This window comes from Ciconia boyciana, chromosome 1 (assembly GCF_034638445.1).
Source record: "Ciconia boyciana chromosome 1, ASM3463844v1, whole genome shotgun sequence".
Classification (NCBI taxonomy): domain Eukaryota; kingdom Metazoa; phylum Chordata; class Aves; order Ciconiiformes; family Ciconiidae; genus Ciconia; species Ciconia boyciana.
This window is the reverse complement of record NC_132934.1, coordinates 118,734,088-119,022,445: the sequence shown is the minus strand read 5'-3', so window position 1 is coordinate 119,022,445 and position 288,358 is coordinate 118,734,088. Positions and strand designations below refer to the sequence as shown.

Genomic DNA, 288,358 nt, shown 5'->3' with positions numbered 1-288,358 from the left:
ACAGACACTAGGAGTTTCAGTGAGAAATAGAAGATTATAAATTGTCTTGAAGAGTTTTGGTCAGAAATGGGAGATAAGTAGCCAAAGCTGCTATCAACTCTGCATCAAAACATTAAACTAAAAGAAAAGAATTAGTGGATACATGCATAAATGGTCAAATGGATAACTGATTTCTTAGGAAAGAGTCAACATGGCTTTTATAGTGAGAAGTCATGTCCTTGCAGATCTCTTAAAATTACCTGAGACAACAAATGCGGACAAAGGAGATACAGTTGCTAGAGACTGCCTGGATTTTCAAAAGGTTTTCAACAAGATTTTTCCCCAAGTATTCTTAGGGAAAATCAAATTGCCATGGACAGGAGGGGAGGTCATGACATGTTTACATTACTGATGAAAAGACGAGGAACACAGAGAAAAATAAATTATCTTTTTTTTCAGAGGAGGGCAGTCAAGTGTGGAGTTCCTCTGATTTCTGTGATAGGGCCTCTGCTCTTCAGAAATCAGCTGAAAGAGGGGATGAAGAGTAAGGTGACAAAGTTGGCATCAAAGCTAAATTATTAAGGATATTAACAAGCTAAGTCAATTGCAGAGTTCCAGAAGGACCTCGCTATATTGAGTAACTGGGCAATAAAAAGGCAGATTAAATTTGATGCAGAGAAATGTAAAGTAATACTCTTGGGGAAAAAAACATGCAAGTTTTGCATATAAAATGATAGTTTTCAGACTATCTACTACTATTCAGGGAAAAGATTTCTGAGCTCTGATAGAGAGTCAGCTCAGTGCTCAGTAGTGGTCAAAAAGCAAGTAGTATAGGAAAGGAATACCATGACAGAATACCATGTCTCTAGATAAACACACAAGGCACCTGTATCTTGATTACAGGGGTAGTGTTGATTTCTAGCCTTTATTTCTAGGCAGATATTTCAGAACTAGAGATGGCTTGGAGAAGGTCAAGATGATATGGGAGCATCTCCACAAGATGAGTGACCGTAATCTAGTTTTGGTGAGCAAGGAGTGGAGACTAGGGGAGAAAATAAAAGAGTTAACTTTACATCAACTATATATAAAATGCTAGGTGATGTGGAGATAGTGAATATGGAACATTATTGACTGCCACTGTAATACAAGAAAAAAGGGTAAAACCAGCCAGGGTTATAATCACAACAAAGGAGGTATTTCTTCACATGACCTGCAGACAAGCTGTGGAACATGCTGCCATGCGGCTTTGTGGGAGCTTGCAAAGTAACATGGTTTCAGAGATCTATTAGACAAATTAGTGGAAGGGAAGTTCATCAAGCACAACACTGGTGCTACCTTTGACTCAAAAAGTCTCCGAGCTGGAGACTTCCTCAGGCTGTGAGAATGGCCCAGGTACGTGTCCCTCTGGGATTACCGCATGGCACTACACTTTCTGGGCATCTGCTAGTGGCCATTGACAGAGGAGGGAAACTGGGCTAGACAGATCTCTGGTCTGCAGTGGCTCTCATGTGCATATAAACAGGTTTCCTTGCAAGAAGGTATGTACCTTCGATAAACAAACATCTATCCTCCAAGTGTTGCAAAGACACTTGGTCAAATATGTAAGAGAAGATTCTGATTTCCAGAACTGAATTGTTTTTCTCTTCAGCTCAAGCTTCATCTACTGGAATGTTTTCCCCATTGCTTTTAAATTTACTAACTAAATGGACAGCATTGATAATGTCCAAGAAAGTTGTTGACATGTACTGTTTACACTGTACAACTTCAAATAACAGGAATTTAATCCATTATACTGAAAATTAGAATGATGCCCTGGTTAAAGTTAAAAATTAAGGCTTAAGTCAGAGTTGGTAGGAAGAAAAAAAGGTATTAAGTTTTCATGGAAATGTAACTCAGTAAATAATGTCACATTATTTCAAACTGACATGCAGAATATGTGCAATGTGTGTATATGCACTATGCATTTATAAAGTTAACAAATTTACATGTGTGAATGACAACAAAATAATTTAAAGCAAAACAACTAAGAATGGATTAAAACTGGCCTCTAACTTAATTATGATTTGGGAGTTACCATTAGATAAGGGATTCATAACACCTGAAAGACATGAATTGTCATTCCTGATTTTGAAGCAGCATTTTTTAAAAATATCCATTGATCTGGCAGTGGTGGCTCTCAAAAGAGGTACAGGGTGCCATAAGGAATTCTGTATCTCATCAAAACTGTTTTTCTAGGGGAATTATTGTTAAAAGATGATTTAGGAGAAGAAAGCTTCTCCCTTTCCTTCAAAAGGAAGATTATAAATTCTGTGGCAATATGGATGTGTCTGAATGCAGATCAAAAGATTTGTAATACACACTTACTACAGAAACAGAGCCACTCCCTGGGTTTAGTGGAGAGCAACTTCTTCAGGCTGCCCCCCATGATCCCCCGTCCTTTTCCGTGAGCCTGTTGAAGATGAGGTATTATGTTTGATGAAATCCAGGACTGCAGATCAATACACCATGGAATCAAGATATGCTCTGGAAAATGTAGTTCCTGCATCTTTAATATTCTCCATTTCCTTTTATCCTAACCTTCACACTCCCAAGAGCTTAACAGCTCTTAGTCAGCTTGGTGGTTCCAGTGCCCCTCTTCTTCCTGCTGGCAGACACATGCCTTCCGGCTCGAAATGCCAACACACGTCAGACAATATAATTTATAATCTTAAATCTTCTGGAAAGGACTGCAGAGGCCAGGCCATACAGGGCCTTCCAAATTAATTCTGAAAGTAAAACAGTATATATAGCAGGCGGGTAACTTTATCTAGATTTCAGAGATTTAGTTACATGAAAGTGAGAATATAAAAATGCTTTCGCATGTAGCAGAATACTGTTGAACACATTTGGAAAGGATCAAGTCAAGACTACCTAAATCATTCAATAAAATCTGCTACATAAAACATCTAATAAATTGTAATGGCAAGGACTTGTGCAGAGAGGCTGAAATTCCAGCTATGCGCTGAAAATAAAAGTTTGGTCACATAGTCACTCTCTTCTTTTCTTTGCTGACTTTACTAGCCATTGGGCTGGAAGTGTCCAGTTTCACTGGAACACCACAGAAAATGTTTGGCACCAGTCTCAAAGGAGAAATGATTTGGTATGCTGTGATTTGCTTTATGATTTTGGGGATACTTTATTAATCCCTGAAGTTTCAAATCTCTTAAGACCATGATTAAATAAAAAAAAAGTCCCTTGGTGCAAAGGCAACTCCTATCATTAAGAAAAACGATCATAAAACTCCTGTGACAAAGCAATAAGGATTTCATAGTAAATTACAGAGTTAAATAATGATAGTATCTCACATGAAAATAAAACTTACTAATTCAGTTAAGCACTCTGTAAGTAAAACTGGAATGCTGCTAATACAATAAGATTTTTGTAATCATGTTAGTAAGAATGATAGCCTTATGTTCCATATCCTGTTCCTAAAGTTCAGTACCTATAGGATGCAGTGCAAGAAAAAACCCCACAGAATACAAACAAGGAATCTGGAAGCATCTGTTTCTGTTACTCTTTGTTCTAGCCAATAGGTACATTGATTAAATTGCATTTATCTGCATTTTTGCTGCTGAACTGCCTTAAAGACATAACAACCAAGACTATGAAGCTATTCAACATAGGCAATAACATGTATTATGTATTGTCTAAACCAAGCTGTCTTAGAGACAGGATATAAGATACTTGTTATTAGTTTCTAGTTGTCGTGATCCAGGAATTAAGTTCAGTTTGGGTGAGTTTTAGAAATTAGACATGTTTTCTCTTAGTAATTTTTTTTTAAAAGTAACATTGCCCAATATGTTCTCCTCATTTTAAATGTGACTTGTGGTGTCCCCGTAATTTTTATTAAACTAATTAAACTAGTTTAAACTAGTTTCAATGAGCACTGCAGAAGTTAGCATAGAGGGACCTGGAGAATTCTTTGATATATCAGTATAGCCTAAGCAGAAGCAAAGGTTTCCTCAGAAACAGCTTTCTCTTCATTACGTTCCAGACTATTTTTGTCTACACTTTTTGATTTTAATGTAGATGGTGGCCTTGTGCTGTATTTGGACCTGTTAATTTTTTGCTTATTAATGGCTAATGAACTCCGTGAGGCAACAAGTCTGCATGGTCCATGCAAAAGGTGGCACACCAGTTCACATGTTATGAGCAAGCTAGCTCTGCCTGGACTTGAGCTTCCTGGGTATGGCTGCAATGCTTACCATTTCTTTCCTCTGCAGCTTCCCTCCCTCGAGGCCAGGCCAGTGACTTAGCTTAAAAATGGGGGTCAGATGGTGGCTGTAGAGTGGGAGAAACTCTACGGTGTAAAAGGACTACACACCAGGTCTCCAGCTTGCCGTTTACAGTGGCTCCTCCAGATAAGGTGAGAGTAGTATGAAGGTATGACCACAATTCAGTGAAGTTTCAAGTAAAAGCAGCTGCCCAATATGGAGGGGAATACAAAACACACATTTAAAAAAACCCAAACCAAAACAGGTGGCATGACTACTGCGGCACAAAACGCTAAGGAGCCGAAAGCTACAAAGCTGTTCTTTTCTGGGTTGTTTTTGCAGTAAAGACTGTGACTTCCATGAGCCAATATTTGACATAGTTTTTAGCTCACTAATGTCTGTTTCTCTTTTGACTGGGGCTCAATTACAAGCACTCTGATATTTCTGAAAATACTTATATCGACTGTAAGGGGGATTTGATTGGAACAAAGGTAACAGATAAGAAGTAGGGGATTGGGAGAGCACTTTAATGTAGTAGGAGTACCTGAGCAGAGGGGAGCAAAACAAAAAACACAAAGTGGTAATAAATTATCACAGGGTCAGAATACAAATCTAATGACATCTGGTTAATATAGTCCGACTCAAAGAAGACAGTAATAGACAAAGTCTTTCCTTGAATTGTAAAAAATACATCTGATGAAGAGAATTATATGAAAAAAATGTGCATCACGGGTAACAAAAGTTGAGTCATAATTACCCAGAGACAACTGCACATGAAAATCCCACATATTTCCAATACACAGATGATCTTGTGCATATTACTTGAAATATTCTTTACAACTCTAATTGTGAAGTATGTCCCAAGCCTGATCCCACCCTCTTGGACTAGAAATGGCAGCATAATTTACTAACAGCACAGGATAGGAAGGGTGCAACCTAAAAAGTATCAGCAATTTAAAACTTTCCTGCACTGAAGCAGAACAGACAGAAAACAGCAACATCCCAGATCCTAGTGTCCAAGAAATGCTGCAGTGAGACATACACATGGCTATCGTCCAGGGAGGTCAGCTTTCTCCTTCCATCGCTGGTGGCAATGCAGCAGGGCACAACCGACCATCAGGAAGAAAAAAGTGCTTAAGGTACAAAGTCTGGGTGGGAGGCTGACATTCTTGAAAGGGCAATAGTGAGGGGAAGGAAGGAGAAAAAAGAGTGGGGAAAGGGATGAGTGATGTCCAATGTGTGGGGTAGCAAACCTTTGTAAGAAGCCCAGATATACCAGACATGAGTCACAAAAAGGAAAGAGAGGAGGAAGGAAAATGTGTTTGACTCAAAGACCACCATTTGTGGAGATCCTTGCAATAAGCCCTGACTGACTATTCTCTCTCCTAGGACAAGCCTTCAGGTTCTGGCACCTCATTCTCATGACAAATATTCCAACAAGAGCAGGAAAAGACACAACCTGAGTATGGTTTAACAGCAACTAGTAGGCAATAAAATAGGAAATGGTACGTACATGAGACATTTCTATTATGGCCTTAGTTTTTGCAACTTTGCGGTCTTCCTTGAATGGCTTATTACTAGTCAAAACCTATTCCCATACCTTTGTCCTATTATTATTATTATTATTGTTGTTGTTGTTGTTGTTGTTGTTGTTATTACAACAAAACCAACAACAAGAAGAAAGGTTTTTTTCTCAGCACATGTTTCAGAAGTACCTTCTAGTTTTCCTACATTTGGCACAATACAGCACATTGCTTACAAGGAACCTCACGAATCCCAGCCAAGTTTTGAAATATATAATCAGTTGCAAATGTTTTGGGGTGGTTGACTGATGAATGCAGTAACTTTACCATTTATCCCATTTTTTACCATTAGCAAATCTTAGATATGTTCAGGACAGCAGCACTTTCCCTTTTTTAGGATTAAAAAACCTCAAAAACTTTTAAGAATTATTAAAACAGCTGTTTAACACATTGATTAGTCTGCTCCTTGTAATAATAAATACGGAAGTGGTATTACAGTGATGAACTTTCATAAGAACTGACGTAATAGGATAATTTCTACTATAATAAAACACAGTGTCAAAACATAGTTACCTGCCATTCTTTATACTTTATAAAAACCACTTTCTTTCCTGTATTCTCATTTCAGCTTCTTCCCCTCATAATGATACACTTCATCGTTTCAGGGAAAAATCAGCAACTTGCAGAACAGTCCCTACGCTGCCCTGAGCCAGAAGGCTTCTCATTCATTCACCCTCTTTTCAGTTCCAAACTTGTTTATCATTTAGAGTTGCTCATTTTTTTTCCACTCAGCATGTCACCTGTGATTTACATGAATAATAAAAACATTCAGAGGCGCATTAGTGAGGACTTGCACATTTTGGAAGGTATATAAAGCCTTGTGTTTCAGGACATAAGCCAAGGTCTAAGTAATAAGGAGCTGTTATTACATCAACAGCTTGAGCTAGGATACTTTGCAACTCCTTCACGCTGTTGGCCCCTGACCACTCTCAGAATGAGTATGGACAAGGAGGACCACTGGTGTGCTCCGACACAGAAATTCCACAAGAGATTATTCAGAGAGTTACAACTTATTTGGGGGTGGGGTGTGGTGTTTGTGTGTGTGTGTGTGCAAGAATTTCTTCCTAGGCTTGCCAATGAGGAGTGAAAACCAAAATGGCTCTGAAGAACAAATACATATTGTTGCATCAATGACTCTGGTGAGTGTGTTGTGAGACGGGGAAAGAAACCCCTGGCAGAACACCTGCAGGAATCGTTTATTGGGGACCTACCCCTCCAGTTAGTAAAATTATCTCACCTTACTTTGAGGACTGGAAGTCTGAGATTTTTCTCCTCCATTCATATTTCAACACCAAATACATCTTTCTCATTTTGCAGCATTTAAAATACAATTCTACCACTTCAGGATCTGAACACATTCACAACGCATTAACCAGTGTTTTCAGAATTATTAAACACTGCAGTAATAAAGCAAAACAGAACCATCCTTCAGGCAAATAATTTTGATTCTCTGTTCCCTCATGTCCCCAGATGACAATGTGAGTGATCTAAAATACATCTACCTAAGCATTTTTTCATTTGTACCCCAATGGACCTTGAAACTGGCATTGGCAGTATACAACCTTAGTCCACAGCGTGACACATCAGTGCACCAGCAATCTGAAGACTGGATTCCACTTTTGGCATTGATGCTGATCTGCTGCAAAAACAGGGGGAAATCACTGTGCTTCACTATGTCTCTGTATCTTGTCCCATCCTTTGTCTTGTATTTAGACTGCAGATTCTTTGAGGCAAAGGTTGTCTCTCTGAGAAATTACAGACACAGGGTAGGAACAGGAACCTTGGTCTGTTTGGGTTTTTGGGTACTATCACAATTTAAAAATAGAAAGTATCTATTTCTGAGCCTGGATGAATTTTGCAACAAGTTGCTGTAAACAGATTCCGTCATCCTCCTGACTTCTGCTCTTTGGCATTCCCAAATTTTATACCTCAAAATAGGAGCTCGAACTCAGCTAATACGGGCTGTCAAAACTTTATTTATTTCACTGGCACCATGACAGTTCACACCAGCTGAAAATCTGCTTTGCACATTCGAGCTTCCATCGTGTAGATTATGTTCCATAACTTACATAGCCTAGATAGGATTTTCAAAGTTATGCATCTCAGCCAGGGCAAGGACAACCCAGAAACAATGTGATTACACCTATCACACTCTCTTTCCCTGTAAATGTGCTGAAACTCCATGCTTTTAGCCAACAAATCTTACAGTGACTTTTGTAACTATAGCTCTGAAAAGTGTAGAAGGAAATGGCTTGTGCTTTTAATTTTTAAATACAGATTAGTACATGCCTATCTCCATTTTTTTTTTGCTACATATTCTTTAAAAATAAAAACCTTCAGAGGCTTCAAATTCTTCATTTCCTACGCAGAATTGAAAAAGCTGCACTTGCTTACTGATGTAACAGAGAATATACATTAATATAAGTGCTAAGTCTTGACTGCTCTATAGACTTCAAATTTTGAATATGAAGTACTGAAAGTCTATAGCAAACTCTTCAAGAAATCCCATGACTGCAAGAAGCACTAAAATATTTGTTGAGTAAATTAGAACAAGTAAGTGTTAAATAATTGCAAATTGCTAATAGGCATTCAGGAACTAGGAAAACTAATAAACTGAATACATTTTTCATCAAGTTTTATTTAGTTGTTTCTAATAAAGAACTAAGAAATCAGTACTCCTGTTGAATACAGCACTGCATGACCTGTAGCATTCAAAATCTTTTACCGTCCACACTGCATTGCAAATGTTTAGGAAAAAAAAGGGTTTCAATAGTTTGAGTGCCTAAATAAATGGAATTTGGGGGCAGCAGCAGTGGGGGAAGAGCTGACAAAAAGCCCATCCCAGGGAGACCTTGCAAGAAAACGGCAAATTGGCACATCATCCAAGTCTATACCAAGGCTCTGTGTGCATTATAAAGATGTAGAGAAAATATTTACTGCTGTGCTTTGAGGATATATTATAATAATGGTCTCTCTCCCCATAAACTGAAATATATGTGGACGGCATTAGTGATAAAGGCTACAGTAATAAGACAAACACAAGAACACTTTTTTTGGGTGAGTGCCACTATTCCAGGATGTCACTGGCATCCCAGAGAGTATCTGTTGGTCTGTGTGGTCTCATCTCTGCTCCTTCCAGATACTCGTCTTGCTGCTGCATGATTTTAGAGATACTCCCTTTTCCTCTTCCTCCAGCCTTCACCTATCTCCCTCAGTCGCATCCAATGCCTCTTCCTTCCAGCTGTATCTCTGGAGCCTCCTCATTTCCACCACCATGCATGGTGCTCAGTAGCTGCTTCTGGAGCCTTGCCTTCCCTCGTTCGTGTATGGCTCAGATCTCCACAGGAGAGCACTTAAAATGACCATCCATTACTGCAAAATCCCTGGACACCATCTGGGAAAACAAACTTTCCATCTGCTCTCTCACATGGAGAAGATGCTTTGTAGTGGAAATGGTTGAATTTTCTTCAACTGACAAAAAACAAAAACCAAGCCCTAAACATTTTTATTAAAACCAGAAGCATGTTCAGGTCCTGGTATTTCACCAAGACACAAAACATATTTCCACAGGAAATTAATTTTTTTCAAAGTTTCCAGCACCCCCCTCCCTTAAATCAGCCCTGAACTTCTTTAGCAACCACATGAACTCCCTGATAACCTCACTGTGCCATCACTGTGGAAAAGGCAGATGGAAAAAATTCTGACCGACACAAAGAGGAAAGGATGCCTCTCTACCAGGGGCGTCCAGCAGTGGTTGTCTGCTTAATCCCTTTCTGTGCCTCTGGAAACCTCCCCCCTGCTCACTGCAGAGCCAAACAGAGGCTCTACAGCCGTCCTGCTTTGCTTGGAGCTACAGTAAAGAGCGGGTAAAGACAGCCAAGACACTGTGCGTCTCCAAACGATGGCTATCAAGCCCTTGTAATTTTCTCAAGTCAAAATAATTTTTTACCAAGCCTTCTTAGTGGGTGCAACGGGATCTTTACTGAAGCTTTTACGAGCATGGCAAAGTTGGGCTTGCAGAGGAACTAGCAGTCAGGAGTGCTGTGTGTAGCAGCAGTTCTCCACCTCTTTTTACAGCCTAAAACTCACTTGAAAGAGTTGGAAACACTCTGAGCCTCACCGAGCTCAGCTTTTTTCCATTCTCTGCCATCTCTCTTGGTTTCCATTGCCCTGCTTTGCCTCCCACTTCTTCTGCAAAAGCTGGTTTTCACACAGGGATAACTCACAGGACCAGCATGGATCTGGGCTCCACCTCTCACCTGCAGTTTATCCTGTCTTACCCGTTTGAAACTAGTCACTTTTAAAAAGGATTTTTTTTTCATGGCTTAGATCATTATAACTAATGTTTGTAACTTCTATTTGGAAAGTTAGGTTCAGGCTTTGATCTTCTTTAAGCATATAACTTAGACAAAGTTGTTCTATTGAACTGAGACTTACATTCCTGAAGTCAAGCATATGCACAAGCGTTTTAAGAATTATGGCTTCAACCTAAGTCAATCCTAAACCTTACATGAATTTTGGATATTAAAAAGAAAAATGTTTTTAAACCCAAGTCTCTAAGGAAAGAAATAAATACTTATATATGTCCACTATATTATGAAAACTACTGTACTTGAATAAGACAGTCATGAATGTTTTTTAGATTTAAGAAAATAATTTTGAAATAAAATATATCCATACATACATGATTAATGTGGCTTCTCTGTTCTCTTCTGCTCGAATTATTTATATTCCTAGTGAGAGGGGAAAAATTCTTTCCAGCTAAAGAAGCAGCCTCTTTTATGAATAAAAATGAGTGCTTTTTTTAACAGAAAAGTGGAAAAAGGGTCTCCTTTCAGTTTGATTTTCTGACATCAAAATAATATGGTGCAACTCTGAATATGATCTTCTCTTCTCTTTGCTTTCTACCATGTCAGATTTTTGTAACAGACTTCAGCAACACTTAGACACTCCAACGAAGCATTTGGTAAAGTACACACAATAAGTAGGTAGTCATGGCCCAAAGAGCCTATAAGGAGAAGACAGGGATGGAGATAACGCAGACGGAAACAGTAAAGTAGCACAACTCAAATAGTAAGCAGCAGTCATCCCACACCCATTTCTTTGCCATCATAACAGAATAATTTCCTAGCATATACATTTATCATAAAGACTCCTACAGATAGCTGTGTTCAGCAAGATCCCAAAGATTCAAGTCAAGAAAACTCTTAAGAGGCAAATGAGCAAATGAGCAAAGAAAGAAAACTGGATAGAAGTGTAATCCACATGCCAAGTAGTCACATTGCAAAACAGACATTAGCCAGGAAAGAAATGTTAGAACAAAAGGTTTTTGTAGGATCAGGTTACTAAAAAGTGGAGCGCTCTTGAGACAACCCAGCAATTTGGGCAAGCTCCAGAAAGTGAGGAAGGCTTCCTCCTGTAGGCTTCCCTTCCTCGCCAGCTCGATACATGGTCCACTTCTTCAGATTATGGATGCTTTTCCACTTAAAGCAGTGTCTGAAGCCATTGGTGATGTCCTCATTCTCTTCTTGGGACACACTGTAATACCTGAAGTTGCTGTGGGTCTCTTGTACTTACCTATGAAGTTTGCTAAAGGGTCCTGAGGAGCATTTTGGGGCTTGCAGTATTTTTTTTTTTTTGGCTCTCCAGACAAAGTTTCTATTTCATGCTTGTTCGTAGCTGTGGGCGACTGGGCTCTGTGATTCCAGGGGTCCAGTCCAGGTGCCTTTCCACTAGCCAGTCCTCAGAGCTGTAACCAACAGATCAAAGGCTACTGATTGCTGCAATAATATATTTCTTCACTTTGCCAAAGGATGGATGTCAAACAGGAAAGAAAAGAGTTTGCAAAACTAGACTGGTATAGAACAAACATGGGCGTAGGAGCCTTCAACCAATGTGAACAGCCCAGAGGTGAGACAACAAGGTCAAACTGGAAATGGTATAGAGACAGAAAAGGAAGAAGGTAGAGGAGTGTGGATTCAAAAGAGAATAACAAGGATAGCAGGAACAGAAACCAGTCTTTTTGTTTGCCTACAGATGCAGTTCCTGGTGTGCAACTTCTGACAACACACAGGCATGACTATGTTTTGAAACAGCAGTTTTCTGAATGTCTTCTCAAAGGTGGCCTGTTCCCGCTACCCTCTCCATGCTGAAGATCTTTGTTGACAAATAAAATCCCGATAGGTTATCAGACACAAGGACACCACATATCTAAAAGGTCCATTTGTAAAAGCAGCATAATGAAACTCTCCAGTAAAAATAAACTATTAAAAAAACCCTGCTTAAATATTGCCCAGTGGAGACAAAGATAAGTTTAGATTACGTGTTGCCCTCACCTCCCCCTGCCCAAAAAGCACCAAAGGCGAGACGACCTCTGTTCCCCCCTGTCTCCCAGCAGCTGAGGAGATGGAGGGCGGTGGTGCCTCCCTGCTGTGGGCAATGCCCCGAGGCGGCTCTTGGTTTCCAGGAGGCTGCCTTGCAGGGGCTGAAACAACACGGATGCCGTCAGGGAAGCCAAAGGACAGAGGAGAGAGGTGCCTTGACGTTTAGGAATTGAACAAATAGTACATTTTTCAGAAACGAAGGTCAGCTATTCATGGCCTCATGGCTAACTACTACTACTTCTTCTCCCACCTCCACCTGCAGAGCCAGAGGTTTAAAAGCAGTATCAAATCATAATGGATTCTTCATTAATTTTTTAAAAATCACTCTCAGGGTAGCTATCCAGCTGTCTTATTTGCCAAATCATCTCAGGAAATGCCCGACAAAGCCCAGTTTGTTTCCCAGGATTTGGTCTTAAATCATAAAAAAGAGTGCAAGTTATTTGCTTCAATATTGTAGATGTCAGTACTGATCCCACTCAAGGTAACAGCATACTCCCTTTCAATTTAACCTCGCTGGGCCACTTGGCCATGATTCTCTAGTACAGGTACACAAGTGAGTCAGTCATAAGTTACGGCAAACAGTGAATCAAATTGTATCATTTTCCATTGGTGAGTAATAGACGGGAAATGTGAAATGTCATTACAGGGCTGGTTAACCATCTGGTAAAAGCTCCTGTATGAACAGTGCAGATGAACTACATTGAAATATTAAGGAAACATCAACTGAAGCTATTTAGCCCCTCCAGAGACCTATAGTTCACGCATGGTGGGCAGGTAATAATGTCCAATTATTCTGGAAACAACTAAACAAGTCACTGTAAAATTATCTCATTTGCACTGGATCCAACATTAAGTATTTTTTAAAATATTCATCATTCATTCCAGGTAACAAAACAAAACAACTAATCAATCTCTGAGGAACTACCCATAAATCAAAAAGCCATACTGAGAAGCTGGCAATTTTTCATTATTCCAGGAGTAATATTTTAAAGCTGACAAGCTGACGGGGTGGTCCAGGTCTGTGACATTATCACATCTGTGATGAACAACCAAGCTTTACACAATTACAGTAGTAATTGTTAGAGTTACTCTAACAAGTTATTTCAGAACTTGTGGAAAAACAAAGACTTTTTTTTTAAATCTACACTGACTTTACTTAGCAGACAAATTGTTAAAATCAGGTCTTGGCAAAACGAAAGGCATTTTGTTATTACCACACAGAGAAGAAGATTCAGTTTTGCAGCCCCTTATGGTGATTAGCCACAGCCTTTCACAAAAGACTCATCTCCTGAACAGAAGTGTACATTCAGCCTCTATTTATTTCAGAGCAAGTTGATGTGAAAACATTACAAACACTTCAGTGAATGGCAAATCAGGTAGTAAATTTGAGGCTATCCTGCTCACAAGTGGTGCACACTGATTGATCACCTGATGGTGGTGATAGCACATAAAAATAAAGTTGTCCATCTCTTTACATCCCTGTCTGCTGAGGATGTAGTTCAAGACTCTATCAATGTCACCTAACTGCCTACTGAAACAGGTAAAAGCAGGGTCAGTAGAGCTTCTGGTGAGTCATGTTGGATGCTCATCTTGCCTCTTAAGCCACTCCTAACTGCTGCCATAACTTAAGGTACGAGCGCAAAAATCCTGAAAGTCCTTTAAACACACAGCCCAATTCTGCACAGTCTGGGGGCGATCAGTTACATATGCATGAGGAAGATTTGAAAGAGAGCAGGCAAAGCAAAGAGCACAGAGCCTAAAAGCCTGGTTTAGCAGAGCAGTGGTATTCAAGCATATGGGTCTTCTGGTAGACATGCAATTTATCACCTTTTTTTTTAATTTTTTTTTTTTTTTAAACTCAGAGCAAATACCGGTTGTATATACAGATAGTTTGGGAATGGCTTCTGTTTTGGATAGTTCAGTTTACGAGAAAACTTCATCCAGGCTTGTGCTGCAGCACAGTTTGCTATGTAGGGACTCACGCACAGCAGAGCGAGGAACTGCAGAAAGGAGGCTTTGAACGTGGACCTGGAGCACATACAGCATCCTACACATGCCGGAGCATCCCACAAGACAAGCCAGCTCCCAGCAGGCATGAGGTATCTCCATAGGGCACATATTAACCAGGGTATAGGAATAATGTGTTTAGGAAACACCTTTTGCACTTTCTTGGCAAATGGCTTGACTATAGCTAAGTATGGGACGGGGAGGCCACAAAAGTTTTGGGTGATATGAAGTGAAGGACGGAATGTCTGAACTACTCGCTGTTTTACCCAGTTTGCTTAGTTCATAAACCAGGGAATTTCACATGTATAAGAGCTCAAGATGATGTCTAGTCACCTGGGCAGAAAGACTTGACTGACTGATTTGTCCGAAAGCTTCTGTACCCAGTGCCATGCTTAGATTTGACTCTTAACTAGCTCAGATATTTGCTCACAAAAACTGGGGACAGGGCAAGGAGTGTTACTTCTGTTTGCATTCAGATGCATACAAAAGAGCAGCAAAGTGCTGCTTTTGCCTCTGGTCTTTTTATTTTGCCCCAGTTCTTTTCACCTGAGCAAGTTTACCATAAGATACAAGTGCCTACTTCCCTTATTTTTGCCCACTTTCTTCCCCTGCTTCTCTTTCCCATCATCTTTTCTCATGCATTAAAATATAAAGGATTCATATGTTTTTACAAATTATGTCTTTCTTTTAAAATGTTGATGATACAAGAACACCAGAAGTTTAAGAAATCAAATTGCTATATATTCAGATGTGGCCACATGCTCAACAGAGCCTATATTTTTGGACCTTTATCCTCTCTATCCAAGCCTTTAAGTTCTGCTTACATACTGAAATCCTGTTGTGCTTCTCAGACACCCCTGGCAAAGCAGAAGTCATTAGGTGCTAATACATTATCAATTGTCAAAAGAGACAACTTGCAAATTCATACACTCAAACTTCAGTTCTGGTTCCTTCAATCTTCAACAAATTCTAGAACGCCACAGCACAACTCTACGTATTTTAGAGACAGCTTTTAAATTGCAAAATGCTCCCAAAGGCATACGGCTCCATAGCCAAGAGCTTCGTACTGCTGAATCTGAGGACTTCTCAGAAATATTCTCCAAGCGATTTTTGTTAAACTCTCAAACGGCAAATCTAAGGCTACATCTACATTAGCAAGCATGTGGCCTGATAAGAGTGGATTTATAGAGTGAAAAAATGGTGTTGAGTATCTGATGTGCAGAGGATACACGCTTCAAGGGAATTTACCTCAGGCTAGTTTCAGTCTGGGCCTGTGGGCTGAATATGTAGAAATAATTGGAGAGCATTAAGAGCAACACTGGAACACATTGTCTGGTTTTGTTTAATCCAAAAGGAAACCAGTTTGTGTACTCAGATACTGCTCTGTGCTGTGAGCCAAAGCGTGGTAAGTAGCAATGATCAGGAGATCACTAATGTAGCTGCACCCTAATTAAGTGCCACTCTGATCTACCAGGAAGGTTCAAATTCACATTTCCTAAGACAATTATTACCAAATTTAATTGCAATAGTTATATTTATGGTCCTAAAGAAATCTCGGTGATAACAGAACTTGTCTCTGAATTGTCAAAACTTTCCTGTCCCATTCTACGGATACTTTGATCAAAAATAATTTGGAAATTCCAGTGTGTCCTTGCAAAATTGCTGTATATATCAAACCTAATGACTGAGGACTAGGGAGAGAATTTGAGCCAAGTCATGGTTCATAACTTGATTTTGAGCCTGTTCCAGTAACACCACCCTGCCTCACGCCAGTTTGATTTAGAGATAGGCTTTGTGCCCAGCGTCTAATTTTGTATATAATTACGGATTTAATGTTTGTAATATGGTCTTTGTAAAAGGAGGAACTCTCTGAGGAACCTTCAAACTATGCCAACAGTCTGAATAGCTGCTTAGGTTGAGACTCAAACACTTAAAAAAAAAGACAGAAAAAGTGAAGATAATAGATTAATACAGCTCAAGCATGCTCACGCTCCTTATCTGCTGCAGTACTGGCCCTTGGTCAGTGCAGGAAGCTGTCCTCTATACAGACGTGCGCACAATGTTTAGATGTGGAAGTGGTGGACTGAGATTAGGATCACAATAAAACAGGCTTGATTTCAGCATGTAATCTGAGGATTATTGGCTATATCTCAGAGCTGTGTTTTCTTTATGTGACTCCTCCTCCATTGGCATATGGATTGCTGAAAAGCAGGAATTAGACCCTGCTAGTCAGCAGGACTGATTCTGCAGCTACTTTTGCTCCCTTGCTTCCTTTGTCCTCAGCAATCTTTAGCCATGCCACGTAGGCTTGTCCTCAATAACAAACTGATATGACTGGCGAGTTTCTGTACAAGATCCACAGAAAATGGACAAGTAACTACCAGTTTTAGACACAGTGATGCAATGATTAGACACAGCATTGTACCTTCACATGTGGCTATGCCCCTTTGTGGAAGATTGCTCTGATGATAAAGCTGTCAATACATTGCAAAATTATTCAATAACCCTTAAGAATAACCCAAACAATTTTTACCTCAGAAATTACTCACAGAAGAGACTTCTGCATAATCCTGATCACAAACTGTAACCAGATTGGTATCTGATAAGATAATATAGAAGACCATAGTGCTGCAATGCTTAGAACTGAAATTGAGACCAGCGCCAACGTTACTCTCTCATGCTTCTGGGTGACACAGCTGGACTGGTTGTGTATTTAACAGGCCCTGCCAACCTTAACAGGCATATTGACTTCTGGGACTGGTAATATAACATACTTTATTGACTGGGTACTATTCAGAAAGTAAATCAGAAACTCTTGGTTTTACTTTTCAAATAACTGACAAGGAGATTAAATTATTAAAACAAATATATAAGATCTTCACCTACAGATTTTTTCATGGTTTAGATACCCTGAGGCAACTCCTATTGATATAAAAGCTAGTTTGCTAATAGTTAGCTAATAGTCAGTTTGCCAGATCTTGTGGAGGGGGGAAATCGGTGGCTTAGATTCCGCATTATTAACTATGCACCACAGTCTGTTAACCTGTGTTGCATCCCAGAACTCATAATTGTCATTATTAGCATACTGTTCAGTTTAGCTGCAAATTATATTCCTCTATATTATTCGAAGTGCCATTTTTTAAGAAATTATGTTCTATAGCAAAGCCAGCATTCAGATATTCTCATCCAAGCCAACTTCTAAGATTGATGCTCTGCTCCTATTAGGAAAAGAAAATGGATTTTTCTTTAAAATGAAACATTTTTGGTAAAGTCCTTTTCTTCACTTCAGGCTGTTTCTATGACAAAAAAAGGACCTCTTTCACACAAGGTCTTTCAGAGAAAATTGTTGGTGCACTGTGCAAGCACAGGGAAACAGGCCATGCAGTTGAGATCAGATTTTGAACTGAGCCACATAAGCTGTTTCTCAGCTGCAGGATTTGGGATTGCTCCTAACTTCTGAGTCCAGGGAGCTCCTTGGTTAGGCTTTTACACCACCCAGAATCAGGTGAGACCAAGGTATACATCAGCCTACTCCACACCCCACTTCTAAGAGAAGAAAACCCGGCTATGTAAGCCAAAGGAGAGCCGAGGTGCAGTGCAGCCAGGTCACTGGATTAAGTAGGGTGCCAGGCACTCCACGGTGGCACACAGTCTAAATACAATGAGAAAACAATTTTAGGAGTTGTACCTAATAGGAATGTGAAAACTGGATGGGGAGATGTCCATGTCCAGTTCTAACCTTTCCCCGCAGAAAAAGAGGCTATGAAGAACAAGCACAGGAAGGTAAAACGAGAAGTATCAAACAATATTTACCCCCCAGAGCCGTAAATGCTTGAAGCGTACAAGACTGGGCACAAGGGCTCACGCTGCGCAAATTAAGTCAGTGAGATGCTCCGTGCCAGTAGTCTTCTGAATGAAAAGACACTGCCTTGTGCCGCTCTCCTGGTTTCTGATCATCCTCCTGACAACCGCGTGCTCTCCCAGATGCGGTGCAGCTACCGTCCGTGTTCCCCAGCAGCTGCCTCGCAGGAGCCTCTGCAGGACTGAGTGTTGCTGAAGCCCAGCAGCTGCCTTGCCCCACTTCCTTCTGGTGATGTTTCCAGCCCCCAAACCACAAGGAACCACTTTACACAAACTGCAAGCAAGAATACTGTACTGCAAAGACAGCGCTCCTTATGCTGCAAGGGTAAGGGCAGAAGAAGAGATTGCAGAATCTGAGCAACTTTGGCACTTTGCAGGTGGAAAAGGACCTCTACCATGCAATCCCTTTGTGAAAACGTTAATTGAAGAGTTTTCCTTTCACAAGATTTGGCATTCTCCCTCTCCACCTCTGTTACCAATAAATAAATAAATGTCATGCGGAAACGTAGGCGAGGTTTTCTTCTTCTTACTTTGGAACCTAGAAGAGCCCAACCTTTTTAATTTTGAAAGTTTATTCAAAACATCTGACCAGCTCAACTACTTGACTGCTGTCACCCCTATGACTGTGACAATGCAGCATGGCCAAGGACAGCTGTGGTCACAGGCCACTAGTGGCATGTTATAAAAATCCATTTTTGCAACAAAATATATCTGGGAACAAAATGTTCAGAGCTTATTACATATATGTGGAATATAAGGGCTTAAGCAATGCCCCAAAGGAGTTCTATGAAAGATTAAGTACTGTTTGGTGGGGAAGATGAGCAAGTCTGCAACAAACCAGGGATGTGAAAGGACATACGAAGTTCACACATTAGCTGGTATCATAGAAAAATGGTTTCATTCACCCAGCTAGCAGAATGACATTTTTTCCTTTTGTTTTCCCTGTCACAAGACTCTTTTCTTTTACCTAACTAAAAGTAGCTGTGTATTAATAACTTGATCAAATGCAGGTCAGAGGTGACATTAAGAACTTATTTGCAAGTAATGCTTGGAGCTAGTAGAAAAAACAAAAGGATTGGGAAGGAGTCAATCAACAGACATCTGTGAAGATTATTTGGCTGCTTTAAAGCAAGAGACACATCTCAGAATGAATGCAGCTGTTTCCATTCCTTGTCAACTAAAGATTCAAATGTACGAGCTACAAACGTCACTAAGCTTGCCTGCTTTATAACTGGATACAGCATTAAAAAACCCAAACAAAACACACACACCCCTCCCATTTTTGTGTACACAAGTGTGAGAGATCAGGGTTCTTCACCTGGGATTCATGTAAACAAAGATTTTTCAAATCTTCTTGAACTAACTGAAGTGGTGGTTGACAAGAGCAGATTAAAACAGGGTGCTGCACAAGGCTTGTCAAACATGTCCTTGCTAAGATAGTGCAATATAGTAGTTCCAAGAAGCAGTTCAAGGAGAGCCTAAGGGGAGGTTAGCCATGATGCATCAGATGTCCATTTTAAAGTAAATGACTCCAAATTAGAGGGTAGAAAAGCCTGGGGGAAATAAAAATCTCTTAGCTCCTTACAGGGAGTTAGATCCTAGATGGACATCTGAGAACATGAGTAGAGAGCTTATGGGTAAGACCTGCTCCATTTCTCACTTCTTCCCTGCTGATGGCATTCAACATGTTGCATGTCTCTCCCATAAACAATTACTTCAGAGATTTTTAAGAGCAGCTGTTTCCATGTGCATGTGCCCTCTCCCTTCCCAAATTCCACAGGCGCAGATGGCACAGAAGTGCAGACAGCACTCAAATGGAGCTCCTCAGCTAAGGTACAAGCCTACCAGATGAGAAGGAACAGCTATCTCCCAGCCATTGTCCTTAGGCAACATATCCCACTGCAAACCACTTGGTTTCAGCTGATTTCCGCTTTCTTGGGCTATGATTAAGATTCAAAACTAATAAACTGAAAGTACGATGGGGGAGTACTGCTCTCATGCAGTGTCTAAATTCCTCCAGGAGAACACTTCCTCTAGCAAGTCCTCCACTCAAAGATGCAGGCCAAAGACTTTCAAATAAAGTTTCTTCAAACCCAGAATCCACATATTTGTGCTTCAGCCTTTAGAAGAGCCTCTGCCCTCCAGTAGCTTTCCTGAGCAGCCCCTTCACTGGCTGACTTGGCACTCCACAGGGCTGTGAAATTCCTCCATTCTCCATTTTAACCTCCATTCTTGGCAATAGCTGGAATTGGTTTTCAGAAGCAGAAAATTTCATTTTGGCAGCAACCCAAGGGCAATTCATGAGAAGTCAGCTGAGCCTGGGTCTCAGTGTTATCACCACTTACCAGGGTTTAGTGAGTCCGAGCAGACAATTTGCCTTGGATCACAAAAGCATTAGTCCTTTCACACAGTGAAAAATACTACTATGCTTTCTCCTGCTTGACCTTACTAACAACTATGATTTATTGTTATAATTATTCATAACTATTCCAATATCTGCTGTTTCACAGATACTGTAAGTCAACATCTGTAGCCTATACAGTTCATAGGATTCCCCTGCATGAAAATCCCCCCAAAGGAAAACCATGTCACAGCAACACTAGGAACAAGAAATATTTTTGTAGTGTATTAATTGTACAGCAGTATGACTGTGCATTGCTATGCCTAGTAACACATATGTACAAAGGGTTTCAGAGTTCAAAAAAATCAACATATCAGTCTTATGATGGGCAGAAGAAGGTTTCTATGCCTCATGGAAGGAACAAGTTTTAATGATATATGTTAAGGAATTATTCTTTCCTAATGTCCTATATGTTTCAGAGTACAGTAAATTGTATGTTTCTAGAAATAGTTGGTCATATACCTCTGCTGTTTGCTGAAACAACAAGCTTTTCAGTCCAAATTTAGAGAAATAAAAGAATGTTAGATCATCTGGTCCATCTTCTGCCAACCCAGAACTGTTCCCCAAGTTTGCTAGTGGTTTGTCCGCTGCACTACTCAGTGAGTCAGGCAGTGGGACCTAGTGCCTCACCTTGGGGAGACTCTTGCACAGTTCAGTAAGACTAGTCAGCTAAGAAATTTTTCCTAATATTGTTTTATGTAATGATGAGATCAATAGGGTGGGTATCTGGCTTACCCTAGTAAGAGCTGTTGCTGGGTTCCCTGCTGCATTTCAGTTTTAATTTACGTCCTCTAATCTGCTTTACATTGAACAGCACTGTGCTTCCCTTAAAAAAATCCCATGCTAGCCTTGTATATCCATCACAGAATAAAAAAATAGATAAATGCTCAAATACCTGACCTACTTGTTCAGGCGTTATGAAGGCTCTGCCAAACTTACAGTACAGATGTATATCAAACATCTGAAGGAGGCATTCTCTCTTGCCTCATCACCTACAATGGTTTGTTCCAGATTTTTTTGTTAAATACCAAACCTCAGGAATATTAATATTCTTTGCAAGAGACAGTCCCTTGAAACAGTATAACAAGTAGATTTTTATAGCTCTGCCAAGACTTGATGATATAGTGGCAGTAGGATTTTTTTATTTTTTAAAAATAAATCAAGAGTGAAACGTCTGCGATTGAGATAGGCTCAGAACATGGGATCAGAAAAGCTCCAACAGCTGTGAGCATGGACGGAGAGGCTGGGTGACTCTGAACCCACATCTGGATTCAATGTTGGGCCATCTCCTCTCTTTGGAATGATTTGCATCAAACGCATCAGGCCGAAACAACCATGACCTTTCCAGGGAGGCAAGGATAGGGAGCTTAATGGCTAATGCAAAGAGCTGCCTTTTGCAGACTTGGCACTTCCTAAAGGCTCTTTGCTGGTGACAGCGTTCACAAAACAGAGTGAAAATTTATAGCCTCACTTTCAAGAAGAATATTGGATAAGTCATTTAACAAATGCTTCATGATAATGCGGTCTGGCAGTAAACAAACAAGTTCCCAATTCAGATACTGATGTCTGTAACGGGCCCAAGGCAATTTAACGTTGCAACCCCATTTTCTTTAGCAAGGGGTGCGCATCCACGAGACTCAACCAGCCAAAGGCATCACCAAGTCTTCACGCATCCATCCGTCAGCCCCGACTGCCGATTCCTGAAGGCGCGAACGCAACAACCGCCCCAGTTTCTTTCCTTGAAAACCGGGGGAGCTTCGCGGCAGGAGAGCTCAGCCCCGGGGCATCGCCCCGGCCCCGGCCCCGGCCCCGGGGAGCGGCACCCAGGGGCGCTCCCGGTGCGGGCAGGGACACGGGTGGAGGGCAGGCTCTGCGGCAGGGGCAGGGGGCACTTGAACCAGCAGAGCACACTGACATCTAGTGGGTATTTGGGAAAGTACTCGGCTGTCTTCTGTGCTTGCAACAATAATAATAAAAAAAAGATACAAAGAAGCGTTTTACAGGCTACTCATTTTCGACCACCAGGCAGATGTCTGCAAAGGGCTCTTGAAGTCTGCGCTGAGACACTTGGCTTTGCTGCTCCCCCTCAGCAGTGCACTGCTGTCTGACAGGAGGGCATCCATCCCCAACTTCACATGGTTTTGAGGCCAGATGAAATTCTCATCGCGTTTCCCTTCTCGCCGGTTTGCTTTTCAAGCCCCGACAAGCAGAAGTTGCAAGGTATTCCATATGGGAAGGGAAAGTGTAATTTTCATTTTTTTGAGGAGATAAAGTGTTTTCCAAGATGGGAAGTGTTAACCATGTCTACAAGGAACCATAGCTCCTGGGAGCCTTCCAATGCTTTTTGGGTTGGGAGCTGTTACGCTCACCAAAGTCCAATCCTACAACACAGGCCATTTTGCCTTCTCCCATTGAAAGTACATATTTAAGAATTAGGGGTTAGGAGAAAAGAAAACCTTTATTCCTCAAGGACATTCATCACTATACCCATAGTGTTTGGCAAGTGCCGATGTGGGATTGACCTTCACTACAGTTTTCTGCAGAAGCAGCTCCCAAAGGGAGGAAGATTGCCCTATACCACCAAATTATTTTGCAGCCTTTCCCCTCCTCCCACTCCATCCCCATCATGTCCAGGTCTCAGAACACCAGGACAAATGGAGGGTCTGGAGAAGAATATTTATACTTGCCCAAGGTGTAATGTTTCTGAAACAGCTCTGGCACTAGCAGAGAGAAAGATGATCCTCTTCCTTGCCCCAGCTCTATTTTGGCCACAGTCCCCACCTACTTTCCAGGTGCAGTCGACAAGTCCCCTTTTGGGGTCTGAGAGGGAAAAGACAACTCCAAAGGCTATAGCCAACCCAACATACCTTCCTGCAAAGGGAAGTGGCTCCCTGTAGAGGAACGTAGCAAGAGAAAGGGACAAGGAAAAATAGAGGTAAAATACTTTCAGTTACATGCTCCTAATATGAGGAGCATGTAATAGCATTTCTTCGTTAGTTTAGCTATGTCCCTCCAAGTTCATGTTACAAAAAAACCCAGGGGCTCTGGTGTTGGGTTTAAGGAGGAGTGGGACAGGAAAACCAATTAGCCAACCTGGTCTGACACTGAAGGCTGAACTCTCATGCTGTAAAGCATACTGCTGTAGGTAAAAAAGGGAGTTCATGATGTATATTAAACTGAAGGGACCCCATATTAGCCAGTCTTGCCCAGCTGCACTGTTGTCTCCATCTTGGTGACCCCAGCCGGCAACTGGGCACTACCCAGCCACTCGCTCACTCTCCCCTGGTGGGATGGGGGAGAAAATCAGAAGAGTAAAAGTGAGAAAACTCATGGGTTGAGATAAAGACAGTTTAATAGGGAAAGCAAAAGCTGCACACGTAAGCAAAGCAAAACAAGGGATTCATTCACTACTTCCCATAGGTAGGCAGGTGTTCAGCCATCTCCAGGAAAGCAGGGCTCCATCACACGTAATGGTTACTTGGGAAGACAAAGGCCATCACTCTGAATGTCCCCCCTTTCCTTCTTCTTCCCCAGCTTTATATACTGTGTATGATGTCATATGGTATGGAATAGCCCTTTGGGCAGTTTGGATCAACTATCTTGGCTGTGTCCCCTCCCAGCTTCTTCTGCACCTGGCAGAGCATGGGAAGCTGCAAAGTCCTTGACTTGTGCAAACATTACTTAGCAACAACTAAAACATCCCTGTGTTATCAACACTGTTTTCAGCACAAATCCAAAACATAGCCCTGTACTAGCTACTATAAAGAAAATTAACTCTATCCCAGCGAAAACCAGCACAACTCCAAAACTCACAGGCTCCTTGTCTCTAGGAGACTGTAAATAGTCAGCTGAACTCGATGCTCCTGTTCCAGCATTGCATCCTCCACCAAACAGTTAGGCACTCTCTGTTTTCTGACACCTCTCCTCCCATGACAAATTTAGACAGCTTGGGTCATGTACGACCAGCTGGTTACTGACACAGGACTCCTCCTAAGCAAAGGATCTGCCGACAGCATTTGTATGTGGGAAGATGTGTTTCTAATTCCTGCTTTCAAGGTCTCCTTGAGCACTGCCCTCTGGTAGTTACTGGGCTTGTCCTCCACAGCATCTCCTAGTGATCCATGTCAGACGATATGAGAGAGCCCTGTAGGAAACCAGCTGATGCGGGGACAGCGGATCAGCTCTTCACTTAGCATACAGCAGGACAGCCCTACTGGGTGAGCATGTCACTCACCGCCTGTGCCTTCCCAGCAGCGGGTATATCGTCTCCCTTTGCAACACAGTACGTCTCAGCTCTGATCAAGTGTGTGATGGTATTACCCTTTAGCACTTGTAGCCCACCAGGGATTATCACCACGAGCTTCTGTGCTGATGTTTCTGAAGCGTGTAGAGGCAAGTTGCCGGGATGTCAGAGAGCTGTACAGAGAGCGTAAGTCACTGCGGTGGAAAACAGGCACTTCTTGTCTTTCCTATTAAACGCGCGGATGAGAGAGCATAAATAACACAGCTTGCTTGCCGTGTTTTCCTAAGCGAGGCATATAAAGCTCATTATTTGTAGAATGAAATATGTAAGCTTAACCTATGTATCTGTCAGGATTTTTTAATGAGCCAGGGTTTAAAAAAATTTCAGCTCCTGCACCAGTTGAGTTTATAAGAGTAGTATGTTTATTTAGTGCTGTTCCAAATGAAGATTTCCCCCACCCCAAGTTATTAATAAATGGGAACAAAGTTGGGGCAACATCATGTTTTTAGAAGGTATGAGACTTCAGAGAGGGAGCGAGGGAGAGTGATTGTAGGATGTTTTATTTTCACCTAAGGAAAAACAAGGTCTATTCTAGCCTGCTGTGAACACAAAGGGCTGTTTTAACTGTTTGGCATTGCTCCTGTTGTTTGTAACTAAATAGCACTAGCAGATGAAATCTTTTGGTACCTTTCTGATTGCTTCTATACAGCTTCCCTTCCATGACTGCAGAAGTCAACATCAGAAGTTTACTCAGAATTTTAGATCCAGCAGTGAAAGGCTCAGACTTTTTAAAGAAGGAAAGAAAAAAAGCACACTGTCCTCTACAACAAAATGAAAATCAAGCCAAAGATGCACAGATGTGCAAAGTTTCATTTTGCAGTAATTGTCACACAATATTTACATTATTTCTGTACAAGCTTTAGTTTTTGGAGCACATTTTCTTATTTGCTTCACATCATATATTGCCAAGGGTCCATGGAGCCTTCCTAGCTTTTGGACATGTGCAGACAGTTCTGACTAGCAGAAACTGTTTGAAAGGAGCCAGAAAACTGATTCACACGCTCCTTCTGAATACATACTGAACACATCTTTGCAAGCACTAACCTAAACAGAGCCAGCCTGTAATAAAGCCCAAGAACTTATTAATTCACAGAGTGCAGAAGCAGGTGCTATGAGTCTGCTACTTCTGCAGTTTGGGTTTGTGCTTCTCTTGTGATAGTTTTTCCTACTCTCATTTAACTGTTAGGGTAACACTTACCTTTCCAATACACAGTGATGAAGTGAGCTGTGATTAGCAAGGGAACTCAAGAACTGAGGATATTAAATTCACACTCTTGAGCCACAAAAACCTGCCTACCTTTCTACAGTTATTACAGAAGCCAGTGAAGGGGAATAGGGACATCTACCTTATTAAGATCCAGTGGCCTACATTTTGCTTGGGGAAAGTGCTGATGCAGTAACCTGAACCCCATCCCATTATTTTCCTAGCTCTCTGCCAGTGCAGTCTACTCAATATAACATCTTGGTGGTGCATATCGCTCAGCTCACTGCTTGCATTCATGCAGCAATGCACCTCAGAGCGGTGGTGGCACAGCGAGACATGCACAAGCCCGTCTCCATTAGGAGAAGTTTCCATTTTTCCTGCCCAGATGAAATTCCACTTGCAGGTGTGGGATGTTTATTTGTGAGAGAGGGCTAGAGAGTAGTAATGCATACTGTATAAAAGGTCAGGCAAAAAGTCTCATATAAGAAGCAAGCAGGATGAGGGAGGATTTAGGTACAGGATGAAAATTGTAAAACTGGCTTTAATATTGCTATTATGCTTCCATGGGAGGGAGAGAATATGTTAACAATTTTATATTAGAGGCAAACACAATACAAAAGTAAGCCTCTGAGAGATCACCATGTCTCTCCTCTCCACCCAGACTATATTTCTTTTTTAAGCAATAGCTGAACTTCCTTCACTTAAAGAAAATCAGGACACAATGACATCTCAGTTCCTGGGTTGTATACATAATTACGTGACTGAAATAGCAAATGTCATCAGTAAGGCTGCATTTGTCTGTTACAATCATTGTCTGTTAGATTGTTGTTCGGTATAAACCTATGACCTGGATGTTACTTCTCCCATATAGTAAAGCAGAGCAATTGGGACCATGTTTGAGATACACACTGAAGTTTTGTTCCCCTGAGGGTTATGCCATCACTTTGCTTATGCACTACTTCCTCCACATTAACGACCAGACTTGAGAGAGCAGAAGCTTCTGAGATATTAGGTTCCTAAGCATTTTATGAAAATAAGGAGCTAGACATAGAAAACTTTCCCTCTGAATGCTTCCAATGTAAGAAAGGCAGCAGTGGAACTGCATTTACTAAACAGCCCAGAGACACCACAGGGATGCTCAGTGCTCCACAGGAAACAAGTTTTTTGGGCCCACTTCTTACTAAAATACAAGTACTTGCAGCTCACACTGTTACAGGCCAAGTGTCCTCTGTAACGTGCGGGCTGGGACTGTCCTGTGAGACAGGGGGTCCTGGGAGGTGCAGAAATCCAGCTTCACAGGAGCCCACCTAGAGCCATACAGGACATTCAAATGGAGATGGGTGCTGAACATAGGTGCTAACTCATATGCCAGTTACTCAAAAACCCCTCAGCTTCCTAAGAAACAAAAGTACCACAGGTTACTACTTACAAAAAAAAAGCCCCAAACAACCCCCTAAATTTCCTTGGGCTTAGCCTGTTTAATTGCCCCAAAAGAGGTAAGCCTTTGGGCAGAGCACAAAAAAATGTTTTGTGTTTCAGATTCTTCTGGGAAGAATAAAAAGCAAACATTATCCAGCGTAAAAGGACCTGAGAACCAATACCATACGCACATGAGCTTTCACTCCAGCTACAAAGCAGCTTGGCTATGCTTGGTTAAGGCAGCCACAGCTGGAAGACTGGGGAACTTCAAAACTCCGACTTTAATTGGAGCCCTTACAAGGAGAAGTAAGTAAATGGCATAATTTTTCACATGGTCTACACTTTCCCCTCGCTAACCTTCCTTCCCCTAAATACAGAAAGGCTAAGTCTCAACCTGATTCTCCCCACTCTCTTCTGCATTTAAATTCCCAGTGAGGCAGAGCTAGGGACTCTCCCTGCTCCATCTTAGCAACCCAAACAGGTGGGGACAACTCTCTTTACCTGCTTGTAGCCTTGAGTCTAAACCTTTGAAGGTTGCAAGGTCTGTAATAAAGTTAATTAATAACACTTGAACTTCATTTCTGGTGCCTCCCATGTTGCATTTAATCTGCCTGCAATATTATCTATTGAAATTCTTGGTGTGGGCTAAAAACACCTGCTGCAAAACTTGAGGTTTTCTGTTTGGTATCAAATTTTCAAGATTGTGCTAAATTCTGTAGAAGCAGAACATTTGTTTGTCAGCACATTTACTCATGCGCACACGTAAAATCAATGTATGTGATATGAAATGTATGTGGGTAAAGTTATTTACAAAGATAATGCTAATGGAAGTATTTAACTGGCTATCATTACATACCTGGATAAAGAGTGCAAGAGGAAAAAGACTTGAACCAGTTTAATTCTGCACAGAAGACTTTAATTCCTTTCACTGTTAGTCTCAAAAGAAAGCAAGGGGAAATAAACCCAAACCCACTATTTCTGTTCATCCCCCAGAATATAATACATCATGAGCTTGAGTGAGAGCTATTATTCCCTACCCCTCCTTTTGTAGGCAGTAGGTGTTGTCATAAATCCCTGTGTTTGACTGATGAGATAAAGACAGCTTTTCAGCCTTCATTCCATATTGCTTGACTTTTACAGCTTTAAAAATTATGTCAATATTGCCTTTGCAGTATAATATTTTTGTAGTTCTCTTTGGGTGTATTCTAAGTTTGCTTAAAGATAAAAGAGATTATAATTAATTTCTGTGAAAGAAAAGGCAGATCCTTAAATCCTTTTCTGTTGGAAAGCAAACCAAAGTGTGTGCTCAGTAGTGGTGGTAGTTAAGGGGTTTCTCATATTCCTCCTTTTCCCAAGAGGAAGAAGGTGATTTGTAAAAGCCCTTATTATATAGGAGGATCCACTTACAGTGTTTGAGGACATGAATTCAATCCCAGGCTGTGAGTTTTAGCATTCTTGTAAAGATGTCCTTATTAGCACTACTTACCAGCACCATGCTGCTAGAATAAGCTGTTTATAAAGAACTGGCTCAAAGCCTCCATTTGCAATACTCAACAACCAACAAAGTATTGCTATTAGTCACACAAAACCCAGAAGGATGTTAAATATTATTCAGCTGGATCATTATCCTTTCACTATCCATTAAGTCAGATACAGAGGCAGGCCTCGTAGCAAATTGCCCAATGCTCTTTCCTATGGCTTGTTTTTGGATGCCATACAAATGCCAGTCGTTGGGAAGTGGAGCTTTCCAAAATTGTTCTGAACAAGAAAATTAGATGCTGAAGGCAACAGTACCTTTCCCATTGGCTTCAGCAAGAGCAGACTATATGAAAAAGCTGCTGCTGAAACCTCACTTGACACAGACAACTTCTATTACCCACTACTGGTGTGCGTGCAGCAGGCTCCAGTTTGTGCTATGGTCCTTAGACATACGCAGCGGTGTGCTGTGCCTATTGCAGCCTTAAGCCTGGCATTTTTGTTTTGGTGGTGGTGAGGCATTTCTTATAACTGTAATAATCTTTTCTGGTCATTGCATTCAAAGTGATGTTCATGATGAAGCAACAGGATTCACACCTTTTTTTCGCCAGGTGAGATTCTGCCCACCCTCGCAGTGACCAGTGTTTTTATGGGAGAGTTCTCCGTGTGCTGCTGTTTCACTTAGTGTTGTAAGTTCTTTGGCTTAGTGTACCAGCTCTGCACTGCCTTTAAAGAAAAGCTCTGCAGTTGTTAGTTTTGTGATGTAGTTGTCCTTTGGGGGAGCTCTTTCAAAAAGCAAGGGGTCATGTCTGCCTCAGTCTCTCGAGTCTCTTGGGCAGATCTGAACAGACCTAGCTTGGTATTTGGGCTGAATTTGCTACAACAGAATTGCCCGTAATCTATTTGTAACCATTTCTAGTCACAAAATGAAGTTTACAGCTTATATGAAACAAACTGTACTCAGGTTCTGTGCCACTGGCTGCCCTCCTTGTTCCCCTCCCACCACCATCTCATCGCCCCCAGAAAGCTAAACTGGTCACAGGGTAACTGCTAGAAAGATACTATGAGTTTCCACCAGCTGGGAACTGAGCATGGGTAAGGCAGCTCTACTCACCTCTGTAACATCAACGTGCACTCCCTGATGGGAAACCAATTCAGAAGGTCCCAGGTTTTGCTGTGTTACCATACTAGTTTCAGTTTCCTATTTGTATAGTGAAGTATTGGGCAGTAACAATAAATATGGTAGAAGAAATTTGGTCTGCTCCTTGTTGAATTACAATGAGTTTTTTGAAGGGACTGCAAAAGATAGGTTTAGGACGATTGTGGAACATGACAACATGCAGTGTATGAAATGCAGGTCAGTTCAATCAGTCACAAGGCTTACACTGAAGAGTAAAACTCTGCTTTCTTGGACTGCAGGGTGCATCCCTTTGACTATTCACGTGAGTAAGACAAGACTTGACTCTCAAAACAAATGAATTGCTTAGATCCAAACCACTTAGAAGATTCTTGAAAGGTTTTTTGAACAAGTTGTTAAGAAAGGTACAGTGTAAAATCAGAAGACAACAGTTACATAGCAGGAGAAACATGCTGGGTTTGATATTTTCTACCACACCAGCCTTATCTAAGAGAGATTAGCACTTACTATTTCTTCCTTGTCATTTTGCAGGATGGTAAAACCCTATTTTTCAGGTTCATACAAGTGCCTAATCAAAACATCTTTCTGATAGGGACCCCAGAAATGTATCCTGTTGATTTTGAAGTCTGTCCTTTACATTTCTCTCTACTCAGTTTGAGCCACAGCAGTGGTGATACTTTTGTCTCTGTTGTTTTTCAAGATGTTTCAAATTCAGCATGTTATATGAGGAAAAGACCCTGAAAGAGAGGCAAAAAGGGATGTGTGAGTCATGGGGTACAACTACATGGGGTACAAAAAGGGACTGGGGGAGAGGGAGAACATCTTTGCAGGCCAAACGTGTTTCACACATGTTGAGCTCTTGCCCTCCATCCCCTGTATCGCTGCACATCTCCCTTCCCTGCTTCTCTGCTTCAGGAACTTCATCCTCTTTCCTTGTGGCAAGGGCTCTGTATGTCCTATCACATTCCCTTTTCACTCCCATACAGTAGCTTTCATTATTCCTTGTCCAAGCAGTGTTTGCTTCATATCCGAGTTCTACAATCCTCACCTACAAGGAGCTTTGTTCTTTTCATCACTTCTTCTCAATAGGAGGAGTTGTGTGCCTCTATGTGTTCATCCACAGCTCCTTCAGTCGAATCTCCAGATAATTGCAAAGGAAAAAAAAAGCTTGAATTTAAGGAAAACAAGAATAGAATTTTCTCTGTGTACTGGAGTTTTTATGGAGTATTTGCTGCTTAAATATACAGTGAGAGGCACACTGTGAATATTTCTGCTGAATCGTGTGGTACAGACTATTATGGAAAGGATGTAGCTCCTACAGTGCTTAACTGTTTTGGAAAAAGTTATCCCCTGTCTTCTGGGATACTTCCACACACAAAGGACTTTTTGTTTTTTTCTCAGCATGAAGCAGAGAAGCCAAGTACACTACTGAACCTTCCACAGTGGGGCTGTGAGTCAGCTCCAGGGAGAATCTAATCAACAACCTGTCATCTTGCCTGAGCTTTAGGAGGATGGGGGAGGTTTCAATTACTTTATCTCTTCTCAGGGAAAGTGCCTATCACCTGGTTTCTGATGCCAAGTACATCATGAGGAGATGGGATACTAAGTTCTTGCTTTTAATTAACCCACATTCCTTTTTGAAGTTGAGCCCAGCATTTGGGAATGCCTCTTCCTTACACATAAGATCAGTGCACTTTAGACTCTCAGAGTCCTTGTGTGTATAAAATTTTCGGAAATGTACAAGAGGTGTAAGAGCTCAAGCAACAGCAATGTAAACAGATAAAGGCTCCTAAATCTCTTTTTGTGCTTTGGAAAATGTTAACTGCTGTCCCTACTGATCATAACAAGAGGAAGAAGGAAGAAAGATGGACTGTGAGCCATGCCTGGGCCATTTCAAGATTTTACAGCTGAAAGACAAGATCCTTGAAGCCAGTTGTTTAACTGGACCAGGAGTCCAGAGGGAGTGCAGAGCACTGGTGTGAAGTGCTTTCTTTGGCATGTCCAACTCAGGAGACAAGTCTCATGAACTAGTTACAGGTTCTGAGTGCCTTTTTGTGGTTAACTCCAGCTTGAGAACGTATTGCTTGCAATAGTCTAACTTGAAGGTGATGAAAGCATAGTTTGCTCAGCCAAGTTCCACATCCAAATGTGAGGGGCACAATTTCCTGGCTAGTTTCAGATGAAATTAGGTGTTCCTGTTGTTATTTTGGTTTCTTGAAACTGAAAGAGCAATGGGAACCTTAGGTCCACATCCATCTTAGCTGTAGGAGGGCCAGTCCTTCCAACAGAGATGAAACCACAGCTCCTGCAGGCCTGTTGGTTTCTGCCTTTTTGCTACACTCAATTGCTTTCTCCCAGTTATTCTCCAGAAGAGACTTCCTTGTATCTGGTTTTCAACTTTCTTCAGACTGCAGACAGCTAGGAAAAGTGTTGCCAGGGCATGGGAAAGAGGGGGGAGCTAAGGCTGCTGGGGTAGCGGTGGCCTGTAACTCATGGGGTCTTGTTCTCCTCGTTCATGGTTTGACACAGCCAACAAACAGGAGGAAGGTGATGAGAGTCTGAAGAATTTCACAGCTAAAGGTCTGAGAGAAAATCAAGAGGCATAGGAACTACTTTGCCTCAGTCTATTTATTGTGAGACCTCTGAGATGGCATATATGGTCAGCCCCTGGTGTCAGATTGCCCCATTCTGGAAAAGGCACCTGTTTCTCTGGGCCGGGTCACTCCCACCAGCTGGCTTTCTTCTAGTGCCAGCGTAGACTTCTTTCTTGCTGCTGAGCTCCTGCCGGCTCCTACAGGCTGCATGTCATGGATCCTTGATAATGCTACACATTTCAGCAGCTTTTCAAATTATTGCTTGCAGATTGTTGTTGGCAGTTTTTCTCATATCTTGCATGGTTTTTGACACTTATGGAAACAGTCATCACTCAGACAGTTGAGAGTCACTGCAAGGCAGTATTGATGGATTTGAAATCTGGCCTATTTCTGGCATTTCAGACTACTTTGTGAGGCCTTTTGCTCAGACCATACCGAATATGGAATATCTTATCATCAACACACTGATATCCTACAGCTGAGCTCTTGTGGTGGAGATTCAAATGATATCCCTCTCTGGGTTCAGAAGACCTTCCGTGTTGAAAAGACAGGTAATGTAGAGTAAATGCAAATGATAGGGTGATTAGTATGTATCTGTGTTGTGTGTATTAGAAGAGAATGCAATTTGAAAGTTTTAGTTCTAGTATTATTAACTTGGTTATTTTTGATTCTGAGCTCTTGCTGGAAAGACGTGTATTGGATGTGTCATGAGAGTAGTCTTGTTTTCCTTTTTTTTTTTTAAGTCTATAAAATTTGCAAATGCTGTATGCACCCTTATTTACTTAGCAATTATCCTGCAAGAGCAGTGCTTGCTCTCTTGGCCACATTTTTCAATTACTGTAATTCTCTTTTGGTAGGCTTCCCAGATAGCAAAAGATGTAGCCACACAATCTCAAAATGCAACGGGCAGCCACTGTCACAGCACAAAGCCTTGCTTTCCTCATATTCGCTCCCTTTGCTGATATTTGAGACCACATCATGGAGCCTGTCCTGAAGACTTGCTGCTAAGGTGTGACTAAGGAGATTTGGGCTTAAATTCATGCCCTCAGAAGGGATCTCAGCTCTGTCTGGCCAAGTTTCCTCCACAGGAAACAGGAAATGTGGGAGTCTGTTCAAGCACTCCTACCAGTCTGCTGTTTGACCAAACATCCCCGTACCCCCATTGCTCCTTTTGTATGATATGGGTCATACTATCTACCTTCTTCTGCAAATGTCTTTGAGATCGAGGATTGGCTGTAGGAAGGCAGTGAGTAAATACTGTGTTCACTGAGATGAACACAGAAAGGCTCCCCTATAGCAAATGTGCCTCAGTTCTCCTTGGGCTGGGGGAGCAGGTACGTAGCCCTGTGTTCACACACCCCGAGTGTCCAGCATGACTTACACAGACTTTCCTTTTCACTGCAGGGCGGGGAGCCCCCCAGACACATTAGCTAGCATCCATTTAGTATGCTGTATTCCACACAGCGGCTATCGAAACCTATTTCTGCTCACCTGACAATATAATTTTTAAAATGATTAAGATTGAAGATTTTATATTCCCAAACAAACAATGGTAAAAGCTTTTACTGACCTATTGCCACTTGCTCGAGGACCTGGAAGTGAGCTACAAATTGCATGTCACTCAGTGAGCCATTATAGATTCTGCATGCACCCTCCTGTGGGTGAAAGCTCTCCCGTGCTGCTGACGGTGACGGAGGGATTTGCAACCGGCTCCCCTAGCCAGGGGTCCCAGCTAGGCAGCAAAACTGAGTCTCGGCCGACCCTAGGTTTGCCGAGCTGCTTGCTCCTGGAGAGTCGGTGGTAATATTTCTTATCTGCTCAGAGAGGGAAAGAAAGAAAGGTCCTAGTGTAGTGGCCTCTCCTTTATTACCCAGAAAGTGTCCCATGCCCCTGACTCCCATCTATTTCAGCAGACACTCAACAACTTATGAGTGACGGTGCCTGTTAGGGCATGAGCCTTGCTTAAATTTTGGTCTTTCCATCCTCAAGTGCATATTCATTTTGTTTAGCTGCTTAAAAAATTTGTGCCATTTTGTTGATCTCTTCTGATTTATACTGGCAGCAAGTATAACACTTCCCGTGTATGAGTCTTTTTGGGTTTGCGTCCTGAAGGCAGCCAGGGGTAAGGAGAAGTTTGTTTTACTCTCTCACAGGTGTGCCTGTCTCTGCAGTTCCTCTCCGAGAAGGAGCTCCATGGTAATGAAAATCTACTCAAGCAACATCCTTCTTGAGTTTTTGCTTTTAGCATATTTTTAGTATTTTTTTTCCCCGAAAAGTGATTTCAGCATCTGGTACTCCCAGGACCAAAGTGGATTGCTCTACAGCTGAAATAGAGTGGTATAATAACGGAGGTTTGAAGTTCAGATTGCTTTCATGGTGTGCCCAGAAGCAAGCCTTGCAACTGTAATTATTCTCAGATAATTTTTCATTTTATTGATTTAACTTTTTCCCCATATCACTGATTGTCAATAAGGACTTCTTTTCTTATTGCCTTTCTTATAAGGACTTCTTGCCTTACACCCTGGACCATTGGGTGTAAGGCAAAATACCTTGCAGTCTAGTAAAACAGTAATAATTGAATGGTGATATACATAGATGTGGCTGCTGAGGTTTCAGGGTTATTTTCTCAGTGGAAGTTACACAATTCCAGAAGTCTGAATTTGTCATTTACTTTTTGTTTCAAAAGTTGCAGTATTCAGCCTAAGAATATGTACTTTTAACAAACAGAATCTAATAGAAATAACATACGTCTTTTTTAAAACAACGTTTGGTAATAAACCCAGACCTCCAGCATTTTAAAGATATATGTAAAGCCTTGGTGCCAGCTACTCAAAAATCATTTAGAGACCGGCAACACAGGATCAGATTCTGCTGCTGTTCCTCAGCACGAGTCGTTTTTTGCTTCCACTCAAGTCTTTTGAGGCTAATTTGCAATCAGATAAAGCTCAGTGTGAGAAAGAGCAGCAGAGCTGGCCCTGAGTCACCTGGCACTTAGCAAAAATTGAAAAATACCAGAGACACCTGAAATTTTAACTGAAGACTGGTGGTCAGCAGCAAATAATTGTTATTATAGCAGTACCAGTGAGTCTTGGCTTCACTGGCCTTTTACTACTTTGAGTAAACAGTTACTTGCCAGATTATTATTATCTTGGCACTTGATGCAAAAAAACTGTAGTTTTCCATGTTTCTTAAAGCTGAGTATACATTTATTGAATGAAAGCATTTATTAAACATATGGGGACAGATTCTCAACAGGCATTAAATAACTTACCAATAATTTGCCAAGAACTCTTGCTTGTGATGCTTTATTATGCTGAGAACTGCAGGTTGCATAGGTGGAAAATGGTGGAAAATGGAAGTAGGTGGAAATGCAGCTTCACTATGAAAAGCCAATCCATTTTATATCTCCGGATATCATGCAGATCTGAACTCTGTGGTTTTGCATTGTCCTCACAGTTGCGTCTATATTACAAGGTCATGAGCAGCACAGAGACGTTAAATAGGGAAAGACTATCCTGATAGAGGAAGAAAGGGACATACACTGAAATAAGGATATAGCAGGTTCAAAACATTAAGAAAAAAAAGAGTGCTTTACTCTCTGCCACAGGACACTTCATATTAAACGCTTGCATGGGTTCAAAAAGTAATTGGAGAAAATAATGAAAGAAAAAGTCATTAAGGTGAAACACTAAGATAACATTTCAGAGTCAAGAAATCGGTGATCATCACCTTGCAGGGACAGTATTCTGGAAAAGCAATGCTATATGCTTTTCCTATTTTTATTCTTTCCTAGACCTCAGCTGTTGGCACTGTTGGGACAGACTACAGGAGTGGATGGATCTTTGATCTAACTCAACACAATTTTTTACATTCCTACATTTTTTGAGCCAAAGAATGAGAAAAACTCGCACAAAGAGACTGCTGTATATTGAGGTACACACTTAAGCCATAAACTGGATCCAAACTATAACCTAAATCTCCCAAATTAGATGTCTTCAGACAGGATTTGGTGTGATCCCATCACCAGACATATTGATGGCACAGAGAATTACTAGGTGTAGGGATAATCTGACTTCAGAATTCAGGCTGATTAAAATTAGATGGGGTGTTTGCGGTATCTGGTAAAACTTTGTCCATTCCACAGATAATCTCTTTTGATCTTCAGGAGAATGGGGCAAGGCCTGAAGCCAGCCCTCCTCAGCTTTCCTTACCCTGGCTCAACTTCTACCAAAACAAGTAGGGTTTTTGCCCCTATAAAAGCATTTGGACTTTTTCCAGCAATGATAACTATCAGTAGACAGACCATCCTCCTGGCTGAATATAAGGTGCTATTAAGGGTCAAAAATAAGATGTTGCAATGAAAGAGTCCTAACTGTGCGACAGGGGTTCAGAGGCATGAGTTAACATACACTGCTTGTTGCTGGCATACCTTCCTCAGCTCAGGTAGACATCACCAAACAAAAAGGGCTGAAGAGTGATGTTGCTTAACACTACCTTGGATTAAAATAATCTGTTAGCCCAAATTATGTCTTTCATTTGTTCCTCTCTGAGTTTTTCATCAGCTGAGGTCAGCTGGCATTCACCCTACCAATCGTGTCCTCTGAAAGCCTATTGTCGTCAACAGTGACGAAAGAATAATTTGACACCACCCAGAATTAAAATCTTGGCCCAGGACTCATTCAAGTGAATGGTAACTTCAGTGGGTGCTGAATTCAGGGCTGACAGTTTTCTGCCTTTGTTTATTTGTTCCATCTGTGTAGTGAAAGAAACCCAGGTAGGTAAGTCAGAAAACCTCTAGGGACAGATTCAGATGTTAGTCACAGCAAGGTCACACAGATGTCACCGAGAGGGCCTGTAGGCTTTTATTACCTCCTTTCTCTTTTGCAATAACTACTTTTTTAAATGATTCACCAGCCATACAGCCCACCGCACTGCACTGCTTTATCTATCAGCATCCAGATGAACTACTGCTACTGGCAATCCTGGAGGATGATTATTCCACAGCTTATATTAAGCCCCAGGAAAAGGAAGGTAACTTTGTGTGTGTGGAAAGAGGCTTATATCCATGTCCTTAATAAGGCTTTAAAGCAGTTGTGGAAAGCCAGAGAGTTCTCATGGAGAATCTGATACGGAATGTGAAGAAAACTTGACCCTTTTACCGTACCTTGCATTCTGGGACCGAGCAGCTGCTGTGATCTTCAGAGGATGCATGATATTCCAGCGATACGTGGTAGAATGGAGGACAAATAAAACAGAAAGGGTAGGGATTAGATAGTTTAGGTCCAAAAAGCATTAAACGGCCCTTGATAACTCCTGGGAACTATTTATTGATTCCTTTTATGCACTGCACATTCCCATTAAGTGATTTCATTTCCTTATTTCTTCTAATCACATCACTTGGTTTAGAAGTCTTTTGCTCTCTGAAACCTGGGGGTACACAGATAAGTTCACTTTCTCATGTGGCTATACTTTTTATTACATGCGAAAAGTTGATACAGTAAAAGTAACTCCTTGGAGCCAGTAGGTCTGGAGCTTTCATCATTACGAATCGCTGCATCAAGGAAGCACCGGTGGGTTAATTGCTGTGTTAGTCTCCGTCAGACTAACACGTGGCTTTTTCCGTCTCTGTAATGGGCACTGATAAAGTCGTCGGAAGACGTGTCTGCCTCTGAAAAGTATATTGCCACCTTGGAAATAGTAGTAAGAGACCAGTAATAATAATACAATAAGACAGTGATGCTGTAATGGTCAAATCCTGGAGTCATTGTAATAGCTGACACTGCAAATAACTTCTACCATAGAAAAACATGGTCCACGCTGCAATACACTGCTCAGAAACAACGCCTTCATTTTGCAGGGCAGGGAGAGACTGGAGAAAGAGAGAGGGGCTGCTGCTTTGTTTTTTTCCTTTAAAAACAAAGGAAGAAGTGGAAGGTCTTAAAATCTTTTAGCTTGGCAAAAAGGAAAAAAAAGCATTCCTTACTCTAGCTGACTCTCACATGTCATCCCAGGGCCATGCAGTACTTTTACTGCCCTCACCTTAAGGAGCTGCCAATGCAGCTGCCCCTGGCTTCTCACTATGGCTCCTGGAGCGCAGGAGGTTTCTTTTCCTTCCCTGGGAGCGGGTGGAGAGTCACCTCCGCTGCCTCCCGAAGCACAGCCGGCTGCGGGAGAGCGGGGAGGGCACCGCTGCTCCCAGGGACAGGAGGATCCCGGCCACCGCGCGCTCCCCTTGCAGACCTTCCAGCACACTCAAGGCAGGGCTCGCTGTGGGCTGCTGCTCACCCAGACCGGCTGCTGGCATCGCTCACCTCTGAGCCACGGAAAAAATCTGCAGCTACACTGGAACAAGAAAGAAATGAAAACAGAGATATGGAACATCGGGTCTATTTCCATTGGCTCTGACTGCTGGGCACGGTATATCAGCAGCTTCTAGTTCCCGAAAGGTCCCTCCTTTGCAGATATTTACAGAGGCATCTGCAGCAGTCAACTGGACGGCACCTAAATGAATGAAAAATAAACCTGAGAAATGGTATTTCCCATTCTTTGGAACACAGTACAAGTGTCTCCTGTTTCTTTCAGCACCTAAACTAGATACATTCATCAGCACAGGAAAAGACACTGGCACATGGTTTAGGGCGACACATATTCAAAGGAAACAAACCTGCATCACCCAGTACTTTCCAAATAAAATAAACCCGTTGTTGTACATATTTTTGAAAACCAGGCTACCAGCAGTGTGAATCATTTTCTCCTATATGATGCTGAGCCCTTTGGAAGACCTTTGCTTCCACAAGGTTTTGTGCTCTTTGTAGCACAAATGATATGCCCTTGTTTAAAGAGATATTGGTTTTCCACTGCAACTCTTAGTCATGTTCATATAGGTGACTTCCTGCGGTTAACACATCTGCTCTAAGTGTAGAACCATGCGTCATTTAAGTTTAGTAATAAAACAGTTCATCACAGACAGGTGTAGAGTGTCCAGTCCCTTCTTGCTGCAAAGGGAAGAGGAAGACGTACCATCAGAGAATCAGGTGCCTACTGGCACTGTGCCGTGCTGGGGTTCATCCCAGTTGGACTGAGGGACGTTGCCCTTCCTTCGCTTTCAGTTTTCACGTTCAGCTGATAAGGGGTAAAAAGCCATCTCATTGTGGAGAGCCAGCATTAGCCTTCAGACGCCATTTAATCCTGTTTAAGGGGGTTTAAATACTGTATGGATCTGCTAAGTCCCCTCACAAGGGGAGAATTTTCACCTAAAAAGACCAGCTAATAAAAGAGCTCCCACCATCTGCTCACCCCCAGAAAACCAGCCAGCAGTGGGCACAGAAACAAATCCTTAACTTGAGATGCAAAACAATCTGGATGCAAACCGAGAATGACCTGTGTTTTGTTTTAAATGAACACAGTTTCTCTTACTTATTATGCTACTTTATGATTCCGTATAGACAGAAAGGATTAATTTCCCACTCATGTTCAGGGAATATGCACGCTGGCAGCCATTAGACGTAATTCGTCACCTGTTTAAATCCCACATGCATTGATAGGAAAATTAAATTCAATTTCCTTTCAAGTTTCAATATCTCTAAAAGATATTCCCCAATCCAGGAAAGCCCTTAAGCAAGTGCTTCACCTTAGGCATGTGAGTGGTTCTAGTGATGTCAAGTGCTTTCCTGGACAGGGCTGTGATCCATAGCAGATGTACACCTGCACCTTAGAACGAACACCCAGCAAATACAGAAAAATTAAGGCACCAGGGTACTAGAAACACACTTGATTATTGTTGAGGTCCTGCGATTTTGCTCCTGTCTGCGAGATTTTCAGTTGGAAAGAAAAAAAACCAACAAAACCAGGGAAATTAGCTACAGAAAGGCAACATTTCAAAAGCACATAGTTCTTTTAGTCTCCTGGGGAAAATTTTACACAATCCTAGTTTCAAAATAATGTTAAGGTTGCAAAATTGAGCAATCATAAAAGTCAGGAAATTTAAAAAGTTAGTACGTGTCTTTCAATGTTAGCTCAGCAATAGCAAATATATGTAGTGGGAGAAGTTTATACTTGCAATTTCTGTGTTAAATATAAACTTTAAAGTATTCTTGTTGACCATAATAAGCAACATAAACTATATTGGGTATTTAATGTCTGTAAGAGGCATCTTAATCATAAGAATTTCCTGGCTTTGCAATTCAGAGGGCTTGGTTTTGAAATAGAAAATGTCACTGTTGTGTTGCTGAGTTATTTTGGCTCTTTTCTCACTTATGGGTGAGAGTCATCACTGGGAAAGAAAGGGAATTTCACCTGTGTTATAACACAATTCTAACATCAGAATAGTTTTGTGATGTTTATGAAAGGCTATGATTTATATAGTTAGGGAACTGACTTAATCTGGGGGGGGTTTGAGAAGTAAGAACTTCTGTGGTAAAGAGACCACAGTGCTTCCCCCTTGCTGGCAAGAGAACTAAACCTCCCAAAACAAATGTGCTCTACCTGAATTAATAATACGGAGCTGTTCCGCAAAATGTTTAAAATACAGAATGATCTTTCCAGGCCAGATGTATGACTTTCTCAAATCTACGTGTCGTGGTTTAACTTACCATGAAAACCTAAATACAGTGTGATGGTAGTGTTTAGATAAGACAGATGTAGAGTGCAGCGCAGGCTTGGTATTGCAGAAACGCTGATCCTTATAAATGAGCTGTATTGCGCTCTGGGATTTTCCTGGCTGAGTCTTTCAAAACCCAGGCTAGATTAAATCATCACAGCTGGGGAGAAAATATCAAGAGTTAAATAACTACTTTATGAGAGTTGTAAGAGTGTGAAAGTTTTAAGAAGTTAAATAATTACAGCGCTCTCTGAGAGCTACAGGAAAGATGAATGAGTTTGTGGCCGACTGTCTTATTTATTCTGATGTCGTCCTGAAAGACAAGTGAAAGTGTCAAAGATGCGGGGATGCAATTTCACACACTATGACCAAAGACATAGCTATCAAAGCAAATACAGGTCAAAGTGTGGCAGTGAGGAGTCCCACACACGCTCAGCTCAAAGGAAAGATGGCACTTTGAACTCAGTGCTTCCACCGATTTTTACGTTACATTTAGTGCCACAAGTATTGTGCAGTAAGTCACGAGCATCTTGAGCTCTCTGTTTCTCTGCTGTCAGCTTGTTTGTTAATGGAATTAAGCCAGCCTAGGAATAAAATATGTCTCCCCTTAAGGTATTCAAGTGTGAGGACCTAAAGCTTTACATAAAGTCTCCACGAGTGTGTCACAAGTCCAAAGGCAAACACCAAAGGGAGATCTTTGTATCGGGTTTGATACTGCTGTATCATCCCCTTATGGGATGGATGCTGGGGGACCTGCTCTCCATTTACACCAACACAAGCGAGTTCACACCTGTTCTCAGATATATCTCCAGTGCACCCAAACGTTGTGTAAGCAAGGAAGGGGACGTTTGGCTGTTGATCTGGGGCTGCTGAATGTCTGTCCAGATGTGCACTTGCAGCAGCATTGCCAGCCACAACCCTGGGGTCTGCCAAACCTGGGCAAGGGGCACCCTGTGCATGTGAAAGCCCTAGGCAGCACAGGTGCCACCAGTTCCTTGTGCTGGCTGTCTATTCAGGCTAGGTGCAGTTTGTGCAATGTACACGTATAGAGCATGTACGATGAGCTGCTCAGAGATTGCCCTTACTTCTGTCTCAGAGTCTTCCCCGCAGAAACATGGGAACCAAAAAAGGCAAACAAATAAAAGAAAAGATGTGAGTGGACTGTGAATACTCATGTGGCTGTGGGCGATTGGGATGAAAGCTTATCAGGCCAAGAGGGGGGCAGAAGGGCGAGGCGAAGGGCGCCCTAAGTCCCTGTGCATGGAAATCAGGGGGATACATCCCACTGACTCCGGGCAGCTTAGCTCAGATCCAGCAAATGGCCTTCCCCTTCCCCCTCCTCCCTCCGCTTTGTGGCTGCTGAGTGAAGCATGGCAGCCCAGATCTTATTTCAGGTTTTGCGATGGCGCATATTTTCTCCCTTAGATCTTTCAACGAGAGAGCACCGGCCTCTCCGTGTGGGACTGCTAACGCCCCCGGGACTGATCCCAGAGGTGGGGGGCCGGGAGGGGAGGGCTGGCTGCGCTGCCAGCCATCGCCTCTGGAAAGCCATCAGCAATCCTGGGAATGAGAGGAAGATGCAGACACCTAGCAGGTTACGCTACTGGCAACCCAGTAAATTTGATTTCAGTCTTTAACAAAGTAACGGTTCAACTATTTGGAAGGAGTTTCTGAAACCACCTGCATCATAGGATAACACTGACCAGGAGCAATAAACACGAAGATTTTGCAATGAGAGGGTCGGTACCAGTCTGAGTAGCATGATCCCTTTCTGAGATCAGTCTATGCAATGGCTGAAGGGGCAAAGACGGCATAAAGTGCAATACATCACAAAGCCTTGCAAAAAAGATGAAATTAAATTGGGCTGAAAACTATTTTAAGCACTATTAAGTAATGTAAATAGCACAAGAGCGGGGGGCAGAAGGGGAAGAGGGAGAGAGCCCAGGTGAGACACGGGTAATAAAAAAGGTATGATAACTCTCAATAGGTATTTGCAGGGCATACACATTAACGAGGTAATTTGTTTAGGCTGATTCAAGGAAATATGGCTGGGAGAAAGAGTAGGAGAATTTAGTTTGGCTCTCAGGATGTATTTCTGAACTGCGAAGTGTAGCAGACTGTAGAGCAGTCCACCACAGGAAATGTTAGAAACTGCAAGGCTTGAGTCATTTAAAAACTGGCTGGGCAAAGTCACCCAAGAATAATCTGGAGGGAAACACTCGTGCAACTGGCAGGCTGTGCAAGAACAACGGTCTCCGGTCATAAATTATAATAACTCGGGCACAATAGGTAGCCAGCAAGCTGCGTGCATGCGAATGGGGGGACAGAGCTCAAAACCTCTGTCTCCCAAGCTCCCAGAAGCCAAATACTGTGTTGGTGTAAATTGGTGTAGCTCCATTCCCTTCAGTGAGTGACGGTGCATGGATTTATGCTAGCTGAGAGCCTGGCCCAAGGACTTCTGACCTTCAGTCTAAAATAGCTCCATCATCTCACGGTATTCTTGGGTAATAAATACTCTGATTTAGCTGTTAGGCTTTTGTAATCTGACTGGGCAGCGATTAATTTACCAGCTCACACTTGCAGACAGGAATCCTCAAGGGCACAGAGCCCCCCGTAAGTTCTGCGTCATTCCGGCTGCAACCCTTTCTGCAGATGTGGTGGCCTTTTAATCTGAGGGCCTGATAAAAGGCCAGCCTACGCACAGACTTCTCCTGGCTCCAGCAGATCATGTTCCAAAAATGGATATGGTTGTTTCCAAGACGAGGCTATGGGGTGACTTTCTGGTGTTGATTTGGCTACTTTTATTCTGGAAGAAAAGGGTCCACAAAGACACTGGTACATAAACAATTAGAGTTTCAGTTCCCACATCTCCTTATTTTGCACAAATTTGTTTGCATACCAATACCATGCATAAATACTGAGATAAGCTCTTATCTTGCCTTTTCCCTGTATACTAGCTTACAATAAAATGCTATACTAAGTTTAGAGCAATGGCTTTGTGGTCGCACTGTAAAAGATCAGTGTTTCAAACACTGATTAATTTACTCTCAGTTGAAATTATTTCCATTTTGCATGTGGAGAAGAAAAGCCAAAATGATCAGAAACATCACCCAATGTTTAGTGTTTGGCAAGTAGAACCACATACCTGGTTTTCATAGTACTGAGTATTTCATAGCACATTGAGTTGTCCTGTCTCCCACTGAATTTCTTAATTGTTATGCTTGTCATGGTTGGTACCCCCTGAAAATGACATCTGGCACCTGTGATTTGCCCGACACTCCTCAGGAGCTTTGGGAATAATGTGGGTAAAACACCCCTGACAACAGCCTTGTTCATCTCACTTCCCTGAATACGACCCATTCCTCCAGCCCGAATGAGGACCGGGCTCTAAAGGAAAAAGGGCTGTTTTATCATGTCCATATACAGTCCTTCATAACATTTGTGTGTTTGCAGATGGATCCAAATTAAGATTACCCAGACAGATACTAATAAGTCCAGCAGAGTTTCTTCCAAAGCAACAGTCAACATGTAAGAAAAGAGCCCATTATTTCTAGCATGTTAAGCTGACTCATCTAGCAGTGTCCCACAGGCAAACAAACACCTCCTAGATTCAGTAAACCAATTTCGGTGAAAGGATTGACTTTCTGGAAAGAAATGAAGGTTTATAGTGTATATTTGCTACAAAGCTCTTTTAAGACATTAATACTATAAATAAAGGGCAGAATTAAGTAGCCACATTGCATGTAGAGTACACTTTATAAACGTACCATTCTTCATACCCTCCTCTATGTTATACTATATGGAGGAGTCCCTACCACATCGTGGATGTTTATTATCATTCAAAACCAATAACCTTGGCTACATTCAGTAAAAAATGAGATCATATGAGCTGCAAGTGGTCCAAGCACAAGAGCTTTTGTTCATGTGCCAGCCAAATAGTTATATGCATATATCCCTCTGTCTGAACACATCAATCTTTTTAATATAATCACAGTTTAGCTCTCAGATAATTTTGTCCTTTCACTTTTTTTCTATACCACAGATTTTATGGGTGGACATTGAGACCCAGTTACAGATGTGACAAATGATTTTAAGTTTCCCAGTTCTTAGAGCTTAAATCTGACTACCATAGAGTACAGTTGAGCATTCGAAGATTCCTTAAGCTGAGCACCCAAAACCCAAGCTGCTCGAAATCACAGGACTCTTTTGAAAGGTCTAGTCCAGATGAACAGTTTTGGAAATATCTACGTGTACAAGTTTGGAAATATATACATATACATATGCATATACATATATACCATTTCTGGTTAGTGTCCTTTGTCCCTTAGCCCTGTTGCTTATTCACGCCATGCAAACTGCTTCATGTTGCAGTCCTCATCCCTGAGGCCTCAGATAAGGCACTGCCTGGAGCACCTCGGCGAGGAGACCTGCTCCTCCCAGCTGCCCCTATCAACCCTCAAAACCAGGTAGCAGCCCTTGAGGGCAATTCATCCCAGCCATGATCTAAACCTCTCTCTGAAGGTACCTACCTCAGCCACTGGCTATCTGGAGGACTGAGGTGACAAGACGCCAAAATTTGGGGAGTGAAATTATGTGGGATCAAAATGTGGACCTGATCCTTTTTTCTTTGTGGGCTTTCTAGTTTTTCCAGGCCTATTGACTTTTACTTAATTTCAGGGTGAAGATGAATCTTTTGGTTTGCACCTCTAGAAAAAGCCCAAATAACAGACCCCCAAAAGTTAAATACTTCTGTGATAGAAAAAAATGTGGGGTCCACTCAAGAGTATTTCAAAGCGAGATAATTTTAATGTAGAGATAATGTATGACTGGTCTCAGGTGGGAACAAGCCATGAAACGAATGGCAGTACCACTGGTGGCTGACAGCACCCGTAGCCAAGACAGACACCCGAAAACCTGTGCAGGCAGATCACCCTGGTGCTTGTGAGAAGGATCCCATCCATGCAGAAGGAAACAAGGAGACAGCACAAGGCCAGTTACAACCCCATAGTGCCGCACGGGGAAAGTCCTGGAGGCTTTGTGGATCTGAGGAGGGGTTAAGGCTCCTCCTGCACATCTGGCGGAGCAGCAGCTGCGCTGCAGTGATCAATGTCAGCGTTTACCGCGAGGACTTGTTTCACAGAGAGGGGGTGGGAGTAGGTGTAGGATTAGCTTTTCAAACTTTTATTGATTTCCTGATCTCTTCTTTAAAAAAATAAAGGGGGGGTGGGGGAAGAAGAAGAAGAAGAAGAATTTTGTTGTGAGCCTGGTGGGCCTTGTTTCCCCTCAGATCTACCCACCCACACCCACATACAAGGAGGCATCTCTTCTTACCGAGTGCAAAGTGCCAGACAATTTTTTTCCCTAAAAACATTTCAGCAGGAGTTAGCAATGAAAGGGCCTGGGGAGGGGAAATGGACAAACTCACAATGTTGGAGCAGGTAACCTCACTTGCCACCTGGCAAACGTACTACCTGAGCATGCCTTAAAGCTCTGATCCAGCTGTCACTTAAACATGGACCCAACCTTAATCATTCAGGCTGTGCAAGATTAAGCAAGCATGTAAAATGAGTGTATACTTACGGGCTTGGCTCAGCTGAGGTCCACAACAGGGAGTACTTCAGGCCTGACTCTCCGTGGTCTGCAGCTGGTAAGGATATCTGTAAAGGACATCACCACATCATGCCACTTTGCACTCCTTGTGCAGAGGCTGAAATGGCCAGATTTTCCGCATTTTTGAGAGAATTGGTGCAGAATTTGAGGGGTTGAAATGAAAGCATGGGTTGGTAAGAGTGCACAGAGAAATACCGACATTACTGAATCAAAATTCATTGGCAGAACTGTTTGCAGCCCAGCGGATGAGAGGCACCACAGCCATAGTCCGCAAGAGAAGAAGCAGTAACAGGTCTGGAGAAAGGGATTGGAAAGAGCAGAAACAAAAGGATAAGACCGGTATGGGTAGGAAAATAGTAAAATGAGAAACAATGAAAGAGACAGCAGTAAAACATGCATCTGTCATTTAATCCTGCGTAAATACCCAGATTAGTGACATCAGTTTCTGCTGTTTATTTGGAGCTTACTTTGGAGCCATGGCTCCCAAGCCTAATGCAGCTGTGATACAGCCCAGTGGAAAGCACAACCAAGGATTTATCCCAGCTACGGCTGTTCCTGTACAACACAGGCATTAGGCAAAACTAAAGTTTGTATGGAAAAGTTGTCTTCCCAACCTTTGTACTCATAAAAATAAAGCTGGCGTGAGCTGGCAGAGCAAGGAAATTCAAAAGTTTCACAGTTTCTCTTCACAAATTTTCACATCATTTTACAATCAGTCGGCGCTTAGATGGGCTTTGAAGGTCATGAAGGCTAAGCATGCACGCTGTCCTGCTCTTTTCTTGGTCTAGTTATGGGGCCTTGACACTGGGATCCACCACCTCGTGTATGCAAGCAAAGTAACAACACTCATCAAGCCAGGTCTGCTGCAGGGGTTCAGTTCAGCCGCCTCAAAGTTTCTCACCGATACAGGCCAAACTGCACTCACCAAGAGGATGAAAGCAAAACGATTTATCTGAGATGACGGGCTTGGACAAGAGCGCGGGAGGTTGCTGGTGTTGCTGCTGGAGGGGGTGCAAACAGACACCACCACAGCTAAAAGGGGCTTCCCCTGAAAGAAGCAGCTTGCATCTCATGTACTCTGCAGCAGCTGAGATGTGGGTGTCTGGCTGAGCAAGCCAAAGGCAGAGATGAACCATGTCAGCAGCATGCTCAGTTTGAGAAAGCCTTCTCTGCCTTCTCTGGCAGTTCTCTGGGCAGTAATGCTACTGGCTCCCCGTAGAAGTAAGCAGCCATTTTACCAACCTTCATAATTTTTTACCCCGGACAGCTGCCATCTTTGCTGCCCCACAAAGGCTGGCTCTGGTTTCCTTACTTTCTAAAAAAATATTAACGAACACAATCCATGCAGAAAAAAATGGCTTGTTTTCATTCTTGTGTTTAAATAGGTCAGCCCACGAGAAACATCCAGCCAGCCGCTCACCTGATCCCGCTGCGGTGGTCATGTTCCTCCCCTAATACGTTAGGAACAAAGCTGTAAGGTGAGACATTTTAACAAGGCCGTTGACGTTCTTGGAGATAAATGTGTTAAGTTACTGCTGGTTTTGCCACTTGCAAGCAGAGGGGGGAAGGCTGGTCCACAGCGGTTAAAGTGTTACTGAGCACCAGGGGCAGCTGGCATCCGCTGAGAAAGGCACATGGAAAACATGACGCCAAGCAAGCAGGGCTAATTAACACTGGTTTCTTAAATTAGAAGGCTCTTAATAGCTAATGTTTAAAAATAACACCTTAATGACATCTAAAAATAGCTGCTGCCAAGCCCCAGAGTATTCTGACCTCCATTAAATTGGGAGTCCATTTCCTGTGACTGGTGGTGTAAATCACATTTACCTTTTATATCCTGTTCTCCCTGGGATTAGCTGCAAAGCTTGATGCCTGACCTTGAAAGCCTATTTGCAAACATACAAGAGTAACCTAGAGCACTCTTCTGAATGGTGTGCAATATACGGATATGATGTGCGGGCTGCGTAATTGGGTAGAGTATAATCTCAGGTTCCACTTATCCGCACAGGGAAAAATACCAAGGGAGTGGGGGACTATCAGACCAGGCAGAGACCAAGGATGTGAAAGGTGGTGCTGGGTTTAGGGCTTGGGAGACTGGAGCTCCATTTCCAGTTCGGTCGCAGATTTCCTGTGTGACCTGGGTAGGTCCCTCATCCTCCTGCTGTGCCCCAAAGCCATGTCTAGATCTCCCTGATCCTGGAGGGGTATTACCAGGATAATTTCTCTAAGGTGTGTGGCATGCTTAGATACAATAACGATATACCTCACAGGAAACAAACAGTAATGTAAAAAGGGAAAATGCCGATTAATTTTCCTTATGTTTAATATATGAGGCAAAGCCAAATTAGCTGGAAGGCAAACACACAGTGAGGACTTCTAGAGCTCTTACCCAGCATGTGGTGGGAATAGAAATCAAATGTTCAGTACTGCTGGAGATAACTATTTGCTTACTTTTGCTGTGCTCCTCTGTGCTGTGCTTGGCCCTAACCTGCGTCCTGTCATATCGCAATACTCTGTGATAGCTGCTACAAAGAGAGAAACCTGCAGCTTGTTCTTCTCTGGCAGAATGGAGAGAGATCCCATGGCACCTACCTGGAACAATGATTTCTGATATAAAACCCTCTGCATTTGATTACAATTTGCAAATTAGGCAAATTACTTCAACAACCACATAAACCCGGTTATTTTCATTTAAGCATTATGTACAGAGCATCTGAAAGGCCAGAAAGCCCTAACATCAGGAAAATGCCTTCTTACAACTAGCCACACTAAAGCAAAGCTGGTCTTTGGTTTTTCTCTTCCCTTCCAGTCAAAGGGCTGGATACTTCTCCGCAGATCCTGTCCAACATCGCATTCCTCCCCATCTGTGCACAGCAGACACGCTCCAAAAAAAAGAAAAGGAACACGTGTAAGTACAAGACTCTCAGCCTGCGTTGTTGCCCTGCCTAGCCCATATAATCCCTGTGCTTTTCAATTTTTTCCTTTCTTTTGGCACAACGTCTAAGGCAGATTCCGGTTGTTTTGGGCAGAGACTCCCCATCTTGCTGTTATGCAGAGATTGGTGCATGCCGTGACGTGGTCTGGAGACGAATATCGGCACTGATGCACACCTCAAGCACTCCTGCCTCATTAGTGAGATAAGGGGAATGTAAACCAGCTTTCACTTTTCTCCCTCTGCGTTATTTTGTTGTTCTAATGGTCTTCATTAGTTTGGCCAGATGGTTTTCCTTCCTTTGCCTGCTAAGGCCCAGTCCTGCAAACACTTATGCTTTCTCCTACGAACATGCGTTCAGCACGTGCATGGGTCTTTGCAGAATTGGAGCCTAAATTTGTTTCTGTTTCTGAATTCCAAGTTGGATTTTGATGCAACAGTTATTTTATATATTAAAATATCAGGTTTCTGCCCACACACAAAATGCATGATGTATAACAGACCTTGCAAGGCAACCACTGGGAAAGACCACTTAATCTGCTATTTATACAGAAGGAAGAGTTACTATTCCTTGTTTTTCAGCTAGAATTTATACGCGACCGAACTCTGAAGGTGTTGCTCCTCAGAAGCTCCATGATGTACATCTGGTTTCACATGCTGTCATTTCGCCCACAACCTAAAATCATAAGCTGAAACTCCACAGAGGCTAATGAAAATTATTCCCCTTTGAGTTGCTTTATTAAAACTCAACCTCAAGAAATACTGGCAAGTCAGGAAAGCGACTTTAATCCAATACTTGTTATCCTCTTCCTCAGGTTTTAAATCACTCTCTTTGCTCCCTACTTTGAGCAAATACACCCTTATTGTTTTCCTAGTCCTGCTATGACCTTCTGGGAATGTTTTCATCGTGTAAAGCAACCTGCAGTTCCCTACTTTATAAATCTCATTCATTCCAAGTGTTAACACTAGCTAATTCTCTGCTTTAGAAAGGAAATCATGTTTGTTTTTTTGAATAGTCTGCTGGGAAGAGGAATATTTGCATTTAAAATATTTTTTTCCATTTCATAAATTGTCTTGAGTTTTCTTCCCAGCGGGCAACAGAAGACTGTTTATATAAGTGAAGAGGAAAGCTTACTTTCCCATTACTTCCACAAAAGTACGATTAACAGCGATAACTATGCTAATTATTGCACTAACTTTACTTGGAATGCACCTTACTGGCTGGAGAGGTAATGCATTTGGGTAATAATTAACTCCTTTTTTCCTCAATTACCTTTTATTAGGAGAGCAGAAGGTGTCAAAGTAAAACAGCTGCATATCTTCCAAGAAAAGCCCGTGTTTTCTGAAGGAATTCAAGCGGAGGTGCTTTATTAAGAGAACTACGCAGGACAAACATTAACATGGCAAGCTCGGCTGTTCAGTTACTTGGCTTCTCTCTAAGCCTGCTCGGCCTAATTGGGACATTAATTGCTACTATTCTGCCACACTGGTGGCGAACGGCACATGTAGGCACCAATATTATAACAGCTGTAGCCTATATGAAAGGGCTTTGGATGGAGTGCGTCTGGCACAGCACCGGCATCTACCAGTGCCAAGTCCACCGCTCCCAGCTGGCGCTGCCCCGTGACCTCCAAGCCGCCCGTGCCATGATGGTAATTTCCTGTGTCCTTTCTGCGCTGGCATGCGTGATTGCTGTCATCGGTATGAAGTGCACGCAGTGTGCCAAGGGGACTTCTGCCAAAGCCTCCATCGCCGTCTCCGGGGGGATCATTTTCATCCTGGCTGGGCTTGTTTGCCTCGTACCTGTTTCTTGGACCACTAACGACGTAGTTACAGATTTCTACAACCCCATGCTTCCCAGCGGGATGAAGTACGAGATAGGTCAAGCTCTTTACCTTGGCTTTGTCTCCGCATCTTTGACGATCCTTGGCGGCACTCTGCTGTGCACATCAAGCCAGTGTCGCGGGAACGAGACACCTTACCAGACACAGCCCAGCAGCGTAAGAAGGACTGCTCCCTCCTACAGACCACCAACTGCCTACAAGGGAAACCATGCTTCTTCCCTGACATCTGCTTCCCATAGCGGCTACAGATTAAATGACTATGTGTGAGTTCCCTAAGATTTGCCTGCGGGACACAGCCGCTTTATAATTTCTGTGCATGGCATAAAACAAAGCTAAGATGACTTTTAATTTATAAGGGTTGCGATACAAAGTTTACCATTGTTCCTTTCTTCCTTTCCTTTCTTTCTGGAGAAAGAAAGAATGCGAACACAAAACTGCTTGCTGCAAAACCTGGAAAATAAATATGAAGGAGGCTGTGATATTCCAGAGACGGCACATACCTGCCTACTTTCAATTAGAGTTTCGCAGGCAGGCAGTTCAAGGGCAGTTTTCCTAAAAAGAATGGTTTGGTTTGTAGTTTCTACCCTGCGACAAGCACTAAAGCAGAACTCGCCACAACGTGTTATTTGAACAGTGTTCCAACAAAAGACGCCGTTTTGCCTAAAATGGAGAACTTCATGGTGACAGACAGCGATTTTCAGCAGTGATTGCCTGCTAAGTTTCTCATTTCCATAACGCATGAATGTTTCATTATGACAAAGGTATTAGTTTTGCTTTGACTTAACTTTTTGTTTGGTGTTGTTTTTAATAGTCCCTTGAAATACGAATTTCAATAGCATTATGACAGATGTGTTTGACAATATGTTATAGGCAATATTTTAAATTATACTACAATGTTTTGACCTTTTAAAAATAAAATTTTAGCACATTTTTGAAACAAAACAATGCATCATAATGGCAAAAAACTGTTTCAGTGGATCAGAATTGGGTTTTTAGAAACGTCAGTAAGAGAAAAAAACTAGACATTTGATGTTAAATTTTCATTAAAAAAATAAAAAGAAAAAATTAAGTATCAGAATTTGTCTCAGAATGGGCATTTAGCTCTTTAGTAGATTTAGCATTCTGTACAATCTATGCATTACATAGATCAGAAAAACAATTTCTATAATTCCATCCCCAAATACCATGTGATGAAAAGTACTCATTTCTTAGGCTCTGTCCTGGCGTCTTTTGCCTGTGGTCCTGATGAAGGTGCCTTAGGGTTGGTAAGAATATTTCCATCTACTCCATGTGGCATTTGGGGAACTTCCATTCTGCCAGGCTTCAGTGCACAAGGCAGCCTCCACGCCAGCAGAGGTTACACTCACGGACTGTTAACCGTTGCCTGTCAGGAGTATAAAATCAAGACATTTACTTCTAAAATCCTTGCAAAATGCAATCATTCCACAGTGTGTTCAAACAATTGAAAAACAAACTAATGAACAAAGAACCCCAGCCCTCTCCACTTCATGTCACAGTGAAGTCCGGTGCAACATATACTATGATATAAAACCATCAAAAAACCCCAAAGCACTAAATTCCTATTAACCTCAGAAAGCTATAGGTCTCTCTGGAGCAACATATGGGCCAACACACTGACATTTAATAGGGTTAAAAAAATAATTCCAGAACTGTGAGGCAACTACACTTGGTATACTTCATTTGGCAAAAAGCTTGTCTCAATTACGTTATCACCTGGTAGTACCTCCAGAGCTGGGACCCTTTCAATATTTCCCCTGGTTTCACTCCAAACCTTCCTTTCCATGGCTGACCACCTGGACCTTTTTTCATGTCGATTTGAATGTTTTTCAGCACTGATGCAAGTTATCATCATCATTGTCATTAAAAAACAAAATGGCATTTCTAAGCAATTTGCTGAAACCAACAATAACAAAAAGGACCTGGGACCAGACTTTGGTGATTGATTGGTAACAACTGATTATAAACTCGTGTTTTATTAACTGTAGCTATTACATATGGTGTGAAAAAGAAATTGTATAGAAACTTCATTGGTGCTGCAAACATCTTAATGACAGAGTCTGAGATGCAAGGAATGGACAGAAACTGTTTTGACAATGTCTTCTTAGAGGAGACGGAGTCAAACTGTTCATAGTCCATTACAGATTTTCTGGGATGCCTTTTTAGGACAAAAGGTAGCCTAATGAAGGTGGTCTATTGCATAGGGCTTTCTCTGTATTTACATTACAATAGATCTAGCCAAGTGATTACAATATCAACTGAACAAGGGCTTTAGACAGCCATGAATACTGGAACACAAGTCCAAGTGCAGGAAATGGGCTTGTGTCTCATTAGGTAGTATGTTTGCTACATACTGATAAATTAACTCACTTGCCAAGATGTTTGTGCAGTGGGAATATTTATGTGTAGTGCTATTCTTACTGCACAAATTCCCAGCCAAGTAGGATACGTGACAGTAGTAAGAACGGTTTATAAAGTCCTGGCAAAAATACCTGGAAGTGCTCTGATGTCAATAAAGAGAGCGAAATGGTTTGTTTCACAGGGGGCTGTGAACCAGTGGATCTCGTTCCATGCGAAAACTGCCATAGCTTTCTGCAGCTTTTTTTTTTTATTATTTTTTTTTTAAAGCTGCCATTTGAAACAAAAAGTCATATCCATTCTAGCAGCATTAGAGGTCTGGCTCCAGCCACCCCAGGCCGATGTATGTGATGATAACCCGAGCTCCTCCCCTGCTGCCACGCAGGCGGGTGGCCAGACCTCGCTCTCCGCTTGCGTGGAGCCTGCCCTGGCAGTCATGCACACCCTGTGCAACGAGACGTTGCTCTGACACCTTCGCCAAGGAGTGAATCACCACCACTCCTCCTTTGCCCAGTAATCCCTTGGTCATCAGTGGCATCGATAAGTGACAGAGTGCCAAGGAAAGGGGATGAGTTTCCTGGACCACCAAGGTGCTGTTTATGGGAATGTGCTCTCTGGGCAGCTGTAAGTCAGCTGTAAGTCAGGGCATGGCAATGGACTAGGGCTGCCACATGCCTGATTCTGCCTGCGTGGATCCGCTGGGTTTTTGCAGAGTCCTGTGGAGGCAGATTTTTTAATTATTTATTTTTTTAGATAAGTACAGCCTGCTTTTTGTCTCCAGCTCACTAGAGCTGAAATGCCATCCTGCCCTCCTGGCGGAGGCACTGCAGGGGACTCTGATGAGCAGCACCAACAGATGAGGGGATCCAGGCTGGGCTGAAATTCCTTTTAGCAGTGCAGGCGTTGTTCGTGTGTGTAATTGTGGTTACACCGCTTTTTAATCAACTTCAGTGTGACATTCCTGGAGGAGCAGGGGTGGGAGACTTGGCAGGGAGGCGTAGGTGGAGGACAGGCTTTGGCAGCAAGACGACATTGTGGTGAGCTCTGCAACATCAGGGAGAGAGTGGGGACTCTGCTGCAGGGTCAGGTAGAGGTGGAGGCATCTGAGGTAGGGATGGAGGCTGGCTCAGAAAAGCTGGCAGCTTCTGAGGATGCAAGGAGCGCTTTCAAAGATGCATCTAACCAGGAGCATCATCTGGGGATGGGACGAGGTCAAGAATGCTGCTTCCCAGCTTGGCATCCTCCCTCAGGGCTGGTGGACTATCTATTCTCCAGTCACCTTGGATTTTGCCATGTAAAATACGGCAGGCCTTGATGTTATCTCACAGAATATGCCAAATGTGTAACTCTGACTCAGAGCATCACAAACAACCAAACACAAATCAAAAGAAATGAAGAGAAGAAAACATTTTAGTTACCTCTAATGCTGCTGCTAGAAAGTGGCTAATAGACCAAAGGAAGAAAAATGTGTCATTCTGTTATTACTGAGCCTGTGGGATTAAAATAATGAGCTCCCTTGCAAAACAGTATCCCACCAACTTCACCTTCAGGAAAGGAACCTGACCAACAGGGTGTGAGGGAAGGGACTGGTCTAATGACATGAAGGCTAGGTTGGAGGTGGGCACAGAGGTAGACCAAGGCCTTCCTCAGGTGCGAGGCAGGTGGGTAGAAGAAGTGATCTTACCTTTTGGCTTGAAGTACAGGAATACATCAGATTTAGGCCCGAAGAAACTATTATGTTCAAGCCTGCTGTTCTGCACAGCAGAAGTCAAAACACTGTGGTGCTGGAGGAATACGTAATCCATCAGTGAATTTTAACACTGCTCAGGCTGGAAGTCATCAGCTAGATCTAAATTTGTTAGATTACATGTAGGACACAGCAAGAGTGCTCATGTCCCTGCAGACCTGAACCACAGGTTTCAACCGTGGCTTATGCTGAGCTTCCACCACGATCCATGAGTTGATGTGGCAATTCACTGCTACTGAAGTGGTGAGATCCCATTTCCCACCCCCCCCAGCTCCCAGCCACCACTTTGCACTTTGGTCCTCTCTGTGGACCAGTTTAACCCCTTGAAAAGGCAGAAAACAACCACATCAAGGAATGGGATCATTTTCTGGCACTGAAGTTAGCTAACCTAGCTAGCAGAAAGGTGTGCCACAAAAGGGGTTCCTGGGAGGGCAGGAGCAGCGGGAAAGGAGGAGTAAGGGTTGGAGTAAGTGAACAAAGATTTCCCCTTTTGGCAGCAGGGAGTCAGTCAGCCAGCAGAAGGGCACGGCTGCCCCGAAAACCAGTGCCTGAGATGCACTGTGCTCTTCACTGTCACAAAACCAGACAGAGCCACTGGGCAGACGGCAGCTCTCTGGGTCTTGAACTGGTTGGTGTTTTTGTTCTGTTTTTTCTGCAATGCTTAGCGCAAGTATTGATGTGAGGTAATTGCTAAACCATAGCACAACTTAACTCATTTCTTCAAGAAATGTGTCTGAGTTAACTTATAAGATGAGGAAATGAACTAAATTCAGTAATTAGAAGTTCTGCTGATCTAAGACAAAAGTTATCAGACCATTCCTACAATTATCTGGTTATTAAGGTTTTTCACATCAGTGTATTAAGATTAATAGAAATTCCGTGTCCACCTGTAAATATCTACTGCTAATTTACTGTTTACTTTGCCGTACATCCCACAAGATGGTTTGTGTAAGAAAGATAGGCAAGGGTAAGGTGTTTCATGAGGTCCAGGAGCAGCTTAAAGAAGAGCTGAAAGCTTATCCTTATTTTATTTTTCTCCCTAGCTGATCTACTAAAAGATAATATCTCTTCCTTGCATGCCTTGCTTTGCTGTGCAGCATAAAAGAAAGATATGTTCTTCTTTTACTTGTTTTCTTAAGAAATTAATATAGCTTAGCCCACGTGTTCTGATTATCCACATTTCCTATTCTTACCACTAAATGGGCACCTGGTCATGTTGATTCCCAGATTAATTTGTATCCTTTCCTGTTCTTCTGCCCATGACATCAGAAGACACGTCTGAACCTAGTGAGGCTTGATCCTGACCAAGCATAAATCAGAGAAGCTCAGCCGAAGTAATGTTACCCCTCTTTCTCCTCCTCTCCCTCCCTCCCAGGCAGTAGATCTAGATGAGGTGTCCCCCTTCACTGAGAAACCTGCCAGTTTGTAAGACAGTTTTCCATAAACTCAAACATCTGAATGGGCTTAAAATGCTCCACAGAGAAGAAAGGCAAGATATACTGACCTCCCTTTTTTTCCTTTGAGGAAGGCTTCCTGGGGGAAAAGGTTGTTAATTTTATTTTATGCTTTAAGCATGAGGAAAATCCATTCATTTCATTAGCTCACAGCTAAAATATCTTTGGTAAGCAAACTGTTAGAAAGTAGAGTGAATAAAAAGAGTGAATCAATGTGCAGATTTGATCTGTTAAGAGCACATGTATATACTTCATATATGTGTGTGGATATACAAAATGGTGAAATTCTGTCTCCATTGACTTTAGTGAGGTCAGAATTTCACCCATAAGCTTATTATTATTGTCAATACCTCCAAGTCTATTATAGAGCTTTTAACTAAAAGGCCTCCAGAGCAAAGAGACTCAAAGTCATGGGAGTTTTGCCCCTGTAAGAGAGAGACGACAAGCAAAGACTTGCAATGGCCATTTCACAAAGTGTTTCATATTGAACAGAGCAGTTGTATCTGGTGGCATGTATGAGTGAGTTCTCCCTTCCACTCCGGTCAAGGACAATCAATTTTATTTTTAAAATGTCATAATCACTGGTATTGATCAACGCTCCCTAATGGGGGTGCTCTCGAATCCATACTGGCTTGGGCTATCACCACTTCCCTAGCAATTCAGGCTCAATTAGGCTGCCTTGCTAATGCATGTCAGCTTCATTTAATTGCTCTCAGGCCCGCAGTGTGAGAAAAGGGCAAGCTGACAGAGTAATCCCACACTTCCACTTTGCAGTGAGCTGCCTATTTGTTTTATTTGTTCACATTTTAAAGGGCTAAGCACTTGTTATATGGGAAACACAGGAGAGCAAAAGTCAAGAAGTATTAATAAGCCTTGGAAAACAGAGTTAGAACTCAATTGCTTGTGCAAAGAATTGCTGATGTGTTCAGTACTTTGAAAAGAAGGTGGATTTTGTAGCTGATGAGGGTGCTAGGTAGCATTTGTCTCATGGAAACCTCAGTAAAAACTGGGTGGAAGCAAGTGTCTTGTAATAGCTGCATCTTGGGGAAAACAACCTGTTTATTCGTTGGTTGGCTGGCGGTAATGTGGCAGAAGCAACCTCTAAAGGAAGCTGGTAATGAGCTGGGGATCATAGGGTTATGGTTTCTTCCACAATATTTAACATTAATGTTAACAAATGTTAATAAATTAGGAGACGGGGGAAGAGAGGGATGGCAGCAAGCCAGCAGAAGGGAAATAGCCATTAAACACCTAAGATCTCCAGTCTGTGAAAGAAGTACATGTGTAGCTCCCATTTTCCACAGCAGAGAAGTTGTGAGCTGAAACAAAGAAATCACCTGTGAGCACCAAAGTGCCTGGCTGCGGTCAGAAGCTCTCAGGCCTCTGCATCTAGATCTAAATACCGGAGGAACTAAAACACAGGTATGAGAGAAGTGAGGAAAAAGACCTCCAGGGGAGCTCCCTAGAGCACGGTGCCCCCTTTATAGTTGGGCTATATGTGCCTGGCCACCTTCTCACCTCCTGGCTAAAGGTTAGGCTTGCTGAAGGAATAAAGATGTCAGGGTAATGCTTGGAAGGTGAAGTGGACTCACTGCCACAAGTCCTGGATTGTCAGCTCCAAAACCCGATGTATATCTTGGGAATCAGACCCTCACCTGATCATAAGAGGCAGACTAAGGTTGTATTTTATTTTTTGTTTCTTTCTAATTATTTTAATTGCAAGTGGTGGATGCTGCTAATCAAATGTCTGCCTGATACTTGGGGGAGGGGAGGCAAGGTGCATCCAACAGATTTTGGGTGCCTTGATTCCTTGGAGGCAGTGGCTCTGCCTAAGTGACAGCGTCGTCTGTCTGGAGGGACCTGTGCTACAACTGAGGGCTGGAGTAAACTGCAGGATTCAGCCAAGCTGATGTCTTTCTGCTGCTAGCTAGGGGCTTTGGAGAAAGCATTGTCCTCAACATCACACCAGTAACCCTGTCTCCTGGAAGAGGTAAGTGGCAGCACCTCATCTCCATAGCTCTGCAGCGTCACTGATTTACCTGCAGAGCTGTGCCCTGTGCCGCGTCTGACAGGACTATAGTAGGAGAGCATTAAAAAGGCAATATGAAAATAAACTCACTCCAACACTGGGCATGATGTGGTTTCTTGCCTCTGTCTTTTGTTTTTCATTGATTTCTTAAGTTTTTCATTTCCTAGCCATGACAGGCCTCTCTCTTGTTCCCAGTTTCCTCCGCTCCAGACTCTCCAGATTGCTTAGCTTATGAGTTTACTGCCCTTCTAGTTTTAAACTTACTGAGGGCAGCGCACATGGCTCAATTTATAGCAAAGAAAACTGAAACCACCCAAGACAGGCAGCGAAAAAGAAAGATGTGGGCTTCAGTCTGAGATTTTAGTTTAACTGGGCTGAAAAAATTCCAATACTCCTACAAAGACATACAGTTACTGGTGCGTGAAGAGTATCAGATGGGAAAAGTGCTTCGAGAGGCCACCTAGAAGTGCTCTATGGTTCCTTACTATTGTCTTTGAATAAAACATTATCTGATCACTACACAAGGTAATAGATTTATCTGATACAGCTAGCTCTCACTTGCATTCCTCTTCTACAAGTTATTTTATTAGAGCTGTCTTGCAGAGCATTTTTTAAGAAGACAAGGACAGTGCTGTTTATTTATTTGTACATTTTAACTGTGGTGTTCTTGCTCAGCCAGCCTGGTGATCTGACAAGCATTTAAGGCCCAATTCTGCAACATTATGGCTGACAGAATTTTGGCCAGAGCCAAACAGAAAATACCAAAACTATTAATTTTTGCTTTTTACAGCCAGTTGTTCTGGTTTCTAATTGCCTAACATATGAATCTGTTGTTTTCATCTGATTTTATTCTTGTTTTAACTGTCAATAACCCAGTGTTTTTCAGTATTCTTTTCACATTGAACACTTAACTAAAAAAGAGCACCCACAAACATTCAAAAAATTCTCCAAAGCTGTTTTATGGCTTTATTTAAAGTTCTTTTATGTACATATTTATACACTCATTTATTTGTATGTATGTATTTTACCAGCTTTAGTTTTCACATTTGAAATTACTGAAGCCCTATTATGCCTATGGACGCTTTACAAAATTTCCTTAAATTGCTCAATATGTACTCTTATATACCAGTTGATGAAATGTACATGCTATGGGTATGGACTACAAATTATTTTTGTGTTACAGGTTACTAAAGATAGGCCTCTTTAGATGTTTAGACGTAGAAAATGCAAACCCAGACGCTGCATCCACCCCACTCCAGATTTCCTTCACCCACACTGGTTTTGAGTATGTTTGAGTTTTAAAAGTTACATTACACAGCTATTTCAATATAACGAGGCAAAGAGAAAATTCATAACTCCAGTAACATGATCACTGATGTCTATGGGCCACATGCCAGAAACATTAAGGCCAGTAATGCACAATTTAAACTTAACTACAATTGGTTATTAGCATAATAAATATACACACATGAACTTGGTGAAATCCTTCTGAAATTAGGAGTGGCACTGAAAATGCCGTCCACTTGTAAAAACACTCTATTTTACAGTAAGAACAGCACAGTCCGGAGGAGGGAAGAAGTGTCACACAATTCATTACGCTTGACCAAATTAGCGAACCTTTGAACAGCAGCCGTCGGTCGGTACAGAGGGAAATCAGCTCCCATTCCGAGTCAGAAGACGCCCCGTCCTGCCTGCAATGCCCCTGCCCGAGAGCGCTCCCCCGCACCTCCTCCAGCCGCAGGCGGGTGCCGTATGGTGACGACGGACGCCTGAAGCCAGCGGCCCTTTCCTTGCCCAGGGCTTCGACAAGGGAGTGGTGCGGGAAGGCCTCCAACTCCAACGCGTGGCCAAACGAGGGATGCTCACGCCTTGTAGAAACATCAAGAACTGAGTGGGTGAGACGCTCCGCATATTGGCCAACTTCCACCCTTTGTGAAAGCCAGACGGGGCAAAGCTTTGAGAATTAAGCCAGACCTGAGCATACTGGCAAAGCCTCATCCTAAATGAATGCCATCTTCACCATTACGCCTGCAAACTACAGTATGCTCTCGGAGGGTCTCGGCAGCACAAGAGAAAGGTACCGGCTGTTCCCTGCAATGGGACCGGTGCCACGCAAGCCAGAATCATCTCCTCGGTCCTTGCCTCAGGAATGAAACCCAAAGACAATGAGCCTGTTGTTTAGGCTTGCTGGGGCCTTAAAAGCAATCACGCTAAATGAAAAACAAAAGCGCAGTATGTTTCTGGCAATGTATGTATGGTGCTTTGTATTTTCTTTGCAGTAATTGTCAGTGATGTGGTGCACCAGGTTTTGCAATATGTATTCCTGTTTATTTGAATGATTGTTTTTTAATGTGAGTTTATAACGGCAGGCTTTCTGGGCACCTATAAGTTGGGCATTATCTTTTTTGCTGTACTTTCTCACAAATCCTTCATGTGTGAAAGGAGATGTAATGGGTCATTTTGTACCATGGTTGTAAAATCTTCAGGGTCTTTTTTAGAAACCTTGTCCCTCAGTATCACAACCAATATAAAAGTGATTTGGCACAAAAACACAGTTATTATAATTTATTGGGTTTCTGTTGGAAGATCATGGAATTAAGTTTTTTTCTAAATTTTTTTAATGTTTGTAACATTCTCAATTATTTTCACAAGCAGAGCAACTATTTGAAAGTTGTTTTTTTTTAAAGAAAGGAAGATCAAGAAATAAAGTAAGGTGAGGCTTTCCTTACAAGAATGTAAAGAGATAATGTTTGCAGAAGAAAAGAACCTAGCCAGAAAGAAATCTTACTTTAAATTAAAATGTTTGCTGTTATCAGATAATGAATATCTGAACTAGTCTTCTGATAAGACTAGCAAGGACAAGCAATAAAATAGATATTAAAATGGAGCATGGTCACTTAATGAAAGGCATAACGGGACATTGCCCCCTTGGACAAAGAGAGCTGGACCCCATAAACCAGAAGAGTCTTTCCCATTTTCTTACCTGACAATTAAAGTTTTAAATACAGAACTTGAGGGAGTATAAAAAAAATATTTTCAAATAGGGAAGAAAAGGTTTTTCTTAGGGAATGGATAGTGTCAGGAGTGATTTGACAGAAGGGCATGGCTAGTGAGAGGAATCAATGGCCACAGTAAATGAGCAACAGGGATTAGGACCTGTAGATGGAAAATTGTCTGCCAAAAACCAAACGTGGGCTGAGCATAGAAGAAGAATTTTAGGAAGTACTGGCTAGACTTGTTTACACACATCACAGTGTGGAGTTTGCTAGATGTTTCTTCTTATTCTAATTGCAACAAATATAGAAGCTGCTAGTCAGTATACAATTTCTGTTCATCACACACCATGCCTAATGGAAACTAAAGATGGAGGAAGAGAAAAACAATTAAAGAAAAACTCAAAGAAGCAAAAAACTCAAAGAAAACACTTAAAAAGTGTTCCAAAATAGCTTAAATCCCAAAATCTCTGTAAATGGACAGCCCCTCACCCCAGCCGCTACTGAATGCTATCAATATACATCTGAAAAGAAAGTGGCTGTATTGGGTTTCCGTGGCAAGGTTTTGGTAGCAGGTGTGTGTGGGGGGCTACAGGGATGGCTTCTGTGAGAAGCTGCTAGAAGCTTCCCCTATGTCCGACAGAGCCAATGCCAGCCGGCTCCAAGACAGACCTGCTGCTGGCCAAAGCTGAGCCAGTCAGCAACGGTGGTAGCACCTCTGAATAACATATTTAAGACGGGGGAAAAGAAAACTGCTGCACAAGAGCAATCAGAAGAGATGAGTGAGAATATGTGAGAGAAACAGCCCTGCAGACACCAAGGTCAGTGGAGAAGGAGGGGGAGGAGGTGCTCCAGGTGCCGGAGCAGAGATCCCCCTGCAGCCCGTGGTGAAGACCATGGTGAGGCAGGCTGTCCCTCTGCAGCCCATGGAGGTTGATGGTGGAGCAGATATCCACCTGCAGCCTGCAGAGGATCCCAAGCTGGAGCAGGTGGATGTGCCCGAAGGAGGCTGTGGCTGCACTGGAGCAGGCTCCTGGCCGGCTCCTGGCAGGACCTGTGACCCCATGCTGGAGCAGGTTTGCTGGCAGGACTTGTGACTCCGTGGGGGACCCACGCTGGAGCAGTCTGTTCCTGAAGGACTGCACCGCATGGAAAGGGCCCACACTGGAGCAGTTCGTGAAGAACTGTAGCCCGTGGGAAGGACACACGTTGGAGAAGTTAATGGAGGACTGCCTCCCGTGGCATGGACCCCACGCTGCAGCAGGGGAGGAGTGTGAGGAGGAAGGAGCGGCAGAGATGTGTGATGAACTGACCGCAACCCCCTGCGTCACTCGGGGGAAGGAGTAGAGCAATCAAGAGTGAAGCTGAGCCCAGGAAGAAGGGAGGGATGGGGGGAAGGTGTTTTAGGATTTAGTTTTTATTTCTCATTACCCTACTCTGATTTGATTGGCAATAAATTAAATTAATTTCCCTGAGTTGAGCCTGTTTTGCCCTGTGACGGTAACTGGTGAGTAATCTCCCTGTCCTTATCTTGACCCATGAGCCTTTCGTTATATTTTCTGTCCCCTGTCTAGCTGAGGAGAGGAGGTGATAGAGCGGCTTTGGTGGGCACTGGGCATCCAGCCAAGGTCAAGCCACCACAGTGGCAAAGAAATTTCACCAGGTTTCTAAGATACTCTGACAAGGTAGAGAAACGGAATGCAACAAGCTCTTTATCAACTGCTCAAAACTGGGAAAATAGAATGAAAAAACTGAAAGAACTGGTCAGAGATATCATTCTAAATATCCTTTACAAAGATGTAGCATCATGACAACATACAAACTGTCCAGTCCTCTAGTTCTAATCCAAGAAGAGCAGCTCAGATATTTTCTTGTAACCACCACTGACTAGTTGACATCACATTTGCATCTAACTACCATAAGTTGAAATGCTTACTGAGCATGGATAGGACTGGACACAAACACAGCATGCATTTGCACAGTAAGAAATCCAACAAAGTAAATTGCACAGAAGGGAGTTGAGAGGTATTTGGCAGGTTATTGGTCAAAGACATTGCCACAGTTTTGCTGAGGATTTGGTCTGATCTAGTTAATAACAGAAAAATGGGACCACACAAGAACAAAAGTTAAAAGAAATATTCAAACAGGTTATGGAAACTTCCACTTACTTAGCCAGCATGCCTGAAGTCAACTATGAAGAGCCTGAGTACAGAAAGAAAGAAGAGACAAAAACATAGTTGTTGGAACATAACCTCAAGTTCCTTTCCTTTCTTCAAATTTGTGTGATGTAAAATCCAAGTTCTTACACCAAATCTGTGTTTGTGAAAGAAGCATCACCATTCTTTGCCTCGCTGCAGTCAAGGCTATTTCACAAAAAAGACAGCTTTATAATCTTCTTTGTATACAGTTAATATGAACAGTCAGCTTTCTCTGAGAAGTTATAAGCATGTACAGAAGGGGAGTACTGTAATGATTCATGTAAACCTTTAACTGCATAAATACTTTCCCATTCTCTTTGTAGATGTACTCCTCAAAGGTAGTATTGCCAACACTGAAGCAATCTCCAAGACAACAAGTAAGAGCTTTCACTGATATTGGCCATTAATCAAGAACATTTGTTTAAGTTGCTTAAATTTATTCAGATTGTTTGGAGGTTTTATTTTAACAGTTAAGATTTATTTTAACACTCTCAGCTTCCTATCTTTAATATGTATTTTTAAATGGAACACAGAAAATACCCTTATTTCAATATTTTGTTTACAGAATCAGTTATACAGTAAAGATCAGATAAAGTTATATCAGATTTGGGTTACATCATGTATGCAAAGTTAGATCATCCTAAGTCCCCTCACTCTTGGAAGGAAGTTGAAGAAGAAGAACCTGGAAACCGGGACAGTTTAGTAAAATATTTTCCTTTCACTGAGCGCTGTCAGGTCAGTGAGTCAGCTTTACAATTGCTAGCGTTTCCTATAGTTTTATGGAATTGGTATTTGCTTCCTCTACAATGAGGGAAAATCATCACTTTGCAGCTATAGTTATATAAGTTGCCAGTAGCAGAAAAGTGGGAGTGAGGAAAAGTTGTTTCCATCCCTAGTAACACAAAAGCTAAAATAATTTAGTGACTTGAACACGTAACAAACACCGTGCTTCCGGATCCACATTCACATATAACTCCTGACATTGTTACCTGACAGATGCCCCACCAGAAATGCCATTCACCTTACCCGTGCGGTGAAGCTCTTTGCAGTTCTCAGGCCATCCAGCCTCTGGAGTCTGGGCAGCACCCAGCCATGGACCCTCATTTGGGATCTCTCAGCATGTTACTGCAATGCGGATCCTGCGTCCAGTAGCACACCAAAGTGCTGGAGTGCACAGTGCAACCACCAGTCTCTGGACACCAGTGATGACACCTCAGGTTCCTCCCACAGCTTAAACTCATCCTATCCCAGAATACCAAAGCAATCAGGAGTCTTCTGGGTTTTAGTTTGCTACCTCATCACAGAAGTTACATGGCAAACACAAGCAAGCTGACTCATAAAACCAGAAATGGGCTTTGAACAGAACTTCTGAATGTCTCATTGCTTCAAAGGCCAAAATGGGAGGATATTGGTCATTAGAGAAGCCCACACTTCATGGACAGAAGATGTTTCACATTAGGCCTCTCTTCCCCTGGAGGTCTCACGGTCTCTAGGCATACAGCTCAGGCTTTCTGTCAACACGGCCAGTCCTGTAGCAACTTCTGTTGACCCAATCTGCTGCCAGGTCTGCTTCTCTTTCCCCAATGCTGTCTAAAGGTTCCTCTATTCCTTCTGCAAGACATTTTGAAGACGTGTTTTGGCCACCTGTGTTCTTTGTTTTCTCCTTAGTGAGCTTCATCATTTCTTGAGAGGAAGGGAAAAAACCCATCCCTTTCAGTCCCAGGCAACTTCTTGGCAAGCTGTTCGTCAAAGTTCAGTTGTTATTGTTAACCATTCTCCAACCACCTCTGACTGTTGGCTGTTTTGTAAGCAAGATGAACATGCATTGACTGAGGTTCACGATATAAATATATTCATAGTAACGAGTATATTATAAATACTGAATTTCAGCCTATATGTTGCAGTCAGATTTCCAAAACCTTTATGCCTAGACTGTGTCTGAAGTAAACCACTCACTTTGCCTAAATAAGTAACTAAATTTTAACCTTTAGAGTCGCTGGGATATTATAGGGTCATCTCACACACTGTTCAGAGATGAAGAATGGAGCTCATGTTTCTGCATCTTTCAGACACTAACTGATGGTATCACTAGCTACTAAACAGAGCACCAAAAAAGCCCTATTAATTTTACCACGCAAACTTATAATTAGGTAATGCAAGGGAAATGCCAAACGTAGGTCACCAAAGACAAGCAAAAGAAAATAGATTTTAAAAGTCAGTTTTGCAATTGGTTCCCTCCTGACTTCTCTAGCTCCTCTGCACATTCTTTCACTGATTTGGCAGGCTGGATATAACTGCTCATTTTAAAAAGATCTGTGCTGTTTGTACAGCTTTTTAACATTCTGGCTGCAAACTCTTTTCACATACTATTATAATTTTTGATCCATCTTTAGCTATCAGGCATCACCAGGGTTACTACTAGTATTTATTCTTTTATTTATGGTTGACACCCATATATCAAATGATAAATGTTGGAAATGTACGACCTAGATGAAATCATGTGGCTGACTCCATGCTTGCAGGAAGTTGCTACTGCATTTTAAAATATTATTGAATAACAGACAGTTCTAAGAAAAATAAACTATGAATCTCCACCTTCATTCTGTATCTTGATTCTTCCATTCCCTAGATAATTTGTACTCATCTTCCCATGCAATGGTTCATTATTGTTATCATATCAGTAACTAGATAATAAACTCTTTAAAGACAAAAACTTACGGATTTGTTGGCTCTTGTGAATTGATATTTTATTTCTCACCAATGAAGCACCCATTCTACATCCACGTGCTAGACACTGTAAATTTCCTTTGTCATCAACAGCAGGCAAGCATTTTGCAGCACTGTCTGGGTAAAAAGAAGATTGAAAGCAGCAACATTTCAAGTCAGATACTGAGGGTGCTTTTGGGCAGAAAACATTATTAAAAAATTATGGATTAATCAGCGCTGCATTTTAACAGAGTGCAAACTAGCAGTGACCAGCTGAAGATTTAATTCAGGTGCTGAAGAGTGAACTGGACAGATTTTAGCTTTTTTTCAAGAACAAAACTCAGCATAAGCAGATACAACGTTTCTGAAGGAAGCCTGGATAAAGTTTCTTACATGCTCTTTACAAATATCCTCTCTTCTGATGGTTCAAGACATCAAAGATGGCCAAGTTAATAAATATAACTTTTTTACACCTTGGTTAGCTCTCTCCCTCTCTCTTTATAAATAAAGATCTGCAAAATACAGAACATAGCTTAAACTTCTTGATAATACGTCTCAACTTTACTGTTACCACACCCTTATATCTGGATTTGTGTGTGGGCTTTGAAACACTTCTGTGCATCAAGGGACCTAATACTTTGCCAAACTCGTTCAGCCTATCTCTCTGACAGTTATATCTATCATAATGGATAGACAAGGAATTAAAAATCTCGCTGATTGGGTCCGATGATAGAGTAGAAACAAAGTAATGAGCTCCTGTGATAAGAACTGAACAGTGATCTTAGATGGGAAAAACTCCTAAGAAGCCCTGTTGAATGGGTTGTCACATCAGTAGCAAATAGCTCCAGTGCCCTACCCGACAAGAGGTTTGGCATCTAAGCCCTGATGTCTATTGCATTATATTAATAAATGCCTAACGGCTGCTACGTTTGTACACCATGTCTGCACTATCAGCATTTAACTCATTAGCCCCAGGAAATCCTATGAGACACTTGGAGTATGGAAGGTATTATCCCATCCTGTGGTATCTACAGGGATATTTATGTGGCCCACATCACTGGCAGTCTCACAAGCACTGATGGATTTAGCCTCAGAGCACCCTCAGGAGGGATGCAAGGTTTGTTATCACTGCTTTTTTATGACGAGTACTGAGCAAAGGGGAGAGTTAGATGAATGCTGGTGAGTTCTCTAGAGAGGTTTTAAAAAGTGACCACCCTGTTCAGCCCTAGCCAATGCCACCCAGCCCCAGCCCCTTGCGGTGCAGGATGAAGCAGGTTTGTGACTGAACCCTATAATCCCCCAAATCAGCCTGAGACGCCAGAGCTGACTGTCAACAGCAGGGGCCAAACACAGGGCCTCTGGAGCGGAGCACAAACAACTGCTGCCTGGCATGGGATACTCACGGAGAGCTACGCTCGAAAGCTGTAGCTCACACCAAGCACCCGTGTGCAGCTCAGACACCAGATGGTGGCAGAGCACCACGACACTTATTTCTGAGTAGGGGTAACACCCTATGTCCCGGACAGAGGCAGGGATTGAATCTGTGTCCCAGCTCGATGCCATCTACAGCGGGCCTATCTTCCGTGTCCAAAGGAAAGGAATCTTTCAGCAGAGGATGAGCTGAATTATCTGCTACATCTGATTTAAACTTCAAGATATTCAATGGCAGCCAACTCCAACTCATGTTTCACCTGAATGCATGTGGAAAAAGCCACCTACAGCTCCCTGTAGGTTAATCACAGAGTCCCAAAGGATGTAGCCAATAGCTCCTTTCCTATTTAAATGCAGTCTGAATTGGGTATTAACTACCTGCTGTGTTTGGCAGATCTCTTATTCCTAAAATAAATAACTGTATGAAAAGTCATAAACTCTATATTGGACTTTTTCATTAAAAAAAAAATCAAAGTAATGTCAGGATTTTAGCAGCCTCACTTATTGCAGTAAATCTGGCTTCCACAGCTGTTCATGTTGTACTGTGTGCTTCAGCCAAGTGTAGCTGCAGTCCAACATTTCCTTCTTAAGGTATCCCTTACCCAAAGGCAAAGCCAAGTGGCTTTTGGACAGGACTAGCATGCTAGAAATTATGAATGTGCTCTTATTAGAGCAGGTTGCATGTTTTACATTAAATATTCATTCAAATAACAATCCAGCAAAATGTTTGTCAAGATGATAGTTACTTTGGCTAAAAGAACACATTTTTCCTCCAGTCTCCACCAAAACTCGCCCCTATTTATCACATCAAGAATCTAAGGACATTAATGAAGATCTTGCTTAAACTCGGCTGAGCTCCTTCACTGGTGCCAGATCCTGTTCTCCTGTTTTATAGCTGTACCATTTCAGAAATTGCTTGGTTCTCACTAGGGACAATCCTTTTACAGGTTCCACTGCAGCTCATAAAAGGGAAAAAAGAAAAAAAAAAAAAAAAGAAAAAAAAGGGGAAAATAGCATTTTCTCCTCCTGCCTGTTAAAAACCTGTCTGTGTTGAGCTGAGACCCACAGAGCACCTCATAAAGTGGTTTGATTTCAGTGTCATGGTTTTCCGGGCAGAACCAAGTTTACCTCCACGCATCCCTGCTGCTGTCACCCCACGGTTACCACTACTGGCTCAGTGTGCCTTTCTCTATCCCCCTTTCTTCAGTAACCAGCCCTTGGTGCTGGCGTGCTCTCTCGGGCATGTCTCCATTCATGCAAGAACCTCTCTTTCCCGGGCCACAGGTGCCTTCCACTTTTTTTCCCAATCCGCCTCTGAAGCCTCTGCCATAAGCCTTTCCACATTGCCCTCATTGGTGATGGGGACTCTAAAGGCACTTGTGTTTGGCAGTCATTTGGTAGACGGACTGCAGCAGGCCCTGACCCTGTGGTGGGCTATGCGGGGCTGCAGAGGTCTCCCCCAGCCAGGCAGTGTAGCGGGTATGCACCGAGGTTTGCATGTTCTTTAACGCAGAGAACAAAAATACCTTTGTCACACAATTCATAAAGTAATTGCTCCACGGGGCTTATCAGAAAGGATGGCCTGTAAAAAATTCTGCGTCCTCAGGTACAGAGAAAAGATCTTTGTTTCATACTTCCTTTCTTCTTTTTGTCACTCTCCCATTGTACACCTAATGCATGCTTCCAAAGCCTCAGCATCACCCGCAGGCATGGTACAGCACATTTATGGCTACGTGGTGTCACAGATCAAGCGGTATCACTGTTCACTTTTTTCCCCCTGAAGTCAGGGATGTAAACACGGGCCATATATACAACAGGTATCATGTACATAAAGTCAAATCATGAAAGAAAGATTTCCTCTAAAACCCAGAGAACTTCAGCATTCTAGTAGAATTACATACCTTACTCTGAATCAAAAACAGAGCTAGCAAGGTGGTTAAATTAATAAAGTTAAAGATTAGCAATATTGCCATCATGTGGCTACTTTGAGTAAATGCTCAGGCACGATCCTGAATTTATTAAGCACCAGAAAACACATTGCATCTGAATTCTGCTGTTAAAACTAAGAGGCAATAATTAAAGTTGTTTGTTACTGTCATAGAATAGAATTATGCCTTTGTTACAATAATGATTTATATAGCAAGAATGTGGGTACAATAGATAAGGTTATATTACCCCTTCCACTGTGACCCTTATCCTCATAGATTTATAGCTCATATTTAAAAATTCACTCCAAAATTAATCTTGAGTTATCCAACCAGAAACTATATAAGTGAAAATCACCTTTTACTGCAGAAAGCAAGAAGGAAGAAAAAAGGACAAGTAGTCAGTTTAGGTGCCCTTCATATTTGAAATGGCTTGGAAGTAAAATTTGAATGTTCGAGCCCCTGAATTACTTTATCTTATGACTGCTGTAATAATTTGTTATTTTCAGTAGTGTTGTTATATTTTCTCTCTCTCTTGCCCTCCTCCCACTCCATTCTCTGCAGGATCACAACAAGCTCTTCTACACTGACTAAAAAACATACAAGGAAAGGAACTTCCACAGCCTACATCAAAAGAGTTGGATTTTGCTTTGTTACCCAGTTAGAAAAATAAAATTCTTTTTATTACATCTACCAAAAATGAGGTCAAATCCTGTCATATGACAAGATATCTCAGTTCCTGGCAGGAGTTAATATAAACAACATGACTTAGATTTGCAAATTTTGTAGAAGTAGAAAGCATGAATACACTTGACAATACTCCCAGGTTGTTGCAAACTTCCAATGCCATTTTGAAAATTGCTTCCCTATTTCTGGAAACCAATGAGTGAAATAGGAACAACAGTGTATTCACTACCAGCACCTACTCCAGCAACTAATACATACCAGGCGTTTGCAAGGTACTCCAATTTTCTTGGTTGAAGAACTCTCTCTAGGTACCAAGTGCAACTGTTTTATACACACCCTTTCCCACTACAGAGGATTCACCATACCAAGACATATATTGCCATGACCAATACCTCATCTCTGTTACTGTACTGTCTGCTCTAAATTACACACATTGTAGCTAGACAAAATATTGCAGCAGAAGACCGTTTTGTGTTATTACTGCATATGCAAGCAAGAAACACTGATTTAGCTTGTTGCTGGCTCCAGACATTGCCTTCTTGTAATAGTCGATCATAAAGCAGAGATGCAGCATTTTCATGGGGTCAAAGCTCAAATTTAGAATACTGGAGCACACAGCCAACTTATTATCTCTCTTCTATTTGCAGAGTAAATCCATACCTTCTTTCCTGACCCACTATTTACGTGTAAGCATATCCAGCTGGTGCAACCCCACTGGTGCCAGGAAAAGGGAAAACAAAAACATCCACAAGGCTCCTGCAGCTCCTGGTATGCAGGAGGCAGCACTCAGTGATTTGGCTCAAACTACCATTTTAAACTAGTTCAATTAAACAGGCTAAGATCACACAGATAGCCATAGCCATTTCCATTTCAATCTGGCCTATTTCCATTTCCCTTAGCAAACAACACTTAAGAATTCCTTATTTCAGCTTTGCTGAAATCAAAACAAAAATGCCTGCCCAGCTTATTTATTTACTTTTGCTGGCTAAATACACAGGAGAAGTTTATACTGAGACAAAAACCTGACATTATTTATCATCATCATTGTTGTGTCTAAGAATCACATCATGTGAGGGAAGAATCTACAGAAGAATGTCAGAGAAATAAGGCCCTTCAAAATTAAGCTTTCCTAGTTCATGTAACTCATAGCAAGAAAAACATTTTAAATGGAAAATGTTAAAGAAGGACACTGATATAGCCAAGAGTGCATATGCATGCGTATGTGTACTTGATGCATAGAATGAACCTGATGTCGCTGCAGACACTCCGTTTTAAATAACTGGAGCACAAAGAAACTCCAAACATGAAGACTTTGGGGAGTTAAGACAAACACTAATCAGCCCATACAGAAAAGATACCAACAGCTCCCCTGCTAAAAGACAAAAACAGGTTCTTCTCCTTTCAAGAGCACCAGGATCAGGTTTTCACAGTCCCTGGACAAGCCCCGATTTATGACCAGTTTCCAGACAGAAAGAAATCTGTGAACCTTTTTAATTATTCATGCTCGAAGAGGCAAACCCTCTCAGGTTGCAGGCCAAGAGGCCTCAGGGCCATGGCTTTCTGGGGTTTTCAGTTGAGGGAATAAGCAGCCGGATTCTCAGCAATATCACTTGGCTGAAAGTGGCTGTCAGGCTCAAGAAAAACAGCAGCGTACGCTGGTTTGGCAGACATGAAAGGGAACCGGCAGGGGAAAAACGTAACTGCTCCCCGTTTGCACATTCCAGCTCTTCTGCTGGTGTTTGAGCACCTGCAGCCTGGGCACCGGAGCACCCAGGCAGCAGGGTAGGCAGGGGCAGGCCATGCCGGCGGGAGGATCAGCAGGTCGCAGAAAGATTATTAGGCTGCATGGAAGACCTTCTCATGCATGCAAGAGGGAGGAAGGAGAGCAGAAAGAGCAGCGGCAAAGAAAAGGCCACTCGGTAAAGGCCTGAGCAGCCAGGTCAGGGCAACCTTAGCACATACAAGCCGTCTCTCTGCAACAAGCGGCTCCGCCAGCTCCCTGAAGAAACAGCATTGAGAAAATGGCAGTACCCCAAAACCCCGCACGTGAGGAAGAACAGACCTGCTGTGTGGGGCCCTGGGCTAGTCAGGGAGAATGATAATTGGTACCAAATGTGGGGATTTTTCTTCAGAGCTTATTGGCAGCATAAGTGCTGCCAAGGAAGGGCTGAGAGATCTCCTGAGTAGGCTTGTCTGGAACAAGGTGGGGAGCAGGCAAAAATACCTGGTGAATGTAGTACTGTCTTGCACCTTGAATGCTCTTTGCCTAGTAGACTTTTCTCAATACCAAAATTCACGTCAGTCTCTCCGTTAAGACTGCCAGGACCTTCAGCTGGTTGCTCCCATAGCCAGAGGTTCTGCTTGATGTGCGTGCAGCAAGTCTTTCATGCTCCTGCAACCTGGGGGTATGTGTCACCTAAACCCATGACGCTGGCTAATCAAGGGTCAATTGCTTGGAGAGTCCACAATGCCAGCTCCCGCTGGAAAAGGCTTCAGACTTGCCTGGCACACTGCTGCTGAGTGGAGTAGGAGAGGCTGTGCTCTGTTCCACGGCTGGCAGCACAGAGGAGACCTCTTGATTGAAGTCAGCCTGTTGTATTTTCCTCCTGAAAGAACTCTTTCTTGTAGAAGCCTATTCTCAAATTTTCTTCTTCACCAGGTGGAAAGGAACCAAAAATAATAACTTTTTAGAAAAAAAACAACAATAAGAAGATATAAAGATGATGAGAAATGTCTTTAAGTAGACATAAGTCTGGAGTAGATGTGAGTTTCTGCTTAGTTTGCTTAGTTTTGGGGAATGCTGTCACCTGCTGGCAGGAGACTGCAAAACTAAGAGTTTTGTGGCAAGAAAAGAGCCTTCCCATTCCAGAGGAAAAAAAAAAAAACAATAATACAACTATAACCCAACCTGGAAAACTAGGTGCTCTTGGGTAAGAAGGATTGTCACTGGGCTGAGAGTCCTGCACAGGAACTCCCAACGGTACCGAACTCCCTCCCTGCCACCTACCACTGATCAAGCTTTCTGCACTCTCGGCTTCCCATCCACTTCTTTTTCCCAGAAGCCACTTTCTTCTCCTTTAGTTACAAACCCTCAAATATCTCTCTACATCCCAGCTCAAAAAACTTAATCCACAGTGGTGACTTTTCCTCTCCCAGCCATCTCCATTTCTACCTACACCCTTCTTCTCCTTTTCAACAACTAAGGCCCTTTCCCACCTCTCACGGGGCAAAGAGAAAATCAGGAGATACCACTGGGTAGGAGCACTGTCTCACACCTGCCTGACCATGATTTCCTTTCTGGACTCAGAGTGCATAGCGAGCACTTACAGATTTGGGGCTGCTACAAATGTCTTTCTGCCTGTTGTTCTAAGAGCTTTGTCCTCATCCCAGGGAAACGCAGAGGGATGAGAGTCCAGCTGGTTGCCTCAATGCCTTGTGGGTATTTCCACTTTGCCAAACAGGAGCTTAAAGTTTGGAGAAGGTACTCGATGGCGTTCCTCATCTGTCAAACAAGACTTGAAGTAGCATGTTTCCTATATTTGCCCAGACATACTTCTATGTTCACAAAAAGTCATTACATGGTCAGAAGCAGAAGGGAGATTCTGTTCCTGATATTCATTGATCTATGAGGTGGGTTAGAAGTGGACTGGTAAAACAACCACTGTTTCCAAATAATTCTTCATATTAAAAAGCTGTACCTTCTGTTTGTAGGAGCTTTTAGATACTGACAAAACAGTACTGCTCAACACATCAGTCTGCAGCCTCTACTTATCATAGAATCATAGAATGGTTTGGGTTGGGAGCGACCTTTAAAGATCATCTAGTCCAACCCCGCCATGAGCTCTTAGTGCTTCTGAAAATCTGGCCCTTGTACGCTATGTTTGGGAATGACACCTGTCCAGTTTCTTACGTGCTTGTAATACTGTTTTGTCTACATAAATTCCACAATGAAATTCGCTACTGCCATGTAGCAATGATCATGCAGCAATGAACTGCAACAGAAAAATAATTTATAGTAGCACGAAGAAAAGAGCAGTGTGAAAAGTAGATAGCTTCCATATAGCAAATCCTGTTATCATGTAACTTATGATACCATGCGTTATCATGTAACTCCAGTCTGCCTCTTCATGATCCTGCAACTGTTATAGCAGAAAACACACATACAATATAGTTACTTGGTAAGCCTGTTTTCCTTTATAAGAAATGAAGTTTATGTAAACATAGAGAACGTGCATACACAATACAGAGATTCTGGTTTGAATCCATAGGCAAATATCAACCAAATTTTGACAAAAAGGCAGTGGTTAAATAATTACAAGATGTATTAATATAGGTAGCTGGATAGAAGAAAAATTAAAACTAACATCAATAGCACAGGAGCATGATGTCTAGCTGTCTAAAAATTAACCATTATTACACACCAGAAAGTCTTTCTAGGAGCAAGACAGTCGTGAATCCTGCTCCATCTAAAAAGTTGCAAAGTCTATTTAAAACCCCAAGTGCAATTAGCTATATACCCATATGAAACAAGGCCTCACTAGTTCAGTGGCTCACAGAAGTACTTGGTTTTTAAGGTGGTATGTCCACATATGTTTTTGTTGAGGAGCAAGACATCCTCATGATTTTAACTAGCAATAACTCAACAATGGAAAAGACAGATCAGTGACTGGGCAGCACTAGCCTGACACATGGTGGAAGCAGCAAGAAGTGTCTTTCCAGGCAGGAGTAAAAAATGACATGTAAGGAAGGAGTTGTACATCTTTTTGCTCTTGCACACAGAACACATTTCCTGTGTGAGGATTGCTTGCATATTGCCCTTACATGTGTCACCCTCCATGGCCGCTCTCCTAGACAACAGCAGCTTTGTGTGACTCTGCAGTCATCTTTTTCATTTCCTTTTAATGGGCTGGAAGACAAATAACATGGTAGTGCAACCTTTTAAAACAGATTAGGACAGATAACATGGTATTGTTATATGGACACACACGACTAACTGGTTTTTGACTTATGGGTGGGGTATGTAAACATTTTTCTCTTCTTTTTTACCAGCTCCCACCCAGACCGGTAAGTGCTAGCACTAGTGGTGGCAGCAGCAGGTGCTGGATGTTGAAATACTTTGTGTACCTGTAGCAATCTGTGTATCACAACTTGGGAACTCAAGGCAAGACAATCGAAAGCTGAGTGAAGCTGGAGTGTATACTAACCTGATGGTCCGCATGCCTTCCAGCTCCCTCCCATTCCCTCTTCAAAGAGCTTTTCAACAGAAATGATACTTAAGACATTCTTGGAAAGTTCGGGGCTGCATGTGGCATTTCAGGTTTATCATTTTACATGTCCCAACAGAGAAAGGCTATCACAGTATGGACTTACTTTCCTTAGTCAAAAATGCCATTCATAAGAGAACAAACCCCGTCTTCTTAGGAAGAAAGTTGTAGAAACAATAAAAACAATTTAGTTGGTGATAACATACATTTGCTGTATAGATTCACCTACAACTTGTTTTTAAAAAGAAAATGGTGTTTTCTTTCCCCTTCCTGCTGCCAGTAGCATTTTTCCCCATAGCCCTGGGAGGAAGAATCTCACAGGAATCCTGTGAGAAGAGTGACATCCAGCACTCGCTCTGCACTTTTTTTTTTTTTTTTTTTTTTTTTTTTTACACAGAAGTCTCATGCTTTGTGCTTCTGCAGCCTGGGCTTTTTCAGCCCTTCATTGAACTTAGGAAAAAAGGCACATGGTTTAACATAACGAACAAACTGACATGGAAAAATGATTACATGATTTTCTGACATGGAAAAATGATTACACATACACACAGACACATATATTTAAATAAGAAAGTATGCAGAATTGGGACATGAAGATGACATGCAAGAAAACCAATCTGAAAAAGGGAAAGGATCACTTACCTGTAACTTGAACTCTCCAAGATATATAGTCCACATAGATATTTACACTATCAGACAACGCAGAAGACTTTATCTGTGCGGTACCCATAGTGGATGGGTTCACTCCCCACCTTTCATTATGCTTCATGCACCTATGCAAAATCCATTTGATTCTGAGGAAGATGGGAAGAAATGGCACACGAAGACCACGTATCTCGGTGACTGCCCATGCCTGGTAAGTAACTTCTCCATCTTACCCGGTAAATCACTTGCTCATTCAAACTATGCCAAACTGGAAACGGCACTGCATTCACAGAATGGGTGAGGTTGGATGGGACCTCTGGAGGTCATCTAGTCCAAGCCCCCTGCATGAGCAGTCCCCTTTGTCAGCCTAGAGCCTGAGAAAATGACTTTGTGCGACTGTGCTCTTTTTTTGGTTTTTCAGGGGACTGGTCTGTGGGACACTGACATACATTGGTACCAAATATGTTTATGGGTGCAGGGCTTGGACACCCCAAATGAAGAGTTCCATGGTTCCATGAGTTTAACAGCAATTTGCTGCCTCTTACAGAAGTTACTTCTATGAGTTCAGCTCCCTCTTCTTACTGCTGTGAAGTCAGAAGGTGTAGATAGGGCATTTTTCCATAATGCTATCTCATCAAGATAGTACAAGCAGGATAATAGTCCTTAGAATGGATAAGATCCTTACAGAAGGCACTGAGCAAAATGGGACCTGAGAAGATAACACCTACATCATGTTCACAGCTGGAATATGAACTCAGGGTCCACTTGAAGTACGAACACTTCAGCTGGCCAGTTAAAAGTAACATTTAAGTCAAACCTGGACTAAAGAGCACCCTTGAAAGACTTATGTCTATGCAATACATCACCTTATGAAGCAGTAAAGAAAGAACAGAAATAGCACCAGGCACGTTCTGCCTTGGAGCAGAGTCTAGTTCATGACTCAGAACAAAACATTAACCCACTTCCCATAAACAGTGTAAGAATAGTTTTCAATGTCTTAAATATGAATGTTATGTGGTGATGGCCCCTTGGGGACTGAAACAGGGATCACGAAAAACAGGAATCTACAGTTCTGACTGTCACAGTGTAGTAATTTATTATATGAACGATGGCATCCATTTATAGAAAAAGGTTAAAAACCTAGTGCCATATAAATTTGACAACAAAGTAGTAAGTAACAGAATAAACAGAGAAGTAGGAAATCATAGTGGCAAGAGACAACTAGAACTAAAGGAAAGAAAAAAATCCTATTAGGGGAGATGAAATACCAGGTAGAGCATTCTGACAGATATCATGATGTGGAAATAATCTCCACATGGAGGCAGTGGAAGGCACATTAAGCTTACAGCTCCAGTTAGATTGCAAGGCAGAGCAAAAATAAGCTAAGCAACCATACAAACAAACGTGGATGTCACCTGAATGGTTATGGTATGAAATAAAGATGAATACTCTGGCAATTAATTGTATCTGGAGACCACAGAGACCAGGTATCCCAATAACACTAAAATAATATACCTAACCTACTAGTTTTCAACAGAAAGAGTAGTTTACATTGGAATACACTGTGTAAAAAAAAAATTAAAAATACCTATCAGGACAGCTTTGCATTTAGTATTTAGAAGTATAAGTTTGAATTCAAAGGATCCTTCGCAGTGCACAAAACGAAACACTGCAGTACTGTACTAAGTGGGTCACTGTCCCACAGAAAGACAAAATACCAGTATTCTTATAACTCAAACTGGACAAAACATAAAATAGCAAGTCCAGCAATGCATGTTAGTTACAAGTATCTGCTTTAGCTATCAATTCAGATAGCTCTACAAACTTTAATTTAGATATCTCTATAAAGTTTTGGGGGAAAATCAGTTTTATATGCAGCTTTGCTTGGTAATTAAGTCTTTATATTCCACACTAGAAGAAAACTCAGGTTTGGGTAAGTCTAATGAAGCTCCATTCTCATCTCAGTGGTTGAAAGCAAAGATACAGTTAGTTTCCTACAACTCTTTGCTTATTAATTTCTGTTGAAATTGAATTGTAGGCAACATACTTCATTGGCTTGAAACACTATGACATAGGTATTTGTTATTATTTCCTCCTTATATTTTTATGAATCACTTCTGAAACATTTGTATCTCTGCTTTTCTAAAGTATTAGTCCACTTTCTTAGTATTTGTTTTCTGTCAGTTTCTAAGTAAATTACACACCTCAAAACCAACCAAATCCAGGGAAGAATGAAAGTCAAAGAGCTTTAATTTGAGTTGCAGCTTTCCCCTCCTGTGTGTTGTGGAACTTCAAATGACAGACAAATAGACAAAATTAAATCATAATTCTGTTTAAAACTTCTACATGCTATTATCAGCTAGAATGAGTATTCACATTTTAAGAATTATCTTACTTCTTAAAAACAAGTACATTATGTTAAAGAAAATGAAGTGGAAAAGCTCAGAATACTGTGGCTGAGCATTCTACTTCTGAAGGCTAAGTCTGCATACCATAGAAAATTGAGTGTAGTGATTTTCAAATATTTTGGTCTTATTGTTTTTAATCTGCATGTCTTAGTTCAATTATATATGAAGTATTAAATGCTAAAAGGAAACGTACTTTTAGAAGTTTAATATACACTGGATTTATATTTTATTGGCTCAGGGATTTAAGATTTGGAAAAATGAAAAGGGGGAAACTTCTAATGTATACACTCAAATCCTGCTGCTTCAGGAAAATCTCATGTCTGCATTTTTTTAAAATACAGAAACTAAACAATTAAGAACTTTCTTCTGATGTTAAATGTTTAGAACAGGTCTTCAGAGGGTTTCTTCCTTTTGCTTTCTTGTTTCTTGCAGTTACAAGTTCTGATTTCTGTTTCAATCATATCAGTCATATTGTATGCTTCTGCATTCAGAGCATGTGAACATTAGCTTCCATTCCACACGTACTGGAGAGCATGAATTATTTTGCACATTGCTAAACATGTAAGCCAAGGTGCTTGAATGAAACAGTTTCTTTTTTTTTTTGCCTTAAACCACATCAAATCATTATGATTAAGTCCTCAGAAATTCTATTCTTTTGCCAGACAGGTTACTGGAAGACATTAAAACTTTATAAACGTCAACTTAGGGACTTTGATGGAGACTCTTAGGTTATTGTATGGCTTTTCAATACCCAGATTTCCCTGATTTCCTTAAGCTGTGGCATTTCTTGAAGAATGCTGTCTTCAAGAAGTAGAAACGCACTTAGAAGTAACTTCCCAACTATTTCCTCTTCTGCAAAGCTACATTCCTGAAACCTGTGTCTTCTACTGCCAGCTTCTTTCTTCACAGCACTACGTCAAATATGCATATGGTACTTTAATCAGGAATTGAGGCTTTAACATTTGAAAAGAGAAATGCACTCTCAGTTATGGCTGCATCGCCTTCAGACTGCGAAGAGTCTACTAAAAGCTTAGCCTTTATTTGTTTGAATCGCAGCTGATTTGATCTTCAGCAGATATAGAAAGAGACACTTCCTCAGTTCTAGGACGTTTCGGTGCTGGGGGATTTTGAAGACTGTCATCAGATGGTAATGGCCTTTCTGAAACAGGCAGATAGGAAAATCATTTAAGCTAAGTAAATCCAGATTTAGAAAGTAAATTGGTTTGCTGAATTCACAAACAATTCCGCACTCGCCAAAAAAACCCCAAACCAACCCTGGTTTGAGAGTCCAGCATCTGAAACAATGATGTGCTGAAAGTACAAGGGTCTTTAAAACTCACCTGTAGGACCTGGAGGATAGGTGAGTTTTAAATCCAAGTGAATTCACTCTTCTTGGTTTCAGTGTCAGCTAATGCACCCATTACTATAAAAACTGTAGTGACATATTGTCACATAAGCAGCTGCCCAAGAGCAACCGCAGTGAGAACACATTTCACATATTGTCAAAAGCACCTTTCAAACACACCAAGACAATGAAGAAGCTTTACAATCTGCAACTAGGTTTAGTTTTGTGCTTGATTGTGCTTGTGTTACAAGCTTACAGCTTATAATAGAAGTCTATCATGGAAAGAACTGATTGGCAAAAGACTTTGCTGGATATTAACAGCCACAAAAACTTACCATGTTCCTGTTCTGAGGAAGGAGGTATAGGAACTGTATCTGTATATGCAGATGTTGGTGTATCTGGCTTCACTGGAATCAAGTTTACTCTCCTTTAAAAGAGCAGAAACAGTTCAAGTGCTTTAAAGCCATCATTTCCACAAATACTTTATTTAAAGATTTACTTCAGCTAGAATCAGTTAAATTTAAATGTAGTTTAGATATATTTTACTATGCATTTTTTCTTCTTGTTACATGTCGAATACAGCGTTTTTTAGAAGTACTTTAAATACTACTAGTGATCTTTTCCACTAGAAAGTACTTTTGCATATGTTGTATGTGGCACAATGCTTGATATTCACCTTCAGAGCACAGTATCTTGGTCAAATATTTTAAAATTAAGACTGGCTGCAGAGGCAAGGATTTTAACCTGTTTCTTGGCACCTGGTAAGGCTTCCAGTTCCACCGGAAGAGCTTACTGTTCCCTAGCTCTGTCCATGTTAACACTTTAGATTCATAAAACTCTAGGGAATTCTTTTGCCCACTGAGGTCCACTAACAGTTACTGTAAATCTATTTTCTTCTGCTAAATCACTTCTGGATGGCACTTAAAAATCAAGCACAAAAGCAGCAAAGGATTGAACCATAAAAAAAAGTAGTCTTATGAGTAGCACCATGCATGCTATTACAAGATGACACTCATGGCATAATCAGTTGATATGATTAAATATAGTTCCCCTCTCTCTCAAAAATAAAAAGACTAATTAGCTCCATCAGTCACCTCACCCTCCAGGCAAAAGTCACTTTCAACTACCTACAACCCTTTAACTTGTTAGTTCCATTACAGATGAACATTGGTGTGTAGAAAGCCACCATCTCCAAGATTTTTCTTTGTGGTTGTTGATGAAATCCATTATCCTGCTTTCTCGTTCACCACTTCCTCCTTAGACACCTACTACTAATTAAAACATTCCTGTGAGAAGTTATAATAATCTCCTTTAATTATAAAATAGCCTTGTTTTGCTGACAAGGTCTAGATCTCTAATTGCATGGCTGTCTCCTTACTGTTGCACACCAGCTCAGGATCTTATATTGCAGGCTGTTTGACAATCAATACATGGATTACAGGCAATTTCTAAAAACCTAGACCTTCACCATAGGAAACAACCTCAATCAATGCATGAAGTCCCACACCCATGACTATGCACACTGAGGGCCTGTCCAGACTTGCACTCTTTACTTTTTAAAATACTTCTTGTCAGAAGAGTCTTTAAATAGCTCGTCAGCTGAAGGCTTCAGGTAACATCTTTATACAGAAAATGGGACCTGAAGACAGACAGCTGTTGTTGCCATATGGACAAGGCGTAATGGTCAGGTTAACTTTGCTACTGCCTCACATTTCAGACAGAAATATAAAAGCTGTACATTTAGGATTCAGGAGACATTTTGACCTTTCAGTTGCAGTACAACTGGAACAAAAAGTTCCATGTCAAGACAGCTACCACCAAGACACAGGGCTGGGAATTTATGTCTAAACCCCAACCCTTTAAATGTAGCACAAGCACGGCTTGTCTTGGCCTTCGTATTTATGACTGGAAACGGCAATATAAACCTCACCTTGGCGTCTTGCTCCATGCTTGTAAAGTGTTGAGAGTAATCCTCCTGGGCTGGTTTACTTTAGTGCTCTGGCTGGCTGGCTGGCTGATTTTCCTCTCATCTGAGGATGAGACTGGAACATTTTTTATGCCAACAGGTGTGGAAGGCAAGTCCTTACCAGCAGCTGTGGGTGTTCTAGGTTGGAGTGTGGGAGTGCTGGGATCAGTGGCCCTACTGGGAGGAGTCCCCTCTGTCAGCCTAGAGCCTGGGGAAATGACTTTGTGCGACTGGCTCTTCTTCACTTTCTTCTCTGTTGCACCAGGAGTCCTGACATTTATCTGTGGCTTCTCCTTCAATGGTATTCCCAGTTCATCCTTCTCAAAGGTAACAAATGAACAGTATCCATCCGTGGAAGAAATAGCAAGAAAGGCTCCATCGCTGGACCTGTTTGTGATTTGTTTTTGTCCATTAAGAGGAAAGGTCAGAACTTTTCTTCAACCCTCACCCCCCCCATCTATAACACATGCTGTACCTGTCTTTTCCTTCTCCCTTCCCCAACTACATGTATACATTTAAATAAAACTGCAGTCAAGTGAAAGACATACAATCCAAATGAAGAAAAGATCTTCAATTCTGGCATTCGCATCTGATTTAATCTCTCTGGTTTTGTCTGTCATCACCTGTAATATGCTGCTGCCAGCACCTGCATGCATTTGAGCTGGCACAAAGTATGGTTCAATTGCAGGTACACAAATCTTCAGCCACAGTTTCCGAAATATTGCTGAGCTCTCCTCATTCAGACCAGCAGAGCGGTTCAAGCTCTTTGGCTATGCTCCTTGTGCTAAGTACAGGCAATGCTCAGAATCACCATGGCACTCACCTGAATGGGCCCTCCATGCTCATTTCACTAAGTAATGTCTATCACTGATTGAAACCACTTTATTTTCTAATCTCTTCCACTCCCCTCCTCCTGGCACACAATGGTTTTCACAGTGACTGAGCATCAGTTACAGCTTCTGAAAAAGAGGCCTCCATGTGGTCCTCAGCTTAGGTATACTGGCTCGAAAGGCAAGAGAGAAGGTGGCTTGCCCAGCAGAGGGGTGTATCCTGATTTCAAGACTTGGGTTCAATTTGCAGCTCCAGTTCTGCCTCCCCACATCAAGTCAGATAAATTACTTCATTCCATACATGAAGAATCACTGAGCAGAACTGTGCAGATAAAGCATAATTTGGCCAGGATATAGACACCTGAACTCAGAGAGATGACTTTCAAAGCCTCCGAATAACTTCCATTATTACTAGTTACACTGCCTGAACAATGAGTACTTTTCATGGGCACCCAGCACATTAGCTTTCATAAAAACTTTCAACTGCTTGTCCTCAGGGTGCTTGCACCTTGTTTCCCAACCGATAAGAAAACCATAATTCTCCAGTTCACAGAGGAAAAAAGAGGTGGCTTGCTGTTCAGACACTACGATGACAGTGACCATGTGTGTCATAAACGAAACATAAAAATAAAACAAGACACAAGACATGCAGAACTTCAACATGTAAAAAGGACATTTCCATCACAACAAATCTTAACAATATAACAATTACCTACCATGAAATGTCACTCAGGGTGTGATAATGGATGTTAGAAACATAACCGAAGGGGAAGGACTGCTCAGTATCATAAAAAAGCACAGAATCTTCTGAAGCAACAGCAAACACCAATCGATAGGGCAGATTAAATAGAGCAGGAGCTGATTTCTGACCGATTTCGTCTAGAATGCAAAGAAATGAACACGCTGAGAATTCTCTCTTGTATTCATTGCAAGGTAGTAACTGCACTAGCTTAGTCATGAATCTAAATAAAGATTTCACTTTTAATCAGTATCAAGATAATGGCTGAGAAGACAGCACTTCTATAAAATGTAAAGTTTAATGTCAAGCACTAACATTTCTGTTGCCTTAAGTTTGCCCTCTATTGTCTTAGCTTAAGACAGAGAAATTGGAAGAAGTTTTGTCCATCTGGATTCCTATTATTTTGTTTTGTAAAGTTTGTCATATATTTTCCAGCTGAAGTTTTTCAGCATATTTATATGCACTTTAGTATAAGAGTCCAAACACACACATCTTAGGATATAGTGTAAATCAGGGTCACAACAAATTTATACCACCACATTATATTCTGTATGACTCAGTCAAAACAATGGATTTAGCTCTATTTGTGTTGTCTTGGGTTCAGCTCCTAGCTTGTCTTATCATTGCAACATTAGTTCTTTGTAAGGGCAGATATTCCAACTTCCACTGGAAGCTGAGTGCTAGCTAGCTGCTTTCAGAAATTCCTAGTATACAGAGCTCCCGTTCAGCTCTACAATCATTATGGAAGCTATGCACTGAAACACAGGCCATTAATATTAACATCATGTAAGGTACTCGCACCTATAGATTTCTAGACTACCATAGATTTCCACTTTTCTGGATGTATGTTGCGGAAACTAAACACTCCATTTAGAGGAGCTACAGAGACCAACAGCAGACACTCATCTCCTTACTTTGCAACACACCATTACAATGGGTCTAAAACTTATGATGAAGATACAGAACACAACGAGAGGTAATCTCTAAATCCTGTAAGGAATACTACAAATTGACCCTCTAAAGAAAGGAGCAAAGCTCTGCCTTTTCACCAGAGTAAGACCAGTCTTGTTAAAATATAAACACTCCTGGACCCACTGGGCTCACAATAAGGCTGGATTTCAATCTCCAGGTAAGTTCTCATGCAACTTCATACAATCCTTTCCCCACCTCAGAACTCCTGTTCTGGCCAGTAACACCAGCACTGCTTCAAGTTTGGCTTCCTTGAATAAATAGCAATGGTTGTTGCAAACTACACCAACTCTCTGGTGCTTCTGTGATGTGGGTAGTTGAGACTAACAGAAAATACTTCACTGGGTCATTCCTTTAGTGCTAAGCCAAGTTACTTACTTTTACTCACAAAAAATGGTTAAAAGTTAAAGAATAATATTAAACAGTGTTTCTGTAGCCTAAGAGGCCAAGTAAGAACATTTATCCACTATATCAAAAGCTACTCACAAGGTACTTGCAGTGAATTCAGGGTCTTAGAATCAGGAAACAGCTTCTAAGATGTGGTACAACACTACCTTAATGGAATGTTAAAAGGCTAGGGCATAAAATAGTAAACAGCCACATTGGCCTTTTCACATACTTGCTGTAAAATCATACTCCCTGAAGGATTTACAGTACCTTTATTAAGTGCTCGTCTCAACTCAAAGTAGACTGGGCAGCAGCGAACAGCAAGAGTTGCCTTTCCAGGACATGGCAGGTGACCCACGGGCCTTTTATAAAGAACCAGTATTTCAGAAAACAGCATTTTTCTTTTTTTTTTTTTTAAATAAAAAAAGATATTTTGATCTTATTAAACTCTACCTTTTAAGATTGTTTCTGGAGAAAACATATGTGGTGTTTGTTACATTTTCTCCTGATTCAACACAGCCAGCTGCAAAAATAAAGGTTAAAACATTACTCATCAATTCAAGAAGGTACTGAGTACACACTTTATGTTCATAAACATTCTAATTCTCAGGAATTAGGCTTGTCAGTTGGGCAAGAGCTGTGCAACCTGAACACAACTTAAAAAGGCATCCCAAATATTTATTTAGTGCTGTTTTTCCCTTATATACTTCCCCCTCAAAGCTTCTTTTTGATGTTGCCAGACATCTGTAAAAGCAGTGCTTATATGGGCAAACCGATCCCTCCTTGCAATGTTATTTTTACTATGACTGCAGAATGTTCTTAAGAAAGGATACAAACAAAGAGAGACCAGTCAAAAGAAACCACACATTATTCTTCGTTTCTATTTTAACAGAGCTATATTGTTGCAATTTACATGTTTCAGTTCAGAAAAATGCCATAAATATAATTTTTATCACAGGAGAAAGTTGATGTTCTGGACTGTTAATGGAAGAGTACTGTGGAGTCTCTTATTTTCTTCAATAGGAAGAATGAGGAATAGCATAATTAAGATAAATAAGCATCCCCTAGCAGTTTGAAAGCAACCTTGATGCATGTTCAAACTAGAGCATAACAGATACAATGTAAGTTATAGTACACGTTCTCACATACCTGGAGTGAGTAAATAGGAGCCATCAGTAGTAAAACTGAGCCTGCGGAAAAATGACTTCATGCTGTCATCATGAAACATCCGATAGCTCCTAGCCTGGAACATTGAAAATATGATTGCATAAAGTGCCACGAACGTGTCCACTGGAATTCAAGTGAGAAAAACCATCCAGTTGTACAATCCAACCTGATGGAACTTTTTAAATAAAAGATAAATGTTTTAAATACCATGGCTCCTTCAAACTCACTTTCTGCTGTGCTATAAATTCTTCACAGCTAAGAAATAGTCCTTGATCCCTCTTCAGCTACTAATCAAAACACTCCAAGAGCAGTCACATTAGACCAGTAATCAAAAAAATAGTAATAACCTGGAGAACAACATTATTTAACAGTCAACGTAAAAGCCTGTTCCTTAGGCATTTAATTTTAACTCTAGTATTAGAGGTTTAAAGAGAACTTCTATAGTGGCAAAACACCCTCTCTCAGGCCGGTTCTTTAGTATCTATAAAACTGTTACAAATGTTTTCACAAAAAAGAAAAGGAACAGAAGGAATTAAAAAGGTTATAGCCAGCTTGGAGGTGTTATTTTACTATCACTTAGAACTGTTTGGGGGAAAAAAAGCTCTTTGTTTTCCCTCTTAGGGTTAGAGAGAATTTCCTAAATTTTCACCAGTTCATATTTTTCCTAAAAATCAGACTACCTTTTTGAAAATTTCAGGCTGCTGAATTTAAAATATTATTGCTATGTATTATCCATTAATAAACTTACAGCTGCCAACAGACATGTTTGAAGTTTTTCCTGTTAAGAGTTCACTATGCATACTATCTTTTTCCACACTATTTTTATCATTTACAACCAAAGACATTGCATTACTATAATCAGCTGAACTTGCAAGTGTTCTTTCTTAGTAATTTCTGTAGTGTTCCAGGAAACCTGAAGCGGTCTGTATTTACAAAACGCAAAGGTGAGAGAGAGACAAAAATATCTGATATATGGATTACCTGAATAGAAAATATTTGCCCCTTTGGTTTCATAGAATAGAACAACTCATATAAAATAGTACTCAGTGCATTCTCCAGTACCATTAGTAGCAGAACAATGTACCTCTCCTTCAGCTCCTGATCCGGATGGCATCTTGGTAACATTGAATGCTACACGCTTGGTTTGTGTGTTGTATACCCGCAGGACCCTACACGGTGGAGAGCACAGTTAGCTATGAACACCCTCCTTTCACCCCAAGTTTCACACAGCACCTCACTTCTCAGTCAGGACTGCCAAATATAAATGACAATCACACATTAATTACAACTCTGTTCATGAGACACCACTGGGTGGACATGTTTTGATGGCTAAATAACCAATGAATCACTGGCAATTATTTGACTCAATAAGGTTTGTGAAGTACCAGCACATGCATTTGTGGAAGAATGAGGGAATTAGTGGACAGTGAACGGCCACAACATTCCTACCTGTGCTGTAGTAGCCATTATGTTCCTGGGGAGTGGGAACTCATCTCAAAGACAATTAGCTACATCTCTATGCTTCAGTTTCCTTTGGAATAAATGAAAACTGGAGTACGTCTCTGTACAGAACGTTGGAACTCCCCTGACTTCATCTCACTAAAACAACAGGTAGCCTAAGCAAACCCAACTGCTTGTCCCACCACCCCCTCCTTTCTGCCAGCTCTGACCTTCACTGAGTTATGTTGGTTTAGTTAGGCTGGCAGACAACCAACATAACACAAAACACAGCTTTCTGCTGATTTAATGTGCTGAAACAGCTCCACAAAGAGTCCTGGACAGAGCTAGGAAAAGAAAGTAGAAGGCGAGGCTGCGGCAGACAGCTTGAGACAGTTGTGGAACTACTGACTCTGGATGTCATACAGCTAAGCTGGTCTGCCAAAAGGGGGAAGACATCTCCCCGCCATGGGCTGGTGAGTACCCAGTCCTGGCAACTGGCCTGGCTCCTGTTAGACTCCCGCTGAGCCAATGCTATTCACTAGCCTTGCAGAGAAGTGCCTGAAACCTGAGGGGGTCTGAGATTTCCCCTCTTCAGATTAGTTCATGCCCTCGCTTGTGACTTCACTCCAAGAAAAACTTGTGCATCATTCTATTACTTGTGTTTCACTGCTGTTCATTTTAATAAAGGCACATAAATCTCACATAACTGATTATCAGAAGGCAGAGACTCACAATGACCTAGTTGCCATTAACGTACCATTTTTCTGAGCCTATTGCAAATCTTAAATCAAAACTACTTTTCCACTATTAGAGCAATTTTCTTTGCAGTGGGTGCCAGATGACATGCATTTATTAGCCAGCTGCGAATCCTTCAGAGCAGCACACATGCCCTAAACAGTTTAAGCTCAACTCAAAGTTCTGACAAGGGCCAAGTTTATGAAGTGTGTGTTTTGCTTTCCCAATGACATCACTTACAAAACTGTTGGCGATGGAGGGAGCAAGAAGGCAAAAGAAAGATATCAGTGGAAAAACATTTTAACTGATTTCTTAACCTGTTTATATCTTTCTGTAAAATGACAAGGATGAACTTATTAGCTCATTAACAACCAGAGAATGCAGCACTCTCTTAAGATGTATTTGGTATCTCTAATGACCAATACCATGAAAACTTATCTCCTGAAGAAAAATTTCTCCACAAGTTTATGTGAGCTTATTTGCTGCTTAGAGAGGACACTCAGACTTCAGGAATCATTTACCACAAGCAAAACATTAACTAAAAGATCATGTTAATTTCACATCAACCTTCTTACAGAACAATCTGAATAAAATTAAAACAAAAGTCACATTTATCCCATACAGTTGCTTTTAATTCATCCTCAAGTAAGAAAGAACACTAAGGCAAAACACTTAGACCAACAGCTCACCTATCACAACTCAGAGTTGCAATGTACTGGCCTAGAGGATCCCAGGTTATTCCTTGGACATAACTCTTGTGTTCATTTAATATTGAAACCTTCTGTCCTGAAATTACAAACAGTTTCCAGATTCTAAATTCATATGTGTTTTAAAACATTTCTTCATTTCAGAAATAAAACAAGACAAAATGTTTCAAAATCATTATATAAACACACAAACCGTTAACTTGATGGTACCTGATAAGAGTATCAGACATAGTTGCTTTATTTCTAGAATCTTCACAAATACAGTAAACTGTGACATGCCATTTTAAGGCTTGTTCCCTACAAGCTAACTCAGATAAGCAGCTTGGCTTATAGATTAAACATGAAAGATGAGTATATTTCAAAACCAGAAGTATTTCAAAACCTTTGTGATTTAGAAAAATTTTTTCAGGCAAGTCTAGCTGTTCCACAGCTAACTGAATTTGGCTGAATATCAAGCCAGAAATTCCAGCATTAAAACATAACTTTCAGCTGGGGCTAGATAGCCAGGCTCTCCTGGCTGTATAAACTCACCTACACTGCTGAGCAGGCAGTGAAAAAAATATACTACACACATGCTGACTGATGCTTACACATGGGCAGCTTTCAGAAAAAATTCTACAGCAGTGCTAAGTCACGTTCTTCCACAGCTTACTCTGTCATGAAGATCTCTCAAAGACATCAGCTCCCTGACCCCACTGATGTTCCACAGTTGAATGTCTTGGATCCAAACCATTGTGATGAGGTAAAGTTACAGATAATCTCTTTAAATACTTTGTTTTGAATACTAGGGACAGAGGTTTTTCTTCTATTAGTATAGTGTTGCTTTGTTGCAAAGAAATACTATAAGCTGACAAGTTTCAAAGACAATAGCTCTTCAAAAAGATTACACAAACAGGGTTGAGGCCATGCTGCATAATACCAGAAGTCCTTCTATTGCAGTATTCTGTCTCAGACAGTGGCCAACAACAGATGCCAGAGTATAAGAACAGAGCAAACACGTAATGGTATTTCTACAGGATACCCTATAAATTGCTAACAGTTTGTACCTCAAGGACTTCTTAAGCCAGTGATGTTCTCTTTGTACTAAGGAGCCCGGTGGATTTTTATTATTAATTTTCTTTCAGCCATTTTTTTTAAAACCATGCAATCTTTTAACCTGGGTGTTACTGGAAGCTATCCTTGAAACTCTTTCCTTCAATGTACCTACAACTTCAATCACAAAGTCTACGTTATCCAGTAATGGCTTCTTATTTCCAACTTACTAGTTGTCTCTCTGCCTAGAAGACACAAAATACCCTCCATGGCATTAACTGCACGCTGAAAGAAAGCAGTGAGAATGGAAGACATTACATGTAAGTAACGTATCAGCTTAAGAGGCCATCCAGCTTTTTTTTTAGTAAAAAGTCTAATAGATATGTCCCTTCAAAGTTGTTACAAGCAGTCCGAGATGAAAGAGACATTTGGTCACAATACCCCTACCCATACTTACGCTCTGAGCACACACACTCTTAATTGAACATTCATGTATTTACAGTACAGACTTTTGGAAACGAGTATGCGCGACAGTTCAGATGGGAGAGACATTAAGCACCCAAACCAAGAACACAAAAAAATGTCAGCAGCAGAACATTCATATTTTCATGTGTGCGTGCACTTAAAAATGAACGTGGATTCTACTTTATTTTTCTTAATTAGACACTAAGTATTAGAAATGTGAGACAGAAGGTTAACTTTAGAGAAAGTTAAGTATTTCCACATTAAACTAAAACTGAAAGTAATGATTACACTGCTAATAAGAAAACATTAAGCCACTGTAAAGCAACCTAACCTTGCTGGTTACTACCAGAACTTCTATAGATGGGCCTTTCTTGGAGAATACAAGCAGTCCCACTGCAGTGGGATGAGCATGAACAGAAGTGTTTTGCTGAATGGAGCCTAAAAAAAAAGTCGCACCTTGCAAAACAGAGCCTGCATCCTTTTTTACCTAGGTAGTTGCCTGCCTGATACCAGTCAAGTTTTGTTTGTTTGTTGGGATGTGGGGCTGAGTAAGTAATATACAAGCTGCTTGTGTAGGAGTTTGGGGCGAAAAAAATATTGGGTAAAGTTTAATTCCTGAATACTCCAAAGTGAAGAGATAACTTACATGTAAATTTTGCTGGCCTGAGGTTATCTTTACATGCTGGGCTACCTGCCTCACAATCCCAGAAGTCTAGCAATTAAGTGGACTGTTCTCTCACAAAAAAAGATGCTTTCAACTCTTTTGGTAAATACCACGAGACACTTCCATCAGGACTGGAGCCACAAATGATAGCTGTAGCATTTACCTTTACTGACATCCCACATTATAGCTGTGTTATCTACAGAGGCAGATGCCATGTAATTTCCATCTGAGGTCCAACAAATATCATACACATCTTCTAAGTGGCCTCTAGAAGGCAGAAGAGAAGAAACCAATTATTAATTTTAATTAAAAATTAACAGCTACATGTAAAAGTGAGTTTTGTACATTTTTAGGTTAAAAAAAATCAGAGGCAAATAAAGTATCATTGAAGTGAAATAAACAATATGACTTTCAGCTTTTAAAAAAATTCCATATTCAGAAGGCAATAGAACATTTTAAAATAGCACATCCTACTTCTACTCAAAATAAGCCTCCCTTTTCAATAGTTTTTTCATAGACAATGAAAACACTGCATTTGAAGTAATTTATGAATTTGTACCTAGAGTTCTGCAAATGAAAGTTTCTAGGATTAGTACAAACAGAAAATAAAAACACTACCCCAAAGTAATCAGGAAGTGTCAGTATTCAAGAAAACTTTCCTGCCTATTTATTGGTTTCATGAAAGCAGTAAACAAACATGCATTCTCAGCAGAACCAGATGAAACAGAAAATTAAGTTGATTTAGGTATAGTTGAACAAACATTGCAAGATATTCAGAACCACCTAGAAGGGCTCCATCAAACCAATTTGTATTGCTTGTAGTTTGAAGACTTATCACACAGTGTGGTAACTTTAATAATAAATATTTGCAACACCAAGTTTAGGGAAGGGGGATTGGGTTCATTTGTTTGCTTGCTTTAAGAGATTAACTGATGTTCCTAAAGGATGATGCTGGTGCTTCATGCAATCCCACTAGCACTTTTGAAACTGTTCGCACATAAACCTCAGCAGTTGCAAGGAATGTGTCAGTTATGGATAGCAGAGTTATTTATTTTTTGTAAACAAGTGTAAATTCTTAATGATTTTATCAGCATAGACAGGTAGAAACCAAAACTTTTAACAGATACTACACAGAAAACAAGGCAGAGTTATACATATTGCTCATCCAAAATTCATTTCAGAGTCCAGAACCACTAATTTCTTTCAGTCTTCATCTGAGAGTGAAGACAGAACACTGTTGTAGTCCAACTGCCAGCAGTGGTTTCATGCCTTAGCCACTATCAGCTAATACTTACTTAGTCTTAGCAGGCACAGTGTGTATATTTTATTAACCATTGTACACTTGAAACAAAGGCTCTATAATACAGTAGATTTTCAACTATTAAAATTAACTAGTTGAAAAAAGATTGGTCGAGCCTCACAGCTATCATGTGGGAAAAATGCATGAATCATTTAATATACCGATACTTTTTGCTTTAATAATGATCAAATTTTCCACTATAAAGCTAGTAAATAAAACTTCACATTTGCTTTATATATTTCTGTGCTAAGCTTTAAGTGACTGCAAATCTCAGGAACCAATTTCAGAGCACATCAGTTATGTCACATAAATGCCAAATCTTCTGCCTTAACAGAAGATACAAGTTGGCACTGTATTGAAAAAAAAAAGTTAAAAGACAATAAAAGGAAGAATATTAGAGCAAGCAAATTTTAGATAGCATTAAAATTCAACATACACTGAACAGAAGACTGTACCAGATGATAAAAGCCACTGGGGAATCAAAAACACTGAAGAGAAAACACACTCATAAGATGTTAAGCTACCTTAAAGTTTTAACAACTGTCCAGTTCTCCTTGTTGAGCTGAGCTTCATCTTCATCCTGAAAAACTAATGGTTCTGATTCTTTGCTATCATTCAGCTTCCACAATAAAATAACAGCATCTGTAGAATAAATCATATGAAGCTTCTTTCTTTCCCACTCACTGTTTTGTTAATGCATTATATTTAGTTCAACATTACAATTATCTCACATAAGACACATGAAAAGCAGTTCTTATTTTGTGGTGGGGATGAGTAGGTGCTAGACTGCGTTAGCTTCCAGTGTGAGTTACTGATTTTAATCAATGTATTTTTTAATTATTATTTAATAAAAAAAGATTAAGATTTCCAGGCGTAAGATGAGAGTTAAGTGCTTAGCTTTCAATCTGCTTTTGATTAGAGCTGGCTACAGTTCTGCACTTTGGGCTTTTGAGAAATCTTCCACTAAGACAGATAACACAGCTCTGTCTCAGAGAGCACACGCCTATCTAATGCTGTCCTTACTGTGACTGAAGAACCCACATGGCCCTGGACAGACAAGCCTAAATTTACAAATTTGGCCACAGCTTCCCAGTATGACAGTAGGTAATCCATTCAACCTCCCCATCTGGGAAATGGGGATAGTAATTACTTTATATCTGGAAAACAGAGCCTCTCAGACACACAGCCAGTGAGAAGAAGTTACTTATGAACTGCATGGCATGCATTTACTAATTATAATCAGAGGGCATATGTGAGTCTAAAGCTGGAAGTGTTAAAGGGGTACAAACAAGTTCCTGTATTGAGTTTGGTTTTTTTCCCCCCTTCACTCACCAGATGCATTAACATAGCTTCTTTATATTAGCTTCATTATGCATTATTACTCACCATCTCCTCCAGATGCTAGGATCTCACCACTTGGAGAGAAGCGCACAACATTCACTGCCTTGGTATGGCGGGCAAGGTTGGACAAGAATTCCACAATTGCTTTTCCATCTGGTCCTTTTTCCACTTTCCATATCTAGTTACAAAAGCATTACAGGCAGTTTTCAGGAACAAGATGTAATATATATGCACCACTTCAGCAATCCACAATTTACTCCTTGGGCAGTCATTCTGAACTTATTATCTGAAACTTTCAGAACTAAAGCTGCAGTGGCACCACAAATTTTCCCTCTATGAGCTACAGCTGTGTACTGGGTTTATGTGGCAAGGTTTTGATAGCTGGGGCAGGGGGAAGTCTTCAGGAGTGGCTTCTGTGAGAAGATACCAAGAGCTGCCCCCGTGTTGGACAGAGCCAGTTCCAGCTGGATCCACGACTGTCCCGCCACTGGCGCCTCTGTGATAACATATTTAGGAGAGGGTAAAAAACACTGCACAGCAGCTGTCAGAGAAGAGTAAGAAAAGTGTGAGAAACAGCCCTGCAGACACCAAGGTCAGTGAAGAAGGAGGGGAGGAGGTGCTCCAGGCACCGGAGCAGAGATTCCCCTGCAGTCCCTGGAGAAGATTATGGTGACACAGGTTGACCCTCTGCAGCCCATGGAGGTCCACGGTGGAGCAGATATCCACACTGCAGCCTGTGGAGGACCCCATGCCAAAGCAGGTGGACATGCTCTGAAGGAAGCTGCAGCCCGTGGAGAGCCCACACTGGAACAGGCTCCTGGAAGGAGCTGTGGCCTGTGAAGAGGAGCCCATGCAGGAGCAGGTTTTCTGGTAGGAACTGTGACCCCATGGGGGACCTGTGCTGGACCACTCCATTCCTGAAGGACTGTACCCTATAGAAAGGACCCATGCTGGAGCAGTTCTTGAAGAACTGCAGCCTGTGGGAAGGACCCATGCTGGAGAAGTTTCTGAAAGACTGTATCCCCTGGGAGGGACCCCACACTGGAGCAGGGGAAGAATGTGAGGAGGAAGGAACGGCAGAAACAATGTGTGACAAACTGACTGTAGCCGCCATTCCCTGTTCCCCTGCGCTGCTTGCAGGGAGGAGGTAGAGAATTCGGGAGTGAAGTTGAGCCTGGGAGGAAGGGAGGGGTGGGGGGAAGGTGTTTTTAGTTTCGTTCTTACTTCTCACTATCCTACTCTGTTATTATTTGGCTATAAATTGAATTAATTTCCCTAAGCTGAGTCTGTTTTGCCCGTGACAATAATTAGTCCTTGCCCCTGTCCTTACCTTGACCCATGAGCTTTTCCATTGTATTTTCTCCCCATCCTGTTGAGGAGGGGGAGTGATAGACTGGCTTGATGGGCACCTGGTGGCCAGCCAAGGTCAACCCACCACAAGCTGTAATTATATTGCAGTATTTTTTTTAGTCTGATAAAAATATATTATCGATTATTTCCAATAAATTAAAAAAACCCCAACCAAACACATGACATCATTCTCTCTTCATTCATTGACAACCTCTAGCTTCAAGGGGATTCAATAGTATGGAATTACAGTATCTTGTTAATGAATCTGTCAACCACAAACAGTAACAGTCTGAAAACAAACCTGATTACTACAGGAGAAAAAAAAAACATATTAGCTCTTTTTAGAAGTCTGAGCAAGTTGAAGAGTTTTGCAGTACAGCCTGAAGGTCAATGGATTTGCCAGTTTCAAACAGATGATTTGAGCAAGAATTATAATAATTCCAGTTCCCCACTGATCATAACCACAGCATCAAGATGGTTGCATGATATCGACACTTTTCCAGCAATGCTGGCTTAAGGAATTCCTCATCCCACTTTTTCTCGATTTTGCAAAGCATAGTGATGCCACTCCTACTGCTCTACTTGTGAACCAGTTCAGCCACGAGAGCAACACTGTTATGTCCCTGTATCGTGGGACTAAGCCCACAGGTAGGTGTTTCAAATAATCTGCTTTTGGATGCAATTTAGCTCAGAAAAAAAACAAACCAAAAAACCCCAACAACTGGGCCTTGATAGGAATATATCAAACAATGAAGGAGCCTGAATAAATATCTCTGTAATTTTCGAGCTTTCCCTCCTTATACAATAGTCCTCCAAAACAAGATGTAGCAACAGTATCTTTTATGTCAAAGAACACTGAAAATTTTCTGGCCCTAAAACATGTTTATTTATAAACATGACTTAAATATATATTCAGTAACCTATATATACAGCCAAAATCCCTGAAATGCATACACTGTCAGGTAAGAAGTCAATTTGCCAGTGACAAAGGGAGAAGTTTTGGCTGCAGTTACTCGAGTAAAACACTAATTTTTAATGGTTTATCCCATTTATCATGTCCAAAAGAAAGGCATTCCATTCATGCACATATCGTAGCAGTTACCATTCATAATAATTTGATAATAAATACATCAACAAATACTGGCATATTTCACAAAATACTGCATTGAGGATCCTGAGGAGCAAATCTGGATCCAACCCAGGCATTCCAATTTGTAAGTATAGATCTGATCTCAAATTCTCTGCTAAAACAGAGCACTTCCCTATTCAGAAGAAAATGCAGCAGTAATACAAAAGAAAGCCTTATTCTTTGTCTATGCCTATTCCACATGTAATGAGACCTTATGGCAATATTTTTTATTTCTTCTTCAAATATATCACATGATGGAAGCCTGACAGAACATGAGCAGGCCCAAAAGGTAATGTAAAATTACCAGGCAAAGCAGATAAATAGATACACAAATACATACACACGTAGCAAAAAACCTACATGAATTTCTTGCAGTGGAGCTCATTACTAAGGAGCACGGGGAGGGTCTCAGGTTGGAACCCTTCTTTATTGCAGGATGAGTTTGAGGAACTGTCTCAAAGTGAAAGGTTAGCAGTAGAGATTTTAGTAAACAAACAAAACCAATCTTTTACAGGAAATCACCAGGCCCAGATACCAAAGTGACCTACAGGAACTCAAATATGACATGAACAGCCCAGCAGTCATGGGTAACCTACTCTGTTTCATTCTCAGCTCCAAAAAACAGGGGATGCAAATGTGTCAGGTTTTTTAGAAGTGCTATAGTGACCCAAAAATCTCTGACCACTATGTCTACCTTCCATACAGAGAAGCGGTTACAAGAAAAATAAATAAAAAATTGAGTCAATGTATTTCTCTGCAAAGGAAATTGTGCCTCCCTCACTTGTCCACCAACTTTATTTAAAGAGTTGACTAACATGCAGATAAAAAGAATGTGGTTCACCCAGTGCACTCAGTTTCCCAAAGCTTTCCAACTAGGGCTAAGGCTTTTAGAGAAACCAACTGATCACTGAATGACTGATGGGGACAATCCTCACATGCGTTAAGAATCTGGAAGACAGTAAACAATTGCTTGATTTTGCAAAGGTGAATCTTACAGCCACATCTTTTGGGGCTTGTGCTATTCAAAGTTTTCATAAGTGATTCTCAAAAGAATGAACAACTGATTAACAAAGTTTGCTAACACTAACACAAAATTACTTAGGAGAGTTGCATGTGAAGCTGGGTGAAAAGCGCTGTAGAAAGACCCCATACTGCTGAGTGACTACTTATAAAATAGCAGATAAATTTCAACTTTGATGAACACAAGGAAATTAAAACCAGTTGTTTCTCATTAATCCACAAGACTGTGCCCTAAATTAGCAGTTACTACTCAGGAATATCACCCAGCAGCCAATGCAGGTAATTTTCTAAAAATAACAGCTCAACACTCAGCAGCAGAATTCAAGGAGAGTATGCAAGGGGAACAGTCATTCTGCATATAGCTGTACAATCTCATGCTCTTTCCCTAAACTATCCACCACTGTTGCCATGTACCGGCCAATAATCTCATACCTTGGACAACAAGCCATTTCATGCTCTGCACATGCTACAAAACCAAAACAAACAGGTTTGAAACTTACACGAACGGCTGTGTCCACACCTGCTGAGGCCAGTCGATTGATCTTCCCATCAGCTCCATGTTGGAAGTCTAAGCTGTAAACAGGCTCCTTATTATGCCATGCTATTTCACAAGTGATGACCTTCATGTTTGCTAAAGAAAACAGAGCAAATACTGGATAAATTCTTGTTTCTTACGACTAAGGCAATCAAAGTCAGTGCAGATTTTGCAAGCACTGCAGACAGATCCCACAACAATTTCACTGCAGAAACTGACAGAAGGCTCGTTTAAGGAAGACCGTTAAGTACTATGATTTATTATGGCTAAAGTTACTGCCTAGACCCTGCATGAGAAGGGTAATAAAGCCATATCTCTCGGTGGAATTAAATGTTGTGACAGAAGCGCAGGTCAGGGTTGCAATAAACACAAAATCCCGAGGGCACAGACCGCAGCTTTCCCTTTCAGCCCCCGGAGCGTGCCTGCACTCCCTCGGCTGCCCTGGCCCTGCCCTACCCCAGCTCCTGACGGGGGTGAGCCCTCGCTGAGCAGCGCCAGACTGGCACTACGCGCATCCATCCAGCCCTCGGGGTAACAACTGCTGCTGTACCAGCAGCGAAGCACTGAGAAGCCAAAACAAAGGGAAGGCACGAAGGCCCCGGCGGCGGCAGGAGGAAGACAGAGGCGCCGCGGGCCAGAGCCGCCCCGCGGCCGCGCAGCCGCCCCCCGGGCGGCACCGCTAGCAGGGGCCGCTCCCCAAAGCCCCGGGGGCCTCGCACCCCCGCCGCCGGGGACTGGTGATGCCCGACGCCTGTCGAGGGTCAGCCACACGAAACCCAACGCGCTCGGTGGCGACAGCCCTGCAATCACCGAGGCTAACTCCCTAAGTCCCCGCCGCTTCGTACCCCGGCTTCCCGCCCACAGAAGGCCAAGCTCCCGCTGCGGCTCCCCAGCCGCCACTAACGGCCGGCCGGCTCCACGCGCGGGGCGCGCGCGCCCCCAGCCCCTACCTGCGGCGCCGCGCGGCCTGGCCGGGCTCCAGCGCGGGCGCGCCTTTCCCGCCCCAGCCCGCCCCGCCCTCGCCCCGCGCCTGCGCGCGGCCTGCCCGCCGCCGACGGAGGAGCCGCCCGGCGGTGCGGCAGCGCCCCCTGCCGGAGGCGGGAGCGGCGGAAAGGCGGTGCCCCGGCAGGCCCCGCCCCGTCCCCTCGCGGGCTGGCCCTTAGGGAGTGCGGGCCGCAGCTTCGCCCCCGGCCCCCGCCCCGCTTCGGGTCGCGGTTTGCTGCAGGCGGGGGGTCGGGGCGGCGCCCGGCAGCCCTGCCCGCCCCCGCTGGGAAAGCGAAAAGGTCGGGGTGGTGGGGCGCTGGGGGAGATGCGTGAACGCTGCAGTGTTGCCGTGTTGGCTGGGGTCGGTGCCTGCCTTTTCTTCCGCCCAGGATGGATTTGCCCTGCCCTAGGGCTTGCTTCCAATCAAAAAAGCCCAAAGCTCTCCCCCTCCCCAAAAGAAGAAGAAGAAAAAGGCATTGCTGTATTTGAGATGTTTTTACATTTACACTGGTCAGAGGGCAACCAGTCCCCAAAGTTCCCCTTTCTTTCAAATGGAAACCTTCCCATTTGAAATAATAATAAAAAAATTATATCCTTTGGACCTGGCATCTACGTTTCCTTCTTCCCACACCACCTATGGCTATGCTGCTTCTTGCCTTCTTCCCAACACCAACAGAGAAAGGAACCACTGGCCGTGTGGTTAAAGCCAAAACTTGTATTCCGAAGCCCTCACCAGTTATTACACTGCCTAATGCGACAGGTGAGAAAGCAGAAGAGAACAAATGAAGATTTACTGCATACAGATCAGATTTTTTAAATTAGTTTTTAAAAAGAAAGAGGACTACTAACTAGAGGGCAATGAGGATTTCCATGCAAGTACACCTAGGCTTAGAAAGCCGGGACAGCGAAAGTCCTTGTGCTTGCTTTGGAATTTCACTCGCACAGCGGAAAGCATGGAATTACACCCAGGAACTTCCTTGAAATTCAGTTAACACACATCCTGGATTATAACAGCACTGCGTTTTCCATAGCCAGAACACTCCCATACTGGTGCAACCCTTTCCACAACAATACCTTGCACACTGCAGTCTGTTAGTTGTCTGTATCAGACTGTCAAGTACTGGTCAGGGAAGAACGCTCTGCCTCAGCCACAAAAAAATCTGAAAGAACTTGAGCCTCTCCTGCTGGGGAGCTGATCAGCTAGCCTAGGCATAAAATTTCACAAGGAGAGCTGATCTGATCCAAGAGCTCACTGTACTGAAAAGGTACTCTTACCTTTGCATTCCTGTCACTTCTGCCTTAGTACAACTCTCTAACAAGGCCTTGAAAAACAGTTTGGTCCCAAATCCTGTTAACAGTAAGTCTTGTAAGTGGGTAACAGAATTCCCCGTACAACACCCACCGTCTGAAGAAGCACAGCCAGCCAGGGGGCTTGGAGCTCATTTAGGATGCCTAACTTGGGTCTGAGGGCATGCTTGGTGTGCCCAAGTGTTCTGCTCAAAACCCGACTGAGCCAGCTTTCTCCTAAGACCAAATACTTAAAATAAGCCAGAAACATTAGCCATTCTGCATAGTATTTATTTATAAACAAAAACATTGCATTTGATCACATACAAGTTTTGATCCTGCAAACTCAGATTTATATATTGTTTATCTTTTACAAAAAATACATTTTAACAAGTAAATAAACCCCATCTCCATTAGTCCACTGTTCTCCAAAGTGTAAATTTGCCATTTTTAATATAGACATATGCTATGTTTTGCCAGTTGCCTATAAGAAATTCAGCTACGGAGTCTGATGAAACATAATAAATAATGATTAAGAAATGGAAAACTACACACCAATAGATGGAAAATATAAACTTTTAAAAAGTCAAACAGTTATATTACAGCCACCTCTTTAAAAATCAAACATTCAATTTATCCATTATAAAGTACAAGTGTTGCATTACCCTTATTGGCATTTTAGAATAGATAGCATCTTAAAATTGAAGTACTGTCCATCGAAAGAAACTGACTGAACGACAACTAAAAGGAACAGAATCTAATTAAATCAGGACAGTAGCAGTGCAAAAGCCAAAAATGTTGGCTTTATAAAAAAAGACACTTCCTAGGAATGAACATACTGAATGCTATTTCATGATTTTTTAAAATTTTATTTTTTAAAAGCAAGAACCATTTTTCTTGATCACGGTTTGGATGACAAATACCACCAGAGAGTAAAAGGTGGATTTGCCATCTTTGCCACCTTTCTTCTCATTCCTGATGACTTCAAAAGAAAAACATGCAATTGGCTGAGAATACTGTCACCACTGTAACAGCAATTTCTCTCGGTACCAGTTCTTCAAGGAAGTTTTTGCATGAGCATTAGAGCATAGAACTAGTGGCTTAAGTGTCACTGTAAAACATTTACAAAAAAAAAAAGGGGGGGAAAAAGAGGAACTCCCCTATCTTGCCTATAATAAAGATGTCTAAACTTTAAGATAGCATAAACAAATTATATTTGAACATTTTCAGCTTTAGCTCACTCTGTAGTTGTTAACACCACAGATAAGGAAACATGCCTCCTTTTCAAAGTACTTCCATTCAACTAGTTAATCAAGGATTTAGTAGTCTGACCCATTTGTATTCAGCATGGTACATTCTGATAGGAAGGTAAGTTTCAGAGACGAATCTCAGCACACTCGCATCTCAGCCTGAAAGACTCCAAAGCAGACTATATGTTTAATACTGCAACAATTTGGGTTTTGAGATAATATAGATAAGCATTTGTATACAGCACAGAACCTCTATGTCAATCCTGTTCAGCGTAGGGCTTCCCTGAAACAAGGCCTTCAGGTCTCAAGAGGCGGTGTTCAATGCCGAGCAGAGGTTGCCCATGAATCCTACCCTAGCTTTAGATATGCCACCCCAGCTTGTTCTCTCCAGTGGTCCACCAGGATGCTTCCCATTCCACCAGCTGCCTTTGACTTGGAAAAAAGTAGGCAAGAGCTGTGTGTGAAATCTGACCGTTGAAGCTGTGTACTGTGAACCAGTACTGCTGTGTTCAAATGGGAGCTATAGGGTAGAACTAAAGATCCCTCTGACTGCGCTCAAATACAGACAGGTTCTTGGACGTAGGAAACAACAATCAAGTAGCAAGGACGGGACACAAACAGGCATGTGGTTTCCATCACTGAAAAGGCTGAAACATCCTAGCCATATCCCATGGAGTTGTTTATGCTGCAAAACTATGTACAGATAATGTTCTTTAGTGACATAAAAAAAAATCCAAAAGGGAGTCACAGATCATCAGTTTTCAGGATAAAACCCTTGAAGAATTTTTGTTCTTTTGGTAGTAAACCACAAATATTACCCATATGGCCAAAATTTTCATCTACTAGTTTCATTTCTATCCCATTAATGCAACATACAACATTCCTGATACCAATGAAGCAATACTGTAGTATACAACAACACTACTAAGGTTTGTTCTGAGAAGGAAATCCAGGAAGGTTCTTTTCTGAATTTTTAATATATTCCACTACTTCGATTTTAGAAGAGGAAATAACTGCAAGTATTAATGCTTATATAAGATCAAAAGTCAACAAAAAAGCTTTTGTAGAAAAGTATTAAGATTCCTAATAATAAAAATATTTGCAAGTTTAATTACAAATACATTTTAAAAGCAAAATTCTTAATTAAGTACATCAGGGTTGGTCAATATTGAGGAAGTGAAGATAACACCCACTGCATCTGTGGGAACATCTAAACGCGTAGAGTATATAAACTTATTGATCAAACTATGTTAAATATATAAAGTGAAGAAGCAGTATATACAATTTTGGGCCTACACAAGAGTTATAATGGAAGATCAAGTAAGAGTCTGCTAAAATCTTAAGATATTAAGTACTACTGATTTCATGCATTTGTTCTACAACTTGTCCTAAAATTTCATCTACTACATCAATATCATAATTTACTTGCTGCAAGTCTAGATCAGGCATGATTGTAGCCAGAAGTTGTCCAACATTCACTCGAAGAGAGCGTAGTTTCAGGCTGTGAAGAGGTAATTAGGTATGATTAGATGTAGATGAAGTTTTACCTTCAAATACACAGTACTTTATTTAACAAAGCTGGACTAATACTTTGTTCTGGGAAGGTTCCATGCATGACTTCCATAAACCAACAAAAAACTGATACAGTTAAAACTGCATCAAGAGAATTTCAAAATCTACCAGTTTTTTCAAAGCTGAGCCTCTCGAGTTTTAATTTTGAACGTGTATATTCCCTTAGTTTTAACCACATACGAAGGACTAAACTGAATTCTGCCTTTCCCAAAACAGATCAGAAATATTTCTGAATGCTTTTATTTAAGTTAGCAAATAAGCACTGCCACAATCCTTTATCCCACAACACCTTGTTATTTCTCAAAACAATATTAAGCCCCAGTATTTTTATACATTTAGAAGCACGAACTACTACCACCTATGGGGACAAATGAAGAGAACAAGAAGAGAGAAGAGAAGACAAGAAAAAGTAGTTTGTCCAAAGGCTTTAAAATATAAAGAGGAAATAAGGTAAGAGTCATAGTACAGGGAAAATGGTATGACTACTCTTTTTGCTTTCTTTCCTGGATCCCTTTGCTCTGTCCTCTTCCTGATTGAATTGCTTCCACATCACCAATCCTTTCTCTTAAGCATTTCCTTCTACCATCAGTTCCTTTATCATCTCCAGTAGCCAGTCTTCACAGTGCCATCATATCCCAATAGGACTTGTGGTGGAAGTTACTTACAAGTCCTGCATATATTTGCTAATTCTTTTAGGAAGCACAAGTCAGATGCTGTAAGAAGAAAATTAAACACTGGCAGATAAAGGGGAGATTTAACCACAGAAAAAGTTAGAGTGAAAGGGGTGTCTGGAAATCTTCCAGTCCACTCTCCCTTCCCCTTTCCCCCCCAATGCACATTGAAAGCAGGGCTAACTCAGATCAGGTTGCTTAGGAACTTCTTGTGTTTTGAAAATCTCCAAAAGATGGAGATTCCACAATCTTCCTGTGTCCCTTTTTCAGGGTTTGACTACCCTCACTGAGAACACTTTTTTTCTCTCTAATATTTAAACAGAATTTCCCTTGTTACAGCTTGTGTCTATTGCCTCTCATTCTATCACTGTGCTCATGAGAAGAGGCTGGCTTCAGCTTTTCTACACCCTCTCATTAGGCAGCAGAAGAGAGCAATAGGATTTCAAGGTAACCCACTCTTTGTAAGGCTATTTCCCTCAGCTTCCCCTTCTATATCAGATGCTCCAGGCCCCTACCAATCCTGGTCGCCCTTCAGTAGACTTGCTCCAATATGCCAGGGTCATTCATATATGAGGGAGCCCAAAACTGGACACAATACTCCATGTTTGGTCTCACAATGCACAATAGTAGGGAAGAATCACTTCCCTCAAACTGCTGGCTGAACTCTTTCCAATATAGCCCAGTAGGCACTGGGTTCTCCCACCACAAGAGTGCACTGCTGACTCACATTCAACTTTTAGTCCACCATCACAGGCCATCTTCTTCCAAGCTGCTTTCCTATGAGTAGTCTCCAGGTTGTTCAACTGCATGGGGTATTTCCAACACAGGTGCAGAACTTTGCAGTTGCCTTTGTTGAATTTCCAAGCGGTTTCTTTCAGCCCATTTTTCCAATTTGTCAAGGTCCCTCAACAGCAGCCCTGCCTTCCAGAGTATCAATTGTTCCCTCCAATTTGATGTCATCATGAATTTACTGAGTTAATTTTGCTCTGTCATTGAAGACATTCAATGAAGACTTGAAGGCATTAACCATTACTGGCCTCAATACTGATCCATGAGCTCAGCAGTCTGGCCAGTTTTACAACTCACCTCCTAGTCTACCTATCCAAACCATACCTCACAAACTTTGCTATCATGATATTATGGCATCCCACGTTGAAAGCTTTCTAAAATGAAGGTCCACAGAGCTGGTCATCTCATTGTAAAAGGCAACAAGGCTGCAAAGGCACGATTTGCCTTCAAGTAAATCCATGCTGGTTGTTCCTAATCACCTTGACTATCATGGGGCTGCAGGTGGCTTCCAGGTAGATTTGCTTCATGGTCTTCCCAGGGACTGAGGGAGGCTACACTGAGCAGCCTGTGGTTCTGCCACAACCTTTTGGAGATATCATCACAAGGCCAACTCTCCATCAATTGGCCAGCTCCCTCTGATGCATCTCATCTGGTCCCACAGACCTGTGTATGTCAAATTTGCTTAAATGGTCCTTTAATTCAGTCACCTTTTATTACAGGTAATGCTTCACTCCCTAAGATTACCATTTGGCTCAGGGACCTGGGTGGCCAGAGGGCAGACCTTAGCAGTAAAAAACAAGGTAAAGAAGATACTGGCTACCTCAGTAATTTGCACCTCATGTCCTTTGCTACTAAGCAACTGCCCCACTGAGCAGCAGGCCCACATTTTTCTTAGTTCTCCTGTTGCTGCTACTGTGCTTACAGATGCCCTTCTGGTTGCCCTTCACAGGCCTTGCCAGTTTTAACTCTAGCTGAGCTCTGGCTGTCAATTCCATCCTACATGCCCAGGCAGTGTGCCTATATTCCTGCTGGACTGCTCATCCCTGCTTCCATCTGGTACGTGTACTACTTTTGTGTGTTTGCTATTTCTATTAACTGAGAGCTGCAAACTCTGTATTTGTAAGTTTAAACCCTTGTTTAGTTCAAAGATACACTCTGGACACAATCTAGGTCCATAGTATTGGTCTGCAGCAAGAAGTTCTTGCAGGAAAGGTAATTTTCAAAACTAAACCCAAACTCTTTTCAGTAGAGTACTATTGATCCAAGAAAGAAAAACAGAATATAAAAGTGAAGTTCATCTGTACAGCATAAGCTAATGATCACCTTCTTTCCCGCCTCCTTTCTCTCTCCTTGTTCTGCAAGTCGTGTCTAGAAATTATATAACATTTTTGATATTTTAAGAAGTGTCAGTATGGCATTCAATTGTGCCAAGGGCCAACCCTGCTCACACAAATACCTAAATCATAAAAAAATTAAATAAATCACTTGATTAAAAAATGTTACTGAGTTAGGAGTCACAAGAGGCAGTAGAAGAGAATTCCAAGCATCACATTTTATTATATGATTATCAGACATGACCTTCATCAAGATGTTTCAGATACAATCAGCCAGCCAAAATCTTGCTTGAACTATAGTCTAGGAAGAACAAAATTGATACCTTTCTGCCTCAGAAAAATTTACAGAGTCTTCTACATTACTGGTGGTAGAATCATTTGCACGTGCTACTGCTTGTGGAATTGAAGCTTTTAACTGTGCGATTTCTGCTTTGAGTTCTTCACATTGACAGGCGATTTGATTTTTTTCCATTTCTAGTAGTTCATTCTGGCAAGTAAATAAAAAGTTTTATATATCAAATAAAATTGTGGTGGATTAAATAAAGACAACTTATACAAATTTAAGTCATTTAACTTTAAGTTGACTGCTTTTAATTAACTTTTCAGTGAGATTTTAAGATATGACAACCTAGACAAACTGCTTTAAAATAGCCAGCTGTCAGCTGAACCGCTGTATGTGTGCTCCCTCTAAGGCTGCTCAGTCTCTCTTGTCTTGCAGTCAGAGCCACTCAGAGCATTGCAGTCTCTCTCAAGTTTGCTTATTTCTATCTATGGAAGCAAAAAACCAGAAGTTCCTAGGCTAATTTAGTATTTCTTCCCCCTTTTAGGTGGCTTGATTAGTTAGTGAACTGAACTATACAACACATTGTGTACTAGAACTGCTATGAAACACCCATTAAAGAAATAAAAATAATTTAATTGTTAATTTGAAGGATATCACTGTTTTAACAAACATACCTCACTTTTATATTGGTCTCTCTCAATGGTGCACTTGTCCAGTTGCCTGAAAACATCGTCCACTTGCACAGCAATTTCATCTACCTCGCTCTTATTTTCACCATCAGCACACTTGCTGCATTCAGTTTTTAAGTTCTGCAGGGTACTGCATTGTTCCTTTAGTTTTGCTATTTCTTCTAAGGCCTTTTCATAGAGAATGGTCACTTCTGCCAAATTTCTTCCATGAACATTTTCTTCTTCAAATGAAGAAATTGTCTCAGTTGACTGATGGCACATTTCTTTTTTTACATACTTATTATTAATTTCTAAAATCTTCTGTTCCAGTGTTTCTACTTGTTTGGTTAATACTTCACATTTGTTTTGGTACATTTCTTTTTCTTTGTTTAATAATTGCAGCTGATTTTTCAGTTCATTTCCAAGACCCACATATGTCTCAGAAACATCATTAACATTGTGCTGCTTAGTTTCTATCTCTGCCCTGGGAACTGGAATACTGGTGTCATCTTCCACCTCCTCCTTTTTAACAACTAAGTTTGGGAGCTCTGTCTGTGTCGCTGAGGTCAGCTGTTCACTTTTTGATTCTGAAGTAGCTGCACTGGAAGGTTCTCCAACATCACAGTTTTCTTTCTGCTTCTCCTCTGGATCCAAATGAATACATTCAGTTTTTACTACAGGAACATCAGAATCTGCTGAAGGCTTTGGAGTACTGCTCTCCTCTAAAATAATGACATCTTCGTCATCACCATCATCACAGTTGTTGAATGTTTTGTCATTTAATCGAGGTGTCTTTAAAGACACAGGTGTCACGCAACTAGGTGTCTTCCGTTTAAGACTGAGAAGCAAAATATTACACTGATCATTGTATTGCTCAAATACTGCAAAGTCATTTGTTTCGAACTATGTTTAGTGTTTCTATAAGCACTATTAAAAACTACCACTCGATAACTAGAAACGGATGTGTCCCTGCATAGTATTTTAAGATGTATAGCCAGAGTAAATACCTTCCCTGTAAAAACAAGTGGCCGACGTCCACACACTAAATTATTACCTTCACACATTATTTTGAAACAGACTCACACTCAGTATTTGCGGGAACACCTCCCCGCACCCATTCCTTAACCGAGATTAAGGAAAACATACTGCTGAGTGTGGTTAACACAATACAGTCTTTTCCTAAACAGACAAACCACCAAGTAATTTTCCTTGCCAGTGCACAGCATTTTTTGCTGCATTCACTTTTGTACTTCACAAGGTTTCTAGGTACCTTTAATCAACCTGCTGCTTCCTATAGTCCCCTAAAGTGACATATGAATTTTGGCAGTGATCACCTGAAGATGGGACTACACCAAACACCATCATTTTCATTAACAAGTTATTAATTTTAGAAATAAATAGGAATCCACTTTGTACAGGTTCACTAACCTGTTATCAGAATCAGAATGAGGTGAAGATACTGATCTATTTAAAATAAGCAGAGGTCTTTTGACAGAAGGATCTGATGTTTCTGGTAAAGGTGATCTTGGAACAGCTTCCTTTCCACTCACAGCTGAGAATGCTTTGAAGTCTTTACTTGAAGAAACAGGTGTTTTTGAAAACATGTCCTTATTGATCTATAAGATAACATTAGTTAAGAATGAAAAGAAACAGACATTAGTAGATTCTTCAGAATAGGTTTAAGCAGTTCTCCTGACTACCTGCCAACACCTAAAATTCTGACCAACATTTCTTATGTATACTACAAGGATCTCCTTGAACCTGGGATCAGTATTTTGCAATAAAGAAAGGCTAACTAGACTCCACATTGCAAACCCTAGTTTTCTTAACTTAATGATCGCACAACCCCTCCCCCCAAACTCTACTGATGCATGTGAACTATTTCCTTCATGTTGGTTTAAGACGTACAACATATTACAAAGCAGCAAGTTCTATATCATAATGACAGACTTCTGGCACATTTCTCAGAGGACTTTGAATGCTGTACACCAGCTGCACGCTCCTCTCCATGTGCAGATTTCTTGCCGTCAGAAAGCAGTTTTCTGATCTTACAAGCCTTTCTCTAGATACAGCTATTTTAAAGTACCGTGTAGAATCTCAGGCAAGAGCTTTTCCCAATCTGTATCTCTGTCCGAAGTCTGACCATCATACACAAAGTATGGGACAGCCTTCTCTACAGCTGCTCATAATTAATTCAGTTTGTCTAAAATGAACAATACTTTACTTTTAGAAATTACTTTTGTACTTGGGTAAAAGTAACGGCAGAAAAATTAATACAATGAAGTATACAGGTTAAAACAGCACATGCAAAATCTCTTCTCCAGAAATAGAGTGATCTTAGGTTGGCACTTTACTTTGAAAGCAACTTAAGCTAAATCACACTTAGGAAATTTGATTCTGGGTTACAATCTACACAATCACTCAACCATGTTGATTTGCATCTGGATTTAATTTGAATTTGAGTGCCTCCTTGCAAAAGTACAGCTACTAAAAGTCTGTCCATCCCCACCCTCCGCCCCAATTTTAAGGGCATCTTTACTTTTATATCCTCATCATGTCTCCTACAACAAATCCACTTTCAATAATTAGGTGTCATGCCATAAAAACAGGTATGAGTGACTGTCATCTCTTCTAGTACTATTTTGTGAGAGGGCTTTGTCCCTTTCAAACTCTTTCTTAAGTACTACATAGAAACCAATAGTGTATTTTCCATCAGACAGGAAAGATGGGGGATTTTTGGTTTACTAATAGCAAGCATAACCTGTACAGCCATCAAAACAAAACGGGATGTTGAACCAGTTAGTTGGCCACTAGCTAAAGCAAACTCTAACTCAAAGCCTGGCCTGTTTGATCAAACTGCATAGTATCATTGCCAGCAAGAACAACTCTGCTACTATAGTCAGTTTCCTATCAACTTCAAGAGTTACCTGGTGGCTGTACTCTAGTCGCTTCTTCAGTTTTTCCTTGTCTCTGCACAGCAGCAAGGAAAAAAAATTAAGAACTTAGATTAAAATGTCAATTCATTATAAAACCAAACCAACCTCAAAATCTAAAAGCAAACACAATACTCCTTGTCTCAGCAAGATACAATAAAGTTCTAATGAACATATTCTGGTTTACTGAATGAAAATTTTCTGCATTAATTTAGAAGCTAGTATAGCTTAAAGTTAGCTTAACTTCAAACAAGTTCGCTCTCAGATTAAGATTTATTTTAAAAAATTGAAAAAAACCCAAAACTCCCACTTCTAGAATGCTAGCCAGCATTAATTAGAATTACCAAAGTCAGTTTTTTTCCAACCACCTTAGCTAAGAATCCTCTTATTCTTAAATAAATGTATTGAGGTATTCAGCTGCTTCAACGTGGACCTTGAAAATAATACTTACCTAGGCAAGGTCTCCTAACAGCCCTAGTAGCTTGCTTCTCTAACATCTCAAACCATCCTCATACCGCTTACTACTATGAAACAATGCCCCTCTGAGAGCTGTACTTGAACACCAATTGCTACATTGCTCTCCTTAGTAGTTATTAAATGAGAGGCCCTTTCGTTATGACTTTCTTAATTTTGATTTAGGAGGGCAAACAGGTATTAAGTCAAGGAGAAATTTGAATGTAATACCAACATGCTAATAACAGAAAAAAAGAACAGTGCTGTTCATCTAGTCACTGCTACGATCAAGTCTTGATTTCAGGGCACTACTTTCTGGCTGGATATATTCCCAAAAGAGGTGTCTCTGGGAATATATCCAGAGTTTCTCTCAGCTATACCACAGGTGAGAGAAGAGGGCATTTAGTTTTCACGTTCCTTTTCTGGTGTTGAGACACTTGTAAGAAAGTCTCTAGTACTCACTTTTTCTTGTAAGTTTTCTCATACGTAGGATGTATTAAGTCATCATCTTCTGGTTCTTCTGGCACACTACAATTCCTGAGTTAAGGAGGAAATAAAAAAAACCACGACAGAAAAAGCTTAACATCCATGCTCATAACAGGTGCTAAAATAAGAACTAAAAGCAATATTTAGATGTTCATCAAAATCTAATTTTACCGGAACTGTGGGTCAGGGTTCAGTGAGCAGTACCACTTTTCTGGCAAGTGCTCTATTCCATCTGGCAGCTTCCGCCATTTCAGGCATGCATCACATTGTACCCATGTCTGATCAGGCTGTTTTCTGTAATGGAAAAAGTATCACAACTTTCACATGAAAAGTTCGTTTTCATGACTGACTGTAAAAAAATAACAACAGTATGTGAAATTCTTCTTTTTAGAAGTGATACTCACTGTATCTCCTCAACTGGCAAAGCTAATGGATATTCTTCATTTTTCTTTTCGTTCATTTCATTCCAGTAATCATTAAGCTTTTCTCCTAATGCTGCTATTGTAAGTCTAAAAAGAAAAGTTTTTAAAAGACCACCTTAAATAATGAAATCCTAGCACAGAAAGAACCTTTATAAATGACAGTGAAAGAATAAACGTATCAACCACTCTAATATTTCTATTTGCACAACAGTAAGCTTTTTACTTTTAGAAAACCTTAGAAATTAGGAATTGTGTGAAGTCATGTTTGTCAGCAAAGAAATTACTGGAAACATGAGTTGGAGCACAAAGACTGAAATCAAGAGTGCTCAGTTCAGAAGTGCTGTGAATGTACAGTGCAAACCCTGATGCTTACCTCACCAGTTCAACCTCAATCATAGAAGAAACAAGTACAAAACCACCTTGTCAATCCAGTACCTAGCTGTGTATTTGGCTGATGTTTCTGTATATCCATTAACTGCAAGTTCATGACTACTCTAAGTTGACATACAACAATACTACATGGAGATTGCAAACTTACGATCGCTATAATGTAGTATAAAGTCTACATGCTACTAAAAGGAGCTGGCCAGTCTTACCCTAGGTTGATTTTTAGCTGGATTAGTTTCCTCGTCAGGGCTTATTGTGCAGCTCCACAACTACTAGAGCTATACACAGGAGGGAGTGGTGCGGAAAAAGAACAAGCCGCACAGGTGAGGTAGAGGTAAGACTGCCTCTTGTCAGCATGCTGAATTTATGTCAGAGTAAAGTGGCTGGGTAACCAGAGCCTGAAATTCAGTCCCTCCCTGCCTGGCTTATTCCAAGACCTACACCACCCTGTCCCTTGAACTAACACAAATGTTTGTGCAGTGAACTAGTCTGACCTAGAGAGTTTCGATCTAGATCACCTCTGAACCCAAGTCATGAATTTCTGTGCCAAAAAAAGGAAGTACCACAAGGGCAGAAATGAGCAGCAATACATGTATGGGATCACGTCTCTCTTCCAGAGAGGGAAGAAAGGCAGGTCAGCTTACACAGATCATGAAATTACAGCATCAGTTTTATGTTTCTGTTTTGGGCTGGAAAGTTACCTTTTGAAAACCTGTAGCACTCTTTGCAGAAAAACGTTTATAAAAGATCTTTCAAGTGTAGCATCTCTATGTCCACATTACAAGTGTTTTTAAAAAGAAACAAGCAAAAGCATTCAATGCTCACTGTGCCAGCCTGTGGGAACACAGTGCAAACCTTGGTCAACACAAATGACTATCCTATGGCATTCCTAATTTCTCCCCCGCTGCCAAGGGAACTGTTAGTGGCACCGCACAGGAAATGGTTCAGAGAACATCTGTATCAAAAAAACTAACACAAGAGCTATTTTCCAATTTGACCGATTCCCCGAACTGCTTTACCATGTGTTCTCGTTAATGGCTCTCCTAGCACAATGGTGATAGAAACATGGGAACTGCTTAAAGCTGGCAATATCACTGCAAAGAGCAGCACAAACTGCGTACCATTTAAAGATACCAGCAGATTAAACTGTAGTGGCTGTAGCAGCCATCAGGCTTGCTGCTACTCCTCCTCCAGAGGGCTGCTGTTCCAACAGCAGGAATGACCAGATTTATCTTGCTATAGCCCCTCAACTGCTGCAATTAACAGCTCTGTTTATTACAGCACTCTGGTGTGGTTTCTGGGTTATCTTTATATGCAAAGCTGCACATAAATCAGCAATTCAGGAAAGCTGTGGACAGCTCAGGTTGCCAGTGGAAGCTGAACCACAACTGGTTGAAGGGCAAAACATGCAGCTTGAAAAAGATAATGACTTCTCCTGCCAAAGTTTACTTCACCTATATTTGCAAGTCAAAACCCTGAATTTCTAAGTCCATGGCTGAAAGCAAGTGTTAGTGTAGTCCCACAAGTATGAGGTCGTTTACCCAGCGTGCGAGACGCCAATATACACACAGGGCAGAGTTATTTTATTTCATGTCTGTGCAGAGACATGACCTAGCGCCCTTGACCTCACACTTGTGGGATAACAGTTTTGGTGAGCCAGATGGGACTGAGCTGACAGCCTTGCTCGGTTCGTCTTGCTGCATCCGACGGGGAGAAGAGACCCGAGTGGACTCTAGTGCGCACCGACCTGTTGATCAGGGACTCTTTCAGCTCCTCTCCTGCAGTCGGGCGGTAAGCGACACAACGGTGTAACGCTACTGAAAAGAGGTATTTTTGGGGGGGATATGAGAAAAGGGGGGTAGGGGCAAAATCTCTTGGGAAGCAGGCAGCATTTGTTCTGTTCTAAGCTCTGCATAAGATGCATCAGGAAAGATATGCGTACTAGCATAATTTTATTTGTTTCTACACGCTATTCTGTTCTGAGTAACGAAGGGAGATGTCCCTTGTTTTGGTTTGTGTATGAAACGCTGGTTCTTTTTTGGTACCGATATGGGCGCTGCTGCTTCTCAGGAGGCACCCCTTTGCTCTCCCCTAGGATGCATCCTGAAGAATTGGAATAAAATTGGACTAAATAAGCTAAAATGGTATTGTAATTAATGGTGGCCACAATATCAATTGGAAGATGGTGAAAAATGGCCTGAGAATGGATCCTTGAAATAACACTATATTGCAATTAATGTTGTTTTGTCAGAGAACTGAAAAATGGGATGAAATACCTTATGTGGATATGTTTTTTGCATAAAGAAATTATTGGGATATTAGGAAGAAATGTGGCTTAGTGGAGTCTAAACATCAGATTGGAATATATATGGTAAAAGAGAAAAAGGAAGAGTCTTGTGTATTGAATCAAAACAATCCAGAAGGACTGTACAGTACTGTTAAAACTGTAATGATGACTCATAATCCCAAATAGGGAGATGTACATGCTCTCCTAGAATATTTGTTTACCACTGAGGAGAGGAGAACCATTTTAGAGAAGGCTAGAGAGGGACTGATCCAACAACAGGGGGGTGCCTAATGCCAATATGTACCTCCCAAAAGAGGATCCGGAGTAGGATCCAAACACAAGTGAGGGATTACAGAGGGTAAAGGAATATCAAAAGTTAATTTTGTATGGGATTCAACACGGAGTGCAAAAGCCTAAGAATTTATCTAAACTATATGAAGTAAGGCAGGGGAATAAGGAAACTCGGCCAGCCTTCTATGAGAGATTGTGTGAAGTAGCTCAAAAATGGACAGATCTGGATCCGGAAGATGACAGCAATTTTAAGTTACATAACATGCTGTTTATTGGTCAAGCAACAGCAGATATAAGAAAGAAACTGCAAAAGGTAGAGGGTGCAGATGACATGACAATCTCACAGTTATTGTCAATTGCATATAAGGTGTATAAAGTTTCCTCAGACGATCCTCTGGTTCCAGTCAAGCTGGGGAATGAAATAGTAGATTTTTTAATTGATAGTGGAGCCACACGTTCTGTAGTAACTAGTTTTAGGGGACCCTTAAGTAGAACTAAAATAAGCGTTGTTGGTGCAACAGGGAAAAAGGCTTTAAGGCTGTTTTTACAGCCTATGGAATGTTCAATTGGAAATACTATATTAACTCATAAATTCCTTTATATGCCAGAATGCCCCCTACCATTGCTTGGATGGGATTTACTTTGTAAACTGCATGCACAACTAACTTTTTCTGAAGACTCTGTTCAATTGCATATTCCTCCAGAGACTGCCTGGAAAGCCCAGATATGTTTGCTAACAGAGAAAGATCCTAATGAAGAAATGAATATTCCAGAGGAAGTACTGAATGTGATCATAGCTCTGGTGTGGACATTGAAGATACCTGGACAAGCGAAGAATGTGGCCCTGGTAAAGACTGAACTGAAACCAGGAGCTCAACTGGTAAGAAAGAAACAATACCCTATTAAGCTGAAGGCCCGAAAGGGATTAGAACCTATAATAAACTCCTTTTTAGAACCTGGATTGTTATGGGAGTGTCAACCTGAATTTAATACTCCCATCCTACCTGTAAAGAAGCCCCATTCTTCTGAATATAGACTGGTACAGGACTTATGAGAAATTAATGCAAGGACAGTAGATGTCCACCCTGTGGTTCCATATCCATATACCCTCCTTACTACAATCCCTAACAGTAATACTTATTTCACAGTATCAGAGTTAAAGGATGCCTTCTTCTGTACACCTGCGGATGAGCACAGCCAAACCATCTTCACCTTTGAATGGGAGAATCCAGCTACAGGACGAAAGACAACTCTGCTGGACTGTCCTTCCTCAAGGATTCAAGAACAGCCCTACCTTCTTTGGTAACATACTAGCCAAAGAATTGGAACTATGGCAAAATGATTGTGATGCTGTAACACTGTTGCAATATGGTGATGATTTGCTAATTGGTTCTGACAGTTATGAGGCATGTCTGGAAGCCACCATCAGTTTGCTTAACTTTCTGGGCTGGGCAGGGTATTGGGTTTCTAAGGCTCAGATTGGAGAAAAAAAGGTCCAATATATGGGGTTTGAAATCACCAAAGGACAGAGAGAATTAAGTACTGAGAGAAAAGAGACGATTTGTAGAATTGCTGTACCTACATCAAAGAAGCAATTAAGAGGATTTCTGGGAATGGCCGGATGGTGCTGCTTATGGATTCCCAATTTTGGACTAATTGACAAACCACTGTATGCTGCTGTGAAAGGACCCGAGGGGGTTCTTGAATGGACACCTGAATGTAGGAAGAGTTTTGATGAAACTAAAAGGAAACTCATGGAGGCTCCTGCTTTGGGACTCCCAAATTTGAGGAAACCCTTCCAATTATATGTACATGAACAACAGAAAGTGGCATTAGGAATTTTGACACAAAAATTGAGGAGCTGGAAAAGACTGGTAGGATACTTCTCAAAGCAATTAGATGAGGTCAGTAAAGGTTGGCCCGCTTGTTTGAGGGCAGTAGTGGCTACTGCAACTTTGATTGAAGAATCTCGGAAATCAACGTTAGGCTAACTGATTACTGTGTTTGTACCTCATGCTGTGTCTTCTCTCCTTGAGAATAAAAGGCATCATTGGATCTCCCCAAGCAGGGTAGCTAAATATCAAGCTGTGCTGCTGGAACAAGCTGATGTTGTAATCTCCCTGACCTCTGCTCTAAATCCTGCTACCCTGCTCCCGATTTCTGAATTTGGTGAATTGCATCATGACTGCTTAACCACTATCGAACAAGTATATTCTAGTAGGCCTGATCTGCGAGACAAACCCCTACCAAACACAGAACTGGAGTTATTTACTGATGGAAGCAGCTTTATGTTGGAAGGAAGACAAAAAGCTGGATATGCAGTGGTGGCACATACCCGGGCCTTAGAAGCTCAATCTTTGCCTAGTAATACATCTGCTCAAAAGGCAGAATTGGTTGCACTAACACAAGCTTTAGAGCTTAGTTAGGGAAAGAGAGTCAATATTTACACAGATTCTACGTATGCATTCGGAGTAGTGCACGCACATGGGGCAATTTGGAAAGAAAGAGGGCTATTAAGTTCACACGGGACTCCGATCAAATATGGAACAGAAATAATGAAGCTCTTACAGGCAGTCCTTCAACTGAAGGAGGTTGCTATAATGCATTGTAAAGCGCATCAGAAGGGAAACAGTGAAATCATGAAGGGAAATCAAAAAGCAGACCAGTTAGCAAAAGAAGCAGCATTACAGAAATCAAAATTTGGAGGAGCTTTAATTCCAGTACCCCATTTGGAATTATTGCCCCCACAATATACTGAGAAGGAAAATCAATTGGCAGAGCAATTAGATTGTTCCAAAAACGATCAGGGTTGGTGGGTGACACTACTGAAGCAATTATTAATTTCTGAAAAGATGATGGAAATTCTACTGAAGAAACTGCACCAAGAAACATACTCGGGAGCAGATGCATTAGTACTAATTGCCAAAAGACATGTCATTGGGCCAAGAATGCAAAGCCTAGCAGATATAATAGTTAAGAATTGCGCTATCTGTTGCACCAATAACCCAAAAATTGCAAAGGAAATCATGGGAGGAGTCATAAAACAAGGAATAACTCCCAGGGAATACTGGCAAACAGATTTTACGGACTTGCCGAGGTGTAATCTATATAAATATTTATCGGTAATGGTAGACGCCTTTTCTGGTTGGCCTGAAGCTTTCCCTTGTCACACTAACGAGGCTAGGGAAGTGACTAAAATTTTATTGAAAGAAATTATCCTCAGATTCGGTGTTCCAGAAGGTATATCCTCCGATAACGGACCCCACATTATTGCAGAAATAGCGCAGGGAGTTTCTAGATTTCTAGACATTAAATGGGATTTGCATACCCCTTGGAGGCCACAGTCCACTGGCAAAATAGAAAGAATGAATCAAACCCTAAAAAGACAGATTTCTAAAGTGTGTCAGGAAACTCAAATGAAATGGGTAGATATTCTACCCATAGCATTAATGAGAGTACAAATTACACCCAGAGTTAGGGAAGGTGTTAGTCCATTTGAGATCCTGTATGGGAAACCATACCCAATCAATCATTTAACCACAAAGGGAGCCCAAATGCATATAAAGGGACAGGCTGTAATTAAAGAGTATTTGATCTCTCTCTCGCAGAGTTTATCCTCCCTGCATAGGTACCTAAACCAGAAGACTCCCATTCCCCTGGACATTACAGTACACCCATTCCAACCAGGAGACACTGCCTACGTCCAAACTTAGAAAGATGAGCCCTTGAAAGAAAAATGGAAAGGACCTTATACAGTGCTATTAAAAACTTATACAGCGGTAAAGGTGAATGGGATCGACTCCTGGATTCATTATACTAAAGTAAAGGCGCCAGACTAGGACAAGTGGACCTCTATGCCAACTGGAGAACTGAGACTCCGCCTAACCAGGGACTGTCGATGAATTGTATCAAGGTTTCTCTTTCAGAAAACTCCTATTGAAGTTACCCCTAGGATGCTCTTGGAAAGTGTTATTAATTTACAGGGTTACAATGGTTATTAATTATATGGTTACAATGAAAATTGTATCTGTGGCATTGATTAACCTAGCATTTACTTTTTGTAACAGAAAGCTAGTCTTAAAACTTGTCCAATCCTTTGAAGAATCCATAACGTCAGCAGCATAATGGCCTGTTTACCATTACCTAAATCTGCAGCCAATCCATTTGAGTGGGGAATTTTAACCTTAGATTTAAACCGAAGCTATCTTCGGTCCCCAAATTACCTCCTTTCAGAATCAGATGTGGTTGTACAATCTGACAGGACAAGTAGAACTACTAGCGAATGCAACTAGAGCAGGATTACAAGATTTAAACACTCAATTACAGGAAACTTCAAAACTGGCGTTGCAGAATAGACTAACAAAATAGATTTAATGTTATTACATGAACACGGAGTATGTGGATACCTAAATCTGAAAAACAAAGGTTGTTGCATCCATAACCCCAATATGACTGACCATTTAGATCAAAGAAATAGACAAAATAAAACAAGTGGCAAAATCAAGTAGAGATATTCAGGCCCCTATGGAAGGAGAATGGTTAAACAAAATATTACAAAGTCTTGGATTCTGCCTAACTGGATGGTTGGAAAGTTTACTTCAAACGATGATTATAAATGTAATCATCATGATAATAATCTGTATTGTTGTTAGTTGTGCCTTAAACTGTGTTAGACGACTAACTGTACAAGTGACTGCCAGAAATAATACACTATTAATAAGAACTAATAATGAGACATATGAGGACTATGAGGAAAAGTCTCATAGTCTCAAAGGGGGGAAATGATGTAAGGGCCATAGAGGCCTTATGAAACAAGACACTTTTTGTATAAACCACACATGCTTTGCTAATGACTGTGCCCTTGAAGAAAAACTAAGACTGATAAGAGGGGACTATGCAAGCCTCGTTAATCACTAACTTTTGAAGAAGAAACTAAGATGAGGAACTTCAAGGACTGATAAAGGAAACACCTTGTTATAAGGGAGACTGCTGGTCTGGGAGGATATTGCAGTACATGAAGTCAACAAGATTTACAGAAACTAGGGAAATGGTGAAGACAGCAGGGGGAGATCACAACCACCGACTCAAAGACCAAAGAAAGCTACCCCCCACTTCCTGCAAGCATGTGCAGAATATTAAAGTAGCACTGTAGCTTTAAGTTGAAATAAGAGAAATGTAGACCAATAGAAAACTGCTTTGTGTAATTACTTATGCATTTGTATAACTAGACCATATAAATATTGTACCTGCATGACCGAACTTTGTGCTAGCTTTGTGGAATGACCACCTAGCACCCACCTCTATGCAGACATGAAATAAAATACCACTGCCCTGTGCGTATATTGGCGTCTCGCATACCAGGTAAATGACCTCACACTTGTGGGATAACATTAGGGCACATAGAAGGAAAGTGCCTGCTCCTTTAAGGGCATATGGTCAAAGGAGCCATAAACAAGAACATACAGAGACAAACCTGACTGACAAGGGAGGAAGATAAGAACAAACCTGGTCAGTCACACTAACTGGTAAGGGTATGTGGAGTGTGCGAATGTTTATTTTTTCAGTTGGGAGGATAAGGAAAGGGAAGGAGACAAACACAGAGTCATAAAACCTGACCAATTAGCATTAACAAAGGCAACCAGCAACAAACCTGGTCATTCACACTAATTGACAGGCTATGAAGAAACTGCAGGCAAACTGGGATTTTGCAACTGACAAGGATGCAAACCTGAGGGTCCAGGATGTTTGGAGGGGGTCAGCTGAACTATGCCAACTGATGAGGCAATGTGCATGGGGAAAGGGGAGCAGGGAGGAACAAAGAGGGGGGTAGATAGAAAAGGGTAGAAAAGGAACTGGTTGCATGTAAAACGGGTTCTGTCAGTACAGTTGTCCGGCTGAGCCCTGTGCCTGATCACCGCAGTCTGTCCTATCTTCTTGTATCTTCCTGTTTAATATTTTCTAACTCTCTACATAATCTCATTCTCTATCCCATGTGTATGTGTATGGCAAGGATTAAGTGCCAGCTACTGGAGAGAGCTGTGTGTGTGTGAGTGGATTTGGTGCCAACTCCTGGAGTCAAGACCAGGTGTGTGGTGTCAGCTAGTGGGGGGCAAGTGGGGGTCTCAGCTGCCACTCACTGAGGCAGAAACAGTGTGTGCCCCAAAAACCAGCTCCTGGGGTGGACTAGCATGAGTGATGGGCTCAGTGCTGGCAGCTGGAGCAGGACTGTGGGTCACAGCCCATGTACCTGCTGCTGGTGGGGGGACGAGCGGCTGCATCTTCCCCAGTCCTAGTGTCCTGGTGTGCATGCTGTGTGCATGTGTATTTGCTAGCAAACCTCAAACTGGACTCAGCAGTGAACAGGAGGCACCAGGTCTGGGCAGGGGTATCAGGCAGGCAAGGGTTTGTGCTGGTATACCCAGGGGGACTTGCAAATATGGAGTGTCTGTGGTACGAGTGTGTAGTGTGCACATGTTTGCTAGCAAACATTAAACTGCACTAGCCACAGCATAGGGGACCTGTGAAGCAGGTAAGAGGGCCTGGGATCCAGGCAGGGGTACCAGGAGGACAGAGGGGCCATGCCAGTACTCAAGGGATCCACAAATGTACATGTGCTTGTGAACATAGTGTGTCATGTGCGTGCCTTCGCTAGTGAGCTTCTATCTCTACCAGCCAAAGAGGAGGAAGGGGACTTGCTGTCTATGTTTTATGCGAGTCCTGTATGTAGGTGCACCTTGTCTGTGGCAGTCTGCGTAACCAGTCATGTCAGTGTCCTCTGTGTGTGTGCCCCTGGGACACGTGCTCAGCTTCGCTACTGGCTGAACCTGCAAACAGGAAAGTGGCAGTCGCATCCCTCAGGCTGGGCAGAAACCCTGGGTCCCCAGGCTGGGCAGAAGGGAGTCCTGGGACAGAGCTGCTGGAGGAGGTGGCTGCTCCTAACACCCCTTAACATAAAGCAGCACAGAAAACAGCCTTGTTATCGTGAAAAGAAAGAAAGTAATAGAGCTGAACAATTCTCAAAGTTTGTATTCAGGAAGCTTTCCCTGGACAGTTTTTACACCTCAGCCTGAAAACTGCTTAGGTAACTCATCCCCTCTAGCCTTCCCCCCCCCACATGCCTCCTTCAACAATGCCAGCACAACTGATTCACAGCAGAGCAGTGTAAACAGACTAGGAAATTCACCTGGCTTAAAAAGAATTATCACATCTGAAAATTTTAAGTCAGACTAGATTCCCAATCTGGTTCACAGTTTAACTATAGGAAATATCACACTAGATACTGACTGATGGGACGGATGCAGATATGTGAGAAAGTGGCAACCCTGAGTTAGAAATAAAAACTGAAACAGAGCAATGTCCCAAATCACTGCTGCCTTCAGGATGTCAGGTATTTTAAATGCTCTGTCAGGTAGCAGAGGATTTGAGAGCATTCAAGTCTACTCTTGAAGAAATTGAAAAGAAGGGCTCAAAAATATCCAACAAAGCTTTTCCAAAATAACACCAAACAAAAATTATTATGAAAAAAGTTAGTGATGTGGGATTCATGTATCACAATTTTAGTAATGTGCCATACAAATATCCACATCTCAGCGACTTATTCTGTGCTCGTTTTACAGTCAGCGAGGGGCAGAATTGCAACCAACCACTTTTAGGGCACTTGCTTTAAAATGATGTGTATGATACTCTAGACTTCACTGACTGCACAATGAATGCAGTATGACCAGTGTAGATGTAAACATCCCACCCCCACTGTTCAGAACAGCCATGCAGTTTAATGATGTAACATAAGCTTTTATTCTTACTACTTCGAAAAGAAGCCGCCTTTATTGTCAAGTATTCCACAGTGAACACCACTATTCAGCAGAAAGTCTAGATAAAAATATACATTTACCTGTATTCATTTGTGTAGTCAAAATCTTGTTTGTTATGAGTTGGTTTTAGGAAGTTGCATTCAATAATCCCAACTACACCAACACCCATGTTGTTTGCCTGTAAGAAATTAAGATCTATCAGGAAAAATAACATATTCTATGTTAATACTGAAAGAGTTTGTCAGAGGTAATTATAAGCTATATATACTAGGTAAAAACAATTTTCTGGCTTCTGACTCCTCTGCAAAAAGAAACTCTTGACCCAAACCCCCTAAGTAAAAAATCCTCTGTTCCACCCCTCTTTTTGTCCTGAAAGATATGCTCAGGCCCGTATTTTGTGTATCAAGCTTAGTTTCAAAAACAAACATTAAAACAACTGCATACAATTTAATACAATTTCTAACTTCTGCACAAACTACAAAAGGTGGTTTTATAAAGGATACATCAATATCCTAGTTTCCATCTGTATTTTCTTTTTTAAATCAGTGTTTGAGTGAAAATTATTTCTAAAGATGTTAAAATACTTTTGAGCTTTAATTTCTTACCTTTAACTGACAGCCAACTCTTTCATAAGCTTTGATGAGTCTGTTTTTATGGTACATCATTATTCCATAATGATCTTTGTTTCTGCAGTTAAATCCAAAAGTAATTCTTACTAGTTTAGGCTTTTACCAGGTATTAAGGAAAAATCTGGTTAATCTCATGTAACACAAAAATAGTTATTCTGAGTGTTCATCTAAACTGGGTCCTGGAACTTTCTTTTTTTATATTGAGATAATTCCTTCAGTATGTCTTTACAAAAAATAAAATAAATTAAAAAAAAAAATCACATGAGTATAACTGCAACATACCCAGCAGAATCCAGACAGCTTACATAACATAGAGAGTCACATCATTAAATTCAGTGTGCAATGATGTAAATATTAGCAAAGGATACATTCAAAAATTTTGGCCTATATACATCATGTTCAATGAAGGCAAGGCTTTTGGAAACCAGCTGTGTTTTCACTTTTTGTCCTCGCAGAATGATCTGCATTTTTGGCTTCAGATACAAAATACTGCAATAAGCCTACAAAACATACAGTAACTCCTGTTACTAAAACCCCCCAAAACCTCAAGATATGAATATTTTACAATACACATTATGTTTAGGAAGACAAACTCAAATTTTAATTAAATTTTACGAAATGTGTTTTTTTCCAACTTGAATCCAGAAAAATAGGTAATGCAAGTGTGCATAATAAGCGTACATATATCACAAAGTGAATAGCAATTGAAGGACAACTTTTATGAATACGACAAGTTAATCAGGTGTCTGAAGATGCAGTTTTACCACTAAAAGAGCTTTCAAACACACAAGCCTCTCTTTTCTTATCCCCTAGTGAGAGCTTAAAAATTCTACTACAAACTTTAAAATAACAAACAAAAGCAACTGTGTTAACTTTGTTCCAAATGACTGCATATCATCATAGCTTGATAATAGCTATGAAATCTTCTTATAAACGGGTAGATCTATGAATTTTAATTTGCATTCATTTATGATTATATTTACAACTTCTAATAATTGAAGTGGATATAGGACTTCAGTGAGTCTTAGAATAATTGAAGGTTTTAGTTCAAGTGGAATAATACTTCTGAATATTATCCACAAGAAGTGCCCAGAACACCTAGTAATTCCAGATGCACTTTCTTACAAAAAGAAGCCTTCAAAGCTTATGAATCAATAGTGGAGGCAATGGTCGTATCAATTAGCCTACAGAAAAGGCTTGTCCCTGCCTGCATGCAGGTAATCAAACTATGGAGCTGCTTCCCAATTCCTTTACCTCTTTTTGAAACCTAGAAATCCCCCTTTGCCAACCGAAACCTACCTGTTTTAAGAGATCCACATGGGCATAGCATCAGTACTGTATGCATGTATACCTGCACTACAACGTAACGTTTACTCTGCTGACAACCATACACACACCTATTTAATTTCTGAAGCTACTGATTGCATTTTCTTCTTGCTTCTTTGTGGATAACTATGGCAATATTTAACAGCAAAAGTTATTTGCAAGACTAACAAAACCCAGTTATTTTCTTCTAAATAAAACAGCAAATGTTTACACAAGTTCACAAATACATTCCACCTTCAATTTTCAAAACGAATGTTGACATATTGCCCTAACATTTAAAAATTCTGACATTCATCCTCCCGCCAATCAACACTTCTGTAGTATAGTACATTATATTAAAACAAAATCATATACCCTCCAGCTTCCAAAAATAAACAAACAAATAAATTTAAAAAATGTTATACATACTCGTAGTGAGTAGTCACTTTCTGGAACAATCTGGTCCAGTCTCTCTTGTTTTTTATATCCTCTTTTGCCCGTTTCATCTAAGTCTTCTGGAATTCTGATGTCGTATTTATCCTTGTCAAAGTCAAACTCTGTTTTTCCATTTTTATCTCTAAGAAATAAGATTAAAAAAATATACCAATTATGGGAAAAAAGCCAACACAAGATAAGATATTGTGGTAGATGCAGCAGGTATCACAAAGATGCAAGAGAAAGGGAATTCCTTTGAGCTGTAGTGGTTTTCTTCACAGATTTGCTAAAATTCACATGAACAAAGTTCACCAGTTCTTTTCTGATATCCAAGGAATACAAGAGAAGTGACAGCAAGTGAGACATTCATGAATTCTAACTTAATTCTAAACAGGTCACACTTCAAAAATAAAAGCAGTCAGTATCAGCTTTAAATTCTGGATGGACCAAGACACATGCATTCCTTCTAAATGCAAAATTTCTGAACACTACAAATTGCCTTCCTAAGATCTTTAATGCTGCAAAAATGACATTCACCACAGCTTTCCAACTCAATTATCACAATTTCTTATTGCATCACCCACCAGATGTATACACTATATTTAGTTGCAGATGTATACACTGCAGTATACTGGCAGTACCTTTGCACAACATTACGATATATCATAGTTGGCACAAATACTCCAGAAATAAAGTCTTTTAATACTGAAACAGCCCTTGTTTTTTTTTAAAGTAGATTCTATTACAACATATTAGAAACAACATGAACCCCTGCAAAAGTGTTCTTTCCCACAACTTCCGATGAATACGCTCCAAAATTCAGAACATGAAAGTTATCCTGCCCAGTCAGCTGAGTTCACTGTATTTTCTTTTGCTCAAGCAATGAAGTGATGCACATTCCTAAAAATGTTAATACCTAAAAATAAATGAAAGTCTACCGGGGCAATGCAAATTAGTTTCTGAAGTGTAAAGGAGATGAAGTTTTTCTTATGGAGCAGGTGGCAAGGGGAAACAAGCAGAATTAACAATAAATTTGTTACCTCCAGCTTTCTTGTATTAAAATCTCCTAAGCTAGAAGTGATTCAGGGCTCTAATACTCACAAGAAATTAATGAAATAAAAAACCCCCAAACTTTTCACCTGTTAGAATTGACTGAAATATTTTTTGTACTGTAACATTTAATCTATACCCATCCAGGTGTGGTTTCCTGCCCCCCCCCCCCCCCTTTCTGATGGGCAACAATAAAGATAAACTGAAAAACAAGCTAGTTTCTTGCCAAATCCACAGGACTGAAACAGTTCAAAATTGCTTCCTATGGATACCTTGTTATTTCCGGTATTTAAAACTACAGTAAGCTAAACACTTAAGAACATAGTACAAGACAACATCTTCCCAACCATTTAGTGCCATCACAGTTAAAGGCATGCTAAAGCTTTTCTGGACAAACCATCAGACAGGTTCCCTGCTAATAAGGCAGCAGCAAAGATGTGAAGGAAATGGAAAGAAGATGGGAAGTGATGACACCCATCTGCCACTGCTACAGCAACAGCTGTTAAAAAAAAGCAACAAGCAAGTCAAAGCTAGAAAAGGCTGGAAATCTATACTGCTGTGAAAAAATCCCACAGAGGCAAGGAGATAAATAAGATAAATACACACAACTGTATCATAAAATAAATAGAAATCCAAGTAAGTAAACAAACAGTTAGGTAGTTTAGAAAGGTCTCGATCCCTCTAGAAGGATACTGCTGACTCCGAACTTAAAAAGCCAGTAATACTTGCCCGTACATACAAACATTTTTGTTTGAATTTTTTCATTCATAATTTCATAAATCTGTTATTTCAGATCTATAATTTATCTATTTAAATTTTCCTTCTGGCAAAAGCAACAGTATCCTATCAAAGGAAAATATTAAGTTCTTTACATTCTCCTTCCTTCTGCTTTGTTACTTGAGATATTAGCAACAGTTCTCAGGCAACATTAAAGCCCTTCACCCACGCGAGTTTGAGTCTAGCTTCCCAGTTACAGATAACTGCCCACAGTCTTTTGGAATAATTCTACAAAAAAAAAAAAACCAAACAAACAAACTTGTATGTTTGCATACACTGAAAGACAACAAACTAAATGAGAGAGATAAGAGACTGGACTTCATCTTACCTTCTAAGATTCCAAATGATAATTCTAGTTCCTTTTTTCCCTATTATAGCATCTAGCTCTGCCAGTAATTTCTCCTCAGTAGAAAATAAAGAATGTGTTAAGATGGCCTTCAGGCTGTTTTTGGATTCTGTTGGATCACTTATCTGTCGTAAGCATTATGTTAAGGAGAATAACTTTGAATGAAGTAAGCTTTCAGAAGATGAGCAAGCTTCTGCAACAGTATCCTGTACTTGCTTCACAGGTTCTCATTCCACATCTCAGAGCTCCTACAAATTTAAAGGCTTTAACAAGTTATAGCCTTCCTTGCATCTTGTATCCATAAGACTAGACAAAGAGATTGCCTTTACTGATATTATCATCCGAATTTTGCATGTACGCACAACTTTTCACTCAGAAATGGTTGAAAGGATATGTTGGTTGTTGAATGTCACTATAGGAACCATGACATGTTCTGCTTTTGTGACTTCGAGGAAAGTCTGAGATAACAGGCCCACACTCATGGTTTCTCCATTCTTGGTGAAGACTATTGCATCTTTTCCCAGGCGCATGGACCCCGATTTAAACCCATTTCCATACAGTCCCACTGGAACACGGTTATTCATCACAGATTTCTCACTGAAGCCAAAGCTGAAGCATATGAAAAGATTAGAAGAGTGTAAAAAGCCCTATAAACTTGAAAACAAAAAGATGCATGCAAGACTTACCAAATTAGACTTAAACACAATGAGTTAATCTCTTGTTTTATAGATCAGGGACTACTGTACAATTAAACAACATACAGTTAAGCAAATCCTGAAAGTTACCCGTATAACATTGCTAAAATTACACTGCAAGAATTCAGGGAAATTTACTTTCATCTTTAAGTATGGAAAAGAAATATCATCCATCTGGAATTATGCAGTAAGCATTCTTACAGGATTCTAATAGTTATCCTGTGGCTTCAAAATTAATACTGAGAAAAGCCCCTAAAGCTTCCCCCCCGCTTCACTTGCTTGAAAATGTGTGATCTACAAATTTTCCATTAGTAACTACACATTACATTTAAAGTAAAACAGGTAACTGTATATGGAACACAGAAATTAGCAAGCAAGCTATTAATTATGGTATCTAACAGAAAAAGAAAAGTAACAGTTTGAATTCAAGCTTGCTCAAGTTTACACCCAGAAATTTATATGCAGGCAGAGCAATCTTTCATACCGAAAGAGCGATTGAACAGCAACCTCTTTGCTAACTGTACAAACAAAAGTTTCAGAAAGATCAGTTCAAACCTTATAGAATATTTAAAGGTAAATAGACAAACCACATCAATATAATTATCATTCCCTTAAGTTTTCCACAATACCTTCTATTTTCAGTACTCTAAAGAGTTTGAACTGAATCTCCCTTTTTCTCTTGCTTGCTAACTTAAACTAAAGCAATCTTGAATTAAAAAAAAAAAAAAGAGTATTAAATTCTCCTTAGCTCCACTGAAGGCCACTACAGAGAGTTTACACAGCACAATCACTGCATGGAAAGTTAAATGGGAAGGTTGACAGAAAGGATAAAAGGAAATTATGAGATAAAAATACACTGACAAAGTTGTGTGAAAGTTTTACTAGCATCTGTCTATTCTAGAGTCTCACTTGGATAATCGTTCACCTTCAGAAATGTTAAGTTTATGAACAAATTAGTCGATTACATGAGAGAAAGGAATAAGCTGAGCAATAACAAAACTAGAAGCTGGAATTTTTCTAATAAAAAATTGCAAAAGAGGTTGTCCACCTTAGCATTTTGTGCAGCTTCTCCGAGTTCATACCGTTTCCATTATCAGTGAATGTCAAGCATATATCGTCGTTTATCACCGTTTTGTCTATCCATATCTGTTTAGCGCTCACATCTGGATCATAAGCATTATCTGAAGAAAAAGAAAGCAAACAAGGGTGGGATACTAAAAAGCAAAAATTAAATAGTTTAAGTGTGAACTTATTTTAAAGTGTTTAATTTCAGTGAAGATGTCAGATAGTAACTCTTCCAAAATTACTTAAATCCATATGTAGCACGCAACAGAGCCTTATCTAGCAGGAATACATATATAATCAATCTGCCAAATGTTAGTCTTGAAACTCTGCCAAACAGCTATATGGAATAGCTGTCCCTAACTTTATTATGGTGCTACGCTTGCACATATGTTTATTTGGTGAATATGGCAGCTTAACATAGTTCCCTAATTGTGGGCCTGTGACCCTGAAGAGTCACATGCTAAACTAATGGAGCTCTAGAATTGCGGCCATTTTTCAGCTCCACAGTTAGGTATGTAATATAGTTGCAGAAATTTTGTGCTGGCACAGATATAAGTTTCTCAGCTAAGTCACTGAATATTTTTGCACAGTCAATTTTTGCACAGAAGCAAGAAGCCACAGTTTTTAATAAAGTGAATGTTACACTAAAACCTAAGTCTCCTAACACACTATCTTCTTTATAGATGACAACACTAAATCAAAACATTATGATGAAACAGCTGCTTCAAAGCCTGGCAAACCTTGCCTGAAAACAACAATTTCCCAGCTATTACAGATGACAATAATATATAGGCAAAAATTTAGGTGGAGATGAGCAGCTCAAATGTGAGAATAGAAAACGAAACCAAGACAAGTTTATACTTTCGTTTCCTGTCTCCCAAGCAGCTGTTGCAATATGTACTTTCCCCCAGCCATGCAAACATCTCTTCTGACTGGCTCTCGGGAGGTTAGGTTGTCGTCAACAATGCAGGCAATAGCACATCACTAACATACATGGCTGCAACAACATCTTACCTGCTGCAGGCCTGTGGGCTTTTTAATTGGGAAATCAGATTTCAAATGCTATCACAACTTCAGATAATCAAATCTGAGACACTAAAAAAAGGCAAGCAAAAATACTGAAGCCCAACTCCCTGCATCCCTATCTGGGATGAAATCTAGAATTTTGACTCTGCAGGTGCAGGAGATTTAGATTAAAAAGTTATTGCTGTTGTGCTACCACGTCACTTCCATATTAACAGAGCTGAGCGTCACAAATATGTATTTTGCTAGTGCAAGTTGTACATCCCTTGTGTGAAAGTCATACCACCTTAGATATGAACAAAATGCTTTAGACTAAGCTTTCTATTTACAGGATTTGAGAGACCTTGCAGCATTGCTACCGCAAGTGAAACAGAAACCATGGCTCCACAAACATTTCTTGGCAGCAAAGCTAGTTTAAATCTCATCTGCCCTAACATGACTTTATCACATCTCTTTTACCCCCTTCCACAGCAGTGTGCTACTCATGGAATTTGTGAGGGGGGAAAGCATACCGAGGAGGAGGGGTGGGATGTCATGGCACAAGAGGAGGCAGTGCCCCTGCCTCACTGCCTGTTTTGTAGGTTCAGCTGAGGGCCATAAATAAACAGCTCAAGCCAACTTTGCAGGCTATAAAAAGGAATCACCGCTTGGTAGCTTGCTTTCTATAAGCATAAAGTACAAATTGCATCTACAGTGAAAAAGTTCATGAAGTATATTTCAGCATCAACAAAAGAGGACATTTCAAGTACAACTGAAAGTTTACAAGTAGTCTTCTAAGACCAAATTTTGTACAAGTCTTCTGATTTACTAGTTCGCCAACAGTCTAGATGTCCCATTTACCCTCTTCCAAGTATCACCATTAGTTCACCTAAATTTAATCTGACTGAGGACTAATGGGAGAAGCCAGCAATATAACCAGCAAAAAGTTGACCGGAGGGCCTAGAGCTTAAAAAGCAAATTTTAGCATACAGACCATTACTGTTTTAGGTAAGTTCACAAACTAAAATTCAGGCCTCCATAATGTAACCCTATTTACATTATTTCGTAATTGGCATATGATATAGCCTTACATAGCATGCAAAAGACAGATTACAAAACTTATTTAAATCAACATGACTAACTCAAAGCCTTTACAACCAATATGTTGCTACTATGCTTTTGAAGCTTTGTTAAAGCAACACATATGACAAACCAGAGGCAAAGGAAGAAGAAAAGTTTGCATGCCTTGCACAGCACATCTACGATCATTCCAGCCAGGTATAGCATGGGGTGATAAAACAGCTGAAATGACTTAATATTTTGTTACCCCCAAAACAGCCAGCCCTTCCCGCAGCCACGTGGTTCTGGTTTCCTCCTTTGTGAAAGCTCTGGCCTTATCTAGGTGAAAAATTCCTACTTTCTTTTGTTAGGTTAATTTTCTGCATTAGCAACAGCAATACTTGTGCACAGGAAGCAAAGGAATGTGTGACCAGAAGAGTTGCTCCCTTTGGCAGCAGCAAACTGCTAGATAAGCTTGGCAAGTCTTTCCAAACCACACCTTTATTTTGAGGAACCAGTTAAAGAAAGCCCGCTAATCATTCCCTAACTCAGGAAACAAGCAACTCTGAAGATATCCAGTTAACAACTATTCAAAATCAAAGGCAAGACGATCAACAGAAGCTAATAAATTAAACAGATACACAAGCCCTAGCTAACAGCAGATGACAAAGACAATAACAAAGAGCAGAACTCTTAGGACACTGATGAATAGACCATTAAAAGGAACCACTCAAGTATAACCCTGAAGATGTTCAGCCAGAAACTTGGTAACCCAAAAGAAGAAAATTAGGATGTTTGAGGGGTATTGTGACAATATGCAAAAATTACTATTGGATGTTTTGAGGAAGCATCGAAGAAAAGGGAAAGGTCAAAGTGGATGGGAGAAGAATGGTACAATGGGGCGGGGGGGTGTGGGTGTGAATAACACAGGCTGTGTGCAAGCTGGCTGCTGATCAGTATGCTTGTATGATTGGACCCTGTGCTACCGTGTTGTACATTCTTACTAAACACTCTTTCTAACGATTTCCTGTGTGAACGTGCTCTCTGTTCTCAGAGTGTGCCTGTACACATTTGTTCTGCTAGCAAACTTCAAGCTGGACAAGCCAACGCTGGAAGAAACCAGCAACCATTGAGATCCAAGGTCTAAGCCAGAGACTGGTAAAAAGCCCAGGACACAGGAACTAGAAGGACTCCCAGGTCTTGGCGAAACACACAGAAACGTGGGTAAGCATGAGTGGTAAGTGAGCGAAAATATGCGTTCATTAGTGGCGCTAATGAACTTTAAACTAATGAACTTTAAACCTGGTTAGCCAGGAAGCAGGAATAGGTTAAGGCCATTTGTACCGTTCATGTTTTGAACACTGCTTGTGTTTAAGTGGGTTCTTGCAAAGTTACTGTCCTCCTGTCTGTGCTAATCTGTCCATGGCCAGCTGTGTCTGTACAAAATGCAAGTGTGCACGCACATCTTTGGAATGTACACTCAGCCTTACTACTCTCTGGGCCTGGGAACAGCAAAAAGCAGTATGCTTGCATTTGGTGGACTAGAAGAGAAAGAATTAACTTGGTCCCACAGTCTTCTATATTTGGCAATCCTTAATAAATTCAGTAAAAAGAAACCAGTAAATCCTACAAGGCCCCTGCAACTGATGTCAGGCAGTACGTATGCTGTTAAGAAAAAAGTCAATCTGACTGGACCAAAAAAAAAAAAAAAGTTGTAAGATTCTGAATGGTAACAACGGGACCACCTCCTTCCCCCACCTGAAGGAAAAAAAGTTTTACAACAAGAAAAAAGTATTACAATTACTGAGGCAAACTATTGATCCACATACCTATAAGTTCTGCAATTGCACTGAAAGGCCAGGTGTGACTGGTAGAGTTGGTATGCAAGAACTTTGGACAAAGCTGAAATAAACCACAAACAATAGCATTAGTTTGCACTCTTCAATGATACGAAGCCAGAAAACAGTATGTTAAATAAAGTAACATTAAATTATGCTGTTTTGTACAACACTACCAAAAGGCTGCAATTTAATTTACTTTTACATATTGACATACTAACACCTTTCAAAAGGAACATTAATACAGCTATTAGAGACAAAAGAGCAATACAGAATTCAGCACAGTATCATACTATATTCTGAGCATGGGTTATATTGTCATCCTATCAAACTCTCTTTATCTTTATAAAAATATAAGGAACTATTGCTATATACTGATGATAGAGGTTACAGAAAACATCAAAGCCTTAGTCCAAATCTAGTAACAGAAGCACATGCTCTCAAATGTTAAAAATGTGCATCTTAAACCATAAGTATTAAATTTAATCCGAAAAGTGAGCAGCACCTAATATACTCAGTGGCTTACTGTCCGATGTCATTGCTCCTTTAAGCCCATTTTGTCCCCTAACACTTCATTTCATCAAACCACCACTTTAATTAGCTCATGAATACCTGAAGTTCAATAAATATAGTAAGACAGAATTAGTCCCCTGGTGAACACTCACTTTTGGCTTGTTAGCATGACCGCAGCCGAGACAATTCAGTTGCTTTCTTCACTGGGCCTAATACATTTTGTTACTAAGTGGGGTTTGGTTAGTTTCACTTTTCCTCCTGCGATCAAGTGCAGCCAAATCCCTTTTGGAGATACAACCTCCCCCTCCTTCAAACTGCTTATACAGTTCATGTTATAAAAAGACTCAGCTGCACTAAGAGCAGCATCTCCTACAATTATGACGAGCAAATATTTAAGAATAAAGCACCTTATCTCTCAAAAATGACAGACAGCTTTGGGAATTTTAATTTTCCAAGAAAACGGGAACTCTTCCATCTCTTGTAGAGCATAAGGCATGCACAAATCAAATTACCACTGAACAATCTGTCTTGTCTTATAACAGTATTCTGCAACTTTTTGGGGAACAACCCCACTGCCATTTTCCCCCTCTTGCTTTTATCCTACCTGGCTGCTTGTTTCTTTCCTGGTATGTTCTCCTTTCTTCCTCCCTCCCAGTTATACTAGTCCACTTACATGACTATGTAATGAACCACATCAGGAAGCTGATCCAAAATAAAAATAAGTTTTAAATCTTATTTTTAACCTGGATCACTTCCCTGATCTGTCTCATCATGCAGCTGAGCAAAAAATTTACCAGAGCAACAGAAGGAGATAAATGCCAGTGTGGGAAGGAGTTACCAGGCCTGCTCACACTGCCTGTGTTGTTTATATATCCTTCTGAAACTAATAGAAATATTTTGGCGAAACTCAACATATTTCCAAAGAACAGCTGCTGACAGAAGAGACTGTGACCATCAGCTCCCTATTGTTCTCTAGAAAATAAAGCCTTTTACACTGTAGGACACAACCTGTTAAAAAACTGTATCAGCTGCTTCACTTTAGCGAAAACCCACAAAAATCACAGCTTTCACTGGAAATAGACTGAATGTAAACTTTCAGCTATGACTACTGACAAACAAAACCAAACAGCATCCTAAAAATAATCCAGAAAGTTACCAATTGCATCAACTTTAGCTTAGATTTCTCATCTGTATCTGTAGGAGTTCAGCTTGACAAAGTGATTTCAACTTGAGAACAATTTTAAACTCTTCAGTCTGACTTGTGATAGGTAGTTTTTTGTGCAAAGGCTGATTATTAACGCTGATGCATTTTTCTCCCTCAAGACGACTAACACTGCATTAAAAACAAAGGGAAACCTCCCTCCTCTTTTTTTTTTTTAAAACATTGTGTTACCTAAAGAAGGAGAACATTTCTGTACAAACTGTGGATTTCAAACACTTACAAGAATTAAAGACCCAAAATGAAAGTATAATTCTTGAGCTTCAAGTAGATGACATTTATAGCTAATCTCCCCAATCATGGCAATTTATATTAATTTAAGCAGTGCTGAGAATATACTATCGTATGTTCTTCACTCAAAGGTTTGACAAGTTACTTACTGTAATGATCCTGCTTCTTTCCACTGTTCTATCAGTAAGGTTATGAACTGTTGTTCCTAACTATAAGTGTGACTTATAGGCATAGATAGCTGAAGTCAGAAGGGCTTTAAAAAAACATCCTGCTTCATCAATGATGTATCAAACAACTGAAAAAGTAGCTTTAACTTAATTTGTATTAGCACAAATAAGGAAGTGACCAACTGCCACAACAGGACAGCACAACCAATACTGTGACTGCAAAGCACAATACAGTAGTGGATTTAACTGCATGCACATTCATCACCCTTGTTAAAATGTAATTAGGCCTCTTGCAAAAAGTAGTTAAGATTTTAAGTTACAAGCTTCCAATTAGAGGTCACTACGTTCACAGCTAACTACATCACTGCAGCAGACTGTGAAAGCCCTCCCCGCCCGCAATAACCAACCCAACTCACCCACAGACTCTAACTTCCTCTCCTGCACAGCCTGAGCTAACCTAGCTGATTTCGCGCCGAGCTGGATGACAGAGCCCCCACGGCCTGCCACGCACCCCGCCCTGGAGCTGGTGACCGCGGCCCCCCGGGGGCTCCCCCTCTTCCCCCCCGCCGCGGGGCTCGCCCAGCACGGGCGGCAGGCGCCGGTACCCGCGGCTTTTCTCGTCAGCGAAGCGCCCAAGCCACAGCGCGCCAGGGGCTGGGTACAGAAGGACACTGCCGGGGACAGCGCAAGAGGGGAGAAGAGTCTGAGGCAAGGAGGGGGGTCCCGGTTTATTTTAGGCGAAGGGGCGCCCGCCCTTCCCAACACTCGGCCGACAACTTTTTACTCCCGGAGAGGCGAGGCGTCGCCCCCAGCCCGGGCAGACTCCGCTCCCCGCTTTCACTGAGGGAAAGCAAGGAGCTGCTCAAGCGGCGGCCGCGGCGGCACGGCAGCTCCCTCCTCCCCAGAGCGCCCACCCCCTCAGCCGCCGCGGGCCTCGCACCGCACAGGCACCCCCGCCGCCCCGGCTGCCAGACAGCGCCGACCCTGCGCCGCCCCCCACGGCGGGGACCACCGAGGGAGGTGAGAGACCGTCCCCTCAGGAGCCCTCCCCCGGCGCCCCGCCCGGGCCCCGCTCGCCCCGCGGGCATCCGCGCCACTCACCGCGCTGAGGCGGATACCGCCCTGTGCTTTCGCCATCTTTTGTGCCGCAGCGAGAGCCGGAGCGGGAAGCGTCGGGGGCTGAGGAGGCGCTGAGGAGCGCCCAGGACCCGCGCTTCCGCCTCGCCCCCTCCTCGCACGCTTCCGGCACCGAGCGCGCCCGCTCCCGGGGAGAGGCGGGCCTTGCCGCCCAGGCCACGCCCTCTCCCAACGGCCGGGGGCGGCGGTTACGGGAAGGCTGCGGCCCCGGGCCGAGGGTGGGAGGCGGGCGCTGGGGCGGGGCCGGGCCGGGCCGGGCCCTTCCGGCAGCCGGTGCCCGCCCGCCCGCTGTGAGGCGGTGCGGGGAAAGCCCGGCCGAGGCTCCTACGCGCGGCGATCCAGGCGATGCCTTTTTTTTGGTGCACCGTTCCGTAATCCTGCTTCCCTGAGAGCGGCGGTATCCTGGCGGCGGGTAAACGCTGCGGCCGCCCCTCCGGGCAGAGCTCCCGTCAGCAGGGGCCGCGGCTGCCGCTCTGTGCTCCCTCCGCTGGCGGCAGGGATGGGCTGCTGCTCGGCTGACAGGAGCGCAGCTGTAACGCTGGTTCTCCGGCGCCAGCACCATTTAAATGAATAATTGATGCCGAGTAACGCGGCAGACTCGATACCGGCAGCCGTCTGGCTAAGGCCGGCACAGCGAGCTCGGCTGCGCGGCCCGGAACGCGAGGTGAGGCCCGAGGGTTCGGTCAGGGGACCTGGCTGCCCTCGCCCCCCTCAGCCGGGCTGTGGGGTGCACTTCGCAGCCGCGATGGCGGGCTGCCCCTCTCCGCTGTGCCCTGCCTTCGTCAGAGACAGCGTGAGGTCAGAGTCCAGCGTCGGTATCGAGAGCGGCCGTTTTCACCGCAGAAGTCACACAGCGAGGAACGTGAGAAGGAGCCTACTTGGTACAAGTAACAGGAGCCGTAGTAGGAAGGTTTAGCGCTACCTGTATTCTGCAGAGCTGCCTGCAAGTAACAATGCATTCTTTTTCTGCAAGGGGAGTAGAGGCCAGAATTCGTGTTTCACATGCTGTTTACTTGCAGAACTAAATTCCTCAGGTTTTTCATTACAATTACTATGGTTCTGCTATTGGCACATATTTTGAGCTGTGCATGGTTATTTACCTTAAGTCCAGACTATCAATTTTCTTCCTGGAGGACTTTAAAAACCCAACTGCTTTACACGCATTTATAGCGGGGAAGCTCCCTGGTGTCTATTACAAGCTACCTATGTGTTACTCTCTAGCTCCTTTTGTTGTCCTCCCAGTTTTTCATTCTGTAATCTCAAATTTCTATAGCTGGAGAGGAGCTGTGATTTTGGTGGTGGACAGATAGAAAAAAAACCCAGAACACCCAGAGATGCAGGTACACATTGCAAGAGAAAATAAAAAGAAAAGCCTGAGATAATTCATGGTGACCGAAACCTTACAGGCCACTTACTCTTTAGTCGAGGACCAGCCTTTGACAGACCTTGAGGGAAATGCTTTCCCCTGCTATCTTCAACAAAAGCCTTCCCCCCCCCCCAGGTGGGGCCTCACAACCCTGCCCACCAACATCAGTGAGACTAATGACAGTATTGGGGTTGCAAGGAATGCAGCGTGGCTGCATGGATGCCTCTGCTCAGGGAATTATCATGGAAAACATACCTCAGCCTTTATCTGGAAGCGTCATCGGTTTTGATCAATCATTTTTCTCCATCTGCCTGCTCCCTCCATTCCTTTGATCTGTTTGCAGAAATGGGATCTAACGACCGGATCTGCTGAGCAATCACTGCTGCCGTTGGCCTCACCTTTAGCTCTGGGAACTGATCACTGGGAGACAACCAGTATTTAAGTATGAGAGCTGCATTGGGACAGTAATTGCAAAGAATGGAGGTTTGCTGTTACTGCCAAACTTAAATGGCCCACTTGCTGTTCTTTAAGCAGACACTCAAGAGACATTCAGCTATGCTACAGTATGTCCCAGCATACATACAATGATTTTCAACATATGCAGTGTAATCAACCATCAGCCTAAATGGTTCTATGGGTCTATGATTAGCAGCTTCTGAGGCGCAAGGTACATCACTGTGCTGGTTTTGTCTGGGACAGAATTAATTTTTTCTAGTAGCTGGTATAGTGCTGTGTTTTGGATTTTAGTATGAGAATAATATTGTTAGCACACTGATGTTTGAGTTGTTGCTAAGTAATGTTTACACTGGTCAAGGACTTTGCAGATTCCCATGCTCTGCTGGGCGCACAAGCAGCTGGGAGGGGGCACAGCCAGGACAGCTGACCCCAACTGACCAAAGGGCTATTCCATACTATATGGCGTCATGCTCAGCATATAAAGCTGGGGAAGAAGAAGGAAGGGGGAAAATTAGGGATGATGGCATTTGTCTTCCCGAGTAACCATTACGCGTGATGGAGCCCTGCTTTCCTGGAGATGGCTGAACACCTGCCTGCCCATGGGAAGTAGTGGATGAATTCCTTGCTTTGCTTTCTTGTGTGCGCGCCTTTGCTTTCTCTGTTAAACTGTCGTTATCTCAGCCCGCGAGTTTTCTCACTTTTACTCTTCCGATTCTCTCCCCCATCCCACTGTCAGGGAGCGAGTGAGTGGCTGGGTGAGGCTTAGTTGCTGGCTGGGGTTGAACCATAACAATCACACAACATTACAAAAGATGTACAGACTACAGAGAAAGGATGAAATCTGAAAAGCAGCTTTCACAAAGTCATTGAAACCATACTTCTCTGGCCTTAGGTTTTCAAACTCAGTTGTATGGAAGAGTTTTCTTCCTTCCACATGAAAAGGCAATGCTTTCAGGCCATTTGCCTTGAGCATATAAAAGCATGCAGACTGAAGTTTGGAAAGCTCCGGTGCACAGAGAAAGCAGCATGCAATAGCAGCCCCTAATTTCCTGGGGAGAGGTGCTCCCTCCATACAGGGGGCCAGTGCCATGGTCAATTAATGATCCCTTGATGCTGCAGCAGCAGCTTCCTCCATCTGCTCCACACAGTTCTTCCAGACACACAAATCCAGAAAACTTGTCCCAAGACTGCAGGACTGGGATCCCAGGGTGGAAAGTTCACGAATGCAAAAGATACGGATGTACGAGCTGAAGCAGTAGGGGCTTATGATGAGAGGATTAGGGAGGCAGTGGTGCAGTCTTTCCCTAGGCAAGTGTAAGGGCTAGCATAGAGCTACTGCTGCTGGGATCCAAAACCTGAGGTCTATAGAGTTCTGTACAGAGCCCTCATCCATTGAAATTGAATTTGAGAGCTTTTACGGAATCAGACAAAAATTAAAGTTGGTGAGTGAGCAGTAAAGGTAGTCTGAAAAATGAGAATTGCATTTGAAAAGGTATTTCAAATTAACATTTAATATTATTAGAAGAATTACATTCAAATATAGTATCAAATACACTTAACCATTACTTAATGCTCCATATTTCAAGTTCTGCTGTTCTTTGGCAGTTACCTTGGTGGCACCTACTATTTTTTTCCTTCAGGAAAATGAAACCCTTTTGAATATTTAAGTACTTCTCCCTCTGTGTATCATGCACTGGGGCTATGCTATCTCAAAGCTGAAGTATCCAAAAGAGAAAGCCAAGCTTGGTTATTCTGAAAACAAGCAAAGAACTACACAGCAAAGCAAAAGCATTTTCTCTCCTGTTCTTGATACTGAGTTCTGGGCTAAAGTTTTTCAGATTCATCTACAGTTAAGTTATACTGCTTTGGCAGTACCAGTGTTAGAGCAGTACAACCCTCCTCCTCCATGTGGATTTAACAGCAGTAGCATAAGAATTAAAATGACTACAGTTAGTCCCATATAGAAAAGCACTCAAGTTACACTGGTAGAGGTACCTTTAGGGCTATGTAACTGTGCCCCTCCACCACCCAAGTAGGACTTTTTTTAGTTAGACCCCTTTCCTCCTTATTCACACCCTATTTATAATGATACAAGATCTGCTTATATACTACATTTTAACAACCTTTTTCTTCTTAAGAATTAGATTCTGCTTCAGTGAAGGGATTCTGCAAGTCACAAATATTTGAGGCCATTTAAAGCAGCCATCTGCAGAACCACAGGACAAAGGTAAACGTATGTATGAAGGCAGGAGTTAGAAGCAAGTGGTATTTTTGTAGAAGGTAAGATCATCTTAGAAGTTAGAGAGTTATACAGACCTAACTCACAGATTCTGTTTTTAAAGTTCACCACCACAGCTGGGTGGGAAGTGACTGATGTCCAATCCCCTGCACATCTGAAGTACAGGCAGCCAGAACGGGACATTCCCTTTCAAGGGGAAGAATGACTAAACTCTCAATCTAAGTTACTGGTTGACCACCTCCAGTCAGCGAGGAAACTATGTGAAGACATAGGTTTATAGCTTATGAGAGAGTGTAAAACAACAGGTTTGATGGCAAAAAGTTGTCTTAGATTTTAATAGCCCATTTGACAGCATCTCATCAGGATTTTAAGGGAAATAACCAAGTATGGAATGCAACCACCAGAAAGCTGAAAGTAAAACTACCAAATCATCCTGAGTTTTAACGATATTCTCTTTAAAAATTATTGAATATATGTAAGTAATGAACACAAACATTTTTAAAATATCCTGCTCCAATTTTCAAGTAATGCTTTAAAAGGATAACTTTTCACTTGTGATTCACTTCATTTCAATAGCATTAGAGATCATTAATAAATTATATTAATACAAATAATTCACATTCTTAGTGACTACACAATATTACACTTGTCTATCACTTTCCTTAACTGTAAAAATGCACATAAGCTATTTAAGTTTAGCATAAGCTTGTTATAGTATTATCTTCATAGAGCATTACAGTATTATCATAGTAAAGCATGTTGTTCAGTGTTTCATTATTTTAGTTTATAATCCAAAGATGAAAACTTCATATATCTGTAGGTAAAAAACACTGCAGAATAGCCTTCCATGTTTCTTGTGTGAGTTTTGAAAAAAATAAATCCCTGCCCTCACAACCTAGTGACATTAAACCATACATTTTCTATGTCCTTTTTTAATTAGCAAAACCAAGAGTGAAGTCCAATACCCAGCACATTTACCTCAGTTGTGATGTTCCAAGTAACACAAGTAACACGTACCAGTCTGCAGGTATATCTTACAAAACCATTTTTTCTAGAGACAAAGGTGTTTAAAAAAAAAAAAAGAGCAGACAAAGCTTTTCACCATGAAAAATATGATAAAATTCCCCTCCCAAACAAATCAGCACTGCAAATTCAGTCAGATAATCCACTAAATATGACAACTCAATGGAGTCCATCTCCTCATTTCAAAAATGTTCTGCTGAGCCTTTTGTTGTATGTGTTGCTGCAATGGTGCTTATCTGCTGGCCATCAGAAGTGTCCTTCAGACATGCAGCTGCGCTGTTTGGTGGTAGAACTAATCCCTCTCTCCCAGGTCCTGGGCAGTGGTAGCAGCGCAGTTCCGAAATAAGCTGCACCTTGAACATTACTGTAGTCATGGCACTGTGATGATCTCCCTACCTCTTTTAACACCTAGGAACAGCCAAATACATTCTTTTGTATAAAAAGTGTTCTTTTAAAAAAAAGAAATTTCCTTTCCTTTTAATTAGGCTGTTGGTATACAGCAATTTATATTTTTACAGAATTATCTTCATTTAGTTGCATTTCAGAAGTTGCAAAGTGACCTTAGTCACTGAAAGAACAAAGTTTTTTTAATTTAAAAAACATGAATGATAATATTTTTAGTCGATTAACCCCTCAAGTAATGTAAATTACAAAATGTTACTGCATAGGTTTGTCTTTTATGCATGCGTTTGTCTTTTATTTAGGAATCACTAATCCTGAAGAATGCTATTATAGTACAGAGTTGAAATTACAAACATGGCAATTCTGCAGTTATTTGCACAATGCTAAGACTTATAAAATACATCTGTTTGAAATTTAGGTGATTTGTTTAGAAGTTGATAAGTTTTAGGACAAGTTAAAGAAAGGAGAAGTAAAAGCAGGCTTTAACCTCAGGAAATGGCTTATCTGCAAACTGATTGTACACTGACATGCAATATTAGCTTTTTCTTAAATTTACTTTCCGAACACAGTTCCAAAAGCAGTTTAAAATACTTACTTGAGAAGTTAGTGGATAAATGGTACAGTTGCTACTTTCACCAAGTCAAAAATATTCTTCCTTTATGTACAAAATCTCTTTAATCCTTCACATTGAAAACAAGTAAAAGAATACAGTAACTATGATAAATTACCACTAAACTGTACTTTTTTTTCCACCCACAGGAACTGAAGAATCCTGCTTTTTAACACCAACTCAGAAACCTGGATTATTGAAGAGCACTCCACAACAGCAGGAAGAAAACCCAAAATGTAATTTCAAAACTGGGGAAAAAAAAAGATAATTGCAATAAAGTTTTCCCTTTTTTCACTATTGATTCACCACAAGCCAAGTGTCTGATGTGCAGCTTAACCTTCCATGTTTTCAAGGAAGTCACATTCAACACTCTCTTCAAGCTGTTGCAAGATGTTTATGCCATTACTGCCAACATAGTCCACAGAGAGAGATGCAGAAGTATGTGAATTCTGGGACTCACTCCCGTTTGTTGTAAATGCGCAACACAGAGTCTTGAAGAAGGGCATAAGCTGCGTGATGCTAGATATAGAGCGGGAGTTCAAAAGAGGAAATTTGTGCTTCTTGGAAATTCCCTCAGTGTTGTTTGTTTCCTATAAGCAAACAAACAAAGATTTACTAAAGGTTTTGCATTAAGACACAATGTTGTTATGGTGTGTCTGAACCCTGTACTATACACTTTTTTCATACTAAGAGATCCACGGCCTACAACTGTACCACAATATAAATTGTATAGATGGTATACCGAGTTACTTCTATACTTGCATTTGAGATTCCATTCAATGAAAGTCTCACAACTTCAGAAGACTGCAAATTTGGACTAGCCTTCAGAATCAGATATCAAACAACAACAGAATACAGAGATATCTCAGAAATACTAATGCCCCTATTTCCTTTTCTGGAAGAATTAATATGAAACATTAATGGTAATTTAAAAGGCTATTGTGGTAAACTTTTTTGACAAAGTACAGCATGCTTTTTTTTTTATAAATACCGGTCCTGTCTGAGACAAATTGTTTTCACTGGGTGGCTGTGGGCAGATTTAAGGGAACACTAGGAAAACTGCCTATTGTTCCCTCACACTCAAAAGCAATCTGACATCTTCAAGATATATATGTGAAAGCAGACAGATCATTTTTAAAAGCCTCATGAATTTTATTAGAATATCCAAAAACCTCTTGCCTAACTTAAAATCTTGTCACTTGTTTAGAAAAGTAAGTTGATGGATTTAAAAAAAAAAAAAAAAGAGAGAAGAAAAAGATTCCAGTGAAGCCTTCTTTCATTACCCCATACTTCATCTTCAGCAGATCCATGATTCTTATAATGTGTGGTCTGCATTCCTGATGATTTTCTACCAAATGAGAGGTCATAGTAGATAAGTCTGTGTCCACCTCTGGGACAAATGCCCATTTGTACCTGAAACAAATAGATTATTTGATAAGAAGACGGGCAGAAAAAAATCCTTGTTTGGATCATACACAGTTTAGTAGAGCACTGGTTTGTGTTACAGAAAGAGCTGTCATAACTATATTTTTATGCTATTACCAGAGCCAAACTTAATGAACAAGGACATTACTATCATGTCAGTATTTAAATGCAACTGGCTCCAAAAAATTCCCAAGTGTGTGCAAAGGGAAAACAAAGAATGGTCTCTGTCTTTCTCTTCTCCCAATTTTTCCAAGCTAGAGAACCTCCTAATGAGGATGGTGAAATCCTCCTACACTGACAAGACCGAATTATTTTTCCAAATACCCCGAATTATGTTTGTCTGAGTATCAACATCTGCACTTGTAAAAAGAACTGATGGCAAAATTAAGTCTAGAAGAAAATAGATCTGGAATTACTTTAAAGGATAAGAATGGTAACAACCTGGAGAACAGGTAAGTAATTAGAGGACTTACATTTGAAACAACTGCATCCTGTCAGGTGGAAATGAAAGTGCTGTGTCCAAAAACTTACAAGCTGATAAGTACAGGGACAGCTCATTCTGCTGTATGTCAGATCCACTGCCATCACCTGAGACTTTCTGTTTGCTTATTTTGCTGTTGCTCCTGTGTTAGTTACAATTAAGAAATGTACCATTAAAACATAAATCCACTAAATGTTTTTCATTCAGCAAAAGAGAAATGTACACATTTACACAAATAAGCACTTGCACCTGTGCACAACAAAAACTTTTTATTCTTTATGAGCACTGTGATTAATATTAAAGACTGTTAGAAGAAAAAGTAATCTAAAATATACATAAAAAATGTCAACATGTTAAAATATTCAAATGCTGACTTATCATCTCTTCTGTTTTTGTAGGCAACTAATAAGTGGTACTTATGTTTTTTGAACATATCACTATTTTAGCTGCTGAAAAAAAATCCGAAACTATGATTCATCAGTAACAGAAATACACAAAAAAATCCTGTTGGCTCCTCCCTAGCCCAGAGAATTAATTAATTAATTAAATAAATAAAAATTCTCAGATACAGAACAAGTACAATCGTTACCAGCTTTCACAAGTTCTCTATCAGACAAATGGTAATTCTTACTTTGATGGTTCGTCTTCCTCAGTTAAATCTTCTTCCAGCTGTAGAAATGTCTGAATCTTTAAGAAATAAATTATTTATGGGGATGCTGAAATGTTCATACAACTCAATCACAAAAAAGATAAGCTTCATGCAGTATACGGAATCACAGTCTCTTAGTTTACTCTTATGTCTTGCAACAAATTAACAAATCGTGCAAGAGATTACATTAGCAAAAAACCAAAATCAATCAAAAAGGTATTTCCTAATGACAATGTTAATTCTTTTCCCAAATTATCAGACTACTGTAAAACTATGAAAACATTTTCTTTTTCAAACAGGAGGTGTACTTGAGAGGAAGAAAAAGGTGAAATGGGAAAAAACACACACTAATTAATTTCAATTTACTACTTATTCCTTACCAATTCAGTTACCATAATTGGCCACAATGAGGTTAGATGCTGAGAAGAAATCCTTAACAAAAGAACTCTGAAGAAGAGAAACATCTGTGCGGCAACTATAGAAGTCTGCCCAACACGGAGGTTCTCAGTCAGTCGTTCTGAAATAAACATAAAAAAAGTAAAAAAACAAACTAAAAAAAGGGTAGTATTTTCCTGAACGTGTGTTGTTTTGGGAAATGAAAAAAATGTAGACGGTGACAAAAGAAAATTTGTGCTTTATCATCAGTTTTGGCTTGAATCCTTTGCACTCTATTAACAAAATTGTGATTCAGAAAAAGTCTGAAGACGTGGTGGTTTTATATTGGACAAAATTTTGTCAAAACTGACATTTAAGGAGAACAACAATGGCCCAAGAGTGGCTGGAAGGTTGCCACAAGATAACCATGTTTCCAGTTATATTTCCAGGCCAAAGGCTTTGGAACCCAGATTCCCGTCTCGCTCTTAATGAGATTTATTTGTTAGAATTCAGAGATTCACAGCATCATAAATTTTGTTAAAAACTTTTAAAAAAATGGAAGTACATGTTGGAAAATAGGTGACATTCCTTTCTTACACAATTTATATATGTGTCAGAGCTGAAAAAAAAAGGCAGGTGAAATTACAAATCTTACCTTGTATTAAGGGAAGATAGAGATGATACTGATCAACCTCTCCACTAAAGACAGCGAAAGCTTGCCGCTTTAACAACATTGCTTTTTGCTCAAAACTTGGGTACAGTTTTAAGGCGCTGCTCTGCATATCTAAGACAGAGATAAGAATTATCTACCATATATAGACTTCTTGTGTTTTGGGCTGAAAATAATTCCTATGTCCTGAAATCTTTTAAAATGAAAAACTCTCTTTAGGTCTACTAATTGGAATAATAAATTGGTGTTGATCCAGACCTGCTCATGCTAGCAGGAAAATTATATGAAACAAGCACTGCAGCTCCAATGAGGCTGTCCAGTATTTTAAAACCCTGTCTCTGCCCTTATGTGCATGAATCTTCCCCTCTTTTCAGTCTCCTAAATCCATAGATGAGTGATCTCAGAGCTTTAAGACTTACTGGGAAAAAAAAAGGAGATAAGTTTAAAAATATACATTGGCAAAAAAAAAAGTGCATTATGAATTAATCTCGCACTGTAACCCTTCAAATATTCTTTTAAAAGATCTGAAAAAGATACTAAAGCTGCTTTTTCTTTTGAAGCTCCATGCAAATTTAAGGGGTTCTATCCCACCCCTTCCCCCACTTTCTTCTACACTCTCCTCAAGCCTGAATTAGAGGTCAAAGCACAGTGCTCAAAGGTTTGCTGTACTGGTGCACCACATTCCTACAGCTCCATGCCAGCGTACAGACACTTGCAAAGTTAGCCAAAGTCTCCTTGCTTTCTAACAGGGAACAGCTGCAAGAGGTCACAATTCAGCAACTTAAGATTATGGCAAAATGCGAATGCAGGAGTCCAACATGAGCATTTCTAGAACAAAAATACTTACAGAGTGTTTTAGACATGACCAAAATACAGAATTAACTTAGCACAGCTTTTAGTTGTGAATAAAGTTGGCAACATACTCAATTATGCAGATGCATTGTCTGCATTTTATTGATACATTAGTATATTAAAAATGTATCCAATAGCTCAAACGCAAATAGGTTTCAAATTAATGTAGAAATAAGTTATCAGTAGCTGATACTTACTCATCAAATCTTTAAACATAGTTTTCTCATGTGTTAGAAGATGATCAATAATGGATCTCCAACTGAATAAGATATAGAAGGAATTAGATAACCAGAGAAAGCTTTGGTATGGATTCACCTCAGAAAAGTTTTTGGTCAAGCATTTCATACAAGGAAACAGTTTCCAAACTATATTCAATATGCAGCCTCTTATCTGGTTTAATACATACTGCATTCTAGGTCCTCCAGCTCTACTGTATGCAGTTCCCTAATCACTAAGGGGAATATCAGTATGAGACAAGTTTATTCTTCTCCAGTATAATGAAAACTTCAGTGCTTATAATGCATTTAGTAGAATTAGTTGTCAAGACTAATTTTTAACATTATTACATTCTGTAAGGAAGTACTAAACAGAATTTTCTTTCCAATATTAGCCGTTCTCCTTTAAAGCCTTTCTTTGCAAATTCAGAATAGAATCTTGGAGTGCTACAATCTCATGTCTTACTGAGTGCATGAAGTGTCCATCTGGAAAAAAGCTGGATCCATATACAACTCAACAACTTCTTTTTTCCAGGCTCTCTTGGTATAGGCGTATCCACTCAATGAGCTGAGCAACTGAGCACCAGCACGAAAACTAGGAATGTTGTAGGCACTGGGGGAAGAAAACAATAACGATAAATATATTTATTTTATAAAGTTAAGTTTATGTAACCAGAAAATAAACTCCGGGGTTCCCCAGAACTTCTAACCAAATTGTCTCAGTAATAGGCTATGTCTACATTAGCTCATAACTCAGAGCAGCAGGAGATCAGTAGATCGAAACAGTTTGTGCAGAAGCTCCTCACATTTCCAGTGTACCTGGTTTGGGGAGATATTTTCAGACATATCACAGCACAGTACTGCCTGTCTCCACTACAGGTGTGGTTCAAAACTTCCCCCAAAAAAGTTTCAAATAAGCTTTGCATCCTTGCCAGCAGTCCCCTTTAGAAGGTACCACAGTAGGCTTCATCTGTCACCCATATGACACTTATGTGTCAGTTCTCATGTCATCATCACCCGCATAAAAATCTCATACCTAAGCCTTTTTCTCCTTTTGCTGCCCTATGCACCATCCCACTCCAAATTTGGACACCATGCTCTGCAAGGCACAGTAAGGAAGGAACGTGGGGCTCAAGTTGAAACTGGTAGGAGCAAGGTGAAGGGACCCTGCATGAACTGATGCTTGTTCTCTGGCACCTCAGTTTCACTGAGGTCAGAGATGACAAACAGTGTCCTGCTACGAATCCTTGCTATGGTGACTGCTTTGCCCATGACTGAACAAAAGTTTCAGGTTGGGGAGGTGGTGCTCAGACTGACAGGAGCACAACTTTTCGTTGAGAAGGGACGCTGTCAAGGTCTTCTGTTGTGAGCTGGCACCACACCTTCACAGAAGGCTTCAGCAGTCCCTGTGTTTTCAAGGTGTGTGTGTGTGTGGAGGCTACTGCCTTTTTATGGAGCCCTGCAACCAAACTCCTGCCAATCTGGGGAGGACAGAGGCATGAAGACACTCTTGGAGGTTATAGTCCAACTTCTGAGCAGCATGTATGAGTGACATGAAAATCATACAGCCCACCTATGGGCCTGATTGGGGCTCCACATTCTTAACCAGTGACCATCTTGTTATGATTATGGCTACACAGATCACAAGGCCTGCTGGCCTTGCCAGGCTGACACTGGGGAACCGTCAAGGGACATCTTTAGGCATCTCAGCAACTTCATCAGGACTCTGATGCCCATGTCTTTTGAGCCATCAGTCTCAGACTAAAGGGCATGGTAGTATCTTCTTTGCAAGAAAAAAAAGCTGGCTGGCTCCTGGTGTTCAGATCTCCATTTGCACTGCAGAAGTTGTCATTTATCCCCTCCACCAGTTCACAAGGACATCCTGACAGTAGTGGTGTCCATGCCAATTTTAACTGTGCTGTTTCCACACATGGGGAAGACATGGAATGAGTGTTTGGCTTGCAGCCACTGGCTTGCAGCAGGCCAAGCACGGCAGCATGATGCCAGCATTCCCAGGAACAGCTTCAGTGGTGGCGACATACTCTCCATATGTCAAGAATCTGACTGACTTCATTAGGGGTGAAGTAGGCAGAAAACATTGTCATAGATACAATGGAAAATGCACAAATATAATGAATAGAAAAGAACAGCTTCCCCAAATTTCTCTGCATCATTTTTAATCCATCTTCCTTGAGAGAGAGCATGGAAATGTCTTCAAACCCTCCTGCACCCTTGCTGGCTTTAATGCTTACTTCCCAGTGACACTCAACCCATCATCCCTTTTAGGCATACCTGGTTATATCTTCCCTGACCCTCTATGCCCTTTTTTTGCTCTTTACTGTATACTGGCTAGTGGTTTTGACTGTGACCTAAATAACACTCGAGACAATCCCCACTCCCCTCCCCCACCCACGAGCTGTGGCTGATGCTCTCCCACACCTCAGTATAGATTGGTCTGCTCAGAAAAATGTAGTAGCCAAAAGATAGCAGCCAGGAGGAGGGGAAGCTTGATACCTGCTACAGCAGGAGCAGCTGCAATTCAGAAAAATGGAACTGGAGGCGAGCAGGGAAGGGGAGGGTTGCTTCCTGTCACTTAGCAGAGAGCTGCTAGAAAAAGGAGGATTTGCTTTCTAAGAGATCTGTGAATAGCACTGGGAGAAAGCAGGGGAGGGATGCGTGAGGAAGGCTGAGGAAGCAGGACCAGCTGATAAGGCCCTGGAAGACAGAAGGAAACCCGCACAGCAAGGAAATGTTCTTCTCTTCCTCCTCCTGTCCCTGTGGGAAATGGGTTATACTGTTCAGCTGACAGAGGATATCATCCATCTCTCCCACACCTATGCTTTTGGCTGAAAAACTACGCAGAGTATAGGGAGATATTGCACTCTTTCTACTTCGTGACGGGTCCTGTGACCTGCCCAGTGCTCTGCTGCCCCATCCCACAGACTCCTTCCATTACCTAACATACACAGAAAGAGGAGCTTTAAGTAAAGGCCGAAAACCCAGATGGGAGGAACACCTACAGCTAAACAGAAACAGCTGTCACAAAGCTCAAACAACAAAAGGTTTCAGTTCCTGGGGGCAATACAGCTTGTACCTTATTAGAATGGAAACACAGGAGAGGACAAACGCAACCATGTACATGTACAACCTGTGGGCCAACAGGGTCAACACAGAGACAAAATTAACAGAATTTGGCCAACAAGGCCTAACTAGCACAATGCTGGTGGGAACAGAGAGGACAGGAAAGGGCCTTATAGTCTCCATGCCTCTTACCACACCTCACCCTTCTAACCTGACTTGCACACATGGATGGGGGCTCTGCTGTCCACCCAGGCATCAGCCATGAGAGGGTCAGCAACTGGCAGAGCTGCTTCTTCCAGCAAGTGCCCAGCAACCACCACTGCCAGGGAAGACAGTTCACTGGTCCTCCTGCTGGGGCTGTCCTTCTCCCACCTCTTCAGAGCCTGCTGCTCCCATGCTTTTGCCAGTCTGGTATCAGGTGAGCCATGTCAGTCATGCTCAGCATCCTGCAGATGCCTTTCCACTACAGCCCCTGTCATCTTCCTCCCTCTGCAGCGCTGTCTTGGCCTCTGGGTGCTCAAAGATAGCCCCATGGGGTGCATACTGCCTCCTGCCCACAGCAGCATGGGAACAAGGTGGAGGGACATCCGCTGCAACTCCCTCCTTGGAGGACTCTGTGGAGGAGAGAAGAGCAAACCCATCAGTCCCTGAGTGCTTGTGAAGATACATGATAGTTTCTTGCCTGTGGCCTTCCTCCTCCTAGCCTCTGTTTTTCTTCAAAGAGCCAAGGTTAAGGGTTTTGAGCACAGAGAGGGCCTCCTGTCAACGCGTGCTCTCAATGTGCTCCATGCCCATGCTCCCGCCTGCCCAGATCAAGGAATGACCTAGGCCTGTGGGATTGAGGGGACACACACAACAGTATGGGCTGTCCCTCCACCTGCAATCAATACTCGGAAAGCCCCAACACAGAAGTTTGCTGGATAAAGTTAGGACGTGCCATGGGTTCAGAGCTCTGTGAGCAGCAACAACATGTCAGCAGATGTGACAGTGTCCCTTTTACTCCTACAGCCATGGGAGATGCATGGTCCCAGCTGAGTGCCCGCAGCGGGCTGTCTGCCACAACCAGGGACAAGGGCAGTACTGTGCCCTGTGCCCTGTGGAGTGGAAGCCTTGCAGGTAAGACTGCACTACTGCTGCCCACTGCCAGTGCCTGGGCGAGGGTGGGACAGCCAGTGACATTTTTGGCTTACTCATATGCAAAGCAAATTGGGCATCACCACAAAACTCCATGGCTCCTCAGTTAGAGACTGCTTCATGCTCTGAATAAATGCTGCCAGCACCAGGCCATCAGCCTGCAGCTGCCTGGTGGGGGAAGGAAAGGCACTGGCAGCATGTTATCATCACAGAAGCCCAGAGTGGGCTGTGTTATCCCCAGATGCTGTGCACACAGCTGACCCCTTGCCTGGCCCAAGGCAGGCCCATGGGCAGAACCCATGGTTTCTGACACAGGTGACTGATATGTGGAAGATTTATCTCACATCTCATGGTCCCAGGGCAACTGCTTCTAAAGACAAAGCAACCCTTGTGGTCAGAGCAATGATTTATATAGCTATGCTGCTCCTCTGAACAAAATACCTTAGTTTCCACCAAAAATGAAGGCATTAATTAATTCACTCACAAAGTCACCATTAAAATGAGCATGGAAAATCTGTACACATACCTGGGTTTTAACCAACAGCTCTCCTGAAGCCAGCTGTGGTGTGGAAAGGAGTCCGTGGATTAAAAGGATCCATGGATGTGCTCCTGCCCAGATTGTCCTGTAGGGTTCAGGGAGAGCATGCACCCCTCTAGATACTACTGCATGGTGACCCTCAGACTGGAGTTGAAATGGGCTGTAGGCTTGGCGGTGAGTGGGTACTTGAAGATTTCTTCTAGCTTTCTGCAGTGAGCACGTCTGCTGTGCTGTTCCTTATCTCTGATTGCTGTCCTGGTCTTCATCCAGACTACCAACAAACTTTTGACCACTTCACAGGAAAGACTCACCAGTGGCATTGTTTCCTTGTTGCCCTTCTTCCCCAACAGGCAGAAAAGGTGGGTGTCCGATTGGCAGAAATTGAAAAGCAATGATAGTAAAGGACAATAAAAGCAACAGCATTCAGCAATGGAGAAAAGCAACAGGGCAGATAAAGTAGGAAGGGATGACATGTCAGAGGAAACACAGAAGGGTAAGGAAGAAGCAGCAGAAAGACAAGTATCAGTTGCAGTGAAGAGCTGAGGGCCCACAGTGGACAGCAAGTAGTAGGGCAGGATAACTTGGCTCACAAGGACAGCTTCAGGATGTCCCAAGTTTGACAGACTTCTACTGGCACATCTGGTATGTATGTGCTAGATGTCCTCATGGCAGTGCAGTCAGGAATTAGTGAGTTCTGTTGGGTCACTTTTGTATAGAAGCTTCTATGTTTCCTCCAAAAGGAATTTAGGTCATGCGCTAAAGCCACTTGGAGTACTGAACCAGCTTTTCATAAATGGAGGCAAATCAAGAGATTCACTTCAAAACTACACTACTGTTCTAATCAAATTGCTAATGTAAACATAGCCACCAAGTATTATCCTGAATTCTGACCATCCATTACAGGAAAAAGAATGGTCAGGAAAAACACTCTAAAAGCACAAAACCACAATTTAATGCAAAACATGGCAATGTCCCTAATGCTGCCAACGTTTGGTACAGCAGGATTGACAGACTACTCTTAGATATCTACGCTGAGAAGGGATTTAGCATTATTAGCATAAACTTACTGCATATGTAAGATAATCCTCCCAAAAGGGAAGATTTGTATTACCCTACTGTGGAGGATGGCTCATCATTCAAGCTGTAAGATCACCAGAAAACTAAGGCACAGAGAACAGAACAGCTGACAGGCTCAGTGACCCTATAGCTGAGCAACTTTGCAAAATAATCCTTACAAAATCTTACTGGCCCAAATACCAATTAGTTATGCTCATTACCTGTGCTCTTCCAGTTGGGAGGCATGTGTGTGGGAACAGCAGGAAGAGGGTGGTGAAAAGTATTCGCAGAGATTTATTTTAACTAACTGTGCCTCACTCCCTAGGTCTTCCACAGTGAGTGGAGAGAGAAGCTCTTCCGGGGTGTGATTCAGGACAACAGTGTCTGAGCACAGGAGCTTTACAGGGCTAAGGCTGGTAAAGGAAGTTGCCCTTCCTTGGGGAAAATTTCACTTGTTAATGAGAATAATGAGACTTTTTTTCTAGAGCAAAAGATCAACTGTATGGTATGGGAAGGGGAGAACATACTTCTCTGTCCTATACAGTTGGCGACTAAATTAGAGAACTATTTATACGAGATTTTGTATCTCAGGTCTCCAACTCTTACACTTCCCCTTGACTATTAAGAACTCCTGAGAAGAAGAAAAAGCAAAAGTCTTATGGTGTGGTCAAAAAAATCAGATGTAAGAAAAAAATCACATGTGCAGAGAGAGAAATCACCTGTGGTTGCGTAGATAAGGAAATACATAATAAAGCAAACGTGAAATCAATGGCACAGCTTTCTCCTTCTCGTCGCTCCGGTAAACCATGTCCAAAAGAGAAGCAAGAACCTTAAAAATGAAAAGAATGTCTCTTTAAACCTTTAGTTGGTATTTCTGACAAAAGGGGAAAGCATGCCATATTTCAGGCTAGAATGTGTGTGCACATGGGATGCCTCAATAAAGATTTAAGCTCCCATTTAATCCGCCAGGAAAACCTAATGTATTCCTCAATATTGCTCAATAATATCAATAAACAACCACCCCACAGATGAGAGCAGCAACTACAAAACTGTTCTTACTTACTTCTGCAAGGAGAGAAAGAGCTTGGACACTGTATATCGAAGGAGCAGAGGCAGAAACCATTGAAGATGGTGCCACTGATGTATCTGAAAGAGGCAAAATCATTTAGTTTTCCCTTCAGAGAAGACATGTTTAAATTTTGCTGTTTGATAATTTTCTTCCCAAACAGAACTGTTATTTGCATGTTGGTATTACAGTGAAATGCTTCTGGGCATGTTGCCACAATGACATACCTCATGCCCCATGCTGTTCTGTCGCATGTATTGCATGCCATTGCAATAAGTTTTCCTCTGTATTATAAACAATCTGCAGATATTTACTAACCCCACTTAAGCTGACATTGTTATTGGAGGATAAGGCATATTTTTGATTTTACTTTTTGTTTGTATTACTCCCTTCTCATGCGAACTACACACTATCAAACACCTTGTACTCTTCACTGACTTAAACAGAAGAGAAAAAGCAGCAGAAAGTCAGAAAAAACCACATTACCATTCACATCTTCAATGTTGAAGTCATCTGGTAAAATCTGAGGCTGAGCTTTCACTTCTAAGTTCCGGCTCAGCCAGCTAGTCTGTTCCAGAGAAGAACCAGCAACAGTCCCTACAGCCTCCAAGATTTTTTGGGTCACCTCCTATAACATAACCAGACAATGTGGCATCAGATGGAAGCTGATCACTTGGCTAATCCAGCAAAGTCCTCTTTATATGGAACATGTCAGGAGGATGAGAAATAGGCACTTTTATCCCTTAGAAACATAAATACTTCTCTGATTTAACTATTTGTGCTCTCAAGATAACTAACTACTGCTCACTTCAAATAAGAACAGGCAAGAAAATGAGAAGCAGGAAAAACTTTAAGTTAGCCTATCATGGAGGTCTGAGTCATGATTTTCCATGCAAGCCATTACCATTAACATAGTATCAATTTGGCATCAGTCCTGCGACGCTTTACACATTAGCTGTCATCTGTCAAAGACGTGATCTGAATTGTTCATCCCCTCAGAAATGGCATACCGATGCCTTTATTGTTTTGAACACTGTTCCTTTTTATTCCTTTTATATTTGGAGAACATTAAATGAGGCAGAGCATTAAGTGAGGCAGGGTTTTATTTTATGGCAATCGATCTGTATTTCAGTCTTTCTATTAGGGGTAAGCAAGACTAGCATTGAACTATGTGCATAGTCACACTTCAGCGTATTTAATTCCCAGTGAAATGAAAAGCTGGTCACTCTAAGGAAACCAAATCCCAAGTATCCAAAGCAAAGCAGAGGTCACTTGTGAGGAGGCTATAAGATGGTAAGATGGCAAAACTGTCTTTTTATCATCATCATCATTTTGCTGGCCAGTCTCTGAAGCAGAAGTGGAGACTTAATTTCTCTGTTGGCACATTGAAGTAACCATAACACGGTCTCACCTCATAGGTAGCATTACATTGGCTCAGAGCCAAAACCACCCAATGTGGGTAGTGCTTTAACTGTTCTGGTGAAATCACAATAAATATAGGAAGAGAATCCCGCTCTACTCCACCCCTTCTTTACATAAAAGGTGAGCTGACCGTCATTTACATTGCCAAACACAGCTCTGAGCTTCAAGGATAATTACGCTACTAATTTTCCTAGATAGTTTTGAGATTTCAATACTTCCACATATGATATGAACTCATGACATCACACTTGTGTTATGATTTAAATTCTAAGAAAAATCATAAAATTACCCAAGCAAAACAGCTTTGAAGAGTCCATAGTTACCACTGCGATTTCATGCATTTTTGACATGCATTTCATGTATTTTGACAATGACGATTTCATGCAAAATTTTCTTAGAGACATTCTGTGCATCATGTCACTCATATTTGAGTCTCCCATATTTACCAGGCCTAAGCCATAACGTGTGGATGCACATTCACGCATTCTAAAAGCACAGGTGAATTCAGATACAAAGTACAGATCAGGCCATCTCCACTTTTACTTAGATGTACAGTGCCAGATTTATGAATTAAAAGGTATACATGTATACACTGTACCTGCAAGTCTTTTTGGTCTTTTTTGTTTTCTAGAGTAGGTGTCCTAGTCACAAAGTCATTCAGAGTACTGTGGGAAAATCAATTCACTCTGAGTTAGTAATTGGACAGGTCTACTCAATGCATCTGTAAACCTTCTTATCTCTTACACAGTACCTGAGAAGAAGAAAGTGTCCAGGAGGAGCCAAGTTCAACTGCACAGACTCTTTGAGAAGTCCTAATAAGGACTGGAAGTTCTCCTGCAAGGCTGAGACAGGCAGTCTGCCAAAAAAACAATAACAAAACACACCCAAGTCTGAAGTAAGAGTTAAGGAAAAACCAAAAAACAACATACATGGGTAACTTGGTGGTCTAAAAGCTTCCATCAAGATCAGTCCTTTATATCCTGCTCCTTCCTAACTGATCCAACACCATGGTATAAATATCCAGCAGCACAGGCAATATGCATACAGCAGTAAATGCTAGCAGCACATGCAGTATGCCAGCCAGCACTGTAAGAGGGCTGGGTCTTCAGGGGGAAGAAAAGGAATACAGTTTAGCTAACCACTCCACTGCGTGCCAGCTTGCTTTATCTCCGTAGCTTATTGCATACAGTATATTGTACAGTCTGATATATCCCAAGGCTTCCATATGAGAAAAGCCAAGTTTGTGAAGAAGAGTTTTGATCAAAGAATATTTCCAATCAACTGCCTGACCCACTACATGTCCAGCACAGACTGCAGCCATAGCAGTTTTATTGAATTTAGGAGTTCTCTATCCATTCATCCGGCAACACAGAACAGATAAGGAGAAAGACCATAAGAAATTACACAAGTATCTTGCTAATGAGATGCCTGAAGTATGTTGCTCTATTAGTAAGAAATGTGGCTTTCAAACTGGCATTATCAACAGATCGATGGAACACAATGTCATAGCCCAGTTATTTTGTGTCTGTTACTTAACAATGAAGTGGCAATAACCATTTCCTACATAAAGGTGTTCTGTGACATTGTGACACGAAGATCAAAGTAAAGCAAAAATAGTGATGCTGGCTGTTATCCTAACTAGAGTAAAACAGAAAATTCTCTTTTATAATGACTGCATTACCTTTGAATGAAAGCATAACTGAACTGCAGCACTGGAATATCTACAAGAGAAGATTTCTGAAAAATAAAAGCAAAACTGCAATTATTTGCCGTCAGAAAAAAAAAGAAGGTCCAAGCTGTTGAATACTTGTGTTCAATGGTTAACACACACTTCTTAGAAGCCACTCGTACTCCAACAGGAGGTGACCAACTATGACAAAACTATCTATACAGCAATACGAGGGAATTCAGAGCTTTAATAGAGGACTCTAGTTCAGAAGCAGTCACATTACTTTGGACTATCTGCTACAGTTTATTCAGAGCTGTAGGAGCTCCTACAATGGCGTGCATGGTAGCAAAACTGGTTTCCTTGAAAGCCAATTGGAAGATAGCAGACTCAATGTGAAATATTTCTAACTGTTCAGATAAGGGTAGAGAGATAGAAATGCGTCACTGAGTTGTATATCTGCAGCAGCTTTACGAAAATGGTCATCGTCTTCAGTACTGGAGGACCCCACACCTTTTCATTACCAGCAACTTCTCTAGCAAAATATTCTGAAGAGCCTACTTACATTGACGGATCAAAACACAGAAACCTGCATTCTAAAAACGTAACTTATTCAGGAGCAAAAGAAAATCACACATTTTAAGAAAAAAAAAAAAACAAACCCAAACTTTCCTTCTAACAATATTTAGAAGACACACTGGAATAGATCCAGAGTTGAATACATTGAGAAAATGGAATTATCTTCATGGTTACCTCTTCGCCCTTGATTTGTGATGGTTTCTTGACTACCTCTTTGACTAGATGTAATATAGTGTCAATTTTCAATGTGTTAAGTGCACATATTAAGTCCACAAGAATAAGCTGAGATGCACTAGCCACTGGAAGAATCTGAAAAAACATAACAAAAAGACACACCCCTCAGACCACTGTACCAGGCAAAACATGAAGTTGAAAAAACAGCTTTTTGTGTGATTATTCAAATATAAACACTTATACAAAACATAAATTAGACAAGTTAAATCAAGCATGCAACAATTTGTCATATACAGATCTTCTCCCAACACCTTCATTATGCTCAAATGAAAGCAGAAAAGAAAGAGGTGTTCTACTCAGGATAAATGCTTAGTTCCAGAGAATACTACAACTGTAACCTTTCTCTGGAAACTGAGCTGAGCCAAGGTCTTTAAAATATAATTGGCAAGTTGAAATCCTAAGATTACAATCCAGTATTGAATACAAAATGGCTATTACTACCTGATTTAAACTGCCACACTGTCCTTTTTATTTGATTACTTATTTAGGTTTAATTGTAGTCCTGATGCTTTGTGGAATTACGTATAAATAAGAGTGTTTCATATTTTTCAGTGGCTTGATGTTGTCACATGTAAAAAACCCCAAAGAATCTATAAATAAGCCCAGAGTTTAGAACTGATTATATAAATGTAACATTTGCCTTTACACTGGAAAACTAAGGGTGCCTTTTTTTAGTTTCACCTTGATTTTACTTTGATTCCTATGAGGTTTCTTGCTATTCCATACTGCTGCAATTGCTGCCATCAACTGGATTCCAAGTTGTGCTGTCAATGGATTCATGAAGTCCAGTATTTTAGTTCTTAATGTCTATAGAGGGGAAAAAAATAACTGTCAATGCTGAACTTTGCAAGGCAAAGGCTATCTCATAGTCTGTAAAACATTATTCCTTTTCACAAGATGTTCAGAAAATACACAACAACAAAAGAATCTCTTTATATACTTGGCAGTCAGACTAGTTTTGATAATTTATTTATGAGTTAGTGTATCCTTCTTACAGATGGAAGGCACATTTGTTGGAAAACAGATTGCAAAATAGAAAAAAATAACTTCTTGTGTTATATTCTCTCTTCTCCTACAGATATTTTTCACTGCTATGATTTACCAATATCCACACAAGAAGGGAAAAGTCGAGTATTTTCATTCTTTCAGGTACATGTTCTACTGCCTGTGGAAAAGTGCAGACAATTCAGAGGTGGCTGGCTCTACAGCAGCTATTAACAGAAGCTCACAGAAAAGGCAAAACATTAAACAGATCAGGTAAGGGTACAGATAGGTAAAAAGACCAGGGAAAAATCTACTTTTGTAGGTAGGTACTGTGCAAGTCTGTAGCTCACGAGAGTTCTTCAAAAATTCTTTGTGGCCCAGTATCATTCTGGGAATGGCAAAACTATATTCCTATGAACACTATGTAAAATACACTGGTGAGTGAGGGGATGATGAAGTACACAGCAGTTTAAAAGAACTCCTACTTTGGTTGCTTTAAAGTAGACTGAAGAAGAGCCTTTAGTTGTTCCAAAGAAGTCAGTTGGTCTTTTTTGAGAGTCTTCCCTCTTTATAACACTCCAGAGAAGGGACATGGTATTAATAATGCGAGGCAATTCTTCCAAAATGGCATTCCTAGCATTTCTCAGGTTTGTAGGTTCAGCTAAACATGATGACTAGAAAAAACAAAATTATGAACATTAAAATACATTATACTATGCACCACAGAGTGACAGCTCTTATTCTGTAATAAGGAGGATTATAGTCAACTTTTGTAATGACAACTTTAAAAATAATTCAACCATTCTATTTCTGAAATATACTGGTGCTATTAGAGTCTACTGAATTTGCTGTTCACTATTTTGGCATAGACAGAATTGATTTGTCTAGGAAGTTGTTAGGATAATATCCTCTTCTGACAAATGTTATAAGAATAAAAATTGTAAAGAACACATCAGCGTGCTATCAACTCAAAAGAAAATAGAAGACTTCGCTAATGACAGAGCAACTGTAGACAAGCTACACAGGACTAATATTTGCATGACCAAGATAATAATGGACATCTTCTACTTAAAATTAACTTTCCTGTCTTCAAATAAAAAAAAATTAAGTTCAGTCCCCCTCCCTTACACTTTTACTTAGTTCACTTCTTTTGGTGTGCTATGAGGATTCTCGAAGGTTATCTTCTCATATAAGCACCGCTTTACTACTTATATTCACCTCTGACTGAAAAAGGGATGCATATTTTGATGAACTGGTACCGACGTGTAGGCATTAAGCACTTACCTTTTTAGTTTGGTTAGGGTGATCCAGAAGGCAGAAGTGACCGATGGTTGTCAGACCTTCCAAAAGGGTTAGTGGGTAATCAGGTGTAACATTTTCTCTTTTAGAAGTTAAGCTTTGTAGGGGGCGGGGGGGAAAAAAAGGTTAACAGGCCAAGTCGTATTTCCTTGATTAAAAATTCCAGTAGAAATCTGTTTCTGTTCAATGGTTAAAAGAATACTGGAACGACCAGACAGGAATATCAAATCAAAGGATTCACAAATTATGCTTGGACAACCCTGTTTCCTTGTCTAGATCTTTTAGAATATTATTCCCCACCCGACCATAAATCTTTCATGTCTAATTATTTTTCCCTAGTCCTTTCACTTACTGCCTATTCTGAACAGTATCACTGTATTTTTCTTCTCCAAGGTGTCTCTCCCCAGTTAGTCCTCCAAAATCCTGTTTTTTCAAAACTGGGAACTTTTTACTTGGATGGCAGGCAGAGGGGGACAGGAAGCATCACAGCTGCTGGTCATTCTTGCAACCATAGTGAGCCCTGCTGCAACAATACTGCCTCCACCGCACCTGGGCTCAAGAATGCCTGCATGTGCAGCAGGGTTTGAGGATCAAACTCTGGGAGCCACAATGCTAAAACAGCAGATTACTGTGCACTACACTCTAGTAAGAGGAACTTAGAAAAGTTTCAGCATAACAAATCCCACACTATAGACTCTTCTTACCTTGCAGATGTTTTTGCAGATGTCTTTACAGCTTCATTTTCATACTGTTTGACAAGCTCATCCAGGTTTTTACATATCTGTACAACAAATGGTGCCACAGTCCAGCCTAAAGACTTCCCAAAATAGGGAAGGGAACATGTGACTAAGCCTACCCAAGTGGGATGCATCCCATAGCCATACTCTGGTTGCAAACCTCTAACCACAGCAGAGACAAATAATCCCTGTGAAGTTATTGGGTGCGGATAGACATATTGCATTGCACCAATAGCCTGCTGGAAATTAAGAGCCTGCTGCCATTCCTTAGAGAGGTCTGGCTGATTCTCCTGCTCCTCATGAGTCTGTCCAAGATGGTGCTCCAAAACAATCAATACCTGCAGGAGCTTCAGCAACTCAATCTGGAGTGGGTGTTCGCTCCATATTTGATCATGCCCAAAATTGATTAGGTTCTCTTCAAAGAGTTCTTCTTCAGGAACATTATTAACTCCATCTGCCATAAGCAGTTCATACCGTTTCTGACTTGTATACATAGATGCAGACAAAGAAAGAAGAACAAACTCCTGAATTTTGCATCTTCCAAGCAAATTGCGTATGAACTCTACATTCTTATTCTCTGCTGCCTTTGCCATGGTAGCTAGCTGGGTCATCATTCTAATCAGGACTTCCACACTTTTTACCTGAACATCTCTGTTGCCAAGCACATCTCTGTGTGTGACCTTCAAATAGCATGGATAATATGAGCGCAGAAAACTGAGACAGAGGTAAGTGAGCAATTCTATTAGAAGAGAATGGGGACACATGGTTGGGGACTGAGTCTGAAGCTTGCCATAAAAACTCTGCCCTACAAGAGCTTCCTGATGGCGAGCTAAGAGATTGTAAATAAGATTCAAATGTGCTGTGGAGCTGGTGTCCATGCTTGTACTAGCTACAGCTTCAATAAATTCTTTAGGGTTTGTTTTAAGCACTGCTTCCAGAACAGAAAAAGCATACAATACCCTCTTAGAATCATAAGGCTGTAAATAGAGCAGCATGTGTTTGAACAGAGACTCAATCATCTCCTGTTTTTCCTTCTGCTGCTTGAGCAACCTAGAATGGGTAATTTCCTGGAGCTCCAAGTCCACTTCTTCATCACTTGACAGAGACTCTGACGCTTGAGTCCTCTCAGAGTCAGCACGCACAAGGTTTAGCGCTACACTGGATTTGGAGCTTTCAGGAAGGAATGCATTGAGAGAACTCACATGGTTTGTGGTCTCTTTGCCATCGGTTGCAGCACTGTCATTGTCCTCATTGCTCACTTCTTGCAGCTCCAGAGAAGGAGAAAAAGAGGATGTATTTTCACTGTCATGGCCTGTGCTGGTGTCTGCTGATTCTGTGTGCTCACTATTATCTTGGTCACCATCCGCTTCATGTGAAGTTATTGGATTACAAGACCCATCGTTTTCAGACTGTTCAGTTTTTAACTCTGGCTTCTCTGGATCTTTTTCCACTTCTGCCCAAATTGCTTCTCTATCCACGGTAGTAAACTGGTTCAATGGAAGGTTTTCCTCAGAATTGCTCTCAGAGATGCCAGACTCTTTCAAAGAAGCCTTTTTCTTGCAAAACCAACCACGTATATCTTCTGGAAAAAAAAAAAAAAGTTTTCCCCAAAAAGAGCTTATAATCATCTATTCCACACAACATGCTTTATATTGAATAAATCATTGTAAGAAAAAAAAGGTTAAAAACCTACTCTGCTTTAGTCTGCTATTAATTGTAACAAGTGGACCTAAAAAAAACTGGGTTAAGGGAAGATTTATCTTATTTTTTAAAGAGCATATGCTGTTTATCTTATGCTATGACTCCCTAGATGTGACAATTTTTTTCTTATGCTTCCTGCGCATAAAATGTTTGTTGAGATCAGGAAGGAAATGAGAAGGATAGCAAGAGAGGAATTTTTTTTTTTTTTTTTAAAGGACTAATGTTTTCCTTGATTACATGCTGTGGAACAAGGAAGGCATATATTAGCTCTGTGTTTCTATAGCATCTAACAAACAGGTTCCTTTGGATGCTATAAATGTCTGCCATCTAACTATTTGCCCATCAAGACAGAAAAACAATTATGCAAGCCAACAGCTAGGTTAACAGAATGAGACAGACAGGTGACATGGAAGTTTCTTTACACAAAACTACTGGACACTTCTCCACTGTCTTCTTGCTCTGCCCCAGTAAACAACCTTGGCTTCTTGGGCCAAATGGTGCAGAGTGTCTCATAACTATACCACTCCCAGCAATCCCAAACCTCAACAGACTGCCAGCTTTGGCAGGACTCCACACTTGGAGCGAACCCTGGCTCCATATCTGTCTCAGTCTTCCTCAGCTGCTCCCCACAGGTCTCTGTCACACTTGTCTGTTCCACATTTGACACATAGATCATATGTGGTTCACAATGGTTCTAATTACAGGTCTTAAAATGGACATCTTCCAGCTGTCAAATTTAGCCTGTCAAGGTAAAGACACCCTGCCACATTCCTAAATTTGGGTGGCTGGAGGTCATCTTCAATTCCAAACATCTCTCTTTGCTTCTACATCCTAGCTCTGGGATACCTCAAGACATATGCCACAAAGGCTCAGCTCTCCTCTTGAATCAAGATGGATCTTCTTTGGACAAGGACATTTTAATTTTTAGAAGTTAGCAGAATTAGGGTTTTTTTTTTGTGTTATGTGCCCTAAATAGCAAGATGTTCCTCACAACCTGTCTGATTATTTTAACATGATGCTGAGGGAATCATTAACAAAAAATATTATGAATAAAGAAAACGCATATGAGGGTGCATGGTGTGCTGGGGCAAGACTGGGTGGAGAAAGTGAGATTTGCCTGTCTCTCCTGCCTACTGGAACAGTTCCTAGACTGACATAGTCACCAAACTGCTCCTGGATTTCATTTGGTTGCAGACCTAGTTTTGCTCGAGAAGGGATCCTGTGAACAGTGAACACGCATGCAGTGTGGATCATCTGGGAATGGCAATGAGAAGTGTGGGACAAGATCCCAGAGCAAAGCAGGGAGCAATCCAAACCAACAGTGTAGGTGCAGCCACTGTAACAGAAATGATCATTAGGCCTTCAACTAGCATGACTTACTCCTGAACTCTGTTTTAGGCATCACTAGAGGTACTTGGATGAGGAGGAATCTATGGAACTGATACAAGACAACTCAGGGTAGTAGGATGCCATTGGACTTCAGAGACTACCTTCAGTAGGTGTTCAGGAGTATGCAATGCTATGTTAGCACTTACAGTTTCAGTCCAAGAACAGTTTTACCTGCTGAATTTTTCTGTTTGATGTAGTGGATGGACGTGCGCTGTGTCTTTGGATGAAGCAGCAGCAGCAGGACTGGTTCAAGAATCCGTGCAACATCATTAAGTGAAAGAGCACGGATCAGCCAGCCCTGTGCTGCAGCACCAATTGCACCATCTGAACAATTGAGACTGTCCAGTACCACAAACAGAGACCTGAGTGGAGAAATCAGAATGAAGAAGTACGATTGAAATCCCTAAAAAAGTTAATACAAACAACAAAATAGTGGCAGGGAACAGACATAGTGCATGTTCAAGTAAGCACCGGCCAATGGCTCATGTCTGCTAACAATAGCTTGATCATGCACATTTTCCTGAGTTGAGGTCAAGTACACATGCGTTTGTAGAAGCAAGGCCATACATATACTCACACTCTAGAAGAGCAGCATATTTTAAAGTTATTTAACATATTTATTTAGAAAGATTCTTAATTCTTTTGTCTCATTTTATACAAAGGTTACGATCTCATAAATAGGAAGTAAAACTAAAATAAGATAATTTTTTTTTTTTGCACAAGTAGCTGGTTCTATTTTCTTTGGGGAAAAACATCTAACCCACTCCAAGATAAATAATGTCTGCTATGCAGAAACTTGTCTGCAAGCTACTCTTCATATATGAAGCTCTTTCTGTTTTTACAGAAAATTCCTTCACACAAGAAAGTGCACCATGCACACAGGGTGCTTTGCAAAGGTAATAGTGCAAGAAAGTTGAAGATCTTCCTTTTGCTCATTTTTTGTTCTCTCTACAGAGAACTTTTTCCGACCTCAGAAAAAAGAACAGAACAAAACATGATATAGTTAAATATATACATGTAAGTCTAAGCCAGTGGAAATGGAAAATACCTATCAAAGGACCGATTGTGAGAAGTCACTCTGCTGCCTTGGATCTCTCTGGTCAGATGCCACATGACAGAGAATCTGAACAGTGCTTCCAGCCTTGTCCCCTTTGCAAGGAAACAAGACAGATACATATTTTTTGCAGCATTTATCTCCGAGTAAAGTTTTAGTGATTTTTAAACCTCTAGCAGAACAACAGTTATTCTGTAGATAACTGCTAATCCTTCTCAGGTAGTTTGAGAGCACTTTTCTATTTTGCAATAGACTAAACCAAAATGCCACGTGTCCATGAATGCACAACCAAAACTTAACAGCCACAGTGTAGGAGCAAAAAAAGACGTGCTAATACACCAAAAATGTATTTCAGGACTCTTGTGTATAAACATTTTAGTCTTGGTTTGGTGTTAGGGAGGTTTAAAAGTTGGATGACAAACGGGAAGACATTGGTATATTAGGTAGTGTTTACTATTGGTAATTTTGTTTGAAAGCTTTTAAAAGATTTCCAAACTTTTAAGTTTCAAAACTGCAAGAGCAAAGATATGAAAGCAATACCAAAGACTGAAGGTGGCTGTTTTAAGTTTTATTGTGCAAGGCACTTCTCACAAATACACTGTAAGTTATGAAAGAACTGTTCTGTCATTAAACTAGGCAAGTAAAATAATTAATAACTGGCTCACTTAAAATACAGCTTACTTATTATGAGGACTAAATACTAAGGTGGACACAAGGTCAACATTATGTTGACATACACTTACAAGGTAAGTTTTGGAATATGAAGTTCTTCTGTTGGAATATGAAGTTTACAAAATCAACACAAAATAAAATTATTTTAGAGTTATTGGTGGAGCTGAGTCAGCTTGGAAATACTGACAAAAACTGCAAGTTTTTACATACTACATGATTTGGGCTGAAACGAAAAAAGCTCCAGCATTGACTGATAGAGCTTGTATCCAGGGATTAAGTTTAGCAGTAGTCCCATGATGAATAAATCCCAGGGAACTGTAAAGGCGTGGACAGTCTGTCAGACTCTTGGAAGACAGAGGGACCATGGGAGTGAAGACGTGGGGTGGAAGGGAACTAGAGGCAGTCTGGGAAGCACTGGAACAACTCTACAGTGATGAAGGGGCTTCAGTGAATACAGGACTTACTTTATCACGATCCAAAAGTGCGTGGCAGATAATGTCTTCGCAGATATTTGCTGATGGTGCCAAGCAGTGCAACCTGTAGAACAGTTCCACACAGGCAATATGATGCTCCCGTGTCTCTTTGTTCAGCTGATTCCACAGCACACAGGCTACTCTCTAGGGAAAAATAACAATTAATAATAATAACAACAACAATAAGTGCCATTTCTTCCCTGACTTAAAAGCTTTCCATTGCATAAATGCCCTCTATTACCAAAAGGGATTTCCAAATCATCTTAGTTTAGCAAAGAGCAAGAATTCAGGTCATACACTCAGACCTAAAGGAATGCAACTTTCCTACCCCAGTAGGACAGGTAATTCAAATGTACGTGCACCAGAAGTTAAGAAAAGTGTTTCTGCTTCTATTTTCTGGGTCAAAACTTAACAGATTGTACATGTGTCAGGCACAGCAATTGGAAACACAGTCATTAAGAAAAAGATCTTGGAACCAGCTCTCATACCAACACTAATATCAATAAACGCTCAGGAGAAAGAAAGCATCTTTGAAATATATATACTCAAAACAAGGAGGATGGAATGTTTTCATTATTATTCACCCACTTACATTTTCTCTTATCTGAAAACTTGTGGTATCAAGTGGTATCAAAGTTCTCTAAAGTGTAGCTTTCAAGCTAATGAAACCAAACCCTTCAAGTCAGAAATCAACTATACCTGCCCCCCAAGAATTTGGGCACAAAACCAACTAGCAATTTGAAAATAACCTGCCACTTTTGAACATCCTGTTGGGAAGCACACGAAGAAGAATGCAATTGCTTTCAAGTGCTTGTGGCAGCAAAAAATGGGAGTGTGTCATTGTAACACAAACATGCTGCCCCCAAACATCCATGCAAATAACATTTGCTTTCCCACCCCATCCTTAGAGGTTCAGTGTATTTGGGCAGTAAAAAAGAAAAAGAAAATTGACACCTGGTAGAAATCTGTTTTCTCTGAGATGATCTTTAGAACTCCAGGAGCAATGGGAGGAAGGGTGACCATCTGCAGCTTTCCAAAGAAGGGGTTGTGACCAGACACTTTGTACCGCTTCATTCTGTCTTCTATCACAAGCGCCAATGACTGGGAATGGTTGATCACCTCCAGCAGTGTGAAGATGGACACATTCTGAACATAGCAGTCATTCACACAACAGCATATTGTCATTAAGGACTTCAGCCACAGAGGGAAGCTGGCATCACAACCTCCTCAGAAGATAAGTGAGAAAAAAAATTTTGAATAATCTCAAGGTTATGGTCATATTTTCAAGAATTCTTCAATCAAGCTCACAGGACCAAGAAACAAAAATGAATGCCCAAATCCAACTGTCATGCTGTCATCAAGTCCCTCACTTCAGAAGGGACTTGCTTCAAAGCAAGTTATATTCTTTTCCCTATTTCTCCCAGCAGAAAGTTCTTGCAGGACCTCAGTAACCCAGTAACTAGTGGATTTCTGCTTTCTAGTTTGTGTTTACTCACAACTAGTTTTTACAGCTGCTGTTTTCCAGCTGTCATTGTCAAAAAACAACAACAGAGGTCTGCTGATCCAAGGATGCTCTTTCAGGTAGCATTGAGGTGTATCATTTCAGAAACCATGAAGCACACAAGGAACTGAAGTCAAGCCATCTCTGCCTCTCTTGAGTGAATAATCAGATAAAGTTTTATTAAGGCTTGACTGGAGACAGTCTGAAGTATGAGTTCACACCTCTGGCTTCAAAACCAAATGTTTTAACTGCTTTACTACTACAACAAAATGACCACTCTTCCTTCTCCACATCAGACAACTTCTGTATCACATTCAACCCAGACCTTCATTATCAGAGGTTCTCTCCTTTTGGCTTTAAACCTTACTGTATTCTCCAGGGTGTGCAGTTGAAAAGAATTGTGAAAATGAACTTCTATAATCCTAGGATGATATTCCAAAGAAACACAATTATGAAAGCAAGCCTTCTAAATTCAGCTACATTGCTGACCACATGGAAGGCACTGCAAATAAGCAAAAATGTCCACATCAAGCAGACAGCTCATCCATGTAGATGATGGGCATATCATCACTTTGCTAAGGAAGAGAGCAGAAATTTGTAGTGAGGTGAGGAAGAGAACCCAATTTTCCAGTTTCCCACGCCTCCATTCACTACAAACCTGTCTTGTAAACTAGCCTTCAGGCCAATAACTGCTCCTGCTAAAGCTAATGAACTTGAATTCCCAGAATGAACAGGCCCTCCAATTATACAAGATTATCCTTTTATGTTATCTCACATCAGACTCCTTTAAATTCTGAGGGTTAGGGAAAGAGCTGGTTTTGCTGTTATGGTTTAGAGCACCAGTTTTCCACCTACACCCATCTTCCTCTAACACATCCTTTTTGGGAGGGGACACGGACACACACAGATGTGGGTGATGGATTTCCTGAAAATCCTGAGCCATGCCACAAGGCTCTACAGGCCAGAAGGTCTTAATCCCTTTAGCTACATGTTTTGTAGTGAAAGCTTTCAAAAGAATATGAATTTAAAAAGCTTGGTAAAAATTGTCCCTCAGCTGCAAGCCACAAAACACATGCTGATGTGGGTAAGTCTTCAATTCACATGCAACTTGCCTTCAGCCCTGTCAAAAGCTACTGGCCCTGGTCACATGTCTTGCAAATAGCCAAGCTCACATTGGTATTTGCATCCTCAAATGCTCACGTTGCCCAGTAAAGGAATCTTTTCTTACCAGGAACCTGAAACAGAGAGAGATACAACTGTTCCATCTCCTCCTCCGAAAGATAGACTGGGAACGTGGTACAATCCAACAAAAGGTGACAAGCTGCAGCGAAAGCTTCCTTGCAGTCACCTTTAAGGGGTCCCAGGATAAGCATCACTTGTTCTAAGTCCCACTCTTCTTCCTCCTTTTCCTTTTTATTACCAGAGTTGCAGTCAGAAGGAAGAGGATTAGAACTCTTGTTCTTGAATGGTGACCCTCGAATTGAGAACAAGTCTGAAAGCATTTGTTTAAACTGAGGTACAGTGATTTGCTTTGCATCCCATGGGCTCTTTTTCTTGCTAGAACTTTCAGATAATCTGTAGCCATTCTCTTTTTTCTCTTTTCTACTCACATTCATTACTGAGATGCTTTCGTTACTTGTTTCTTGGAACTGCACTCCAAAAATGTATTTACTGGAAAACTTGGCAACCAGCTCTTGGATGCAATACAAAGTCTTCTGAATGCTCCCCCCTTTCTTCCAGACATCATCTCTCTCAAGGGTCACAGCTGGCACCCCCAAGTGCTGAGAGAGCTCTGGGGAGGAAGCACTTAGACCAATGCCACTGTCTTCTGACTTCAGGGGAGGGAATGGAGTCTCATCCTCCTCCTCCAGCACAGACTTAGTCTCCAAGGTTATGTCCACATTTTCCTTTTTCACTGGGCTCTAAAACAGAAATGTTAATGTGGTTAATGTGGCACTGCACAGATCATTTTACTATGCAGAACTGTGGCAGGCACTGGGGAACAGCAACGACAGAAAAAAGCCCTAGTATTTGCAATTTTCAGATACAGATTACTTTTACAAAATCATGAGACATAGTTATTGGTAAGCAGTTCAATTCAGTTGCATTTAAAACCTAACAAATGTTTGTATAATCCTCACACCTTGACTCATCAAACACCAACAGATCCATAGCTACAGATACTTAGCAAATGGAAACATTTCCTTAAAATCAATTCCCCACTAGAACAGTATTACTTATGTTGGATTATTTCTAGTCAAATGTATATATTTGTTCTACCGCAAAACTCTGGCAGGCTGTGCTTGTGTGACTGCTTTATGCCATTTATCCCTCCTTTCCTATCATGGTCTCTTGCACACAAATAATACACCACATTTTGTTAAACTAAAATATTAACTGAAAGCCTTGCAGATCTAACCAGCTGTAAAGCTGGGCTTGATTTGGCAACTCGAATCTTTAGCAACTGCATGACCCTGAGTGCCTTTTCAAAACCATTAAGATCACATTCTTCTCAAAAGGTAGGATTACAGCCCCAGTTTCAGACAAGACTATACTCCTTCACTGTTACAAATAATTCAAACAAGTCAGAACTGAATATCCAGTAAGAATAACAAGGCATCAGGTAGCTCTGGAAGGGACCAAAGAAGATAAGTTTCAAAAAACTTTATTGCTGCAGTTATCATCTAGATTTAAGTTAGAAGAATTAGCATTTTAAAATAAGTTATGTCACTAACAATTTTAAACATCTATGAGTAGTTGAAAAACACCTACCCCTTTTCCACTTCCTGTCTCAATGTCCAAATAGGAAGGGGGCATTTGCACTTTGCTAAGCACCTTAAAACAGGTCTTTAAGGCATGAGTGAGTTCTGGTAAACCTAATACTTCAATATTTTCCAGGAGAGACTGCACCATATAACTGAGCATCTGTGGAAGATACTGAGTCTGCACTTCAGAGTAGAGTTCCTAAAATAAATAAGCATTGTTTAAAATAGTTATCACATATTATTATTCAGCTGTCTAGCAACACTGATCAATGATTGATAAGGTTAGTTCATGAATGGTTAAGCTGTACAAACTTGCTTCAGTGCTATTCCTTCTTTCTTCATTCTACATGATGAACACTGAATCATACCGTAAAAATCTTACAATCGTCAGTCAGCTACTAAGAGACCAAAAAGTCCCAGGAAATTATTTACCCAAGAAGCAAAAGGTACACTTCTTCATTCCTTTGATAGAATCACCATATTTTAAAATGCAAACAATTTTCATTTTGTTAGGGAAAAGCACAGGTACCCATATATAAGTCAGCACATAAAACTATACTTTGCAGGAAATAGCATGCATATGCACACGTATGTCAATTTGCCTATTTTCATTTTAGGTAATCAAAATATTAATTATTTGATTTTAAGTTTCTTAAGACTTTGTGCAGTTAACTTCATGTTGCCTTACCAAAGGAATCACATCAAGAAGAAACACCAATAGTGTGCAGAGCTCTGAAATTGTAGGAGGAGTGCTAATATGTTCAAGAGGGTATCTCATCTGTGTGGATTTGTTTCTGGATTGAGAGAAACATTATTTTGTAAGCTTTTTTCCTGTCAAAATTCTTGTTACAATAAAAAAACTTAATCAAAACCAGCACAAAACATTGAACAGCTAGGCTTTCTGAAGCAACGTAAAATGGGACTTCTGATACAGCAGGATAAAACATTCTGTCAAAACCACCTAAACTGTAGCATGTGGGATGCTAAAGTGCTTCTAATTTTCAGATTGAATCTCTATACACAATCTTAATACTTAAAGTATGATCTTCTCTCTTATATTTAGAAAGATATAAAAATATAAAGATCTTTATTTTTCTTCAGAAAACGCTTGTTCTTCCAAGGAAGACCTCTCCACTTCCCCTCCCAAACCTTTTCCTCCTTCAGCTGTCATTTTGAAAGTAATTTCTTTCGTTGTCAGGTTGCTGGTTTCCATCTAATTGTTCACCTGTTTGCATTCTTGAATTATTTCAGGATGCAACTTGCATATCTGTCTGATTCTAACATGTATTATGTCCATTCCAGAATTTAAATCCTTCAGTAAACTTTATTATCTTAAAAATACCACTTGAGAGCTATCTGTGTAAGAGGAGCACTATTGTTTGACAACATAAACACCTGAAACAATCTTCGAAACATTTGGTCATGTAATCCCAAAGAAAATCCGTGCTTAAGGATGTGATCAACAAATTGACTGTTTTGACAATTTCCGAAGCATTTTTGTTCTCTTTGATTGCACTGCGTGAAAGGGAAAAAAAGGAAAAAGAGAAACACGTCAGTGAAGATTCTAAGAGCATGCACATCACAGTATCAGCTGATGTGTTCTAAAATCTTTTTACTCCTTTCTCTACAAGCTAAAAGACATTGATTGTTTTAAATCAAGGACATCCTTTATTGGATGCGGGGGGAAGCATAGTAACAAAGGATGAGGAAAAGGCTGAGATACTTAATGCCTTCTTTGCACCAGTCTTTAATAGTAAGACCAGTTGTTCTCCAGGTATCCAGCCCCCTGAGCTGGAAGACAGGGTCGGGGAGCAGAATGAAGCCCCCATAATCCAAGGGGAAATGGTTAGCAACCTGCTACACCACTTGGACACACATGAGTCTATGGGGCCGGATGGGATCCACCGAAGGGTACTGAGGAAGCTGGTGGAAGGGCTCACCAAGCCACTTTCAATCCTTTACCAGCAGTCCTAGCTGACTGGGGAGGTCCCAGGTGACTGGAGGTTAGCAAATGTGACGCCCATCTACAAGAAGGGCTGGAAGGAGAATCTGGGGAATTACAGGCCTGTCAGTCTGACCTCAGTGCTGGGGAAGGTTATGGAGCGGATCATCTTGAGTGCCATCAGGCGGCATGTACATGACAACCAGGTGATCAGGCCCAGTCAGCATGGGCTTATGAAAGGCAAGTCCTGCTTGACCAACCTGATCTCCTTCTATGACAAGGTGACCTGCTTAGTGGATGAGAGAAAGGCTGTGGACATTGTCTACCTTAGACTTCAGTAAAGCCTTTGACATGGTTTCCCACAGCATTCTCCAGGAGAAACTGGCTGCTCATGGCTTGGATGGGTGTACTCTTTGCTGGGTAAAGAACTGGCTGGATGGCCGGGCCCAAAGAGTGGCGGTGAAGGGAGTTAAATCCAGTTGGCAGCCGGTCACAAGTGGCGTTCCCCAGGGCTGAGTATTGGGGCCAGTTCTGTTTAATATCTTTATCAACGATCTGGACAAGGGGATTGAGTACACCCTCAGTAAATTTGCAGATTACACCAAGCTGGGTAGGAAAGTTGATCTGCTTGAGGGTAGGAAGGCTCTGCAGAGGGACCTGGACAGGCTGGATCGATGGGCCAAGGCCAATTGTATGAGGTTCAACAAGGCTAAGTGCTGGGTCCTGCACTTGGGCCACAACAACCCCATGCAATGCTACAGTCCTGGGGAAGAGTGGCTGGAAAGCTGCCTGGCAGAAAAGGACCTGGGGGTGTTGGTTGACAGCTGGCTGAATATGAGCTGGCAGTGTGCCCAGGTGGCCAAGAAGGCCAATAGCATCCTGGCTTGTATCAGGAATAGTGTGGCCAGCAGGACTAGGGAAGTGATCGTGCCCCTGTACTCGGCACTGGTGAGGCTGCACCTCGAATACTGTGTTCAGTTTTGGGCCCCTCGCTACAAGAAAGACATGGAGGTGCTGGAGTGTGTCCAAAGAAGGGCAACGAAGCTGGTGAAGGGTCTAGAGCACAAGTCTTGTGAGGAGCAGCTGAGGGAACTGGGGTTGTTTAGCCTGGAGAAAAGGAGGCTCAGGGGAGACCTTATCGCTCTCTACAACTCCCTGAAAGGAGGTTGTAGCGAGGTGGGGGTCGGTCTCTTCTCCCAAGTAACAAGTGATAGAATAAGAGGGAACGGTCTCAAGTTGTGCCAGGGGAGGTTTAGATTGAACATTAGGAAAAATTTCGTGACAGAAAGGGTGGTCAAGCACTGGAACAGGCTGCCCAGGGAAGTGGTTGAGTCACCATCCCTGGAGGTATTTAAAAGACATGTAGATGGGGTCCTTGGGGACATGGTTTAGTGGTGGACTTGGCAGTGCTAGGTTAATGGTTGGACTTGATAATCTTAAAGGTCTTTTCCAACCTAAATTATTCTATGACTAAGTCATTCTGGAATAGCTAGAGTTTGAGCATCTTTCTCCCAGATGAAAAAAATCCAGCCTTCAACTTTGAAAATCAAAAGGCTAAGAGTTCTGTCACCAGACTGATTCTTGGCCAATATAACTGTATTTAATCAACATCAGTCATATGCAGAGTACTTCATTTTCTCTCTGCTAATCAAAGAGAAATCAAGCGTGTGTGGGGAAAAAGGGAAGTAATAGAAAAATCTGGTATTCTATACAGGTCACTGTTAAAAACCTAGCCTTCCTTAAATTGGTTAGATTTTAATAAGTTGGGTTAATATAAACGATACAGTTTCAGTTCATAGTTGAAAACTTGTAGTTATACCTTGCAAGTATGTTGCCACTTTGATTGTAGCTAAGTTTGAGATCGGAACCAAGTGCATCTTTGCAGTAGGAATAAAAGGCTCTAATAACTTCAAGGAACAGATCCCCAACAACCTGCGGCCCTACAATTGAAGGAAAAAAAGAATCCAGTAGTTGTACCGAAGTGATTGCTAGGTGACTCAGTTACAAACTTGTATAGACTTAAATTAGGGGTAGCTAGACTAAAAAACACACGATCACCCAAGTAGGAAGAAAATGCTTACTTGGCTTTTTAAAATGTCAGATTTTCCAGTTAAAATAAAATTAAATATGTAGTTAAATATTTGGGTTTTTTTCTTTTTTCTTTTTTTTTTAATTCTAGTTAAATACCACCTGTTGTTCATTTTAGGAACTTTTTAAAGTAATACTTGGAAATCCATAGCACTGGTTCTACATTACACTTAAGTCACTTTCATAAGGCAACTACGCTGCAATAATTTATAAGTAGGTATAATCATAACCATAAACCTGCAGTTCACGTGCCGAAAATAATCACCATGTGTGTATCCGTAAGGAAAACAAGCAGATTTCCCAATACACATTTAACATAGTAGCCTTGATTAAATTTTGAGGGACAGAAGCTGGAAAAATCAGCAAATTGAAAAGTTCAAATGCCTAAATATATTAAAAAATTGCATATTTATAAACAGTTTTAAGAAGAAAGTATAAGTTAGGTGTGTGCTGACAATTGCACACAGTTTTCAAGGGTCAACACTTTTTGGTTTTATCTGAAATTGTCTATAGAGGAGGTGAACAAATAATAAGTACAATACCCTAAACATGGAACCATTAAAAAAAAGTAGTGTATAAAGGATTCCAATGAGTGTTTCTATAAAGGAAAAATAAAGTTAAAGTGACTAAGGGTAGCAGAAAAGGTCAAAGATTTTTGTTATGTTTTAGTTTGCTACCTTTGGGAAAAAAAAAAGTTGCACTGCTAAATCCATTTCAAAAGGAAGTGAAATTCATATTGGCTTAATGCTCAAGAAGTTATATTTTGTGTGCTGGCTGGAGCAGAAAGATTAAACTAAATAATGCAGTTCAGCTAAATAACTCATTGTAGTTCAGATTAACACTGATTGTCAGCCAAATAAAACATACAATAGGGTAGTATCTGTCATCTACTTTCTAAATTAGACAAATCAAGAAATTTGTTATGTAACAACCTTAGTCAACTGTCCCTTCTTCAGCATTTTTGTCAGGAAATAAAAATGTATTATATAAGAGGCTTTAATTACGATAGATTTTTTTAAAACCAGCTAAAACCAGTGGAAGGAAACATTAGTACCACTGTCTTATAAACAGACTAACAACTGCTTCTACTAAGGTAGCATTCATTTGTTAGACAAGCAATACAGAATCCTCATTTCTCCTGGCAGTGCTTTGATAAATCTTTAACAGGAAATGTGCTTAAAAGGACTTTCCTGGCCCATGATAGAGGATAAGCTTACCAGAATACAGGAGCCTGCAAAACCAACTGCCACTTGAGTGTTTAGTCTCAGTACATGAGTTTTATTCTAAGTCTACAGGCTTGGTCAATGGTTACCATCACTCTCCCACCCAGGATAACCACCTAGAACAATGCTTTGGGATACAGTCAGTCATTAAGACTCTATTAGCTTCTAACAAATACCAGTTAACCAGTCCACAGGCTTCTCATACCTGTCAGATTAACAGAATATAATTTCAAAGATTTATCTGTACATGGTTCTTACAGAATACCATTAAATCCTAAAAATCTGTCAAGTTACTTTGGCTTAATTTTTTGATACAGAAAGGAGAACTTGCCCTTTAAAATAAGGGCTGGCAGAGCCTCACCCTTCTGGTGCTGGCAACTTTATGTACACAACAGAACAGACATGTGACAGTCAGGGAAGAGGAGGAAATTCTTCACAGCTCAGTCATGAAGTCTCAAACTATAGCTCCCACAGCAGCGTCAGGCCAGCACAAGCTGGCAGGGCCATTGACAGAGGCACCCCTACCTCCCCACAGCTGTAAGACGTTATTTCCAGCTGGAGCACCTGCAGGTAAGTGGTACTGCCCACTTTGGCAGCAGTACCACCATAGGCTAGCTGCCTGTGGGACTACACTGTCTGGAAAAGCAACATGGTCATGAGAGTCTGATGCAAGTGTATAGGAAGGCCTGCAAGCACAGCCAAGCACTGGAAACAAACCCAGGCAAAAGTAGTACTGGTGGTTTTCCAGACAGAAGCTGCTTTATAAGACAGAACAAAGAGAGGCCTGACAGTATTTTAGAGAATAAACTCCAAGGAACAAATTGAGCAGAATATTGAGACTAGGGCAGAAGTGGTTCTTTTTAACTGGCCCCTGAGGTCACAGTTCTGGGCATGGAAAATCATTATCCTCACTAGGATACATCCATGCTACACAGTGGAGTGCTCTGCAGAAGAGCCAGAGACAACCTGGAGAGGGTGCTTGCTCCAGAGCACTGTTCTGAACCAGGTCCAAGGCACAGAACACACCCCCCTGCACACTAATACACAATGCACACATATTCAGAATTAGGAAAAATTGTGCAGGGTGTTGTCTGGAGTCCTACTGTCAAAGGTGATGAACACCAAGTTGTAACAGTTGTTAGCAGTCATAACAGAAGTGCCAAGCAACATTACCTATTTCAGGTTTGTCAAGGAGACTGATTAGGATGCGGAAGGGTTTCAAATAAGCTTGATGCTGTTCCTCTGTATCAGACTCTGGGAATTTCTGATGTAAAATTTCAACCAAACTCTAGTAAAAAGAAAACATCAAAATGTTACACATAGAAGAGAGATTGCCATTTTATTAAGACCTGAAGTGTTTCTAAATTTGATTTTGTTTAGTACTGACTACAACTGAACTTCAATTTTCCATACAGGGTAGGCAAATCAATGACATCGTCTCATCATCTCTACTCAAGAGCTGATCTTATTCAGAGAAGCATTTTTAAATAATTCAGGTAGTCTATCAAAGATGCTACCCTTTGGTTTCATTAGATTCCATTTGTGTTGTAAGCACATACAATATTGGGATAAATACAGCACAGCAGGCATTCAGATAGATGAAAATATAACCACCAAAAAGATGCTATCTTTAGGGACAGAAAGTGAAGGACAAACCAAGTGGTGCAGTGAACAATTCTAGATGCAGTCTGCGCTAACATTTAAAAGGATCATAAATACGTCTGTATACAATGAACACCAACCTCAACCAAAAGATCTTTAGAATATTTTCCAAAGAAATAAATAGCATGGTCTTCAGAAGTTGTTGAGTCTGGAGCAAAAGTACCACCTTTAATATCAGAGCCTACAAGATAAACACAGGCATCAGGAGTACAGAGAAACGCTACAGTACAGAGCACTACACACACGTCATTTATACAAATACTGACATTACACTGCATTTTTAACTCTTGTCATTTCAACACTTTGCTTGAAACTAGCTCATGTACTTCCCAGGATGGCCCACATATCACAGTTTGGGGCAACCAGATGTGCTACACTGAACATAAATCAAAACCAAGGCCAGATCCAGACACAGGGTCAGCAATGGCAGCCTTCATGCAACTATGTGGCTGCAGCTCTTGCCCTGTCACTTTTAGCCTCCTCTTATGCTGTTAAAAGGAGGCAGATGGGGAGAAGCTATAGTCCTCTTATAGCCCCTCCTTGACAATTAAGCCCACATGGGAATTAGTGACTATTACTTCCAGAAGAACAAGGTTAAAACAGCACCCTACTCCTTTCAGTCCACTGAACCACTTCAGAATGAACCGTGGATGGGACCTGAAATAACTCATCAGATACCCTGTGATTCAGGACAGTGAAATGAATTCACCTCTGAAGAGAAGACCTGCTTGCCAAATGAATGCTTAATTTTATTAAACAGGTACTTAATAAATGGCAACTAAACAACACTTTATTTTATAATCATTCATTAACTGCTGAAAAAGTGCATTACATTTTTAAGCACTGATTCTTTTTTTCCTCTTAGGTATTCAGAATATTGAATATCACTGTATGTTATACAGTACCTAGCAACCATGCGTATAATCTTCTATTGAGTGACATATCTCTCCTCAACAATGTCTGCACAGCTGCTGATAGAATATAGACTAAATCAGTCCTGCGCAATAGAATAGTGCTTTCGTTGTAGTCCTAGGGTGAAAAACAAAGATAGTTTAGCTGTTTATGAACACTGAAACAAGTCAAATTGGTAATGATATTTTTTTAAAACTGGTAATATTAATGTTTTGGAAAAAAAGGCAACAAACCATCAACAACAAAATATTTTGTATACTAAAAATCAAGAAAGGAAATCTGACACGATTGTGATAATTTTCATATTTTAGTTACAGAGCTACAGTTAAGCTAAAAATACTAAAGACTTCATTATGTTATGCCTTAAGACTTAAAATTACTTGCTACTTTCAAAATACTGACTATACTACTAGGTAAGTTAGGAAACGATGGGGAACAGCTCTTGTTTCAAGTAATATTTTCTTCCCTAGTCTTTAACAGAAGTATCTTAGCTTATCTTAGCGCAGACAATTCCAAATGCTGAAATCCTACTTAAAAAAGAAGCTTGATATTTTTTCCATATGCAGTTTCTCAGGCCTGAATACTTCAAGTGCATTCCAAATATCATGCAATATTCACTTTGAAAGCACATCTTCATTTGAAGCTGTAAGAAGTCTGAGAAGTAGCAGAGTCTGCTCTACTATTAAAATTGATGGGGGAACAAGAAACTGCAAAATCTGTTCATTGATTTTGAAGGTACAAAATTCAGACATTTGGCAATAACATGCAGGAGCTGGATTGGTTTCACAGAAGACACCTGCCCGCACACAAAGTGCTCATGCGACAATACCAAAATAGTCCTCTTACCAAAGCTGTGTAAAATGGGAAGAAGAAGAGAATCACTTCTAGAGTGTTTCTTTGCACAAGGACATTTGAATCCAATACTGATACACACAAAGACTTTATCTGTAAAAGGAAAAGAAAGCACAACGGTGTTTTACTTCATGATAACATTTAAACTACAATCACTGTTAATAATCACAAGAAAGAAAGAAAGCAAACTTGGTTACATGTGAACAATATCTTTTTAAATAAGAACAGAATTCCTCAGCCATTTAACTCCTGCCCCTAAAATGAGTTAAAAAAAGTTTTGTAGAATACTGTTGAAACAACCGTTAATACTTATGAAATACTTGGTTTTGTAACAATACAGAGTGTCACAGTGTGACATTACCAGCTATCAGACAGAACGTGAAGCCTCACAAAATGCAGATATTAAAGTCCTCTAACTGGCATTACATTTATTCCATTACTCAAGTTTAACATAAATTACTACCTACTGAAGATTTCCACTTTACTGAAAAAATAAAAAGATACTGAATTTCAGAATTGTCTTCCAGGACTGCAAACACTTTGAGAAATCCACATTAAACATTGTATATACTGTATTATAGAAAAGCTGGTCTTCAACCTTAAACGCAAATTCAGAACAAGTAGAGAAAATATGTCAGGTTTATCTTCTGATTTGAAACAGAGTCAGTCTTTTAAAGGCTGTATGCAGTTCCGATTACCAAAAACTGCAGAAGCTTCAAAAGACTTGCATTCTGCAGGCTAACCAAAATCAGGATGGGAGATTCTCTGCTATATTTCAGGTAAGATGCTCCCATGAAGTAACCATATTAAGCCATTCCATCAGCCTCTCTTTCTCTCTCTCCAAAATATTTTTAAGAGCATGTCATTCTAATTGAATACAGAGAAGGCACAATCTGCTAGTATGCAGGTATTATGGTAGGTAAGACTGATCTATGAGGAGTGTAATGAACTTACTGTGAGCTTATAATCGGTGCCGAGCATGTACTTCTGCTGTTTTCCAGACAGCTCTCTGTTGATATGACTTACAACAAAAAGAGAAGCAGGCAGCCTGATGGATGGGCTGGCCAGGACACTGCCCCAGAGAGCTCCATAGAACATTTCTTGGCCCATCAATAAGGAGAGCTTCACAAGCAGAGCATCTGTTCTGTACAGAAATATATTTGACATGAGAAAATAGATTTTTGTTAGTTCATTTTATACCATAAAAAGGCAATTATACACAGAATTATACACATTATTTAATTTCTTCATCTTTGTATTATCAGTATTGCCCTTTTCACGTGAAGATGGCTGGCATCTGATTGTATGAAAACAATCAAAAAACACTCAATCCCTTGTCACTGTGCACACTCACTGAAACAAAGTTTCTGTGCCTACTTTGGAAACTTCTCCAGTAATTATCTGCAAACATTAAGCTCTGACCAAATTACTGCAGTAATTCTGATTGCAAAATATTTACAGTGAGAGGTATGCAATGCTGAATTGGGAATAATTTAAGCTGATGCTAGACTCTGAAAGCCAATTTTATCAGTCTGGGAACTGGAAGATATCCTACATATTTGTACTTACAAATCAATGAGCTCAATTTGTAAGTCACTGAACGAAAAAACCCGTGAGATAAAACGACACGCTGTCAGTTATTGCACACAGGACCGGTACACTGAAATTAGTTTAAAGGCAAGCACATTGTAGGTCCTATGACTGAAGGCACATTCTCTGCTTTGGCAACTCTGTCAGTACTCTGGTATTTTACTATAATGTAGGAATTAAAACCTCACATGAGGAATGTAGAAGTGAGAAAAGAGGAAGAAGTCGAGCATAGAAGAGGGACACACCCCCAATCTGATGTTCTTTTCCATTTCTTTATAAAGTAGCCCTCAAGCCTTTTTTTTTTGTTTGTTTCGTGTCTGTGTGTGTGTGTGTGTGTGTGCACGCGTGCAAACTCACGCATATGTGTGTGTTGAAGAAGGAAGTAGTTTCTAGGGTGGAGCATGACCTGAGCTAGTACTTCTGCCACTTTCAGGAACAGCAGGGAATGTATTAGTGTTAGTCCTCAATGTTGAAGATTCTGAAAACGTTCAGTGGAGAGTCTCTCATGAAGTTGAATTTAAAATTAATCTAACACATCTTCCGACAAGATATCTTGGTCTATCTTTCTTGCACCAGAATCATTACAATGAGTAAACTAAAGAAAGACTTTCTCATATAATCTTTATATTTCACAAAATAACATTAAATTAATTTTAGCATAAGTCTTTCACAGGGAAATATATGGTCAGTTTCTGTCTGTGACCCTGTTTGTTCATGGCAAAGAGGAAAACAGTGCCATCAAGAATAGGGAAAAAAGGTATAAAACCAGAAGTCGGATCTTGGAAGTTAATCTGCAGTTCCCATTAACTCACTACTTCAAATTTAGTCAGTTTCAAAATAAGTTCAGACTCCGTAAAAAGGCTTCAGATAGATGGAGATTTAGTTCCAAGGGATCCCCTGTCTCCCCCAAGTCCCCAGCAACTAGTGCTGTAGCAAAGAGAAAACTATACACCATCACTTATAAGCCTGCCTGACAAAAAGCACATACTAAAATTCACGTTTCTACAGCAGATGTATAAGAGGTATATACTTGTCCATAAATCTGATGTTCTGGGATTGGCAATTGAATGCTACTCACCAAGCTGGGAACACATGCAATCTACTCTTAGCTGCTCCAGCAATTGATATGGGTCTTCAATTTAATACTTGTTTTTTAAAAAAGGCATTAGACATAGAAGTATTTTGTTTACCAACTGTAATCTACGCAGTCTAGAATATCTCATGCTTTTTTTTTTTTTTTTCAGTGTACACACAGCTATTTAAGATTCAAAAAGGGCAGAGAGAACAGCCAACACATCCAGACTGGTAATACAGAAGTACGTACGTTACCAATGCAATGTTTAGTGACTTTTTAAGCAAAGAAACATTTGGATGAAACCTACAGTGGTTGAATTCTTATAAGATCTTACAAAACAGTTCTGGTAACTGAAGTAAAACCACTACACAAATGGGTGCTGAACTGCTCTTCTCAGCACACTTCCTGATCCTGACTTTATCGTACTGAATGCCATTGTCATTACGGCCAGGGACACCCAAGAGTGAGAGAGATACTTTTGTCCACAATAGATTTTATGAGAGTTGCATCTTGCTCATGTTTTCAGAACCTAAGGATAAGTATCTGGTATAGAAAGACTGGAAAGAATTCAGCTGCTCTCTCATGTTACAATATTTAAATAGAATTTATTGACAGAGCAGTGGTTTGGGGAGTCAGGTTAATTATTTAGGAGTTCAGAGGAGCTTTAAGAAATAGTTTTTATTCCTTTCTCTCAGCACATCTATTTTTAACTCTCCTTTTCTTCTTCTCTCCTCTTTTCCTGAGATGAAAATAGAAGGGGAAAGGGTTCTTCTACTTTAGCACTATTCGTTGCATCTTTTGGGGACTCACTATTCTTCCACCCTTAGAAGCTCTTTTATCATGCCTTCTATACAGGAGAGCTGACAGAAATTTCCTGATAATTCCCTAGGAAAGCAAAATACTGTATATTCATTTTAAATTAATATTAGTTCTTACCTGTCATAAATTTCTGATCCTTCTTCCAATCCAGGCAGCAGTCCAATTACAAAAGCTTGAAGACCAGGCAGGAGGGACTTTTGGAGAGGAAGAAAGTATTTCTCGTACAAACCAAGAAGAACAGGCCTCACTGACATTGCTGCATTTGCCAGCAGAGGAAACAAACCAGAGCTTTTTTTTTAAAAAAAAAAAAAAAAAAAGGCAAGAAAAAAAGTTAGTTAATTAAAATAGACTGTGAAATGCATATGCTTTTAAAGAAAAGTTTACCTGTACAAGAATAAATCCTTGGCAAGCCATTTTGTCCCAATAATTTTAAAGATTATTTCATAGGTTTCTAGTGCCTTTAAATGCACTCCACTGGGTAGTGCTGGATGCAGACACTGAGATAATCTTTTACTGATGATCAGCCGTCTTGGTAATAGAGAATACTTCAGGTTACTCTGAAGAGCCTGCGGAAGAAAGGCAATGAGAATAAATAGCTATAATGTAAAAGATGATGTATATGATGACTGCATGTCAAAGGTTTCCTACAAGCACATTGAGAAGAACTAAATGCATTCAGGATTTTTCTATCATAAATGCATTTTGTTACACTGAAACAGCAGAATTCTGCTATTGAGTTTTCATATGGAATCAGTCATGAACAATCTAGAAAAGTCTGGTCTTACTTTGCTTAGAGGCTGGAAAAGCAAGTCGAAGGACAGGACAGGGACAGGGTATCCTTTTCCTATCTCCAGGGGAAGTAGGGAAGTAACAAGAAGAGTATCTCAGCTTTTAAGGAGAGGGAATAAAGTAAGAATTAAATAACTCTGTTTCCTCGTACATTTTCATTTCATGTATAGCTGAATTATAAACAAAAAACCTTTTGACTAAAGCAGGCATGGTTAAATGGGACAATAACATCTTAGAAGTTATTTGTAATTCTGTGTGGCCACATTCAGTAAGCTTTATTAACTATACCCACTGTATTGATGTATAAGTAAAAGATCTTCAGGACAGGAAATAGTTAACTAAGTATTCCAGACAGGCCAGGTCTCTGGAAAAAAAAAACTGTAGCACCTTTCTTTGGAAAGTTTACTCTTTTCCTTGAACCATGCCTGCATTCAGCAGGGTAAATAAGTATGTCTCTTCAATTCAGAGACAATTAAAAAAAGAAGTTGCAAGTAAATGGCACTTTAGCATTTGATCACTGTCTGCTAACTGCAAACAGATGTTTCACTGCAGATTGACATTTGGGATGTTTTCAGGATTAGGCAAATTCTTGACTCTCCCAAAGGTTAAGTCATGGTCTTATCCTATGTAACTGTTTTAAACTTGAGGTTCTTCTATCCTGCCTGAAAAAAGGTTTTGAAAAAGCAGCAAACAAGTGAACTAACCCTTCCTCGCTCATTTCCAAGAAAAAAACCAAAACAGCTCAGCAATGATCACGGCATTCACTTGAATGCTGAATACTCTCATCAGCAGTAAGAGGAAGAGATAAAACCCATCATCTTTCAAAGGTGTGTGCAACTTATTGCTTAAGACTTTGCAGTTGGTGGGCATGAGAAGCTACAATCTGTGAGACTACTACTGCGTTATTTCTCACAATTGCCGCCCTGCCTAAATCGAGAGACCAGCTGTTAGTAAAGAGCTTCCAGTAAACAAAATTTACTCAAGAAGGGAAAGGCTGAGAGTTTGTAACAACAGTAAATAGAAATGTCACACCATGCTGAAATCCATACAGTACAGATGCCATTTAGAGCCAATTAATTTCCTTCCTTTCCTCCCCCACTATGAGCACGAGATCTGCATTTTAACAGATACTAAAAACTAGAATCCAAGAATACAGCAATATTTTGCATATGAAACTAAACCAGGTTATATTTGTGAAGTTATCTTTTATATCTTTTTATATCTTTTATATTTGAGAGAATTACGCATATATTACATGAGTAATATTATTTCTATATTAAAGATTGAAATCCTTAATACTTGTAACAACTTTGAAGACTGCTTGAAAGCTGGACTTTGAAACATTCTGTTTATATTGGTTGGTATGTATTTGCCCACACCCTCTGTATATATAAAAGAGGGTAATTAAAAAAAAATAAAAGCTAATGTAAATATTTTTCCTCTCAATCTTAAGATTGAACAAATACCATCTTAATATTCTATCAGTTAAAATTTAAATATCAACTAGGTAGAAAACGAAAACATTCACTGTTTAGTACACAGAGAATCTGATCCATTACAGAAATAATGCCATCTCATAAAAAAAAGTCATGTTTGGCTTACTTCATTTTCTAAGGATGTGAAGTAAATCTCCACCAGCAAATAAGAAGTCTCCTCCCCAAACATCAAAACATTTAGTCAGAAGAGGAAAAAATACTCCAGGTATATTAGGAGTTGAATAGTGGATATTCAGGGCTAACTCAGTGTTAAGTATTTTTCCTGGGTAACTCTGAAACCTTCGTAGGTCCAAATTCCAGTAGGTGAGACTAACTCAGAACAAGACTACATTCATGTACATGTGCCAACTATACTGCTTCACCTAAAGAATCAGAAGACATCTCTGTACAGGAAGCAAGATTTGAAGACATTTATTATGATCCTCATACATAAGCTGAGGAGAGTTTCTGCCCATCACATCAGAATGATTCCGAGATGAAACTCCCTTCTCAAAAGTATATAACCTTTTTTTCTGACTTGGGTTGAAGAAATACACAGTTGGACACAAACTACAATTCTTCTCAAGAGTAAGTGTTCCTGGTTAACAGTTGTCTCTGATCTTCCAGCAGATGTAAAGGGTTTTAAACCACACTGCAATATATTAGAAGACTGTGGTTGCACCAAGAGCCATTCCCAGCAGAGAGGTGGGCTGGCTGCTACTTTGCTGAAAGGTTCAGATTCTTAACAGCTTCCCCAGAATTGCAGGGCTCAAAGAATTTTAAAAGGGTCGAAAGACATTAATTAGCAGACTGATCTAAAACTGTTCATTGAAATAAGAGTGACATGATAATACACACATTTCCAAATGCTAATTAGTTTGTGAGTTGACAGACAAAGCTAAGAAGCTTGATTTTTAAATATCCTGAGCTCCCACAACTGAAAAACAGAATCAGTTGTCTGTGAGATCCAAGACTGCTGAAATGCCATTATAATTTCAGCTGTTACAGGTAGTTAAATGTTGTGGTAGCAAGCCTGGTATCAGTGGCATTGTATGCAGATGAAGATCCCATCCCACGCCATTGCTTCCACATTCAGAATCCAACACTAACGACCGCAGATGGACAACTCTGCTCACAGGTTTTGACTTCTATTATTCACCCATTTTTTTGATTCTTGTGAGCTTAATTTGACCGTCTTTATTTACATATGGGCTGAAGCCGACCCATGATCTATGTCTCCTCCTTGTCTCCAGCTGCTTTCCACATGAGCAGTTATGGTGGCAGAAGTGTTAAATGTCACCAGAACTGCTAGTAAGGGTTGGCTTGAGAAGCTTGAACTGCCAGCAAGCGCTCCACACTTAATATATCATCTCAGGGTTTGGTTTTCACAGATCAGTAAGAAATCAACAGCCCCAGAAAACCAGAAGTATTTGACCTCCCACTGGCTTTTAAAGTAAAGACTTTAATCAGTAAGTCAGGAAAAAATGAGACATGCAAAGTAATGACTTGTGTCCATGTGCATGTCCAGTTTTCAACTTTTTACAGGTTCTTTTTCTTTATGACTGACTAGAGAATACATTATACACACTAAACATTTTCTAATGCATAAGCATACTCAGAGTTTCTTTGAATATGGGCTGTAAAGGGTAGAAAGGGAAGACTATCTATTCTTTGCAGCAGTGTATACGTGTGCCTTAAAACAAAACAAACACAGACACACATACACAGAGGAATATTCGCATTTCCACAGTTACTGGTTTAAGTCATTCTGCACTGCTTTATAGCACCACTACAGATCAGTTAGATCAATTTGCCTAGACATAAAAAACCCAAGCAAATCAAGTAAATATTTGTATTTACATAACTAGAATTCCAGAAAAAGGCAGCATGTACATCAATTTATAAGATTATCTTCAACTAGGAGATATAGGATATAATTCTTGTTTTAGACAACAGTGGTTGGGAAGAGAGGGGGAGGAAAGCCTGTGATTCCATTTTCCACCGATTCATTTTCCAAGTAAGTAAAAAAACTTCTAAACAGAGCTCCCTCTTCCATAAAAATAGCAGCATGAAGTTCAAAGACGGTTGTGAGGAAACAGTAAACTAGGAGCTGGAGTTATGTTAAAAAAGGGAAAAAAAAGATGTACAAAATATCCCTAGTCCTGCACATTGCATTTGTGCACGCGGTGAAGTTCCATAAAGCAATTAGGAGGCAAAGCTTCCCTTCTTCTCAAAGATATAAGGCTTGCCTTCAACAGAAGGCCAGTGGTGCTCGTGTTTGTAATTCGGCCAACAGTTGTTACAAAGCTGTGGCAGTCAGAGTTCTCATATGAAGCGACTGGTGTAATTAACGGCTATGCTCATTAAATCTGTATTTCGGAACAGTCCTTCTCTCCCCTCAAGAACAGACATATTGTAACATTAAGTGTTACTACTGAAACAAACAATAGTTGTGCAGCTGCAATGATTTTTGTGCTCTTTCCCCTTCCCCTCCAAACAGATCAAGTGTTTGGTTGAGATCATATTCACCTTGAAGTTTTTGAAGCAAGAAAAGCCTACAGAAACAAAAAGTAACATACTTATTTTCTATTCAAAGTCAAATTAAAAAAAATTACTTTGAAATTGCAGACTAAGGACTAAAAATTAGTATTGTAAGAACTTATAATCTGGGCATTTACACACTTCTGTTATGTCCAAGGATAAAAAGGAGTTTGAAAGTGCTTTTTTAGAGCAAATATTGCTATCATTACTGAGCAAGTCAACCATGCTGTAAGGATAAAATAAACCCCTCTAGAACAACTGATTTTTCAAATGTTATAATATTTTGTTTTCACGGTGAACAATAACTATAAATTAACATCTTGCTCAGAAAAGGGACACTGGCCTGCCAGCCAGGCTCAGTGGCAACAGTCACTAGTGAAGCTTATGTGCAAGTTCCATACCACTGATATCCAAAAACTGTTGAAAAATTGTTGAACTAGGTATTTCTGCCAATATGCATGGCAAAATCCTGTCCATTATTCTTGTCAAACAGATGTAGGTTGGTTTTTCTGGTAGGTTGGTTGGCTTTTTCGTTTGGGTTTTTTGTTGTTGTTGTTTTTTAATATATATGGATTAAATGAACAAACAGGGGAGTTTAAACATTCACTTGCCAAAAATGCAGTGAGATTTTGTGCTCTTCTGTGAATCAGTAAATTTCAGAGACTTTTTTGAAAACTTGATTTCATAGTTTTCTTACAAAAGCAGGCTGTGGAATTCAATATTTACTACTGCTCAGTTCTTCATTTTGCAAACTGTATCACTTATCTACTGTTTGCCTTCACCCAGAGTTAAAATTTCTGGAAAATATATGCCTATAATCTGGATTAAGAACCCTGATGCAAACTATGCACTTGGATTTTCCTAACTTCATAATATTTTTAGCCTCTTCATTGCCTGAAGTTCCCCCTACATGAATACTTGTATATGTATTTTATATAATATACATAACTGTTTATACTCTGAATAGACAGTGACAAGCATTTTGGATATGAAAACAATGTTAAAAAGCACCTATTTCACTGATAAACCCATATATGCTGAACCACCACCTATTTCTAGGTTAAAAAGACAACAGGCCTCCCTGCCAGCATTTTTTTCTATCAGAGTATCGGAGTGATTTCTCAGAGTTGTATCCTTTTACAACATTGGAACAAGATGGCAAAATCTGCAATAGCGCAATCACATTTCAGCACCAAGACAATTGAGAAGGATAACTGTATTTTGGATGCAGCAATGTCTACTGAACATCTGAAAACTTTAGTCACAAACCAGTGCTTTCCAAACAGTGAACATATGCAGATTTGCAAAAACAATAAAAACATGTTTCAAAGCTGTATCCAAGAACAGCACTGAGAGGAGAATAATCCTACTTCTTGAAGCATGGAGCAGCCTAGGCTGCAACTACTAAATGACTGGTTTATAGTAACTAGAGCTTGAACAGAAGCAAAGCACAGAAAGAGAGACATTTGCAAGTGGAATATGAGTAAGTTTCAGGGCAAAGCTGAAGACCCTCTTTAAAACATTAACATCCATATTTACTGCCTGTTTAATCCACCTGTTTGCATTCTGTCCATTTATATTCTTCTATAAGTATTTATAAACATTACTTTCCACTATTTGTCCTTCACCATGATGATGCATAACACCCACATCATTCAAATTAAAACCCCAAAAATCTTTCCCTTACAAATTTGGGGTGTAGCATAAGTTAGCAAATTCTGCCAACTCTTCATCCTTCACACATGCTCATGCTTGGTACCTGCAGTTCTGTTCAGAACACCGCAGGGGAGATTCATCTTACCTAACCTTAGAAGCCTAGGTCAGCTAAAAAACATGGGCAAAACTGCAGTAACTCACCTCAGGCTCCCTATAAAACCAGTGAGGAACATATGCAATTATAGGACAGTGTTTATCTGGCATACTTTAAATAGCAAGAGATGAGACACAAAACAATAAAAAAAAAACCCCACACCTTTATTCCTCTCCCTGTCTAAAAATGATTCAAGGTGAAGCTGTCCACACTGAAGTCATGTGAAGTTAGGTAAGGCTCATGTCCCTTAAGTGACAAAAAATAATCTTTCTAGATCTTCAAACTGACCCACTTGGTTGACCATTCAGATTAAAGTCAACAGGTTTCTCTGTTGCTTTCCTGGTTCTACAAGTCACTGTGAAATATCAGTTAGAATCACAGAAGCAACAGAGAAACTGTGAAACGCAACCTTCAGTTTAATCTTGGTAGCTAAGTAGTAATAGAAAGAAGTAGCAGAGTTGTCTCTTTTCACCAGGAGTAACAGCAGCAAGAGCTCCAAGATCACTTGTTTCAGCCAAGGCCAATGGGATCTGGATCAGCTCCCTCGATTCTTTTTCCCTCATCTTTAAGTGGCAAGAGCCTGTGCTGCTTCCTCTGGACCTTGTATTGAAAGGGTAATGCCACTGAGCTTCTATAGAAATAAGAGTGTGTGTGTGTGTGTTAACTTGTGGGACTCAATAGAGCAAAGTATTGTTGAAGCCTGCCTACAGGAGAAAAAGCCTCAGAAAATATTACACCTATATAAGCAAAACCACACACAATTAAAGTCAACAGTACAAAGATCCTTAAGAAACGTGCTTAAGAGAGATCTTCCATGCTACTCTAGAAGCATGAAAAGTACTTCCGAAACTCCTCGACTTACTCATCCTCTTTCGTCTCTTCCTATCTCAGCATTTTCACATTTGCTTAATAATAGGCATCGCTGCACACCAGTTACTGACACCCAGGTTGCTGAATATAACTGTGTGCAGTGTTTAAAAACATTTTTATCATTGAGATACTGTTGATCTCCTCCCTCCTACCCATTCTCTCCCTGCTCATTCATTCACCCTCAGAACTGACTGTAGAAGAAATTAAGCTCTTATGTTAGAAACACCTCCCCCTCCCCCCAACACTAACAGAACTTAACAACAATATTTATGTTTTAGGATGTAAGAGACCAAGTAATCATAGGAGTTAAGGTAAAAGCTATTGACATCTTATTTCAGTCTTCCTTTTGGCAGCACATTCCCCTGACATATCATCCTTATTTTCAGATAACAGACAGAAGCAGATGAACACTGGGGATGATTTGCTCTACCAATTCTTAAGCTCCTAAAACGATTAAGTCCATACAATACCACAGCAGATGGACTGATGTAACAGCTAAAAGCTTTTTTGCTTGGTTTCTAACTATGCTGCTACATATTTTGGCAATTCTGTACCTGAATAAGAGTTTCAGATAGGTGTTCATCAGTTCAGTGTGTTCATCTAGATCAAGATAAAAGATCAAATGCTACCTCTTGCCACAAGTAAGAAATATCTCTAATTGTTTCTTATTTTCCCTTTTGAGAGAAGCATTCTAAAGGCCTCTAGCTCTCCTTACTGACTCAGTGGGAATCATGATGAAACAGTGAAAGCAGAAATGTGTAACTCCTGTTGCCAGAGCAATATTCAGCTTCTCTCCTCTGAAGAGGAAGGAACATGGCTGCCCTTAAAAAACCTGAATTTGGCAAATGTTGTCCCAGTTTTCAAGAAGGGTAAGAAGGAAGACCCTGGTAATTACAGGCATGTCAGTCTCACTTCAGCACCGGGTAAAATGATGGAGACAGATATTCTGGAAGTTATTGAAAAACACTTGAGAGACAATGCAGTCATTGGTCATGGCCAGCACGGGTTCACGAGGGGAAAGTCCTGCTTAACCAACTTAATTTCCTTTTATGACAAGGTTACCCATCTAGTTGACCAAGGGAAGCCAGTAGATGTGGGGTTTTTTGGATTTTAGCAAAGCTTTTGATACTGTCTCTCACAGTATCCTTCTGGATAAACTGTCCACCACACAGCTAGACAAGTCCATAATACGTTGGCTGAGCAATTGGCTGATGGGTTGGGTTCAAAGGGTTATAGTAAATGAGGTTACATCAGGCTGGCAGCCAATCACCAGTGGGGTTCCCCAGGGCTCAATTTTAGGGCCAGTGCTCTTTAATATTTTTATAAATGATCTGGACACAGGAATTGAGTGTACCTTAAGTAAGCTTGCTGATGATACTAAGATAGGAGGAGCTGTGGACTTCCTCAAGGGTAGAGAGGCCTTACAGTGAGATCTGGATAGACTAGAGAGCTGGGAAATCACCAACTGTATAAAATTTAACAAGAGCAAGTGCCGCATTCTCCACCTGGGATGGGGTAATCCTGGTTATATGTACAAACTGGGGGACATGAGGCTGAAGAGCAGCCCCGCAGAAAGAGATCTGGGGGTTTAAGTTGATGCTAAGTTGAATATGAGTCAACAGCGTGCCCTGGCAGCTAGAAGGGCCAACCGTGTCCCGGGGTGCATCAAGCACAGCATAGCTGCCTGGTTGTGGGAGGGGATTGTCCCACTCTACATTGCACTGGTGCGGCCCCGTCTTGAGTACTGTGTGTAGTTTTGGGTGCCTCAATACAAGAAGGACATCAAACTATTAGAGTGTGTCCAGAGGAGGGTGACCAAGATGGTGAAGAGTCTCAAGGGCAAGACTTACAAGGAGCAGATGAGGTCACTTGGTTTGTTCAGCTTGGAGAAGAGAAGGCTGAAGAGTGACCTCATCGCAGTCTGCAACCTCCTCAAGGGGGGCAGCAGAGGGGGAGGTGCTGATCTCCTCTCTCTGGTGACCAGCCATAGGAAATAGAATGAAGCTGCATCAGGGGAAGTTCAGACTGGACATTAGGAAAAGGTTCTTCACTGAGAGGGTGGTCGGTCATTGCAACAGGCTCCCCAGGGAAGTAGTCATGGCACGAAGCCTGTCAGAGTTCAAGGAGCATCTGGACAATGCTCTTAGTCATATGGTTTAGTTTTAGGTAGTCCTGCGAGGAGCAGGGAGTTAGACTTGATGATTCTTATGGGTCCCTTCCAACTTGAGACATTCTATGATTCTCCTCCCCTTTGAAAACGCTGTAGAATTAAGGTTTAGCAATGACAGCAAAGGCATGTGAGGCATCTATCGGGTAACAACAGATGTTTCCTTATGAATTCTGCAGGAGTTGTCTCCTCTCACCCCTACTTCCTTAACGACTGTAACTACTCTTGCCCCACATACACTCAGGAAGAGCTTTATGTTAAAAGAGATCAAATGGGACACAAACAACATATGCCTTGTTTCTTGGGCAGGAGGAGAGGACACAATTCCTAGGTGTATTCCCGTAAAAGACTTTTTCTTTCTTCTTATAGTCAGCCATATTTTCCATGGTCATACAAAAGACACCACCAGCAGCAAATCAATTATTTCCCCAAATACAAGGGAAGGCCATGGTCAAGTAAATGTGACCTTTAAATATAAACTTTGACTCAGAATATATACTAAAACTTGTGACCTCCTGTTCTATATAAAGACTTTTTAGCTGCTCCAGAGTGAGTAACCAACATCCTGAGGGTTTCTCCGATGCAAAGACTAAATTAACTTCGCTGTATAAAGGAAACAAATACCATTTGAAGGAAACCTCTGGTGGTTTTACCAGAATTTCTCACATTTATGTAAAAGATACTGACTTAGCTGCTACCATTACCCTTCCTTTACAAACTAATATTTTTCTTGAGTGAATTTTCAATTTTGCTTAAGTACTGTAAGTTACAGAAAAGTTAAGAACAATACAAAGATAATAAACAAATGAAAAAATATTCCTGTGACACTGTACCTTATTGAGTTTGCCAAGGGAAGATATAAGATCCGCCCATTCACTTGATGATTCAAAGTTTCTCAAAGCTTTCTCAATTGCTGAAGAATAATTTCTGTATCTGTAATCACCAAGTAACTCCTGCTCTTCTGGATCCATCTTCGGTTCTCATAGCAAGGTGAAATTTCCTGGTAAACGAAAATGTGCACACAGTTACAAGAAGATAACCTGCATTTAAGTTATGGCAAACCTGAAGTACTGTAAGGTAACAATAAACATGTAGAAGCACTGATGGATCACAATAAACAGGTCATCTGATCAAGTTTCAACACAAAGTTAAAAATAATTTAACAGGCATGACTCCAACTCCCCACTGCCCGTTTCAGAACTTTTGTAGTCACATTTTTCTATTTATGACATGTTTTTTCCTTCCATGCACGTGGATCTCTCGCACAATAAGAAAGGAAAGCAATATAAAGTCTCACTATAACCAGTCAAAGCGCTGACAAGGAATTAGGGAGAAATAGTTTTCATAACTTATTATCTGTGCAGTGTTTTGAAAGGTTACTTGTAGCAGTGGAATGTGAAACATTTCATACCAAAATATAACTTTCCAGAGGAATCCCATTAAAGGGCCTCTCAGCCCACAGCAGAAGGAGCTCTCAGAACTCTGCATCTCAACCTGTCAGCAGCAGATGCTGAAGTACAAGTCTAAGGTGTTTGTGCTAAAGCGTCAAGGCATGCATTCTAATCTTCCTTTATTTCACCAAAAAGTATCTGTATATTTTTACAGAGGAAAAATATGTTATCCAGACCAATATCTTCTCATATGCTTCAATGCATTCAGATTAAAAAAACAAAACACACCTGTTTTAGAACAATGAGAAACAAGTGTGGTTGGATTTTACACACTGAAAAATCATACCTTCACTCCTATGCTAGCTATGACACTAGTTCTCATGTTAGCTAATATAAAAATACTCTTCTAGAGAGATGCTTAGGTTTAGGAATGCTAGGTTTAGGTCAATCTGTGCTACATCACTGATACAGAAAAGAAAGCACAGTCCTGTAACAACATTTTATAATGTTTCTGAAAGGCATTTGCATTCAGTTTCCTACTGTTAGGACACAAAAATAAACTTAAGTAGTCCTCTATATTCTTTTAAAGCAGGTCATCTCTCACAGCATTAAAAAAAATAAAAATCAACAATTGTGTATTGTCTATTAACTTTAATAAAACAACAATAACTACATCAATATAAGATTTTTGGTAGCAAACGCTCAGAAACAGAACAAGCTGGATGCACCCAAGTAAGAGAAAGGATTTTAAAGGCAGGTTTAAGCCACCTTTGCCCTCCCCTGATGGTAGAATTCAGCCATTGCCAATACAACCACTCTGTCATCCAACCTACATCCACCTCTATGAAAAAAAAAAAAAAAAAAAAGTATTATCACACAATGTCCTTAGGGCCATGTTTGGTTAGTTGGTTTTGTTTGTTTGTTTTGCTACAGTAAAGGTTTAATTGTCTGTTTTCACCAGGATATATGCAGTGCTTCTCACAGCAAAGAGAGTAAAAAACCCCAGTGCCTCGCAGGGTATAACATTCATCTGGGATACAGCTATCCTTGCTCCAACAAGGATTTAAAAAAAATGTCAACCCTCCCATAAAACCTAACAAAGTGACAAACTTGCAAGGCACTGTCAGCAAAAATTACTACTAATCTGATATAGATGCTGCCCCTGCCACTGGCAGGGCAAGAAATTGAACCCTATTTCCCTCATCTCATGTAAGTACCTTAATCATTGGACTACTGGATTGTATTCATACTCCTTAGAACAAAGCATGCGCTAGGAAGTATTCTAGCAGCTCTCTGCCAAGTCAAGAGTGCTGCCACTTTCATAAATAAGAGATTTGTCTGGATCATTTAGAATCGGGCAGCTCTTTTGCTGACAGAACACATCAAATTTCTTCATTTGTAAATGCAATATTACCTGCATGAATCCACTTAGAGAACAGGAATCAAATTATCAACAGCACTTAAAGAGGTTCTAAGTATTCTATGAAAATCATGTCCTAAAGCATTCTCATAGCATTAAAACCTGGTTTATTTAAGTAAAATCTAGTTAGATTCTGAGGGTAAAATAGAACATACCTACTCAAGAACAAAAAACCCTAATAAAGCTTCAGTTGGGGGAAAAATTGTCTTATTCAGCTCTTAAGACACTTTATTTGGACTTTGCTGTGAAAAGACAAGTGAATAGTGTATTCCCACCCAGAAAAGCAGTGATGGGCTTAATGATTTAGTGTGCATTGATGTTCACGTACCTGTGTTGCTAGATGTCAGCAAGGTTTGAAAAAATCCAATAATCTAAATATGGCCAATAGATCCTATTTGTGCTTATATACGAAGGCAGGAAGATTAAAAAACAAAACAAAACAACAGCCACTTGCCAGTGACCTTCAGGCACGTCTTCCAAATCCCGGGTCACAAACTTCCTTAGTAAATGAAGACATTAATAGTTACTCATCAACTTTCAGCATTGTCTCATGACAGGTTAACGAGGCGGGCTCTCTGCCTCGGATCCCAGGGGACGAGGCGCTGCCTCCCCGGGCTGCGGGGCCTCTGCGGGCAACCCGCGCCCCGTCGTCGGCTGCTGATCGCTCCAGAGCCCGGCTGCGGCTTGGCAGGCCCCCGGGGGGGGCACGCAGCCCCGCGCCAGGCCCGGCCGCGGCGGGACCGGGGCCCCTCGCAGCGCCCGCCCTGCGGGGACGGGACGGGGGTCCCGCAGGACACCCTCCCCCGCGGACGGGCAGCCCCGCGGCTGCCCTCCAGCCTCATCTGCCAGGCACGGACCGCCGAGGACGCGCCGGCTGCGGCAGCGGCGATGACAGGGCGGGCTCCCCCGCCGGCGGCGAGCTGCGCTGCCCCCTCGGCCGCGCCACCAACGGCCCCCGCCGCGTAGCAGCCCCCGGCGGGTCGCCCCCAGATGCCCGCGCGTATCCCCTCCGCCCCTCCTCATCCCCGCCCGCCCGCCGAGCCCGGCCGCGGCGGCACTCTCCTCCCCGCCACTCCCGTACCTGGGAAGGGCCCCGCAGACCTCCTGGGCCGGCGACGACGGCGACGTGTCCCAGCCCGGCGCGGGACGGGGGGGCGGCACCCCGCAGTCTCTATGGCAACAGGAGGGAGGGGGAAAAAAAAAACCAAAACACAAAACCAAACCCAAACCCCTCCCGCTCCGCGAGGGCCGCGCCGCAGTCGGCAGCTGGGGCGGTACCACTGAATACAGCGCGGGGGAGAGGGAAGCTCGTGGACCGGTGCAGGAGGGCTCCGGGCGTCCCCGCCCAGCAGCGACCTCTCTCGTCTTTACCCGCTGCCAAGCCGCGAGGAGGGGCTGCCAGTGTCGGTGAGCGCTACAGCCCGCAGCGGGTCATCCGCGACCCCCCGCGGGGAAATGGTACACCCCGGCGGCCGGGCCCGGGCGCCGAGCGCCCCCTGGCGGCGCGGGGCGGGGGCAGAGCCGGGCGGCTCCGCGCTCCCCCCCCGGCGCCCCCAGGTCCCCGCGGCCGTTCCCCGCCGGCAGCGCGCCCGGCCGCGGGGCCGCAGGGGAGGCGTCGGGGCGGTGCCGGGGCCATGCCCCGCCAGCAGGTCACGCCTGGGCCGCTCCCTTTGCTTGGTGCATCAACCTCGGCTGGTCTGGAAAGAAGGCGGCGGCTGCGCGGAGCCGCAAACTCGCGTGTTGCCCCCACGCCGGGGCGTCGCACCGCCCGCCGCAAGTATGCGCGTCCCTGCGCGGAGCTGGGCAACGAGGGCTGTTACCTGCTCCTCCAGGCAAAGTAAGTTTCAGCATCTCCATTACATTGAAGCCGGCAAAGGCACGTTTAATAGTTTTGCTTCTGTTCCGGCTGGTTTTAGGCATGAAGCACTTTTGACAAATTTTGCAGACACAGCTTTCACGGGGATTCAGTTGTTACCTTTATAAAAGGCTCAAGTCCAATATAAGAAGCCCTCTGTTCTTTACAAGACTTCAAAGAAAGTTAATGTGCTAAATTTTTAGTACTCTTATGGCAAAAAAAGAAACTAGCAAAAAAAATACCCATGGAAAGTAAAATACGTGATCTTGCCAGACAAGGATTTATATACTGTGGAAACATATTATTTAACCCCAGTTTTGTTTGGTTTGGGTTTTTTGGGTTTTTTTTTTTTTTTTTTTTTTTTTTTTTACATGCAGGCAGAACATAATCCTGGTAGTTCAAAGTAGCTGAAAAAGTCAAGGAAAAATAACATGTTCAAGATGGGAGAATAGAAACTGTGGCTTTTAAGATTATGATGGATACTGTTTCAGCAATGAGCTCCAGGAACTTTTACGTGCATATACTCTTATTTTCTTGAGACCACCTGCCTTTCTCCTTCTTAGCTAGATTTTAGTAATATAATTTGGCATGTTGCTCTTCTAGCAAATAAAAGCTATGGTTACTGGCAGCTAATGACACTGCTTGATGCACATGCTGGAAGGATGGAAGCAAGATGGGAAGGCAGGAGGGCTTCCACATGTGCTTTCAATCCCCAGCTGCATACATCTCCAAAAGCTGGACCAGGTACCAAAAAGCTCTGCTGGCCAAGCTTCAGCACGTGCTACTCACTATAAAATTTTAGCAGTTGTTCACAGGCTTTCATACAGCCCATGCGGCTCTTGCACATTCCATGCATTTGGGAAGTCAGCATCTGCTCGCAGTGCTGAGGTCAGCGTGGACACCTGGAAGGCTGGGTAATCTCAGAGAAGTGTGTAACACGTGTGGGAAATTTGTATGACAAAATATTAAAACATTTTGCAGTGATTTACAGCTTTACTACAGATCTGTCATCATTTGAAAAGACAAATCTTCAGAAATAGGGTGGTATTAAGAGCACACAGTCAATCAGGTTCTACATTCAGATAGGGCTTCCTCCTAATACAATAAACAGACTTGATCATTTGAATATAACATTTTTCCTTAGGTATACATGGCAGTAGATACATTCACTACCAAGGGCATCAACATGGCTTATCTTTCTAAACTGCAATGCCATCAATTTAAGTTTGAATTTCTAAATGTTAGGGTTTTGTAACTTTCAAGGTAGCATAGCTTAGTTCTTGGAAATGAAGGTCAGTGCTTCTGAATACATGCCTGACTGAGCAAAGAACTTGTATTTTTGCTGATGTCCTTAACACATGACATTTATGTCCTGAAATATAGCATGTTACTTAGGATATTTAAAATTAGTTTCTGAGGGTTTGCTATCTCTTTAGAAGTTCTTTTTCTTGCAAATTTGTGTTCTTTGATTGCACCAGTTGTATGTGGGTGCCTAACTATATTAATTTCATTCTGATTTCCACCTAACTTTTGAACCCATTTGCCATTTCTACCACAAGACAGAGGTCTTCTAGAATTTCAAAGAACCAGGCAGTCAGGTGGAGGGGAGAGATCCTCCTGGGCTCCTGCTGAGGGAATGGCTGCAGTATCAGGTCAGCTGCCAGCAGGCACCAGAGCATCTCCTGACGGGGAGTCCACGGAAGTGCTCAGCCTGCTGGGAAGCTTTGATCAGAACACGCACCAAACCCAAGCAACCTCCAGACCAATCCATTTCCTCTGCTCTTGTGCTTACAAATCTGCTGGTTGGTAAACCATTTGAAAAATAACTCCAAATGCTGTTTTTTCTGTCAGAGGTTATGCTAATTCAAAGCATGCCTATCATACTAACTGTTCAAGACTTCTTTTCAGGAAAGGCTATAAATCAGTTTGTTATATGCATCATGACAGCACTGCCCATGCTAAATTCTGGCCCTTGGGATGGGATCAAGTAATAGATTTACTGATGTAATCACTTCTGGAGACAGCCAGGCTGCATTTCAATCTAATGAACGTTCACGTTAACTTCCATGTGATGTTGACATAAATCTGTTTGGTTCATACTGGAAAAGTCTACTCCAATCATATATCACTTGTCAGATTTTTTGTTTGGTTGGTTCTTTTTAGAAATATCCCTCACAATTTAAAATATGAAATTTCTACCATGAAACTACATAGCATTTCTATTATTCACTGAGGGAAGTTTAACAAGTTGCTTGCTTTCAGTATTTTATCTCCCTAGCAGAGTCCAAAACAATACATTCACAAATAAAACACCACTGGAACCACTACTGCTATATGTCCTCTAAATACTGTATAACTCCAGTCAAACAAAATAGACAATGCCCATCAGATCAGGGTGTCTGAGTATGTGAGTATGTACCTGAAGAGAGACAGGGTAGGATTTTAAGAGCGCTGAGTAACCACAACTCTAGATCAGTGAGCAGGGTCCAAAGACAAGACAGCACTCCAAACTGGGAAATGCGGAGTTGGGTATTGTTCATTCAGACATAAGTGCTATGGATAGCTAACCTTGTGAAGAGATCTACAGATGATGAAAACTGGTCTCCAAGACCAGAACTTTGTCCAGCTGACAGTTTCCTTTATTGTCAGCTCCAAAATGAAGTCTTTGCAGAACAAAAAAGAAAACTGCAGAATTTCCATTGTAAAACATCATTATTGTTCCTTCCCTTTTTTCATTATTTGAGACTAAAAAGCTAAAAACATTCCTATACTAACGTGAGACTGGAGTTTTAATTATATTCTGCATTTAAGTGTTTTAAGTAATACCAGGCAGCATATATAATCTAAATTTTCTTGACACATTTTTAGGCTGAGAGGAATGCCACAGCATTCAAAGTCAAGACATTGCCTACATGTTGAGTTATACTACTATAAGAGATGGGTTCAGTTAACATTATCTAGGGATGTAAAAGAATTCTCAAGAGTTCTTGTAATCTTCATTATTTATATAGCAAAACACTTAAATGGAAAATTTAAGGAAACACATTAAGCTAGGTATATTCTCTTCATCTTTTTAGGTAAACTGACCTCAAACTCTAGGCATGTCTACAGTGCAGTTTTGAAAACCAAATGCACTGCACTACACAGCATTGGAACCGTAACGGATACAGAAGTCTGGCCCACACTGTAGTTATCATTTCTAGTTTAGTTATAGAAATGTTTGTAATCCCCTTTAGATTCAAAAAGGTTTAGAGCAGACCAGTCTCCTTACTGATTGCCCCCATACCTTCAGATCACTGGCTTTCCAAAGCAAAGCTCTGCCGAACAGCCAGCCTACTACAGCCTTGGAAAATGATGGCTGCATTCTTTACCACAACACTGGGATGTCTAGCTTCTCCCTCAGAAAGTCCCAGAGGCCTTGCACACTGTTTATATCCAGCTGATGTGGCAGCAGGTACAGCTTCCACTCCTAAAGTTTTGCCACTGCTGCCTGACTGCATCCTGCACAAGCTACAGCATCCCCAAGAAACTGCCTCCACTGAGCTCTCACAATTGTGAATCCAATTCCTTTGTTGTCCCACGTCACCACAGCTACTGCATTGCCAGGCATTTTCTTTGGCTAATAAATTCCAAAGTAAAAATGGTAGTGACATGCTGTAAAAAGAAAAACAGTAAATCATGCGTAAAAGTTTTACACTGTACAACAGGTCATTATTATTTCAACCCTTTCCTAACCCTTGAACTTTACACAATAACCACTCAGCAAGCGTGCCAGAATCTGAAAGCAACAAAATACTTCAGACACAACGGACATAGGAGAGAAGCAGGGAGGCAGCTTAAAAAAAAAAAAAAAAAAAGAAATTTTGGTTGAACAATGCAAGCCCTATCCAAAGATCCGGCCTGCCACACGCATGCTGTACAGCCTGTCCTGGATTCTGCTCTCAGCAAACAGCCCTCCCCTGGCAGTCTGCCCCGCACGGTCCCAGCTCTCTTCCCAGGACACAGTCCTCCTACCTGTGTCACCGGGGGATGTGTTCTCCTGCGTAAGCTCCTTCCTGACTCTGACTGGTCCTGTGAACAGCCAATATTTCCTGCCTCGTTTCCACCTCCTACAGCTGAGGTTGTATCCACACAGCTGATTCTCCTTCCTCGAGTACCACACCACAGCTGCAAAGGTTGTGAAAAGATCTGTCCTCTGTTCTTCTTGCTGTTCATACCAGAAGAAACTGTCCATATTCTAATCAACTTCACCATGAGAAATGTCATTTCTGAAGATGACTACTTAGCCGTCATCTTCCACTTTGCTTCCTTGCCCTGAAACAGGGTAAGTAAGTTTAACAAAGAACAAACACTACGAAAGGGCTTAATACAAGATTTTGAAATACATCTTTTGTAAAACTTTCAAACTGACAATTTGTTTGGCTTGAATGTAAAAAAAAACAAACAAAAACCAAACCCAGATCCTGAGTTAGACTTAAGAAGGAGCTTTATAGAGCATAGGAGGTACTTAGAAACTAATTTGTATTTAACAATGGATACTATCCAGCTACAGTAAAAGTACCTAGGACTCTTACCATCTGTTTTTTGCACAAACCACGTGAAAGCTGAGTCAAGGTTTGTTTGGAAAGTTTGTACATGCCAACTGGAAGGGCACGCAACTTCTGAAACTTCATGACTCAAGCTGCATTTCAAGCATGAAGAACTAGGTATGATTCTCCACTGTTGGATTACATCTCTTCAAGTTGTGCACAAATTATTACTAAATCAGAACAGCCATGTTTTATTTTGCTGAGATACCATTCATACAACTGAAAGAGCATACAGAAACCGTGGTTCTTTCTGTTGCACATCAAAATGATAGTCAAGTTACTGCATTAACTGGATGGCTTTTGGAGTTATCATACTGTAGGCAGTCTGTTGGTAATATATAAAATGCATTAAAAACTTTATACAGGGATTTTGTAACTGATCTGTTGCCCTTAAACTAAAGGCCTCAGGTTTTTTTCTTCATTGAGAATAGATTAATGAGAACTTTTGGGGCAGCACTCATCCTGCTCTTCAATGAGCTCTGGGGCATGACTCATTTGGCAATACTTCCATCTTCATAAAAACAATAGCTACTGTATACTTAAAAGACCAACTAATAATCACACCTTTGTTCTGTGCTGGTAAGTGATTACCAAAACCACACATATTATTTATGTCCAACATCTTTTGATCTAAGGCTTCCCTGAACACAGACTGTACCAGGGGAAACTAATGTAGACCCAGTCAGCTAAGCCACTTCGGCATTGTCTTGCTGACTCCCGATTAAGAATCGCCATGTCCGTTGCTGACTTGTCATTACTAACGACAGCTTTATAGGCAATTGTTTCCAGCTCCTTCAGCTTCTCACAGCAAGAAGAGGGCAGCAGCCTCCCCTGGCAGAGCACAGCACTGTGCGCACCTTGCCCTGCAGGGAAGACGGGGCAGGGCCCCAGGGCCCCTGCCATGGCTTTTGTGCTGGCTGGCAGGACATGGTGGAGAGAGAGCTGCACGGTTACAGCCTGGGGGTGACCAAACCCCACCTCACTCCAGCCCCCTGCAGCCAGCTGCCCCACAGCCTGGGGCTGTCCCAGGTGCCCTGCCCTACCCCGAGGCTGCCTCTGCTGTCACATGGCTCCACCTCTACAGCCTGAAGTGCCATGGCAACCTTTCAAGATTAAGCATTTGAAATGCAAGAACCAACATTTAAAATGAGAAAACAAATTTGGTGCTCTCCCTGTCACTCCTTCCTCTACATGTGATTTTGCTTGGATTACATGTTTTGGTTACCATTATAATTATTTATTTCAGTCCTATTCTGTAATAGTATTGCAACATTTACAGTTCGTTTTCTCTACTACATGGAGAGCCCTTAATCCAGGTTTTTAATAAGGAAACTTCTGGCTGTGCAATAAATGAACTGGAAGTCCTGAGGAATAGTTTGCTATATCAGGCCTGTAGTTTATTTTCTCTTTATATAGTCCAAACATCACACATTCCAGCTACAAACTTAACTGCAGAAAATTAAAGGGTATCTTCAAACAATATAAATTTTTAGTATCAGAATAAGCCAGTTGGATGAATACAAATCAGTAAGTAACCATTTATTGACATACATTATTAATAAAGCCAACTGATTAAGTTCTATTAATGGTGTGTCACTGCTATTTTTATTTTCACCTAATTCCATTTTGTACTGATAATAAGGAATCTCTATACAGCAGTGATTCTATTCTGGTCTTATTAGCTCCCCCCAAACTGGTCAGACTGTAGATCTCAGAACAACCCCCTCCCCCTTAAGAAATCCTGCACAATCTCAAGAAGCAACTATGGTCCCTAGAAAGATCTATTGTGCTGAGAAAGCGTAAGGCATCTGCTTCCTCATCCCAACTCCATGTCAGAGATCTGTCTCAGGGGAGTGGGAGAAGGGCTGGCAATGATTTAATTAAGAGTAAATTCAGGTAAACAAGGTCAGGCACCTCTACATTAGGGCAACACCTAATTAGCCTGTATCATCTGGGCTGGAACACCCAAAAATCACATTTTGGGCTACACAGTCAATGCTGTGAGCAGGCTAATGGAGACTGTTGGGAAGTGTACCCTACTGTAGACTTAATCCCAGAGGAGTACCGTAACTGTAACCCTCATTGTAATGATAAAGGACCCTGCTGCTGTGGACAGGATGAGACTGCTCTGGGTAAATGCCCTACCAGGGCACAGGCTAATCCAGAGTCATATTACTGCTTGCATGGGTCCACATACATAAGCTCACCAGGTTTGAACAGTTTTGTTACTAACAAACTGGCCATGAGGACCATCAGCATCAGAAGGCAAAAGGGCCAAATAGACTGGGGTCTCAGCCCCTTCATCCGGCGATTTAGTGGCTCTAGGACCTGCCATGTCTGTTCTCACCCATCCAGGACAGCAGGCATTGAGAAGGATGTGGTCACCTTTTCTTTTCTCATTTAACATCCGGGCTTGAATCCTGGACAAGACTGTGACACCAATTTTGGATACCCCATAGGCAGTATTTGGCCAACCCTCTTTCTCATGCACACTTTTCTTGGTATCCTCCACAAATTTGGTCATGAGTTCCACTAACTCATCCTCAGTGATCGTGTTGCTGCGAAACTTTTGCTGTAGTTCTCGGCTGCAGCCTCCCAGAGCTGAGCTACTTGCCATACTAGAGACATTCACCACTCTACCTGGTAAAAGAGAATAAAGACTGATTACTTTTATACACACTAAACAAACCCAGACACCGAAGTGGGCTTGCTCCACAGTTATGTATTCACTGCTTAGGTGAAGAACTGTAAAATATTTAGTGCGGGCTATTTCGCAGAGCTTCTGGAAGATCACAGTTAACTCAGTGTCAAGTGTTTCTAGTGAATTCCATTACAGAGGGTAATTTAAGGAGTGAACCTGCAAAAGCCCTCTATTGAACTTCAGGTATTCTTCCAGGAAATAGCCTGTTATAATCTGTAGGCATATTCATAGTAGTAATTGGCTTTCTCAGTAATGGCAGCCAGACTTTACTCGTGAAGTTCTGGTTGAAAACATTCTCACTTCTGCAACAGCTTGAGTAAAGTGCCATGAGAACATACCTCCAAAGCCAGAATAATACAGAATTCAACAAAAGCAATCTAGTTCTTAATGCAGTGAGACCATCAGCTTGTTTACAGAATACCTGAAGATTTACAAATCCCAGCATGCAAAACTGCAGTAAGCTATTTTAAGTGCTATCCCAGTACTTCCATACAGAGGAATGAGTCAGCTGCATCACTAATTCACTCCTCTTCCCCAAAATCATGTTACACTGTTTCCCTCTTTCTTGCTAGTTCACAGCCATTCAGGCAATGAACATGAGGATTTAGATCTTAAAAGCCACATAAATTAATCCTTTCTGCTAATGACTTTATTAACACATTTGTCCTTCACCCTTAGTACAAGAGTAATAAATTGCAATTTTGGCACTGTTTACTCTCCCCTACCAGCCCCCCAAATCCATTTACTCTATCCTTTCCTTCCTCCCTAGGGTCTAACAGCTCCCGGCTTCTCTCTCATCTACTTGACTTTTTCTCTCTTAAAAACCTAGATGTATTTAAATGTTGGTATAGACAACATTTCATTCATAGCAGCAAGCACTTATCCAAATATCCATGAAAATATCTAGTGATCACAAGTCTTGAAGAGAATTGTATTTAAAAAAAACCCTTAGATTTTGTGTGGGTATTGGATCCAAACACCCTCCTTTCAAGTCATCTGTGATATGTTAGTAGCATTCCAGGACACTTCCAGGTTTCGAGAACAGGAGCATTCTCTGCAGGACAGTCATCCAACAAGTACAGATTACTTGCTTGTTGCCAGTACCTCTTTATTATTGATGCATGTATCTTTTTTGACTCTGGTCCATTCTATTTACCATTTTTGGTAAAATGTTTTCTTTCAGTTCCTCCTAACCACCAAATCAGAGTAACTTAATGTACATCCTCAAGTGCCATTTATAACTACATCACTAGACACTTGCAAACACAGCAAAGGCTGGGATCTAGATAGAGACAGACCAGCAGCCTATTGAGAAGGTTTCTTCAACAGTAGGAAGAACAGGCATGCCACAAACTCAGCTGAAACACTGTTTTTAGGTATTTCCTTATCCTAGTTGTATCATCAAAAGGTCCTTTCTGAAGCAATAACAATTTATGTAGGCAGAAATCATGAACAGAACATGGGTAAGTTCTTCATGCCTTCTTGAGGACACCACAAGAATTCCACTTCAATCCATAACAGAAGAACATGACCGGCTTGAAAGTAGATGTAAATACACACAGCAGAGACATTTTGGGTGTCATGAAAGGCCATCTGTTCTCTTACCTACAGTACAGCAAGGTGCACTCCTCTTGCTACGGGGCAGCGTGCTTCTGAGGACAGGATTTTCCCGTGTAAGGAGGACCAAAATTCATATAAAACTATTTCTCTACTTGTTATGTTACACTTACCGTAAGGCTTCACAAGAGGCAACAATTCTGTGCAAACATTCCTGGTTCCAAAAAAGTTTGTCTTCAGTGTAACCTCTGCTTGGACCGCAAAGGGAGCTGTGTCATGAACTTTTCATAAGGGATGGTAGCAAGGGAGGAGACAAAAAAAAATTTAAAAAATCAGAATTGTACTACTGTTTGAAAGGAAGTTACCAAACTGCCAGAAGTTTATCTTAGTTCCTTCTTTTTTTGATAATTAGGAAACAGGAATATGATCAATTAAAATACATAAGGAAAAAAAAAAGGCAACATCACTAACACTCACATTCTTATTAATGAAAAGATCTAGCTCTGCAATGAGCTATTAATAATGAGCTAATTATGTTTTCAACTCTTCTTAGCTGAAGGCTTTAGCTTTGCACCAGGACAGTCAGTTCTATCACTCCGCAGAGTCATTTGCCAAACCACAGGCCATTTGTCTTTCTGCCTTTTATATGGAAGAGACAAGGAAAGACTGCTCTCACAGGGTGCGCTGCCCAACCTGCCCACTGACCTGCCTGTACTTACTTACACCCAGTGCTCAGTCTGGGCTGCCACTACCACATGCAAGTGAACTCTGAGATGCCTTCTCCTCTTAGATGCATAGCACAGCACTTTGCCACCATCCTGACATAGCAGGGGAGGGGAGGGGGCAGAGCGGAAATCAGAAGAGAAGATCCTGAATCTAGGATGGTGCCACTGAAGATGCAAAAGTTAGACTACCACGCTGGTACTAACATCCAACAACATAGCAGACAACTGCTTCTATATCCTGACTCTTACGTTGTCATGTCTTGAGTTCTTAGCTGGGACTTGAAGTGAGAGCAGTGCCAAATTGCAACAAACACTGTAAAAGCTTCTGTAAAGAATGCATGGGTAAGATTTGGTGCAGTCTGAAAAAACAAACAAACAAACCCAACCAACCCCAAAACTGATAAACACTTGCGTCATAAATCACGCCCTGAACTGACAGATCTGTGCTAACACAAGCAAAAGAGTGGGAATTAGCAGCTAGGAAAGAGAGCTGATTTAGATAAGCATAAGCAGACCATGGAACTGCACTGTAAGGGTATGATTTCATCAGACAGAACTGACAGCTTGCCACTTCCAAAAGTAGGGTAGGATGTGCCATCAGCTGACAATTTGGCTCAGCAATAAGCCATATGCTATGCGTCCTCCACTTTGAGGGGGAAGTAAGAGTTAATTCCTCCCCTTCTGCTACAGGCTTTATCTATGCAGTGATGAAGGCCACCTACATAGATTAGGCAGGTCTTCACTTGTCTCCATAGCCCAGACCTATGTAAACTCAAAAGAGAAGCAGTAGCAGGTCATTTAGTACTTAATGTAGTTGTGTTTTTAATTGCAAAACACAGCTTTAATGGCTGACTTATAGTCTCAAGCAATGGGCACTGATACCATCAAGTTTTGCAAAATGCTTGCATTTAAATCTGAGACATGAAGCCAGACCATGATCTATTGCAAGCGTTATGACAGTGGGAGAAGAAACTAAAAACCTACACGACTCCAAACTCCTGCTTCCATACCTACCTTGCAAGAGAGAAGCTTCCCTACACTCCAAAACCCACTCATTTGTCTAACAAGCATATTACTTGTAACATCTGATAGATACACACTCCGTTGATTTAACAAGCGTTACTAGAATGACTGTTCTCACAGAAGCTCATCCAGGAGGCAACCCATGGGTACATAATCATTTCATACATGAACAGTTTTTGCTGGACTAAGGACTTTGCTGGATTATCTGTAGTGCAGCACAAAAACTGAACAATAAATTAGATTCAATGGTAAATCTAATCTTTGACAGACAGCAATGACACACAGTACTACAATAAAGAAAGGAAAGCATAAATTCTGGGATGGCAGCAGAAACCTGTCGAGGCAAGAAGCAAACTTAGGTAGAAATGCCAATCTCTGAAGCAAGAATTAAAGCCAAAATATGAGATAAGCGTCACAGCAAGTTCTTACACAGGTGTTAAAACCTCTAGCCTCTGTGCTAGATACTTACACAACAACAGTTACAACTGGCTCCTCTATCACATTTCTTAATTGTATGACCTACTGCTGACTCAGTAAGTTGTCAGCTTGAAGAAAGTCTAGGCTAAACATCTGGAAGGAACTTCTGAATAAGAAAATCTATGATGTAGTAAAGGAAGTAACAGGAACTCCACTGGTCACGCTATTTTACCTGTTTATCTGTTCAGTGGCTCCATGACAATAAATCTAAGATCTCTCACAGATGAGCTCTACCAAATCTTGCTGCAGCAATTTGAGGAGCTTTTATTTCACCTGTCCAGGTACCCACCTTGATGGAGGCTACAGCTGCTGCAAAGTCAGCAACAGGGAACACACACTGCACTTCAATTGCTGTAGTTGCAGCCCAGTCTTGCCCAAACTCATTGTCACTAGGAGGTTGAGCTAAGGCCCTGATTATGAATTGAAGAAATACTGGTCTGAGCACCTGCAGGCTTTATAAATTATAAGCATGGACAGAGATACAATCTTTTAACTGTTGCTGCAAGGCTTTAACACCTCTTTATCTTGAGCACATCCTGAACCTCAGACAATTATACTAAGAATTGCCTCCTATTAAGCTGATCTTGAACACAAGCAATCTTCCTGCAAAGTACCATGCAAAATATACAGTGACTAGACTTCAGAACACCATTGCTGCATTCCCAGTACATGAGAAGCTCCATCTTCAGCAGCAGGTGAGGTTTGATCCATACTACCTGACAGGCCTCCTTTACTCGTGCTGTGAGCAGATGAGTCCGCACAACACTGTGCTTGAACTGTTACATGTCCTGACTGGAGATCAGGCAAAGAGATTTAAAAAAACCCACAAAAAACCAAACAAAAACTCCCAGAAAATATGGAAAGAACAAGTTTGTACTGGCAGAGAAATGAACTAGTAGTCATGCTTGTGATTGGCTCTATCTGCAGCTAACATGATTCTCAACTTGTTTTTATAAAGTTACAAGGAGAATGCACTCTTCTACCTCACAACTTCTGTGTCTTCCTCACTTTCCCTGCCTTCCTGTCCACTAGAAGATGAAAGGGTTAAATTCTTGCTCAGCACAGCAAGATTTAGGTTAACTGTTCTACAGGTAACCGAATGGCCTGAGAAAGTTAAAGATAAGTAAAGATGACAAAAATCACCCAGGGCCAAAGGTTCTTTTTTATCAAGTGGAATCCTTGAGCAGGTAATGCACAAAAAAACAAAGTATAAGGCTGCAGAAGAAAGAAAACACAGATCCCCGAGGAACACGGCTGATATTCACACAGACAATGGGCTCCCACAGGCCTGGTGAAGTTTCAATAAACCCAACTCTGCTCATGTGCACTGTGTGCCTCTGTATGTGATGCAAATATAATACTCCAGGGAAGCATCTTTACATGCACAGTTAGCCCAACAGATGCTAGAGGAAGGGCCATTTCACATTGCCCTCTCATTATGCTTAAGAAGGTAGGCAGCTTGCCCAGCCAAAAAAGCAGCATGCCATTGGCACAGAAGTCCTGTATAAGTAGCTTTGTAAAAACCTTGATGCATCTGCTATCCCTCTCCACGTAGCTTTGTAGCACATCGGACCGTCTGGGATAGTCCTCTTCCTACCTTTGAAAGCGATCCCTGCATTGTTAACCAGCACATTCAGCCCTCCATATTTCTCCTTTAGGAAGTCACGGAGAGCTCTGATGCTCTGCAGATCATCGATATCCAGCTGATGGAAGAGTGCACGCAGCCCTTCTTCCTGGAGCTTCGCCACTGCTTCTCGGCCACGGCCGGGGTCTCGGGCTGTCAGGTACACGTCCCCCGGGAACTGTTTGCATAGAGCCCGCACAATTGCAAATCCGATCCCTTTGTTGGACCCGGTCACCACAGCCACTGGCATGTTGGACATTGTCCTTTCTGAATGTATGCCAAAGTGACAGTAACTGCAAACAGCAAAGAAGAAAATTTCACACTCAGATGGACAAAGATGGCTACCTGAAAATGGATTAAAGTGTTTTTTTAAAAAAATCCTATTTAGAATTCCACTTTTAATTATGTAAAACTACATTAGAGTGCACACTAACTGTAACTTACTAAAGTAGCATGAGGTATTCACAGAGAAATACATGTTTGGTGTTAATGTTTTGAAGAAAGCCCAGCCAGTGATTAGGGGGGAAAAAAAAGAAAGAAAGTCCATGACTAATCTTTAGTACTAAATTAGCTTTTGATGGAAGTAGACTCTTCTGCACATACACTTTACAGGAATACCATTTCCTTCTTTTGAGAATATTCAACTGGTTCAGTTCAAGCACTGATGCAGTCAAAGCTGGAAAAACTCACGCTCAAAAAAAGGGGAGGAGTGGCTTGATCTTCAAGTGTCAGGCAGGAGAATCAATTCTAGCGTTTTTAGAGAGAAACAGTGGACCATAGATTGACTACAGACAATGTTTCTTCTGTTTAACACACCCAGTCAGCTCTAGAATCAAAGTCTGCTTGCTGGTTTTTTTGCAGACAAAGCACATTTAAAGAATATGTATTTCCCCCATAAACGCGAGTGTAAAACGCTGGTTTGGCTCACATTTGACTTAATTGCCATTTCTCTTTCAAATTACCTTGTAATTAACCACAAGCAGACATCTAGCGAGGATGAAATCTTAACCAGCTCCTAAAAGCCTGCCCAGCTACTGACTGACTCCACCAGGCCAGGAGCCACCCTCCCGGTTCACCAGCAAGGTCCCACCTCGCTGCAAACCGGCACATTTCACTCACTAACACCTCCTCAGGACCGGTTTTTCTTCCTTACGGGAACGCAAAGCAAACCCGCGAGCCACGATGAAGCCTGGCTCCTCAGGGGACTCCCTGCTCCCCGCGGGACGATTCCGGCCGCTGACAGGCGGCCGTTACGCGCCCCCGCCGCGTCCCGCAAAGGGGCTGAATGCAGCAAGGAGCTACGAGGCGGGCCCGGAGGGGCAGCCGGCACTCCCTCACCCACCTCCAGCACTGCGTACCTTCCCCCTCGCTGCTGAGCTCTGCGCGGCGATGAGGAGAGGACGAGCTGGCCGCTAGCCACGCACCGCGGGGGGGAGGCGAACGCACCTAAGATGGCGGCGGGGGAGCCCCGCCTCCCGCGGCGGGCAGGGGCGGTGCGGGCGGGTGGGGGCCGGCGGCGGCGGCGGCGGGCAGCGGCGGGAGTGACGGTCCCTGCGTCCTCTGCGGCAGGTGCGCCGGCGGGGGGTGGGCGACTGTGAGGCGGTGGGGGGCATCGGGCAGCGTCCCCATCTCTGCCCTCTCCCCCGCCGCGATCTCAGCCCGCGAGGGAATCGGGAGACGGAACGGCTGTTGGGCCGCCGAAGGGAGACGGGATGTCTCGTTACACTCTTCAGCCTCCACTGCCTTAAGATGCGAGGGGGCACAGAGGGTCCCAAGCGGTGTTCGCTTCGCTCGGGCGATTCGAGGTTTTGTCTGTCAGACCAGGAAGGGGGGAGAGGCCTAGCCGTGTGGCGGGAAGCGCCAGGGCTATAGAGGGTTGTGGCCATGCCATGGCCAAGGTGATGTTTGGAGAGAAAGGCTTCCTCTCTTCCCTCACCCCGATCGCCCACCCTCATTTAGGGTTTTGCTTTGTAGTCCATTTTCTAAACTTATTGAACAGGCAGTGCTCTGGTTTCTCTTATTGAGATAAAAGCAACATACAATATTTGAAAGGGACTTTAAATATTTTTAAGTAACTTTTTGTTTTAATTCAGGTTGTCTAAATAAGGCAAAATCTGTTTCTTAATATGAAGAAAAGCAGAGGCCGGACAGGTCGAAAGAGAAGAAGAAAACACTTGCAGAGTTTTATGGATGGAGGTACTATCCCTGGAAGTACTGCTAAATAATAAAATAACCAGTTGTTTGTCAAGGTGTCATTTGGTGGTGCATATTTGTCAAACACCTTTGTGCTTTGAAAATAACATTCATAAGTGTTAGCTTTTTCTATGCAAACATTCTAGCAGTTAGTTTACAGTCGCAAGCAGAGCATGGTGAATATTGTAAGCTCTCTTTTCTGGCTAATAGGAAGTACTACATCGTTCTCAAATTCTTTGACCCTTGCCTATGTTGAATAACTCCTACTACAGTTCTGAGAGCTCCCAGTGCCTAGAGACCCAGAACTTATTAAGCTAGTTCGAGGGGAGCCTTTCTTGCTATTCTATTATGCTCTACTAAAACATCCAAAATACAGTTTTTCTGACCATACAGTAAAATTTTTCAATTTCCTTTCTTTTCCAATAGAGTGATATTTTATAGCATTAACCCCCTCTTTTTTATTTTTAGTCAACTGCAGTTGCAAGCTGGAATACATTAAACTTAAGAAGTGGCTGAAAGACAGAGGATTTGAAGACAGTAATTTAAGGCCAGCACAGTTCTGGGGTAATGTTTTAATTATTTGTTGGTGGTACATATTTGATTCTTCTAAGAATGTTAGATTCCTGCTTTCATTTTGAATCACGCACCTGGCTGGCATCAGGAAAAAAAGCCAGTTACTGTTAGTCCTTTAAGGACTTTTGGTATATGTACGTGAATGTCATTTAACATAAACAAGTAGATATGGAGGCCTGAAGTACTGTAAACTGTTTCTTATATAAAGGTGCTCTTGTATAAAACTCTAGTATGAGAATACTCTGGTATGCTACAAAACATGCACACCTATGTCGAATTCCTTGTAGAAATCAAGTTTAAAAAGAGTTAGTAGCACAGTTTTAAAGAAGAAAGTAATATCTCTTAAGTCTTTCCCATATCAGAACCTAACCTCGTTATAATTTCATCTTTTTTTCCATGCAAGTTCAGCAGATCTAGTGATACCGAAAAGTATTTAGAGCTAGGATTTTAGAGCTGGGATTCACTTAGTACTGTTTATAGTAAAGGTATATACTTGTATTTTTTCTCTTTAAGTAGATATGTTTCAAAAACTTTTGCAATGTTAAAGAGAGAGTAGAGACAATAGTATGAATCAGAGAAAAAATATTGTGAATAGAAACGGTGAAGCTTAGTTAAAACTCTGAAACCAAGAACAGTAGCCAGAGATGAAAGATGTGTATAAAGAAAAAATTGGGGAAAAGAAGTTGAGTAATTGCTAGAAATGGACAGCAGGTGTTGCAGGGGATGCAAGGGAAGGGCTTTCACAGGGTCCTGAAAAGTAAAAAGAGAATCAGAGAACAAAGAAATGACGTGTATATCTGGAACAATCCATAATTGGCTTTTATGATTTGTAAGAGATAACGTATGTTCTTTTAGAGCTTTTCCTTGCTGGCCTGTTAATTTATTGCAGCTTATCATAGTCTCTTGTATTTTACTATAAACATCCTCTTTGTTCCTGCTTCAGATACAGGAAGAGGACTGAGGACAACAAAAGCTCTTCAGGTTAGTAACATTGATCATAATGCAAGAGCTTCTCAGGTTCTTTGAGATGTAATGACTTTTGCAACAAGCAAAGCTCAAAATTCCAGGCAAGGTCTTCACGGTCCCTGTTGTGAATGTAATTTCTAGCCTAATACCAGAATTTGCAGTGTTGGCATATCTGTAAGATGATATCCTATGTACCTTGACAACTTGTAGGATGAAAACATTCCTGTATTCATTTACAGAGATTTAGTATGTAGTCTTGTGTTTCAGTTTAGAGCAATCAGTGTCTAACTGAAACCAGAAGGAGCAGGCCCCTTCCCTCCTGTATGCCTTCTCTCTCAGCCACTGGCTCCTGCAACTTCTTTTGCACTGGCTGTAGCAGTCTTCCCCGCTTGTGTGGTAAGTCGCATTGGGAAGCTAAACTAATAGAAAACTCTCTCTTCAAAAAAATTATTAGCTTTGATAGCTTTGCTCCTTGAAGTCTCCCACCTTGGTCAGACCAGTGCTGGTACAAAGGGAGGAATGGCATATCAGGAAGGGGGATGGAGGAAAGGGATGGGGCTTTAAGCAGCATTTGGCTTTAGATTATCTTAGCCATAATGTGAAACCATGGCTTTAACCTCACTTTGATGGCCCTCTTCTTTGTTGGTAGACCAGCTAATAGAATAATAATTTCTATCATTCCCAGCAGAAAAGGGGAATGGTAGAAAAAATACCTTGCCGTTCAGATATTGGCACAGAAAGACTGAACTCTGACTGAGAAGTGCCTCTCAGAAAATAGGCTTGTTGGAGAAGTTTCCTAACTGGTATGAGAATAGTATATCAAATAATAGGGAATCAGACCCAAAGCCTTTTGCAAAATAGAGAGTATAGCAAGAGGTAGGAAGGAGATGCACTGGAGAAATTGTGTGTGGAGAACAGTGTATGTTCTCATGCTGGGTCAGGGTTAGAGCCAGCAGGTGAAGCCAGAGGCTCAGGTTATCCACAATGCTGGCAGCCTGAAGTGAGTGAAATGAGAGCTAGGCTCAACTGGGCTTGAGCAAGATAGGGAAACTCAGGAGAGGAATGGGAAGGGGAGAGTATTGACTTGATTCATGTCCTCTCCCTACAGGCACAGACACATAGTCTCAAGCCAGGCTTGAAAGCTAATTTACACACACAGCAGCTTGGCAAACAAGGTCAGGATAGACATGACCTAAAATATCCTTATCACATGCTGCTATGTTGATAGAACTTCATGTATTTGTGAGATCTAATCTAAAATATATCTCAGTACAAAGTAAGTGAGTAGCCAGGCACTAAACTGTCTGTGAACAGCTAACTTTCTGCGGGTGATGGTTCCTGCTGACTGCAGTCATCCTCCTTCCCTGGACTGTGATTGTCTTTAAACTATGCCAGTTTCTGTCAAGTTAAACATCACATCTGTTTGCTTCCTGACATTCGTGTTCCCTGGGGAATGTCTCTCTGTTCAGAAATCGCGTAGTAAATGAGTCATTTACACTTGACCTTTACTATTCTTTGTGTGTGTTGTGTTTTTTTTTTTCTCCTCAAAGGCAGGGGATCTGATTATTTCATTGCCTGAGAAATGCTTACTCACCACTGGCACTGTCCTTAGTAGCTACTTGGGAGAATACATTATGAAGTAAGTGAAAAGTGCCACTTTATAGGCAAGTGGGTGTTTCCTGTGGGTTGCTCATTAGTAGATTAATCATCTTAAGTGGTGGTAGGGCTTTAAACTGCATACCCTAACTTGTATGAGTATTTCTTGTGGACTTCCATGCATGTGGAATGCTCAGATAAGTAAGGTTTGGACACAGAGCATTCCCTTTTAGCTAGGCAGAGCTGGTGGGATGGTAGAGGCTTGAACTAGACCTGCCTCTAGAGCCAGCTTGGACCTAAGTGCCAGTTATGAATGGTTTCTTGGGAATTTGTGAATATGCTTCAACAGAAGAAGGGGGATAAGATGGGGTTGCAAAGCAGTCACATGAACATGGCCTTTTAGAAAATTCAGAACAAAGACCTATGCTGGACATTGAATACTTGTTATGTATCCTAAAAAACCCCCACCCCCTCCCCCCAAAAAATAACCCAAGAGGTGAGCCAGCTTTTATAGTCCCTTTGAAATCATCAAAAGGACTTGGAGATGAACTACAAAGAAGTTTAAAATAGAAGCTATTTATAACATTTAAAAGAACTAGAAGAGAGATAAAATACTGCTGCATCCATTTTCTGTGTCACCTCTGTGTATCTGCTATGTTGGTATTTTTATTTTATTTTCTAATAGATGGAAGCCTCCTGTATCTCCTTTGATAGCACTGTGCACATTTTTAATAGCAGAGAAGCATGCTGGTGAGAAATCTCTGTGGAAGCCATATCTTGATGTTTTACCCAAGACATACACTTGCCCTGTTTGTTTGGAGCATGATGTAGTAAGCCTTCTTCCTGAACCATTAAGAAAGAAGGCTCAGGAGCAGAGAACAACGGTCCATGAGTTGTACATGTCTTCCAAGGCTTTTTTCTCTTCCCTGCAGCCTTTGTTTGCTGAGAACACAGGAACTATTTTTAACTACAGTGCTCTAGAGTGGGCTTGGTGCACTATTAATACCAGGACAATATACATGAAACATTCACAGAGGGAGTGTTTTTCTCTTGAGCCAGATGTTTATGCCTTGGCACCATATTTAGATTTGCTAAACCACAGTCCAAATGTTCAGGTAAGAAACTAAAAATAGATCACTTAATTTCTTTATTTGTAAATGCACTATCTCAATACAGTATGCATTTATGTGATGGATTAGGAGTGTCTGGAGGTCAGTGAGAGATCTTGTAGTGGGAAAATTGTCTATTGAGGACACATGCAGGCTGAGTACTCGTGGTTTGTATGTACCCTGGAGGTCATTATTCAGCCCAAGGCAGTTGAATAAAGATGATTCAAATGTTTCAGTTTATGTAGCAAAGCAAAGGTACAGGGAGGGCCCACAGTGCAGTGCGTGCGGGTGAAATTTGTGTCCAGGGTAGCTATTGGGAAGAGCCGCTTGTAAATGTAACCCTACTCTGCTCTCCCGAAAGGCTCAGCTCCTAGTGACAAATCTTGAGTTACATGGTCCCTGTGTTACTTCACCTCTGGCTGAAGCTTGTGGGCAGCTTTAGAAAAGTATATTGGGCAGTTCCACCTTATGCCAGAGACTATGTGCCAACATAGAGCTGGGATAGCACAGGAGTGGCCAACTCTGCATGAAGCCATTTTTATTTGCGGGTTTGGGGCCTCTGTAATAAGTCTACGCAGTGGGTGGCACATCCTGCGGACTAAAGTTTTGATGTTTGTTCTTCTTCATACTAGTATTTATAGAATAATCCTGGTGTGGAATCGTCCAAATGGGTTGCCTTTTCAGACATCTGGAACACTACCTGTTTTGTTTCAGTGTTAGAGAAGTGTTCAATACTCTTGGGTTTTAATATTCAAGGTCTGATTTCTTTTTTACCCTGTCTTCCTGTCAAGAGTAAAACCTTTTATTTTTAACTTCTCAAAGGTAAAGGCTGCATTTAATGAGCAGACAAGAAGCTATGAAATTTGGACAAATTCACAGCACAAAAAATATGAAGAAGTATTTATTTGCTATGGGCCTCACGATAATCAGCGACTGCTACTAGAATATGGATTTGTTGCCATTGATAACCCTAACAGCAGTGTTTATGTCTCATCAGGTTGGATTTATAGATTGTCTTGACATTGAAAAGTACAATAGTAGAGAGCAGAGCATCTGAGCATATTAATGCTGTCTGTCTTCAACAGGAGATGTGGGTGAAAAGGGGTAATTAAAGGATAATGAAGAAGTTCACGCACTTGCATGCATATATATGCACAGTGCACAATATGCACAATGCTTATTAAGGCATTATGATTTTTTTTTTTAGTGCCATCAAAATATTTGTATGTATTTCCAAGAAGTGGAATAGAGTTCGATACGACTTTGAACTGCATAGAATTTAAGGATTGGATTTTTAAAATTGAAAGTATTCTTTGGTAACTTTTCCTTTTGTAAAATTGCAATTCTTACCAGCATGTATGTAGAGCTTCCAATTGGATGTCTTAGATCATACCATTGACTTCAGGATTTAAACGCTGATCCTCACAAAGTGAAGTGCTGAGAGTAGTTCATAACCTTTGAGTCAGGATTTCCATTATAAGGATACAATCCTGGAGATTGCTGATAGCTTTTGAGAAGTAGATACATTTTTGATTATGTTAAAGTTCAAAGTGTAGCAGGTTTTGGTCTTTGTCCTGTAGCTACTTGAAAAATATGGTTGAAATGTCATTTCAGAATCGAGGATTGTGGTTTCTTCTACACATCATTTATTTAAATATCTAAAATTTGTTTTTATGCAGATACTCTCCTCCGATATTTTCCACCACTGGACAAGCAGAGAAAGGCAAAGCTTTCCATTCTAAAGGATCACGATTTCTTAGAGTAGGTATTGGGAGTTTTTTGTTTCCCTGTGAGCTTTCTTGTCAGTTTTTCTGGGAGTCAAATTTTCCTTCCAGTATCAAAATCCAGCATAAAATAATTATTTGGTTTTTTAACAAACTGATTTGCTTGCTGTTTGTGAGAGAATGTAGAAGTGGTAAACACCAATATCGAAGCTTGAGATAGGTTTCAAGGTCCAGACTGTCTCCTAGCTGTGGATAGCAGCAGACGAAGGGAAGTCAAGGAGTCCTCTAGCTCCGAAAAGCAGATCTTCCCTTGTCGACACTTGTCAAGAAGAAAGCTATCATGCTGTAAAAGATCACCGGTACTTTCTGCATCTCATCTCTTGTGACTTTTTAGAAACCTGACCTTTGGATGGGATGGACCATCTTGGAGACTCCTCACAGCCCTCAAGTTGTTAAGTCTTGGAGCAGATGAATTGTAAGTTTTAGTACTTTTTGAATAATTAGACAATGTGCATGTGCCATTTTCCTTTATTTGCTCTTTGCTGTCTGTGTGTGAGATAGTGGGACAATTATTTTGGATCTCCTGTGTTTATCTCATTGTCTCCAGGTGTGAATTGAAAGAGGAAAGGCAGAGAACACTGTATAATGCAAAGTCATTGCATATTTGCTGCTTTGGTCTTTTGATTTCTTGTATTAAACAGTAGACACACCCCATTGTTTTCCCTTTCTATTTTGAGAACCAGATATTACTTTAAGGTTCAGACTCCAGACCTTTTTCCTGTTTGTTTCATGAGACTTTTAAACGCTATTGACCTTGCTTGATTTCTTTACAGCATGTGTTCCACAGGCTGCTTCTGAAATTCTAGGGCCAAATAAGTTGCTGAAATTAATCTCCAGTGACTGTCAGCACAGTTTTGGTCATTTGTTCCAAATGGCAAATTTGCCTTGCATTAATAGAAAATGGTTACCTGAGCTTTGCTTGGAATAGTAAATTAAAAAAAAAAAGTTTTCTCTTGTTTGAAGCTGTTTATGCTTTGAAGATTCATTGCTGAGTGGAAGAAGTTGATTATAAGAACTAAAAATAAATCCCCATGGTACTGGTTTCAAGCCCATGAAATGTGTCAGTATGTGAGGTGAAGTTTCGCAGAAGACAGGCTAGTAAGTTCTGAGTGAATAGCTTTTACTCCTCACTGGTGCTGCTGAAGTTGGTGGCAGCATGGCAGAGCAGTAAAGACCAGAAGCATTGGTCTAAGTGCAGACTGTGGCTTTGGCTGAAAAGGGTAGGGGTGGAGGATTGGAACTGCTGCTCCAGACCATTAAATCTCCTCTTTTGCTTGCCTTACCAGTCTCATATCTGAATGCTGTGTGCCTTTCTCATGTATGCTGACCCTACTTGCCTTATGCCAGTGATGTTATTTTTAGCATAACTGTATGTTTATCATTCAGTTGGGGAATACAGCAAATGATTGTGTGTTGTTCAAACACTTCTGTTTTAGTACTTGCTGGAGGAGAACGCTGCTTGGTGATGTAATTTCAGCCAGAAACGAACAGCAGACTTTGCATATAGCAGCAAAAATATGCCATTTTTTAATAGAGGAGACACAGCATGTCCTTCTTCAGGTAATTTGACTGGAAGAACAAGGTAGCCCAGATTCCTTTCTCTCCTAGCGTAAATGTACAGCAGTGTAATTTTCAGGAGTGAGAACAGAGTGACGGAGGGAACTGACTACACTGTGGTGGTGTAGGAGTTGTTTCCAGGGTGACTGACAGCACTAAATTGCTCAGCTGAATTTGTGGCTGGAGCAAAGAAAGGAACCATGTTACAAGGCATATAGGAAGCCCTGTAAACAAGTGAAAAGTGTTTAACCTTGCTCTGCCTACAGTATCAATGAGTTTATTGATGTTACCTCTTAAGAGAGAATGCAGGCTTGTATGAGGTGCGCACATAAGATGTTGCAGACCTGTTGCAAGTGCCTTGTTGCAGAAAGTGAAGGCTGTGTTCTTTAAAGCCAGTCAAGCCAAATGAGCTACCCATGTCAGCCAATCTCCTGTGAGGGAGGTCTGTACTCTTAGAAAAACAATCTCTCCTTCCTTGCTGAATTTTGGCAAGCAACATGTACTTAATGTCAAGTTGGATAGCTATCATGGAAAAGGTTATTAAAACCACACTTTTGCAAAGGAAACATGTATATGCACAGAGTGTGAGGTGAATCTGTTTCTGACCAACATCTTGAGGATAGTATGGATTTAGCAGCCTGATATCAGGTAAACATGTCCTTTCCCTTCCTTTCCTTGTTTTCAGTCTGCTTCCTATACTCGTGATGATTTTTTCCCTTTTTTGTTCTTTTTCTTTTTTTCTTTTACTATTAGAGGTTCTCCTGTGGAAGATTAAAAAAAGTACTGTATTCTGACATAGTTCATGGAATCCCTACCACAGATGAGCTTTCCACAAATTTTATGTTCATGTCCTATGTTAAATAATCTGAATTTTTAGTAATTTCATCCCATTTGTATAAACTTCAGATTTCCCAGTTGAAAAGGAGTAAAGAGAACCTCAAAAACCACCTGGCTTTGGTAGAAGCACTACGCTTGGAAGATCTGAAGATACTGCAAAAATCAGCTGAGATTCTTTGCAACTTGAATATGGCAACAGCTTGACCCATCTGGAGCTCTGAATAGCTATGGCTGATTAGATCTTATTTGCCATGGATGTGCCTTGCTCAACTGTTTTAATGGGTCTGAGCAGCAAATGCTGTAAAAAGTCATCAGAATATTACTAGTTTTGTTCAGTGTCACACAGGACACAGAGTCTTATTTTGTTCTTTGCTGACCTTCTTCACTAATAAAAAAGGTTAGCCCAAATGCTAGGGGAGAGCACAGGTGGCTTTCATCACATCTCATCCAAATCACGCTGCTGTGAGCAAAACAGCTTCTGGGGTAATTTGAGCCAGCCCCAGTATTGTGGACTCCAGCAGTCCTAGACTTTACAGCTGCCCGTGTGACTAAAGCATAGGGTCAAGCAGGTACTCCTCAGCATGTATTTGAGCTCTGACACTTGACAGAGAGGAAGAGGACAGAGCCACTTATATTTGCCCTGTACTGATCCTTTACTTTTTCCCTGAGGTCTGTACATGTCCCCAAGACTTGGTAGTTCACATAGTGCCAGTTCATTGCTGGGGTAATAGATGCGGACTAGAGCGCAGATCAGCCCTGTTGTGACCAACTCCGAATCATTCCCTTCACGGTTTCAGCCCAAGTGTTTCTTGAACATAAGGAAGTGTGAATTTCCCTCCTTTACTCTCAAAGCTCCTTCCAGACTCACTAGTTCACATTCTGACTCCTGCTGGGAATGAGCACTGAAAGGATGTATCATGTTGAACCCTATTGTTTGGAAGACCACCCAGGCAATTCATTCTGTTTCCATTCAGTTCTGGTGATCACATCGAGCAATGTTCCTATCATGTCTACAAGGAGGTCTCATGAGCTGCCTTTCAGTATTATTTCTACTTAAGTAGGGAGCTTGAGCTCCCTATGTCGTTTAGAGAAGAGAGAGACTTCTTCAAAGGGCATTTCAAGGCAGGACCCTTATTTAAGCTGTATAAACTTTATTTATAATTGTGATTGTGTTGTGTTTATTTTCCATTTTGTGGGGAATCACATTTCATAGAATTTTTTGTTAACTATTTTTAGCATTTTTTAAGAACTGTGTTTTTAAAGAGTTTATTTTTGTAAATATATTGCTTCATTTTCTACAAGACTTCTCTATTTTTGAAATAAATGAAGTTGTATACAGCAGTAAAGACATTCTAGCTGATGATACAATTTAAGGAAAAAATGCAACAAGTGAAAACTGTTGAGTATTCAAGCTGAGATGCACTTTCAGACTTTCTTTGGTACCTTGTGAACAAGAATGTTACTGTGTAAACTTGCTTGGATGTGAGGATTCCAGGGGTTTTCCCTGCTTTTTTTTTCTGCGTCTGTCTATTTGGGACAGGAAATGTCTTGATACCTGGAGTTCTGAGAAGGGCCTTTCCTTACCTAGAAGGATGTGTTGGTTTATGTTCAAAAGACTGGGGGAACTGAGGAGCGTAACTGTTTGCTGTTACTCAGTTTCCAAAACCAAAAGTTCTTGGTTTTGAGGTGCCATCTTCATAACCTCTTCCTAGGATTAGGAAGTTCTGAAAATAAGCTGTTTTCTGCCTTGTTTACCCTAATGCACTGAGACTTTTGTACTCTCAGGCTTTCTGTATTGTTCATATGGAGAAGCTGACAGTGTGCGGTTACTTTACATTTCAGAGCAGAGGGCAGGGTGAATGGGTTGGGAGAGGAACTAAAGTGCTTTCTGGACCTAGAAGCACATTTATTACATCCTTTGGGCCAACTTACTTTCATATTTACCTAAACTGGTTTTAACCTCTGCAAGTCACTTGGCACCATATTTTATGCTCTAGTCAGTCCCATTCTGAAGTACCTCCTGGAATGAGATGACCATCTGGATTTGGGAATGCAATCTCTACTAATCTTACCGATGGCACTTCTCATCAGCTCGCGTAAAGGTCCTTCTGTACCACTGAACCTGGCTACAGCAGAGATAGCAGGGCTGAGACCCTCGTCCTGTGACTGTTGCCCGTTCATTTTGATTAGGTCTGCAAAAAGGTCTACAGAAGTCATGGATGACATGAAGAGGGTGCCTGGTGACTGAGCATTCACAGTGCAAGAAGTAAGGGCTTTCAAGGGAAGCTTGAAGAAGTCAGGTTCAGAACTAACAATGTGCTAACAAATCTGCTGAAGTTAATAAGGAATATGGATACAAAAGTTGACATGGGTGTAGAGCACATATACATTGAAGACAGAGCTGTTGGCAGTTACCAGCCAGACAAACAACTTCAGTTTTCTGTAGTCCCCTGGTCTCAAAATACTTGAAGGTTGGGAGAGTATTGATGGTAAGTATTGTATATGCTCGACCTATGCTTGCTCTTTTTAAGGTGTTGGTGGACACTGTGGGAAACAGGGTACTGGGCTAGAGAGACCCTTGCTTTGAACATGTTCTGCAGTTTTGATGATTACAGTTGAACTGTTTGACCTCTTACTCTGTTTTAATAAAAACTTTTTCATTCTCTAAGAACAGATGTGTTTCTCATTTTATAATTTTTTAATGAGATGGTACCAGAGTTAAAGAAGATGAGGATGTTTGGTTGGTGGTTTTTTTTTTCTTTGTTTTCTGGAGATGGCTATTTTAAGAACAACTTCTGTGTAGTGCGTCTTGCAAGATGGATACTAGTTTGATGGAAGTTTATTTGCTTCAGTATTGTGCCATAGACTACACATTTATACCAGGTGGCTTGAATATGGGCTCTACTTCTGTAACTCCTACACTCCCTCCAGGGATTGTAGGAAGGGGATCTGGCGGTGCAGGAGAGTAGGCAGTATGAATTGCTTGTCTGTCTCTTGCGTGTAAGCACAGCAGTAAGCCCCCAGCTTTACCTTAAGCACTGTAGCAAGTGTTCTGAATAGAGCCATGTGCGTTTAATGTCAAAGGCAAAATCCTGCCTGAATAAACTATGGAATTGGAACTAGTGCTTTTGTAACACACATCAATAGCAATGGATTTTTAACAGGAATAAACCAGCATAACATAGGTCATGATTAAGCATTTATGTGTATATATGCCTAGTCAGCAAAAGCTTAAGTTCTTTTTTCAATCAGCCTAAACTATGTGCAAGACAGGGCATCAGAAGCTGGGCTAAGAGCTAGGGTGCCTGAAGAAGTGACTGCACTGGGAGTGCTCTCCAGCTGTCTTACAGAACACTAAATCAAGTTTTCAAAGAGTGAAGATGCTTACTCTCAGCCTCTACTTTAACTAGAGCCCCTTTGAGCTGCAAACGTCTTAATCACTTTGCTTTAGTGACATGCTGTTAACATTTGGCTCTGGCTCTCTGTTAGTCTAAGAAGGGATTTAGCCATGATCTTAGTGTGGAAAGACTGCATTTGCTTCTTTGTATAAATTTCCTTTCAGATCCTGTCTGCAAATCTCAGCAATAGTAGCAATAAACCCCAGCTTTTTACCATTAGCAATACAAACCTCGTGTAGACCATGGCAGTGAGCTAGATTCTTTTCCAGCTTGTGCAGTATTACCCAAAGAGAGCTAAAGTAGGACTGCATTCTGTGACTGCAGTGAAGACACTGGGTTTGGGTAGGTGTAATGAGGGGAGCTTTATTTCTTGCAGTAACAGTGTGAGACAGAAATAGCACAGCTTGATTTTTTTTCTTTTTTGAGAGGAGGGAGTTCATTTAGTGCAGTCTGAAGTCACTGAAAAATGATAAACATGAAACCTCATGACAGTATCTTTCCTGTGTCAATTTATGAAAATACAACATGGATTTTCTTTGATCTTCTACAGAGAGTGGCTTCTAGTTTACAGTTTTCTTCAGCTGTAATGTGTGGAGATCATCCATCATTGCTAAGTGCCTTTAGACCTGTCTGTTTCAGGACAAGATAAGGGAGTATCAGCTCTCATACCCTGATAATTAAAGCTTTTAGGTGCACTATGAAAACATTTCAAAGATGACATTCCCAAAGAAAGAGCTTTTGAAAATAATGTCTCCCAGGGTATATAGCCCCTCCCCACCTAAGAGGTAAAGAATACCCCTTTAAAAATGCCACACTTTGGCATAATGTGAAGTGTTTGTTTGCATTCAGCGCATCTGTGACTACAGAGATGAAGATAATGAACTCTAGGATGGAGGGGAATTGTCCCAAAAGAAATTTATGGGTTTCTTTACACAATAAATATGAACTAAAGTTGTTAAAAGATTTACAAATTTCCCCTCAGTTTGGACTAGCAATTGTTTTTGAACCATGTGAAATTCATGATTTTTATAATTTCAGCACAAAAGCAGGGGAATCACAGCTCAGTGACTGAATTCAACTAGAATAACTTGAGCTTTATTCCTGTCTGTAGCAAAGCTTAGGTGGCATCAGTCTGTTGCAGGTTGGAGCGAAAAGAAAAAAACACATTTCCAATTCATTCTACTGCATATTTTAGTGGATATCTATAATTCCAGAATTAAGTTTTAGAAAGCACTGCAATGAGCTATATTCAGTGGAAAAGCAAAGATACTCAATGAACCCCAAACTAAACTGTGTAAAACTAGTGTAAAACTAATGCAATCTCTGTGTTGTCCACTAGATGACGCAACTGTACTACAGAGAAATCAGAAATTACAGTATATCCACATGCAATTGTAATCCTATTTATTGTATTATATTTTTAATAGTAAAAAGTGCTGTCTTCAATGATACACCATGGTTGGTATTAGAGAAACAGTTGAAAAGGTAGTTTTCTTTCTGCTGGTTTCAAGTGAAATGTGAAGCTTTGTAATCTTTTATCTTCTCCCAGTTTTATTGTATTTTAACTTTGTTGGAGTTGCTCCTCTCTCAAGTTAAATCATGTCGTTCTTCCGTGAAACTATCACCTGAGACATAACTAATGTCTCAGGTTCAAATCATCTTTGTTACATTAACTGAACCCTATGCAATGGAGAACTGTCTGCTCATGTGTTTTTTCTTCAGAGATTAGGGGCCAGATTCATCTTTTGCACAGATCTCTTTCAATAATGTCCTTTGATGTGGCTGATTGAACTCTGATTGAAACATTTCGTCTGTGTAGGGCGATTTTGTGGACTCTCCCTTGTGTCAGTTCTTCAGTGTCCAATAGTAATAAGCTGATGTTTGACCCTTTCCTTTGCTGGGCATTTCTTCACAGCTCGTTTTCATGACTTGTGTCTGCTTATTACTTTTGATGCGTGCTTGTTGCCTTGCTCACTTACCCAGGGGCTTCTGAAACAGCCAGTGTGTGTCTACAATGCATGTCCTTACAGCCCCTTCAGATTGTTCCAGTTGCCCTATAGCTAAAAGAGGAGGAATGGAGGGATCTGCTGCTTGCAAAGCTGCTGTTTTCTCCTGAAGCCCTCTCTCCTGTTCCTTAGCTCTTTTCCCCTGCCTCCAGTGCTGGACCATACTGCAACATGCCAGTCTTGAGAGCACTGAAGTGGATTGGGCTCTAGTACCACCCTGTGCATGTCAGGAGGCAGGTCTTTGCAGTGCGCTTTTAATGTAAAAATGTTTTTCCTCTTTACATACACCTGTACTTGTTCCAAGTCTGGCAGGGCCAGCTGTGTCCAGTGCTTTACCTCTCCACTAGGATACCAGAGTTGGGCTGGAGAAATTGTTAGATGAGCACTGTACCCTTGCAGATACATCCAACAGGCACTGGATGTGCTATTTTAGTAGCTCCCTCCTGCTGGGACTGCTCTGGAAGGAGCTGGCAGTGGCAGTTTGGCTCTTTTGACCCTTGGCAGGCAGTGATGACTATGGAGAGGACAGAGGGACATTCTCAGCATGAGGCTGGTGCCATGCCTGTCTGTACCACCCTGCCTGGGCCAGCATCCAGAGCCTGTATCTCTATCTGTAAGAAGCCAGCCCTCTTTGCAGCAAGAAAATGCCAGTGAATTTGTGTATCCTTCCCATGAGATGAACTTTGCATTGACAGAGATGCTTTGGTGCGGGTGGGCTGGCCTGCAGAGGAAGTTGACGAGAGATCAGAAGGGACCATGCCATCGCAAGATGACTCATGTTGCTCTGAACTGTTTTGGATGAGTACTTAGATGGTGGGCTAGCCAGTCCCTGGCTCAGGAATGGGAAAACACTGTGCAGGTCGTGGGACACTCCTAAAGCCCTACTAGGGGTGCAGTGTGGGCTGGGCTGTGGAGGTGGAAGGGGAAGGGTGGGCTGGGACAGGAGGGGCAGAGTGGTCCCACTGGAGAAAGGATGTTTTGTGCACTACTAAAGAGCACACACTCCTGTTTGGCTTTTCTCTGCCTGTAGGTTCATGCAGATGACTGGGTAGTCCTGCTGCTCTGTCAGAAATGGTGTGGAGGCCATGGTGGCCATTTCTGTCCAGATTGGGAATGTGGTGGGAAGGTGCGAGGGGTAAACATACAGTCTGGGACACTAATCCTTAGAAAATCATATTGCGTCAGGCAAGTACATACGTGTGTGTGCCATGCTGTGGCTAGCCAGTGCTATCCTAGCTTCATGGGAGCAGGGCTCTTGGGTTGACTTGGCTGCGTAACACTAGTTTGGCGTGTTTTCTGCAGTGTTAGAGCAGGGGCCTTAGGCTGAAGGACAGGGGAGAAATAACGCTGTTTGAGCTAGAGCTGCAGTGATAAGAGGGAGCCTTTTGGTTGTGCTGGTCCATCCCAGTGTATTGCTGCTCCATGCTGTCATGCACAGATGGAAATGGACATGGGTCCTTCTGTGTTGCCAGGTGGGAAATCTCTCATGTCAGGCTTCTGGTACGGCAGTGTAGTCAGCCTCTCTGTCATGGAGAGACATGCAATGCATACCACCATCATTCACTGGTGGGGTTGCCCTGCTGTATGGGATAGGAGTTGGAGGATGTGAGCTGCCCTGGTTGGGATGCTCTTGGTTGTGGACCTGTCTGTGTTTTGGAGGAAACAGAAAGCAATGAGCAGTCCCCAGTTTTCCCCTGGCTTTTCAAATGGGGTGCTCTCATGATCACCCCTTTGAGTGTGCTCCAAGGCTAAGACAGTGTGGATGGTCAGAGAGGTGGTCTTTGAGCATACAGCCAACAGCATTCACAGAGGCAGTGTAGGTGTGGCCTTTGAGACTGCTTTTTTATGTCATATTTGATGGAAATTGGCTAACATGTTCAGAAAACACAGGAGAGAGGAAGGGGAGAGTATCATATTCAGATAAATTGAGATTTGTTTTCTCATGCATCCAGGCTAAAATCACAACAGAAAATTGGAAATTTTGAACCCAGCCTTGAGTGTAACTATGTTGGAGACAATGGCAACGATGGGTGCTTGTACTCCTCCAAAGAAGTCCCTGCCTTGGGGAATGGCTATTCCCTTTTTAGATATAGGTAGAGAACCACTTACGCTTGGCACAAGCCCTGAGGAGCACAGCAGATCAGTTTGGTCTGAACCTCAGGAGACTTAACATTGTCTCTGTCCCTGGCTGCTTCCAGCAAAAACTGTGAAAAATCAGTTCATCCCATGTCAGTTTTATGCTGATTTAATTCCACTTGGCTCGAACGGAGTTACACCTTGCCTTTGATACCTGGCCTCAGGGCTTCATTAGGCATAGTTGTGGTCCAAAGCTTGCTGACAGAAATCTGTTGGTTTATGTGGGTTCAAGATTTTTTTTTTTTTCCCCAGAAAAGAACAAAATGCATTGCAATTATAGGGGAGTTACTATAGCCTGATAGGAGGATCAGAGAGCATGAATCCTCTTCCAACCTACTCTTTGCACTGGAAGCATCGGGGTGTAGGCTGAACTCTTGCACTTGGGGAAAGCTGAGTGTGCGTGGGTGAGAGAGCTTGAATTCCCCTCTGTGCAATGTGGCTGGACGGGGTAAGAGGTGGCAGGTATGGTACCTCGTGGTCTGTCAGCAGACATATATCCTGGCCTTGGACCTCTTGGAGCACGTTATGCTGGAGTCGCGATTGCACTAATGTCCTGCAGCATGGGTGGAATTCTCACTGTCACAGGGTTTTGTACCACTTGAATCCACTCACTCTTGAGGTAGTTCTTAATCTCCTCCAGGGCAAACATAGAGGCAAAGCCATAGAGGAACAGCACCTGGCACAGCTAAGTGCCATGGTTAGGCTGCCATATGCCAGATTTTTTACTGAAAGGAGTGTTGTTCAGGTGGAAAAAGCAGAATTTGGTTCTTATTCTGGGACTTCCAGAAGCTAGAGAGCTCCTCTGGTGCAGCAGTGACGGGAGTTTGCCTGACCAGCCACATCTATGCAGCTGAGCAGCACAGCAAAGGCTTTTTATGTCCAATGAGACCTGCACATGCTGCTCGTAATGTATTTGTGCCAGGCAATCGATCTGCCCCTGTGCACAGTCTGATACATCACCTGTACATGCTCTGGCCACCTAGGCCTTATAAATAAAGTCACATGTGCACAATAATGCCACCACGTTCATGCTTGTGGGGCTTGTTGGCAAGTGAGTCCCTGGTTTATGCCTCCCTGAGAATAATCAGGGAGCCTGAGGCAGGAGTCCTTTCCTGAAGTCTGAAGGAATATCCCTGCTGAAGTTTTGAGCTGTAACATCAAAAGTAGGTGGAAGCTCCTATCACAGCATTGATTATTTTATTAACACATTTTTCAAAATTATTGGGAGAATCATCTGAAGAGGATAAACACTCCCCCTTACCTTAAAAAAAAAGAGAAGCAGCACTGGAAAAACAATGGGTTAAGCATTCCAAATTTCAAAATAAAGTTTTTGTTAAAGAACAGTGCAGAGAATTGTGAAACAAAGAAACCCCAGACCATTGCAAAATGAAACAGTGTGAAAAATGTTCTTAATGTACCCACATTCTCTGGAGTTTCCCCCCTGCTTTTCCCACTGGTTCAAGATGAAAGTAAGATTTGAATCTCCGTCAATAACAAGATGCAACTGTTGAACGTCAAGTAGGGGGGGAAAATGTGAGCATTACTTGGATAACTCAGGAAACAGCTGCTGCAGCTACGCAGCGTTGTACTAGTTAGAAAAAGATGCTGCTCCCCTTGGGAGGAAGAGGCAAATTTCTGGTAACTTGGTGTCCTAGGGGCAAGAGGCAACACGGTTGTGATGCTGTGTGAGCCCAGGCCAGGCAGAGATCGAGGTGGGGATGCCTCTGGGAGTTTGGGCTTTGGGGTCTCTGTGCTGCGCTTCCTCCCTCCTAAACACTTGCCTGCCTCTGGTGGGGTGCAGAGTTAGAGGTGGTGTGGCGAGCAGATACCACGATACAAGGACCTGAGACAAATACTCTTGACAGTCTTAGGTAGTGAATGTAGAGCTAAATGGACCACAGTCCTGTGTTTAAAAGGAGAAAAGGTCAAAAGAGGACTAATAGTTATTTAAATCATTCTTTAAACACCTCTTCCAGTCATAGCTTGAGCTATTTTTACCTGTCTTGAAGCCTTCCATGACTGATAGATGTTTCAAAAAATACGGTATATGCTGGTTGTTACTGGTTGCAGGTTGCAGCTTATATGTAAATCAAGTGCCGCTGACAGAAAACTCCACTGTACGCCCTCTTTGCACTCTGACCACTTCAGTATTAGAGACTAATTCTCTCCATTAGTGCACTTATATTATGAAGGATGATGTGGAACAGAGGTACTAGCAACTCCTCCTTTGTTTATAGCTAGAAAATATCTGACTGCTTAAAAGAACATGAAAACGAGTTTTGTCTTCCTTTCCTATTACTGTCAAACAAACTTCACCTCTGCGCTCAACATCACATGGAATTTGTCACGGGCAGGAAGCGTAAACCCTACCTTGTGAATATACAACTTACAGTCACTTCAGAGGGAGAAAAAAAATCCTTTCATCATGTTCAGTTTTCTTCACTGTTTTATTTCACTTAAAACATCACTCACTACCAAATGGTATTTGTCAGTAGTAATTGGCAAATGCTGGAGGCGGTTTTCAAGGCTGTCTGAATGGAAAATCTCAAAGCAGTTGTCTACACTGAAAGAAAATATTACATTTGATCTTTTTATGATTCTTGCAGACATGATGTATGTCTGCATTCCTTAGCTTGAAGAATTCTTGGTGTTTGGGTTTCTTTTCCTTTAAATGACAGGAAGTAACACTTCACTCTTATTTTGCAGTATTGTCTGAGAATTAACCACAACGTAATGTTAATGTACATTTTTTTATGCTTTACAGAGATTCGTTTTTATTAGCCATTTATTGTGGTTTTGCTTGTTGGCAAGATTCAGATCCTCTGAATGATAACTGTGGCTATTGCATTTCATCTGCGTTTGTATTTAGACATGTATTTCTTCTGATGTCTTCTTTCTAAATAATGTCTCCCTCAAAGATTGCCTTGCAATAAATCAGCTTTCCCCTAATGCAGTTGTACAAATGTATTATTGCTCTTGTCACCTCTGCCCCTGCACTTTTTGGTCATCAAGACAAAGGATAGATAGCATGTTACATTTACACCATGGTTCAACTCTGCAGAGCTGGGATGTTCCTAGTGCCAAGTAAAGCCCAATAGCAGGGAGTGGAGCACACAATAGCAGGTGAATAGTAACTCTCAGAGCCCCTGACAGCCTCAAAGACTGCTTAAAAATTCCACTGCTGGGCTCCTCAGCATTTTAAAACCCAGTGGCATGTAAAGTGTAACTGATTCCCATATTTTAATAATTTTAACTTTGGTTTTATATATAACAAAATGCCCATTGAGGTGTTCTTTTACCTCCAGTGTTAGTGATGGCTAATTCTGCAGTATGCCAACAGCCTGGTAGCACAGATCAGGCGTGCAAAATGTCCCTCTGTCCCGGAGGTAAGCATCTTGTTACTGGCAGCTGACCTACTGCCTTGCATCTGGAAAAGTCACTAATGCCCTGGCCCAGTGACTCCCAAGCATCTGAAATCCCAACGTGACGCCTGAGCTCCCTCAGCACTGGTGCAAAGCCCTGAGGGCAGCAGTTCTCTGCAGTAAACGAGACCTCTTCCAGCCACCTGAAGCACAGCAATGACTTGGTGGTACCATGGTGTTCTCAACAAAAAAGAAAAAAAGGAGACAAGTGAGCCTGTGGCTTTCCATGGGATGCTGCTCCAGCGGAGGACCGCTGCCTGGCTCCTTTCTGCTGCTCCCAGCCTGCTGAGGGAAACCCCTCCATGCCCTGGCACCCCGTGGGGATGACTTCTCCCTTATTCCTGAGACAAGGCACCACCAGGCTGGCTGCTGCTGTCAAGGTCTGCATGGCAGGCAAGGCTCTTCTCTTCTGCCATCTCCTGCTGGCTGCTGGACCAGAGAAAATTAGCACTGCTTGGAGGTCTTTCTAGAAAAAGCAAAATTGCTGAAAACTTCAGAAAGCACCTTTACTGTCGCCTAAGGGCCTGACAACTGCTTCTCCCTGCCATCATAAGGCTGGCCTGAAAATGCCAAGATTACATGAAAAACCTGTGCTGATTTTTGGTAGTGTTTTGCTTGCCTTCTGGTTTCCAGCTGTACTAAACTCAAATTTTCTTTTATCAGAAGAAGCAAAGAATGATTTTTCCATGCAAGCTAGAAGCTTGATTCCACAAAGGCAGGCTTTGAGCTCTGCAACAAGCAGAGGCTGTGGGTGGCTCTGAGGTGTAGCATCTTGGTTATATCATCAGAAATGAATGAAATACTAAAATCCTGGCTATCTCCTGCAGGAAAACTGTGCTATGTGACTTGGTTTGCTACAGTTAAACAAAATGCTGTCATTCATATAGATGATGCTCTGAGAAACACTGCTTGTAGTGAGATGGGTGTGTGTGTACAATATATACACAAACATATGCATATACATACAATTTCCTTTTAAATGTCAACATACCCTTCAAAACATAGTGTAATCCCATGGGAGAGAAATGACAGCTTATTTGCAAACAATGCTGTGTTTGTTTTATTTTGTACCGGAAATGAATTAAGTTATTTTCCCTCCATGAAGGACTGCAGGTTTTGCACTGAGTCGTTGTGGCACTGTTGGCCAGGGCAGGTCAGATAAGGCTTGTGTGGCTGCAACCAGAGACCTGATTAGCTAAATTAGGTGTTTTGGGGGGCCTAGAGGGGCCTCTCTGGGGTGCCTGTGGGGTATGCAGTAGGCTGCAAGCGGGCAGTCGGCTCACAGGTTGGGAGAGGGGAGCGAAGGTGCTAACTGAGGTTGTGGCTGCTCCTCAAAGTGTTGGGAAGGCTGCTGGGGGCTCAGGGGGTGCGGGGGTGCCCCCCTCCAGCCACGCTGCCTCCACCCGCTCCCCGGGGTGCTGCCACCCCGCTCCCCCCGCGCCGCAGCGCAGAGCCTGGCGCACAGGGAGCCAGGCTGCTCTAAACCCAGCGGGGCCATTCCCCCGCGCGGCCGGGCACCGGCTGCTGGGAACAGCAGATGCAGACCCGTAGGAAATAGAGGTTTGTTAATTCTGCTGCCTATGGAATAACTTGGGTTTAGTGCAGTGTATTACTAGGTGTTTTCTCCCTCTCGTTTGGCTGTGATGAGAGCTCACTCTCTCCTGTGTGTAGGGATGGGCTCCTGTTCTTGTTGGACAGAATTCAAAAAGAAATACCATTTTTTTGCAGCCTGTGACTTGAGCTATTCAGCCACATCTGCTGTGGATCTGATGATTGTCACTTTTCCACAGTTCCCAAATTAATGCCACATCAGAGATTCCTAAGCCAATAGCACAATTAGTTAATAAAACTATGCAAGATCATGAGCAAAATTAAAGACAAGCTGTGACAGTCTTCTATCCCCAAAAGTTCTGTGGGCCTTGTTTAAATATTATCCTCAGGCAGTTACTGTTGTCTTCTTGTAAATCTTGTGTGAGAGTATTCAGGAATGTTTTACTTTATTTTTGTCACCAATCAGCAGAACAATAAATGCACAAAGAACCCTTCGTTTTTCTCTCCTCTGTTGACACATGGAGCGGAGGACTCAGCGATGTGCGTGAGAAATGATCAGTCTTTTATTAAAAAGTGCCAGTCAAACGTTTTCACCAGAAGGAGAAGGTGTGATGCCAGACCCAGCAGAATAGCTCTGCCTATATCACTGAGAAAGTTCTTCATGCGCAATACGTGTGGGGCTGTGTGGTCAATGAAAAGGTGTGAGGAACCACGTAGACCCACGGAGATGTTAGAGCATCCTTCAGAAGCAGAAGAGTGCAGCAGTGATGGATTCAAATAAGGGCTCTGGGTCTAAAACCTGAAGGTTTTGAGATGTTTCAAGGCAGTCTGGATTCGGTAGTTTGGATCCATCTCTAGATAATGACTTGGGAACAGCCTTGCACCAATGAACCTGGCAGTGCTGGAAGGTGCACCCTCGTGTGTCAGACATGGGAGAAATGAGAAAGAGAGAAAGGGAGAAAGGGAGAAAGAGAGAAAGGGAGGAATGGAAAAAGAGAGAAAGGGAGAAAGGAAGAGAGAAAGGGAAAGAAAGAAAAAGAAAGAAAGAAAGAATCAATCAGTCAATCACTGTGCTGAAAACATAGGAGGCACAGGAGCACAGACTGGTTCTCCATACTGAGGAAGATACAGATGTGACTGTGAGGCATATAGGAAAGAGAAGAGTCTGTGCAATAATCACAAGGGTTTCAGAAGCGTTAGTCTTGGGTTTTCACACGAATGGCCACTTCTGGGTATGTGATACCCTTTGTCACAGCAGAAGCATTCTGCAGAAATGGTGGGCTGCTTTTGTGTAGCGCAATATCAGAGTTTGCTATGTAGCTTTCCCCAGGTGCCAGACGATGGGGTATGTTTTTAAACAGCCTTTTAAATAAAACCTGTAACCTGGGCTGTGATTAATTGATTCATTATATTTGAAAGCACATTGAAGTTCCAACCAAGATCAAGACTTCTTTGATTTGACGCAGTCATTAGAAGTTGCTTTTTCTTTAAGTCAGTTGCTCTAATTTGTACATAATGTTTTAGAGCTTAGAAATTCTACAAATGCATATTTTTACTTGCTTTAATCATTCTTAATATGTTTCAGTAGCTAAAATATAATTTTTATCATGAAGTATGTGTAATTTTAAGATTATTTTAGGGTCCACTTCCAAATGTTCATCTCCCTATCATAATGCATACAACTGAACTCAGATTGAAATATTTTATTGATTGAATTAGTTCATCTGAGTGCCCCTCCCAGACAATATATGTCCATGCTCTGCAGTATAATTTCTGTGTTCAAGAGCCATGCAGATCTGCAGAAAGCCATCAGGAACAACAACAGTGGAGGTAGGGAGTGCTTCCTCCTTTCCTAGAACAGTTTGTTTATGGTCAGATTGAGCAAAAAGCACTTGTATCTGCTAAATGTGCACTGATTCTGACCTTTTAAGGTTAAATAAATGAATCAAGAGTCTTTCCTGCTGAATTCATGCCAACTAGAACTGGCCGGCAGTTCAAACTATTTGGGGTTAAATTCAGTTCTATGCAAAATAGCCATTCTTCCACTTACTTTCTAACACGAGCTATTTGAATAGGAGCTAAGAGGTGCGCAGGCCATATTTCAGCCCTTTCTTCAGGAATGGATTCAATCCACTGCACACTTCTTCTTCAGATGAGACACTTTGAAGTCAATGGGATATTTAAATTGAGGATTTGACTGCCTTCAGGATACTGGTATCACCTTGTGACTGTTGAGTTGTGGTATATGAAAATACTGGTTCAGTGCTCAGCAGCAGTCAAAAAGGCAAATACGTTATTAGAGATTACTGGGAAAGGGACAGGGAATGAACAGAGCATTTTTTGACCTCTGTATAACTCATGAGTATACCTCCTTTTAGATAGGGCTAATATAGCATAGTATAGTATAATATAATGCAATATAATGTAAATATATAACACATGCCTCTTCGATTATCACTTCTTAAATACAGCAAAACTAGCAAAGGTAAAGAGAAGAGCAGAGACTGACTGATGTGATCCCTGCAGAAAGTAAGTTTGAACATCCCAATTTTCATAGGTTTTGGCAAACAGAAAATTGGGATAGGAAAGGGTTATGATAGGAGATCATACTATAAAATACTGAATAGTATGGGGAAGGCAGATAGGGAAAGATTAAATATTCTTTCTCAAAACACAAGCAGTAGGGGGTGCCTAGTGGGATTATAAAGCAAAAAACAAAAGGGAAAAGTTTTTCACAGTAGTGCGTAATTGGTTTATTGAGCTTATTGCAGCAAGATGTCCTGGAGGCCAAAAGGAGAAATGGTTTCCAAAAGGGTCGAGACAAGGACAGAGCTGATGGTCTGGATGCAAACTGGAACAAGACCATCATGCTCGTTCTGTGTTTTATGCGTTTCCCTTGAGCATCTGTCCTGGCTGCTGTCAGAGACTGGACATCGGGACAAATTATCTTAGTTCTCGTACAGAATTGCCGTTTCTTTCTACGTTTTTATAATCAGAAGCTGCCAGATAGTAGCCTCACCAATGTATATTTTGCTGCTCATTCTCTTCCAGCTCCATAACCACAAAAGGTGCATTATATGCCCATAAGCCACAAAGTGGGCAAGGGAGGTGGTTTCTACTTCCTGAATGGATAATTTGTGTGCTAAACTCTTATCCAAAGCAGCTGAAGATATGAGCATGCCATTATACTTTTCACTAACACAGCTCACCATAGAGCTAGTTCATCACAGCTAATTTCCGAAAGATGTCTGTGGGGTTGGACTAGCATAGTGCTTGAGGAACACGCTGATCGAGAGCAGTACAAAAGCTTGTTTCTGATTTTGCGGAGGATTAACTTGAGAGAGAACTCCAACTAACGCACTGAATTATTCATGGCAGAATGAAAGAAAATGATAATGTAGCTTCCCAGAATGACAGACTAATACTGTGATGCTGCAATAAATTTTAGAAAGTTAAAACGAAAGGAGGGATTGGCACAGGTCTGCAGTTGTTTCCGGAGGACCAAAAATACAGTGCAGAGCCCACACGTTAGCAGGTGATAGGGTTGCAGTTTGGAAAGTTGTGGTGTCTACCCTTTTATCTAGACAATTGTACTTATTCAAATGCACAAGTCTCCTGTGTCTGCTTAAGCTGTCCAACTTTATGACTTAAGAACAGACTTAAGAATTGCTCAACATTTTTATTATTTAAATCTTAAAGAGCCTTTCTTTGGCAAATCCTTTCTGGGTTACAAATTTCATTTAGTCAGGATAAGCTTTTAAGGGAAAAGCACTGGCACTGTAACAGTGTCCTCCTTCTTAAACTGCACATAATTTAAAATCCTATAATGTTTAAAAGAGAAATATAACCTGTTTAGTGGATTTCAGTGGCATTTCAGGACCTTAGGATCCTGAAAGCCCATCTCAAAACTAAATGGTGTTTTATTTCTGCTGTATAGTTCTTCTCCAGATGTTTTGAGACCTAAATGCAAGTTTTTAAAAGTTGTATTAGTAACCTTGGCTCAGTGTGTCTCTTACTCAAATTTTCATTTCTTAATTTAAAATTATTTGGAACAGCAAATACTAACTGATAGTTGGTTTAAGATTCTTGGTGTGTATGGCTTGGATTTGGTGCTTCATCACTTAGCTGCAGACAATCATATTTTTAAGAAGCTCTTGTAAGACTTGCAGAAAATATATATGAGATTTAAATGTCAGGTCTCAAGGGAGCTGAGAACTATGCGCAATTGTTTTTAGTTTTTGACTTGTGTGATTCTGCTAATGACGCGAATGATGGTTTTTGCCTTTTTCTGCTCTTTCCAGGATGCCTTTGCAATGAGATACTTCGCTGAAATAAGATTCTCCTGTTTGTGTAGTCTATGCGTTATTTTAAGAAGAAACCAGATGAACAATTATGGAAATGTAACTCTGGGGTGCGAGTGACAAGGAAGATAGGGTCCCCCTGTTAAACAGGGAACAGGAATCAGAAAAGCTGACTTCCCCTAGCTCTACCTCTATGTAACCTTTACCTGTCCTTTGTCTGGTTACCTGCCTGTGAGAACTGGAGCAAAACCAGGGCAGGATCCTCTGGACGCTATTTTGGCTGTGGGGCGAGCAGAGGCTCCCTCTCTGCCCCCAGCGATCTCTGCATGGGATTCCCTCACTGTCCATATTTGTTGTTCATTTTGGGGAGGAATAAAAGCACTTGCAACACCTGTTCTGGTGAAGTGATTACTCTGTTGAGTATTCAGCAGTGAGGTATGAATCACAACATTACACAGTGCTGTTTGCTTTCATAAAATATACATGATGCAAGGGGGGCCACATCAGGTATTTGCTTATCTTTTGGCTTGTTTGAAGACCAAACCACAGCCACGTTGGGATAAAACAACTGAGGTTAGATAGTGCCAGTAGCATGCTGTTAAATCCTCTCCCAACTTACCACGAAAACCTCAGTGCTGATACACTTTTGCAATGTGTACAGACCAGCGGAGTAATTTTAAAAAGTAGCTTACTGTAACATCGCAGTTGGCTCTCACTGAGCGGTGTAAGGGAACTGCAAGCCTGTGCTGGGAGACAGCGAGAGGTGCCAGTGCCTTTCCTAGCACGGTCACGCTCCCAGGGGGACAAATCTGCTTGGAAAAGCACAACAGCTGGGGTTTTCAAAGGTGTGCGAGGTGTGCCTAAAGAAAACTAATGTGTGTCGAGTGCCTGATTGCCTTAGGCACCTTTGAGAGTCCAAAGCAAAGGCTTATTCTTCCAACTTACATATGGAGCCAAAGAAATGTCTTAAAGACAAGAATTTTACAGCATTTTCACTATAATAATAGTTTTTAATTACACTTCTGACTGATTTATAGAGGACTGTATCAAGGAAACAAGACATGGGATATGTGTTATGACAGCTCCTGCAAGCATACCTGAGCTGGTGCAGTGCTGGCTCCAGTGCTGACAGGAGTGCAGGGAAGCAGCCTGCAGCACTGGGCTGAGACGCTGGTCAGCTTTCAGATCATTAGAGATGTTAATGATCTCATGGATTCACAGATGATTAGAGCTCCATCCTGCTTAGCTACCCAGTTAATCAGAACGGGATTTAGCTACCTGACAGTTATCTTGGTTATGCCTACAACAAGGCATAGGCACAACTTTTGACTGCAGTATCAACGTACTTACCATAAGTTGCACTGAGACAAGCTGCTGTATTTTGGTCAGCACTGCCTTGGGTCTCATACTGCCTTGTGAAACCTGTGCAGGGTTAAAATGTACCAGATGAGGATGGTTGCATTTCATTCCTGTGTTGCACACACCTAGAGGTCTGCATGAATCACAAAGCAACCACCTCAATGTCTCTTGCATTGCCAGGGCATCTTCAGTCTATGACATGTTTTAATGTGAAGTCTGCAGGATTTGGGCACTCTTTAGGTTCACCTGGCAGCTGAGCACTGCTCAGTTCACAGTGCTTGTCCACAGTGCAGTTATATGTTTCAGTTGCATGCTAACATGGCAAATTTCTGAATGAAACTTTATAGCTCAATGGAAAAAATGCCACGTTACTGTGTCCTGACTTCTTACCACTAAATGGTGAGAGACAGACCCCTGTCCAGTAATAGAGAGTATACTGCAGTTTCTTTTGTCTTAGCTCTGCTTACATGCAGGATATTTTGGACCTGCTAGTCTCCTAAGCCAATCGCCTTTTATGCCACATGCACGATGCAACAGTTATGGGATAGATACATGCAAAAGGCCCTAAGATGTGTATGGTGTGGATCTCAACCAGGTTTCTTAGCATCTGCAAGGACTCTGTTGCCATTTTCTGCAGAGCCCATTCTTTCTGTGAATAGAAGATGCTGTGCTTTTCAGGGTGTTATTGAGAGTAGCACTGACCTTGGGACCTTAAAATGTGAACTTCTTCGACTTGAGCTAAAAAAACAAATAATCCTAGCTCCTGAAGTAGTAGCAGCCAGTCATGTGGCCCACCCACTGTTCAATGCCGCCAGAGCACCACGCTGAACATGTGTGTCTGGATGAGAAAAAGCCACTCTGGCAAGTGCACCTCTTCCCGTGTTGAGGTTTCCATCTGTTTTCACTTGTTCTGAAGGGATGTGGGCAACATGCCTCTTGAATATTTGAAGATAACTGCACACTTCTGCTCTGAAGAGCAAATAAGTCCTCGATGATAAGATCTTTGGTGACGTATCGTGGTTTTCTGCAATAAGGGATTGCTCGTGTCCTGTGCTATCAGGCGCTGCACACGGAAGAGCTGCTGCCCTGGCTGATAACTGGATATGACGTGCCAATAGTCTCCTCCTTCCCAATGCAGTGGTGGAGAGCTGTACATCCCAGTGCCGAGAAAAATGGCAGCAGGTGGCAGGGAAGACGATCATGACCAAGGGTGAGTTCATATGCTGAGACATTAGCTATATTTTGGCAACAGCGCTATTCACTGCAAAGGGCAGTGCACTTTTTTTTTTTTTGGTATTGTAATGTTAAATGTGGAATTTACCACAGCACTTTCCAAAACAAACACACCCTCCCTTTTGCGTCATATGAATTGTCTGTACCTGCTGCAATATAAAACATGATAAAGAATTAGCTCAAACAGATCGTGGGACAAATAAGTGACAAGGTTAAGAAAGATAGTGGCTGCTGTTCTGCCGAAGTTTTCTTTAAGCTGGATGTACCTCTATAAGCCAGATTTTTATAATTTTCCTCACTTTGAACATTAGACTCTTACCCCACAAATAATTTTCCTGGAGTCTGTGAAATAATCTTCTACATCTTCTCCCAGGATAATCTCACTTGTAAACACAATATTAATCTTCACACTGATGAGTCAGGGGTACACCTCTCTAATCCAGGTCATCACCTTCTGTCCAAAGAAAAATCTTGGCTGCCCCTTGGCAATCCCCTTATGGGTGTCTAGCTGTCAGCTCAACAACAGCATCATTGTGAGTGTACAGTAGCATAATTTTGCCTGTCATTCAGTTTATAATCTGCATATGGATATGGGGCCAATTTCTTGTCTGATTCAAACAGCAGCAAAATCCACCCCCACATAAAAACCAAAAAGGCCCAGAGATATTCAGGAACAACTTCTGTACTTTACCCTAGCTTTAAGAGGTCTTGATCTGTTAACTGCAAGCTAGATTACACACAGGACGAGATGCCTTTATCTGCCAAGCCACCTCGTTATCGCTCCTTTGCCTTGCTGCTTATAAACAATTGCACTTGTTTCCTTGTGTTTCTTGCCTGCATGTCTCTTGGTTTGTACTTCAGCTGTACACATTTTGGAGCATGGGAGGATTTTGTGTGCTAAGGTTGTACAGTACTGAGCACATTTAGGTGCTAGTCCAAGAGAAAGGCTTGGGGACACTTAAAAACCAGAATCCACACGAAGTCCATAAAGAGTGCTGTGGAGTATTGTCTGTTAAACCACAGTACAGGGTCAGAGCCTGGTAATTTTTAACTTGCTGATCTTTTGCAATTATGTAAAAAAAAAAGGCCTTGTGTCCTTAATTCAGTTCTCATTTATGCAAAAAATTACTACTTAGATTGAAGGACTGGGTCTTCTGTGAGGACACACTGCTGCTATGAAGCACTCTGAGGTTTTGTGGCATTGCAGACACCCAATGACACAGGCTGTGTCTGAAAATGTTTAACTGCTTCAACCGACAGTGCTTAGTATGTCTCTGAAATTTACCTGGAAAACCGTTTTAAAAAATAATCTTTCAGGTTGGTTTTCAACCTAGGGCATTTTTCCTGTGTTCCAAGGCACAACTGCAGGAAAAGGGCCATTTAATGCTTTTGCTGATGCTTGTAGTTTACAAGACATCCACTTTGCAAAATATTACTACCATTTTGTTATTCAGAAGGCAGACAGCAAAGGCAATCTTATACTTCTTTACAAAGCAGATGACCATGTCAACAAATGTATGTATAGCATCACAACTCAGGCCCCAGCTCACACTCTGGACAGCCAAAACCATTGTGATAGGCACCAACCTTTGAATCCTATATGATTTATAGTAAACTGAGCTTGGATATTGACTGGTCAATATGTGCTCTTACTCTGGGCTATCACTGAGCTCCTTTATGTGCCTGGTACCTTTCCTGGGCAGTGTGACTCTGCTATCTAGCTACTGAGCTGCTGGAGCATGTAGTTTAGGCTTTCGAAACATCTTTTATTAAGATGCTTTCTGCATCTGAGACAGGTCAGATATTCCATTTATATCCTCCTGGGTTCAAGTGACAATAAACTAAGGAATAGCTAGCCTTATTAAAAGATTTCTTAATGCAGTCACTGTTGAAAAGCAGAAGAGGCAGAGACCCAAGGAAAAGAATGAACCCCTGAATGCAACTCCGCAGATTCTCCTCTGATCACTTGCATGATGGTTTAATCTAAGTCTCTTTCTGCACAGCTGCCTTGCTCTCTCCCTTATCTTCTCTTAGCAGGGAACAGTCCTGTTTCCTATCAGCCGTGGCCGCTGGCTCCATCCACGTGCTTTGCACAGTTTCCAGGCTTCTTTTCTCCCTCGCTCTTATGCTTGTATTAAAAGTTGTTTCAAGTCACTGTGGGTTAAAAACTTGGCTCCTCTGCTGGACTGAAGCCTCCAGCATTGCTGGCCCTTGTTGACTCCTCTGCCACCCTTTCCTGGACTTAGGTTAGGTATTACCTCCCTGTTATGAAATATATGCTGTAAAGTCACACTGAAGATGACTTTTAAAAAGAGGCTGTCATGGCTTTCTGTAATGAGAGTGGCACCCATAATCTGTCGCAATCATTTCCTTAATTCTTCACGTATGGGAATAGCATAACCATGTTGGCTTATCAGAGAGCCGGCCTCCAGGCCACAGGAAGATGTGGTCAGAGAAAACTTACTGGAGGTTTGATGTTGCTGTTTGGACCATTTCTCACGTTCATGCAACATGTAGGAAAACATCCCCTAGACCACAATCTGCTGCTGTGGATTTCAAAAGGCAGCTTCTGCCTGGGCACATAAAAGAGTTCAAAGGAAGGGAGTCCCCTCGTGTGGTTCAGGTACACAATCTCTTTCTGGAAGCCCTGAGGTTCAGGCAGGGGAAGAAACCAGCCAGGTTTATTGTCACCATTGGGAATGAGTTGCGGTAGCTCAGCAACGAAAGCTGGAAACACAAAAGATAGGACGGCTGCCCGCCCGCTTTGTAAACTCAGCGCAGGTGGCTGAAAATAATACCTGAGCAAATATCACCAGTCACTTCTGAAACTTTCATTGTATGAACATTTGCTGTAGGTGGTTCACACATCTATTGGCGTTTGCTTGGCAAACAACCTGCTTTGGAACAAAAGAAAAAGGCTTCCGAGGAACAGTTATGCATTAATTAACCTTACAGATACTGTTATCAGCGTTACTTTTTCTGCCATTATGAACTGTAACGCTGTTCTCCATTTTAATCTTAACATTGACACTGCTTGAGTAACTTCAGTGTTTAAAGGTGGTGAATTTTTTGGCCTGCATGTTTTGGAGACCCCTTAATAGCTTCCCCTTGTCCCCAAGACTGCATTTTGCAAGGGAGGAGGAGTCCAGTTGATCAGGTAGCAAACCATGCAGTGTCTGTTCAGCTCCCTGATTCTCCTCCGTGGATGTGGACAACCTCTTAATATTTGTGGGTCTCAGTTTTCCTCTGTAAAATTGGAAAACTCCATTATCCTGTCCTCTGAGGACTGTAGAATTATTACCCATAGAAAGTTATAGATGTATTGTGGATGCATACTTCTTCCTGTAGGTAGGTTTTATTCAAATAGGGAATTCACATTTTTACAAGCTCCATTTTAAATAAAAATTCATTAATATTAAGTGAAGTGGTCCACAGGGTGGCCTGGGGAAAGCTTTCTGTAACTGAAAAATCTGGCCTTCAGACTCACCATTGATAGGGTGGGTGTTTGGAGAAGGAATTATCAATTGCATTTTTTCATAAAGGGGCCACAGCCTATATTTTAGATCGTTGCGTCTTTCTCTGTTCAAATTCAGCCTTGAGTGACCGGGTCTGGAGTTCTGGTGCGGGCCTGTCTAATGTATTAATCAGCTCAAAATTTTTAATTAAGATCTTCAGGAAGAAAATTCTTTGCAGCTTGATTTTGAGAAGCCCACCAGCAATTTCTTTTGGCCCTCATAGTTCTGCCCAAAAGAGTCTTGACCCCTGAATAAGGCTGTGGCTACTTTAGGACAAATAAATAATAGGAAGATAATTTGAAATATGCCATTTAATTATTTTTGGTAAAGATATGGCAGGCGCTTCAGAGCATTTTTAATGATGTACATTTCCTTGAACTGCCCTTCGAAGTATCGCATTTTTGGGCCTTACTGAAGTGACAAAGATCCCTGTAGGATCAAACCTCCAAGTCCCCCTCCCTCCTTCCCTCCTAGAGCAGAGCAGAGGTGCCGTCCACGGTTTGGGTTCCTGCGGCTGTACCCAGGGTCTGAAGAGGCAGGTGTCTTCCTCCTCCTGTGCCCGCAGCTGCAGCCCTCCAGCCCCTGTCACACCAGGGCTGTGTCTGCCCCTCGCTTGACTCCTGCGGCCGGCAAGTTTAGGAGAGGACAGAGCCAAGGCTCCTTGGTGCCCAGGTCATAAGTAATGACAAGGCAAACCTTTCCCTCCTGCTCTGACCAGCGCTGCATAGTGATATTCCCACAAGATGATGTTCTGCCTTTAAAATAACTTTGTTATGCATCTGCCAAATAGCCAGAGCTTCATGCTGACAGATGTGAAAAGCAAGATTTTTTTAATAGGAGAAATACAGCTCCTCTGGGGATAATTTAAACTCCGTCAGCTGAAGCGTTGCCTGTGCCAGTGTTTAGAGATGCTCTCGCTCCCCTTTTTAAATGAAGAAAAACTGGCTCCTCAGGCCCCTTCCCCCAAGGCCGAAAGCACTTGGGATCGCAGGGCTCTTCTCTAACTGATAAATATTGTAAGGGTTGAGCTTCCTTTCGAAAACGCATTTGCAGAAACAAAGGTTGAGCTCCAAACACAGTGGATCTCATTTCTGAGGTGAGCTTCCTGCTTTGCTCCAATGCTTGGTGCTCCGGGATGAGCGTGAGCCCAAGATGATGGGCATGGCCTGTGATGCTGGCTGGGGGCTCCAGCCTGCGGAGAGTCCTGTATCTCCAGCATGGGGCACGTCAGCACAGCGGGGAACGCAGGTGCTCCAACACATCGGGTCTGTACTCGCACAGGTACGATGCTGGCAGCAACAACAGCCCCGAGAACTTCAGTAGCTCCACAGGGTTCTAGGAAGGTGTTGATCACCATTACACTCGTTAGTGAAAAAATACCCCAAGACATAGCAAGAAACAGTTCTAGCTCCATAGAGTTGTGATTTTTAAAAAAATTTCATAGTTATAAATATACTGGGGAGCTTCCATTTATTAGTTAATTAGAGGTCAGATGTTAGTACTTGGCATTTATATTTGTCTTTGTTGGTAAAGCCCTAGAACATGATAGTTTATCTTTCTCTTATAGCATATGTCTCTGTGACTACTGGAAATGCTCACCCTGGTAAACTTCCTCTGTAAAAGAAACCTCCTAGGAGTCCTCAGGAGGGAGCAGTGTGATTTTTGAGCCAGTTGCTAGTGGATGGTCCCTTTTCTTTGAAGGCCAAATGTGTATGGACTGCTTCATCAGCTTTTCCTAGAAAATCACATCCTAATAGTTGTGATGAAGTACATTTTTTGGTGGAAATCATTACCTGATATCACTGTTATGTTTTTCTAATACTTTTGCTCTTGTTGGCTGAACCGCAGAAGCTACCTGTGCAAAGAGGGCTGTGTTTGCCATGGCGGTCCTGAAGACATCCCGGCAAACCTGGTCCTGGGGCCATGCATTGCTTCAGCAGTGGAAATTGGACCTCAGCTCTGCAGACCCCGCATGTCCTTCCTTCCCGAGGCCCTCCTCCAAAGCTGGCTTCCTTTGGCTGTAGGTGGGGTTTGTGCCGCTGCATTGTTCCCAAAGTCCCGAGCCCTATTTACCCAGCTGGTGTCAGTTCAGAGCGCTGTTTGGATTGCTCTGTAGAAAGATTTGCCTGAAAGGTTTGCATATTCCAAGAAACCACAATGATTAAGTACACATGAAAGAAAGCATTATGATGAATTATCAGGACATAATCAATGATACCCTTTTTGCATTATAAATGATGACGCTTATACTCAACAGCTTTTAGGCAGAACGTGGGTGTGACAGTTTGAAAAACAGCATATAGCATGACATGAGACCTGTCAACTCTTAAATGAAGTAATTAATGACCTGCTAAGCATGCAGATTTTAAATGTCAGTTATTTTTTTTGAAATATCTCAAGAGTAAAAAATTATTTGCTATTTATCATTCTTATTAGTAAAAACTCAGGATAAGAATACACAAGTGCAATGAGAAATAACACTAACTGTTATGACAAAAATACTTTATGCTTTTACCACTAAAAAAGTAAAATCAAACCTCCCTCCGAGATTCCTCTCACTCAACATCCTCTTCAGTGTATCAGTTTAGAGGTAGACAGCTCTATTTTTGTATACATGGACTGGCTATATTTAAGGACATTGTCCTCAAGGCCTGAACCAGCTGCTTAAAACTGAGGGTCAAAAGAAAACCATGGATTAATTTATTCTGCCAAATGTCTGATCTTAATCCTGCAACATCTGAATTTGTGTAACCTTTCTTGCAGGACCTGACTGGTATCAAAAAAAGGACAGGTTTCAATTTTAAAGGAAGTTTATAAGGCATCAGTTTTCAGGTGTTTGTCAAGTCTTGTAGGGAACCAAGACACAGATCTACCAGTGTCTCCTTGCTCTGCTCCTGGCTGCACCTTGTTCTGCTAGCTGTGGCTCACTAACCATTGCAGCTCTGTAATTTTTAAAATAATTTTATTTTTTGGCAATCATGCATACAAGATGCAAAATGGAAAAATTTCTTATGCACAGAAGACCTTTAAATATCTTCTTCTACTTCATGGATTAAACAGGGTTTTTAGCAAAACTCCACATTATGGGCTATGGTGCTTGTACCCAGTGCTGGAAGCTGATGGTGTGGAAACTACTCACCCCAGACATGCTCAGGGGCAGTTTGTCAACTCAAACTTCCATCTGTTGACACAATCCACTTTCTGGTGTGTGTCTCCTTTTAACAGAAATCCCTCTGAGCATAAACCAAATGCCTCTAAAGCATGTCTCTTGGTTCGCTCTCTCCACCAGACATTAACAAAGTCTTCCTCCTTTTCAGACGTTGTTCCCTTCTGCCATGCTTTGGAGATTGCTATGGGGGATGTTGTGTAGATGGTGAGGAGTTGTGGGTGTCACCTCAGCCTCGACACTTACATTTGGCCTAAAATGACCATGCAATCCATTTTCCAGAATTTATTAGCATTAGCTGTCTCAAGTCTGGCTGTTTACAACATGCCCTATTCTTATTCTCTGCAAACTTCCTTGCCCATTTTGTTTGAGTCCTTGTTCAGGTGGCTGTTCTAGTTGAATAACTTGATAATAATGGATGCTGCATCTGGTGTATGCATGTCCCTTTCCTGGGAAGCCTGTACAACAAGGAGATCTCAGAGACTCATCATTGCATAAGCAGTGTGCGGCATTGCCTGGGTAGGTGTGATATAAAGTCTGCATCCAATGTTGATTGACTCTGCCTGGGGATACGACTATTGACCTTGAATGAATTCTTCCATTCCCTAAAACAGCAACTCCTTAGACCTTGTTTCACTGAGCATTACTGTGCTCCTCTAATTTTTTTATTCATATACTCTCCTTCACATCTTTCAGCTTTATTTGTTTAATCTTTTCTTGCCTTTCTCTGATCTGCCATAATATTTGGGTCCTCATTATTCAGTCTATCCTTATCCATGGATTCTCAATGCTTTCTTTGCTCTTTTTCCCTTTCTGTCTGCCAGTTTTCCCTCCATTCTTTAAGCTCCTTTGCAGTTTTCCCTCACATCCCCATGGTAGCATGGACTTCGGCATCTTCAGGGTCCTTCGGCTTTGGTAGCCAGAACCCTTGTTGCTGTACATGCCCCTGCAGAGGGTATCTATCTGGACTGTGTGTCTCTGCTGGCATGTAGACATGCATGGTACCTGCCTTGCCAACACCATTAGAAAGGGAGAGGGAAGCTGCAAGCTTGCAGAACCTGTGAAGGGAGCAAAGATGCAGAGGGACCCAGAGAGTCTGAAACGACCCATGAGAGCACATAGAGAGTCTAAGTGCAGCTCCCAAATGGAAGGGCAGGACTGCTGAGTTGAGGTAAACAAACACCATGCTGATAACACCAAATGCACTGGGGAGGCCGGGTGATTTCCGTGAACAGGGGAACACCCATGAACTCTTCCAGGGTTTGAGCACAGCTGTTTTCCCTTAGTGGTAGCCCAGAAAAATGCACGCTGAGCGATGTGCATACCCCGTGCTTGAAGGCCAGTGGTGTCCCAGTGCATCCGCAGGGCACTGTCTCCTCCCACATGGTTTGAAGGGAGGCTGTGAGGCTGAAGTGTCCAAGGGCAGGCACAGGGATATCTGATCTCCCCATGAACTCATGGAGCCGTCCTTGTGGGGTGGCACGGGCTGCCCGCAGGCAGGGCTAGAGCTCTGGAGAGGGTCTCCTTGGTCTGGGCCGATGTCAGAGCAAAGAGTGTGGGTTGTCCCCCAGAAGGGGAAATACAGGTGGTGTCCTAAAGTACGAGGACAAGGCTGGGATCAGATCATCTCTCCGCCATGAAGTTGAAGCACTGTTCTTGGTTGCTGCACTGCTCACGTTGGTGACTATAGCCAGTATCTTCCGTGTCTGAATGTATGGCTAAACTCTTATCTTGCACCCCCTGCAAAAAAAGAAAGAAAAAAAGCTAGATAACAAGTGAACTGTAACTGTTCTTGTAAATTAAGAAGGCTTCTGGTGGCTTAAATAAACATGTGGGGTACTTCCAAATTGGGGTTAATGTATCAGTGGTAGCATATACAGAGACTTTCATTGTCTCCCTCAAACAACACTATGAATTTGTGTTTTGGTACAGTAAATCTTACCTTTTATATGGTTTTGAATCCTGAATGTTTAAAATAAACAAGGCACAGAAAAGGTACACTTCAATCTCTCTGATGACAGCTGGAATATAGAATTAAGCTCAAGACATTATAATTTAACAAAGACCATTTCCTAAGTGCTATCTTAAGATTGTGTTTACGCTATGCATGCATGATGAAATCTCGTTTAGATGCTTTAATAAATGAAATGAAAAAAACCCCATGCTGATATGGTGTTTGGAGCACTTTGTGCCAGGAATCATAATCACTGAAAACTAACTTTAATCCTGGTTTAAAAAGTCAAAATGTCCAATTTTGTTTAGACATCTGTCTTGTAGTGTTCATGCGACCAATAATAGCAACTTTGCCAACTCATTGTAATAAAATTTCCATAAAGAGTAACACCCACATCTTGCAAGGCTAGATGGATATTTTCTTCTCAGGGAAGAAGAAAGGATGCAGGTGTGCTTTTTTAGTCTTCTTCCGTAAGTACTGTCTGGGGGGCAGAGCTGCCCTGATCCGTCAGGACAGGGTGCTAATGGGGTGCCTCTGACTCCAAGCTTTTATTACCAGCATGGCAGTTAGTTTATTAGTTTGAGTCCTGCAGAAGAAAAAGGCATCAGTAATAAAATAAAACACAAAAAATATGAAAGCAGCGGTGTCATAGGAAAGATATGATTTAATAAATACGTTTCAGGGGTCAGTGTCGGCTGCTCATTGTGAAAACATATGAATCTTCAACTATGCCAATGCGTAATATTAATGAAGTCTAAATTCCTGTCAGCTACAGACTGATCCAAAGCGCCACTGAGATGAGTAAGTGCCTTCCTACAAATTTCAGCAGGCCTTGTATCAGAATCCATATATCTGCACACAAATAGGTTGGTGTGCGCCTTACACAGCAGAGAGCAAAACTAATTTCTTCAGGTGTTGGAAGACAGGTTATATCATATAGTATGTGAGCCAGAAGGCTGTCAGCTCCAGCTAGTGTATTATGACCAGCTCCTCAAGTTCTTATGTCTATATGTTAGTAAGTGTTGTCTTTTATCTAGTTACTATGTGCACTGGAGATCCTTATTAGGCTCCTAAAATAATTTTTTTTTTAGGGTAAAGTAATTTCCATTGTTAACCTCCAACAATCTCTATTCCTGTGTCAGTGGTATGTGGTAAGCTGGTGGATACATCTAACCTAAAACTTTATTTTATTTATTCCTTTTTTTGTTACTTCACCTTACACTTCAACTTCAGTTTATATGACTTCTTGCAATTGCAATTTGAAAAATAATCCTCCAAAGGAGCATAGTATATACTTCCAAATAAGACCAATTTTCTCCTGCAATGCCAGTGGAGTGGAGTAATTTTACTTTGAAATAGTCTACAAATGCTTTTCATTGCACTGCATATTCAGATAAACTCACCCTATGCAGCATAACCTGCACCTCTTAAGTTAGATCCAAGCTTCCCACTGATTTCAGCCATGTACAGTAATGAAAGACCAAATAGGTTGTTGATACATAGCGTTACTGCTTTGAGTGGGCTTTAAATGAAGCCCAGAGTCACTCTCCTGTCCCCCTTTTCAGATGTATGATCAGTTTTCCAGTGTCTTTTAAATAATGCAGTTTATCTACTATGGTGCAAGATAACATGAACTTAAGGTCTTCCTTTTGATAACTATAGTAGCACTGATTAATTAATGTCTGGGAAAGTCAGGGTACTTCTTTCCAAAGCTTCTAAGTTTCTGGCGTCATTGTGTGCAGGTATTGGCATGAGTGCTGCATTGATATTAATATCACATTGCCCTCATCAAGATGCAGGGTTTGAGATTTCATTTTATTTAGTACTTTCCAAAATCATACACTTGAGCTTTTGGTCAAACACAGTTATGTTGTGTTTCTTTGCCCTCTGTTCAACCTAAGTATCTATGGCTTTTCTCAGCCATCCAGGTTCATGTTTGTTTTCTCATGTTAAACCATAGACAAGTCAACAGTAAAGTCCTCTTCATGATCCTGGTTCTCTCCAAAGCTGACGAGGGCATGATCATTGGGATATATACTTCATATTTCCTTAGAATGTGTAGGGGCCAAGCATCGAGACCTGAATGAAAATCCCAGGTACGTGCTTGAAAGATTACTTTGAGTTCAATGGAGCTTCATTATTTTTTTCTTGCTCAACATTTGCAAATTCCAAAACAACAGCAAACCCTTCTGGGAATGCGTCTTAGCAATTGGAGAATTCAGTGCGGATTCTATACGGTGCTATGCTGTGCTAGCCTAGCCTAGCTTGATACTTCCCCACATATTTTTCCATGTATTTAGTTGCAGAGCTACGCTGTTTTGACTCGTTCTGGTTTCTTTTGCAGAGTGCTGCTGTGTGGCAATGATTAGGCTCTGTACTGACCAAAGAATCCCATACTGGTTTCTGTGTCCAGCCTGATGTCTAAGCAACAGATTGGGCTGGAAGCTTCCAAGGTCCTTCCAACCTGAGTTATTTGAGGAGGTTCTCTTTTTCTCCCCCAGCAGTATTGCAGCAGGACATACTTAACAGCATAAGTAGCTGTAAAATGTGGCAACATTAACAAGCAAATCTTTATCGTGTTGCAGGCTAAAGGGACTTAGCAGTAGTCTAGGCTGTCTGAACAATTGTTCTGAAAATGGCTGAACTTTAAGGAAGAACCAGTGATTTTTGCACAATGGATTCTCCTTGTTTTTTGGTGAGGAAAGAATGAAATTAAATATATCTTTCATTGCAAACTTTGTCAATGACATGTCAAACTGTAACCACAATGGTATAATAACTGGAACATCATGGGCTGAGTCTCTGCTGAGCTCATTTAGAGCCTATTTAAAGCTTGTCAGTCCCAAATGACAGTACCAAGAGGATCCAAGGGAGACAAGCTTTCTAACTTTGTCACCTAGCTGAGGTCTGCCTCTTTTCTACAATGCCCAGAGCAATGTTTTCTGAAAAATAATGCTCTGAAGCAGCTCCTAAATGTTGGTGAGAATATCCTGTTATCTCCTTTTTGGACTCAAGCATTTGGGAAGTAGTTTGGGCCCCACCAGGTGTTTTCCATTACAAACTGAGGCTTGAATCAATGTCTTATGTCTTTGGATCAAGCAAGAGTAGCATCTTTGCAACAGAGTCAAGACTCTTCTGACAGTGCTTGCCTTAAAAACTCGGTCTCTCAACTTTTTCTCTGTACCATGCTGCCACAGCTCCTGTGTTTGGTGCTTCCTTGCTGCCTTCTTTGTTAGCTTTTCAGATTTTTTTCTGCTATTGCTTCCTTGAAGTTCCTAGCAAAAGAGCAAAAGAAAAGCCAGCTCCACTGATCAGTAGCCTAACCTCTCCTTTTTCTGTATCGAAACCAAATGCCTTTAAGCCAGACAGTTTCTACTCAGGACTAGCTCTATACCGATGCTTTGACCAACAGTGGGTGTTCTCACTCTTTTAATTGCCTGGTTCCATAAATGAGCTTAATAGCTTCTTTATGTATCCCTGCATCAAACCTGGGCATTAATTACACTTATGACTGATTTAGTCTATAACAACATTTTTTGGCATGTCATGGATTTAAATCAGTACATTTTCTCTTACATTAATTGCTGTTTCTAATGCACAAATTGTTGTTGAGCCATTTCATATCAATATTTCATACACACCAATCCCTGAGCCTGTTTTTGCAGACATACCAGGGTTGTGGTTGCCTGTGCTGCTGTCAGTGTAAAAATCGTGTAAAAGTGCACCTTTTGCACCACCAATACTATCTGGAGAAAGCTGTGCAATACATCTCTGCTGTGCAAAGAGAAATACAGTCATCCGAGGGGCTTTGGCAGAAAGTCAGTACTCCAGAAGAAAGCATACTGCTATGTTCTTGCCCTCTAACTTGCACAGTTTCATTGTCCTAGGAGGGAGCAAATATTCTCCAGAGGGCTGCTGAGATGATGTGACTGCACGCTGGCTAGCGTGGTGGTGGGGTGGGGTGGGAGCTCTGTCCAGAGCAATGGGAGTGACTATTGACACAAATTGGTTTTGATTTCCAGACTGGATGTGAATTGGTTTTGATGCCCAGGCTGGTGATGCCACAGGCTCCATTTTGGTGTTCCACTTCAAAGTGTGTTGGTTAAAACATTTTTTTTCTGTTGTTCAGGTGAACTACAAATTAGATGTGTGATGAGCACTGGATTAAAAAAAAAGACTATCACAATGACGTTACAGTAGTGGATTTTTTAGAATGACTGAGTTTGCCAAAATGATCCTGTTTTGCATCTGCTATAAGCAGCAGTAACCCTAGTGTGGAAAACAACGCAACACCCTTGAAAACCAAATGAGGCCTCTTTCTTCTGAAGATGACAGTTGACTCTATTTTTTTATGATATCTTTTAAGGCTGCTAAATTGTTGTCTAATCCTTACCTCAGGGCTAAAAGCCTTTCAAGAGAACAAACACATGTAATATCAAAAAGGAAAGGTCTGTGCTGCACACTCTCCAAAGCAGCTTGTGTGCAGATAACTGCTCAGAGGTTGCATTCAGATGAGCAAATGTGACAGAAGTGCATTCAGTAATAACAATATCCTCAATCAAAGGCATCAGCTGCACTCATATGCACTAAGCCTGACTTCTGAAGTCTTTGAAAGAACGAAAATTGGCACATGTGGATACGGCACGGCATTTACAAGGAGGTTTGTGAATATCCTCATGTTATCAGAAAAGCATCTGTCTGGGAGAATTTGAGATGTTTCACCTTCCTGCCCCCGGAATTACAATAATTAAATCATTTTTTTTCTTTTCTACATGGTTGGATTATATAATTTTGTGATGGATATATTATTTGATAGGTGGATTAACAGAGAGATTTTATCTCATATACATGGTAATAGTTAGATTTCATAGATCTGAGATACTTCTTTTACCTGAATTTTTCATTCATTATATTTTTTTGAGCCTGCTTTTTATAGTGAACTACTCAGTGGAATCTTCCCACTCTCCAGAACTGGGGTTTCCTCTGTTCTGGCAGACTAGTCAGCCTTTGGTTTTGAGTAATCTCTGGGCAAAATCGTAACAGAAATGCCTCAGAATAACTTCCTTCACATATTTAGAGATTTGTGGAGACTGCAGGGACTTGGATCCCTCATCAGATGTGGAAAGATGTGCAGAAAGAACCTCTAGGACTCTCTTTCAAGGCTGGACATGAAGGCTGTAGTATCAGTTGGGATATCCAAGCAGAGAGCGTACATGAGAGGACTTGTACGTCTGTGAGAAGGCACTTGGAAATTATGGGGAGAGCCTCTAGTGCAGATCAGCGTGCTGTCAAAGCCCCATGGTCCCACAGCGACCACTCCTCCAGATCTCCACTGAGGGCCCTCCACCCATAGCTGTGGAGGATGGCCCTGCGTAGGGTTGGTGGGCACTTCTGCAAGTGTTTTGAGTCAATCAGAGGTTCGGCTGCTGTCAAAAGCTGCCCCTGCCACAGTCTGCTCCTCATGAAGCAGGTGGAGGTCCATGATGATCCATGAGATGGGACTCCTGCTGTGGCATGAGGGGCTGTGTGTGCAAAAGGTGACCTGGTCCCTCGGTCAGGGATCGCAGGCCGAAATGCAAGTTGTCCCTCCAGGATCAGATGAGCAGACTCCAAACCTGAAGTTGTATGTGGTTTGACCAAGTACAGTGTGTAGTTGGAGTCCTGCATCCCCTGACTGCCTCTTAGCAATGGGTTCCTGGTGCAGACGCTCTTGACTGTGGATGCAAATTTGCTTTCTGATATATCCTGCAGCGTTCACTGGAGAGTTGCTGTCTTGGTGACCATTTTTGCCAGTAAAATTATTTATGAGAACATGTGTTCAAAAAGTCATAGGAAATTCATTTAAATAGTCAAATGCATTTTCATGGGAACTTTCTATTTCATTCATGCAGAATTAAAAAGATCAATAATTATTTAATGAGTTGCCTCATGTGGCTGGGAAGGAAAAGCTCCCCATGACACAGGTGATAATCAGGCCATGTATTCACCTTTAGAAGTATATATAGCACACATCATTTGGGAAAATCAGAGCTTCACGCGCGGTGGATGGAAGATAATGCAAGTCTTTGGACAGACTGTAAATACCTTTTCTGTCTTGTCAAGACAATGCTGGAGTTTAAGGATATCCAGTGCTCTGGTATAAGATGCCTTTGACCTCAACTCATCCACACAACACTTTCAGACACTTTCCAAGATTTCATTTTTCTCCCAGGCTGTCATTTTTTACACCTAGGTAAAGAAAGAGATGATACGAATTAACAAGATAAACAACAACAAAGCTGAGGAGAAGCTCAGGGAGCAGAAGCTATTTTGGGTAGCAATGTACAGATTGCTTAGTTCTTGAGGGGGAGCTTCCCTGTGGCTGAGCAGGCTGGTTTGGATGGTTTTGGAAGCTCGGGGCTGGGCTGCAGGTGACCCATGCAGGGGAGGAAGGCTAGACAGAAAAGTCTCTCCTGTACCCCACTGGGGTAGCAATCTTGTGATATCGAGCATGTAACTATCAAGTATTTTTGTTTTCCTTTCTGCAGAGCAATAAAAAATAACACGGTCAAAACATTTTGGACTCCTTTTGCCGGCTTTCTGCAGCTACACCATTTGGGTGTCCTATTTTCAAGATTTTCCTGAAGGGGGGCCAGAAAATTTCTTTTAAAAAAGCCCTTTCCTTTCTCTCCTTTGTCTTGCTTTGCCTTTCAGGTAAGAGTGTGAAAGGCCTTGTACTGCTGGCTCGTCCTCTGCCATCTTCCCCTCTGCCTGCTTCCCCTGCCACTGGTGGGGTGCCAGGTTTCAGTGGGTGCAGACCTGCATGGTTTGGGTCATGAGACGTTCATTCTTGCCTGACGATATTGAGGCCACCTGAGCTTTTAGTCCTGTTAGTGCTACCCCTACGTAACTCCTGTCGGTATTTGCCACACAGACAGGTAGGTCCTACATGAGTGATGGACAGAAAGGTGGCTCTGTTCCTTCTGGCTGACAATGTGAGAGTCATTCGTATCGTTCCTCTCCTAAATAAACGTAAAACTCTTCGGAAGTAGGCTCCTACCAGGAGCCTTGCCATGATTATACTGTGGAGAAATCAGCTTGTCTTTTAGTGTCTTTGCTCAGAAACATGACTGAGAAATGAATTACCATGCAGGGAAGAAGCAGACACTCACTGAAGGCCAGTGAAAGAAAGCAACATGAGCTGAGCATTAGCCACACTAGGAAGCTGCTTAGCTCAGTGTGTTTGAATTGGATGCCCGCTTCTAATTTTTTCATACAAAAAAGCCAAAAAAGCCCCCCAAGATCCTCATTGTGTGCCTGTGCCTGTCCATCCTTTTAAGTCACTCAATTCCGTATGTTCTTCCTGCCCTGCATTTTGGGATTGATTTGGCAGAAAAAAAAGGCAGTGGAAAAGCCAGCAGACAACCCGTTCTCATTCAGTTGCAGTTTCTAAGCACAGATAAGAAGCAGTTGTCCCTGGGGGTATTTGCACCTGATGTGGAGGCTTGGGAAGAGGCTTAGAAATTTGTGTCACCCAGAGGAAGCTTGGGCTTCGTGGGTGAAGCAGTGTCAGGGGCCTTTTGTGAATCTCGGGGGCTGAACCATGTTTGTGGCCAGACCTCCAACATCCAGGAGTGCAATGGGGCAACCAAGCTGGGAGGGAAGAATTTGTCACACACTGGGAGGAGATAATCCCAGTCCGGCTCCCTTTGGCTTCCTCCTGGGATTTTTATAGTTCAGTCTGCCCCAGAGGACTCACTGCCTGTGTTCAGGTTCCTTCTGGGAGAGCCATCCTTGAAAGGTTACTGTCGTCTGAAAACCAGTAATTCCTCCAGAACAAGATGTTGTTATTCTGAGCTAAGAGTTGTATACATGAGGTGGTATCCAAGAAGGGCTATTTTGCTTTAAATTTGCATCCTGTCTTAGTTGGGATTAATTTTTGAAAGTTGACAAGGTCTTAGGTTTGTGGGTGTGTAACAAATTCAGAATTAGGCCCGAGAGATTTATATCTGAAATTGCTGACGTACACAGTCACAAATTTGCCACTTTTGTCTTTTTGCTGGTAATTTGTTTACCCAAGGAATTGCACATTTTTCCCCACGGGTCTTTGATAAAGTTAATATGGGAAACAGCTGGTCAGTAGAACTGGCTAAAAAAAGCAGAAGAATGTTTTCTGCCTTCATTTACATTTTCTATCAAATAAAAGCAATATTTAAAAAGTAAAAAAAAAAAAAGGAAAAAAAGAGTTCTTCTGCTTACATATAATTCCAGCACCCATACACACAGTCAGGGTAGCCACCATCTGTTAAACATATTGCTTAAAACCTCTTATTGCCTATGTTTTAATAGGTTATATATTAAATTCTGAACCCCTAAATAAAGATACAGCATAGTTCTCAGTCTATATCATGCAGATCTCAGTGGTTCTACACCATCACTGCTGCCTGAAAGCAGGATATGATACGCCGATTTTTTTTATTAATGTAGCAACAGTTTCCTATAATTTCACATTCCTTTTTTGAGCCGTTCGGTTGTGTGGGATTTGGGAAACTTTTTTTTAATGGAGAGATTTTTCTCTCAAAATCTGAATGTTGATTAAAGAAAATGGCTACTTTAAACATAGTGCATTTTATGCAGGAATGGAATGATTTTTAGCTAGAACAAAACCTTGATGAAGTGAGAGCATAAAATCAAGGTTTTAGCTTCAGTCTCAGACTTAAGTGTGCTTGTGCAGGAGCTCATTCCTAATATTTTCCTGCATTAGCCTGATCTGGTCACTAGATGTTGCTAGGTATCTACGTTAGTAGTCATTTTGGCTGATTTAACTATACAACTTTATAGGTATAAGAAGAGAACATCACTATCTGTAACAACTTAAAGAGTTATTTCACTCAGTTTATAAATGTTATCATTAAAAAAGCCCCCACTTTCCTTATTTCATGATAAATATCCTTTCATATTAATGAACTCTACTGAGCAAAGCAGATTACCCCATCGCCCAAAATTTGAATTTAATTTTTAACACTTCAGATGTTTTGGGAAATGTTATTTTCTCTGTGGAAACAAGGATTTAGGCAAACAGCCCTTGCTGCTTAGGACCTGATTGTAGCCCATAAGGAATAACAGGCATGACCTTTCTGTGGCTCTACAATGCGACCAGGGTCCTCTTGCCTTCCCCCAGGCTGCTGGAGAGCCAATTATTCCTCCTGAGACCTTTCTCCTCAGTGGCTTCCCAAGTAAAACATGTTTAATATTCCCAGTATGTGACTGCTTCCCAGTACTGCTGGGTAAAAGCAGTTATACTTAAATATATATAAACTACATGTACCGAACAATATCTTTAATTGCTGATTGCTACTCTTTTAAAAAAGGGATTTTGCAAGAATATCACGGTTGTTTGGGTATCAGGAGGATTTTGGGCTAATGGATTATGGTCACACATATGTGTGTGAGGATGAGCTAGCTATCCTCTTTCATCTGATTAGTCCTTAAGGAAGGCAAAAGGGTACTCACTGTTATCTACTTTGGAGTCACCAGGTACCTGTGGAAGTAATATTCAGGTACTCCCTGAACAAAAGTGCTCCTCAAATCTTAGTCAAAGCTTGATATCTTAATCAAAGTTTAAGCAAAGCTTAGGGTCTCAGTTGGTAACTCCTATACCATTGGGCTGTCATATATAATATGACAAACTTTTTTTTTTTAACTGCTGAGACATGCCCTTTTCTTGAAACACTTCCCATATCAACAGCTTGTATACAAGTAACATGTCTTGAAATCAGTGGAGTACTTCAGTGAATAATAATTAATCAACTATGCAAAAGTAAATTTTATTTCATCCAAAATGTTGAATTATTAACTTTAAACTTAATTCAAATTGGAGATGAAGATATACAATTTCAGGAAAAATTACAGAACAATTTTAAAAAATTTGGAAGTGTGTAGTAGAGCATTTATGTAAGTAATTTTGGATTAAATACAGAAACAAAGACTTAGCAGTTAAAATGCCCACATGTTTTGCTTAAATGTACTTGAATGTTTTGTGTTGAAAACAGTGATATTTTTCATAAAGTGTATATTCACTGTGGAGGGGAATCCTCCAGACAAACTTTGGCTGTCTCAAGGTTCAGGGCTTAATCTAAGCCAGCAGTTCAGCCTCCCTGGCTCTAGCAAATGTGATTCATCCCATCCTAGGAGAGGTGACTAAGACTGGGAGGATGAATTCACCTGGGCACATGCCTGTCTCTGTTGACTATAGAGGAAGCCCAAATCACTGGCTCACTAAATGTCTAACTTCTGGAAGGCTGAAATTAGTTGAAGTGAGGCTAAGTCTTTCTATAAAAAATGCCAACGCATGGCAGGTAGTGCTTTTGTTTCATTCATACGTGTTCTCATGTTGAAAGTATTGAAACAAAATGTTTTGCTCTTTTTTGATGAGTATATTTCCTAAAACAAGAAATACCTGAGTGGCCATTTGCTCTCAGGGGTCAGGGAAAGGTGAGAAGAAAAAGAATAAACATCTCTGACCAGGGTAAATCATGCCAGGCAGCAGGGATCTTGGAAAAAAAAATGGAAAAGGACTCAGAGGAAACCTTGAGAAGAAGCAGAAAATACCCAGAATAAATCTGAAAACTTTGAATGAAATGCACTTTTTCAATTAAATTGCATCTGTCTGATGAAAAACAGGTTCTCTATTTTTCTCAAAACCAGCTATCATCAGAAAGAGCTTGCTGAATTGGGCTATCTGGATCTTTTAATTTATCACTGTTCTTTACCTTAGAAATAGCATTTGTCTCTTCTTTCTTGCACTAGAAGGATAGTTTATTTGAATCAATCTGAAAGGCAAGAAAAATGTGAAACCACATTCTTCTAATTTTTATATATTTTTTAAAGTCCATGATGTAGAGAAGTGCTAAAGACCAGGAAACTAGGAAAAAGTATGTATTATAGGACCGGTAATCACAGCATCCATGGGACTGGTAATCCCAGCATTCAAACACCAGTATGATTTCCTTCACAGGATTTGATAATGCACACTCACATTTCTCTCCTTTTCTAAGGGGACTGTAAGTAAATGTGCTTTGCATCCCTCCTGGGAATCTCAGGCTCTCTCTTGTAATGAGTCTGAGACCATATTCAGCAAAAGATCCCCTAAAAAATAACCACTTTCCTCCAGGATTTAATCTGGGGGCAACTGTTTCTCTTCCATTGCTGGGAGAAAGGGAAACAATATTGACTGGCATTTGTTTTTAGCCTGTAATCTGTGGGCATCTGTGGACTTCTGGGCTTTATTTAAGAGATCTGCTAAAGGTAACAGAATCTATCAAATACAAACAACTGAAAAACCTTTGCTTATGAAGTTCCTGTACTAGTGAGCAAAGTAAGGAAACATTTTCTCTCTTACGTCATTTTCCCCCAAGCCAATAAAAACCCTATACAGGTGGGTTTATGATGTATTTTTTATAGTTTTTATGTGCATTATTCATCAGTAGGGTGTGTGATGCTTTACAAAGGTGATGTTGCTCTTTTTCTTTTACAGGTGAAGTGACTGAAGCACAGAGAGGCATACTGTGACTTACTGTGACAAACGCTGCAAAAGTCATTCTGCATCTCACATATGCATAATTGCCTCTGTTTAAGGATAGTTTTGGTTCAAAATGGGCAAAACTGGCTGACCTGAGCTCCCCCTCTGGGTTTTGGTTCCCAGATTGCCTTGGCAAGGTCCAGGTGGGGAGGTAGCATAAGCACAGGGGTCAGTCCCTGTTGGGGACATGGATGCCTGCCGGCAGCCTGGCCAAGGCAGGTGGAGGAGCACCCCCGTGGGCCATCCCACATCTCCCTGCTGCAACGCCAGCAGGTTTCTAGTTTCTCCTCTGCCCAGGCTCCCCACGCGCCTGGTCACTCCTCCTGGTCCTCCCTCTCTGGCTCCACCTAAGCCTTTCCAAGGTGGACAGGAGGATGGGAGGTTCAGGGCATGCCCCAGGGAAATGTCAAAATTTTCCACTTTGCTCTCTCTGCCTGTCCTAGTCCTTGGCTGCTCAGTCACTGTCCCCTGCCTGCATTTCCAGACCTCACGTTTCCCTGCCTCTGAGTGCGGGGTGGAAGAGCTCAGCAGCTTGGGTAGATGGTACTGCTGGGAGGCCTGTGCAATCACCAGTGCCTGCTTGTAGGGGCTCACCATTTCCTACAGTACAGCTCACAGGTTGTCTGCTCTTCCCTTCAAGGGTATGCTTCCCAAAGTTGCTGACCATAACACTTTTTCTTTGGCCTCCTGACTCTTTGATGCACCCACCTTTGCAAAGTTGCTTTTCTGCAATAAGTATGCTGTGTGTAGCTATGCCCACATGATATTTATACTGCTCTTTTCTTTTTTTTAATTCAAAGAAGAAGGAAAAAAGAAAACTTCCATTTGTAACTAAATTTTGCATGCATGGAGAGAACTCTACAGATTCAAATGTGTTAAGTATCCACACAGTTAACAACGTGTCACTTCGTGAGAGAATTTTCATAATTAATGAACTGGTTCAATTTGCTCTGCCGCTTGACTTTGATTAATACATTTTTGAGTGTTCCCACTGGGACTCTGTCCAGTTTGTTTAGTAAGCTCTTATGTCTATATCCAGTTCATGTGCATGGATCAAAGTGTTGGCACCAAATACTGGCAATATTAGGCTATGGTACAGCCATTCTGACTCCACTTAAAAAGAAGATAGCAATATATCTTAAATCAAGTTCTTTGTGACTCATTTGAAAAAAAAAAGGAAAGAAATTTCACACTGTATTGTGTGGAAATGCTGTGATTTAAAAGTTCATCTCACGCAAGCTTTGCCAATTAAAGAGGTATTTATCAATCCAGACAGTAATTGTGCAGACCCAAACTGGCAATTTGTTCAATATTAAGCATTGAGCTGAGAAACTTCCATAATTAACAAACCTAACGAACATTACCCTTCTTTGCCTAGCTGCTGCGATGGCATTGCACACTTATCTCACAGTTATGCTTTGGAAGTCGCTCCAGCCCCCCATACAGCACAAGGATGTGGACCAGGTTTTAAAATAGAGTCAAACCCTGGACTGATTCAAGGCATGAGGAGGGTGGGCTCCACGGCACGCATTGCCTGGGGAAGGGGCTGCGGCAGGGGTGCAGGGGGCTGCCTGCAGGGGTGTCCCTAAGGGGGTGGTGGAAGGGGGTGGCTGCCCTCAGGTGCTTCCAGAGCCCCGTCCAGGGATGCCTCTTCCCTCTGCGGCTGTCCCCTGGCCCCCACTGGGCAGCCTCCAGCCAGCTGGGGCAGAGGGGCTCTCGTTTCACGTCTGCCTGAACAGGACGGTTTGACAAAGGAGGAGTAACTCATGGCTTTGGGGTATTAATTCACTCCTTGCTTGGTTGAGCTACAAATAACCCGTTTCTGTCAGGAGCAATATTTAGCGTCAGTATGATCCCAACACAGTGCAAAGGGGGCACATGTTGCAGGTACGAAAGTTTCTTTTATAGTGAAAGCTGTAGCATAGCCAGGAAAAAATAACTTCCTTTGGTTTTCATGTTAAAGGAGATTGCTGAATATCATTTACCTCCCAAATGCCATGGGGCATATTCTGTGCTTGGTGTAGGTGTATAAATGTCACCGTGCCTGATTAGCATTAATGAGTATGTTGGGGAAAGGGGGCCACGTAGGGCAGAGGGCCATCACCAGTCTGTGTGTTAACTCAGACTATCCTAGCCTTATTTTGAAGGCTGACATGTGGTGCTGAAGTACTTCTCTGGCTCTGTTTCCCGGGGTAAATGTCATCCCCAGAGAGCTGGAGGCATGAAGAGGATCAATGACGGTGTCAGAAAGCCCCCAGAGAAATCCTTTGTAGTAAGAAAATATGAGAAGGCTCAAAACAAGTTTTCAGTGAATGCTATGTATGTATATCCACATCAGCTCAGGGCTCCCAGCTCCGTGCCCTTGGCCCACGGCACTGTGCTTCCAAATTACGGCAGCTGGAGAAGCGTATCTTAAGCCTATAGAGTTTAAATTAATTACAGAAATTCCCCTGAGCTCAATCTCTGCTTTCCCTGGGGGTGACGGGGACCAGGCAGTTAATCACCAGCAGTAACAAACTGTCATGCCTGCTGCCCTGGTTTTGTTCAGATGTTATAAGGCTGAATGATATTGGATAATGAACAATGGGAGACAAGCTGATGGAAACACAGAAAACACTGGCAGATTTAAGTGCACATTGTTTAGCTACTAGTAGAACAGTCTCAGAAAAAATGTGTTCTTTTTAACTTTTCCCATGGAGTTCCTGCTCCCATAATACTCCAGTGGGTTTTACAGCTGTTTATTCCCGCTCTGCGAGGACACCAAAGCAGTGTTTGTATCTAGCGGCTCCATTGGCAGCATTTGTCTTACAATTTATGTCTTGTCACTTAAGCACTTATAGGCGATCTTTGGCCCAGCAAAAAGAAGACATGTAACGTGCTGCACTTAGTAAATAAACTCTGCAAATAACTTGCATGGATGAATCCTTGTTCCTTCAGTGCTTTTAGTCATGTAGTTATTTTCATTACATAGGTTACAGGTGACTTACCAGAAAATTATGAGTTGGTTACTGTCCACTTTCCTCTACCATATATCAAAAGAACTGTAACACCAAACCACTCATTAAACTAAGCATGCTGTCTAGCATGGTATCCAGACAGGTTCGTCTACCAATAGCTTACGCATTCGAGAGACTCCCTCTTTTTTAAACCCTTGCCTCTAAGCACTTTCAGTTCTCCTGAAAGAACTGGAGAAACTCCGATAATGTAAGAGTGAGATAAAGCTCTGTATTTTCAAAACAGTGTACAATATGAAGTAGCCCATTTAGCCTGTGCTGATTTTTTAAACCTTCTTTTATATGGAGTATATATGAGTACTGAAACAGTGCACAAAGAGTGCTTTCTCTTTGTCAGCTTATTTGATTTATGTGGTTGGCAGATGTTTTTCAAGGGTCCATTTTATTCTTTGCACTGACTATTGATCAGCCAGTTGGTTTCTTCTCTTCTATGTCTAACTTTCAGTAGTAATGATATGGGTTGTTGTAAAATGAGAAAAACAAAACTGTGAAAAATATAGTGCTGACAGGAAGACTCAGAATCTGCTGTGAGAGGTGAATGAAGTTAAAAGCATGACTTCTTTTTAACTAGCTGGCTAGACTTCAAATGGATATTCTGCTTTTAGCAAGTCCTCACAATAGTGCATGGGCTGCTAAAGACTGGCTACCAATCCAGCAGCAGAGCCGGGGTTTGGGTTGCCATTTCTTGGTTGTTCCTTTTCTTCTCCAACTACTGCAGCATAACATCTCATAACACCATTTGGTCTGGTTGCAGTGGAAACGGTACTTTGGGGAGGATGCTAAGTTTTTGTCTGTCTGTTTATCAGTATATCCTCTGCCCAGGAGATTTTTTCAGCATTTTGGCCAATGACAACCCAATCTGTCAGTGGAGAAGTTTGGGAGGTGGGGGCAGTTAGCTCCTTTCCCTTATGCTTTAGCCCATTAGGAAAACTAAGTAAACCCAGAGACTGCTGTGCTGCTGTTGAGTAGGTAGGAACTACTGCTTACTGGATGACCCTTTGGGGTACATGGGTGGCCCCTGGGCAGGAGCAGGGCCTGTGAGGAGCCCAATTTGGGGGCTGTACCATGTGTCCTCCTTGAGGTTCATGTTAAGTGCATGAAAATTTGATGGTTCCACATTCCAGGTCTTGTCTCACCATAAATCAGTTACAGTTGCTTTACTTAGATTCTTCTGAGGCATTTGCCACAAATCCTATCCCCTTTACATCCCCTCAATCCAGGCACACCAAGGGCCCCCAGATCTGCTCACAATGTGGTCAGTGCCCAGCCCTTTTCCCAATGTGGGTTGATGCTGAATCTGTCCAGGCACTTGTATATGTTATAATAATATATAATATATATACATATATAATATAAATATAATATATAATAATATATTACAATAATATAGTAAAATACTAAAAAATCTGATGTTGGTTTCAGTGTTATTGTCACCTTTACGTAGGCTCTTCCTCCAACAGAAAACATGAGGGGTCAGAGGAGATGGGATTTTAAACGGGGGAAATACCAAGATATTTAAGAGAAGAGGAAAATTGGCATCCATGACCAGAAAAGGCAACGAAGTCCTGGAAAGAAAATTAGCAAGTCTGCTGCCTCTTCTGCTACAAGAAGCAGGGAGGGAGGAGGGGAGCACAAATTAAACTAGCAGATGGAAGATTTACAGTCCCAGCACAGTGGTGTGGGGTGAAGCTGTGGGGCTCACTGTCACAGAACAGTGGTGACAGTAGGAATTCACTGTGTTCGAAGAGACAAACGGGATGCACAGGCACCACCTCTGTCCCAGCGCCCAAACAAGATTCTTCTCATCCATAGGAAGAAACACTTGCTGGATGAGTCAAAAAGGGGCTCTTCCCTGTCTCAGACAGGAGCAGTTAAAATTCTTCTTTGTGCATCTCTGAATTTGGGCTCCAGTTGTGAAGCATCCTAACTAATTTAGACGATTGATCCTTTTTTTGTAATTAATTCAAGTGTTCACGTAGTGTCATTGCTTACATCATAATATGAAATTACTGTAATGCTTAAGCACCTTTGTTATGAGCCCCAATGGATTAAGCAGTGTAAAAGCAGAGGAAAAAAGATAGTCCTTACCCCCAGAAGCACAGTTTCCAGTTCAATCTAATAAGGGTCTTACTACATCAGGGAAAGCAGTGTGTTAACTTAGAAAATGCTGTGCTAACTCTTCTGGTTGCAGAAGCATGTGTGGAAAAAGTAGTGCTTGATCAAAACAGGATCTGTCACTGTCATCTGCTAATGAAACACTGCAATTGTCATTCTGTATTTCCAAGAATAAAGGAGAAGGACTGGTGCTATTTCCCTGCTTCTTACAGAACACAAAGGTCAGTGACACGCAGAAAATGGCATTTCATTAACTAGACATTTGTATTATAAACATTATTCCCAGACAAGCAGGAAAGTCCCAAAAATCTGAGTCACTGGTGTTTGAATAGATGTTTTGTAAGGCCAAGTGCAGACCTCTATAAATAAAGCATTGATGAAATAAACAGTCACTTTGTATCAAAAAGGGAAAGTTTTCTATATACACACGCAGTTTTCATAAAACAGTGCCATGATTTAGAAGCTTTTTAAAAAAATGTGTAATCCTATCAGAAGATTTATTCTGTCTAACCAGCATCTTAACTGGTTGCTAGTCTAAGATGTGTATTTTTTCCTGAACATATATCTGCCTCAGCTCATCCTTGTGCCTAATTTATAACTTCTTAATCTTCCTTCCTCTTTATCTTAGTTATGATCATGACCCTTAAACGATAATTTTGAGCTACTGTGATGATTCCAGATGTGTCCACTGTATGAAAAGAAAGGTAGATGAATCTCAGTTCTTTAAAACCTGAAGCCAGTTCTTGTTGCTTGGAAAGACACATTGCCCTGTGCCCTCCGACTCTAGGCAGGTATTTCCTGTGCGAGGCTTCCCTGAAGACACTTTTTATTGAACACTAGGATAACATTACTCAAAAGCTAAGCAGATGCACACAGGGGACTCTCAGATGTGTGTCCTGCCCCGGCAGGGTAAGTAGGGTGCAGGACTGGGAAGGCTGATCTAGCTGCTGTTGCACCCTGCTCAGCTGCTGGCCTCCTGAGGTACCTTAGGTTGGGCTCCTTCAGCAGCTCTGCTCAGCTTCCTGCTTCTTCATCTCTCTTGCTCTTGCTGTGGATGCAAGCAGAACCTCTGCCCATGCATTTGCACATCACCTGGTGCCTTCTTGCCAAAGGTGTCCCTGGGTGAGGCTTACTGCAAAGAATGAAAAGCAAAAAAGGATTGGAAAAGTTTCTCTTGCCTCCTTTTTTATGGTGTCTTCATTTTTTGTTGTGCCTATGCCTGAGGAAATCGGCCTGATTCTCCACTGCCTTGCACAGTGCTCTCCTTGTGATTATGGAAAAGGAGCACCAAGAGAGCTTTGGTGTCAACAGGATTTTGCTGTGGACAGATGTGCTGTAGCAGTAGTAGGGATTTCTACCTTCCTCTGCAAGATGTATTGGCAAGAATTTCCTATTATTTACTGAGAGCAGGAGAATGCTTCTCCCATTGAAATCACTCAAAGCCTGAACTTGTTATTCCAATCCTGCTCTCATTTGAGACTGAGAAAAGGATCAGATGGAAGAGCAGCAGTGTTGGGAATGAAAGCTCTTTGCAACTGCAAAACAACTGACAGCAGCAGATGAAAATGTGTGAAGAGACAAAAGAATATTAGGTTATAAAAGCTAGATTTAATGTTGGAGGGCTTAAAGTAAACTGCATTTCACCATTATTTTATATTTCTTTCCTTTCATTCAGGTACCTCAAGAGAGCAGATGACAGAGGTACTGCAAGAACAATTAGTTTCTCTGGTAGATCAAATAGGAAGAGTAATTCCTGCAGGGAAACCAGGAGTAGTATGTGCACATATGATTCTTGTGTTGGGACTTTAAATGTCAGGGGTTTGCCTACCCACCTGCCAGGGCAGCGTCAGGAGATTTGGGGGGAGCATCCTGAGAACAAGCAAGATGTTCTCTCTATCACGGGAGAGTGTCTCTTCTTCCTGTTGGTTGGTTTCATTAATTAATCTTTAATGATAGCAGATGTTTTGCTGTTGTATGTAAAGCTAAAGCATGTAAAAGTTATTGGAGTCAGGCAGAGATATAAACAGATACTTGCCTGTCAATCTACCTATCTTTCTTTCTTACATGTTTATGCTATTTAGGAACAAAACAAATAACACCAGGCCCACAAGTGGCTGCTAAAAAGACATTTTCCCAACACTGCTAATGGGAAAGTGTGCTATGGGATGTGGTAACAACACAAATAATAACAAAACAAGAATAGCCTATTCGCATGGATTTCATTTGCTTGCCTTTTGCTTGATTGGGCAATTTGGGGCCGAGATTTTAGGCAGAACTTCAATCAGCTAAGAATAAAAATAAAACTCCTATCCAGAGGGCATGAGCAATTAAAGACAACTGTGGGAAACGCCATTTGCAGAAGAACATTTTCTTCCTTTATAAAGTGTGCTGGAGACGTGAAAGGGCACTGTGTGAAAAGACAAGAGTCAGATGACTAGAGACTCGGTGTATGTGCTTCCTCCTCTGGGTGAATAGCCTCTCTGGGATCCCCAGGGCTCCATCCTGTTTTCCTTGGTAGTCTCAGGTCCTGGCCTTCATCATGACATGGTTTGGCTTTGTTGGCAGGTACCCAGAAGCTAAGGGGCTGGTGAAGATAGTCTTCAGCTACCTTTGCTGCTTTCCAGCTTGCAGGTACCTGGCAGGAGCTTGAGCACTGCAATGATCTGCATTTCAGGGCATGTCCTCCCATATCACAAGACAATTTTGACATGATGATGCCCTACCCATCTGCCTTTCTTCCAGAGAGGAGAGGGCACTGGTATTGTCACATCCTTCCCTCCCTAAATGGGGGGACCTGTCCTTGCTGCTGGGGACATGGCACCCGCTGCTGGGCTCTGCGTCAGCTCCTCTTGCAGGGGGCTGCCTCCTTTCCTGAAGGTAGGAGATGTGGACGTGGCCTGGGGACATGCCGGCTGCTCCTTGTGCCTCTCCTGAGCCCTTGGAAGCCTTCACTACCCTCTGCTTTTACCAGGGCAGGCGGTCTTGCACTGTCCTGAGACCTGTCCTTGTGCATACTGCATGTTAGGGAAAAGATTCAGTTTATTCTGAAGTGCCGAGAGATGAAGGAGCTTTGCAAAACACTGTGTGGTCAGAAGAGGAACAAAGCCAAAGATACATCCAAAGAGAGACAGCCTGGGGAGGGAAAAACAGGAATGTGGAAATGCTGCCTGCAGCTCCCTGAAACAGCAACTGGCTGAAGGGAAGAGCTGATGCAGGGGGTTAGGCGAATGTACTCTCATTCAGAGAAGGAGGCAAAAAGTGGACGTCAGAAAGCTGTGCAGCCCATGGGGCTGATGTCCCATTGTGGAGAATGGTGTTTGACACATGAGCATCCCGCAGTTTTGCAGTGCTGTGGTGTCTCCAGGGTGCAGCTCTGTTCACTACGGTGATTGGCAGGTTTCTGTGCTGTTTTGGTAGGACTGGCAAAATAATGCCTCCTCTGCTGATCTCACTGGACCTGCACATGGCCCACAGTGCCTCGCTGCCCACAGGTGAGTTATTGTACATCTCTTTTCTCAGCTCAAAGCCTGAGAGTCCTGCATTTCATCCCTTACCTCGCAACATTTGCACACCATATGAGTGGATGAGCATATGATTTTAAGGAGTTACATTTATTTCAGAGTGGCCTGATGCTGTATTTTAAAGACTTTTGATAGATAAAAGCAGGTGAGCTTTCATAACATGTCTAGAAAGAAAGAAGCTGAGTTAAATAGCACAGTGTGAAAAGGCACCAATGGTGGCAACTTAGTGATCACCCACAAGAGTGTAGATAAGCTGTGAATCACCATGGAGTGAGGAACTCCCTCCATCCCACGTGAAATAAACCTCTGCATTCCTTGATGCGAAGACCATAAACACCTCCTACCCATGCTTACCACTAGCTGTTCAGCTTGACTGCATTGCCATGAGCATGCACAACACACGTGCCTGGTACATGCTTTGCTGGCGTTAGTCTCAGCCCTGCAGGAGAGGATGGGATGGTGCCCAAACCTTCTCCTGCCCCTCATGTCTGCTCATGTCTTGCCCCAGGAATGTTTACTGGGATTCCCACTTTCTAAAATGAGCACTGGGCAACAATCCCCCTGTTATTTATGCACCCTTTGTGCTTTCTGGTGCTTAGGCTAAAGGTGGGATGCAGCTTTTGGAGCTACTTCTGTGATGTGAGATGGTACCCACAATTCTGGCAGATTCTGTAATAACGAGGACGTGGCTAAAACGGGACCCTCTTAGCTCTGTTGTGTAGACTGCTCAGCACAGGGGCCATTTCAGGCAGCAGGAACCCTCTTTGTCATAGAGTGAAAGAAGTAGTTCACTTGTACTCTACTGCAAATTGTTTTAGAGGAAAGGCTGGGCTGCCTGGAGAAGACCAGCTTTGTATGAAGTCCCAGGCTAAATGCAGATCTTCCATTAAAGTCAGCTCACTCCACTGTTGTGATTCTATGAGTAAAGTTGTCATGGGGATAAAAGTTACCCCGTGAATATACATAAGGAAACATGGCTTAGGATCCTTCTTAAAATACTTAAGTAAAAAGCATTGCTTTGCTATTGAGTGTATTGTTTCAGGAGGAAGAGAACAACCTGTCCTTGAGTAAAGAACATGTCCTCCAGGCAGGTCTGTCTCGTTGTTAGCCAGTTTGAAAGGCACTTCTCTCTGAGCTTGGATTCCTCCTAGAGTTGCAGGGGAGAAGTTATATTCCTCTGTGAGAGAAAATTAGTTTTTGCCATCACAAGGGTTTTTCTTCATTTAGTGAAAGAGGTCTTTGGAAAGGTCTAAGGCATGATACGGGCTGAAATTGTGTGCTCAGTATGGAGAAACTGTTTTGTACAAAATAAAGCCATTGTATGTTCCTCTATAAACTTCATAACTTCAAACTAAGCCTAAACTTGTTTTGAATCCTTCTGCAACTTTGTCTTCCATTTTCTTACATTCTCCAGGTCCTGCCTGTGAGTGGAAATGTATGCCATGCTGGAGGAAAGGGGGCTGCCACAGCATCTCTGGATCCTCTTCAAGGAAAAGTTTCAAAGGAGAAAGTGCATCTATGAGATCTTCAGCCTTTCTTTCATTCACATAAGAAACTAAGGGAGATACAGTGAAAGTTTTGAGCTTTTCCCATGTTACTGTTTCCCCTTTTCAAAAAAGAATAGCCGAAGAATAACTCTTTGAGCTGAACCCAGGCAGCATGGAGGTTGTGCTGGTGAACAGTTTGCAGTTTGAGCTGATGAACTGATGAACAGTTTGCAGTTTTCTTTGGTGAAAATTACTTACTTCTGTTAGCGTAGGAATATTCTTGATTTCCTCATTCATTACTTCTCTCCATGAGGTATAAACCTTGTAGGAGGTTTCAAAGAGGAACACTAAGTAAAATTTAATGCTTTTGTCTTTATCTTCAGGGCACTCACTGACCTGGACACAGATTTTCTAAATGTTCACTTAAACCTCTAGGAAGCAAACAGCTATGAAGTTCTTTGTGAAGATGAAGACTTTTGCCATAAATCGTGATTATGTTTTTTTGGGGGCTGGTCTGAGAATTCAGGGCAAACCCCTGCAAGGACTGAGAATGACCCTGGGCTTCACTATCTTTAATTCCAATTATCTCTAATGTGCTTTTTCTAACTTAAATCCAAGGTGTGCTGATATTAAGAACAATTTAACCCCAATAAAACATTGCAACAGGTGTACAACTTTTCTGTGTAGAGCTGGTAAGAGCAAGAACAAGCTACACCATGATGTTAAGCATGACACAAAATGCTCCACATGTGCTACTACCTTGGTTACAAAGGTTGATACAAACACCTATATAGAATAAAGCCAAATATGCACACTACAGGATCAAAGCTACTGAACTTTAAGGAAACATTTGCAATTAAATGAAAGTATTAAAATGATAACAAATATGAATTTTCAAGTTAGTGTTTAGAAACATGGGAAAAGATTAAGATGTTTTGCATTTAATATTAACTTGAGGCTACAAAAGGTATCCTGATTTGATTAGCTAAACTTATAAAGCCCATGTAATGAGGAATTGTTGCTTTCATTCTATTTTCTGGCTTTCTTTCTCAAGGACAGCCCGTACTGGTTTTGGTTAAGCCACAACACTGCCTTAAAACTGGATGAATTTCACCTAAATTCATGGAGGAAGTTAACATCTCAAACAGATGATGTTCCGTAGGTATTTGTGAAAATTTAAGGTTGGGTGGAGGAGAGACATCTGCATTAATACCCCACTGAGAGGAGGACCACAGCACAAACTCCACGGTTACATGATTTGTTTGGATTGCCAGCCACCCACTCAGCGTAGTTCAGGCTATGGCCCCTGCCATGTTGTTGTCAGCCAGTAATTTCATCCTAGGGAGAGTGGATAAATCTAAGGTCTACTGGCATGGAGGGAAGTTACAGATGTGGCAGAAGGAGTAAAGTCAAGGAAGAGAGTGAATGCAATAAGAAATTGGGCTACTGCAGCCTAACGGGAAGCTGTAGGGATGGAGGGCACACATCTATAAGAAACCATGCTTTATTAGTTCTTTTGCTCAAAGTAAAATTAAATGGTAAGACTCCAAACCTTGCATCTGAGATGTTCAAAGGACCCTAAAAGAACTGAGTATCATAAAGTCATTGAAATTTATTGAGTTTGTAAACTTCTCAGGATCTTGTATCAACGCCAGTGAACAAAAGTGCTGTTGGGCTAGCAATGAACGAACTTGCTGAAGACATTACTACAGATAATTCTTTGGGTAGCATTTTAGTAGATGACTTCTTCTCAAACTTAATGGGGTCAAAAAAATCAGAAGGTGAAAATCTGAGGGGTTAAATATCATTAAGTATGCCATGATTCAGCCTCCATTAAGGCACCAGAAAGACTCCCAGTATTTCCCTAGAAGATGGTTAAATTGGGCAGGCAAAAAAAAATATAGCAGCTCTTCTGCAATTTTTCTCCAACATTGATGATTCTAGACATGTGTGAGCTTTGCTGATCATTAGGAAGCACTTGGAAAAGGAGAGGAGAGGAATCCCTGCTAGCTTTCTAAGGACTGTGGTGGATCACGGCCACTTCCACTTGCATGCATGGCAGCAACCCACTCAGGAGCTGGGTTTGTACTGTCACTCTGGCTGTCCCAGACTGCTTTTTCTATAGCTTTAGTTGTGAGACTGGAAGGGGGACAATTGTTTTTTAATTTTCTTATTCCTCCAATTGCCTGTAAATGAGCAAGTATGAAGGGAAAGTGGAAAGCAATGGTGGTGTTTTGCTATGAGCAGTAAAAGCAAGATAATAGAGAATCAGGCCTCACAATATCCTCATATGAATAGTTATGAAAAAAGGTAAAAAAAAAAAAAAAGTTAGTGAGCCAGAATTTCAGGATGTGTAAATCATGAAAGCTTTATTATAGTCAACAGATCTTCATTCTTTTCACCTCCTTTCAAGTGATTTATATAGCTGAAAAGCAGACACAGCAGCACGCAGAACTTCCTGGCCTATCTCTGAAATATTTAGCTTGCGCTAGAGTTGTCTGAAACCAGAGATATCAAGAGCTGCCAAGTCTGGAATTTGGATCATGTTAAATCCTGTATTGTTCCCCTTGCATGGTGGTGCGATTGCTACATGCTCCTCTTCCTTTTACACACTAACAAACTGTAAATCAGCCTTCACAGGAATGGTAAGTTTAGCTGTAGCCCTGAATTGGAAAAATTATTTTTCTGCTCAAGCTGTTGCATTCACTTTCAAAAACCTGTGCAGCTTTGCCTCCATCCGCACCTCCAATCTGATTTACCATGCCTCCCCTTGTGTCTGCTGGACTGCTGGCACCAAGTGGTGTGATGGCACCATCTCCCTCTCTGCTCCTTCTGCCTGGCCATCATCTATAAGCTTTTCCGTAAAACTCCCATATGTTCCTATGGTTCCTTACATTATCCATGTTCAAATACATCCCAGAGGTCTATCGCTACTCCTGTTAGCGATTTACCACTTTTTTTTTTTCTCATGTTTTTCTGGTTGGTTTGATGCTTGTGTGGAAATCTACACTGGGGAAAGGATTACTGAAAAAACATAGAATACATACATCTGCTTCTTAAGGGCAGAGCACAAAGTGAAATACCGGAGATGAAAAGTAATCTAGAAAAATACATTCTGAAAAATGAAGTTCAGATTCTCAAACTGAGTTTGCGTTGATGTTTCTCCAGAGAGATCTGTTGTTAGAAACTTGGCCTGCTTGCATGTAATTTTAGAGTATGATCTACTGATGTTTATCATATGCTAACATGATTCTGTAGTTCTGAGACTCATTTTAACACTTAGGATTTATTAACCACTACTCAATGTTAGTCATTTGGTTAAGGTAAGGACAAGTGAGGATCCTGTTAAGTGGGAGTTAGTATGATTTCACAGAAAGACTCCTAATGTCCCTGGTACGTGGATTTTCTACTCAGATATAACATGAAAAAAAGGGGGCTGTTTGTAAAATGGGTCAGCAGTATTCCTTACGCATTGCAATGTTGGTGTTAACATATCTCACAGGCTTTGTTTCTGAATTTCCTTGAGGTAATGCCAGTAGGAAATATCTGTTAAAAAACTAGAGGCTTCTCTGTATTTATCAAAGTACTATTTAGTCCAAGTTGTTAGTCCAACTTTTCAAAACCATCAGAATGAGCTGGATTTCATTTCCTTTCTTCATCGGGCATTGAAATTCATTAGGTTTCAGTGACCAGCACAGGCAGAAGTAATCTTTCACCACAAAACATTATTTATTAATTCAATAGTTACTTTAATGTGTCTCAAATATCTCATTATAATTCATATGTCATGCTATGATAGTTTTTATTCTCTTTTAAAACAAATACAAAGATTACAAAACATTTTAAAGTTGTTATGCTGGTCTTGTTTTTCCTGGAAAATAAAATATTTTGAAGAAAGTCTAATTTAACAGTATTTGGGATGGCTATTTTTCTCTATAATAGAAAAGATACAGTTTCTAGCACTGCTAACTCCTTGTATCCCTATCTTAACATGCATTTGATGTGTGTTATAGGTTAGAGACTGTAATTAGATGGCCTTGGCCCCAGCTGCGTGATAGAAGTTTAGGAAATGTTGAGTATTCATACTCTTAATAAAGTCCTAGATAGGTCTGTCGACGTGAGCATTTAAAAATTAGAACACCTAAAAATGGTTTGTCATTTTACAAAACCAGGCTATATGCTCAGTGGGAGGAACAACCTAGTTATGCATTGTAGTCTGAAAACTGTGTGTTTTTACGTCACCAGGTATTGTTATACGTTGATTGAACTGAGATTCTGTTCTGAAAAGTAATTGTTGTTACTACTGCATAGTATTCCTGGGTTTATGCAAGCAGTAATTTCATGCTGAAGGGGATCAGCAAAAGTGTTTTCATATGATATTTCTTGGGGTGTAGCATGATTTTCTTAAAGCAAATATGTAAAGACAGAGGAACATTTGTACCGTATTTATCCCTGGGGCCCAATGTTCTAAAAAGAGAGAGAGACAGAGAAAGAGAGATTTCATGGTAAAGTTACTGTGTGAATTCCCACTCCCGTACATGTTAAGCTTTTCAGTCCTTTGTGCAAAACGGGGAAGTCCAAGATACAAAGGCCATGAAAAATCTTAGTGTGTGTAGTATTTAGAGCTCTTTTTACAAAAAGCATGATTTTTGACACAGGCAGTGTTGCAGGCGTGGTGGGGAGAGGGAGGAAGACAGTAGTATTTTCACCCATCAATGTTTTTGCTCCAAAATTGTTGGCATATGTGGGAGAATAAAGGTAGAGAGAGATTTGCATGCTGAAAAAATAGGTACAACACATTAGTGACATGATCCATCACATGTTAAGAACTGCTTTCAGCCATAAGCAACCTTTAAAAATGAAATCTAGCTATAGATTTAGATCAATGCTCTTCATCACTTGAAAAGTATTTGAGTAGATATGCTCTTGTTCCTGCAAATTCAAAGTTTCCAGCCCAGTTTGGGTCAGAACACCCATCTACCATTTTAGTATTAAATTCATTGTTAGCTAAGATACTGATAAAATGGCTAGCCGCCTGTCCAGCAAACTAAAAGTTCTGCATCGTCAATTTTGGAATAAGGCTGACTAAGCTGGTAGAGAGAAATTATTTACATTAGTAAAAAGGTGGAAAATTATGGGATATAATGTGAAAATATGGGCAAAATAGGAGTTTGGGTTGAAATAAATCACCCCAAAAGGGAATAAACATATGGAATAAGTTAGCAGAGAAAATAATTTCACAAGTGTAAATCAGTTTAAGGGGTTGCCTTGATTTGTTTCTGAAAAAAATAAAGGTTAAAAAGCATAGCAATAGACTAAGGAAGCTGAATTAAGATATTCAGAGCATGGCATCTCTGGAGGGCATTTTTTGTGCCAGCCTGGGCACAATGGCTTTGTATTTTTAACCATATATGTACAGTACCCATTCACCTTATGCAAAATGATGAATCTTTACAGAAGACTACTGGCTTAATTATTCCATGAACAAATGTTACCTAAATTGTGTGACTGGTTAGCTAAGCTAGGTCAAGTCATATCATGCTAAGGCTGCGAAGTCAATGGTCCAGCTTTCAGAAATTAATTCTCCTGCTACTTGAAATGAATTATATTTTGATAAATGATCCTCCATTTATTGTTACATACATCTGAAAGATGCTTTCTGTAAACTTTCAGGTGAGCAAACTGAAAAGTTCATGAAAATCAAACTGCTATTGCCGGTATTGATATAGATTTGAATGTGCAAATGCTAAAAAATATTTTTTGCTCTTAAAAGCTTGAACCAAAATGTTTTGATATGTTTGCTTTTCTGTCCAAATCAACAGATGTGTTTTCCATTGCCTTCAAGAAGCTTTGAGTCGGGCCTTGCATGCTCAGCTTTTGTTTCCTGGCTTGCCTGAAGGTGTTTGGTGTAATGTGCTCCTTCACCTTCCTGGGTTGTAGAACTTCTGACGGTCAGAAAGTGAAGCCTTCCCCGATATTGTTCACCCTACCCAATGCCTGTGACCCTTCTGTACAGGAACATTGCAGAGAGAGCACTTGTGGATGAAGTTCTACCACTTCAACAAAAATCATGTAAAGGATGGGGCACGCTTAACTTAGCTAAATGTGGCCAGTGTGGGTTAAAATACCACTGCTGTCAAGACAAGCTGAGTTGCCAAATTGAAGTCACTGCCTCCTTTCGGTCATTAAGTTGAGCTGCTAATTTTAGTGGTCAGAACCAAAGTTGTGCAAATTAGGGAAGTGTCTCCTAATCAGCAAACTATGTTTTTCTACATCAAATTGTAGCTAAGTAAGAATTTTATACACCATATCACGTAAAGCTTTGTAGTAAAATATATTGTACTCTGATGATCAATGTACTGGGAGTTGTAGATAAATAGAGAGATATGGATATGTATGATATATGTTAAACACAGAGCTTGTTTTTGGAAGAATTTCTGAAAAGCTAAATTACACAGAGCAAACTTACAGTGGTGCTTCTTGTCACCCTTTTCACATACAGTAAAGGAGCGTACACACTTTGCCAGGTGCATTGCTACCTTTTTACTTTTGCATTATTGAAAAAAGACTCCCTGAACTTCATTCACTTGGTTAATGTGGGATATAGAAAAGGTAAAAATTGTCTTCATGAGTGAAACTGATGCATTACAGACGACTGGCACTTTAGGTGGCAGGCTACTCGATTTATTCTGGGGTTTGCTGTGTGATCTTACTGAGATTGGCTCAGTGCGAAGAACTTTGCCAATTCTCTTGATATTAAACCTGTTGGAACTGTTATGTTCATACCTGGGAGCAGCAGTGAGAACCTGAAACTGCACTTCTTGCTGTCTGGGGAACAGCAAGAAATGCCAGGTCCCCAGTGGGCAGCATTGCGTGTCTTGGACCTTGGCAACAGATGGGCAAAGGTTATTGGCAGAGTTTATTTTGTCAGACCTGAGTTCATCATTGGCAATGTCCTGTTCTGGGGTATTAGATGCTGAATAAACATCTAAGAAGGATATAAAAATGACAGCCCCTTCCCTATGGGAATTGATGCAATACCCAGAAGTAGAACAAAAGTCAAAGCAACAAAGATATTTATAAATAGGAAAATGCCAGCTTCCCAAATAATCTATCACCAAATTTAAGCATCTTTAAAAATGAACCCTGTCTATTGGTTTAAGACCACTGAATAATACTTTGTCTTCTGCATAGCTCTGCTTCTTTAAAAGGTACTTTATCTCCCAGCCATCTGTTGCTGGAGTGTAGAAGGACAGGATGGTTCCATTCTAAAGATTATTGTGATAAATTGCCTGGAATTGTTCAGGCTTTCCAATGTTTTTACTTTCCCTCCCCAAGAAAAAATTATTTAAATGCAGATAATAAATAGTCTCTTTCTTTTCCTTTTCTGCCACTCATAAGGCAGCACCCTATGTTCTTCTCTTGCATGCAAACAACCAAAATCTCAGTATTTCTATTATTGCAGTATTGTTAGAGTTTGCTGTCTTTAGGGCTAATGCAGTGTGCTCTATGCTACACAAAATGCAAAGAAGGCTGTGCCTCTCTATAAAAATGTTTGTTACGTAGATCTCATAATCCCGTGAGATTTTTGAAAGAATTAAGTTTCCATTCAAACATACAAATAAGGTTCAGGTTTGAGGAACTGCTCTGAACCCAACAGCGCTTACGAAAACATTCAGTTGAAGGTTTTCTTCTCCCAAAACAGTTCCTCACACAACATGTTAATATTACTCATCACTAGAGTCCTGACCTCTTATTTTTTACCTAAGTAAAAGCCGAATGTTTTTGTAATCTGGCTCATACCCTACCTAGTGAAAGTTGCTTTCCTCCACTCAGATGGTTTTGGGTATCGCTTTTTGTAATACCTTTTTCCCACAACTTTCTGTCAGAGAAAGGCATTTTCTTAGGCCACCTATGCATAGAAGGAGGTGGATCGTGTTGCACAGAGGAGGTTTTTTCAGGCTTTCTTCCCAGCCACTTGCCATGAGCGTTTGTACATGTCACTTGTGGGCTGCCTGGATGTCGATGGGGAGGACTGAAAGGCTGAGAAGCAGGCGATGCTCCATTTAGCCACTTACAGCTTTGGAAGAGGGTACATGAGGGTACATTAAGTCCGCTGCTAGCTGTCCTCCACAGAACTGGCTTTTCCCTTGCTCCCTTGTCACACACACCTTGCCTGCATGGTAAAGCAGGAAACACTTGGCTCTGAACATCTTGCATGTGGCACCTTTATCGAAATGAGCATTTGTAAGACTTGTAATTCCCCTGAACTTCCCTCTTCCAGACTTCCAGATTTCAAATAAATTTTGTAAGTTGTGCTTGAATTTTGAAGACAGTGAATGACCTCTCAATTTTTAATTTAAGAATATTAATTACTGTTCTCCTAGGAGGTACATTCTAAACCATCCGACGTCATTCTCAGGCCGCAGCTTTTCATTTCTTTACTTTGGCAATGCAAAAGCATCTTAAAATTGGTAAGAATGGCTATGACAGATTGCTTGTTCCCATCTCACCCTGACTAAGGCAGAGCTCGGCCAGAGGCTGCTCCTGGCCATCAGGGCAGACGTGAGGGCAAAGAGATATATGGTGGGTGTCAGAAATGTAGCCTGAATACTCCGCACTGTGGCTCTCCTCTGTTTTCCGTGGCTCAGGGAAGAAGATAAGTTATTAGACCTGGAAGCAGCAGTGGAAGTGCCTGCAAGCCAGCTTGCGGCATGGACCAGCCCTTTGTGTCACCCGAGCAGAGCCTGGGGCTGAGTCGAATGTGACTCAGGGATGTTATTCGCATAGGTGAACAGCTTACTCGGTCACAAACATCAGGGCATGGAGTCACCAGCCAAGTAATTTCCACCCTGGGTGCATCGGTGCCAACAACTACAAGGCATCACCTGACAGTTTATTTTCTTACATTTCTCCTTGGGAGCATGGCTCAGGCCAGCTTGTTTGGCAAGTGCTGTTGCTTCTATTTCTTTGTATATTGATAGGACATACTTAAAAAAGGGAGCATGGTGTGCTAATTAATTTTGATGGTGTATACAACCAGTGGGTTGGGATGAGGTAGCTGGACAGCCTTTTTAAAAGTTTTCTTGATGATATAGACTATTTCATGGTCAGACAATAATGCTGCGTTTCCTCAACCTGACACAGTTCCAGTTGACTGGAAGCTCCTCGGTTACAACACAACATACCGCATGCAACATGGCTTTTACTCCTTTCACTTAAGTGTGAAGGATAGTACCTGACAAATATTAATACAAAACAGAGAATGTATGAATGCCTGCCTTTATTCCTCTCTGCTTGCCTGCACTTTCTTGCTGCTCATACTAATACATTTTGCCCACGATACTGATGTAAAGCCAAGGTAACTCACAGGACACCACCACAGGCATCACTTTGCTTCCTATTTGGTTGGTGAGAGGATATGGAATACTTTTTTTCCTTTATTTTTAAGGCAAGTGGGGAAAAAAATCCAGTTTATAAATATATTAAAAGCTTATTAATATATATACCCCCCTACATTAGAATGCCTTTTGCAAATAGCTGGCATTGTGTTGCTGAACTGAAACACAGACATAGCTGGACTATTTTCAATGTGGTTGTAACAGGGAAGTAGACAGATAGCACTCATATTACCAACCTTATTCAGTGAATTGTATCCTAGACTCCTCATCTATGAAAATCAGAAATATCTCCATCATAGTTCGTGGAATTACTCTTGTGACACACAGGTGGTTCACCTGAGATAAAAAAAAAAAAAAAGAAAAGATAAGAATCAGACTCTAGTTCCTGAGTTTACAATCTGTTTTTATGCACACAGCAGGAAATATTTTTTAAAAATCCTGGGTATTTCCAAACATCTGACTTCTCAGAGGAGTAAAAATGCAATCAAAGTATTTCCTTTCAAAGCTGCATCACTTTATGATTAGTCAAAGGTTTTTTGTAACACGAATTTCCTTTTCAGAAATGTTTTCTATTACATCTGTTTATTAGGTTTTTTTAGCAATCCAATTAAATTCCTCTTTCGTCAGGATGGAAAAGCTGGTGCTGCTCATTTAAAAATATATATCTCATGGTATGCATGACTACTATAGCAAATGTTTAAATATTTCCTGGTTAGATTTAGCCCTGTATGTGCTAAAATAGATCAGGATTTGACCTGAGCAATTTTGACTATCCTTTTCAGAATGTCCTTTGGTTCTCTTTCCTTCAAATATAAAAGCTTTGGTATGATACATACAGTGTCACAGATTTTATTAGCCTAAAAGATCCCTGGCACATCTGGATGCACAATTTGGATCATCTTGTGATTTAAGGTCCTTGTCGTTTTCCCTCATGTTATGCATTTTACTGGTGCTGGTACACTTTCTCCAATACATTTTAAATACAGACCTTTTAAATAAAAATTATTGCCCCAATCACACATGGTTTTGTCCAGATTAAAGGACAGAGATTTACTTTCTTTTACTTTAATTGATTATGGTTACTTTAACATGTAAAGAGTCTCGCAATCTTCCTGTTTCTTTTCCCAATCACTCCTTTTCCCAATCAGTTCAAATCATATTGTAATATGAATATTCTGGGCCAAACCGAGGACCGGCATCCCCAGCAGATGTGCCCTGCTCTTTGTTCTCGCCGGGAGGCTGGAAGGACCATCTCACTGTGGCACAGCCTCCTGCAGCTGCTGCTCCCTCGCTGCTCTATGCGTCCTGCGTGGGAGTTTTGTGGTGAGTCTCATTTTTAGCATCACTCGTCCACTGCCCTCCCTCAAGACTGCCGTGCTCAGGCAGGGATGGCCACATGGGAACGTAGCCCGAAGTGCAGTTTTGTTCCCAGCCCAGTTGCTAAGGGGGTCTTTTTTGGGTGGGAGGTGGAGGCTGGTGGATATACCATCCACAAAGTTGGTGACTGAGACATATTTTCCTTCCACATATAGCAAATGAAGCAATGATACCAATATGTAATGAGTCTGGGTTTGCTTCATGGTAGGTTATTGCACAGGCAGCCAGTATTGCACAGAAAGCCAGTATCTGACCTTTCTTTCAAGACATACTGGCAAAAGAGTAGGGTTTTTTCCCTAGTTTGGTCTTAAAAAGAGAGGCCAGGGAACCATGGATCTGTGGGCTTGTTATGCACAGTAAATGAAAAATATTAATGGGAAATGAGGAGAAATCCTTGAAAGCAGAAGTACTGAATATTTTTGCCGTTGGCTAGGAGCACAGTGGCAGTATGGAGCCCAAAACAAGTATTCAACATACTGAAGCTCCTTTGGGAAGCTCCTCAGTTGCAGAACAAAAGCGCTAGAGGCCATACATCAGGAAACATCAGGAAAACTATGATATGGTTGCCATCATGGAAACATGGTGGGATGACTCGCACAACTGGAGTGCGGCGATGGATGGCTATAAACTCTTCAGGAGGGATAGGTGAGGCAGGAGAGGTGGTGGGGTAGCCCTATACGTTAGGGAGTGTCTGGATAGTTTCGAGCTTGATGATGGTGACGATAGGGTGGAGTGTCTATGGGTTAGAATCAGGGGGAACACCAACAAGACAGATATTGTGGTGGGAGTCTATTACAGACCACCCAACCAGGATGAGGAGACAGACGAACTATTCTATAAGCAGCTGGGAGAAGCCTCACGATCGCTAGCCCTTGTTCTTGTGGGGGACTTCAACCTACCGGATGTCTGCTGGAAATACAATACAGCAGAGAAGAAACAGTCTAGGAGGTTCCTGGAGTGTGTGGCAGATAACTTCCTGACACAGCTGGTGAGTGAGCCAACTAGGGAAGGTGCCCCGCTGGACCTCTTGTTCACAAACAGAGAAGGACTTGTGAGCCATGTGATGGTTGGAGGCTGTCTTGGGCAGAGTGATCACGAAATGATAAGAGTTTTTGATACATGGAGAAGCAGTGAGGGGGGTCAGCAAAACTGCCACCTTAGACTTCCGAGGGCAGACTTCGGCCTGTTTAGGAGGCTGGTCAACAGAGTCCCCTGGGAGGCAGCCCTAAAGGGCAAAGGAGTCCAGGAAGGCTGGACATTCTTTAAGGAGGAAGTCCTAAAGGCACAAGACCGGGCTGTCCCCAGGTGCCGAAAGACGAGCCGGTGGGGAAGAAGACTGGCCTGGCTGAATAGAGAGCTTTGGCTAGAACTCAGGAAAAAGAGGAGAGTCTATGACCTCTGGAAGAAGGGGCAGGCAACTCAGGAGGGCTACAAAGGTGTAGCAAGGCTGTGCAGGGAGAAAATTAGAAGGGCCAAAGCTGAGCTGGAGCTCAATCTGGCTGCTGCTGTAAAAGACAACAAAAGATACTTCTTCAAATACATTAGCAGCAAAAGGAGAGCTAAGGAGAATCTCCAGCCCCTAGTAGATGGGGGAGGGAACACAGTGACCAAGGATCAGGAAAAGGCTGAGGTACTTAATGCCTTCTTTGCCTCAGTCTTTAATAGCAGGGCCAATTGTTCTCTGGGTACCCAGCCCCCGGAGTTGGAAGATAGGGACAGGAACCAGAATGGAGCCCCCATAATCCAGGGGGAAATGGTTAGTGACCTGCTGCACCACTTAGACACTCACAAGTCTATGGGGCCTGATGAGATGCACCCAAGAGTACTGAAGGAACTGGCAGATGTGCTCACCAAGCCCCTTTCCATCATTTACCAGCAGTCCTGGCTAACTGGGGAGGTCCCAGTTGACTGGAGATTAGCAAATGTGACGCCCATCTTCAAGAAGGGCCAGAAGGAGGACCCGGGGAACTACAGGCCTGTCAGCCTGACCTCGATACCGGGGAAGCTGATGGAGCAGATCATCCTGAGTGCCATCACACAGCATGTAGAGAATAACCAAGGGATCAAGCCCAGCCAGCATGGGTTCAGGAAAGGCAGGTCCTGCTTGACCAACCTGATCTCCTTCTACGACAAGGTGACCCACCTAGTGGATGAGGGAAAGGCTGTGGATGTTGTCTATCTAGACTTCAGTAAAGCCTTTGACATGGTTTCCCACAGCATTCTCCTGGAGAAACTGGCTGCTCATGGCTTGGACGGGTGTACTCTTTCCTGGGTAAAGAACTGGCTGGATGGCCGGGCCCAAAGAGTGGTGGTGAAGGGAGTTAAATCCAGTTGGCGGCTGGTCACAAGTGGTGTTCCCCAGGGCTCAGTATTGGGGCCAGTTCTGTTTAATATCTTTATCAATGATCTGGATGAAGGGATCGAGTGCACCCTCAGTAAGTTTGCAGATGACACCAAGTTGTGCGGGAGTGTTGATCTGCTTGAGGGTAGGAAGGCTCTACAGAGGGACCTGGACAGGCTGGATTGATGGGCCGAGGTCAATTGTATGGGGTTCAACAAGGCAAAGTGCCGGGTCCTGCACTTGGGCCACAACAACCCCATGCAACGCTACAGGCTTGGGGAAGAGTGGCTGGAAAGCTGACAGGCAGAAAAGGACCTGGGGGTGTTGGTTGACAGCCGCCTGAATATGAGCCAGCAGTGTGCCCAGGTGGCCAAGAAAGCCAATGGCATCCTGGCTTGTATCAGGAATAGTGTGGCCAGCAGGACTAGGGAAGTGATCGTGCCCCTGTACTCGGCACTGGTGAGGCTGCACCTCGAATACTGTGTTCAGTTTTGGGCCCCTCACTACAAGAAAGACATGGAGGTGCTGGAGCGTGTCCAGAGAAGGGCAACGAAGCTGGTGAAAGGTCTAGAGCAGAAGTCTTATGAGGAGCGGCTGAGGGAACTGGGGTTGTTTAGCCTGGAGAAAAGGAGGCTCAGGGGAGACCTTATCGCTCTCTACAACTCCCTGAAAGGAGGTTGTAGCGAGGTGGGGGTCGGTCTCTTCTCCCAGGTAACAAGTGATAGGACGAGAGGAAATGGCCTCAGGTTGCGCCAGGGGAGGTTTAGATTGGATATGAGGAAATTTTACTTCACTGAAAGGGTTATCAAGCATTGGAACAGGCTGCCTGGGGAAGTGGTTGAGTCACCATCCCTGGAGGTATTTAAAAGACGTTTGGATGAGGTGCTTAGGGACATGGTTTAGTGGTGGTCTTGGTAGTGTTAGGTTTACGGTTGGACTTGATGATCTTAAAGGTCTTTTCCAACCTATACGATTCTGTGATTCTGTGATTCTGTGATTCTGTGATAAACTGGGTTCTTGCAGCACGCTGCGAGCTGCCACAGAGAAATCATGTTTCTAACGACATCTACCTCTGGGAGCACTGGAGGGGCTAGAGATGTGCAGCCCTGCATGGCAAGGCCTGGCCTGGTGGGGCTGATGGTGCAAAGCCATGGAGAGCCATGGCCACCACAGCTGGCCAGCAACAGCACAGGGGACCCTGGGTGCCCGCATGGACCCCTCAGGCTCCTGCTGCTCCCGCTGCACCACCACTCCATGGCACGTCCACCGGCCTCCCTGCTTCTACTGGCATTGGCATGCTGACTTTGGCATTTTGCATTCCTGTTTGAAAGGAAAGGCTCGCCCACTAGCTGGCTCCCCAAAAATGCTTTCGCATGGCATGTCCCTCACCACCTCTTCCCACATGGCTTTGATCCCGTCTGGCAGGCGCGCTTGTGGCAGGGCTGTGATTGCTGAGGAGGGCTGAGTGCGTATCTTTGGCTGAGGGGCTGGGAAGCCTGACGCGCAGATGGTCCCAGATTTATTTGAATTGGCGGTAGCTCCTCGTGTGACTGGGTGAGACTGTTGAGGGCTGGCAGCAGCCCCAAGGAGTGCTGAGCGGATTGCAGCCCCACCAAAGGAGGAGCTGGTGCTACTGGGAATGGCAGCTGCTCTGGGACAGAAGAGAAAATTGTAGGCGGCTGAGGAGGACTGTCAGGGCTCTCTCAGAAATTCAGGACACTTGAGGGAAGGGAAAAAAAAAAAGATTCAGTAAACCTTTCCCCTTGCAAACGTGTTGTTACTGTTGGCAAAACATAGAGGTTGCAACATTTTGGTTGCTTCTGCTAAGACATGAGCTGTGTGCACTCTTCTGAGAACACCTTAAAATAAAGGCTGACTTTGGCAATAACAACATGCTTGTAAATAAAGAGGTTTACTTTTGAGAAATGTTATCCCTAACAGGAAGCATTTGAACAGAGCCCCTGAGGCTATTTTCCTTTCTGCTATATACAGAATAAAGATTCACAAGCAGGTCAAGACGCTTTTTGCTTTTTGAATTAAAGTGTTTCTCATTAACTGGGTGTAGCTGAAATCACCGTCCTGCAATCCAGTGCCACTTTCCAGCAGGGATCTTTGACAAGATGTGTATATATTGCAAAAGTGCACACTGAGCAACAGGGACCTGCTTCAGAGCTGGCTTTAGCGACAGAGTAAATTAGGTACACAAGACAGCATAAGTAGGTACGTGTACAAGATGCAATTCATCTGCCGTGTTGGTAGAAGGAGAGGGCTGCAGCAAGAAAAGAGGTGGTAGAGATTTGCCACCTCTTTGGATGGCTTGATTTGAGAAGCAGTGGCTGCCTTTATATTTTAATACATGTTTTGTCTCATAACAGCACTGCTGAACACTGAAACCCTAAACTGTGAACCTCAGCCTATTGGCAAAATGTCATGGCTACTGCTGGACCACGTCCTCATGTCTTACGCAAAGTCATGGGAAAGAAGACGGAAAAAAACACTTTCTAGGCTAGGTTGCCAGCAGACCCAAAGACAAAAGCCTCCAAGCCAAAAGCTTGGGACTATCTGAAACTTCATGAGATAGACACCACTGGTTTAGAGTCTTTAAACTGCACATCCCAAGTAAACCACAACAAAAGCTTAAAGAGGAAAGGTCAGACCTGTGAAGTGCTATTTGTTTTCACTGAAACTTCATCTCCCACTTATCCCCAGTCTAACCAGCAGCGGAATCAATTACCACTTGTCAGACTGAAACCTGACCCCAGAAATGAAAGAAGGACATGACCTCCGGGGGGGGGAAGAAACCACGAATGAACCACTTTTTCCTACAGCGAAGGGTTAACAGGCCTGATCCCCTTCTTTCCCCCTTTAAGAAAAGATCAATAATGCTGTTCTCTACATTTACTCTTCCTTTCATCGGGGATGGCCAGTAGGACAGTGAGGTTATTGAGATTAGGTTTCATAAATTACTCCATTTAATAATTGAAGACAAAGAGGTTCCATACATTTTAATAGCATTTAGCGTAACCGTTCAAATTTGTAGGATTCATAACAGATCAATTTCAGCTGCCATTACCACTTGAGGTAATGGTGCTTTCACTTACCAAGCTTCTGTTAAGTATAGGGTCAGCTTGTCAAAAAGTGGTCAGCTTTAAGGCAATATCCCCCACCCTCCCTTTTCATACAAGCCTAGAAGGGCATTCCCAAAGGGGTGACTACAACACACTGGGAACATTTCTGTCAGTTTAGCTAGCCTGCAGTCTCTGTGGCAGCTGAGAAGTGTGTTCATTTCAGTGTATAAAATGATGTAAGAGCATTACTTCTGACATTCGGGAACCAGCCTGGACTATTCCTCAGTCAGAGCATCAGAAGTGAGTCTGGGCAGGATAGGAAGAGTACCTTCTTATGTTTGCATTTCTGAATGTGGGAAAATACAAACCATACACAGAGCTGAAAAAAAAAGCCCTCTTCTTGGGAAGAGGTCTCTTTGAGCAGTGGGAGTTAGGTAGCTTGCGGTCAACAGCACTAGCTAACACCGGTCTCACAGGATTAAAGTAATGACTTTTTTTTAAAGAATACCCATCAAACCTACCTTCTCTGGGCACTCCACCATTTAGGTTTTGTTAGCACCCACACTGCCTATGAAATGATCTAATTTCAACTATATTCCTGTGTCTTGACTTTGCAGATACCCTCCTCAGAGATGTCTATGGACATCTTAGCTTTGCATTTGTTGCATATTGGTGTTGGTCTTGACTTAATCTGTCTGTACACTTTGCTACACTCTATTTTCCTTGAGTTATGCTATTTCTGTCACGGAGGATTCACATTTTTGTGTGGTCAGCTTTATCCCCACAGCCCTGGCTCATTCCAAACATGCTCAGGGTCTCTCATTGTGCTCTCTGCTAATTTTCCCTAGGAAAGAGTTACCTACACAGACATTAGTAACCTCTCTACAGTAGATAAGAAGCAGATTGCACTTGTGGCATGTGTTGGGTGCTGAACACAGCCCACAGAGCAGTCTGAAGAAAGAGGGTCTCCCAAAGGGGGTGTTGAACGCACACAAACATGCGCTGTATTTTTTAAGGGCTGCTGCCAGGACCCTGCTGACGCAACAAGCATAGAGAACTCCTTGGCACCAGCCATTTCTCAAGCAATTTCTCCTCCTGTGTGTTATAAAAAATGTTCCCCATTTGCATATTTATTTTTATGCTTCTATATGTAAACAAAGGGAACTTCATTTTTTCTGTACTTTGGTGTTTCATTATCTATTTTTTTCCTATAATGGTTGGCCAGGGAAAGCACTTTTCTGAAATTTCTTGCCCTGCATTTCCCCAAATAAAGCAGCTTTCCTTGCTGCCTCTGCCCCGGGAAAGAAGAAATTTCTTAAGGACATTCTTCGTGGAAACATCATCAAATGAAACCAAGTAAATAGAAACGAATTCCCTTCTCCCATTCCCACTCCCTTCCCCCGTTCACTGAAAAGCAAACAAACCAGGCTGTATTCTGCAGGAGGCAGGAAATGAAGGCAAGGAGGGACGATTCAGAAAATATAAGACATTTTATTGAGCTTCACAGAAAAATGTCTTCTGTGGTCCTGATTTTGCAATCTGGTGCTCTACTGGTGATAAGATGATTTAGAAAAGCATTTGTGCATAGTGCTATGGAGGAGAACCTCTCTGGTTCCCTATTAAATCAGCAGACTGTGCCAAACATGAACAAGTAAATACAACGAGGTGGCCCATGGGGTCTCTGCACTCTGGCTGAAGAATACGTGGGATGTGATCTGGCGTGGATCAAGTCAGGAAGGAGAAAACTCATGAAGTGTGTGAAACCGGAGATGTGAGCATCTTACCTTCTTGTGGCCTTCATTTCTCTAGTTTGCATTTGTGAGAGAGGTCGTGTGTTTCAGCAGCTTTAACCCTGGCTATGATTTCTTGAAGAGAATGGATTAACCCCCCCAACCTGGAATTTCTTATGGAGTCACAGAGGAGTGCTACATACGATGTAATTAATCAAGCATGGCAAAAAAAAGATTGCTTTCCACCTGAACCTGGCATGGCTTCTAATTAAAATCATGAGTGCAAAGTCACTTTGGAGGGATTGAAATGCTTAACATTTGTCAGCTACACCCTGCTAAATATATTAATTTCCAAAATATGTCCACAAATGGATCTGTGAGAGGAGAGTCTATGAACTCTAAAAATAAAGCTTTTGGGGGAAATATTTTAGAACTTTTGGACTTTGCAAAACAGTAACTGTTTTTCAAAGGAAATGTCTGAAAATTCTACAAAAACATGTTTTTCTAAATAGCTGAGATTTTTGGCATAAAAAGATAAAGACACAAGAAAAGTCTCAGACTTAATACCTACTTGGCTGGACAGTCCATTTTGTGATGGATGGGTCCTTCAGCAGGGATCTTTAGGCCCCGAGTTTTCCTTCTCCAAGACTCCTCCTGTATCCAGGGTTGGATGTACTCCTCTCTTTCTTTAGGTCTCCAGAGTCTCGGTTCTACTTCCTCTTGCTCTTTGCTCAACTTTACAAGGCTAAGCCCCTTCTGGGCTTCTGTCAACCCTTTCTTCCTTGTCAAAAGGTCAAGTCCTTCAGCTCGCATGGGTACCTCTCCCTTGCCCAGTGGTTTGGGTGGAGAAG

At 41.5% G+C, this 288,358-nt stretch overlaps 6 protein-coding genes and 1 long non-coding RNA gene across 19 annotated transcripts; 3 read left to right on the top strand and 4 right to left on the bottom strand.

The window, feature by feature from the left end:
• Positions 1-51,142: 51,142 nt before the first annotated feature.
• CLDN14 (claudin 14) lies at positions 51,143-51,853 on the top strand. The gene has a single exon (XM_072852085.1). It carries the CDS (start codon positions 51,143-51,145, stop codon positions 51,851-51,853), a length of 711 nt encoding a protein of 236 aa, XP_072708186.1.
• A 24,930-nt stretch (positions 51,854-76,783) lies between these two features.
• Positions 76,784-99,625, bottom strand: CHAF1B (chromatin assembly factor 1 subunit B). Of its 2 annotated transcripts, none has more exons than XM_072846443.1 (14): positions 99,521-99,625; positions 98,536-98,666; positions 94,582-94,714; positions 93,720-93,837; positions 92,059-92,162; positions 89,717-89,813; positions 87,937-88,021; positions 86,835-86,928; positions 86,139-86,208; positions 85,956-86,047; positions 84,307-84,469; positions 82,725-83,147; positions 81,130-81,221; positions 76,784-80,608 (listed from the first exon to the last, which is right to left on the bottom strand). In XM_072846443.1, exons 2-14 carry the CDS (start codon positions 98,659-98,661, stop codon positions 80,487-80,489), a joined length of 1,719 nt encoding a protein of 572 aa, XP_072702544.1. In that variant the 5' UTR covers positions 98,662-98,666; positions 99,521-99,625; the 3' UTR covers positions 76,784-80,486. The 2 variants fall into 2 exon arrangements, with proteins under 2 accessions (XP_072702544.1, XP_072702555.1); XM_072846454.1 differs by having other exon boundaries at positions 99,416-99,550.
• Positions 99,626-101,121: 1,496 nt separating this feature from the next.
• Positions 101,122-136,088, bottom strand: MORC3 (MORC family CW-type zinc finger 3). The gene is made up of 17 exons (XM_072846423.1): positions 135,911-136,088; positions 132,671-132,743; positions 128,764-128,896; positions 127,417-127,629; positions 127,003-127,152; positions 124,842-124,989; positions 123,476-123,607; positions 123,084-123,203; positions 122,559-122,656; positions 111,685-111,789; positions 111,452-111,574; positions 111,257-111,331; positions 110,336-110,378; positions 108,837-109,024; positions 107,415-108,246; positions 106,781-106,944; positions 101,122-103,592 (listed from the first exon to the last, which is right to left on the bottom strand). The coding sequence occupies exons 1-17, from the start codon at positions 135,944-135,946 to the stop codon at positions 103,439-103,441; spliced, it is 2,787 nt and encodes a 928-aa protein (XP_072702524.1). The 5' UTR covers positions 135,947-136,088; the 3' UTR covers positions 101,122-103,438.
• Positions 136,089-136,216: 128 nt separating this feature from the next.
• On the top strand, positions 136,217-142,328 carry LOC140643998 (uncharacterized). Its single transcript, XR_012039720.1, has 4 exons — positions 136,217-137,979; positions 139,907-139,995; positions 140,948-141,034; positions 142,192-142,328. It is a non-coding gene; the product is annotated as an uncharacterized lncRNA (long non-coding RNA).
• A 46-nt stretch (positions 142,329-142,374) lies between these two features.
• DOP1B (DOP1 leucine zipper like protein B) lies at positions 142,375-196,015 on the bottom strand. 8 transcript variants are annotated; one of them, XM_072846395.1, is made up of 38 exons: positions 195,768-196,010; positions 195,015-195,185; positions 192,709-192,875; positions 182,608-182,789; positions 182,341-182,511; positions 179,694-179,883; positions 178,734-178,832; positions 177,881-178,004; positions 177,056-177,156; positions 176,487-176,601; positions 173,822-173,942; positions 171,456-171,575; positions 170,749-170,854; positions 170,068-170,259; positions 168,524-169,217; positions 166,749-167,020; positions 165,786-165,938; positions 164,644-164,744; positions 163,767-163,957; positions 160,473-162,084; positions 159,754-159,865; positions 158,955-159,143; positions 158,167-158,292; positions 157,426-157,560; positions 156,688-156,743; positions 155,758-155,862; positions 155,605-155,671; positions 154,071-154,212; positions 153,582-153,664; positions 153,238-153,347; positions 147,176-147,322; positions 146,692-146,753; positions 145,628-145,756; positions 144,978-145,114; positions 144,580-144,635; positions 143,941-144,090; positions 143,326-143,455; positions 142,375-142,632 (listed from the first exon to the last, which is right to left on the bottom strand). In XM_072846395.1, exons 3-38 carry the CDS (start codon positions 192,844-192,846, stop codon positions 142,375-142,377), a joined length of 6,876 nt encoding a protein of 2,291 aa, XP_072702496.1. In that variant the 5' UTR covers positions 192,847-192,875; positions 195,015-195,185; positions 195,768-196,010. The 8 variants fall into 8 exon arrangements, 4 of the variants coding, with proteins under 4 accessions (XP_072702496.1, XP_072702469.1, XP_072702488.1 ...); XM_072846368.1 differs by having other exon boundaries at positions 160,473-162,087; positions 195,768-196,009; XM_072846387.1 differs by having other exon boundaries at positions 160,473-162,087; positions 166,749-167,017; positions 195,768-196,009.
• Positions 196,016-202,197: 6,182 nt separating this feature from the next.
• On the bottom strand, positions 202,198-210,748 carry LOC140643950 (carbonyl reductase [NADPH] 1-like). Of its 3 annotated transcripts, none has more exons than XM_072846349.1 (4): positions 210,200-210,516; positions 209,211-209,530; positions 205,562-205,669; positions 202,198-203,770 (listed from the first exon to the last, which is right to left on the bottom strand). In XM_072846349.1, the coding sequence occupies exons 2-4, from the start codon at positions 209,494-209,496 to the stop codon at positions 203,334-203,336; spliced, it is 831 nt and encodes a 276-aa protein (XP_072702450.1). In that variant the 5' UTR covers positions 209,497-209,530; positions 210,200-210,516; the 3' UTR covers positions 202,198-203,333. The 3 variants fall into 3 exon arrangements, with proteins under 3 accessions (XP_072702450.1, XP_072702442.1, XP_072702457.1); XM_072846341.1 differs by lacking the exon at positions 210,200-210,516 and adding an exon at positions 210,580-210,715 and having other exon boundaries at positions 202,201-203,770; XM_072846356.1 differs by lacking the exon at positions 210,200-210,516 and adding an exon at positions 210,596-210,748 and having other exon boundaries at positions 202,206-203,770.
• Positions 210,749-210,750: 2 nt separating this feature from the next.
• On the top strand, positions 210,751-222,444 carry SETD4 (SET domain containing 4). 3 transcript variants are annotated; one of them, XM_072846320.1, is made up of 12 exons: positions 210,751-210,806; positions 211,331-211,433; positions 211,899-211,994; positions 212,947-212,984; positions 214,520-214,608; positions 215,251-215,395; positions 215,498-215,680; positions 216,497-216,671; positions 217,354-217,435; positions 217,793-217,873; positions 218,895-219,018; positions 219,922-222,444. In XM_072846320.1, exons 2-12 carry the CDS (start codon positions 211,364-211,366, stop codon positions 220,054-220,056), a joined length of 1,218 nt encoding a protein of 405 aa, XP_072702421.1. In that variant the 5' UTR covers positions 210,751-210,806; positions 211,331-211,363; the 3' UTR covers positions 220,057-222,444. The 3 variants fall into 3 exon arrangements, with proteins under 3 accessions (XP_072702421.1, XP_072702411.1, XP_072702429.1); XM_072846310.1 differs by having other exon boundaries at positions 215,251-215,680; XM_072846328.1 differs by lacking the exon at positions 218,895-219,018 and having other exon boundaries at positions 215,251-215,680; positions 219,922-220,062.
• The last annotated feature ends 65,914 nt before the right edge of the window (positions 222,445-288,358 follow it).

Bases quoted from the DNA above. Each gene is read 5' to 3' on its own strand.
- CLDN14 (XM_072852085.1), top strand. From the start codon at position 51,143: ATGGCAAGCTCGGCTGTTCAGTTACTTGGCTTCTCTCTAAGCCTGCTC.
- CHAF1B (XM_072846443.1), bottom strand. From the start codon at position 98,661: ATGAAGGTCATCACTTGTGAAATAGCATGGCATAATAAGGAGCCTGTT. The intron at 86,929-87,936 runs GTACATTGTTCT...TCAATGTTCCAG, and splicing joins GATCAGGAGCTGAAGGAGAG to GCTAGGAGCTATCGGATGTT. The intron at 86,048-86,138 runs GTAGAGTTTAAT...TCTTTATAAAAG, and splicing joins TCCAGAAACAATCTTAAAAG to GCCCGTGGGTCACCTGCCAT.
- MORC3 (XM_072846423.1), bottom strand. From the start codon at position 135,946: ATGGCGAAAGCACAGGGCGGTATCCGCCTCAGCGCG. The intron at 132,744-135,910 runs GTGAGTGGCGCG...GGTTTATTTCAG, and splicing joins GCGGTATCCGCCTCAGCGCG to CTTTGTCCAAAGTTCTTGCA. The intron at 123,608-124,841 runs GTATGTATAACA...TATGTTTTGTAG, and splicing joins AAAGTGACTACTCACTACGA to GCTTATTGCAGTATTTTGTA.
- DOP1B (XM_072846368.1), bottom strand. From the start codon at position 192,846: ATGGATCCAGAAGAGCAGGAGTTACTTGGTGATTACAGATACAGAAAT. The intron at 157,561-158,166 runs GTGAAACTAAAA...ATGTTTTTTCAG, and splicing joins GGAATCAAAGTAAAATCAAG to ATTCTTCCAGTGGCTAGTGC. The intron at 153,348-153,581 runs GTAAGTAAGAAC...TTCATTTTTAAG, and splicing joins CTCTTTCTCTCCTTGCAGAA to GTTCTTGCTTCTCTTTTGGA.
- LOC140643950 (XM_072846356.1), bottom strand. From the start codon at position 209,496: ATGTCCAACATGCCAGTGGCTGTGGTGACCGGGTCCAACAAAGGGATC. The intron at 205,670-209,210 runs GTAGGAAGAGGA...CCTTATGAAAAG, and splicing joins TGCAGGGATCGCTTTCAAAG to TTCATGACACAGCTCCCTTT. The intron at 203,771-205,561 runs GTAAGTGTAACA...CTCTTTTACCAG, and splicing joins GCCTCTTGTGAAGCCTTACG to GTAGAGTGGTGAATGTCTCT.
- SETD4 (XM_072846310.1), top strand. From the start codon at position 211,364: ATGAAGAAAAGCAGAGGCCGGACAGGTCGAAAGAGAAGAAGAAAACAC. The intron at 212,985-214,519 runs GTTAGTAACATT...TTCTCCTCAAAG, and splicing joins GGACAACAAAAGCTCTTCAG to GCAGGGGATCTGATTATTTC. The intron at 217,436-217,792 runs GTAGGTATTGGG...GTGACTTTTTAG, and splicing joins AAGGATCACGATTTCTTAGA to AAACCTGACCTTTGGATGGG.